Source organism: Drosophila grimshawi, unplaced genomic scaffold (assembly GCF_018153295.1).
Source record: "Drosophila grimshawi isolate 15287-2541.00 unplaced genomic scaffold, ASM1815329v1 contig_848, whole genome shotgun sequence".
Taxonomy (NCBI): Eukaryota; Metazoa; Arthropoda; class Insecta; order Diptera; family Drosophilidae; genus Drosophila; species Drosophila grimshawi.
Window position 1 is genome coordinate 6,674,233 of NW_025063692.1, and position 285,044 is coordinate 6,959,276.

General features: G+C 38.2%; 36 protein-coding genes and 1 pseudogene across 40 annotated transcripts; 17 read left to right on the forward strand and 20 right to left on the reverse strand.

The window, feature by feature from the left end:
* Nucleotides 1-1,231: 1,231 nt before the first annotated feature.
* On the forward strand, nt 1,232-2,368 carry LOC116805644 (annotated as a pseudogene).
* A 16,870-nt stretch (nt 2,369-19,238) lies between these two features.
* LOC6566060 lies at nt 19,239-33,115 on the forward strand. Its single transcript, XM_032739044.2, has 6 exons — nt 19,239-19,481; nt 26,871-26,927; nt 27,360-27,936; nt 28,004-28,154; nt 32,664-32,780; nt 32,867-33,115. Exons 2-6 carry the CDS (start codon nt 26,871-26,873, stop codon nt 32,982-32,984), a joined length of 1,020 nt encoding a protein of 339 aa, XP_032594935.2. The 5' UTR covers nt 19,239-19,481; the 3' UTR covers nt 32,985-33,115.
* An 84-nt stretch (nt 33,116-33,199) lies between these two features.
* Nucleotides 33,200-34,449, reverse strand: LOC6566063. Its single transcript, XM_001992121.3, has one exon. It carries the CDS (start codon nt 34,299-34,301, stop codon nt 33,690-33,692), a length of 612 nt encoding a protein of 203 aa, XP_001992157.1. The 5' UTR covers nt 34,302-34,449; the 3' UTR covers nt 33,200-33,689.
* A 127-nt stretch (nt 34,450-34,576) lies between these two features.
* LOC6566064 (cyclin-dependent kinase 7) lies at nt 34,577-36,060 on the reverse strand. Its single transcript, XM_001992122.2, has 2 exons — nt 35,912-36,060; nt 34,577-35,834 (listed from the first exon to the last, which is right to left on the reverse strand). Exons 1-2 carry the CDS (start codon nt 35,975-35,977, stop codon nt 34,839-34,841), a joined length of 1,062 nt encoding a protein of 353 aa, XP_001992158.1. The 5' UTR covers nt 35,978-36,060; the 3' UTR covers nt 34,577-34,838.
* A 189-nt stretch (nt 36,061-36,249) lies between these two features.
* Nucleotides 36,250-37,508, forward strand: LOC6566065 (U1 small nuclear ribonucleoprotein A). The gene is made up of 2 exons (XM_001992123.2): nt 36,250-36,699; nt 36,785-37,508. Exons 1-2 carry the CDS (start codon nt 36,347-36,349, stop codon nt 37,080-37,082), a joined length of 651 nt encoding a protein of 216 aa, XP_001992159.1. The 5' UTR covers nt 36,250-36,346; the 3' UTR covers nt 37,083-37,508.
* On the reverse strand, nt 37,506-38,329 carry LOC6566136 (thioredoxin-2). The gene is made up of 2 exons (XM_001992124.2): nt 38,299-38,329; nt 37,506-38,231 (listed from the first exon to the last, which is right to left on the reverse strand). Exon 2 carries the CDS (start codon nt 38,204-38,206, stop codon nt 37,706-37,708), a length of 501 nt encoding a protein of 166 aa, XP_001992160.1. The 5' UTR covers nt 38,207-38,231; nt 38,299-38,329; the 3' UTR covers nt 37,506-37,705.
* A 687-nt stretch (nt 38,330-39,016) lies between these two features.
* LOC6566137 (thioredoxin-1) lies at nt 39,017-39,638 on the forward strand. The gene has a single exon (XM_001992125.3). It carries the CDS (start codon nt 39,097-39,099, stop codon nt 39,415-39,417), a length of 321 nt encoding a protein of 106 aa, XP_001992161.1. The 5' UTR covers nt 39,017-39,096; the 3' UTR covers nt 39,418-39,638.
* Nucleotides 39,639-39,883: 245 nt separating this feature from the next.
* On the forward strand, nt 39,884-41,606 carry LOC6566138. The gene has a single exon (XM_001992126.3). It carries the CDS (start codon nt 40,000-40,002, stop codon nt 41,293-41,295), a length of 1,296 nt encoding a protein of 431 aa, XP_001992162.1. The 5' UTR covers nt 39,884-39,999; the 3' UTR covers nt 41,296-41,606.
* On the reverse strand, nt 41,605-42,690 carry LOC6566139. 2 transcript variants are annotated; one of them, XM_032738562.2, is made up of 4 exons: nt 42,479-42,690; nt 42,139-42,395; nt 41,974-42,079; nt 41,605-41,890 (listed from the first exon to the last, which is right to left on the reverse strand). In XM_032738562.2, exons 3-4 carry the CDS (start codon nt 42,060-42,062, stop codon nt 41,710-41,712), a joined length of 270 nt encoding a protein of 89 aa, XP_032594453.1. In that variant the 5' UTR covers nt 42,063-42,079; nt 42,139-42,395; nt 42,479-42,690; the 3' UTR covers nt 41,605-41,709. The 2 variants fall into 2 exon arrangements, with proteins under 2 accessions (XP_032594453.1, XP_001992163.2); XM_001992127.3 differs by having other exon boundaries at nt 41,974-42,083; nt 42,479-42,683.
* A 215-nt stretch (nt 42,691-42,905) lies between these two features.
* LOC6566140 (something about silencing protein 10) lies at nt 42,906-44,356 on the forward strand. The gene has a single exon (XM_001992128.3). The coding sequence runs from the start codon at nt 42,938-42,940 to the stop codon at nt 44,270-44,272; it is 1,335 nt and encodes a 444-aa protein (XP_001992164.3). The 5' UTR covers nt 42,906-42,937; the 3' UTR covers nt 44,273-44,356.
* A 301-nt stretch (nt 44,357-44,657) lies between these two features.
* On the reverse strand, nt 44,658-47,997 carry LOC6571327 (RNA-binding protein 4F). The gene is made up of 9 exons (XM_043215919.1): nt 47,810-47,997; nt 47,473-47,741; nt 47,198-47,373; nt 46,401-47,131; nt 46,175-46,340; nt 45,675-46,112; nt 45,493-45,613; nt 45,321-45,423; nt 44,658-45,255 (listed from the first exon to the last, which is right to left on the reverse strand). Exons 1-9 carry the CDS (start codon nt 47,825-47,827, stop codon nt 44,878-44,880), a joined length of 2,400 nt encoding a protein of 799 aa, XP_043071854.1. The 5' UTR covers nt 47,828-47,997; the 3' UTR covers nt 44,658-44,877.
* Nucleotides 47,998-49,489: 1,492 nt separating this feature from the next.
* Nucleotides 49,490-50,952, forward strand: LOC6571326 (something about silencing protein 10). Its single transcript, XM_001997493.3, has one exon. The coding sequence runs from the start codon at nt 49,534-49,536 to the stop codon at nt 50,866-50,868; it is 1,335 nt and encodes a 444-aa protein (XP_001997529.2). The 5' UTR covers nt 49,490-49,533; the 3' UTR covers nt 50,869-50,952.
* Nucleotides 50,953-52,569: 1,617 nt separating this feature from the next.
* Nucleotides 52,570-54,568, reverse strand: LOC6571159 (RNA-binding protein 4F). Its single transcript, XM_032742375.2, has 6 exons — nt 54,401-54,568; nt 54,064-54,332; nt 53,789-53,964; nt 52,992-53,722; nt 52,766-52,931; nt 52,570-52,703 (listed from the first exon to the last, which is right to left on the reverse strand). The coding sequence occupies exons 1-6, from the start codon at nt 54,416-54,418 to the stop codon at nt 52,570-52,572; spliced, it is 1,494 nt and encodes a 497-aa protein (XP_032598266.2). The 5' UTR covers nt 54,419-54,568.
* Nucleotides 54,569-55,996: 1,428 nt separating this feature from the next.
* On the forward strand, nt 55,997-58,903 carry LOC6566144 (DNA replication licensing factor Mcm3). Its single transcript, XM_001992132.2, has 3 exons — nt 55,997-57,443; nt 57,520-57,753; nt 57,804-58,903. The coding sequence occupies exons 1-3, from the start codon at nt 56,085-56,087 to the stop codon at nt 58,713-58,715; spliced, it is 2,505 nt and encodes an 834-aa protein (XP_001992168.1). The 5' UTR covers nt 55,997-56,084; the 3' UTR covers nt 58,716-58,903.
* Nucleotides 58,904-59,778: 875 nt separating this feature from the next.
* LOC6566145 (protein DENND6B) lies at nt 59,779-61,875 on the reverse strand. Its single transcript, XM_001992133.2, has 2 exons — nt 60,671-61,875; nt 59,779-60,595 (listed from the first exon to the last, which is right to left on the reverse strand). The coding sequence occupies exons 1-2, from the start codon at nt 61,781-61,783 to the stop codon at nt 59,819-59,821; spliced, it is 1,890 nt and encodes a 629-aa protein (XP_001992169.1). The 5' UTR covers nt 61,784-61,875; the 3' UTR covers nt 59,779-59,818.
* Nucleotides 61,876-62,155: 280 nt separating this feature from the next.
* LOC6566074 (serine/threonine-protein kinase ATM) lies at nt 62,156-82,886 on the reverse strand. Of its 3 annotated transcripts, none has more exons than XM_032739059.1 (4): nt 82,803-82,886; nt 63,256-63,568; nt 63,013-63,159; nt 62,156-62,948 (listed from the first exon to the last, which is right to left on the reverse strand). In XM_032739059.1, exons 2-4 carry the CDS (start codon nt 63,366-63,368, stop codon nt 62,936-62,938), a joined length of 273 nt encoding a protein of 90 aa, XP_032594950.1. In that variant the 5' UTR covers nt 63,369-63,568; nt 82,803-82,886; the 3' UTR covers nt 62,156-62,935. The 3 variants fall into 3 exon arrangements, with proteins under 3 accessions (XP_032594950.1, XP_032594949.1, XP_032594951.1); XM_032739058.1 differs by lacking the exon at nt 82,803-82,886 and adding an exon at nt 63,649-63,862; XM_032739060.1 differs by lacking the exon at nt 82,803-82,886 and having other exon boundaries at nt 63,013-63,156; nt 63,256-63,868.
* On the forward strand, nt 64,220-66,294 carry LOC6566075 (DNA repair protein XRCC1). Its single transcript, XM_001992135.3, has 5 exons — nt 64,220-64,304; nt 64,370-65,371; nt 65,437-65,525; nt 65,611-65,948; nt 66,010-66,294. The coding sequence occupies exons 1-5, from the start codon at nt 64,254-64,256 to the stop codon at nt 66,180-66,182; spliced, it is 1,653 nt and encodes a 550-aa protein (XP_001992171.1). The 5' UTR covers nt 64,220-64,253; the 3' UTR covers nt 66,183-66,294.
* LOC6566076 (calcineurin subunit B type 1) lies at nt 66,736-69,139 on the forward strand. Its single transcript, XM_001992136.3, has 3 exons — nt 66,736-66,949; nt 67,205-67,248; nt 67,306-69,139. Exon 3 carries the CDS (start codon nt 67,362-67,364, stop codon nt 67,872-67,874), a length of 513 nt encoding a protein of 170 aa, XP_001992172.1. The 5' UTR covers nt 66,736-66,949; nt 67,205-67,248; nt 67,306-67,361; the 3' UTR covers nt 67,875-69,139.
* Nucleotides 75,178-147,483, forward strand: LOC6566078 (small conductance calcium-activated potassium channel protein). 2 transcript variants are annotated; one of them, XM_032739054.2, is made up of 15 exons: nt 75,178-75,555; nt 87,820-89,037; nt 94,249-94,350; nt 121,505-121,650; nt 123,320-123,539; nt 124,114-124,209; nt 130,828-131,144; nt 131,351-131,455; nt 137,810-137,945; nt 142,204-142,314; nt 142,821-142,948; nt 145,168-145,237; nt 145,316-145,417; nt 145,638-145,816; nt 146,612-147,483. In XM_032739054.2, the coding sequence occupies exons 2-15, from the start codon at nt 87,820-87,822 to the stop codon at nt 146,775-146,777; spliced, it is 3,096 nt and encodes a 1,031-aa protein (XP_032594945.1). In that variant the 5' UTR covers nt 75,178-75,555; the 3' UTR covers nt 146,778-147,483. The 2 variants fall into 2 exon arrangements, with proteins under 2 accessions (XP_032594945.1, XP_032594946.1); XM_032739055.2 differs by lacking the exons at nt 94,249-94,350; nt 137,810-137,945 and adding an exon at nt 140,196-140,331 and having other exon boundaries at nt 121,505-121,641; nt 124,114-124,215; nt 146,615-147,483.
* A 5,521-nt stretch (nt 147,484-153,004) lies between these two features.
* On the reverse strand, nt 153,005-159,811 carry LOC6566079 (sodium-dependent nutrient amino acid transporter 1). Its single transcript, XM_001992139.3, has 9 exons — nt 159,638-159,811; nt 155,470-155,656; nt 155,051-155,399; nt 154,586-154,960; nt 154,162-154,525; nt 154,001-154,100; nt 153,671-153,847; nt 153,508-153,602; nt 153,005-153,444 (listed from the first exon to the last, which is right to left on the reverse strand). Exons 1-9 carry the CDS (start codon nt 159,758-159,760, stop codon nt 153,268-153,270), a joined length of 1,947 nt encoding a protein of 648 aa, XP_001992175.2. The 5' UTR covers nt 159,761-159,811; the 3' UTR covers nt 153,005-153,267.
* A 5,477-nt stretch (nt 159,812-165,288) lies between these two features.
* Nucleotides 165,289-173,408, reverse strand: LOC6566080 (A-kinase anchor protein 1, mitochondrial). Its single transcript, XM_001992140.2, has 5 exons — nt 173,129-173,408; nt 167,314-168,624; nt 166,099-166,489; nt 165,876-166,009; nt 165,289-165,423 (listed from the first exon to the last, which is right to left on the reverse strand). The coding sequence occupies exons 2-5, from the start codon at nt 168,601-168,603 to the stop codon at nt 165,355-165,357; spliced, it is 1,884 nt and encodes a 627-aa protein (XP_001992176.1). The 5' UTR covers nt 168,604-168,624; nt 173,129-173,408; the 3' UTR covers nt 165,289-165,354.
* A 585-nt stretch (nt 173,409-173,993) lies between these two features.
* On the forward strand, nt 173,994-174,915 carry LOC6566190 (60S ribosomal protein L36). Its single transcript, XM_001992141.2, has 3 exons — nt 173,994-174,050; nt 174,246-174,373; nt 174,468-174,915. The coding sequence occupies exons 2-3, from the start codon at nt 174,251-174,253 to the stop codon at nt 174,690-174,692; spliced, it is 348 nt and encodes a 115-aa protein (XP_001992177.1). The 5' UTR covers nt 173,994-174,050; nt 174,246-174,250; the 3' UTR covers nt 174,693-174,915.
* Nucleotides 174,916-175,471: 556 nt separating this feature from the next.
* On the reverse strand, nt 175,472-178,044 carry LOC6566191 (histone H4 transcription factor). The gene is made up of 3 exons (XM_032738613.2): nt 177,289-178,044; nt 176,558-176,874; nt 175,472-176,441 (listed from the first exon to the last, which is right to left on the reverse strand). The coding sequence occupies exons 1-3, from the start codon at nt 177,950-177,952 to the stop codon at nt 176,025-176,027; spliced, it is 1,398 nt and encodes a 465-aa protein (XP_032594504.1). The 5' UTR covers nt 177,953-178,044; the 3' UTR covers nt 175,472-176,024.
* A 659-nt stretch (nt 178,045-178,703) lies between these two features.
* On the reverse strand, nt 178,704-181,375 carry LOC6566192 (HMG domain-containing protein 4). Its single transcript, XM_001992143.2, has 3 exons — nt 181,257-181,375; nt 179,773-180,345; nt 178,704-179,711 (listed from the first exon to the last, which is right to left on the reverse strand). Exons 1-3 carry the CDS (start codon nt 181,291-181,293, stop codon nt 178,912-178,914), a joined length of 1,410 nt encoding a protein of 469 aa, XP_001992179.1. The 5' UTR covers nt 181,294-181,375; the 3' UTR covers nt 178,704-178,911.
* Nucleotides 181,376-181,642: 267 nt separating this feature from the next.
* Nucleotides 181,643-183,457, reverse strand: LOC6566193 (bystin). The gene is made up of 5 exons (XM_001992144.2): nt 183,226-183,457; nt 183,033-183,150; nt 182,174-182,972; nt 182,002-182,121; nt 181,643-181,936 (listed from the first exon to the last, which is right to left on the reverse strand). Exons 1-5 carry the CDS (start codon nt 183,361-183,363, stop codon nt 181,786-181,788), a joined length of 1,326 nt encoding a protein of 441 aa, XP_001992180.1. The 5' UTR covers nt 183,364-183,457; the 3' UTR covers nt 181,643-181,785.
* A 289-nt stretch (nt 183,458-183,746) lies between these two features.
* LOC6566194 (40S ribosomal protein S6) lies at nt 183,747-184,980 on the forward strand. The gene is made up of 3 exons (XM_001992145.3): nt 183,747-183,838; nt 184,057-184,261; nt 184,326-184,980. Exons 1-3 carry the CDS (start codon nt 183,833-183,835, stop codon nt 184,859-184,861), a joined length of 747 nt encoding a protein of 248 aa, XP_001992181.1. The 5' UTR covers nt 183,747-183,832; the 3' UTR covers nt 184,862-184,980.
* Nucleotides 184,981-186,289: 1,309 nt separating this feature from the next.
* LOC6566195 (general vesicular transport factor p115) lies at nt 186,290-189,092 on the reverse strand. The gene has a single exon (XM_001992146.3). It carries the CDS (start codon nt 189,028-189,030, stop codon nt 186,571-186,573), a length of 2,460 nt encoding a protein of 819 aa, XP_001992182.1. The 5' UTR covers nt 189,031-189,092; the 3' UTR covers nt 186,290-186,570.
* A 628-nt stretch (nt 189,093-189,720) lies between these two features.
* Nucleotides 189,721-195,949, forward strand: LOC6566196 (adhesion G protein-coupled receptor A3). Its single transcript, XM_032738933.1, has 4 exons — nt 189,721-189,982; nt 190,067-190,285; nt 190,355-190,568; nt 190,694-195,949. The coding sequence occupies exons 1-4, from the start codon at nt 189,768-189,770 to the stop codon at nt 195,779-195,781; spliced, it is 5,736 nt and encodes a 1,911-aa protein (XP_032594824.1). The 5' UTR covers nt 189,721-189,767; the 3' UTR covers nt 195,782-195,949.
* Nucleotides 195,950-196,689: 740 nt separating this feature from the next.
* Nucleotides 196,690-198,790, reverse strand: LOC6566197 (N(G),N(G)-dimethylarginine dimethylaminohydrolase 1). The gene is made up of 5 exons (XM_001992148.2): nt 198,535-198,790; nt 197,899-198,221; nt 197,713-197,810; nt 197,414-197,638; nt 196,690-197,342 (listed from the first exon to the last, which is right to left on the reverse strand). Exons 1-5 carry the CDS (start codon nt 198,567-198,569, stop codon nt 197,217-197,219), a joined length of 807 nt encoding a protein of 268 aa, XP_001992184.1. The 5' UTR covers nt 198,570-198,790; the 3' UTR covers nt 196,690-197,216.
* Nucleotides 198,791-199,493: 703 nt separating this feature from the next.
* On the reverse strand, nt 199,494-203,535 carry LOC6566182 (17-beta-hydroxysteroid dehydrogenase 13). Its single transcript, XM_001992149.2, has 4 exons — nt 203,404-203,535; nt 200,523-201,033; nt 200,270-200,452; nt 199,494-199,999 (listed from the first exon to the last, which is right to left on the reverse strand). Exons 1-4 carry the CDS (start codon nt 203,421-203,423, stop codon nt 199,736-199,738), a joined length of 978 nt encoding a protein of 325 aa, XP_001992185.1. The 5' UTR covers nt 203,424-203,535; the 3' UTR covers nt 199,494-199,735.
* Nucleotides 203,536-206,608: 3,073 nt separating this feature from the next.
* On the reverse strand, nt 206,609-208,837 carry LOC6566183 (EF-hand calcium-binding domain-containing protein 1). Its single transcript, XM_043216002.1, has 4 exons — nt 208,395-208,837; nt 207,632-207,755; nt 207,186-207,545; nt 206,609-206,728 (listed from the first exon to the last, which is right to left on the reverse strand). The coding sequence occupies exons 1-4, from the start codon at nt 208,835-208,837 to the stop codon at nt 206,609-206,611; spliced, it is 1,047 nt and encodes a 348-aa protein (XP_043071937.1).
* A 3,830-nt stretch (nt 208,838-212,667) lies between these two features.
* On the reverse strand, nt 212,668-219,618 carry LOC6566184 (ubiquitin-conjugating enzyme E2 H). Its single transcript, XM_032738746.2, has 2 exons — nt 219,336-219,618; nt 212,668-214,709 (listed from the first exon to the last, which is right to left on the reverse strand). Exon 2 carries the CDS (start codon nt 214,408-214,410, stop codon nt 213,859-213,861), a length of 552 nt encoding a protein of 183 aa, XP_032594637.1. The 5' UTR covers nt 214,411-214,709; nt 219,336-219,618; the 3' UTR covers nt 212,668-213,858.
* Nucleotides 219,619-220,076: 458 nt separating this feature from the next.
* On the forward strand, nt 220,077-225,720 carry LOC6566185 (exportin-6-A). The gene is made up of 11 exons (XM_001992152.3): nt 220,077-220,272; nt 220,407-220,936; nt 221,067-221,222; nt 221,447-221,829; nt 221,891-222,090; nt 222,711-223,141; nt 223,776-224,325; nt 224,515-224,684; nt 224,757-224,966; nt 225,037-225,505; nt 225,572-225,720. The coding sequence occupies exons 1-11, from the start codon at nt 220,270-220,272 to the stop codon at nt 225,647-225,649; spliced, it is 3,180 nt and encodes a 1,059-aa protein (XP_001992188.1). The 5' UTR covers nt 220,077-220,269; the 3' UTR covers nt 225,650-225,720.
* A 1,461-nt stretch (nt 225,721-227,181) lies between these two features.
* On the reverse strand, nt 227,182-229,455 carry LOC6566186 (cytochrome P450 4g1). Its single transcript, XM_001992153.2, has one exon. The coding sequence runs from the start codon at nt 229,336-229,338 to the stop codon at nt 227,650-227,652; it is 1,689 nt and encodes a 562-aa protein (XP_001992189.1). The 5' UTR covers nt 229,339-229,455; the 3' UTR covers nt 227,182-227,649.
* Nucleotides 229,456-239,058: 9,603 nt separating this feature from the next.
* On the reverse strand, nt 239,059-241,856 carry LOC6566187 (achaete-scute complex protein T8). Its single transcript, XM_043216003.1, has 3 exons — nt 241,715-241,856; nt 239,677-240,884; nt 239,059-239,460 (listed from the first exon to the last, which is right to left on the reverse strand). Exons 1-3 carry the CDS (start codon nt 241,854-241,856, stop codon nt 239,059-239,061), a joined length of 1,752 nt encoding a protein of 583 aa, XP_043071938.1.
* A 34,388-nt stretch (nt 241,857-276,244) lies between these two features.
* On the forward strand, nt 276,245-277,471 carry LOC6566188 (lysosomal aspartic protease). Its single transcript, XM_001992155.2, has one exon. It carries the CDS (start codon nt 276,281-276,283, stop codon nt 277,403-277,405), a length of 1,125 nt encoding a protein of 374 aa, XP_001992191.1. The 5' UTR covers nt 276,245-276,280; the 3' UTR covers nt 277,406-277,471.
* A 1,110-nt stretch (nt 277,472-278,581) lies between these two features.
* On the forward strand, nt 278,582-280,173 carry LOC6566189 (pepsin-2B). The gene has a single exon (XM_032739061.1). It carries the CDS (start codon nt 278,622-278,624, stop codon nt 280,038-280,040), a length of 1,419 nt encoding a protein of 472 aa, XP_032594952.1. The 5' UTR covers nt 278,582-278,621; the 3' UTR covers nt 280,041-280,173.
* The last annotated feature ends 4,871 nt before the right edge of the window (nt 280,174-285,044 follow it).

Sequence of the window (285,044 nt, forward strand, 5' to 3'; positions counted from 1 at the left end):
AACAGCAGCAGCAGCAGCAGCAACAACAGCAACAGCAGCAGCAGCCTGAGAAGAAGAAGCTGCACACGCACAGTGGTGCGCAAGGATATTGTCAGTGACTTAAAATCTGGCTCCACTGTGGAGTGGATTTAAATTTATGCACTTATCAGTAAGTTGGAGAACTTTATGCTAAGCAGACCAACATTTATATACTGCTGCTTAGCTCTAAGCCCAAAGTAAGTCTTCAAAATCGAACTGTTTATATAGATAAAGGATATGGCTACATATATGGTCAAACTTGATTATTGAACTGTAGCTCTTATGTACATATGTAACAGGAATCAACGGACAGTATTATGGCATATAATTATTATTTTTACTTTTGAATATATTTTCAATATGAATTAAGACTTATTTAACCCTTTCAGAAGCGCATTCAATTAGCATGTAATAATAATATCATAATCAATAGAAATTAAAATTGAAATAAGTAAAAAGAAATTTAAAAAAAAAAAAATTTAGGTAATATTGTCCTTAAAATAACTGCAAGTAATTCAAATAAATAACAAAGTAAACAAAAATCATAGCAATTGCAGTTGTGTCATGGGACGAAACCCTATTTTTATAGGGAAATTGAGACTTGAATCTTGGCACATATACTGGTCTGTGCCCGCGTCAGACAAGTGCGCAAATTGGAGTGCTACATCCAAGGAAGGGGGCTAGGAAATCGATCAAATCGATAAAGCTACATGTCTCCCACAATTTGAAAGCTGCAGACACAAAATTTGGTTAATGGTTGTTGGTGATGTCCTTCCGATCCGATAATATTTCAATTCAGCATAATCAGTTGAGAGAAACGGGCAAAAATAAGTATGTATTTTCAAAAAGATTTAATCGACAAAAAAGAATGTCATCTATGAATGTGAACCAAGAAGAGATTCCCACTCGAGACTCGACAGTGTCCTCATCGACGATGCTGGAGAATACGCAGAAGCCATTGTCGAGGGATTACAGTGTGGACAGCCTCAAGTCCGTTGGCCAACATGCAGACACCTTATTGAAGCGAATGCAACACTTTGTGGACAACCAGCAGGTGTGCGGCACATCGCACAGCCGCTGACTGTCCCCAATGTGTTGACTTCGCTTCAATACGGTGTCTGCACATCGGCCAATGGAATTGAGGCGGTTCACACTGGAATCCCACTGGAATCTCATTGCTGGCGATGAATGGGTTTGCTTGGTGCTCTCAGAAATGTTAACCGGATCGCTGCGCGAGAGCAGGGAGCATGAGGTGACCCTTGGCGAGATGCATGGCGATGCGTTGCAGCTGCTCGTCCAGTACCGGAAGTATCAAGCTGAGAGAGGACAGTATCGAAACGCTGCTGGTCACCGCCAGGCTGGCTGCAGCTGACATCACAATTTTCTCGCCCACCAGCTGCACTCATCCAATTGTTTGGGAATTGCATTATTGGCGAAGCAGCAGAGCTGCACCGAGCTGTTGCAAGTGGCGGAGGCGTACACCTGCCAGCACTTTATGGATGTGTGCCAAAAGCAGGAATTCTTTCAGCTAAACGCCAATCAGCTGGGCAAAGCTGCTGTCCAGCGATGAGCTCGATGTGCCAACCAAGCAGGATGTCTTCCGCACGATGATGTCGTGGGTGAGCCACAGCAACTGCTGTTGGAGGCGTTCAAATGGCATTCCCTCATTGCTGCCTCCGAACGAACAAAGCGGCGCAAACACACTTTCGGCCGATTGCTAGCTGTGGGTGGCTTGGATTCTGACCGCAAGTTCGTCACCACTATTGAGAGCTAGTGTCTGCATTTGAGCAAGTGGTCGCCTTTGCAGCAGTTGACCGCTGGCCGTTTCCAGCTTAGCGCCGCTGCCATGGAGAACAAACTGATTTTGGTAGTTGGACTCGATGGAGGGGAAGAATTGTGGTCCGTGGTGTGCCTTGAGCTAAACACAATGGCCTGCATGCCACTCAATCCAATGTCGACATTCCGCCGTAGCCTAGGCGTTGCTGGAGATGCTGGAGGGGCACCTCTATGCGATCGGCGGACGCACTGGCTGCAGCATCCTGAAAACGGTTGAGCGCGCGCGCACCTGGAGCTATATGTCGCCGATGTCGACTGTCATCACTCAGTCGAAAGCGATGATCCGCACACAAACAAATGAATCCAATGAATCGATGTAGCGGCGCCGTTGGTGTCACTGTTGCAAATGGATTCGTCGATGCCTTGGCTGGTTTGGAGTACCGGGCATACCCTAACCGTGGCACGTTATGATCCAGCTACCAATACGTGGACACTGATTTGCTCGCTGGCAGTGGGACGCAGTGCAATCGGTTGTGCTCGGCTTGGAGATCGTCTAAGTGTCCTTTCCACCTGAAGGCGCCTGTGTCGCTGCTGTCCAAGGATTGGAAACAGAATTTGAAGTTGAACCGCACATTTTTTTACAGCAAAAAAAAAAATAATAATAATAAAAAAATAATGTTTTAACTTTGAGAAATTTGTGAAAAATGTAAATTCAAAATTGTTCGAAATGTTTTATATTGAGAAATTAGATTTGTACTTTTCAGCGCCGCTGCTGAAATATAACTAAAACAAATGTTCATTTCTCTGTTCAAGGAAGCAAGGAATTCGAAAATTTTGAACATTTTTGCATGGCACACTTTGTGCTCAAAATGTTTTGTGAAACGGGCGTATTTTAAAATTCGGATCAAGTAGGCTTTTTGAGGTATGTCACACAATATTTAATGTGCCCGCCTTGTGCCATCTTGAATTTAAGCGGTATTCTAAAGTGTTACTAAAGTGATTGTGGCAGGGGGCCGACGAAAGAGTTCAAACTCGAATTTATTTCCATATTTTGCAATTATCGCTTCTGCTCAGGCTCTTAAAGTTGAGGGAAGGGCAGGAAGGACACTTACTTACTTACTTGCTACCAACTACGATGGGGCACACATCCCTTTTGTTGCATGCCACCAATAAGTTTATCAATTTAAATTTGATTCGCTTGTGTGAAAATCGACACGCGCTTCAGTTTTTGGCCATTGCATAGCAAATTTGCACAGTAGGCAGATTTTTGGGGTCCACCAACTGTGGAGTCACCACGTGGTGCCACCGCCATCGCCATGCCGCATAAATCAATTAGCATTAAGGCAAACGGATCTGGCCCAAACAACAACACATATATACAAACTATATACATACACATACATACACATAGATATATGTACAGAAAAAAAGCAAGTAGAATGACTCTAGTCGCGAGAACTCGACTAGAAGATACTTCGAACCCGAGTGCATATGAGTAATATTATGACAAGGCATATATATAAGAATATACATATATATATATATGTATATATATATATATATAACCGATTATAGAGATTTGTTCTTCAAAATGCATTGTTATCGGTAAGCGATTTGATCGATAATCGGGCAAACGAAACGAGTTATCGATTAAATGAAATAAATGTGTCGCTCAGACAGAGATGACTAAATCGAATCTGCTGTTGCTGTGGATCAAGAATATACATATATATATATATATAGTTTATGGGAACAGAGATGCTATGCTTGAGCCTATAACATGCATTTGCTGAACTGGATTATACCCCATTTACCCAGCAGGGTATATACAAAGCAGGCTAAAAGGGCAAGCACTCCACTTATTGTTATCCGTGGCACATGAATAAGGACGAACAGAAAAGAAGAAAAAAAAATGGAAAGAAAGGAATAAGAGGAAAAGGAGGCGAAAAAATACGAAAGCGAATGCGAATGCGAATGCAAATAAACAAGCCCAAAAGGCACTTAATTGTATCAATTTAAGCAGTTAAAAGCAACACCAGCAAGCGGCCCAAGCAGCGCTCCCAAATTAACGGCAATGTGTTGCCGGCAGCAGCAGCAAGTGAATAAAATAAATCATAGACTACCAAATACCCTGTGACAAATATATAATTATAATGTGTATATATCATAGAAACCCAAGAAACAAATGATTGTTATGTGATGATTGAATAAGTGATACCCTTTAGACAATTTCAATTTGACATTCAGCACAGTTGCTTATCTAACTGATACCCTGTAGGAAATTTCAAAGAGAACAATATTTCGTTAATTAAGAGTCCATGAATTTTGATACCCTATAATCATTTCATAAGCCAAAGCAAGCCTAATTTCTTATCCAGTCGTAAAATAGACATATCACACCCTGTAAAAAATGTCCTTAAAGTCAAAAATGCAATTTATACAAATAAGAAAGTCAAACAAAAATTTCTGCTTGGTATACCCAAGATCGTTGTATACAGGGTATAGAGGGTCGCCCACATGGCTCCAGTCTATTTACATTTTGCGCTCCTTTTGTTTCATATTTATCGTTGTTGTTTTTCTTTTCTGCTTTTTCTTTATTTTTTTTTTGTTGTTTTGCTGTGGAAAATAACGCATGTGAAAGGAAGGACATTAAGTGGTGAGCAAAGATCCTTATGCGGTCCTTGCACGGAAAGTCACTTGCCATCGGAAAATCATTGAACCTGCCCAGGCGAACTAATGGCTCGAAATGGTAATCGCTCCTTGCTCCTTGCTCCTGCTCCTTATTCCTTCGAATTCCCCTTTGCTGCTATCAATATTATCAGCTATCAGCCATCAGCCATCAGCCTCGTCTGAAGTCGCTGCTTGTTGCGTGCCTTGGCAAGGGCAGCTCAATTTCAAGGATATTGATTGCAAAATACTCACTTATCCATTGCACAGACAAACAATTCAACTGACAAACGCTACTCGAACTGAAACTCAACAAATTGTTCAACTTATTTTTGCATATACGCGACTAATTGAGCGTGCCATATTTTTTTCTATTTCTTCTGGCACTGAGACTTAACAGGTGTATGCAATAATTATCTATATTTAAGCAAACTTTAAGATTTGGAATATTCAGCATGTATTTTTATACCCAGAACCCGTTCAACATTTGATAGCCAAAGATTTGGGTTTAAGGTATCTGCTCAGTATTCTAACTAGTTTCTTTAGATATTCTTTTAATTTTAGCTTGTGGCCCTGTTAGCCGGATGCCACTGTGTCCAACATTTCGAACATTCACATTCTTCACATTTCGCGATTCCATTGTGAATGAAAAGAGCTAATCGGCTAATTATTATATGCCTTGCAAAATCGAAGACAGACAATAACCAAATATCTGCAAGCAGCCCAATAAATAAGAAACAAAAACGAATTTTATTTCGAACTTTACGATTTGATTGAACGCTCTGTGCAAAGTCAGCCAATCAGCCAATCAGCAAATCAGCAAATTGCATAGCAGGCTGTAAAACTAAAACTGTTCGATTTGCCCGTAACACAAAATAGATAACGCAGAGCTGGTAAATTTATCAGCTTTCTATATATAGCAAATTCTTGAACTCAATTTGATTGTCGACTTTTTTGGGGCGATGCCATTGACTCAAATTTGTGGCTGGCTTAATCGAATTTCGACTCTTCGTATAGATGGGCAATGATGGCATGCTGGCCGTGATTGCATTACATTCAAATTAGAGACACACGCATAAATTGCGGAGCCCAAGGAGACAGCCAGATTTGCATAAGGCAACAGCATGTGGATGCAACAGCAACAGCACAGCAGCAGCAGCAGCAACTGCAGTTGACAGGCAACTGTTGCTGATTGGCCCATTGGTGCATGCAATTTCACCTCACTTGCCACAGCCCCATCGATGCATGTGCATCCAAATTGGCTGTCCGCAATAGCTAGGCAATAAAGAAGTGGCAACTCAAATCAGTGCAGCAGCAGCAGCAGCAGCAGCAGCCGCAACTGCAACAACAACTGGGCAAAAACACCTCAAAGTAAACAAATTTTTGGCGAAAACGAACGCAACGACGACAACCAAAAAAAGCAAAAACAAACAAAAATCAGACAACATCCTTTCCATGCTAATGATAATGACAATGATGATGATGATGCTGGTAATGATGACAACAACAAAAACAACAGCAACGACAATGTTGCCAACCAAACAAGCAAGCGAGAAAAGAAGACAGAGAGAAAGAGACAGAGACAGAGACAGAGACAGAGACAGGGCTATAGGCAGCTACACCGAGCGAAATTTGAAATGAACTCGAATCAAGTACTTGCAATTCCTGGTAAGCATTCTTGGTACTCCAGCAATTTACTCAAAATGAGCACCTCAAATCCTAAACAAAAAATGCTCGCCTTGATTTACTAAAATTTAATATTGAACAATATTTAAGAGCTACTCGAAGTGGCTGGTTTTAATTCAACTTACGCCATTTGTTAATACCCTGAAGAAGAAAGCAGCCTCGAATCCATAAGTTGCGGTCAAAATAATAGTAGTGATAGTAATATGACTCATTTTATGGTTCTTAAAACTTATGTTATCAATTCTCAAAACTTATGTTATCAATTCTCAAAACTTATGTTATCAATTCTCAAAACTTATGTTATCAATGTCAGCAAGCCCACAGTCAAACCAATTTTAGCAAGCTTCAAAGCTGGTTGCAGGGCATCTTCTAGTCGAGCTGTGTCCACTTGAGTATTCTACCATGTTTTGTAAAAAAAACTTCTAACTTGATTTGGATACAGTTGACTGTAAGACTATATATATGAGTGCCAAAATTGAGCATAACAAATCGATAACAATCGATAAAACATAGATATACAACTATATTTCCAAATATTAAACAGCCAGCAAGCATGCAAGTTAAATTGCTAGTTGCCTCTTTAATAGAGTGGGCAATATGTTTCCAATCATTTTAGTATATGCTCTCTTTCTCTCTGTCTCTCTCTCTCTCTCTCTCTCTCTCTGTCTCTCTTTCCCTATCTCTCCCTGTCTCTCTCTGTCTCTCTCCCTCTCTCGACAACTATCCAGCAGATACAACACCTCGACCCGCCACCGTTCCGGTTGCTGCTACCACGAACTTAGACGCAAAGTAGCGACATTTATGCGAAACAGTTAACAACAGCTAACAGCTAAGAGCCAACAACAGCTAACAGCTAAGAGCGGGCCACAAGGCGACGACCCGTCGTCGAAGCAGGCGGATGGCGGATGAATTAATAGTGGCTGAAGTGGCTAAAAACGGATGAAATGGATGAAATGCCCGCACTGAAGTGGATCAGCAGCAGAACAGCCAAACACTTCTCGTTTAAAACAAACCAAAAAAGAGCGAGCGATTCTAAGGCACGTCAAGGATTAAGTACCCTGCAGACACAACTCCAGCAGCTGACATTTAAATTTCACTATAAATTTAAAAAACAAAAAAACAAAAAACAGAAAACAGCAAATCGGATTTATATCGAAATATTTCGTTCATACAGAAGAGAACTTTAATGATCTGAAGTTAATTGCCAAGAATATTTGAGCCTGCTAAGTTTCAGTTGACATTTTAGATAATATTCAAATATTATTATTGATGCTGAAAAGAAGAAAGCTAAAAATTAAATTTGTATTTATTCTTATAGAATTATTAAAAGTAAGGCTAGAAAATTGTACCAAAACAAATATAATATATATATATAGTATACATCAATATATCATATACAAATATCAGTCAGACAAGAACTCATTGAAAACTGAAAAGTGTTTCGAAATTTGCATATTTCAGATTCTAATTGTCTTTAAAACGGTTTCAATTTCACAAACTTAAATATATTAGGAAAATAATATATTTTATTAAATACATATATATATATATATAATGGAGTGTCTTATCAAATACCTTATTGGATCTAAAAATATTGATTCCAACTGTGATTATTAGGTTCGGCTTGTGCTGAGGCTATATTCTACATATAATTAATTTCTTAACTATAGGTATAGGGTATCTTGCTGTTGCGCTTACTCAATCCAACAATTTTTATTTATTCCAATTATTTTTTTTACTTTTTTACACTTGCTCAACACACAAAAAAAAAAAACATAATACAAAAAAAATCAACAAAAAAAAGGAAAGTTGAGCGCCAGCCAAGAAATTGTCACAGTCCATTCTCAACACCTCCTACGCGTTGGCGGGGGGAGGGGTGAGGAGATGTTAGACGTAGATGGCAGGATTACCGCCGTCCGCTGCTCATCCATTTCATACTTTTAAAAGGGTATACCAAACTTGCCGTCAAGCTTGTGACGCTTGAGGGAGACAACGCCGATTGTACTAATTTTTATTTATTTACTAGAAAAGACTAGAAAAATTCTTTAAAATATGAAAATTAATTAGTTAATTAATTATTTAAAATGAATGAAAAAATACAAATAAAATATTGAATATAATATTTCTGGGATTCAAATGTAAAATGTAAAAACCCAATCAGACCAATTTATAGTGTGTTTATTTATTCAATATAATTAGTGATGCTCTAAGAGTCCTTACAGAGAGTTATTAGTTTTGAATACATTTGTCTATTTGATCTGCAGGCAGTGCATCTGTCAAAGTCAGTCGGATCAGATGACTATATCATATATGTAGCTGTAGTAGGTAAAATAAGTTTTATTAAATGTATAATTATGACTTGGAGCACTCCCTTCTGAGTAGAGCATTTAATCAGCATCGCTTGGCTTATCTATAAATTAGTGCAGGTCCGGCTACAAATCAGCGTCGTCATCATCCTCATCCTCATCCTCATCCTCTGCTCAACTTCATTTCCATCCTCATCCTGTTTGGGTAAAATGCAAAATCTATGCCAATTTATGTAAATCAAAGTTTAAATAAATGTGTGCGCGCCAAGAAAAAGAAACAGAAAAACCACACCAGACCAGACCATGCCAGACCAGACCAGCCAGACCAGAATCCCGAAAAACCAGACTAGACCAGAACAAAACCCAAAAAAAACCCAAACCCCAACCCAGCCAGAACCCCTACCAGATACTATTCCAGACGAGTGAAGAAACTTATTTGAACAGAGACTAAGCCAGGTCCTCCACTTACCAAAGTAAAGGGAGAGTTGGTGGTGAGGGGGAGGGGCTTCTTTGGCTGCTATGGGTGAGGGGGACTGCTAGGGGTGGGGTGGACTTGTAAGGCATTCTCTGCTTGCGTGCCAGCCGCATAATTCAATTGGCGTCGTCTACAGCCAAAAAGAAAGAAAATGAGCAACAAAAAAAAGCAAATCAATGTTTTCCAATCGAGAATGATCGACTACGAGATGCCCTATGATTAAATCTAGAAGCAAACGAAAAAAATACATTTCATTAAAAATCACGTTGACAAACTTTAGCAATGGAAATCCAGAACAATAACTGCAATTCAACATTCCTTCAAGAATCAGTTAGAGGAACCGATATAATTAGTTCAGGCGAAATCGGAAATAAAAATATATAAAACCAATTCAAAATCTTTGCCGGAACATTTAAGCTTTAAATTCGATTTGTTAGCCTCTCAACTTCAGATCTCTCTGGCACATATATGCCTTGAAATCGAATCAATAATCGAAGCTTCGATTTGTAGCATGTTATCGATTATCGATACAGAAAACACTTGATCTGTACAAGGTAAGCTATAGTCCACATTTGAAAGTTCACCTTCAAAATTTCATGTCTTCGGGTCTTCTGATTCCGACATTTGCTTGAAAGGGACAGCAAATCGATATATATCGATTTAGTGGACGGGTTAAGCAAAAAACTGAAACTGAACGTGTCAAAAACAATCAGTATAGAAAATCTGCTTAGAGTATGAGAAAGTCCGTACGAATTTACAGTTACTAATCAAGATCAACTCAAGTGAAGCGAGCTTTAACAAAAATCGATATTTATCGAAATGGATTAAAGCAATACTATTACGATGCATATTACATATATTTATATATATATTTAGGGGGCAGGGGTGGGACTGGTGTGGGAGGAGTGGGGGAGACAGAAGGACATCTAGTTGCTTTCTAGCTGGTGGTGGACTGTCAGCCACGTTACCGTTAACATTACGGTTAGCGTTACAGTTACCGTTACCTTTACCGGCTATCGAATTTCCTTTTGCATGGCAATCAATGCAGCTGGCACTGGTCTCCATCCTGCCACACCTCTCCTACACCCCCCTCCCCCCCCCCCCCCCTGCTGCTGCTGCTGGTGTCATCCTGTCATCCCTATCACCACTTCATGCGGCGGCATCCAGTTCCGAAAGGCAACAAAACAAAATCAAGCAGATATTGAAAAACAAATAAAGAAATACGGGAAAAAAAAAGACACAGAATTGTTATGGCAGCAGAGCATTTTTGATATCATCATTTGACGCACACTTAACCGATTCAGAAACCGATTCAATTAATGGCAAAGTGGCTTGAAATTGAAACGGGAATGCTGGCAAATTTTGTCGGTTTTACCTTTATCTTTGTATATTACTTGAATTCCTGATCTTGGATCTAATTACAAGACTCATCGGCATCAAATCGAATATGTACAAAAGGAATTTCTGCTTTTTGCACTTCGGGATCTTAACTGGAATGCTAATAATAGCCAAGCTACACTGTTAGAAATTTATTTTCAAAAGTAATTTCCAAATATTAGTAAAAAATGTTGATATGCAAATCCACAACAAGAAATTTGAGATCTTCGATTGAATAACCAACAGAGCCAAAGGAATGGTAATTTATTAAAATGTTGAGTGTGTGTTTTTTTAAGTGTATCCATCTTCTTCTTCTTCTTGCGTGGTAAAAATCTTATTATTTTGAAAAAAAACACCACTTTTTTCTACTACAAATTAAATGTGTAAATTTGTTGGTTCAACGAACTTTTTACACAAATCTATGTAAGCAAAAACTCAAACCTGAATCGCAGTTGGGCATGGCTCGTTACCCAATGACATAACTTAATCAATGATTTGAAAACACTTTTCACAAATTTAACAAATTTAAGCCAATTAAATGTGCATATGTGGCGCCATCTGTTGTCAGCGTTGGCGACATTTTTCAACTATTATGGCAGCTTTCAAGCTGCGGTTTGTGCACTAACTAAAAGCTCGCTGCGGAAAGTGTAGAGTTTTTGAGGCTGGAGACATTTGAAAGGGAACAATAAAAATATGTAAAGACGAACTTCAAATTGATAAACAATTAATGTTTTTTGATAATGCATTAAGTGCTTGATAAATATGATCAACTTTCATACTTTGCTCACAAGCTGGTCTAAAATAACGATATTCTTATTTCTATTCCTTTCACGCACAGTTCATAAGAGCTGCTTCCACTACTACCTCCCCCACATACACCCCTTCCCACACCCCCCCCCCCCCCTGCGCTACGTACAACCCTATCAACAAGCTGCGTTTTAATTTCACTCGTTTAATTGTTGCTGTTGCTCATCAGTGATATTTTTTTATATATTTTTTATTGTTAATGCTTCGACTCTTCATAAACAATTTTTGCGTGTCGAAAGATGCACAAGTAAAAAATTCATTAAATTCGCCAATGAGACTCATCATTAATGGATTTGAATAATTCGCGGGTTCATTCACATGCACAAAACCAAAAAGAACAAAATAAATAAACAAAAATCCTTTTGCCTAATTGGACATTTTGCATTTTGGGGTAGCTTAACTATTGCAGCTGCTTTGATACATACATACATGCATACATACATACATACGTGCATACATACATACATACATACATACATACATACATACATGCATAAATACACACAAACACACATAAAACATTAAAAGATCCGCCTAAATTTAAAAAGGACTCCATACTTTCGGCTCCAACGGTTACTCAGTATACCCTGTAATGCAGAAAACAAATTTCTAAAATATCTAATTGTTCCTTTCTTTAAAACATCGATTTGCATTATTTAATTTGGACTTTTCCAAAGATTAGCAAAAATGTGTCCAATTTACAGGGTGTAGTTTTCCATAAATTGCCATAGAATTGCTCAAATACCTTTTTTGTGTCTGCTCAAATAAATTCATTTAAATGAAACGATTTCAGGAGCGAGATTTAAGGGACTTCCCAATGAGCTAGAAAGGAATATATTTCTAAGATCTCAGTGCATCAAAAAAACACAATAGAAAAAAAAAAACAATTTGATAATTGCAATCAGCATTATGACTATTCACAATATAGACGAATAAGCCTGCAAATGGTCAGTCAATTCAATTTCAATTCAATATATATATATATATATATGTAAATAAATATATATATGTTAATATATCACATAGATTAGCCCATCCAAAACGAATCCTGTTCAATTGAATTCCACTCAATCAAACGCGCCGACAGGGAACAGAGCCAACCTACTCATAAATATATATTATATATATATATATTGTATATTGTATATAGATGCAGTATGGATCCAAATATCATTTATCATGCTATAGATCAAATCGAGAGAGTTGAATGCGCTGCCAAACAGCAGCTAATCAAAACAATGTACAACAACAATTTCAATTTCAATACCAATGACAAAAACAAAATGTTTTCTGTTTTATTTATTATTATTTTTTTTTTTCTTTTTGAAAGAAAACACAAAAAAAAAAAAATAAGACAGACTGGAAAAAATCGATATACGAAATTATGACAATGATATGCAATAGAATTTGCGCGGAGGGGTTGAGGGGAGAGCTGGGGAGTGGAGGAGGGGTCAAAGACTCAACAAGTAGCTCAAAGCGTATCAAATATAAACATGCACGACTCCGAAATACCTCGCATATCATTTGTAAGGCTTTCAGAAAGCGAAAATATATATGAAAAATATATATTTAATTCTGATATAGTAACATATTTGTATAATATTATATAAAAAACAAAGTTAAAAGCCAAATATATAAAGTCAAAAGAATTGATGAATCATACTTTATTTCCAGTTTGGCTTCAGCTATGAATTTGTCACGATTTTTTTATACTTATATATAGACTATTTCAATTATTTTATTTTAATTTTAGCTAATATACTTCAGTTCATATGTACAGGGTATACGAAAGGCGATTAATCGATTAGTTGACGATTGACATGCGAGCAATTATCGAGAACAACAATGATCTAGATTTACTGGACAGGGGGGATGATGGGGGTATATACTGAAGTCCCCATCGACAGCAGCTAATAAAAACAACAAAAAAAACAAACAAAAAAAAACCAAACAAATACGAAAATTGAATTCAATCAACAATAAAAATAATCAGCGAATTTTTGCGTCAAACGATAATTATGCAGACGAAATTGGTAATTTGTAAATATTTGAATTTTTGCATTTTTGATTACAACTTTTTAACGATCATTTTGGAAATGGTCGAGTCTATTAAATGTGGTCTGAATCATTGCCAGGCTTATGACAGTTTTATGCCCATTTTGTTGTTTTTATGATGGAAAGTCAAGTTGGTTCTTTGTCTCTCTTCGGCTTTCTGCTGCGGATCATCATTTGCCATTTTATCACCGCACATAAATGAGTAAACGATTTGCACATTAAACCTAAACTCATTCGTATTTGATTTGCTCAATTTGATGACCTGTTAACGAAGACTACACGGAGCATATTGGCTGGCTTTTAATACATTTCAATTACATTATTTCATTGCAGATAAGGTGATAATATCTGGCTATCAAAACGGAACCGGAAACCGAACTCGACATTTTTTAACAATTAGTTAGAAAAATCAATATTATTCTGTATTATTTTATTCGATATTATATTTATTGTTCAGCAAGTATATTAATAATACGAAAAGGTTGTGTCTTCGTCAAAACCAGGCATTTTTGTTTGCCATGCATTTTTCTATAATTTACAAAATATATGTATAATTTTCATAGAATGCCACGCCCACTCTCTGCCGTTTTCAAGCCAAATAAAACGTTAGTTTTCTGTTATTAGCAGAGCATAATGCAGTCGGTTACACACTTGTTTATTTACCACATTTATCAACTCCAAAATGAATCAAAAATAACGAATAAGAAACAATAAAAGTTGGAGAAATAATAATTTTGGGACGCCCTGCGGGCTTTTTTATGGACTTGGCGTAGGCGAGGTGTCTGAGCCTACAAGTTTCCATGAGCCCAAAACAAATGGGGGTATTTTACAAATATATATATATATATATATATATATATCTATATATATATAGCAAAAATAGGTGCAACAGCTGCGCTTTCGCAGAGGTTCTTGCATGGATTGTGGCACTTGGGTCAATGGAAGTAGGACTCAGTTATTGTCCAAAGGACATCGACGGAACAAGTAGGGAACAGTTGGGTACAAGGTGCAACACAGCAGCGATCTTTGAAGTCTCACAAATCTTCAACAGATTGTTTATTGTGTTCCATTTGTTAATACTTATTGCAAAGTCATAATTTAGTAAGTAAATTAAAAGGTGTCGTTGACTGGAAGTCGTCGTTATTTTCGTTAATATTTTATTGCCTTTCTTATCTTATCTTATCTAATTTATTATGCCGAAAGTATATTGCTAAAACTGACGTTTATTTTCATCATATTATATTATATATACATATTTTTTATAGATATAAAATACAATATAAAAGTCTTGTTGTTTACCCATAAAGAATTTGGAATGCTTTGTTCTGCGCACTGATTGAATTTTAATTGCCACATGCTGCTCAAATTGCTGTGCAACAGGCAATAAAAATCGAATCAAATTAAATTAAATTAAATAAATTGAGTTTTACACAAAACAATGACATTCATTTCAAATTGATAAACAATAATTCCCATAATTAATGCATGCCAAATGCAATTGGCAAAAGTTTGCAACGTTTTTTTCAAATGCACCTCACATTTTCCACTACAGTTATTTCATTTATAATTTCTGAATGATTTTAATAAATAATAATAAATAGAAAAAACAGACTAATCATTGTCAGTGTAGTCTTTTTTTTCCTATTTTCTTTTTTGTTTTGTTTAAGCCTGCAGTCTCTGGTCTATTGCCATTGCTCCAGATTGGCAATTAGCCAGTGCAGGAAATTACTCGCAGTGCACTCAGTCTGCTTCTTTCTGAGTGTATGTGTGTGTGTGTGTGTGTGTGTGTGTGTGTGTGTGTGTGTGTGTGTGTTTGTCTGAGACAGTGTGTCCCATTTGAGCAACATTGACTGGGACAGGACGAAACTGTTTTGCATAACTAAATAGCTTGCAAACTGTATCATCATTTCAGCTGTAACAGACACACACACACACACACACACACACGAATACACTCAGAAAAAAATTATGTATCGCATTTAGCACTCAAAGCAATTACGAACTTGAACAAATTCCGCCAAAGGTCAAAAAACCAATAACAAAAAAAAACAACAAAAAAAAACGCAACTTTTTTTGTTTCAAATTTTATTGCAAATTTTAAATATCTTTTTTCACACACACGTGTCGCTATTATATTTTATTTATGTTTTAAGTGTTGTGCATAATATTAAAGATTGTTTGCAACTTGAAATTGATGCGAATTGCCAGCAAACTCGACACACAAATCGCAAATTGAGTTTTGCACTTGTCAATTAATTGGTGGCACTTCAAAAAAAAGAAAATATTATACTTTAAAAATATGCTTAAAAACCGGAACCGGAACTGGAACTGGTAGCGATTTTTTGAAAATTTCCTGAGCCAACAACTTGTTGACGGAAAGTCAGTTATTTGGTTCTTATTTCAAGCAGTCAAAAAACTTCAAATGCATGCAAAATTTGACACTTATTTTTATTGATTTTCTGGTTGCTTTTAATGAGTATTCAGTTTTTGGATTTAAGCATGTTTTGTTGCATTTAAGCTGAACGCTCTGTGTGTGTGTGTGTGACTGTGTGTGTGTGTTTTGTGCTGTGCTTTTGGCTCTTAGGTTTTGTTGCCCAAGTTTAGATGACATTTAATTTCACATTTTTTCTGTTTTACTTTAGACAAGCTGTTAGTTGGCTGCCGTTGTTGTTGTTGTTCTTGTTGTTGCCACATACAGAGCAAACACATACATACACACACATACACACACACACACACAGTTGAAGAGCGAGAGTTATGCATATGTATGCGTATTATTTAGTTGGAGATGCTTTTGCGCTTTTTTGCGGTCGCTTTGCTGTGTTAATGACACTTGCAAAATTCACACACACACACACACCACACACACACACACACACACCCATCGCTCACATTAGACAAGCTGCTGCCACGCCCACAACAAAAAAAAAAGAAAAACAAAACTGGAACAACAAAAAATAGGCGCATATTTAAAATTAAATTACTTGCGGAAAAAGCGTGTAAATTGCCAGTGAATTATGCCTTGTCGCCAGCAACCCACCCCCCCCTCCCCTCCCCACCCCTGTCCACACATACATACCCCCTACCTCCCCCTGGTACAGCACACAGCGCCTTTTATCTAATGCTAAGCTCAAGTTGATGTTGTATTTTTTTGTATACTCTGGGTTAAAGCACAAAACGGGTCTTTTGGCCATCAATTTAAATGGGGAAATTTGAAAAAAATTAATGCAGAATTTTAATAAAACAAAAAGAACCGAATCGTATATCGGTTCCGGTTCCGGTTCCGGTACGTAAGGTGTAAGCCTTAAGAAATATAGCATTTTGGTTCCAGAACCGGACAAAGTAAAGTTTGTGGTTCCGGTTCCGGTTTCGATTCTGGTTCCAGTTTCGTTTGTTTAATGAAGATTTGGTTCCTATGACAGTTAAATGTTTTAATATTTAAATTGTTTTAGAAAAACATCATATTTTTTCTCTTTTCTAGAAATATTCTTAAAACATACCCCAAACATTTCATGCACTTCGAAATATTTTCTATTCTTGGGAAATAAATTTCTAAAAAGTAGATGTGCATATTCTAACTGAAATAAATATATTTGAAAAAAATAAAAAATTCAGTTTCTGAAAAATATTTTCAGCTCCTGGCGATAGAATAGAGAATATAGAATAGAGTATGGCGCAGTCGAACGATTTTGACTGCAAAGTTTTTACTACTTTTTTATACTATTTATTTTTTCATTTTTATTTATTAATTTTATTTTATTTTTTTTTTTTTGACACTTTGTGAGTCAACGGGGCGAATGCGTGCTTGACACTTAAGTGCTCCAATACAGCAGCCGCAAAACGGGTGTGTGAGTGTGTGGGTGGGTGGGTGGTTGGGTGTGTGGTTGTGTGTGAAGTCAAGTGTGTGGCATTAGCCGGCGTTAATTGCGAGCTTCGATTCGATACGTTTTGCATAAATTCGCCAGCAAATCGCTAACAAATCGCCCAATTTGCACTTTCGCTTTTTACGTGCATTTCGCACATTTGGCGAGGCAAGCCAGGGCCGCAATAGTCCGGCAAGGAGCAAGCCGTACTCGCAGACGTTGCCAAAGCTACTAACTGGTTAGTCATCAATTAAAAACTTACAGAAACGCTCTCTTTTGACTCGCTGTTACACTCACTCTCCCTCCCTCTCTCTCTCTCGCTCTTTCTCTCTCTCTCTCTCCCTCTGTCTGTTGCTCTCTGACACTGTTAATGGCATACTGTTAAGTCTGCTCGTAGTTTGCATGTCCTGCGCACTTGGCAGCATTTGGCAGCAGCTGCCTGACCAGTGCTGCCCATGCATTTGTGTAGCACAAACTGTTCGACTGTGTTATACAAGTGGCGGGCACTTTGAAATGCTGTTTTGCGAAAGTTCAATGAACCTTTTTTTTTTGTTCTGTGGTTCAAGTTCTGGTTCCCTGTGCGTATGTGTGTATGTATGTGTGTGTGTTACCAATTACCTTCATAGTCTCTGGCTCATTTGGGCTTATCTAAAGCTTCAAGTCACGATTTCAATTTGCAAAGCGAAATGCTCGAAAATCGATCTATTGATTTCATATTCAGCACTCAAAGTGGACGACATAAATCAAAATCGGTTCACGCGACAAATCTGACATAAATCACAGCATGCAAACAGTGGCGTAGTGCCGCAAAGGGTGGGCAACTACTAAAATAGAAAAATATTAATATTATAGTTAATATATTTTAGAATATTTTGTATTTTCATTTAATAATGTAATACTAATTTCACTTTTTTTATATTTTTTTAATTAATCTCTGTTTTTTGTCAAATTTTTTCTTAGTTCATTTTTAGTCTTCAAGCCATTTGGTCACACCTAAACATATTTAGGTAAATTTCAAATATTTTCATTTAACTGCCATTGAGCCAATTGTCGCCCCCGATAGACGGCGTCACTGCTTTGTTGCTCCTCTATCTCGCTCTCTCTCCTTCTTTCTCTGCCGCTTGGCGGAAATACTTGGCTGTCGCCCTTTTGGCATGCGCAGCATGTTAGCGGGTAAATAAATATTGGTCTACACTTTTCCACTTATCAGTTGATTAATCTGTTGACAGTCTCCACAATTAACCTGAGACAGGAATTCAATTTCACACACTGACTCAACACGCACACACACAAACACACACATACACTCACACAGACGCACGCACGCAAGAGAAATGTCGAAAACCCGCTTGCAATGCGCCAAGTGCAAAAATGCGAAGAGTGCGCAAAGCGCACAACGCAACTGCTGCAAAGAGTGCACGTGCGCGCGAGAGACAGAGGGAGATAGAGAGAATAACATTACATCGTAGATTCCTTTGCATGCCAAGCTAGAGATGCGCTAGTTAACAGTTACCAACTACTTGTAACGATTCAATGGTGATCGCTGCATAAACAGCGATTTTCAAGCAAGAAAATGAATGCTTCACAGTAGATAATGTAGAAATCACTCGCCTCTCTCGTAAATTTAACGTCTGAAAAAATCATATACATATAAAAATAAAATTTTTCCACTTTTAGACTTCAGAAGCAGTTCTTATAGATATTTCTCCTGCTTCTGTTACGCTGAATCACAAATTAATCAAACCCACACAATATTTTCAGTGTATTTAAGCTTTTACAAAGTTACTGTTACTGTTATCACTGTTACATTGTAGCGCCCGAAAATTCACAGTTAAGCGCGCATCTCCAATGCCAAAAACTGTTGACAGCGACGCCAGCGGCAAAGCCAACGCTGACGCACTGCGCATGCGTAGCGAGTGAAGCCGAAGAGCAGCAGCAACAGCAGCGTCAGCAGAGCAGCTCGAAGGCAGGGCAGCGACAGCGGCAGCGGCGTCAGCTGAAAACGACAACGCATCGATTATAAAAATAAGACGGGACTCGGAAGCATATTTACTTTGTTGTTGTTGTGTTTGTTGTCGCCCGTGAAGCTGTTGAAATTCGAGCGCAAATCGACAAACGAACTCAGAACGCTGCCGCTGCGCAAAGGCAAAGCACGCGACAACCAACCAACCAATCAACACACACACCATCAATTCCCAATTCCAATTCCAGTTCCAATTCCCATTCCAGTTGGCGTGTCTAGTCCAACGCAAAAAAAAATATCCTAACTCCAAAGTGCGTGGGAATTTCAGTTCCAGTGCAGTGTGTGTGCGATTTTCCAGTGTCGCCTACGAATTCTTTAATTTATCAGTTGAAATTTTTTTTATAATTGAAATTTTTTTTAAAGTGTTAATTAATTGACAAGTGCAAAACTCAGTTTGTAATTTGTGTTCGAATTTGCTGCCAATTCAGGTAAATGTTTTTAAGTTGCAAACAATATTCATATTATGCATAACATTTAAAACACAAAAAAATAAATATATATATTTGTGGATGTGTGTGTGTGTGTGTGTGAAAAGACCTTGAAACGATTTATATTCAAAAATTTTAGTACTTTACAAAAAAAAATATACATGCAAAATGTGTAATGTGCAGAAAATATTTTATTGTTATTTTTATTTTGCTTACGCTTTTTTTCGCTCTTATTAATGATAATTGCAAGTTATTTTGACATTTATTTGTTTAACGTGTGTGTGTAAAAAAAATACCTCTTGAAGTGGAAAACATGATAATAAATAAACACGGTCAATGCTCTTTGAAAATTAATATGAAATATTCTAATTGGAAATTTGCTAAAAACGTTTAAAAGCGAATTTCTTATGGATACCCTGTGAATAAAGTAAATCACAGAGTAAAATAAATATATTGCAATCTTATTTAATTAAGAAAACACAAAAAATCAAAGTATTTGAGTGAAATTCTAGAATTTGAACAGAAAACCACCTAATAATAAATGCAAATTTAATTAGTTAAATTAAATTTATTAATTAAATAAATAGGAAATTACAATTTCCATTTCGTGGCAACTCTTGAATATTACTGGTTTTTAACGCCAAAAAAAGATTCCATTTTCGCTTAGCTTTATTTCAAATAACTTTTCTAGCCAACTCATCAGCACTGAGTTTCATATTCCAACAGCTTGGTTTGCTGTGAGTTGGAACTTGCAGTCAGTTTCTGAAGTCCTTGATCAGCTGTTAGTGACTAATAGCATATATATATATATATATATATATATATATACATATATATGTATGCGTATGTATATATTCCAGTGTATGCTATTCAACTCTGAGCAATATTGAATATGCCTTCCAGTGTGGGCTGTCAAAAGCGTTCAAAGTCAACGCATTTCGGCATCCACGCGACTGGAATACTAAATAACCCCACTGGAATGCACAGTAATCTGCGACACATACACACACACACACACACATACACATATATAAGCATACACACACACATCTATATGTGCACTGACAATGTGCAGTAGTGAATAGAATACCGCTACACACGAAAGATAAGCGTCTTCTTCTTCTTCGTTTGGATTAGCGCGTAGAAAATGGAGAGCGAGAGAGAGAGAGAGAGAGAGAGCGAGAGGGAGAGAGATCGCAAAAAAGAAGAAGAAAGAAATGTCAAATTGTCTGGAGTTTTATGTGTGGCCCCAAAAACCCACAAATAACGAAGAAGAAACAGAAAAACACAACTCACGAAGCAATTTGTGCATTTCAATGAGCTCTTAATTGTAATTAAACAAATCCGTATTGTTTTTTTTCTATTTATTTGTTAACTTGGCTCTGAGTCAAGCCGAATAATGAAGCCAAATAATGGTCGATTGCCCGATAAATGCAGTGGTGACTCCAACGAATAATCATAAAATATACGTGATCCACCCGTTGTGGGTTGCGGGCTGCAGGTTGGGGGTTGGGGGCGGTGGGGTGAGGTTTGCGGTTTTTGGTTCGAACATTTTTGGAAAGAAAGCAAAAGTAAAATTATATATTCGTTAAATTTGAAATGTTTTTCTCTTTGGCTATTTTGGGAAATGGTTATTGCGCAAGAAAATGTTTTCATTGAATTTTACTTTCTATCTATGCAGTCACGAAATATGCCAATACAAAACTGATATAAAACTGATTAGAAAATATTATATATATATTAGGATCTTTTCTTATATATATATATACAAAAATATTTTATTTTCTTTGCAAGCAAATGTGAATTAGCTCAAAAGTTATTATTAAATGTTAAATAATTTGTGCTTGCGATTAAAAGCTTCAAAATATTGAGAAGAGAATGGCCAACAGCTGATAACAAGTTATTACCAGATTGGAACCAGATGAAATTGGAGCTGGTCTTTCACTCCGCTGGCCTGGTTGACTAGTTGGCTCTTGGCCACATTCGCTTGACCTTGAATTGTGCGTTGGCTTACACGTAATCCGACCATTCGAAAATCTGGCAATGTCAGTTTTGGGTTAATAACATTTTGTGCATCTCATTTTGAAAGTCGACATTAAAAGCGGCGTTTTTTTTTTTTTATTAAATGTACATTTGTGTGAACATTTTAAATTTTAAATATCAAAAGTTGGCCAGGATGCCAGCCAATTGATGGCCAACAGCAGCTAAAACAACTGAAACAACTTGTTATTACCCGATTGTTCCCACGACTGTCACACGCCTGTTTTTGTTGCCGTTTAAAGACAAAGAAATCGCCTCAGCTAACTTAAGTCATATATTAAAAGCTTTCTATGATATGCATTTAATTCTAATTGGCAATTGTTTAAAGCTCTTATTTATTCGCGGTAAACAAAAAGCAAACCAAAAACAAAAGAAAACAAAACCAAATTGACACATTGACACATTTTTTGCGCCTTGAAAGCAGACAACATGTTTATATGGCTTACACCCACACACACACACACACAAACACACAGTGAGCGGGGAGTGTGTGGTGCGGAGGCAGAGGGGAGAGGGGGTGTTAGCTTTACAGATCGCAGCCATCAATCCAATTCGATCGATCGTTTGACAATCGATGTCAGCGCACCGTTCGATTTCATTATAAAATTTACGCATGTTTGATGGATAATACTAAGCCATGCCATCTAGCCATGTACCCAGTGCGTTCTACGTGATCCGCATAACAGATAACTATATATATATATATATAAACGTATCACTCTGTATGTATTATATATATCAACAGTCAGCACGATCGATATCAAAACTTTTTGGGAACTGTTCGACTTTGCTTTTAATGCGAAAAACAAAAAAAAAACATCAAATGATAAAAAACATATTTCAGCAAACAAAAGAAGAATTTGGGATAGATTGCAAAAGATGTTAGAGCACACGGCCAATAAATAATATCAAAAGCAGTTCAATTTTGTTATAAAAAAAATATGCGATTAATATTTAAGCTCTTTTTTCAACTGGAATTACTTTGATATTGCAGTGCTATAAATCGAAATTGATCGATTGGCGGTCATTCGGCAAAGTCGTTGGGGCCTCTTTGTGCCAGATTTGTGGAAAAGAATAAATGCTGTCCGCATTGATAGACATTTACATTTGGCTTGAATTATTTATTGTCGTTTTATTAATGAGAATATCAGGTCCATTAGTCGCATTATTGACCATCTCTCGCGGCCCGTTAAATATATAGGGCTCAATGGACCAATCTACGCAAATCTATGCAAATCAAGCCGAAAAAAGAATTTCGTGTTTATTTTGTGCCGTTTTTATTTAGCATTTTGTTGATTTGTTTTCGTGTTTCGTTATTTGCTGAACTGTGCCAATTCTCGATTGGAGCGCGGGCGTCTTTCTCTTTTCTATTATACAAATACAACACTATATATATATATATATATATATATATATTTATTTATTTATATATTTATATTTAATAGATCTAGACCTATCCAGAACCAATCCCGCAAAACAAAACGATACGAAACCGAACCCAATTAGTGAGCAGTTTAATTCGCAGCCGTAATTAATTCGCTCGTGCCGTAAAAGAAATTGATAAACAATGCGACCAAGGCAAAGAGACAAATCAAAAAATAAAAAAATAAAAATAAATAATAAAGAAAGAAAGAAAGAACACTGAAGATTCCATACTCTTGCAGACCAAAGTTTAGAGTTTCAATAACTAAACCTTTAAAGCCATATTATGTGTATAATTTGTTGATCATATACATTTATATATTATATATATATATATGTCATAGTTTGTGTTGAGTTTGATCCAGATAACTTGACAAACAAGATACACAAGAACAAGTTACAAGAACTGATCTTCCTACAATTTGATCCTATGGCAGCAATTTAATGTAGTCTTCGAATTTGAAGGATATTTTGTGCAAATTGTTCAAGATCAAGAACATATAGATAAATGTCTACTTGATGACAAAATTGAAGTACCCTTTGCAAGGGTATAAAAAGCGATACCCATATCTGATTTCAATACATTATTCAATTTGTAAACGCGATTGTCGCTCGACCTCGAAAAATATGTTTCCCGAAAATTGTTCAACAATTTGTCATTTTGTAGCCAACCAAATACAACAAAAATCGTGACTTGCGCGAAAAAAAAAATGATTTTAATTTTTATTATGCGTATTGTCAACATTATATTATTTATAGACTCAACTTTATAGATTCCCTCTTTTATTTCCTCTTCTGCTTACCAAATATGTCTCTCTCTGTGTGTGTGTGTGTTTTTTTGTATGTGTGTGTTTCTTTCTGAGCTGCTTTTGCTGGCGCCACTTTCAGCCTCAGAACCTGGAATCCGAAGAACATTTCTTTTATTTAATATTTGGCAAAATGAATTTCTTGTCATAATTAATGAATTCTGGTATACAATATCAATAGATTAGCCACAAATACTAAATGATGTAAATATATATTAACCGCTGCATAAAATACTTGTACTCTTTGCTGCCAACTGTGCCAATTTGTTTCCAACTCGATTGCGTAACCAAAATTAAAAAAAAAAAAAGGTGAACCAAAAAAAATATAAATATTTTGGGGCCAAACATGTAAATCGGGACCCGTCAATTGCACAACACCCAATAACAACAGCAACAACAACTGCCAACTGCCAACTGCCAACCAGAAAAAGAAGAAGAAGACGGAGAAGAAGAAGAAGAAGCAGAAAAGGGCAAATAAATATTTCGCATGCCAAACAGAAACAACGCCAACGACAACAATTAAGCAACAACAGCGAAAACAACAACAACAATAACAACAACAATTGTCGCTTCGGGAGCTTCTTTTGGCCATTTGCTTAATTTACAACTTAATTTCAGCAGTGATTTTCAATTTTTCACCAGTCAAGCCTGAAAGAGCCAAAATTCAAGTATTTCATGCAGTTTAATTTGAGGTTCCATTATTGTAAACGCTGCTGTAAAGGAAGCCAAGCATGCACTCGACGCTTGTCTACCCTGTAAAAAGGCTTCAATCTCAGTGACTGTGACACCTACTTTATAATATCGATAGCTTCCATTCCGATTGCCCAATATCGATAAAAATCGTTTAAAGATATCAATAAAAATTACAATTTAATATTGATCATCTGGAAGACTTGCATCACTTGCACAATGAGCTGAAAGCCTTAAGGCGAGAATATGTAGCTATAGCCAATAAAATATGTGGTATCCTAGGTAAACATATCATGGACTACAAAGATATATAACCCCTCAATCCGACAATGTTTCTTGCATTCGTTCAAGGATTGATGGAAGAGCTATAAAAACATTTCACATTAACAATATTAAACAATATTAATTTAATAATAACATTCATAATAATGTATAATAAAATAATACAACTTTCATAAAAGTAAATTTTGAAACACGGGGAAACATTCATATTTTTTATATCTATGGCTTTGATTCAGGGTAACTGCCAGACGAGCTCTCTCGACTCGAGCCTTCTTACTTGTTTCTCGTTTGTGCTTCTTTTTTTTTTGCATTTGGGGGCACTTATTGGCTTGCTTGGCTGCCTTTTGGTTTTTTAATTTGGCTGCCGGCTGTTGAATTTGCCGGAGCCTAGTTGCCTTATTGTACGGCTGCAGCGTTGCATGCAACACGCTCAGAGAGAGAGAGAGAGAGAGAGAGAGAGAGAGAGGGAAGGCAGCTTATTGATTTCTGTTGCCCGCCCCATCGCCGTCAGCAATTAAAATTCAAGTGTTCAAGCCTAATTACATTGCCCAAAACTTGATGCAACCTCAAACAGCTCAGCGGCAAACAAAGAGCCAAGTTGGGTCTGTCAAATCAAGCCCTCAATTTGCCGATTGATTTGCTCCAGCTGCACTGAGCTGGCTCAAGTGGAGCAGCACTTTTGATTACCAAACAAGAAGCTCTTTAATTGTATGATATATGAAATAAATGAAATATGTACAACTTGTTTATCGACAGATTCAACTTGATAGGCTTGTCTTGATGTTAATCAGATAATGGGCTAGAACTCAAGTTGAAATATCTCTCAAAGATCTGAATTGTGTGCAGCATTAAGTATGTTAAACTTTGTTAAGCATTCTACCAATTTAAAGAGTCTATAGAAAGTTTCAGCTGGCCTAAAAAAAAAATATATTCAGCTATAAGCTCTTCGTGAAGGGGGGATGAATTTTATAAAAAGGCAATCCGAGATGGCTGTTCCCTCAGAATTGAAGTCTACAGTTTATAGTTATATATATACAGCATCAACATCTAAACTATATCTCACTTATCTCTGCTGCTACAGTCTATCTATCTTTACTATCCGAATCGTAGCACTGATTTATAAATATAGTCGTATTGCTGGCATTTTAATAATTTCAATTGAGCTTCGAGCTAAGTGCAAATATCGATTAACTGCATTTAACTACACAACCCAATTTGAATCAAGCTAATTAATACAGATATTGATTTGTATTTTTTATTAATTTTTTTTCGCATTTGACTTCAGTGAACTGAATTTGTTTTTGTTTTTTTTGTTTTTTTTTGTTTGGGAATTTATGCTAATTAATGCGTGGCTCATTATGAAATCAAAATTTTGGTGCGATGATTATTCGAGTAGCTGTTAGGTGTTGTTGCTTCCGTTGCGGGATCAATGGCCAATGACTAAAAAAAAAAAAAAAAAAAAAAAAAGAGCAGAAAAATACGTAAAAAAAAAACGATAGAAAAAAAGAAAGATGTTTGATGTGCCTGATTCTCGCATCTTAATCAATATGCATATTGTGCATATTTTACACTTGGGCTCCACTTGGGCATCTTGCTGCGCAAGCGAAAATATTTTTAGAGCCTCGGGCCACGCCCCACACTCTCTGGCAAAGTCGGGGAGGCCGGACCAGTAGAAAATGAGAACTCGTTTTCAGATCAATATCCAGTGCTATTATAAAAATGTTTACAAAAACCTTTTGCAAAAAAAAAAATAATAATAATAAACTAAATAAATATAAAAAATTTATAAGCACATCGCAGGGCGTTGACAGTTTTTTTTTTTTTCGTTTGTTTTTTTTCTTTCTGAGACGCCAAAACATGTTCAAAACTAAAGTAAGCAAAAAGTCAGGTGGATGTCCTTGCAGGTGGAAGCAATGCAGTCCCCAATCAAGTCAGCTAAGTGTAATGGCCTGCTGGGCATCGATTCGATTTAAGTCAATATTTTATAGCATAATATAGGCTTACTTAGATGTACGTAAGTATTTCTGCTGCTGCCCATTGTAAACCCGTTTTTTTTTTTTTTTGTGTTTCTTTGTGATCGCAAATGCGTTCAAATTGATGTGGCCAGTGGTCTGTTAACCGTTTGTGTCTCCGTTTTACCATTTTGCAGATGCGCCGCCAGCTGACAGCTGCCAGTGGCAAGATGTACACGATTCTGCTCGGATTGGTGAGTGCATTAACCACATCGACTTACAACAGGGTCGAACCGACTGCGGCATGCTTTGATCCCAGTATAATACTAGCAGATAGTTGGTGGCAAGGCATCTTCCGCCTTAGACGGGCCCCGTTGCTACCAGCTGTATTCCAAACTCAAATCGATTGGAAAAGGTTGTTTTTAGTTTTCTTTTTTAGAGGTAGGGGATTTTAGAAACTGGAATGTGGATTAACAGTAATAAATGCAAATTTGATGAGCATACCTTTAAAATTGTAGGAAATATGACTTTTTTATCGGTTTGCACTGATCGATGTTATCGATTTCAGAGCATAGCGTAGATAAATGCCAAGTTTTGGAGAGGTGTCAGACATATGCCCGTCTAGCAAGCAATATTAGAGTATAATAAAGAAGTAGCAACAATAAAACAACGACTCTATTTGACAGACGACGCTGTTGCCCATGGCATTGGGTCATGGCAGACTGATGGATCCACCGGCAAGGAATGCAATGTGGCGCTTCGGCTATCCCAATCCGGTCAACTACAATGACAACGAGCTCTTCTGCGGCGGCTATGCGGTCCAATGGGAGCAGAACAGCGGTCGCTGCGGCGTCTGTGGGGATGCCTATCATGTGAAGGCGCCGCGACCACATGAGGCGGGCGGGGAGTATGCGAAGGGAATTATATCGCGTTATTATACAGCTGGCCAGGAGATCGATGTCGAAGTGGAACTAACGGCCAATCATTATGGCCGCTTCGAGATGTATTTGTGTCCGAATAACAATCCCCGGCAGGAGGCAACACAGGATTGCTTCGATCGTCATCCGCTTTACATATCGGGCAGTCGGGAGCATCGATACCTTATACCGCGCGACACCAAAAAGAAGGACATCTTTCGGTATCGCGTCCGTTTACCGCCATATATCACCTGCACCCAATGTGTACTCCAGTGGACCTACTACACGGCCAACATGTGGGGCACCTGCTCCAATGGCACCGAAGCCGTCGGCTGTGGCAAGGCTGGTAAGCACTACCCTCATTCCTTGAATCAAATTGAAAAATCATCCAATCGGTTCAATTTTTGCGGCAGAAACATTCCGTAATTGTGCGGACATTGCCATCCTCTCGAACACGGGAGGCGGAGTGCCGCCCATTTTCGTCAATAATAAATCTCCGTATTTGCTCTACTATCGCGACTATCGGGCACCCGAGGATAATAATGTCTTCCCACTGATTGTGCGGTGAGTGTTTTAATGTAACTGATTCAAATCCGTTTCATAAACGATTCATTTCTAATTGCTAACCGGTTGCACAGCACACTCAAAAGTGATTTCAAAACGTTGTAGCTGCTAACCATCTTGCATCGATTTACACACACATCAATAATTATTTTACTAAATATTTTAAGTTCTCTTTTATCGTTTTTATCAATAGGCTTTTTTCTTACATTTATTTTGATCTCATTTTTGCTCGGCTGCTGCTCATTTAACCAATGCAATTTCAAACTATTTCTGTACTCTTTCAAAATAACCGGTTCAAAACTCTTTTCAATTTTGCAGCACAAACTATGTATACTAAAAATGTAACCGATTCGACACTACCTTGTTACTTCTTCTATTATTTTCTACACATTTCTATACGTATTGTTTTAGAAGCAACTTTTCAACTTCAATTGTAGAGATTCATTTCTGTCACTTTGCTAACCACTTTTTGAGTTTTCCTCAACTGTGATAAAAAAAAAACAAAAGAAACCAAATGCATTTTAAACTTTTGCTTCGCATTTTCTATTATTTAGCAATGCCACGCGGCATGCGCGCAAACGCAAGCCGCCAACCGCTTAACCGCTTACCCGCTAAGACAAAACAAAAACACGTTCAAAAACCACCCGCTTACCCGTTATATAAAGTTTTTCTAGCTAAAGCAGCGCAACGCAAAATCTAAGCGAAACGGGTAAAGGTCAACTGTAAACTATAAAAGATAAGATGCAAAATCGGGTTATGGTAGCACACAACACACACACACACACACAACACACACACACACACATACACACACACACACACACACACGCACACACACACACACACACACACGCACACACACACACACGCACACTCACATTAGCTGTATATATAAAAAAAATGCTTCAAATAAACATGAAAACAAAAAGTTAAACTTAAATCCATCGTTTTATATGGTTTTCTTTCGCTGAATATCAAACGGTTAACCGTTTTTAAACAGCAGCAATCCACGGGATGCCACAGGTGTTTTCAAATAGGAAAATAGCGAATAAGTAGAACTATATTCATATATTTAAATAATGGCCACAATTATCAGTCCACTCATCCAAATACAACAACAACAACAAAAAATATGAATTATTTAAAAATCAAAATGAATATTTATGCATATTGAAAACGAACAAAAAAATATGCATTTATTTCAAATACAAAAATTATTAGAAGGATTGAGAAACACCCAGAAAAAAGCCCCAAGCAGACAAGAGTTAGTACGGATTAGTTGAGAAATCAAACGAACATAAAATCGTTTTAATAATTCAATTAATTAATGAAACAAAATGTTCAGAGTAAGTATAAAAAAAATCCATGTTTTTAGTTCTTTCAAGCGAACTACAACTCCAAATAAATAACTGAACCCGAAAATAATATTGTAATATTTTCAATTAAAAAAAAGAACTCCAAAAAACGCACTTGTTGCGTCAAAGGAGAAACGTAAATGGAGCCTAACATTAAAGCGGTTTTTTCGAATCGAATTGATTGGTTTTCAAAGCGAACACATGAAATTTTATTAACACTCGACATTTGACCTCGACAAGCAGTCAAATCAAAATGCAAAAAAACAAGAATGAATCAAATCAAAGATTCGATTCGGGATGGCAACAGTCAGCAGCGTATATCCGGATAGGTGAAGGCCATGATCAGCACCAGGAAGAGGGCGACCTGAACAATGCCAACCAGTATGGTCTTGAGCAGTTTCCTGTGCGGCTTCGGCTCCATCGGATTGGATGTCTTCAGTGGCGCCACAAGACGGCGTTGATGACGTGGCCTATACTTGGGATGCGACAGCAACTGTAGATGCATCGATGGGGCACGTTTCCTCAGCGAGCTGTGCGTGTGGCTCAATTTGAGTGGCAACTGGTCCCGCTGCTGCTTCTCCAGCTGCTTCTCCAGCTGCTGTTGCATCTCCAACAGCTCCCGCTGCTGCTGCTGTTGCTGCTGCCGCTGCTGCTGCTTCTGCTCCTTCTCAATGTTGCCTGACACTAGCATACGTTCCACATCGGCGCTGGACCAGTTGATGGCCAGCCGCATGCCATGCACGGCACGCAACGAACCCAAGCTGACCAGCTGCTGTGGCAGACCACCGCCCGTTTCACGCAGCTCCAATGCCGGCTCCCCATAGCTGAGCATGCTATTGAAGAACATGGCATCCTGTTCGAGCAGATTGAATGGTCGAGCCGGCGTCAATGGACGCAGCTGCTTCAGCAGCAGATTCGGATTCTCGCGCAGCAAACGGAACGTGGTCCGCTCCAGGCCGCCATCCTCGGCCAGCGGCAAATAGAACGACTGCCACTCATCCGCCGTCTTCAGCTGCGTGAGAGTTCGCATCTCGATGCGATACTCGCTGACACAGCCAAATTGCCGTGCATAATAATCGATGGCAGCGATCTGCTGGATGCCCGCACGCATCTCGATGCGACGCCAGCCCATGTGGACAATGGGCAGGGCATCGTATCCAAAGTGCGACAGATTCGAGCGTGGTGTATAAAAATTGCAGCTGGCATCGCCACACAGATTTGCATCGGAACAATTCGCCCAATTGGAGTCCAATTCGATTTGATTGGACTTCAAGCTGCCGCCGAGTGTTGCCTCCAGTTGCTCGCCCAGCTGCTGCAGCAATCGTATCTCTCGCTGCAGTGTGGGAATATTCTGGACAACCAGCTCGATCTTTTTATGCTGCTGCTGCTGCTGCTGCTGTTCCTGCTCATCTTGCTGCACGTCCAGCTTATGCTCCTGTCTCTGTTCCTGCTCCAAATATGGCTCTGGTGTCTGCTTTCGACTGCTTTGCGACTCCAGCGCAATGCAGCTCGACACATCGCTTCCCTCATCGACCGACAGCTGCTGCAGCTCCTGCAGCTCATCCGGCTGCTCGACGCTGGGTTGGAGCATCTCATTCACCGGCTTGCATAAATAGACGAAACTCTGGTTCTGCTCGTCGGGCAAACGGAATGCGTCGGCCAGCTTCGCCTTGAGTGAATCATGGCTGCCACTGCCACTGCCACTGCTGCTGCTGCTGCTGCTGGCACTGCTGCTGCTGTTGCTGCTGCTGTTGTTCAAGCTGCTTGTGCTCCCTACGTTAATCCCTGTGACTGTCTTCATTTCTGTTTGCAACATTTGCTGCCGTTTTGCCAGCTTATCCATTTCATTTGAATTGGCAGCGATTTTGGTTTTCTTCGGGAAACATGTTTTGCTCGGCGTTGCAAGTTTTTTACTCATATTTTTGTTATTATTATTATTATTATTATTATTGCTGTTGTTGTTGTTCTTGTTGTTGTTGCTGTTGTTGTACTTGTTGTTCTTGTTGGGCAACTTGGCGACGCGTGGCAGAAAGTTGTTGCAACGCGTGGCAGGCGCACTTTCACAGGCATTCAAATGAGTTGCAACTGTTGCCACACTTGCTTCAGGCAAACGAGGCACATAATTCATAAGACTCTTCCCACGTACTGCATTTGCATCTGACAAAAGAGCATTATTATTTCAAACCACATCTTCGATCTTAACTTGATTTCATTTCTCATATTTATTACAGTCATCATTTTAATGAATTAATTTTATAGGAATTAGCTTGCATTTAAATTGTTTATTGCTTATTATTATTTGTATTTAAATTGATTTCATTCGGATGGACTTTTAGACTTATGTGCAATTTCTAAACTACCTCTTAAGTATATAATGTTCAACTTACCCATCGAACTGCATTTCATCATTTCCGTTCGCGTATACATCATTTTTGGCAACGCTTTGCCACCCAGTTGAGTGGGTGCCTTTATCGGCATCTGTAAAATCTGCTGGAGTCCATCCGATTCACGCTCCCGCCTCAGATGATTGAATCGTTCACGACTCATATTTTCGCGAATTTTGATTGTTTTCTCTTTGCGTATAATTGCATGTGTGTGTTTCTTATATATATATATATATATATATATATATATATATATATATATCGGGTTTATTTTCACTTGGTAAGATTCGATAAAATGTTTTCTTTTTTTATTAAAAGAAAAAAATATATATATATTGAATTGTTTACGATGTGTGACAGAAAAATCATTTGAGAAGAGAATTTTGTAAATTATGCTCTGGTGGAAAACACAAAGGCTTCCTCTCAAAATTGGCCGATTTACTCAGAAATTCGAAAAAGGCTAAGTGAATTTCAAAAATCTAGAAACAATTTGGAAACACGATTTTTGATTGGAATTCCGATGCAAACAGCTTTGCTTTGCAGGATTCTTAAAAATATATATATATAATAAATATAAATATATCTAAAATTTATCAAATTATAGTATTTAAATATTATATTAATTAAGTAATATTAGTTATGCTAACGCTAGCTTTTAGTTTAGGCTCAGGGTGCGGCTAAGCTTTTCGCCTATTAATAATAATAAATTACAATTAACAGCTTGGTTTTTATTTGTTTTGTTTTCTTTTTGTTTTTTGCAAATATAACAGCGATCAAAAGTGTATTGGAGCGCCCGCATTCCGTGCGCTGCCCGGCATCGATAACTGGTGTGAGATTAACTGTTTGCGCTATCCGCCCAATTGTCCAGAGACCGCCTGCCACTGTCCGTAAGTAGTGCCGTAGTTGAACATAACCTCAATTTTGCTAGTGCGTTCTCTCTTCCTCTTTAACCTCACACATTGATTGCTTGCAGGCAAGAGTGCGTTGCGATTGGTGAGCTGGAGGGACGCGAGGGCGCCGATACTTATTGCATGGACGAGTGCCTCAATTATCGATCGGATTGTCCACGCGATCGATGCCGTTGCTATTGAGAGAGAGCGAGCGAGTAAGAGAGCGAACGAGAGAGAGCGAGCGAGAGAAGGTATATTAACTAGCTGTGCTGCCCAATTGCCACAAAAGAGAACAAGAAAACGAAAGGAGACAAAAACAAAATGCGAGTATTTTTTTTGTAGCTGCATTTGAATTCGAAATATAAATAAATGCGATATTAATGTGAATGTGATTTAAAAATGTTGTTGTCCATTTTTCAATCGGTAAAAAAGATAAATTGGTTTTGTGCAGACAGGAGACAACAAAAAATTAAGAATACTTCAATCTTTCCATTGGATTTTGTAAGATTTGAATACCCATTGAATAAAGCCATCAAATGATCAAGGAAGAAGAAACTAACAATTGCATAAAACATAAAAAATCACGAAGGATTTAAGAAAAGTTCATCAGCAACAGATCATCGTATGGAGTGGGGCTTGGCTAAAGCGATCCCTTTAAATCATCAGCCAGCAAAGTTTCAATAAATTTAAAGATGGGCCAAGTACCTTGCATCTGCGTATACGAATTTTGGTAAGAAACTAACAGCTGGTTGCAGGGTATATCGTTGTTGGTTCCACTCAACTATGGCATTCGTATTTGATTTATGTGATGGATTTGGATCGATTTTATTTTGTAGGAATGCGCGCAATTTGTATGCAATATTGTTGTTGACAGTTGGTTTCTTTGTTTGCTGTGCCGAATTTCAGTCATTTTGGCTGCACGGCATCCTCATAGAGAAATGGCCGCGTAAATGCCACCAATAGATCGCGCTGCTCCCGCAGCCGACGCAGCTCCGACAATGGAGTCGCCGTATCGATGCGCCTCACACGGAATAGCGCCGAAACGGTGCACGCGATTTGAGCCCAACGTTCGCTGGCACGCGATCTGACCACATCCTCCTCACACAGATGATGATCATGATGATGATGCTGGCGTCTCTCTGAGAATGGGGCAGCAGTTGTAGTTGCGTTAGCTCTTCTTGTTCTTGTTGTTGTTGTTGTTGTTGTTGTGGTTGGTTTGCTTGTCGTTGGCTCCATTTGAAATGGCTCTCTGCGTATGAGAATCTCGGCATGCTCCTCGTGCATATCCTCCTCGTTGTCATCGTGTGGCAGGGCCGCACAGGCGCCGCATTTGACATCGCTCACCTGCGCAAAACTGGATGCAATGCGTCGCAATGATGCTGATGCCATTGTTGCTGTGTGACGCAATCGTTCCAGATTCAGATTGGACAGCTTGTTGCCATAAGTGGTGCGCAGCTCGGCGCGTTGACGACGCGCCACCTCATCTGATCCGATGGCCAGCCGTCTGCCCAGCGGCATAACGATGCTCCAGCGCTCCTCGAGCTGCTGCTGCTTCAACTACTGCTGCAGCTGCTGTTCCTGCTCCTGCTCCGCAGCCAGCGCCAATCAGTGATGCTGTAACCCAAAAAAAATAAATAAATAAATAAAGAAACTATTGACGAATTTGTTTGCTACGAATTTTGTCGAGTGTTCAACAGCACAACAAATCCAGCGCCAGCCTGGTTACAATTTTAAACATATTTGAAGCTCTTCTTACAAACCAACAAAACAAAAAAAAATACATCTAAATATCAGTTATTAATCAAGCATTTTATAATATATCACAAATCTATTCAGCTGCCATATTAGAATCTTGTGGATTTTTTATTGTATTTGTTTTCCAATCAAATTTGGATTCGAGCAGACGATAAGGATTTGTTTATGGAACATTTTTTATTTTATACTCTTATAATTAACAACCTGCCAATCAATCGCTCGAGCGTTGGAAACTAGATAGATAAACACTGAATGAATAGATAGAATGTATTAATGAACATATAGGATGGCGGGATGCCATCAAAACATCAGCTTCTTTTGGGGCATTACATTGCCGCGCACCGTTGTCTCGACGACCTTGCGCTTGAGGGCGGGCTTCTCATCGCCGGCGGCAGCTGGATTGGTGCCCTCCTTGGCCGCCAGTATGGCCGATGGCATTGGCAGCTTGGGTCCAACTGTGGGCGCGGGCTTATTGTGAAAATAGGGCATGCTAAGTGCCTCGCGACAGGAGCAACGCTTTAGCGGATTCATGGCAAAGAGGCGACGCATCAATGTGATCATATCATTGCCGGCAGCAGTGAATATATTTTCCAGTGGTGTGCCAACAAAGTTACGAAATTGTAAATAATCATGGAGTTTACTGACATGCGGCCATTCGTTCGGTGTCGGTGTGCCGAGGACGCTAAAGATGCGCGTCAACTGATCCAGATCGGAGTCACCGGGCAGAAATGGTACACGCAACATGAGCTCGGCTAGAATGCAGCCAACGGCCCACATATCGACACCGGTGCCATAATGACGGGCGCCAAAGAGGAGCTCCGGTGAGCGATACCAACGGGTGACCACGTGATGCGTATAGATGCGATTGGGCGAACCAAACGATTTGGCCAAACCAAAATCACCAATCTTCAAGATGCCATCGCTGTTCACCAGCAAGTTGTTCGGCTTTAGATCGCGATGGAGTATCCAATTGACATGGAGATATTCGAGGCCGCGCAACGTCATTATCGCGTATGCCTTAATGTTTGCCTGTGTGAGTATTATCTTATTATCCTTGATGATCACCTCCAGATCGGTGTCCATGAAATCGAACACAAGCGAAACATTCGACAATCGCCCAAAGACATCGAGCAACCCGATAATGTTCTCATGCTGCAGCTCCTGCAAGATTTTTATCTCACGCATTGCGGTGCGATTGATGCCATCACGTGCCTCATCCCGGCTGCCCGTCTTCATCTTCTTTACTGCTACAATTTGACTCGTTACAGTGTCGCGCGCCTTATAAACGATGGCAAACTGTTTCGTGCGGGAACATAAATTAGTAGAAATCTCTTAACAATAATAATATACTTGCGGGGGGTAGGCGCACTTACCTGACCTTCGCCGAGAAAGGACAGCTTGGCATAGCGATCCTTTTTGTCATCTCCCACTGGCAACATTAAAACAAGAATATCAAATTGCTGACAGTCGCAACGAGTTACAAATTGATGGAATGCAACCGGCAAAAACAACCAATCAAAACATATCTATCGATAACATATCGAGAATTATGAATTCCATTTTGTCACGTCAAACAATTCTATTCCATATTTCACTAAAAATATATCAAGCAATAGCAGACAGCTTTTGTCTGCCTTGATATCGCTTCACTAAATATCGATATACGATTTCAGCAAAAACATGGCGACGCAGCAACTCTGTGTTCATTGCACATCTCTTCTCGGCGAAGACAGAAAGAGCATTTTTTTTTGCTTTGCAGTTTTTCTATTCGATTATATTTGCCTACACACACACAAAAGAAAACCAAAATGGATGTACGACCAAATCAAACCATTTACATAAATAATCTAAACGAGAAGATTAAGAAGGAGGAGCTGAAGAAATCGCTGTACGCGATCTTTTCACAATTCGGCCAGATACTCGACATTGTGGCGCTGAAAACATTAAAGATGCGAGGACAGGCATTTGTCATATTTAAGGAAATTGGCAGCGCCTCTAATGCATTGCGCACAATGCAGGGTTTTCCGTTCTACGACAAACCGATGCGCATTGCCTACTCCAAGTCCGATTCAGATATTGTGGCCAAATTAAAGGGCACGTACAAGGAGCGGCCGAAGAAGGTGAAGCCGCCAAAGCCGGCGCCCGGCGTCGAAGAGAAAAAGTAAGTAGTTTGTGATGTAGTGAATTGTGACGACACATAAAATGCATGCTTCAATTTTCATTTCATTTTCAACAAAAAAAAACAGGGACAAGAAGAAGAAGCCATCGAATGCAGAGAATGCAAATCCGAATACACAAACGGAGCAGCCACCAAATCAAATTCTATTCCTCACCAATCTGCCGGAGGAGACAAACGAAATGATGCTCTCGATGCTGTTCAATCAGTTCCCTGGCTTCAAGGAGGTGCGTCTCGTACCCAATCGTCACGATATCGCCTTCGTTGAGTTCACCACGGAACTGCAGAGCAATGCCGCCAAAGAAGCGCTCCAAGGCTTCAAAATAACGCCAACGCACGCGATGAAAATTACTTTTGCTAAAAAGTAATCGCTCCTCCCAAGACGCTCCAATGTTTTTCCTTATATTTATTTTTGGCCATATACTTACTATATGCCCGTATTATATATTGTATATATAATCGTAAATTGAGGAAAAATTCATTTCGTGTGAATGGTTCAGAGATTTTACATTTGGACACACCTAAATGTAACAGTTTTTTTTTAACTCCTAATTTTAAAAATAATTAGAATAAACAATACAATAAAATCCTGTAAGTCAGAGTTGCTTATTCGTCCATTTAAATAATTCAAAAAGATACATTTTAAACCATTTCGAACGGTTATCTGAGACGTCGAAGATTCCATTCCCGATCCGCTCCTGTGCAATATATGAATTTGGGATCGCAGACGTCTGCCTTAATGCAAACTTCGCAACAAAAACAATAAAATATATATGTATTTATATATCCTCAGCAAGAATATGCAAAATTTGAAAAGCTGTTATATTTAATGATGATATTTGTGTATTCAGAAATTCTACGAATCTGCAAAAATTTGTGTGGTTTTTTCCTCTTACGGGATACGCGATTATGGGATTATGGCACCCATCACTGATATTTGGTTCTTAATTTTGTGATTTGCATGGTTTCTTTTTTTTTTTGGTATTTCAATTTAGAGGTTTGCAATTTCCCGATTCTCGTTGCTGTTGCAGTTGGTATTGTTAGTAGCAGCAGGTTCAGCGCATTCGGTTACCATGTGAGCAGCTTCGTCGACGCTCTCCAGGGGGGAGTTGGGCAGCTGCTTCAGCTGCGGCTTGAGATCCATTTCCGAAAAGTGCATTTCCTGAATATCGTTCGCATATTTGTCCATGGTTTTGGAGAGTCTGTCGGCATTGCTACCAACAAAGCTCTCCAATATAAATCCGCATCTGACGAATACAAATGTCGGCATGCTCCTTATGTTATACGCCATGGTAATCTCCATATGCTCATCGATATTCACCGACAGGACAATGGCACGTTCGGCATATTGACACGCCAGTTCGTCCACTTTGGGTGCAATTCGCTTACAGGGGCCGCACCAGTCGGCATTAAAATCGATGAGGATCAGCTTGTCGCCGGCATCTGAGATTTGCTTCTTGAAATCCTCGCTGCTCTGCACCACATGCACCATGGCTGTTAATACCGTTTTTGTATAGCTGCAAAATTTGTGCAATTTTGAATAAATAGACCAAAAAAAAATAAAAATATAAAACATATACTTACAACAATTCTGTATGTTGCCTACAACTCGATCGAAATACAAATGGGAAGAAATCCAAACTGACATTTAACTAACAGCACACAAAGATCGAAGATAATATCGATATCAGAGAAGACTTCTTCGACTCCTAAAACTTTTTTAAAAAATATCGTAACGCTAAACACACCAAGCGGAACAAAATGAAAAGGAAAGTTTTGACTTCTGTTGAAGTAAAAGAAACACATTCACTGTGTAAAAATAGTGGAAATGGACTGCTTTAGTGATAAACTAATAAATATATCAAGATTGTTACTATTATTAAATTAATATAATTAATATCAAATCATAATAATAATGCTTAATAAAGTTTTTTCAATTTCAAATTTCGCAAAAAAAAAAAAATGAACGATGAAGAATCTAAATTTTGAGAACGAGATATGCCTTTATCGCTTTGTATTATTCTTGCTCGATATGCACAATACAATTATTGATAATGAGACAGAATTTAAAATGTTTTCTATATTTTCCACAATCAGACGTTATGTCTCTAGAGAAAAAAAGACGTTTTATCTGATGCCATGTTTTGCTCAAACCGCGTATGTTGGCAACCCTACTAAACAGGAATATTACCGTTTACTTGATGAGCTTGCGAGTGCCGTTATGTGCAGAAATAAAAGAGCGGGAAAAACGTGCATGGGCCCCGATGCTATAAATAGCAGTGAATCTCAATTCAGTGCTCATCATTCACCGTACTTTCGTGCTGGTCTCATTCAAATTTAAAGCAGCTGAATTTGTGACATTTTTGTACTTTGTCCATAAAAATGACTAACATTCGCTCGATGAACGATTTCCACAAGCGCCTCTGTGATGCTGACGATAAAATAGTCGTATTGGACTTCTATGCGACCTGGTGCGGCCCCTGCAAGGATATTGAAAAGCTTGTCAAATCGCTAGCTCGTCAATACGCCAGCAAAGCCATCGTACTCAAGATTAATGTGGACAAATATGACGAGCTCGTCGAAAAGTACAAGGTGCGCAATATGCCAACATTTGTGTTCCTCAAGGGCAACCGGAGCATGGGCAAAGTCATCGGCGCCGATGATCACAAGCTGACCCACATGATGGCCAAACACTGCAAATGAGCAGCTCCCAAAGACGCAGGCGTCGTTAAGGAAAAACAAAAAAAAAAAAAGATTATTTTAATATTTGTATTTTATGTTTTGTGTAACTTTAATTTAATTCCGTGTTCAATGTAAACTCAAAAATGCCATGATTTCTTATATATTTATGCAAACTAACTAAATCGACAATAATAATGAGAACAATAAATAATAATAGAATACTGTAGCATTTGTAAAATGAACTGAATTTGCCATTTATTTATGCTTTGGATATAAATCAACTTCTTTCTTTAAGTGTAAACGATAAGCAAACCAACCAACCAAATTTCTTTTGAAGTGTAAGATTAAGTTTATTTTTTTCTCACTCCTTTTGTAGGTTAGAAACGAATATGGAAAGAATTAAAATAAACAAAATTACAGACAGCAGGCATGGAAATAAATCACTTTCTTTCAATTCGTCGTGTTCACAAATATTCGAAATCATTTTCATCACATAAGAACAGCTTTATTTAATTTTTGGGAAACGTACTAAATTTTCAAGTGGAGCAGAACAAGAAAAATAAAAATCGACAGTTTTTTTTTTCGATCACATCGATTTTGAGGATGTCCGCGTATCAAATTAAACATACGCCGTATTTCCGGCGCATGTTCAACAACAGTCGCCGCAACGGGCAGCTGCAGCGATTACGGGAGGAATACGAGCGCATCCAGGAGTTCAACGATCGCACCATCGAGCTGAAGATGCGGCAGGTGCGACTGAGGCGACTCTTTCGCTACATCGAAGACATCAATCAGGAGACGACAGCGACGCCGATGACGACGGTGCCGGGTGCAGCCGGGACACAGGCGCACTCGCTGCGACGTCGGCAGACGCTGTTACCGCTGACGCCGGAGGAGCAGCATGCGCTGATTCGCAGACAACGTCTGACGGCGCTCGAGCGTGGCCGCGAACTTGGCCAGGAGATCTCGCGCCGCAATGCCCAGCTAGCGGAGACCGGTGGCGGCTTCTATCTGCGCAGCGAACTCCGACCAATAGCCAAGCTGCGCGCAGCGGACGAAGCGAGAACTCTGGCACTGGAGCGACGTCAGCGCGCCGCCCGTCGCATCAGCTATGGCAATGAGCAATCGCGCTCGAATATCGAGCGCATTGTGCGGCGTCGCCAGCGGCAGCGAGCCATCGTCAATGCAACACCATCCGCATCGCTGATGCGCAACAGCAACGGACAACAGCAGCAGCAGCAGCAGTTGGCTGAGCTACATCCGGATCTGGTGAAGCGTGCTATGTTGCAGCACCGTCTCGAATACGGTAACTCCCGCTCCAGCAACAATTTAAATAGGCCGATTGGCAAATTGGCCACTGCTGGCTGCCTTTTGAACTGCATCTCTACAACGGATGCGAAGATGGCCCAGGAGGAGGAGCAGCAGCTGCAGCTGCTTTCATTATCCGCTGCCCCCTACAATAACAACAACAACAGTGGCAACGTTGTCAATGTGGATGCAGAGTCGGATATGCAGACAGCGTCGGAGCAGCCCGATGACAATGTGCCCACCACCAGCAAGGAGGCATCGATGTCGGATCTGAGCGCTCGACATCGCTGGCATTGCATCTCGCTGCCGCTGCCCTGGGTTAAGAGCTTGCAGAAGCACCCGGTAGCTGAGCAGCGGGCGACCAACATAAGCATCACCATTGGTAACGATGAAACGGCGAACATTAGTTCGCCACAACTAACAGAAACTGCAACTGGAACTGGAACAGGAACGGGAACAACAGACGGCACCTATCAAAGTATTCGTGAACCATCGTTATTGCAGGAGGACTTGTTGCATATAATGGAGCTGGACAATGGTTTCCAGGTGCCCAAAATGTATGTTATGCATCATAAGCCATTTGACCAATAGCAATAGCGCCATTATCGAGTCAAGGAGCAAGTGCATCTGGTGCATTGAGCAATCTGGTCATCTAATATCTAACATTGGAACAACAATCATACACATATTAAGTTACATTCTAAATTGAGCTGAAATCCAGCTCAATACAACATCAAAATGCTTATCCATATATGTACATGGTGCATGCAACCTAATATGATATATCCTATATCTACATATATATATATACATATGTATAAGGTCACAATATGATCTATTTGCTTACAGTCATATTAAGTATATAAACATAAAATAATGTAAAATAAATTCAAAATTAAATGTCAAAGGAAAAGTTGAACGAAATTATAAAGGGAATATCTATATATCTAATAGATCCGTTCCTCGATTATTTTTCCTGCTCAAGCTTATCGTCTGCCTTCATTTTTAGCTTGCGCCACTTGAGTTCCTCGGACTCGAACTTGAGCAGCCAGTTGGCGACCGCCTTCTCAATGTCACCAAGAAACGGATTTGTTGATACAGCTGAGGCGCATAGACGATATCATCGAACATGTCCTCAAACTCTGGCGATGCAATTGGAAACACCTGCGACTCCAGTATTTCAAAGCTGTAAGCAAACCGAACAAGTGTATCACATAATTCGATTGTCGATTCAATTTACCGGATATCCGATTAAATAGGGACACTTACGTGGGCAGACGTTCGCGGATGTAGCGCAAGCGTTGACCGCAATTCGCCTCGCACAACTGGCGACTATACTTTTGGCTGCGTCCTGCCATTTTTGCATCGACTGAAGCTGACTTCAAGTGGGAAACAACGGATCTGGATATTGTTGATCAACTCTTTCATACTTACAAGGGCATATTCTGGCACTGCTTGAGAAAGTTCTATGGATTTTGTAAAATGCTGTATCTGATATTCGGCAAAAAGTTCCTCCATCTCTTCTAACTGGTTTTCATCATCCATTTCAGGGATAGTTGTGTGCACATGAAAGGAATTTGTCTTCTTCACTGTTCTTGGAGCCGATTTGTTCTCGGTCAACAACATCAGCAACCTCCGTGGGATTGAATTCCGTTTCCTTTGTCGACAAACGCTGGATTGAATCGTATCATCTAAATATATAAATATGTAGATTTTAAACAAAATATTCACGTATTTTTATATAATGCATTCTAAATATCAAGTGGAATCTTACATGCTGTGTTAGCTTTATCATACGATTTGATTTGAACGCCAAATTCTTTGGTGCTTTCTCCAAGTGCCAATAATACGTAATAAGTAACTTACAAAAAGACACGCTCAACTTTATAATTCGTATTAAATGCCGAAAAGTAACTGTAACTGGCGAATAGTGTGGCAGCACTCCGGCAAGGAGCTGCCATCTATGTTATTTTTTCTGTCACCACCAACAATTTATTAAATTTCACGTTTTATAAAGATAATAAAATTACATTAAGACATTTCTGCAATGCTAAAAAGGTTTTAAAATTAATTTAGGCGCCTATACTGATCAAACGGTGGATGGTCTATATCGATAGATATCAATGTGAATATTGTTGATAACATTATATCGGAAATACTTGGTTGTTTGTATCGATTCTAACTATGTATATCGATACTTTAAGATGGTAACGCGGACATTTGTTTACGGCACATGTTGAAATTCTTACCACATAATTTATTTTGCGAACGAGAAATATTATTGAAAATGGATAGCGAGGCAGATGACTATGAGCCCACCGATTCCGAGCAGGAGTACGATGAGGAGGAGCGTGGGCTATTGGACGACTTGCGTAAGGAGAGCAAGAAACGAGCCGAAAAGTTGCAAAACAAGAAACAGGAGATTCTAGCATTCAGCGAGAGTGATGATGATGAGGACAATGATGATGTGGCCGAGTTGATGCGAGACAGTGATATTGAGGGTGCCGAAGATGACGAACACGATCTTCCCGACACGATGGACTGGGGCAGCAACAAGCGAAGCTACTACAGCACAGATTTTGTCGATCCCGACTACAGCAGCTACAATGCTCAGGAAGAGGACATGGCCAAGACCGAGGAGGAGGAGGCCAAAAAGATACAGCTGCGTCTGGCCAAGCAGCTCAATGAGGCTGACTTTCAGCTGGATGACATGCTAGATCAGCTGTCAGCCGATGAGCAAGCATTGAAACATAAGAAGGCCACCAAAGCTATCAAGGTGACCACAGATCTGACGGGTCTAACAAAACGCGAACGCCTACAGCTGCTGCAACGCGACTCGCCTGAGCTGATGGGACTCACTCAGGGCTTTCGGCAGCATTTGAACGAGGTACAGTCGCTGACGGCACCGGTGCTGAACTATGTGCGGAATCATCAGGTGCCGATGGTGCCTGCCCTGAAGTTCGCCAGTCTCTATCAAAATGTGCTGCTCACCCACTGCTCGAATGTGTCGTTCTATCTGCTGCTTAAAGCCAAACGTCAGAGCATCAAATATCATCCGGTTGTTAAGCGACTGGTGCAGCTCAAGCAGCTGCGTAATCAATTGGAGCCGCGCTACGAGTTGTATATACGACCGCAACTGGAAGCGCTGCTGGAACGTATTCAAGATGGGGATGCATTCACCGTACTGGATATGACGCAGCGCAAGGCCAAACTGCAGATCCTTAATCAATATAATGATGAAGAGCTGAATCAATCTAATGCTGGCGAGCAGCAGAAGCAGCAACAGCTGCCGAAGGAAGCTTCTGCAGATGAGGACGAGCAGGATGAGCAGGAAGAGGAGAATGCACGACGAAGCATCACCTATCAAATGGCCAAGAATAAGGGACTAACGCCGCATCGCAAGAAGGAGCTGCGCAATCCGCGCGTCAAGCATCGTGGCAAATACCGCAAAGCCCTCATCCGGCGGAAAGGTGCCGTGCGCAGCGTACGCAAGGAAGTCAAACGCTATGGCGGCGAAATATCTGGCATCAAATCCACTGTCACCAAAAGTGTCAAATTCAAAACATAATCCATATAGCACATACATATATGTATATTCCTTGCAATTACTAAACAGCCTTACACTTTACATAGAATCCTATTTGCCTTCATATATCCTGCTGTTTCTTCTTGTAGAATGTTCAATACGAACGAGGTTTTGGCAAAAAATCTTGGATGAACGTTATTTCAATAGATTCGTTGAAACAAACTTAAAATGTTGTGACTGAATTAAATGTGCAGCCATTTCGGGATGTCTATGTTCTTCCGAGATCCTTGGAGATCTAAGCGATCTAAAATAATATATTAGCAAAGTGTTTTGGTATTGTAAAATTTTATTCAATTAGGTCACAATGATTTCTTTCCGAACAACATACATATATATATATATATACATATATATATATATGGGGATGAGGAGAGCGCGATAGAAATATATGGATATTATATAAAATATATATATTCGTATCCATTAAATTCGCGAGTGTCTTCAATTCGTTTGCATGTGTGGATGTGTGTGTGTTTGTGTAAAGGAACTTATATATATAACTTAGAAGTGAAATTTGTATGGACTAGCATACCCATAGAGCGATAAGTGTGGTTCTAAAAATTGATCGATAATTTCTTATACATATTCTATATGTTAAAGAGTCTACGAAAGTCATCGTTTGACTTTGGAGCAACCGCCGGCTGTTCTGTCTCTTTGGCAGCCTCTGTATCCTTATTAGCAACGCTCTCCTTGCCATTGGCCGCATCGCCGCCGCATTTTGTACCATTGGCATCCCCACCATCTGTGCTGTTGGTGCCAGTATCATCATCAAGCTCCAGTTTCTTGCGACGCTTTGCGTCCTGCATTAACAGCTGGGTGGGTATTAGTGTTGTTTGGGAGCCCCGCTTTTCTGGTCTTGTCGTTGAAGCAGCTCCTAATGATTTTGATGATCCAGATGCTGCTGCTGCTGACGTGGATGTGCTAGGAAAATTTTTGGGCGGCGGATTCGAAATGGAAACTTCAATCTGCAAGAGAATTGAGAACCGTTTAGACATGCATGATGCAGGGATTATCAAAATATTCGTATTACGTTTAGACCGCCAATATTGACTCCATCGCCAGAGATGACTGCCTCTTGAGCCGCCTCCGGATTGTCATACTCAATGTACGCAATCAACTTTGCCTTGCGATTCCTTTGTATCCAAAGAGGAGAATTCATCTTAATTAATTGCCTTCGATTGACTACTTGTGTGTCTACTTACGGTTTGCGTACTAAACGCACATCCTGAATAGAACCAAATGCTGCAAATACCGCGGTCAAATCCATTGTGGTGCAGCGGGGATACAAGTTCTTGATAAAAATCTTATTGGGTTCCAAGCTTGCTGCAATGCAAATGATTTTTTATTAGATAGATTTAAGCTGATATGGATAACATCAACTCACATGAATACTTAAAGTTGGACTCTTTTGACTCATTTGAAGTTGCTGTTGTTGCTGCTGGTGTTGGTGGCGGTGGTTTCTTTTGTTTCTTCTCCTTCTTGGTTGTCGGCACAATCTCCCTATTGGCTGCCTGTTGTGTGGGCTTTTTGCCTGGCTTTTGGTAAGGCGTTTGCGCTCGATGCTGCCACGGCGCACTGAATTTAGAATCCATGCAGGTGTACGGCACACCATACAACTGACACTTCGCAATGGTCTCGAAGGTGCCAAAGCAACGCTCCTTGCACCGATAGAGCTCCAACACGGCATCTAGATTTGATGGCCTTGATAGCGACAATAGAGCCTGTTGCAGTATGGCGCTTGTATTATGGCCGCCATTGAATTCACTTTCCATTTGGGCGTAGGCCAGCCATAAGTGGCTCTTAACATCGCTGCCCGGATAATCTACAAAGAATGGGACAAGTGTTATTATATAATATGAAACACATTATACACTTTATACGCACTCAGTATTTCGGACCAGATGGCGGCGCCATTGCTTGGACTTTTTAACTTTGCATACTCGACCGCTGCCCAGAGCTGGAGCACTTCGTAGCTAGTGTCTGCTTGGTCGCCATATTGTATGGAGAGACGATTCCAAACCACACGGAATGCGACGCGCAATTGATCCACCTATCGAACGATTTGATATATTTTGAAATATTATACAAATTTGTAATTTGCAATAAGCACCTGTTCTTTATCGTCAACGTTGGTCTGTCGCACTCGATAGGCCAAATAGTCGAGATGCAGCTCAACGGTCATTTTTATAAACTGGTTGATGCGCTCAAACAGTCGGTTCAGATTCTTATCAATACGATCCAAGCTGAAATCATAATGTTCCATCAGTTGCAAATACTTGTGATTGATCTCGATGGTTGGCTTTGTACGCAGAGCGCGTTCGATAAGCTGGAGGGGCTTGCTGCTCAAATAGCCATCGTTTATCGCCGAGTGGATCTCCTCTTTGTCGTTAAACTCCAACGGCTTCGACATATATGCTATGTAATCCAACCAGAGGTTAGAATTAGTGGGATATTTGGCCAGACCCCGCTCGTAAAAGTATTTGCCCAAAGTTAATTTGATTTTCGTCGAGATGCGCAAAGTGTTTGCCTTACAGATGTAACTGTCCAGCATCAAGGCTGTGCTACTACAATATAATCTGTTCTTGAAGTCAACAATAAGCTGCTCAATCGAATCCAACTGTTCCTCGTTGCAATTCCAGGTGACACACTGGGCGCACATCGTTTTCTCAACCAACTCAATTTCCTCCTGATCCGATAGCAAGCCCAGCGCTTCACGCAAATCCTTGATGAAATCAACACGCTCTAGCCCATAATCAGCCAGTACCTTGGCCCACATCAAATGCTGCTCCACCAGTTGCTCCTCAAGCAAACTCTTCACAACAAACTCAGCAAGTGGTTCATCTGTGTTTCGTGTGAGAAAGATTCAAAACTAAATTATTGAAATATAAAATTTTGTATAGAACTCACCATAGCGACTGGATAGGGCTCTGGCGCATTTACTATGAAAGACTGCGCACTCCGCTGGTGTTTGGGTGACCACCTTTAGGGCCTTAAGATATTTGAGCCAGATATGTGGCGGTATAACGAAATGCTGATCGAACTCTGTGATGGCCATCTCAATCTTCTCAAAGACATTCAATTCGCTGTAATTGGTAAAGAGTGAGAGAGTGGCAAGAATTAGCATCGAGACCATATACACATATCATTGAAAATCGTAAGAATTCAAAAGGGATTCCGCTTACAATGCTGTCACGCACAGTTCCATGAACTGTTTGTAATTTTTTCCCGGCATGGCCAGTTGCACAGCAAAATCATCCTCCAGCGTGTCTTCTTCTTGCGACTGCAAATCACTGTCGCTGTCGCTCAGCGAGTTAACAATGTTAACATTGCTCTCTGAACTCGATTCTGCACGGACACTGCCGCTGTCATCGCTGTCAGAATCCGAGCTGATTTCGATTGGCTGCTCGATTAGGATGTTGTCTGGTTGGGCCTCGCCAGCTGGAGCGTTCTTCTGTAAGAATTTCATGTTTTGCAATTGTTTTGCTTAGAAAACCTAATATTGTAATACTGTGAACTTACATCAGCTTCACTGGCCATTTCACAAAAATGTCTATTATTGAAATTTGAGAATTGGAAATGAACTTTTTTTCGGGTTTCTTCCGTATTTATTAATGGTTGCCAGCCGTTCGATTTGGGATTTATTTGACCAGTCTACTGAGTTATAAAAAAAAAACACTAAGGGCTGAAATAATTGTTGTGTGTTGACACGAACTTGCTTAATTGCAAATTTTATTTTTGTCAACAGCTCCTGTTTAAGTTTTCTGGTGAGTGAATGCTGATGACAACTAGAGATGTCCTAAATGTGTTGATAAGCGTTCGAAGTCACACAGCCAATAGCCAAGTATCGATGATTTTGTTCACAGTTTTCAAATAATATGATAATTCGATTGAAACGCCAGCAAAAATGAATCAATTATAATTGTTCGAGAATTGGTATCGTCTCCTATTGAATTGAATTTAATTTTTTCTCCCCTATTTCGTTAGTTTTTCTCAACGTTGAGATGCAACAGAGTATTAGCAATTCGAGCAATCTGCGAGCCGATACAATGGGCAAACTATCGTATTATCGTTCAGTTCTTTTTCATGTTATCGAGAAGAAAAACATTTTAATGCTATGCAGCCCTGGGTTTGTGTCTGTGATTCCCGCCAAAAGTAGAACTGCATACGGCGTGCGACGGCACACGGCGCGGAACAGTACATTAAGGATATACAACGAGAGTATGTGGATTTTCTGGACGATGACGAGGATCAGGGCATCTATGCGGGCCACGTGAAGGACATGCTTGCCGAGAAGAGCAAGCGCCTGGTTGTCAATATCAACGATCTGAAGCGCAAGATCAGCAGCGCACCCTCGGTCTGCTGAGCAACGCCTCCGATGAGCAGCTGGCATTTGGGCGTGCCCTCAAGGAATATGTGTCGACTGTCGATCCCAGCTACGCGAAAGGGCACGAGGATTTCTTTGTGAGGTTCGAGGGATGCTTTGGCAATCGTCATGTGACGCCACGTTCCCTGACATCCATCTATTTGGGCATTCTAACTGGTTTTCATCATCCATTTGAGGGATAGTTGTGTGCACACGAAAGGAATTTTTCTTCTTCACTGTTCTTGGAGCCGATTTGTTCTCGGTCAACAACATCAGCAACCTCCGTGGGATTGAATTCCGTTTCCTTTGTCGACAAACGCTGGATTGAATCGTATCATCTAAATATATAAATATGTAGATTTTAAACAAAATATTCACGTATTTTTATATAATGCATTCTAAATATCAAGTGGAATCTTACATGCTGTGTTAGCTTTATCATACGATTTGATTTGAACGCCAAATTCTTTGGTGCTTTCTCCAAGTGCCAATAATACGTAATAAGTAACTTACAAAAAGACACGCTCAACTTTATAATTCGTATTAAATGCCGAAAAGTAACTGTAACTGGCGAATAGTGTGGCAGCACTCCGGCAAGGAGCTGCCATCTATGTTATTTTTTCTGTCACCACCAACAATTTATTAAATTTCACGTTTTATAAAGATAATAAAATTACATTAAGACATTTCTGCAATGCTAAAAAGGTTTTAAAATTAATTTAGGCGCCTATACTGATCAAACGGTGGATGGTCTATATCGATAGATATCAATGTGAATATTGTTGATAACATTATATCGGAAATACTTGGTTGTTTGTATCGATTCTAACTATGTATATCGATACTTTAAGATGGTAACGCGGACATTTGTTTACGGCACATGTTGAAATTCTTACCACATAATTTATTTTGCGAACGAGAAATATTATTGAAAATGGATAGCGAGGCAGATGACTATGAGCCCACCGATTCCGAGCAGGAGTACGATGAGGAGGAGCGTGGGCTATTGGACGACTTGCGTAAGGAGAGCAAGAAACGAGCCGAAAAGTTGCAAAACAAGAAACAGGAGATTCTAGCATTCAGCGAGAGTGATGATGATGAGGACAATGATGATGTGGCCGAGTTGATGCGAGACAGTGATATTGAGGGTGCCGAAGATGACGAACACGATCTTCCCGACACGATGGACTGGGGCAGCAACAAGCGAAGCTACTACAGCACAGATTTTGTCGATCCCGACTACAGCAGCTACAATGCTCAGGAAGAGGACATGGCCAAGACCGAGGAGGAGGAGGCCAAAAAGATACAGCTGCGTCTGGCCAAGCAGCTCAATGAGGCTGACTTTCAGCTGGATGACATGCTAGATCAGCTGCCAGCCGATGAGCAAGCATTGAAACATAAGAAGGCCACCAAAGCTATCAAGGTGACCACAGATCTGACGGGTCTAACAAAACGCGAACGCCTACAGCTGCTGCAACGCGACTCGCCTGAGCTGATGGGACTCACTCAGGGCTTTCGGCAGCATTTGAACGAGGTACAGTCGCTGACGGCACCGGTGCTGAACTATGTGCGGAATCATCAGGTGCCGATGGTGCCTGCCCTGAAGTTCGCCAGTCTCTATCAAAATGTGCTGCTCACCCACTGCTCGAATGTGTCGTTCTATCTGCTGCTTAAAGCCAAACGTCAGAGCATCAAATATCATCCGGTTGTTAAGCGACTGGTGCAGCTCAAGCAGCTGCGTAATCAATTGGAGCCGCGCTACGAGTTGTATATACGACCGCAACTGGAAGCGCTGCTGGAACGTATTCAAGATGGGGATGCATTCACCGTACTGGATATGACGCAGCGCAAGGCCAAACTGCAGATCCTTAATCAATATAATGATGAAGAGCTGAATCAATCTAATGCTGGCGAGCAGCAGAAGCAGCAACAGCTGCCGAAGGAAGCTTCTGCAGATGAGGACGAGCAGGATGAGCAGGAAGAGGAGAATGCACGACGAAGCATCACCTATCAAATGGCCAAGAATAAGGGACTAACGCCGCATCGCAAGAAGGAGCTGCGCAATCCGCGCGTCAAGCATCGTGGCAAATACCGCAAAGCCCTCATCCGGCGGAAAGGTGCCGTGCGCAGCGTACGCAAGGAAGTCAAACGCTATGGCGGCGAAATATCTGGCATCAAATCCACTGTCACCAAAAGTGTCAAATTCAAAACATAATCCATATAGCACATACATATATGTATATTCCTTGCAATTACTAAACAGCCTTACACTTTACATAGAATCCTATTTGCCTTCATATATCCTGCTGTTTCTTCTTGTAGAATGTTCAATACGAACGAGGTTTTGGCAAAAAATCTTGGATGAACGTTATTTCAATAGATTCGTTGAAACAAACTTAAAATGTTGTGACTGAATTAAATGTGCAGCCATTTCGGGATGTCTATGTTCTTCCGAGATCCTTGGAGATCTAAGCGATCTAAAATAATATATTAGCAAAGTGTTTTGGTATTGTAAAATTTTATTCAATTAGGTCACAATGATTTCTTTCCGAACAACATACATATATATATATATATACATATATATATGGGGGTGAGGAGAGCGCGATAGAAATATATGGATATTATATAAAATATATATATTCGTATCCATTAAATTCGCGAGTGTCTTCAATTCGTTTGCATGTGTGGATGTGTGTGTGTTTGTGTAAAGGAACTTATATATATAACTTAGAAGTGAAATTTGTATGGACTAGCATACCCATAGAGCGATCAGTGTGGTTCTAAAAATTGATCGATAATTTCTTATACATATTCTATATGTTAAAGAGTCTACGAAAGTCATCGTTTGACTTTGGAGCAACCGCCGGCTGTTCTGTCTCTTTGCCAGCCTCTGTATCCTTATTAGCAACGCTCTCCTTGCCATTGGCCGCATCGCCGCCGCATTTTGTACCATTAGCATCCCCACCATCTGTGCTGTTGGTGCCAGTATCATCATCAAGCTCCAGTTTCTTGCGACGCTTTGCGTCCTGCATTAACAGCTGGGTGGGTATTAGTGTTGTTTGGGAGCCCCGCTTTTCTGGTCTTGTCGTTGAAGCAGCTCCTAATGATTTTGATGATCCAGATGCTGCTGCTGCTGACGTGGATGTGCTAGGAAAATTTTTGGGCGGCGGATTCGAAATGGAAACTTCAATCTGCAAGAGAATTGAGAACCGTTTAGACATGCATGATGCAGGGATTATCAAAATATTCGTATTACGTTTAGACCGCCAATATTGACTCCATCGCCAGAGATGACTGCTTCTTGAGCCGCCTCCGGATTGTCATACTCAATGTACGCAATCAACTTTGCCTTGCGATTCCTTTGTATCCAAAGAGGAGAATTCATCTTAATTAATTGCCTTCGATTGACTACTTGTGTGTCTACTTACGGTTTGCGTACTAAACGCACATCCTGAATAGAACCAAATGCTGCAAATACCGCGGTCAAATCCATTGTGGTGCAGCGGGGATACAAGTTCTTGATAAAAATCTTATTGGGTTCCAAGCTTGCTGCAATGCAAATGATTTTTTATTAGATAGATTTAAGCTGATATGGATAACATCAACTCACATGAATACTTAAAGTTGGACTCTTTTGACTCATTTGAAGTTGCTGTTGTTGCTGCTGGTGTTGGTGGCGGTGGTTTCTTTTGTTTCTTCTCCTTCTTGGTTGTCGGCACAATCTCCCTATTGGCTGCCTGTTGTGTGGGCTTTTTGCCTGGCTTTTGGTAAGGCGTTTGCGCTCGATGCTGCCACGGCGCACTGAATTTAGAATCCATGCAGGTGTACGGCACACCATACAACTGGCACTTCGCAATGGTCTCGAAGGTGCCAAAGCAACGCTCCTTGCACCGATAGAGCTCCAACACGGCATCTAGATTTGATGGCCTTGATAGCGACAATAGAGCCTTTGCAGTATGGCGCTTGTATTATGGCCGCCATTGAATTCACTTTCCATTTGGGCGTAGGCCAGCCATAAGTGGCTCTTAACATCGCTGCCCGGATAATCTACAAAGAATGGGACAAGTGTTAGTATATAATATGAAACACATTATACACTTTATACGCACTCAGTATTTCGGACCAGATGGCGGCGCCATTGCTTGGACTTTTTAACTTTGCATACTCGACCGCTGCCCAGAGCTGGAGCACTTCGTAGCTAGTGTCTGCTTGGTCGCCATATTGTATGGAGAGACGATTCCAAACCACACGGAATGCGACGCGCAATTGATCCACCTATCGAACGATTTGATATATTTTGAAATATTATACAAATTTGTAATTTGCAATAAGCACCTGTTCTTTATCGTCAACGTTGGTCTGTCGCACTCGATAGGCCAAATAGTCGAGATGCAGCTCAACGGTCATTTTTATAAACTGGTTGATGCGCTCAAACAGTCGGTTCAGATTCTTATCAATACGATCCAAGCTGAAATCATAATGTTCCATCAGTTGCAAATACTTGTGATTGATCTCGATGGTTGGCTTTGTACGCAGAGCGCGTTCGATAAGCTGGAGGGGCTTGCTGCTCAAATAGCCATCGTTTATCGCCGAGTGGATCTCCTCTTTGTCGTTAAACTCCAACGGCTTCGACATATATGCTATGTAATCCAACCAGAGGTTAGAATTAGTGGGATATTTGGCCAGACCCCGCTCGTAAAAGTATTTGCCCAAAGTTAATTTGATTTTCGTCGAGATGCGCAAAGTGTTTGCCTTACAGATGTAACTGTCCAGCATCAAGGCTGTGCTACTACAATATAATTTGTTCTTGAAATCAACAATAAGCTGCTCAATCGAATCCAACTGTTCCTCGTTGCAATTCCAGGTGACACACTGGGCGCACATCGTTTTCTCAACCAACTCAATTTCCTCCTGATCTGATAGCAAGCTCAGCGCTTCACGCAAATCCTTGATGAAATCAACACGCTCTAGCCCATAATCAGCCAGTACCTTGGCCCACATCAAATGCTGCTCCACCAGTTGCTCCTCAAGCAAACTCTTCACAACAAACTCAGCAAGTGGTTCATCTGTGTTTCGTGTGAGAAAGATTCAAAACTAAATTATTGAAATATAAAATTTTGTATAGAACTCACCATAGCGACTGGATAGGGCTCTGGCGCATTTACTATGAAAGACTGCGCACTCCGCTGGTGTTTGGGTGACCACCTTTAGGGCCTTAAGATATTTGAGCCAGATATGCGGCGGTATAACGAAATGCTGATCGAACTCTGTGATGGCCATCTCAATCTTCTCAAAGACATTCAATTCGCTGTAATTGGTAAAGAGTGAGAGAGTGGCCAGAATTAGCATCGAGACCATATACACATATCATTGAAAATCGTAAGAATTCAAAAGGGATTCCGCTTACAATGCTGTCACGCACAGTTCCATGAACTGTTTGTAATTTTTTCCCGGCATGGCCAGTTGCACAGCAAAATCATCCTCCAGCGTGTCTTCTTCTTGCGACTGCAAATCACTGTCGCTGTCGCTCAGCGAGTTAACAATGTTAACATTGCTCTCTGAACTCGATTCTGCACGGACACTGCCGCTGTCATCGCTGTCAGAATCCGAGCTGATTTCGATTGGCTGCTCGATTAGGATGTTGTCTGGTTGGGCCTCGCCAGCTGGAGCGTTCTTCTGTAAGAATTTCATGTTTTGCAATTGTTTTGCTTAGAAAACCTAATATTGTAATACTGTGAACTTACATCAGCTTCACTGGCCATTTCACAAAAATGTCTATTATTGAAATTTGAGAATTGGAAATGAACTTTTTTTCGGGTTTCTTCCGTATTTATTAATGGTTGCCAGCCGTTCGATTTGGGAGTTATTTGACCAGTCTACTGAGTTATAAAAAAAAAACACTACAGGCTGAAATAATTGTTGTGTGTTGACACGAACTTGCTTAATTGCAAATTTTATTTTTGTCAACATCTCCTGTTTAAGTTTTCTGGTGAGTGAATGCTGATGACAACTAGAGATGTCCTAATTGTGTTGATAAGCGTTCGCAGTCACACAGCCAATAGCCAAGTATCGATGATTTTGTTCACAGTTTTCAAATAATATGATAATTTGATTGAAACGCCAGCAAAAATGAATCAATTATAATTGTTCGAGAATTGGTATCGTCTCCTATTGAATTGAATTTAATTTTTTCTCCCCTATTTCGTTAGTTTTTCTCTACGTTGAGATGCAACAGAGTGATTCGTATTAGCAATTTGTTATGCCTTGCCTGTCGAAAGCACCAATATATCACTCAGCCGGCTAGCTATCGGCTCAGGGGTAGTTCGACCGCGATATATTGGACGGCAAGTTAACAAAAAAAATTTGTATTCTTTTATAAATAAAAAAAAAACAAATATTTCCATCAAACCAGTCCGCTCGCTGCTGTGGATATTGTACAGCCTGCGTGTCCCTCCCTTCCTTGTGATTCCTCCTCTAAATTTCCTGGAGAAATTCCCTTTCGCAATTATTCCTTTTTCGTTTGTTTTTTATGCCCGCATCTCACCCAATCACATTGATTTACCACATCAATTTCCTTTTTTTTAGACTATTTAATTTACAATTCATATGATACATGTAACATCGTGATGCCTAACCTTTTGTTGGCCAACACTAAATTCTCTTATATATATTTAATACAATTTTATCTATCTACCTAATTTAAAGCTTACAAAACATTTATTTTTTTTTTCTTTTCTATTATTTGGCTTCAAAAGTGCGCATCACTGATTGACAAAATGAGCATCACTATTGCCTTGGTTAGGGCCGATCAGCTGTCTTTGGCTCACTCTGCCGCAATTAGGCGGGAACAAACTCACTGATGTGTTGATACAATCCGAGTCGTCACACGGTCTCCGGGCTTTGATATCTTGGTTCCTGAGTCCAGTTGGCCGATTTCCTCCTTGATGGTGGCGATGAATAGTTCCGCCTGTTGCTGCCGCCGGTTTGTATGTTTTTATTTTATTTATTATTTTGACTTTTGTTTTATATTTATTTATTTTACATTATTTTACTTTATAATTTTTTTACAACCAATTTATTTGAATTTCTTTTTAAATCCTCGCAGCGCATGCGCACGCGGTCCTTCTTTCTTCTCCTTTTTTCTCTTTTTATTCTCCCTATTTTTCTGAAGATGGTCCCCCATCGATATCCTTCGCCTATCGATCTTTCTGCCGACCATAACAAATTCGAGCAATCTGTGAGCCGATACAATGGGCAAACTATCGTATTATCGTTCAGTTCTTTTTCATGTTATCGAGAAGGAAAACATTTTAATGCTATGCAGCCCTGCGTTTGCGTCTGTGATTCCCGCCAAAAGTAGAAGTGCATACGGCGTGCGACGGCTGCAAATCGCCTGCTTGTTGTTTCATTGTTAAGTTATTGTTGAAAATGGCACACGACGCGGAACAGTACATTAAGGATATACAGCGAGAGTATGTGGATTTTCTGGACGATGACGAGGATCAGGGCATCTATGCGGGCCACGTGAAGGACATGATTGCCGAGAAGAGCAAGCGCCTGGTTGTCAATATCAACGATCTGAAGCGCAAGAATCAGCAGCGCGCCCTCGGTCTGCTGAGCAACGCCTCCGATGAGCAGCTGGCATTTGGGCGTGCCCTCAAGGAATATGTGTCGACTGTCGATCCCAGCTATGCGAAAGGGCACGAGGATTTCTTTGTGGGGTTCGAGGGATGCTTTGGCAATCGTCATGTGACGCCACGTTCCCTGACATCCATCTATTTGGGCAATCTGGTGTGCGTGGAGGGCATTGTCACAAAGGTATCGCTCATCCATCCAAAGGTTGTGCGCAGCGTCCACTATTGTCCAGCGACGCGCAAAGTGCTCGAACGCAAATACACAGATCTGACCTCATTCGAGGCAGTGCCATCGAGCGCCGTTTATCCCACCAAGGACGATGATGGTAATCTGCTGGAAACCGAATTCGGTCTGTCTGTCTATAAGGATCATCAGACACTGACCATACAGGAAATGCCAGAGAAGGCGCCAGCTGGACAATTGCCACGCTCTGTGGATATTGTTTGCGATGATGATCTTGTCGATCGCTGTAAGCCAGGCGATCGGGTCCAAATTGTTGGCAATTATCGCTGTCTACCCGGCAAGCATGGCGGCTACACCTCTGGCACCTTTCGCACTGTACTCCTGGCGAACAATATCTCGCTGCTCAGCAAGGATAGCAATTTGGATATCTCAAGAGAGGATATTATGCTGTGCAAGAAACTGGCCAAGAACAATGATATATTTGAGCTGCTCAGCAAGAGTCTGGCACCGTCCATCCATGGCCATACGTTTGTTAAGCAGGCCATACTCTGCCTGCTGCTTGGCGGTGTCGAGAAAGTCCTGCCCAATGGCACTCGCCTCCGTGGCGATATCAATGTGCTGCTCATCGGTGATCCGTCCGTTGCCAAGTCGCAGCTGCTCCGCTATGTGCTCAATACGGCACCGCGTGCCATACCAACAACGGGTCGCGGCTCCAGTGGCGTTGGTCTAACAGCTGCCGTCACCACGGATCAGGAGACGGGCGAACGTCGACTGGAGGCCGGAGCGATGGTCCTTGCCGATCGTGGCGTTGTCTGCATCGATGAGTTTGACAAGATGAGCGACATTGATCGTACGGCCATTCACGAGGTGATGGAACAGGGACGCGTCACCATTTCCAAGGCTGGCATACATGCCTCCCTCAATGCACGTTGCTCGGTGCTGGCGGCCGCTAATCCTGTCTATGGACGTGTAAGTACCTCAATCAACCTACATTCTCGTCAAGCACAAAGTTAATGTTTAGAATAATAATATGCTGCACTTTTAGTACGATCAATATAAGACGCCAATGGAGAATATTGGTTTGCAGGATTCGTTGCTCTCCCGTTTCGATTTACTGTTTGTCATGCTGGACGTCATTGATAGCGATGTGGATCAATTGATATCCGATCATGTGGTGCGCATGCATCGCTATCGTAATCCTAAGGAGGCCGATGGCGAACCCCTGACCATGGGCAGCTCCTATGCCGATTCGCTGGCCTTTGTCTCCAACACGGAGGAAGTAAGTTAACAATCCCTTTACCATTTTAATATTAAAATGTTGCTTTGCAGAAAAAGGATACAGAGGTATATGAGAAATATGATGCACTGCTGCATGGTAAATCGCGCAAGCGCCACGAGAAGATACTCTCCGTGGACTTTATGCGCAAATACATACACATTGCCAAGTGCATGAAGCCGAAGTTGACGGAACAGGCCTGCGAGGCTATCGCCAATGAATATTCCCGTTTGCGCTCCCAGGAAGCTGTCCAATCGGATGTCGCACGCACACAACCAATAACGGCGCGCACGTTGGAAACACTGATCCGTTTGGCAACGGCGCATGCTCGCGCCCGCATGTCCAAAACGGTGACCATGGACGATGCCCATGCGGCAATCGAGCTGGTGCAGTTTGCCTACTTCAAGAAGGTGCTGGAGAAGGAGCGTGCCAACAAGCGGCGTCGCAATGGTGCCTCCTCCGACGAGGAAGAGCAAGAGCAGCAGCAGCCGCCGACGTCGTCGTCGTCATCCACAGATGCCACACAGACACGTTCACCGACGCGTCGCCCCAAACGCACACGCGTCGAACCAGACACGGATGCCATGTACGACAGTGATGAGGAGGATATTGAGACGCCACAGCCAGATGCTGGCGATCTGACACGTCGCGAGACGCGACGCTCGCTGCCGTCAACCACTGTCAACGGCACGGCCAGTCAAATCGGTACGGAGACCACCTCCAGCAGTGGCGCCACTCCAACGCCCGCCACAATTACGGATGCACGTCTGGGTGTATTTAAGAATGGATTGCAACGTTTGTACCGCGAGGCACGCGAACAGAGCTTGCCGCTGCATCGCATCACGGCTGCCATCAATGAGAATAATGCGGACCAGTTTTCGCCGGGTGAAATCGATGCCGCAATGCATCGCATGACCGAAGACAATCAGATAATGGTCGCCGACGATATTGTCTTTCTCATCTAATCGTCTCCCCATACACATATTTATATCCGAAGCATACACACATTTCCAGCGCATACCTGCATATATCAATATACACACATCCAATTTGATTGTGTCTCCCTCATTTCCGTACAAATTTTTATGTTTTTTTTTTTTTTTGGTTTATCTGAATGTTTATAATAAAAACTTGGAGCTCTCATGCAATTCAATGTTATCTCTTTTTTTTTGAAGTGGTTTCTCTTGTCAGCCATTGACAGCGTTGGATAAGATTTGATTATTGGCGAGGCAACAGTTTCAGATTCCAAAACTTTAATTTTATAGAATTTCACTTTTATTTTATTAGGTTATTTTTTTCTTGATTAATTTAACATTTGGAGTATTTTATGACCAGTTATTTTGTAAGTTTCACATTAAAAAAAAGAAGAGAATTGCTTAGCTGCAAAAATGATGTAACTTAAAAACTAAAAGTGAATTGCGATTGTAACTGGACACTGGAATTAGCAGATTACAAAAAAAAGGAAGTTAAAATTGGAAGAGTTTTGAATAAAATCAATTTCAGCCTTATTGCAAAATGGGTGAAAAAAATGCAACCCGCAGATTAATATCAACTGTTGTTTATTTTTACATTAGTAGGAATAGTTTTGGCAATGCCTTGAGCTTGGCCAGAAAAAAGAGGATATTTGGCTGGCAGTGCAGACAAAATCTAGCCAAGTTAACACTTAGTACATATACAAATTGAAGTAATTGGTTAAAAAGATTTGTGGGATATGGTTTAATTTGTACACAAAATTGATGAGCTTACATGCTAAATATGTATATATAGGGATATATAAGGAAACGAACAAACTACACACACACACACACACACACACATACAGACACATACACATACAGACACACATACACATACAGACACACATACACATACAGACACACAGATTTAAATATAATGTATATATTATATCTATCGTCTAGCCTTGATTTGAGATGAATTTTCTATTGTTTTAACTGCCTGGCAATTGAACAACTAAATACATATAGAGTATATATATTTATATATATATATATAGAAATAAAAATTGGGATTTTTATTTAGCTAACGCGCACTCTGCACACACAAACGATCAAAGATTCACAACATTCTTCAAATCGGAGGGCAGCAGTCCCTTCATGCATTCAATTTGGGCTCGTATCTGCCGCTGGGTCATATTCGCATTGGCCTCCACCTGTGTTTTATCACTGTAGAGATTCAGTTTTTGTTTCAATTTGAGTATCATATCAATTATTTCCACCTCCTGCTTGTCGTGCGCCCAGTGCTCCAGATTGGCTTCAGAAAGCGCCTGCAGCTGTAGATCCTGCAATGTTAGCTGCAGCTCCCGATGCCGCGACTCATACCAACCACGGAAATTCGATGAGCGAAAGAAACGCCTATAGAGTCCCTTCCAATCGCCCTTGAGAGTGGACGTGAGCTGTGGGCCAGCCGTTTCGAGTGTGGCCAGAAAATCATCCAGCTTAAATGAGCTGGCATTGGGCGCCGACTTGAATGGACTAATGTCCTTCTGCAATGGCATCAGCGATGCCATATAACGCTCCAGCGGTATCATAAAACTCTGCGTCAGCTCCAATAGATGTCGACGGATTAGAGCCGTCTGCACATGATCCGGTCGTTTCGTCTTCATGCCAAGCAGCACCTTCTTAATCAGCGCCTTATCCTTCTTCAAAAATGGCCTATACTTGCTGTGCAATCCAGCGATGGAATTGTCCCCAGCTGCACTCAGGCTGCCATTCAAAATGTTGTGGTTGTTGCCAGTCGGCTGCGGAGGCGGCAATTTTGAATTGTTCGCGTTTCGCGTATTCTTGTGCAACTGCATCAGCTCCTGTTGCTGCTGCTGCATATTCTTCTGCAAGTGCACAAAAGATCCAGTTAAATAACTAAGGGACAAAGAGAGATTAGGTATATGTATTGCTTATATTACCTGATTGTCCACCAAGCGCAGCATGTGCGGCCAATCTTTGAGCAATTTGACAAAGAACGGATTTGTGACACCCAGAATCACAGCTGGTATGGAACGATTGACGCACTCTTGTGTAAACTCCCTGAATTCGCTGTCGTGTATTGTGAAATATGGACGCGCCTCGGCACAGTATTCGAGTGGTGCTATCAACGCAACCAGTGCCTGAACCATGTGTGAGCAATCTGCCGGTGAGGTACCCACAACGACAATCGGTTCCGCCGTAATTATCAGCTCCCACAGCGTATACAGATGCTCCATTACAAAGCTGAGACTATGAAATAGCTCCAATTCGTTGACGGAAGCGAGCACCTTAACCGATTTGGGCATCTCTGGCGGCGACGACGACGACGACGACTGTTGCAGTTGTTGTTGCATCTCTAGCTGCTGCTGATTGGTGGAATTCAATTTGCGAGTGCTGCTACTGGCCTTGGGTATGCAGATCTGATAGTCACACTCCAGTAGTGGCAACTTAAGCATCGTTCCAGTCAACAACAACGGCCACTGGGTGTTGATCTGTTGACAGGCTCTGTGGAGCAGCCCGTTGCCCTCTTCGAAATATTTGGGCGCAAGCTGGGCGAGTACATCATAGTACAGATTGAAGAAGGGCAAACGTGTGATGATAATTAGACTCTTCTGGAAGTAGCCGCGCGGCAAATTGGGATCACGTTTCTGGCGAAAATAAACGAAGCCCCAATAGTGGCTGCTGTCGTAGCGCATTGCTGGCGCACAATCTCCGTTGTAGTGTAGCATCGTTGTCGGTGTTTTGTGTTTTGCGGTGTTTAGCGCACGGAGACGCATATGGAACTTGGTGTCGCCCATGCAACCGGAATTGGAGTCGGGAAAGGCCATGTAGCAAATGTTGCTCACCTCCTGTTCTGTGGGCATAAATGACGGCGGATAAACGTATTCCAGCGCCTGGCCTAGATTCAGATCGAAGGTGACAACACAGATGCAATGCATCCATTGTGATAAGCGTATCCAATCCTCCTCTGTGGATACGCTTTTTGTTGTTGTTCTGCTCCTCTCGCCAGCAGCATCCCTGTCTGCATCGGCAGCTGTTGCCTCGATGTTCATGATTTGTAAATCTTTGGCCAATATTGGTTAGATTGTTAAACTCTGCATGTAAATTGCTTAATTCTACTTTCACTTCAATGTTAATGTTATTTATTTGTGCTTGGCGAGCGAGAGTTGCCATGCATTTGTTGTCGCTCAGTCTGGCAACGCTCTCTCTCGCCCTCTCTTTCTCTCATAAGCACGCTCAACGATAACTTATCGACTTTCACATCACTAATCGATTTGACCGCCGATAGCTTAAGCTGTCTCAAATAGTGCAAATAGTTTGAATGACCTTTAAAATCGTACTTTAATATTATGATGTAAAAAATGGATCATCAAAAATGGCAAGACATTAAATAAACCGATCGAGAGAATATTTTAAGTATACCATTGGTTTTTATTTTAAGCTTCAATTTTGTTCATTTAAGAAAAGCAGTTTATGTTTATTTGCAGCACTGGTATTCAATTTAACATAATTCAACTGTGTCAGTCAAACGACGATTCTGTGGGATGATATCGACGAGTGTTTTATAGTCAAGCTCGAACTGCTCGAATTTATCCCAACCGCTTAAATTGTAATCCAGGTGGAATTCGAGATGCATTCGCAGAGCCGGCACACGTTCCACACAAAACTTAAAATCGGTATTCGTATTTACGTGATGCAATATGGCCTTGGCTATCTGAAAGTTGTACGTCTTCACATTTATGCCTTAAACCCTTAAAAAATCTGCGGTTTGTTACAGTATGCACATATCACAACGGGCCAAATATGGCCTAAGTGTGTCAGCCTACCGGGCTGACCGCTGATACAACAACAACCTACAGTATGCACAACCAGGTCATATATCTCCTTGTAGACAAACTGTAAGCACTAGCCGCTTATATCCCGGAGTATAGCCTGGACGCATTGATAAGCATTGTTGATGGCTTTTACTGTGGTCGACTCCTCCCGTTTCTGATGCTCTTCAGTGTCAAATAGTGATGCTTATTGAACTCCAGTTCCATGCTGTTCACTGGCTGCAATAGCATTCCATTCGAATTTATAATGGCAATGCACGTCCAGATTATCCGATTCCAGCAGAATGCCCGAAAAGTTATCTTTCAAACTGAAAAAATCAAAGCGCGAACGCAACGGATCCAGAAAGCGGGGAATGGTATTTAGACAGTCAATCAATGTATATGCCTACAACGTATGAAATAACCAATAATAGAACAATATTACAATATCTTAAGGTATTTATGCTTACCATTTTTGCGGACATTTGAAAGCTTTAATCTGCCAGGATATTTGCAATGGGGGCTGCATTTGCGGATCCACATATGTAGTGCCAAGTAAATACCCCTGGCAATGATAGCTCACCTTGACAACATTGCACAGATTGATGGGAACGCTACTACGAGGCATCAAATAAAAAGAGATAGAGACATTGAGTGTGTGTGACAGAGAGAGTAGAGACAAGTGTTGATTCGTCTCTGTTCCTCCCACATACCAATTAACAATACGAATGCATTCGCATATGTAGGGGAATTGCTTGACGACACGCTTGTCCTGGTAGACGCCCTTCACCTCGCTTGCGGCGCACTCGAAGAAGTGTTCGAGCATTGAGCACAGGCTGTCCAAATATTGCTCCTTATTGCTCAACAAAATTATGTTAAGCAGTAGGCACAGCCATGGCTCATAGTCCAACTCTTCACTGGATTTGAGTGCGGTCAGTCAATCTATTACCGGAATGCTGTCGGATGTGATGAGGAAACCCAAATTATTTGGGTTAGTTTTAAAGATGCGCAAATGTGGATGATCCGCTGCACAGCAAAGGGAGAATGAAATCATAGATATATATGCATATATACGATCCGTCATGTATTGAGGGATAAAAACCGACTTTGCTGTCATCCTTGTTGTCGACCACATGGCCAGCCACTTGGTAAAGCGCTTTCTGTGTTCGTATTGAATTTTTTGTGAATTTAATCAATTGCATTATTTTGCTGCTGACAAAAAGACACCTTTAAGACGAAATATTCGTCCTATTGTGAATTCATTTATATGTCCAGTTTTGCTGTGCTGCGTCAAGCTCACTGTGGCCACAGTTTTTTTAATGAAAACATTAAAAATCACAGTGTGACCGCAAATGGCAAATAATAAAATATTCCACAAATTACCGATTTAAATACTAAAATGTAATGAGCTCCATGAACTAAAGTAGATTTAACAGTTCGCAGGTTCAGAATCATTTTATAGTAAAGTGTTAAAGTAAAAGCTATACATTAAATAGTTTATGAAAATTTCAAAATAACGAATAATATTTTGATTGTTATATCTGCTATCTTTTCATTTGTGGAACCTATTATCTAAAATTCGAGCTTGCGAAAATCGATTACAATCGAACATTAACATAAGCTATCGCACATCGCTATTAGAAATATCGGCTGAGTGCAGAATACCATCACAAATAAGCATTTGAGGCAAACAAAGTAGAAATTTGCCAAAATGCCGATTGGAGTTTTTAAATCTGTGCGCGAAGTAAGCAGCGAGGATACGGTAAGAAAAATAAGCTACGCCAAAAAAAAACAAAGAAAATCTTTAGAGTTTTGGTGTCGTTGCAGGTGCATGTAGCCGCCAATTTACTGCAGCAGAATGCCGCCAAAAAATGGAAGACGCAGGGAAATGGTGAGAAATGCGCTTATGTTATCCTTGAATTCGAGGAAGCGCAGCAAATAACTGGAATCGATATTGGCAACGAGCATGCGGCATTTATTGAGGTGCTCGTGAGTAAAACTGGCTGCCAGCTAGCTGACTTCAAGGAGCTTCTGCTCTCCAGTTCATTTATGACACCGATCGAGAGCAAAAATTCGAGCAATTTGAATCGTGTACGTTGCTTCAGTGGCGAAGCTTTGAACCCCGCAACGCTGGCAGAGAAATGGAAGCTGGTCAAGATTGTGTGCACGCAGCCATTTAACAAACATGTCCAATACGGTCTATCATTTATCAAGCCACATGTTAGCGGTGCAGCTAAGCCGAAATCCTTGCTGCCCGACAGGTTAAAAAACAATCTGCTTACTGCTGGTGGTGGTGGTGGCTTGGCCTTTAAGTTGCGCGAAGAATCCCCAGATTCAGAGCCAGATGGCAAGGCATCCTTGTCGCTGTTTCAGCGCTGGAAGGCGACACGAAATGACGACAATGACGCCAAAGCCGCTGTTAGCACAGCAGCTGCGATACGAGATGCTGGCTCGCCGGCTGCACTGCGGCGACGAAGTGATGCACGATCAACATTATCGTCCATTATTAAAGTAGCCGATGCCCCAGCCTCTGCCTCTGTATCTGAAGCCACATCAAGCAAGACGGAAACGAAGTCTCGCTCTGCCAAACAGCTGCAGGAAAAGGATCACAAGTTGGATAAACAAAAGCCGAAGACAGCAATGTCCACTGCTACCAAGGAATCTCCTAGAGCGACTGTTGTGTCCGCACCGAAGCGCATGTCCTCATCGTCAGAGGACACTCCAAGCAAGCCAGCTAAAAAGCAAAAAACCTTAATTGAGAAACCGACACAATACGTGCCATTTGATCAGCTGCTGCGTGGCGTTGTTTTGGTCATCAGTGGCATACAAGTTAGATTATTATTAAATATATATTTATTGTATATATTGAAGCTAATATATATTTCTATATACAGAATCCAGATCGTGCGGACTTGCGGTCAAAGGCCTTAGCGTTAGGCGCTACGTACAAAGCAGATTGGGAATCGGGCTGCACGCATCTGATGTAAACTAATATATCATCATTGTGTGATTGATTTACTGATCTTAGACTTTAAACTGATCAAGAATTCTTTATTTATTCCTGTCAGCTGTGCGTTTCGGAATACACCCAAATACAATCAGGTGAGGGGCAAGGGAAAAATTGTGACTCGCAACTGGATCGAGAAGTGTTATGCGCTTAAAAAGTATTTGCCCTGGCGTCGCTATGCACTGGACACCAACGAAGTGGGTCAGCCCGAAAGCGATGAGGAGGTGTTCGATGAATCTCTGAAACCTATCGTAATGGACAAAGCTGATGCTGCTTCTGATGTTGACAAGGATGTGAAGATGGTTGTAGCGGCAGTTGACACAAACATTGAGGACATGCTGCTGCATGGACATTCTTCTGGCCCCGACACAGAAGATGAGCTCGAACGTGTTGCTCAACGTAAGTTGTGAATATTGGAATCGCTTGTTAAATTCTGCTAACCTTCACCTTCAATTGACAGAGAATAAATTGAAGAAAATGTGTAACACTAAGCAAAGCAGCAGCAAAGAAAACATCCTTAACGACTCAAACAAGAACAAGATCGTCGAAAACGATTCGAAATCTTCGGACATTTATGAAGTTAGCACTGATGAAGAGGATTATCTGAAGGAATTACAAAATGAATTGCAGTAAAGTTAAAAGTGTCAACTGATTTTGAATTCTATATACCACGTTACTAACTTTAAATTATTACATGTGATAGATAAGATAGATGTATATAGTCAAGAAAGAATATTTTAATTTTTTACTGTCTTTTTTTTTAGTACTTGAAAATGCGCGCTCAAAGAATGCTAAATGTTATGTTATTTACATGCGTTGGTCACTCTCAACTGTTAAACATCAAAGACTTAAAAGTCCAAAACAAAAAAGAGGATTGTAATGTTACTATTCAATAGTTTTGGTATTTTTATATATATCGATTAGTAATTGCTTACAATAGCGTGAGCATGTCCTTGTCGATATCGATATTTAATAATAAATTATATATGTTATCAATTCTGTCAAAGAATTTTAAAGCAAAAAGTACAAACGAGTATTTGAGTGGAAAGTTGAATAATGTCAGTGTATTATTTTTAATGCACTTTAAATTGCAGAAATTGTTTTTTTGCATTGCATGCACAAAATGCACTAAAAAATACCGATAATAAATATGGCTTAGCAATTCACAAACAGATTTTGATTAACATATGCTCTCCGCTCTAAACACAATTATCGTCTTCCTTGCCTGCGGGACTCCGATTATGCTCCCAAAGACAACATAAAGGACACACACACAAGCCACCACACATAGGATTGGCAGGAATTTGTTTTAATTTTTAATTTGTGCATTTGGTTACAGTTGTCACCTTAGACTTGGAACCGAAACTACACTGCGTATACGTGTTGCTTGTTTATATACGGTATTTGCTCAATATATTAATATATATATATATATATATATATATATATATATATATATATATATATATTATGTATACATATATTTATGTATAGATATATTTAATACATATGCACACAATTAAGTTAAACACCGATTGATTTCAAGTCAAACAAAACTACAAAAAATATGTATATTTGCGCTGCGTGTTGAAAAATCGATACACGATACACATAAAAATAAAGTGTTGATTGTTTTTATTGTTTGTTTGTTGCAGGATGTGTGCCTAAGGATAACAACTGGAAAACAACTGTAGGCTGTGTGAGTAAAAGCTAAATGCGAATTTTCACAAAAAAATTATGTTGTTTTCATTTTCAGTTAAAAATATTAAATAGAAAAGTACGAAAAAGGAGCAAAATTAACAACAGTTGAAAATGGGTAACGAAACATCGCTGCCAATGGACATGTGCTCCAATTTCGATGCGGATGAGATCCGAAGGCTGGGCAAACGTTTTCGCAAACTCGATCTGGACAATTCGGGGGCATTGAGCATAGATGAGTTTATGTCGCTGCCGGAATTGCAGCAGAATCCATTGGTGCAGCGAGTCATCGATATATTCGATGCCGATGGCAATGGCGAAGTCGATTTCAAGGAATTCATCCAGGGCGTCTCACAGTTTAGCGTGCGGGGCGATAAGCTGTCAAAATTACGTTTCGCCTTTCGCATTTATGATATGGATAATGATGGCTACATCTCCAATGGCGAACTGTTTCAGGTGCTCAAAATGATGGTTGGCAACAATCTGAAGGATACGCAATTGCAACAGATTGTCGATAAGACCATATGTTTTGCCGACAAGGATGAGGATGGCAAAATCTCATTCGATGAGTTCTGCTCTGTGGTCGGCAATACGGATATTCATAAGAAAATGGTTGTTGATGTTTAAATTAAAAGCGGCCAATAGATACACAAACACTATCGACTAACGGTATACCTACTAATGAATTTCAACATTTTTTTTTCATTACAAATTGATGTACCTATTTATGTATATGTAAATTGCATATGTGCTATACGAAAGTACACTCAGAATGAATCCATCAGTTGTTGTACGAAAATCAAGTGCAAACCATTGTTAATAGCCAATCTAAGATTGAAATTCCAAGAGCAGAGTACGTTATTCAAAAATTTCAAGAATTTTTCTTTGTAATTCTGAATTTCTTAAATCTTAATCTGTTTCGAGATTAGTTAACTACAATTGCTTATAAATTAGGAACTTGGCTATATTGAGATCGATATATTGATCAAATTTGAACCAAGTTCAAGTTCTTAAATCCATATTGACATCCACATCAAATAACACAAAATTAGCATAATTCAAGAATTTCAGTTCTTCAGCAAAGATCTACTAATATGCCGTCTTTGTTTTTTTTTTATGTGTTTGGTATGTGTGTTTTTGTCGATTTTAGAATCAGTAATGATTTATACTAATTTAAGAATGATAGGAACTCAAACCCGGCCGCACTTGAATTGAGAACAGCGTGTTTTGTGAGTGTACGTGTATGTGTGTGTAATTATTTAAGTGCGTGCTAACTGGCACAACAACAACTAACACAATACGAATAACTAAAAAAAAAAAACAAAAAAATCAAAAGACATACTTAAAAATAACAAAAAATGAAAAAGAAGGCAAGGAAAATATGAACTATGAACTCGAATTTTATACCAATTTCCAAATTGACCTATTCCCAAGAACGAGTACGTTGAGCGTGTGAAATGAACATGTGGGAAACTGGTATGGGACTTAAGCACTTTTATCCCAACGCCTCCCCCTCTCAATATACATTTTCGCTCTCAATCTCACTCCCCCTCCCCCCAAAGTCTAATCTCTGTGTGTCTTATAACATCCCAAAAAGAAATGAAGCATCATTAAAGCTAGCTGCTAATCCAAAACTATGTATGTGTTTTGTGCCTGGCTCATTTCCGGATTTTAAACTGATTTTTACTATGCAGGGCAGTGCAAGGAGTTTTGATTATCGATAGCATATATTTTAAATTTTTTTCTTCTTGGTTTTCTTTTTATTAATTTTAGATATATTCTATTCAAGTTTATATTTGTAAACTAATTAAATGTTGTGTATTAAGTATGAATGTACAAAACAATTCCTTGAATATTGTTCAACTAAAATAAAACTGTAAACTGAAAATGAATATGAAATTCTCTCAATCTCACTCCATCTTGTATCTGTTTTTTGTTTTATGTTGTTTTTTTTTTGTGGCAAGTGGAATCGTTGTCGCGTGTGGAATGGTTCAATTATGGTCTAAGTACAACCACCTCACCACCTGCACCCATCCACATTGGGATTTTAGTGGCAACCTACATATACATCATTATTGTAATATATGTATATAGATAAACATAAAAAGTAACTATTCGGGAACAGTGGCCGAACCTGAAGCCGAAACCGATATCAAACTCGTTTTCGTTTTCGTGGCCAATCGAATTTTGGGTTCACCCCCTTTGGTCAACGATTAACTACTCACTTTGTAGGTCACCGATTTTATTTCTCACTCTCTGCGTGTGTGCCTGTGTGTGAGTGTGTGTGTGTGTTTTAGGGATGTGTTCTTACAAAGATTTTCAACACACGACAAAAGTAGGTTTTTTTTTTTTTTAGATAGACACGTATACCACATAAAAATTGATACAAAGCTGTAGATTCAACTCCATTTATCTTATCTACTTGATCAGATTTGCTGTTGTTTTTGCAAATATTGAGATCATTATGCATATGATTTATTCGTGAGTTTCGTGCTTGTGTTATTATTCTATTTTTTTGTTGTTGTAATATCCAGCAAATTTGTGGAGCACAATTAAAGCTCTTATGTGCGTGTGTGTGTATATTAGAGAATGCAGTCAGGCCGGGGAAATGGGCGTTTAACTGTCTATATATATATATGTACACATATATATATTTGTTTAGGCTGAAGCCCTGACACCACCCACCCGATACACATACATAATTATATATGTATATATATATACTATATAGTTATGGAATGCTTGGTATCAATAAATTATTATCTGGTGTCTGTCGCAGCGCTGCTGTTGAATTTAACTCGTAAATCATATGCGACTATAACATTTTTGTTGTGCTCCTGTGAAAATGACACAGTCCAGAAATAATGCTGGCCAACGTTTTCGGTTGTGTAGTCGACAAGGGCTGACCTTTTTCGTATATTAATTGGGATTGATTAATGTCCTCCAATTTTGGAATATTCGTAACCCGGTGCGCCTTGTCGCTGCCACTGCCACTGGCTACTGCTCCCCTGCCCTTGCTGCTATTGCCTTCTGGCCCCCAGCTTGAGCTGATTGACCTTCGCAGCTCCTCTTGACTTTCTATCTTGTTTGGTCATTAATCCTTGTGACTTGACTTGTGCTTAACTATTTATACTCCTAGTTTCGTCCACATCAAGTTTAGATCAATTGCTTTGAGCGAGTACATAATATATTTATTACTTAAGTCATATGTTTATCAAGTTGCCATTTGTTTGAGCTTCTACTGCTTCAATTACTTAACAACTTGATAAGGCTTCAAATTGTGCTCCCCCAGTGATTGTTGCTTATAAAATCGAATTTGTTGGTTTCATAACAATTCCATTCGAAATGCTCATAACAATTCCATTCGAAATGCTCAAAAAACAGTTCTGATTCTATGCTGATTATGTTTACATATCCAGCATGTTGTGTTGACTTATTGTCTGTTTTCTGCCCCCAATTGTTTTCGCTTGTAATTTGTAAAAACAAATGCCATCGAGCAATCGATTAACACTTGGGAACTTTAATTAACTTTTAGTCGCAGTAATGTGTATCAATCAAAATATGTTCTTAGCAAATCCCAATCAGATTCTTTGCACTTGATCGAGCCAATTAAAATAGCTATGTTAACTGATTCCAATAACGTGTGTCTGTGTGTGGGTGTTAAGATTATGCTCATTGCTAAGTATTTTGATTGATGAGCTGCTCGCTTGCGCCCAAATCGCATCTCATTTGCATATTCAATTTGTCCCAAATCATTTTTACAGCATACTTTTTGGCGTATTTAAGTAATTTATAATGTTTTGCATCTGGTTTTTGGTTATGCTTATATTTGACTAGAAAAGTGTAATGTTTCGTCTTGAATCTCAAATAATGAATATAAATTTTATAGCACAATTTGTATGGCATACAAAAATGTATGCTATGTATTTTTTCTGCTTCTTTTTAATTATTTATAAGGGAATTATAATCAAATCGATATAGTCATGCAAGTGTGGCCCTCTGTTTCTATGCAAACTGATAGTGGTCTATGAACTTTCTTCATACAACTTCAAATATACCTAGCGTTTCCACAGAAGTCAGCTGAAATGTCGGAGTCGACCGGATCGAATTTCTATATATATGTACATGTGCTTATGTGTTTGTGTGTGGCTGGCTTAAGCTTAAGTCGAAGCACATGCCGCAAGCTTGAGGCGCAAAACCGAAACCGAAAGCCGAAAGGACACAGACTACAACCCGAGCATAAGTTCACATAAATAGCAAAGTTTTCATTTTTCATTTGTAGTTTTTTGTTATTCCTCTGTTGTTTGCTGTGTTCTTGTTCTTGCAATAAACATCGGTGTCATAATGATAAAAGACAGCTACAATCAAGAAAAACAATGCGAAATCAATGCGAACACACAAGCCAAACATACACACACACACACACACACACACACACACACCATGCATATTGTGCGATAAAAGTTGACTCGTGCCAGCTTGGAGGAGAAACCAAAAAAACAAAGACAACAAAAACAAAACAAAAAAAAAACGCCTGTGAATGTGAAATGCGAAATACCAAAAACAACAATTAACAATCAACAACCAACGCCGCTAGCGCCAGGAGCCACATCACCTCCTGACCCCCGTCAACAAGCAATATCAGCAGCAACAACAGCAGCAGTAGCAGCAGCAGCAGCAGCAGCAGCAGCAGCAGCAGCAGCAGCAGCAATAATAAAAAAAATACAGGAGCCATAAATTTATTATTACATACCAACGGCGGCAGTAGCAGCAGCAAGCAGCAGCAGCAAGCAGCAGCAGCAGCAAGCAGCAAGCAGCAAGCACCAGCAACTACCTCAATATTGCAGGCAGCACGATAGCAACCGAATGTGTACTCCAACCTGGAAATGAGCGCGTGCCTAACACATAAAACTCACGACGCTATTCGATACGATAGAGTGGGGGCTTCGATCTTTCAATCGATCTTTGTCGGATCCAAATACAGTTAATTATTTTTAATGTGGCATTTATATTAAAAACATTGAAAAAAATATTAACTTGACAACAGCTTAAAATGGATGTCATAAATAGAAACGTTTTCAAAGCTGATTTTGAATATAATTTGGAAATATCTTTATCACAATCGGTTAAGAAATAAATAAATAAATAAATTCAATATTAAGAAAAACAAAACGTTCTCACTAATGTTATTATAATAATTATAATAATATTAATTATGCCAGAATCATTGTTGGGTTGGGAGTTTCTATGTCCTCCCAATTTAAAACATGTTTCCCTAGGATATTGTATATTTTGTATTCTGGCTAAAGTGATACAATAAGTCATTATTATTAGTCATAGTGGCTCAAAAGAACAGTCAACATTGTGGTGCTCTAATTGAACAGTGAATATATTAAATATAATAAAAATGGCATTTCTGTTAAATTTAAGTGGTCATGATTTTTTAAGCTATGTTGCCTATCAATTATTTAGCACGTTGTGGGCACGGCACGCACGCTTTCAGCGCTATGCAGCACACACACACACACACACACACACAGAGGCACATATACACTTGTATATTCATATATACACTCCCACTGAGGTGGGCAGCAGCAGCAGCAGCAGCAGCAACAACGAAACCGGTGACGCAACGGAATTGTGGGTACCATGCATGTGCCGAAGCATGCAGGGATAGCACATTGGTTGGTCGGGGATGGGGATGGGCATGGCGATGAGGATGGGGCTGGTGGGTGGTGGCTAGTGGGTAGTGGGTGGTGGTGTGCTGCCAAACGACAAGCGACGAAGCGTTGCTATGACTGACAGCGAGGCTCCGGAGTCGACTGCTGCGTGCTGCGTGCTGCGTGCTGCTGCTGCTGCTGCTGCTGTTACTAGCGCTGCTGCACAGAGAGAAACATAGTCTACTTATAGCGACTTCAAAATATATTTTTCAAAATATATACTTCAAAACCGGCTTAAATTGATCAGTATACACGCAGGACTTATTCCAAGTTGAAAAATATACTAATAACAATTGTTGGAAACAACCAAAAAATATTCAGCAAAAGAAAATTTCTCAAAGAAATTAATATTGAATCCATGATTTGAAATTAGTCTAAACTATCCGTATTTATTTTTTTGGTAATTAAACAAAGGTACTAATTTTTAGATTATTTGTGAACTCATTTTGAGTAATTCTTCTACTTATGTGTGAATGATATTAGATTCAAAATCTCGTGCGAAAGGCACGCATAGATAAAATCACATAACATAAAGTGAACTCAATGTTGAATATTTTAGAAATAGATAGCACCAATAAATAAACCACTCGAAGAACAATAAACGTCGTACCTAAATCATCTACTACCAGTAAAATATTTGGGAGGCACACTTATTTTAATATTGTTTGTGCTTCATGTAAGATATTTTTCGTGTGCTCATTTTGAGTAATTCTTTTTTTGTACTTGTTCTTTTCTTTTTTTTTTTTGGTAATTGAATACAGGTACTTATTTGAAGATTATTTGTGTTTTATGTTAATTTTTGGTGTGCTCATTTTGAGTAATTCGTTCTTTTATTCCAGCTCATTAGTATTAACTCTAGTAATTCAACACTGGTACTTATTTTGAGTTTTTTTTTTTTTTGCTTGGTCATTTTAATTGAAGGCAGTATGTTTTTCTTGCAGTGTGCTGCTAATGCTGCTGACTACTGCTTGCTGTCTGCTGCTGCTTTGGCTTGCACTCAACGATGTCGACGCTTCGCTGGATTTTTTGGGGTATGGTTTCTATGTATATATACATATATATATATATATATATATATATATATATATGTATGTGTGTGTGTGTGTGTGTGTGTGCGTGCGTGTGTTGGTTGGCTTACAAGTGAGAATTGGGCATGGCAAATGGAGCCCGATCCGGACCCGGACTCAGACCCGGCCACAGGCACGACCAAAACGAATCAGAATACGAAGCGACAGGCAGTCGGTCGGGCGGGTGAATGCGCGCTGCCAACGTCGACAGCGACAGCGACGGCGACAGCGATGACGATGCCGACTGTTGTCGTTGTGTGTTACTTGTGTATAGACGCGGTGCCGAGCAACAAATTGAGTCAGTATCGCACAAACAACACTAACGGAAACATCAACGTGCAAAGCAAGACGGACGACGGACGCTTTCTGTCTCTCGACTTGTCCCACTGTGCGTCTGTCTGTTTGTCTGTCTGCCCGCCTGCCTGCCAGCCTGCCTGCCTGTCTGGCTGTCTGTTCAGTGTGTAGTAGTGTGTGCGTGTGTCCCAGGCGTCTTCTTGTTGCTGTCAACGCAACAGCAACAGCAACAGAAACAGCAGCAGTAACATTAAACAACAGCAACAACAACAGCAACAACAACAACAACAATAATAACAACAACAGCGGCAGCACAAACACCATCAATAAGCAACCACAGCGGCAACAACAAGAATACAAAAGAAGCCAAGGAGAAGAAGCAGAACAAGCCAAAACACACACACACACACACACACACGCAAATTGCAAGTGTGTGTGTATAAATAAAAAGAAAGCAGCAAAAAAAAAATATTTAAGAAAAAGAAGCGAAAATCCCAAAAGAAAAGAGTTGAAAGCAAGCGGCAAACTTTGCTGTTTTTTTTTGTTGTTTTTTTGGTTTGGAATTTTTACGTCGTCGCCTGTCGCCGATCGCCCATGTATATATATATATATTTATATATATATATGTATATATATGTATATATATAGATGCATATGCCCCATCCAATATATTGTATATATCCGAATGCAATACATTTTTTTTCTTGTAGTTGTCGTTTTAATAGTTAAGCTTGAGCCGAAATAAAATTAAAAGGTTGAAAAGCTAAATTCAGTGCTTCGAGCAAAAGCCCCAAATGCGGCCAATGGAAATGTGCATACAACAACAACAACAACAGCAGCAGCAGCAGCAACAGCAGCAGCGTTTGTTGCAGTAGCAACATCAACATCAACAGCAGCAACGTTAAGTTGACGTTGCCATAGCTTTATAGTCAGCAAATATCTGTCAAAATCTGCTTACGCATGCACACGCTTCAATGGCAATATGTACGAGCAGCAGCAACACCAACAGCGCCAACAGCAACAGCAACACCAACAACGCCAACGACAACTGCAGCATTAGCAGTAGCAGCATCATTACGATCTTAACAAGCAAACTGCATCAGCAGCGGCTACAACAACATTTGAAACAACAAGAACAAGAAGAAGAACAACGACAACAGCAACATCAGCAGCAGCAGCAGCAGCAACAACAACGAATTTTTCAACAACGCGCCGCAAACTATCAAAGTGGGTACCCTTAACTACAATAAGGAGCACACACACACACACTCACACACACTCACACACCCACACACACATTCACACACACACACACACACAGACACACACACAAATACACTTGTGAACACAGTAACTATTCGGAAATTAGAATGCATCTTTTCTACTCATTTTTTGCAAGTTGTATTTTTCGAGGCAGTATATAGAATATCTGTTTTAAAAGTTTCAAGCAAGATCAGTTCGGATCTGCTCTAATAGAAAAAGGAAGGTATTCTTACAGAGAATAAGCAAATATTTGCCGCAACTAACCTATTCAATGGTAATTGCTGGAAAACTGAAAAGGATGCCTAGACAATTATACATCTTTTTACCTCTAGTTTCTATGGCAGCTAAATGATATAGTAATTCGATCTGGCTAATACCGACGTATCTCTAGGTTAATACTGATAATTTAGCTTATGGAATCGGTTATATCTCCTGGAATGCAATACATGGGGTCAATAATTTACTAAAGCAATAAGAATAATACAAAACTTAAATGATAATTGAGGAACAGTAGTAAATTCTAGAAACAACTGACAACCACTGTATATATGTATGTATGTAGTATCGAGGATGTCTTTTAATTTTAGCTCGTGTAACCAACAACTGCAACCAAGTGCAAGCAAACAAACACCAACAAGACCAACAACAACAACAACAATATCCAAAATCTGATGCAGTCGCCAGTTAAGCGCGTTTTCTAAATGAGTTATGTACTCATGTACTCAGGGAACACGCACACACACAGACACACACATATATACATTATATATACATTATATATATGCATATATATATATATATATATAGATATGTACATGAGCTCGGTGTATTTCGTTGTTCGTTCGTTGTTCGCAGTTGTGTGCATTGGGGCATTGGCATTTTCACACACAGCACTATGCAAGGATGAGTTTGGGGAAATGCAAAGCGTTTGCCACAAAAACCACAAACACAATATACAATTCCAAGCAATTCTTAGCCAAAAGCCAACCAACTAGAAAAAAAAAAAATAAACTAAGTCGACATGACCACATCCCCATCCACAGACACCCCTCGCTTGCTTTGCTGAAGTGCCTGGCAATCTGGACAAAAAGCTTTTCGTGTCAGCAACAGATCCTGGCCGTGTGTTTTGCTGGCTTAAGCTAGCTTATTACCAAAAACGATAACACACACACACACAGAAATTATACTATGGACTATGGTCTCGTACCATTGTTATTACACAGCAAACGATGGAGAACGTGCGTCGAGTACTCACTGTACAATGATTTTAATCAATACACGAAACTTCATTTGCATAGTTTTTAAGTGATTTTCAACTTGATGTTGAGTTAAATGTTTGTTTAATCGACCATCGTTTTGTATTTACATCCAGTACAAATGCCGCCTTAGAATTTATATTCTTATTTTCATATCAATCAAGAAATAAATCCAGATTTATTCTGGAACGAATTAAAGAACTTTTCTCTGTGTGTCCCTCATTGAAATGCGTATTCTTAAACTGTTTGCGTATTGACTCTTTAAAATGGTATATGGATCTGTTATGATGCCAGAATATTTAAATTGTTCTATTAAGAAGGAGTAATTTGGGTTTGCCGTCGTTGCATGCAACACTTTTAGAAATTAATCCGTGTGGCGAATAGCTTATTTTCACATGCAGAATTGAAAACACTTTGGTAAATACGTAAATAAATATCTCGATTCATACATCAACACATGAAAACCAATTTGATTTCCTTCTATTTATTGAGTTAATGGAACAATGTCTATCTAAACAAAATTTAGTGTTTGAGTTTGTGTTGTTTGAATTGTGCTTTTCAGCAATTTATTTTTTTTTTAGTATCAATTATATTCCCATGTTCTTGATGAGCATTTTGTGTTTATACAATCAATCAAGATTCTGAATATTATTTCGTGTTTTTCGACATTCAAATCGAATTTATTCAACATGAGAAAGTTATGACTGATCAGAATTAAATATTGAACGCAAGCTGAACATATTTGCCAATTTGGTATAAATATCCATTTCAACAGAATAATTTGATTGAGTTACTGAAAATTCGAATGTACAACATAGACAAGTCGAACAGAATTACGATTCAAATAATGCCCTGAACAACATAGTCTACGTCAAATGCGAACATATTTTTGTATTTGAATTGTACCTCTGTAAAATAGATTTCACGCAAAAAATATATAAAAAAAAATATTATAAAATTGCAAATTCGGCCAAATGTTTGGCGAGCATTCGCTTTCATTTTCATTTTCAACACATGCGAAAAGTACTCGAAAATAATTCCATTTTTATGCTCTCCTGCTCTCTCTGCTGTTCGGTGCCCAGTTGGAGATATATATTTAAATATATAAATATATGTATTTATATGTGTATATAAGTTAGCTCTCTTTCTCTCTCTCTCTCTCTCTCTCGCTCTCAACAGAATGCACTTGCATGCGTTGTATCTGAACTATGTCTGCGGTTCAGGAATTTGCCATAAATAGCACCCGGCAAGCTGTTTTTTAATGTGCAGCCAAAAAGTCTCTCCCATTCTTCCACTCTCCCAGTTTCCCGGTTCTTTTGGCCATTGCTCCGTTTCGGTTTTTCTGTCCGTGCCTTTCGAAATATCTCCCAGACATACGTACAATATATATTGCATGTGAGCATCTTTATTGACAGTGGAGTTCATTTATATTCTCTGAATGGCCATTTTAAGTAGAAAAGTATTTGTTATTTTTGGATTTTTATAGTTTATAAAATCGGCAACATCAGAAAGAAGACTTAATAAGCAGTCAAACCATTTTTAATCGAACTTTTCTGAGTTCATTTTTATAAAATTTGAGTGTTAAGTTTCTTAGTTTATTCCAGTTTTCTTATCAATTTTTGTTGTTGTTTTATTTGGTGCTTCTCTTTTAGAAAAGTTCTCCCTTGTATATATAAGTATATCCAATATATATATAAAAAAAATGATGATGATTATTGAATTGATTTGTAGTTATCTACTTTGAAGCCATCTTTGAGTTTTCAATGAGCTCCTTGGTTAATGACCAGCAAAGCGTAATCAATCATTCAATCCAATTAACCCCAACATCTCCTGTGTATCTGTCTTCGCTCTCTCCCTCGCTCTCCCTCTCTCTCTCTCCCTGCCCTGTCCATCTCTGTCTTTGTGAATGTGTTCCACCATATGGCCAGACTCCTTGACCAGTCCTCACAGTTGTAATCATCGAGCAGACAAACCTAGCATTCCATAGTATGGATTTCAAAACTCATTACGATACACTGCGACAGCAGCGGGGTATACTGACAGTGTTGTTGGCAAAGGGGCTTCCCCTTGTAATTAAATTCCATTCCAGGAAATTTTGTGCGACTGGCTGAAGACCGTTAATATGAAAGTTTTCTAATCCGTTCTGCTCTGAGTTAATTAAATTACAACAAAGTCGAACAAAGTTTTGCTCGTCGATGAAGTTATAATAGCCGTTTCTGTTAGTCATTTAATATTGCTTAAATCTGCACCAACATCCAGTGCACTGCTGTTTATAAACAACAAACTATTTTTTAATATTCAATATTATATTATTTTTAAATTTTTGGGGCTTGTCAGCTTGTCAGAAAAGATCTATACAATATCAATAGTATCTACAGCTATATACTATCTATAATCTGGAATCAGTGTTATACCAGCAGGTGCGGACTGAATAATATCGGCTTCGATTATTGATTCATAAAAAAATTTTGACATTTGGTTGCGATTCCAAATTTCAATCGATTAATTTTGATAAAATGTTCCGTTTGTGGTTTGTTTCGATTAAAACTGTCTCTGATAACAGGTGCAAAGATACGAGAGGAATAAAACCGATTTCGTTTACTGAGTCTTAAAAAAATTATGAATTTGGGTTAAAATTCTGGTTCCTGTGGCAAATTTCAATCGCTATGATATTGTGCACATTAAAATTATTTCTGATCAGTGATATATATATATATATATAGAGTCGGATAAAAATGATCAAATATAATGTTTTAATTCAAAGGTCAAGAAAATGTCCACACATTTTATAGTACTAATATACATGAGTATAATCTAAATAAATTCAGCTGCTTTCAATGTTAATTCATAGATATTTATTTAATTAAAATCCGTTTTATCCAAACATAACTTTATGGCCCGTTTATGTTAATGTTAATTGCAATCGTTAACGTTAATGTTAAGTTTTATGTAAATGGTAATGGAAATGCGCAACGTTTGACTATCGATTAGACAAATACTATTTATTAATAATGTTAAATTATTTGGGCCTTACGTTTATACTCAGTGCGTTAATTGATTTGTCCATTTGAATATTGCACGCGCACAGAAAAAGAAACGCAAAAACAAAAGCAAAACGAATAAAATTCCGTTAACTTTTCATAAGGCAATTTTGCTAAGTTACCGAATTGTGCGTGTGTGTTTAGGTGTGTGTGTCTGTGTGTGCGTCTATGTGGGGTGGGAGCTACCATTTGACGTATCGTATACGAATATGTATATATATAATTATATATATATATATATGTATATATGAAACATCTGCTGATTTTTAGCCATTGATTGATTTTCTGTGTCGCTGCATCTACTTAAAAATATATGTCTTTCCATAGATATACAAACATTTATTTACCTACATTTTTGCTGCGCGTGTGTGTATATAGGTGTGTGTGCCAGTCTGTCTGAATGTCTCAAAGTCTGTCTCTGTGTGTGTGTGTGTGCGTGTATAAATATAAAATATTTATACAGTTCGTGTAGTCAATTTACATCCGCGTCCATCAGCGTCGTCTTATCAATGTCAAGCCAATGAACCCAAATCTATATTGCCAGACTTCTTCAGGCATTTTATTCAATATATGCCCCTTATGGGCGTGTGTGCGTGTGAGCGTGTGTGTGTGTGTATGTGCTCATGTGTGCTACCCTTTTTAAGTCAGTCAGCTGTGTGTAAGAGAGGTAAGGGTATGCTAGATTCGGGTTGCTTCTGCTTGTCTTTGTGCCAAGAATTTTACATATGTGTAAGTTATTCGAGGCACGACTTACAAATACTCAGTACGCTGAACTGTCTTCAATCTACAAGAGTTAGAAATTCTGTTGAATTATATGCCACCTATATAAAAATTTGGCATAGAAAACGTTTGAGACAGGTTGGCAAATTGTGAACATTTATGAAACAGAATTTTTCGAGATATCAGTTTTCCGTGGTGAAATATTATTGCTTTCTTGGGGACTAATTTTGTATGGTATTTTTTTTTGTTTTTTGGGAACTCTATAAGGATATCCTAGCAAATTGTATTTAGCATTTTAAGTTAGCAAAAGTATGCAGATAAGCTAGCAAATGCATAATGATTTTGTTTTGAACATTTTCCCAAACAGATACATAGATACACATACATATCTCTAAACAAAATAATTTGAAATGCTCGCAAATGTATTTGTAATGATAAAATAGGGCATCAATAAGTAGAATAGCTGCTTTATTTATTTATTTTTTTATTTTTTTTTGTATATGTTAAGTATTTACTCATTCAATTAGAAAGCAAATGGGAAAATCGTTTATGACTCAGTGCAGACAGTCGCACATTAAGTTAAGTATATACCCATTTCAGCATTCCCGTTCCCACACCCCATTTCACATCTTCCATTCCACAATAAAATATCTTTATTGTGCATGTGTTATTGTTCGCTAGATATTCTCTATAAAGAAGATGCGATGGAGCGGGATGGGCAATCCTTGGCACTTGACAAATATATACATATATATATATATATACCAAAATTAAATGGGTATTGAGGTACTTAAATATATATACTTATATATATATATCTGCGCACAAATTCTATATACTCATCTGCGTACTTAGTTGAAGATATATCTCGACAGTTGTCACGATTAGACAATGTCAAAATGTCTGTCTAAGCATTCCTTTACCACTATGTGCCATGTCATTTCAATTTTCTGTTCGAATTTCCTTTGGAATGGGAACTCAAGTAAATTACTTTGGCACAACCTTTTGTGTGTTGTCTGTACCTCTGTCTGTCTGTCTGTCTATGTGTGTTTGTATAGTACTATATTATAAAAGTATTATATGTAGATGAATGCGCTGCTCTTTTGGGTTTGAAGGGCAGTTCTAAGTAGCATTTCCCGTTGATGCTTTCATTAACTTGGCATCAATTGCCCCGGCAGCCCCGTTCCCGCCCTCCCCAAAAATAACCAACAACCAATCATCCGATCCGTTGAAATGTTCATTGTGTGCTTAGTTGTTGGATGATGGAGGAAGCAAGGGCAAGGACGGAGACTTGGACAACGACCCACATCGAAAATGTCAGTTTTGGCATTATTTTTGTGGATGGGGGGAGCTGAGGAGAATGTTGGCGGGGTAAAGCACATTTGCAATATCAGACATTGTTGCTTGGAAGGTGGTAGCTGTGTTGGAGAAACTTGGGTAACATTTTCATTTCGTAGCTCAGCTCAACTTTGAGCAAAAGGTCAATCAAACAGATGCAAAATAATGCTACCTTCATCATCAACTCACATTCGACATTCACTCACAACAAACAACAAAGTTTCGTTCTCTGACCACTTGCAAAATAGCTTTCTGACATATTGAAGTTGATATCTCTGTTTCAGTTCAGTACATTTGGATTAAACCTGTAAGCCTTGGTGCTCAACACGCAAGATGTTAACCTTTAGATTACACAATATACTATATATATATATATTGAATTTGTAGGCAAAAGTGCCGAAAGCTAATCTTGTTAGAGAAAATTATACGTGAAACTTTCCTTGTTCAACTGTTCAACGCGCAGCAAATGTAGATAACATTGTTAACTATTCGAATTAATTGAGATGTTTGGGAAATTGATACTTTCATTTTGTTAGAAACAAAAAAAAACTATTAGCGAAACTTTCGTAAAGTTTCAGCAATTCGTAAAGTTAACTTACTTTACTGCTAAAGCGAATTAAAGCGAGTAATTTTTGAACAAGCATTCTTCTAAAATTTAAATACAAGCAGCATAAAATTGTTACCAATCAATTGCATCAAAATGCAAAAAATCATACTTAATTTCATTCATTCATTTCATATTCCTTTTACTCAAGAATTAAGTATAAATTACATTTCTGTTCAAAAACAATAAATAAATAAAAAAACGTAGTTATTCATAATTCTGACAACGCTTCTCGCTTTGATTCTCACTTACTTGCTGTGCATTTTTTCGTTTCCACGTTCCAAGACCCAAGTTGGTCTAGGACTACATTTGGTAGAGATTTCGCTCCTGGGTTTCTCCCTTTGATGCTTTCTTCATGCCTTTGCCAACGCTTCTCGTTTGGCGTCTGACGTCAGCGCCAGAGTCAAAATAGGGCTCTTACCGTCGGCGTTAGGTAACTGGCATATAAAAGGCATTTGGCCGTAACTTATCCATTCGTTATAGCCCGTCTTTTCAAATGTGCTAACAGTCGCTTGACGAATGCAACGAGGTCGGACCAAAATGTATGCGAATTTACTTTTGTTAACTCGGGGATAAAACTGTGGCCTGGCTTTAGCCAACTTAACGATTTGCTTTGCACAATAATGAATTTATATATATATACATATATATATATATATATATATATATATATATACATGTATATAGGGGTCAGTTCTTGGCCAGGCAACAAGCCAATGCACAGAGCTTTTGGCCAGGACACAGGACACAGGACACAGGACACAGGACGCAGGCTGAAGCACTCGGTCCCTGATTTTGAGTTGTGCAATAAATTTTTATCTCAACATGCGAACCTCGTCGGATTGAGGACGAACGGTAAGGACTTGGGGCACGGGGCCTATGGCGTAGAGATTTGGGACTGAGAACGTGTCGGGTACGATGGTTCTAGAATGGCCACGCCATTGCCGGCACATAAGCAGCAATGGCAGGCGTACACAGTGAGAAACATATCGTATCAAATAGTTTGGACAAAATTCCTGATACTTTTTCACTCCAAATATAGTTTTACAGCAAGAAAATTGACTAAAAACAAAAATCGAGTGCGAGTTTGAATTCAAAGTTGTTCGTTTGTCTGAGTCAATTCGCTTTAATATAGTTGACTTGAGTTAATGACCAATATGATTTTCATGCAAGTCAAAGAACTGTTTACTTGTTTAAAGAATTTGACAAATGTTTAGGCATGTCTTGGCTATAAACTGAGTGTAGAATACTGTGTTTAAATCAGTCACCATTTTATTTCAAGCTTTTTCACTGTGCAGCTGTGCAGGGTTAGGAGGGTGGATCGTGGAAGCGTGGCGGGGCAGGGGGGGGGGATGGGCAGCTATAGGGGCAGTAGGAGGCGTTGTCCGGAATTGTGGCCAGGCCATTAAACAACGCTGTCAGGTTTGAATGGCCAAACCTGAAGCGGCCATTACACAATAGAATTTTTGTTTTTCCTGCTTGTTTCTGTTCGTTTTTTCGTTTTTTTTTTTCATTTTATTTTTTTGTTTTTTGATCTTTTTTTGTTGTTGTTGTTGTTGTTGTTGGTACTTTTGTTGTACTGTAGCCAGTTTCCTCTGTTTCGGAAAAGAGCCCGTGCGTTGTCCTGTGGCGGCCGTTGTTGTCGCCGTTGTTGTTTTATTGTTATTGGCCGTGTGCTATGGGCAATGTTTTAACGCCGAGCTGAGCTGAATGACATCTGGGTCACCTGGCCAACTGGCACATAGCTTATTCCACACAGTGAGAGCGCCACCAAGCTAGTGAGTGCCACAACTATACCACTGTATATGGAACAGAGCCTTGCTATGTCGCAAGATATTCACATATCACCCATCGAGCAGGAGGTTGACCCCAGTGTTTCACATGCCCAGCACAATTGACCATTGTTCGAATTTGTCACGCTTTTAAAACAATTAATAAAGTTTCCCACTTTTAAAATTATATCACGGCTACGAATCTGAAAGGAGGTTATGATGTCCTGCTCCTTAATCGAAACCCATTCCACTATCTTTATATTAACGGCGCATTATTTTTTTCTAGTTTAATCAAACTTACAAATAAATGCAAGTAAATACCCTTTAAGTGAATTCTTCTTAATAAATAATGGATGTTCAAAATAAGTATACATATGTGAACAATAGAGAAATTAAGTGCGATGACAAATTTGTTGACCAAAAGTCATATCAAAAGTGACCAAAATTCTTGAGATAAAAGCTTCCAAGTTTCTAGAAATCTCTATCTTTCAAGATCTTACACTTAAATAAGTTTAATAAAACTGAAACAATTTTCCAGTTCAAGGCCATTTCCCGTTTTTTTAGCAAACATTTTTTGAACATTTTTCAGGGCATCTTTGACCTTTGCCTTTTTACCCTAAGCAGCTTTATAATATATTAATCCGATTCAACAGACATGTAGATTACTACATATAAAACAAGTTTTGTTATGCAAACATTTCAGAAATTTTGATTTCTTAAAAACTAACTTTAAAAATTAAAATGCTATATTTTTTCTTGCTCATTACTTTACTATTTTGATGGATCTTTACAAGAATTGTAAGTACTTAACAAGAGTGCGGATCATATTATCATGTAGCTATTTATCTTCAAACATTATGATCAGGGCATTCAACTGGAACCGTTTACTGAAATTCATTTGCTTAACATTTTTTACGAATCAGCAACCGAATCTGATATTCTCAAACTTTCACAAACTAATACAAAAACCGAATATCGAAAATATGTTTGAAAGAAAATCATAATCTAGCTGAACCTTTGCACTTTACGTACCAAGACCGGAAACGGAAACAAAATTCGTTCAGCTTGACACCCTAACTATAATAGGATTGTTACCAATTATATAATCCTTAAAGTGCCGGAACAGCAAGCTGATTCTTTGTGAATAAAAAGTGTATGCTAAATTGCTGTATTGTCTGAGAAAATTGCTGTTTTTATTAAATGTTGTGGCTAATGTGATTAATTGCACAATTGTTCAACTTTAGTCGACTCATCAAGGATTACGTATGTGTGTGTGTGTGTGTGTGTGTACAACTTTCCTCGCAACGCGTGACAGTGCCATCAAAATGAGAAGCGACGCCATTCATCAGCAACGGTTGCTTTGAATGATTGTTTTCAAATTGCGATTAGGGTTAGATTGAATTCATGTAGAACGACACGTGAACTGCAACAATATGCAAATGCATTAGCACGTTGCCGTTGGCAGGTTGCTGGTCCGATAACTGCGGTCATATGTAGTATTAGTAGCAGTAGTAAGTAGCCCGGCATGACTTTGCATATTGTACAATACAAATAGCATTTTCAACCCAATTGCTGGCAATGGATTGTCTGGCAACTGGGGACTGGACTTAGACATGGCTTTGGGGACTGGGACATGGGATGTGGTATGTGGTACGTGCAACGTGGTGGTCTGGGTATCGACTATTTTAAGTGGCACGCTCGACATGCTAACGGATACCGGATAGGTGGATAGTTGAATAGGATTGCTAGATTGTTGTTAGAGGTTATGTTTGGGTTTGGGTTTGGGTTTGGTTTGGTTGGTTCTATTTTTCCCGACATTTCACATTTCGTGTCGCTAATGTCCCCAGACTCATGTCCTTTGTCATTGTTATTGTAATTGTGTTACTGTTACTGTTCTCGTTACCGCTACAGTGACCGTTACCGTTACGGTTAGCGTTAACGTTAACGTTACTGCCAGTCCCGGCACAATGCCACAAGGCAGCAATAATAACAGCCATGCCTAATGAAAAAGCTCTACTTAGTTGAAAGTGACCGAATAAATTCATACCCTGTACGTAAGAAGAAAGAACAAAGAAAGTCTCTTCTATATATGCTTAAGGCTATCGATAATATTGATATGTTATCAAAGTGCTCTTCAGCACTTTAACTTTCCAGTATACAATATATGCCCATTGGGCGCAAGCTTCTCGCATAATTTTCAATGTTCGATGCATATGTATGGATTGAGTTATTGATTTTCATTGTGTGAGATTCGAAAGTGGTGCCACATAAGTTTTTTCGTGTCATCCGCACCTGCGAAATACCCAAAAAACAAAGCGACGCCCACCTGTCAATCGCCTCAATATCAGCCACATTACATCACATCACACCACAACAGAACAGAACAGAACAGAACAGAACAGAACAACCCACAATTCACACACATATTGGCCAACCAACCAACCAATCAAGCCAACCCGTCATACCTATTGGGCCCAGTGTTGCCACAACATTTTGTAAATCAAAAAAAGCCAAGCCGAACAGAAAATTGTTAATGCTGAAACAGCATTTAAAGTTTCCAGAAAGATATGCCAAATATGATTATAAATCAGATTGGTAGTTATAGATCGGATTAAAAAAAAACAAAAATTTGTTAAAAATTAATTTTACAAAAAATCACTACAGAACTATTTGCTATTATTTCAAGAGAAATTTTTATTTAAAAATAAATATTTCTTATTTCATGTAATTAGTATATATATATAAGCTAAACTTCTGGCTATTATTAGATAGCCAAAATGGCAACACTGTAGACCTCATGTAGGAAAAATTGACATATATATATATATATCTTTATATATATATATATTTGTTTTACAAACACAGACACACACACACACAGCTTAAGATCATGTGCGTGAGTTCATGTTTGCATTTCAATGTTTGCTATCCCGTAGGTGTGCGGTCATCAAGTTTTCCAGCACAGCAGGTTTACCGTTACAAACATACTAACAAAAAAAAAAAAAACCGAGGAAAAAAAACACACACACACACACACACTTGCACATATGTACAGCCACATATTTACACTTATATATATATATATGTATATATGTAAATATTAAGGTATGCTCCCCGCTAGAATCTGTGTTTTTTCTTTTGCTTTTGCCGTTATCTTCAGTGCACTCCACTTCTGCTTCTTCTTCTTATTCTCCTTTCATATGTTGTAGTTTATGAAAGCTTTTTGGTAGTGGAGAGCTTTTCAGCACACAATCAGCTTAGCTATTTTAGCTTATTTTCTGGGGTCTTTCCTTCCCTTCGGCTTCGTCTCTCTTGAATTGAACTCGTATAATCCTTGTGATTAAGGACCTAACACGCACATACCTAATGACAGTCAGCTTACATTTTCGGTAAAGCTTACGATTTGATCCTTTACTTGGATTCGAATTAATTGAAAGTTAATTTGATTAAGATTGTTGTTGTTATTTTTGTATTTTTTGTTGGTTTTTTTGTTGCAGATGTCAATTCAAAAGTTAAACGACAACGCCAACTCGGGCTATGTTAGCTCCGAGGAGACGGACTCCCTGCTAGTATCGAATCCAACAAAGGGCGGACGCACCGCCCTGCTTCGCCAGGTGAAGAATAGCAGCAGCTCCGTCAACGGACCCACATCGAACAATATGGCTTCCACGTCCGGTGGCAAACCGACACTGATGCGTCAGGATCGAACTTCCACATATCTAACCAGTCCGCAACAGTCACAGCATGCACGCATGGGATCCGAGGAGAGTATGCGTGGCATTGTTGTGGCTCATATAGGTGGTGGTGGTGGTGGTGGCAATGGCAACGGACACGACGAGGATATTGAGCAAGGACTGCGTGCCGCGATAGTGCCTGATATTGAAGTACATGAAGAGGACCAAGAACTAACACAAAACACATCAACAACAACATCAATATCAGCTGGCAATGCAACGACCAAACAGCATCAGCAACAACAACAAGAACAACAACAGCAACAGCAACAGAAACCGACCATATCAATTATGAATTTAAGCTTAAAGCCACATGAACAAGGAACGGGAATGGCAATGGGAAAGGGTATGGGAACTGGAACGGGAACGGGAACGGGCACGGGCACGGGAACAGCGACCGGTTCGAGTCATCCAAATTTGGGCACATCATCATATCAGAATTTATCATCGAGTATACCGCCAAGTGCACCAAGTCGATGTCGAGCCTGCCGCAATTGCAGTCGCCGGGCATCGACGACACCCATCTCGACGGGCGGTCAAATCGATCGTTCCGCATCGCGGGACAGTGTGAAAAGTGCCTTCCAACAGGGTAATTTGACCAGCTCGATGGCCATATGCATATCAAATTCAGCCCTCCAACAGCAGCAACAGCAGCAGCAGCAGTTGCAATTGCATCACCAGCAACAGTTGCAGTCGCATCAGCAGCATCAACAGTTGCAACTGTATCACTATCAGCAACCGCAGGTGCCGCCAGTATTAATCACTTCATCGCCGACAAATGGGTCACGTATAATACGCCAGAGCTCACAGCCGGAGTCGAGCACAACGGCCATCTGCTGTGGATCGCACAGCTCGTGCGGACACTCGCACACCGTTCCGAATGTCTCTTTGAAGCAGCTACGCGAAAGCACAACAGATGGCATTGCGGGCATTGCGGCCGATTCCCTACGGATCAATGGCGGCATGCGTCCATTCAAGCAGGTAAACGACAATCTATATATTCATATACATATTTATTCATAACAATAATTATAAACAATAACAAGTAAACAAAAACGGACTACAAAGTACAGTTCATTCTTTGGCACTCCGAACTTTTAATACCCTTGCAGAACGGTTATTTCGATCGACAGCATTTTGTAACTTTGGAAGTGGTCCGAAGTTGATAAGTTCTTTATCAAATGTTAAGAGTAGGCCAACAAAAATAGTATATAAGTCAGGTATTGAGTAAACATTTTAGAAAAAAAATTAAAAAATTAAATTCGATTTTTCTTTTCTTAACATATTCAGAAATTATAGGCACCATAAGCACTAGATAACATTCAATGACCTATTTAATATCTAAAACAATTAGCCTACAAAAAAAGAAGTATGTGAGCGTAAATCAATAATGAAATCACTTATTACTGATTCTTTTGTGGCCATGATCGAAGATATCATCAAAGACATTAACTTTCATATACATAAATAGAGACAGGCAACTATATTAAGCAATATATTTAATGTGGTTCGAGATATCTGTCATTCAATGCGCTGCACAACACACGATAATATTATAATAACCTCTGCAAGGGTTTACTAAATGGCCAAAATGAAAATTGTGTCAAGGTCAATTTAACTGCGTGTGTATGTGTGTGTGTAAATAACCATAGCTAAATGTGTCTGTGCTAGAAGTTAACCTCAAAGTGTGTATATAACCCAATAATCGTGTTACTCCAATTAACTGTCCCTTTCTGTCTCGTACCTTCTCTATTTTAGCATTGTGTACATACAACCATACTGTACACACTGTAAATAGAAATACTTAAATACCTTGAATCTATTACAATACTGAATACCGTGTAGCGTAGCTTGCACTCGATGTTATATGTTCCCAGCAATCGAATTCCCCGTCCAATAATGAAACCGACTTGATTACAGTTGCTTTCAACAGAGCAATTACTTTTAATTGATTTCGGTTGAAATTAAATATGCTGTGATATTGATTGCCAACAATGGCGCTACTTTACAAAACAAGTTGGCAGCTCACAAAATAAAGCCAAGCACTTGAGGAATTAACAGCATTTTCTTCTCCCCATTAAATCAATCTGTCTGCCTATGGGAAGTGTCCCATTTGTTTCGCTGCCTATTAGCCAGCAAATTGATGGTCCTATCTGAAATAGGCCAAAACATCTTAAATAGCAATTTCCACTTAAGACTTGACAGCATTCCTTCTCCTCGGAGATCAATCTGTTGTCTCGCTAGTTATTACTTAAAAACAAAACGAAACAATTGCTAATCGACACTTTGGCCCAATTGAGAGCTTATCTTTTGACCAAGGCCTCTCACATCCCAATTCCCATTCCAATTCCCATTCCAATTCCCATTCCCATTCGCATTCCCATCCAACCTGTCAGTTGTAGTTAAGCCAACGAGATGATTTAAATTATTGTTTATTACTCTTGTTTGCTGGTGTTATAAATTTAATGACTCGCATAAATAAATGATCAAAACCCATGGGTTTTTAATCATCATTTGACCCATATATTTGTACATTTAATATTGGAAACGCGATTCTGGCTCGATTCTCATGCTAAAATTAATCCCTTAAGTGCTTGTTGAAGCTTTTCGCATACATAATTTTGTCAAAAGTGATCCGATCGAAAGCCAGGTCTTCTTAATCATAGCTTGACCTTTATATTAATGCTGCATTTAAAGTTGGATAAACTGAATACATCAAAAAGTGCTTTTAGTTTCCTCGACCATATGTTTGTTAAAAAATATGAGGGCTTCTTACTCATGGTTTCATTTCTAGATTAATACTACATTTAAAGCTGACAACGCTGTTCCGACTCGATTTCCATATTAGAATTGGAAAAAGGGCATGCTCAAAATTTTCCACACCCATAATTTTGTTTTCAAAAGTAAGACGATTTTTAAAACCGTAAAACTCTAAATATAATATATTTGTATTCCACTATGCGATACATTTTATCTACTTAGTTATTATATAGCCATCAATATATATTTTTATAGGTATGTATTTGTATTTAATGAGTTTTAGTTTGCAATAATATTATACTATTTGTAGTTTTAAATGTCTGAACACCTGCCAAATTGTAGAATTAGTTTGTAAGTGCCACTAAGTTCTCCAAATAGCATTTTCAATTTTCCGTCAAGTTGACTTCCATGCATTAAGTACTTAGGTATTATAATAGACACTCAAGCATTTTCATCGTTTTGCTGCCGCTTTCATTTTTCATTTTTCATTTTTCATTTTGTTTTTTTTTCCACTTTCAGTCGCTTTTTGAATTGTTGTTATTATTTTCGTTTTTCTTGTTATTTTCTGTTTGTGTATCTAATTTTTCACATTTTCACGCGCTTAAATCCAATTAGGAAAAATCAATATTGCTCATACGCGACGTTGCCTCAATAATATTAATTATAATATTTTCCATATTTTGCCGATCATAATTAAAACATTTTGTTTACGCCAGCAATAAATTTTTGGGCGTGTTTCGAAGTGATGCGTAAGTGGGTGGTTGGGTGGTTGTGCGTTCGGTACAGTTGCTGAGAGGTTGGCATATTTATTTTGACAGGCGAATGGCAGAGAAGACAGTAAATCAAATTTGAGCGGCCAATTCATGCGAAAATCACTCGTTATCCAAATTGAAAAAGCGTGCTCGCGCCCGAGAAAAACCCGCAATTGATTATTCATATAGCATTTGAATTAGAAATTCGCTCAAATGGCCAATTCGTATTCATATCTCTTTCTTAATATATACATACATTTATTTTTGTATATTTATTCAAGAAATTGAAAACACGCAGCGAAGTCATCAAAATTTGCTTGAATGCTGTCAGTGGCAGTGCTATTTAAATGTTTAAGCGCTTCCTAAATATAGAATTATAATTAGTATTGTAATTAATATCAATAAATTTTGACAGTGTCTGAACTTTCTATTTCCCATTTCTCTGTTTTGTTTCTGTTTCTGTATCAGTTTGTTGTCTGTTTTTTGTTTTTTTTTGTTTTCGTGTATTTCTTGTTGAGCGCCTTTCTCCACGGCTGGCTGTGACCTTAACATGATTGATGAACTTTTTCACTCCTTGACATTTGATGTCGCGTTTTTGTCCCACATACAATTTTTGGTTTATGTATTTTTTGCCCTCACCCAGCTTTTTGGCTGTAGATAATCGACAATTTGTCCAGGAGCTGTTAAAGAAGAAATTAGCTTGTCTGACAAAAAAAAAAGAGAAAAAAGCTTTCCCACATTGAAAACAAAAAGTTTCAAACTGACTGTGGTCGCCGGCGAATGATAAGGAAGAATTGTTGCCATAGCCACCATACTCCTAAAGTATGTGAGGCATACCTCAATCAAAAAATGTAATTTACTTTTGAGCGACAATTACATACATTTGGCTTGAGAGCTTAAAGCTTTCAGCTCTCAATTTGATATGTGGCGGAAGAAAGAGACAAAGCTTCTGGAAGCATGCACACATAAATTGTGTATGCAATTTAAAGTACTGGCAAACCATAAATAAATACTCAACTACCCAGTTGTTTAGCTATGCAGGAACATGCGTGTTGCTGCACACTATTTGCAATAGTTTGTTTGTTGAGCAGAAAGCTTTGGAATTTTACGCGGGCAGCCGTTAGTTGAAAGCTTTTTGTGCGCGAAAGCTTTCGTGGCGGCGATTTCGAAGTTTCACAATAGTTTCAAAAGGTTTCCTCAAAGCTCCGCCTCTCATTAATTATGCAACGCGTCAAGAAAACTTTTCATTCGACTCCACACACACCCACTCACACACACACTGGCACGCGTACAGAGTATTTCTGTGTGGTTGTGTCAGCAAAAAAAAAAAAAATAAATAAAAACAAAATGTAAGCATCGTCGATGTATTTTACTTATATATTTTTTTGTCTAGTAATTCAGATTATTAAATTGCATCATTTTATAGTCATTGTTTCCCCCATTTTGCACTTTGTGCCAAGACACATTACATGCATTTTACATTGCCTACTTTTGCGCTTGCAATAAATCGTGAGAATATATTAAAAAAAAAAAAACTGCTGATTGGCCAAACATTGCATTCGAGTGTTAATTAAATAATTTTCCCGTCTGCTAAATGTAAATGAAGCAATCTGATTTCTGCAATAAACTGACAAGTGAATAATACTGTCGATAATTTTGGGGGTGATTATATTTGAAGTCTATCAGCTAATTACAGATGGCAAAATTATCGCAAAAAAATTTTCGTGTAAATAATCTACAAAATGGGAATAACTAATTTAAATAATTGTCATAATGATGGATTGCGGATTAAGAAGACTTTCTGTCAGGCAAGTGTAATAATAACAACAGTATAATTGATTATTGATTATTGTTATAATTGCTGAGCTTATTTGGAATTTCTAGAACAACAAAAAAGTTGTTTAAGCGAGAACTGAATTTTTTTACGAACTTTACCGACTTAGAAACCATTTTGAAATAAAGGCAGAACAGAAATTTTATTGTTTTTTATTTTCTTTTGGATCCATTGACAGAAGTGCTATTTAATACCTCTATATACATATGATATGATACATAGTTAGATATGTATAAGCGATAATTAGTAAACCAAACTAAAGAAAAGCTCTTAGTGTGCGCGCAAAAGTATGCAATGAAAGGCTTAAGTATATTAAAATACAATTAATTGTTAACCAAACTTCAAACTATTTACCAGGGTGTCAAACTGAATCATATTTCCGATCTGTTCCGGTTCCGGTATGTAAAGCGTAAAGTTTTCGATAAGGGTTATGAATTGAATGCACTTTCTTTTTATATATATGTATATTTAAATGTTTCTTAAAAATATGTTGAATTACGTTTCGGGTTCTGAATTTCAATCGGTGAAGTTTCGGTTTCGATTTCGATTTGACACCCTGCTATTTACTGATTCCACACAATTAAAATTCCATATTATTAACTAAGTCCTTAAATTGTACTCTATATAGTTATATAACCATATACCTAGCTATGTGTACATGTATATCCATGTATGTATTACTATTGTTATTGATTCTAGTTATGCTTAGCGTATGTATATCCTTTACTAGCCGCCTCAATGCCTACTTATGTAAATGCTTAACCTTTATAGTTATGTAAATGCGATAACTCTATTTGAACAAGTTAACCAGGTACTAATCGCAATTCACATCATGATTCTCCTCAGGGCGTTCTTCTAATGCCACGCACATTGTCCGAAAGCCGAAAGTTACGACTTAGAAGGGCCTTCACAGAGGCCACTAACGAAACGCTTCAAAGCTCCAAAATGGTATTTAATCTAAATCTTACAAAAAAAAAAAACCCCTCTCAACCCTCCCAAAACACAAAAAATAAATAAATACATTTTATGGCTATAATTTTCCCCTTTCAGCTTTGATTAGCAAAGTTAAAACTTTATATGTATTGTGTACATACAAAAAAAAAAAAAAAAAATACAAAACAAAAAATAGCAAAATCAAATTTTAAAGTTTTATAGTTGAATTTTGATTCGAATACATTTACGTGGCACCGTTTTCTTCCCAAATGCGAAATACAAAATTTGCCACATTTGAATGCGCCCGTTAACCATTATTTTGAGTAAATACTCATACTTGCATTCGCATTCGTATTCATAGTCATACTCGTATTGTGCTTGCACACACAAATCAATCGTTCAATCAGTCAATCAATCTTCGTTTAGTGCATCCGCCAGTTCATCAAGTTGTAGCTCTTCCAAAATTTAGATGGCAATTTCAAATACTTCAATGCTCCATCGAATGTCGCTTGTAGCTGATTGCCACTCATTCAATCAACATTCGCACGCTCATTCCACTGCACATTCAAATTCACATTTACACATCACATTCACATTAACATAGTGGCTCGTTAGCTGCGTTATTGCATCGTGAATAATAGTGAATATTAGATGCTAAAGAGTATTATAGTTATAAGTGATTGCAAAGGTAAGCGTATATAAAATATTTTATATTGCCACTTTAAGTGTATGTTGCCTGCCGTTACCGTTATGAATAAATACAATGCACTCGTTAATCGTAGGAAGCACCATATAAAACCCAAGCAATATACTGTTATATCACGTACTGGTATATCAGTTTTTTGATTATCTGAAATATATAAAAATGATTAAATATTTTCAATATTCTATACTACCAGGATGTCACATCGAATTGATTTTGGTAAGAGTTAAGAATTGACTTCAACTTCTCTTTGGTATTCAATTCCGTTCTGGTAGCATATGAAGTAATCATATCGGTACCTGTAACTGGTTGTTAAAAAAAGAAAAATTGAATTTTAAAACTGATTCTAAATTTCACTTTGACACTTGGAACACTAATTTTATGATACCCAGTGAAATCAAAATTTTGAAACTGCAATATTTTAACATTTAAAATATAGAATGCTACCCAGATGGGTTATAATTTTTATAGTTTTGAAACAAAAGACATTGGGATTATATGTGTTATTTGACTTCAACTTTATATTTGCAATGAACATGATAATTTCATTGTATAAATATTCGGTATATATTATATTATATATTTTAATGACCAATCTGAAAAAAGAGTCTTAAAAACATTTAAAATTGGAAAGTTTGATAATATCTATTTACATTTATATATATTACGATTACTTTATTATAATAATAACATAGATCAAACTTAATAAATTATAAGCCTGTTTCTTCAAATCTTATATTGATAAATAAATTTTTTAATGTTTTCTTAAGATTGTTGAAAATTCAAACCAGCATATTTTGGCTATTCACTCATATTTGATCAGAATAGAATGTTATTAAATGAATTGAGTATTCTAAAGTAGGCGGAACACTTTGATGTCTTTAATGAGACTATTAAGAATCTTTTCAACTTCCGCACATACTTAAATTTGAATACGCGCCTCAAAATATTGAAATTATTGGTTTCAAAATATTTGGCTATAAATAATTGACAAATTTTAGGTGTATTCCTTGAACTTTGTATATTACTTATAAACTAATATATGTTTTTTGTTCTTGTGCAAATTAAATTGCATTTTCATAATATTGTAAATTTTCTGGAATTTATAGCTTTAAAATTAAGCTAAAAGCGTTTTGTGTAAAATGCAATAAATTTGGCTTATAGCCAATAATTGTTGAATAAGAATTTGTGTATGAATGTACAATGGTACTCATAATTTGTATTGGGAATAATGCCATGTAGAACAAGGTTTCTTTTTCCTTTCGTTGTTGCTGTCGTGTCTCATTTTTTTGACAATGGGAGCAGGCGGTGAATTGAGTAAAATACCATGAGTCATGCTCATTGAGCACAGGGCATCTTCAAGTTCATACAAACCTGTCAGCAGACAAATTGCCATTAAGTTTTGGCCCGGGTCCACTGCCAGCTATCAATACAGAGACAGAGAAAAAGACACAGAGAAAGAGAGAGAGAGAGAGAGAGAGTGAGAGAGAGAGAGAGAGTCCGGCAAGAAAATAATGAGCAGGAAGCGTTGAGTTGCGAGCATCGTTTCAATGACGTAGGCAATCAATTCTGTGTTCCATTGTATTCAGCGTCCATCGCATTTATACACTGAGAAAAAATGAAGCTTATTGAGTCTATTATGTGCATTTTGAGTTTGCGTCAATCATTTTGAAACAATAGTGTAAATTGTAAGAGTTCCTCTTGAAATACTATATAAGCTTATAAAATTGGGTTCTGTAACTGATTCTTAAAAATATGTTGAATTTGGATTCCGTGTCGAAGCTTTACTCGGTAAAGTTGCAACAACCTGGTTGCAAGGGTTTGTTCCTGGGTTCAAATCCCTTATTCGTATATCATTTCTGTCAACAGTCAATCAAGTTGAGTAAACTTGAATGGGGTTCTTTCCAAACAACTAAACTTAACTCGATCTGCTTTCCCATTCTTTTCCAATTCTTTTTTCCTGATTCATTCAGTTGCCTTTTGGCATTCTTGAAACATCTCCGTATATTTCATAAATCAAGAACTTGATTACTTAGAGTAATATATTTTGTATTTATTTTATTTTGTATTTTTTTTTTTGTATTTTTATCTTCTTCCGGTTGAACTTGACATTACATTTCTATGAGTGTACGCACTCTGGGGACATGGAGAGGGAGAGAGGATGGTGGGGAGGACAGCATGTTAGCCAGAGCGGATATTTCTCTCAGCGATCGCTTCGGCTGCTGTTTCCATTCAATGCTCAGCAATCAGCAATCGGCAATCGGTAATCGGGAATGGCCTAATCCGCAATCGCGATCGGCGGCGCGTGCTGCTCGACTAACACAATTAGCGATTGGAGGGGAAAGAAAAGTGCAAGAAAATGGAAAAGGGAAAAGAAAAACTGAGAATTGAATTATAAATATAAAGATTTTCGACTGGGCAAGATCATTGTGTGCGCGACCAGCGGCACCAGGTCTCAACCAAAGAACACACATGGCCAACAAATCCATGCTGGCCAACGCGAATTGAAAAGTCGGCAAGCTTTCGAGCCACAACAAAAAAAAAAAAAAAACACAAATTGAAAAACGGCCCCGCTTTTCCGTTGACCATCTGCAATTGTTTTTACCGTGCACGCGTGTTTGTGTGTGTTTTTTCTTCATTTTTTTTTTTTTTTGTTTACATTTTGGACAATTACGCAGGAAAAATCGATTTGAATAGATTTCGGATTTCGGAAAATCAACAACAAAAATCAACATTAAAACGTTGAGAATTGCGGCTGCAAACGGTTGGCAAGAAAAGGCCAAGGAGAACACAAAATATGCAGTCTTGTGTGCAACAAAAATGTGAACAAAAAAGTGCGCTGATCAATTCAATCAATTGAATCAATCACAAAAAAAAAAAACAGAAAAGAAAAAGGAAATAAGTTTGTTTTCTGTCGTAATTGTTTTGTTTTATTTTGAGTGTGTGCAATTGTTGTTTGTGGCATGTCGCCTGCCTCCTGCATGGAGAATCAATGCAAGGGCAGCCTCTACCCAAAGTGCCCGTGTCCTGGCACGGCTGCAACTGCTGCGAGTGCTGCGAGTGCGGCGAGTGCGGCGAGTGCAGTACCAGGCGCGTACCCAGCCGTGAACAACACTGCAACAATGCCAACAACGTCATCAGCGGCACAGCTGCCACCAGCTATGACGCGCACCAGCAGCGTTGGCGGCGGTAGCGCTGGCGCTGGTGGCGCCACAAATGCGTCACGTCGCACCTCCCTCTGGGTGGAGACACTGCGTCAGACCCGCAAACTTTCCTGTACCAACGACCGGCCCATATCGGTAAGTGGCACACAATGACAACAACAGCAACAACAACAACAACAGCAGACAACAACATATTTTGGGGCCAATCATTGCCATTGACAAATGGGCTTCAACTAACCGCACTAACCGACAACTAGCCATAACTATAACTATGACGTACTTACAACACACACACACACACACACACATATATATATGGATGGATAGATATATATGTGTTCATATATGTACATAAGCATATGACAGATCCAAGTTCTCAATTCTATGTCCACGTTCACGTTTCGCATCCACATCAACATCCACATTCACGTTGCGTGCCCCGCATCGAGTCAACTGTAAAAATAAACAAACCGCGCCAGTTTCGCTTAGCTAGAGACTAGAGACTAGCGACTGCGGCAATACCAAGCAAGTTATTTTCATCCAGAGCATCTGCAGACAACAACAATAACAAAAGCGCACAACATCGAAGAAATCAAAACAACAATAAAAATAAGTAAAAACATCTATTTTAGGCACGCCGAAATTTTCTATACCCTTGCAGACATCTGCTCGTAAATTCACTTATTAATTTCCAAAACTGACCGATTGTGGCCGTGTACGCTACATCTAATTTAGTGGCTATATAGTGGTCCGATCTAATCGATGCCGTTACGTGTATATTTATATAGAAAACGTCTTTGTTTATCTAGATACATATATGTGCATTTATATTTGTATTTGTATTTGTATTTGGATTTGCATTTGTATTTGTTGATTTTGGTGTTTGCTCGAAAACATTTCTTGATTACATTGATGCTGCAAAAAGGAAGTAGAAATGAATGATCGTAATTGGCTATAATTACAGGGGAATCACGATCTTTTCTCATATAGTAAGTAAATAAGTAAATATAAAAGCTGCAAGTGGCAATACATATTAAAACCCTTTCCGTTGTGGTTAGTTATAATACCAGTTTCGTTTACTGATTCTTTAAAAATTTTCAATTTCGTTTCCGATTCCAATTCAATCAGTTTCAATCGGTTAAATTCGGTTATCGGTTACGGTTTGACAACTATAGCTATAAATATAAAAAAGGAAATAAGCAAAATCATAAGAAAATAAACAAAAGTACATTGAATCAATAATAGACTTAACAGCTGGCAATTAAGTTAATTAACTTATTTTATTTTAAATTAAAAATTTGAAATTTACTCAAATTAACTTAGCAAATACGAGCAAAGTGCTCAAGAAAGTGAAGAAGCCACATTTTTAAAAGATGTTAAACAAATGTGGGAAATTCGAACAGCCACAAACACCCTCACACATACACAAACACACACACACACACACAGAAAGAGGCAGAGAGGTGTGTGCAAATCAGAAGGCGACCCGGTCGAGATGATTGTATCTTTGTATCGTATTTGTATTTGTATTTGTATTTGTATTTGTATTTGTATCGAAAAACAAATGCCCATAAATACTCGATTTCCCTATAATATAACGTAACGTATTGCCTCTCTATTATTGCCTATCCGCCTGGCCCGTCACTGACCCCTTCCCGTTGGCATTCTGTGTCTTTGATATATTGTTTAGAGTGCTGCTGGCATATGACCTAATCGATTTGCCGCGAAGCCATCTCTATTAGCAATTGGGGTAAATATATATATATACATATATGCTATTTGCCACATGTGGCGATTCTCATTAAAACATTCGAAACAAGTACACAATAAACAAAGTGTATACAATGTGTGAGAAATGAGAAAAACACAACTGAGCCGGAGATAGGGCTGTCCAGAAAGGGATATGGTCAGTAAGTCCTGACAAATCCCTTTTGGTTAACTCAACTTGACTAATGAAATCCAACTCTAAGTTCATTTCTTTTCTTTTTTTTTTTCTTTCTATTTTCTTCTACTACATTTTGAGGTCAGGGTCAGTTAATGTTGGGCATGGGGCAGTAAGGGTAGGGGGTGGCGGTGGGCGTATATGCCGTCTAGAGCTCGTCAATTACTTCAACATTTCCTGGGGGCAAAGGCAAACAAGTTATCGTCACCGTCTCATGAAAATCGATTTCGCTAGCCAAATAAAACGATAGCAACCAAAACTTCAAAAAAAAAAAAAGAAATAAAAAATAAAAACAAAATCTAATAAGAGAAAATGAAATAAAATTGTGTGTTAAACGGAGCGCGAATTCCCCGCTTGGCACTTTATTGTTTTTTTAACAAACTGCATTACTCTTGGCATTTTCTATCTGTGTGTGTGTGTGTGTGTGTGTGTGGGTGGTAGTATGCTTTTAGGTGTACCATCACTTATACCCAATCCGATTGTCAAAATGCCTAGCAGCAACTTTTTCAAAATAATGTGCATTTCATATTTTCTTCTTTTTTTGTTTTTGTTTTTGTTTAATAATCCTTTTATTTTGGCCGTCAGTTTAACTAGCTTTTAGTTAGTTGTCAGAGAGAAACGTTTGCAATATAAATTTGTTCATTTTCGATGTCGTTGAGTGTGCAGTAATGGGAATAATTAAAATATGATACTTGACGGAAATGGACGTCAAGCAAGATAAATGTATGATAAAGTTGCATATCTAACAGACAGAAGGAGGCATATCCGAAGTCAAAAACATATATAATCTTCATCAGCATTCGATGGTCGATGTCCTTTCGTCCGTTTGTCTGTCTTCTGTTAGGCATTCCAGATTTGAAATTGAAGTTCTCGTAGATCAACAAAGGTATTTCAAGTATTTTTCGCATTATGCGAATATCGATTCAAATCGATTTGCGTACACTTTTTGAGATATATGTTTTAAATCTCCAGTTTTTAAATATAAGTTCTCGTAGATTAACTTGATGTCATTTTATCGATAAGTTGCTCCTCTTTTGAATATCTGAGACACGTGCAACTGAGGTAAGGACTTGGGAGCATTCGTACTTGTTACAAGGAACTGCTTGAAATTTGTATCCTATTCTTGTAGTTGTACTATTTTATAGCTGAATGCATTTTCCAATTGTACATGTCTATCTGACTGCTGTGCAATTCGCCTTTGACACATTGAACCGTTCTGGCAATTATCGCATTTAAAAGTATTCAGTGTTTGGACTCGCCTTAAACGACTAACGCAAGTCTTCCAAAGTTAAAAATATCTATGTGAATTTCAACAGAAGTTCAGCTATTAAGCTTTAATCTAAATACATTTAGCATGCAGTTATTTTAAAGTGTATTTTAAGAATACTTACTTATTGTATACATATAAAAAATATATATAAAAAAAATCAACTCAAGTGAGAGCTCCTTTGTAGTTTGTTTACAAAGCAGAAGATGCACAGAAATAAGTCAAATCTTGAAAAGCTGATAGTTTTATACATGTTACACATGTAGCCATGTATCAGGGGAAAAATGCATATGTATATATATACATGTTGATGGCGTCAACAAAGCAATTGAAAGTCATAAATAATATGGTATCTGTGCCGTTTAAGGATTTCTTTTTTTTTTTTTTCGTTGGATCTATTTTATTTTTTGTTCATTATTTATTTATACGCTGACTCAATGAACTTTCAAGTTTGGAAAGTGCAGCGATTGTGTGACATGATATATTGGCCGAGATGTGAGATATCTGATATCTGAATTGCAATTTAGGTAACATTAATTAATGGACATGATTGAAAAGCCTGCCACTGCGTTTCACCTATCTCTGCGCCCGACTTTCGGTTCTATTTTTTTTTCCATCTTTTTGCGGTTTGGTTGGGCGTGTGTCGAATTATGAATGCAAATAGGAATTGCGGTCGACGTGTGTGCAAAATAAATAAGCAACAACACCTTCAAATAGGCATTGGATGCCATATTTGTTGATGATGAATATTATATGGACGGTGCACGACAAGCGACCACCAGAGGACATCGATGAAAGACTTGCCTGTGTGTGTGTGTGTGTGTGTGTGTGTGTGTGTGTTATATTTACACTTCTTTCTCGCAATAGCGTTGTGTTCCATTGTAAAATATTTAAGTCGTTTGTGTTAAGGCAACGCAACGCAACGCGACGCCTTTCCAATTGCAATTCATATATAAATATATATGTGGCCATATGTCGATAGTAATTGTCATAGGGCTCCATGCATAATAAAGTTAAGTCCTTGGCGGACCGTACTTAAGCAGTCGTAGAGCAGGAGCAATAGCACCAGCAGGTGCCGGATCAGGAGCAGGAGCAGGAGCAGAAGCAGAAGCAGGAGCTGTAGGTGGAGAGTACTCCGAGTATTGACTAACGCGAGCAGGTGGCTTGAATTGCCAATAACTTATAGCCTTATAGCCAGCCAGGGTCCGGTTTGTGTGCGGCTCCGTATCCGTGACCGTGTACAGGGTTCGTGGTAACGCTCGCCCCGCTTCCACCCCCAAACCCGGCAAAATACGCTTGGAAAAATAGTCAACGGAACTTGTGAAAATTTAATGATAATGGTCCTCGACAATGACTCAGTTGACGGGACCTCTCTATCGAATGCACATTTAAGTAGTTGTATGCCACATATATAACTATATATATCGTTCGATTTGTACATATATATATCCATTATCTATCCGGGTGTCTATCAATAAATGATGACAATATTGTAGAGAAACGATTTGGAATCGAACAACTGCTTCGTCCAGTTGATTGCATTTGTTGGGCTGTTTAGATCATGTTCCACCCATGATTTATTTTATTGGTATTAATGCAATTTAGATATCTATATCGAATCTTTTCAAAGAATTCTAATTAAATCGATCATCACATGGATTTATAAAATTTTATTTATCTTATTTGTTTTTAATTGTTTTGCTTTGTACTTGCTTATAGACAAATTCACATCAATTTGGCATTTTTCTTTTCATATTTGAATTGATTTCAAATTGAATTAAGGCTGTTAAAATTAAGAGCCGAGTTTCAAATTTAATAATCACTTTTCATTGAATTTTTTTCCAGTTAAATTTGTCTACAATTTATTTAAAAAAAAATAATTTAAGCCACGTTATCTTGAATGTGTTTAAGTTGTAGATGTCTGGCTCATTTCATATTACCCTCTCCACTCCACTTCCACGGCTAACTAACTGACTTATATCGAAATATGAAACTGTCAGTTGTCAACTAGTGCTACTCAAGGAATCGGGGCTTACAAATGGCTGACAAATGCATCAAGTTTTCATTTCAATGATTTATTCAAAATCTGGCATGACAACATTGTGACTATCTGTTCCTTTCCTGTTGACATATGTATGTATTGAATTTGGATTTGGGTCGGCATCATGTGTATGGTGTGTGTGTGTGTGTGTGTGTGTCCATGTCCTTATGTCGCGTTGTGTGTCCCTTTTGACAATTTGTGCCCAGCAGCTCAACGACTTTGTTTAATGATAGGTAGCAAATTAAAGGATATACCCAACACAGGAGTTGAGACTATTAAGGGCAGCTTAAGTACGGGTGAATGAGGAGCAGTTGTTAGTGGCGTGTTAGCAGGCGTCCTTTGTCCTTTCAGTTAATGTTTTTTTTTTTTTTTTTGCCCCTTTATATACCCTATGGCCATAAGAAATATTTGAAATGGTTAGCATCACGATGAGCATATATTTGTAACAGGCAGCAAATATGTATCTTTGATCCCAAAAGAGAAAAATCTTTTCTTATTTTCATTCTGTTTTATCAGTCAAACTCAGCCAGATATTATCGATAAATATCGAACATGGACTAAGATATTTCGTGCCTATTTGCAGTGTTTCAAATTTCCAAGTCAGTCAGTTCCCATAGTGCGTTAAAATAACGTAAAATCAACTTAAATCAAGAATTGGGGCTTAACATTATTTCCACCTATTTTCCTAAGTAAAAAAAATACGTTTGACAAGTTTTGCGTTCATATTGAAACAAATTGTACTTGAAATGTGATGCACAAGTTGCTAGCAATTTGATTGCGTTTATATTTGAGGCAGTGTCTGCTAGTCCAGCACTTGTAGCCTGACTAGTACCTGTCTCCAAGCACATCCATCAGCAGTTGTTGTTGCCAGGCAAATCCATTTGCAAGTTCATCATCATCAGCAGCAGCGCCAAGGATGCATTCCAAACGAGTTGCACACGCAGACACCTACAATCACACACACACACACGTGTACACTCATAGGCACTGGCAGTCACACGCAGACATGCACACATGTGTGAGTAACTAAAAAATATTGCTGAACAACGTGACTACGAAAAAAACAACAACAACAACAATGACAGCGACAACAAGAGCGACAACAACAACGACAATTGCCGATGACAAAGCAAAACGCGCAGCAGCTCAACTTTTTTGGATTGAGTATGCGTATGTGTGTGCGTGTGTGTGTGTGTGAGTGTGTGTGTGAGTGTGGATGGGTGGGTGTATGCATATGTGTGTGGGTGTGGTGAGCAGTTGGCCCGGCAGCCAGCAAGGAGCCAAATGTCGGAGCCGGGCACCTTACGCAAATCGTCGGCTGCTTGCCAATGCGCAGGACGAACCGAAGGACACGGGTAACAGGACAGCCAGGCACTTGTATCACAAAAAAAAAGAACAAACAAACCAAACAAAAAAAACAAGATAAAATTTGCTCTAAAAAGATGTGATTTCCTGCTTACTTTTGGTTGTTGTTCGAAATTGATGCACAAAATGGCAATCGAATGGCGACTGAAAATTAAATTATATTCACTTAAACCATATATCTAAATACATATGCAAGCTTGACTCTTATCTATATATATATGTATATGTATATAGTATATGCTGGATTTAGTTGCGGCAACGGATTAACTTGTAAAGTTCAATTTTGATTTTCGTATCGCGTGCCAGACGCGAATTATGTTTAGATCAAGCTCAAAAGCTCAAAGTTCACTTTGAAGCAGCAGCAGAAGCAGCAGAAGAAGCGACAGCAGCAAAAAATGACAACAACAACTACAACAACAACAATAAGGACAGGCACGCCAAAGTGCTATCAGGCGGCATTCTGGCTGCGCTCCTCGCTGAGTGTTGTTGTTGTTCTGACTACTCACTGCTTTTGTTGTTGCGAGTGTAAATGTACCCAGCTGCCAGTTGCCAGTTGCCAGTTTCCATTTATTCACACACACACACACACACACACACCCACACACGCACTCAGAAACGGACGATGAACAAAAAATAGAAAAAGAACAACTCAAAAAGCACAATGTGCAACAGAGATGGCTACAGCGCATAGCAAAAGAGCGCAAGAGCGAGCGAGTGCACGAACACGAGAGAGACACGCGCAGAGAGCGAGCCCTGAGAGAGAGAGAGAGAGACACACACAGAGAACGAAGGAGAGAGAGAGAGATAGAGATTGAAAGAGAGTGAGCGTGAGCACACACAACACAAAAATGACAATCCCAATTCATAATTGTCAAAAATTAAAAAATAACAATAAATAAAAATAGAAGTTAAAAAATAACAAAGCAAACCGACCAAAATACAGCATGGAAAAGAAAAAACAAAGGAAAAAAATGGCTAAATACCTCAATTCTTAGCCAAAAAAAGAAATGGGCAAGTTTCAGCTGACGGCGTCCACAAATCAAGTGAAAAATTGCAACAGAAGCCACAGCCAGCTGATGATGGGGGCAGAGCGAATGCCGAACCAGCTGTGCCTGAGCCTGTCTAACGGTACATCGAGAGTCGAGCGTCGAGAGTCGTTCGACCTCGCCCCTAAACATTAACTTCGCCAAAAAAAAAAAAAATAAACTGAAAAATAGAAAGAAAAAAACAACAACAGCGCGCTCACTTTCGTTTTAGCAGGACGTTCATCAAATGCGTCCCGGGTTATTGTGTCCCACTGTCGTCCCACTGTTCCACTGTCAGAGTCACAGCCAGAGTCAGAGCCAGAGCCAGAGTCGGTGTCAGAGTCGGTGTCGGTGTCTCGTTTTCGCGTTGCGCTCGTATTGTGGTCGAGTTAATTCGAACTTGGTCCTCGTCGTCGTCGTCGTCGTTGTCGTTGTCGTTGTCGTTGTCGTTGTCGTTGTCGTCGTCGTCGCAGTCGCAGTCGACGTTGTCGTCGTCACTGGGCGTCCTCCACAAAAAAAAAAAAAATAAATAAATGTTATATCCTCGTCGGTGGCAGTTGCCAGTTAAGATTCAGTCTGTATTGTGTTTACACCCATGACTGACGTAGCAAGCGCAGAGCTCCACTCAAATATAACACTTACTTAATATGTACTTACAATATAAAACAATAAAAATCCCAGAGAAGACTTCACGAACGCCATTCTCAACAGCATTGAGCAATTAACATTTCATTTAACTATCAATTAATAATAATAATCAAAATACCAAAAAAAATTATTTAAAAACTTTTAAAAATCCAAAAAAAAAAACAAAAAAAGACTTCCAACATTTTCTTGACAAATTTTTTTTCGAGTGCGCGTGTGATTGTGTGTTTGTGCTTTGAGTGTATGCTGTGTGTGTTTGTTGTGTGTGCGCCTGATTGTTGTGTGATGAGTGTGTGATGGGTGTGTGTGTGTGTGTGTTGTGTTGTGTGTAAAAAAAAGCAACAAATTAAAATTCGATTCGTAATACGTTTAAATTCAAATAGCAAATACCAAAAGTCGTAAGCAGAACAATAAAAATACAGAAAAACAAACAACAACAAAAACAGCAAAAAAAACAAAGAAAAAAAAAAGAAAACACTATGAAAGCCGAAACGATACGGCGGATGTACCAGAGCGATACCGCCTCAATGTCGTAAACAACAGCAAGAAACGTAAAAGGGCTCCTCCCCACATCCCCTCGTAAATACAAGCGACGCAACATCGAGGCATACACAAAAAAAGTACGATAACAATCCCAAGTCCGTATTCTCCATATACTAATACTATATATATATATATACTATATATATATATGTATATATATATATATATATATTTATATACGTTACTCTAACGCTACTAACTCCACCAAGTCACATTTGTCATTCAATTACAACGCACACAGAATGTGCTTTATTTTTATTTGATTTTATTGCTTATCAACACTGTTTACTTTCCTTTTATTTTTATCCTATTCGGACATTTGGGGTTTGTTTGAATTGAAAGGATGGTACTGTAGAAAATGTAAAGTCTTTTATTGCAACTCCATATCACATGACAACTTTGAAAGTGTTAGTAGAAAGCCTTTATAAATCGAGTATATTAAGAAATTCAAGCGATTATAGAAACTGCGCAAGAAACCAGAAAATTTGCCAAAGAGAACTAAAAGAACTGAGCAAGTGCAGTTTGCATCCAATCAAGAGAACAATGGCAAAATATAATAAAAACTAATTAAATAAAATTACATTTGAAGCAAATTACAAAGTTTAAAAGTGGAATGAAAATGAAAAAAAAAAAACATTTCAAAATATATATAAAATAGCACAGGTAAACGATTCAAATATATAAATACGGGCTTAAAAGTATTTAAGAACATGATGATAAACATATTTAAATTTAAAAAAATCTTAGATAAAGTGGAGACCTTTCAAGAATTTATATTAAATGTGATAAAGACTAAACTTCTAAAGTAAAATCCAGAAACTGAATATTAAAAGTAGCTAAATTGGAAATCTGAAACGAATGAAAGTCACTTTAAACAGAGTTGAGAAATACAAAGACTAACTAAACAATCGTACAAGTAACTAAAGGGAGCATAAGTAATTAGAGATGATATGATAGTTGAAAAGGTGCTTAAGAAAATATTGAACCAACTAAAAGTAAAAGGCATGAAAAGAACAAAAAGACTAAGACTAAATATGCAGAGTAAAACTGTTTCAACTGATAACTGATAAACAACTGAAAGGCATTTTTACACGACAATTTGTTGCAATTTGATCAAGTCGGAGTTGTTTTTCAACTGAAAGCGCAGATTCTCAGTACCAGTTTTTCAATTTCAACTTGTTTTTTCAATCTTGTTTTCGTAAGTCTTCTTTCTTTTTTTTTTTTTTGTATTTTGGGCTAACCGGCTGTCAGGCGTTTGGGGAAAAATGCTTCATCAAGCCGGTTACAGTGGCAGTTGCCAGTTTCCGGCTTGTTGATTGACATTTCCGCTATGTTGCGTGGGGTTTGCTGCCGCCGGGTGTTGGAGTAGGGGGGGAGGGGGAAAACAACTCTTGGAAGCGACTTGCTTTGCTTGTCACATGTTCGTTGTTTTTTTTTTTTGGTCGCAGCCGGCTGATTGTTGCTGTTGTTATTGTTGTTGCTGTTGCTGTTGCTGCTGTTTCTGTTGCAAACACATAACTTTGCTACAGCTTCTCACAACAGCTTATGCAATTGTAGCTAGCTTTGATAAACACAGCGCACAGACGGCACAAACAGCGACAGACTAATACACTGACTTGCAAGCCTTCACCTCCACCCACTTTGTGGTGTGTGTGCTCGTCCTGTGCGAAGCGTTATGTAAGTTCTTAACTTGTACGTATGTATGTATGCATGATAGATAACAACAGCTGAACAAGTGAACAACTGTGTCCAACTCTGTATATGTGTGTGTGCTTGGGGTGGGGTGGGGTGGGTGGTGCGGAAGCAACGCGAAAACTTTACCACACAAATTCAATAACAAAATACAAAAAATAAATAAAAGAAACAAAAAACAATACAAAAAGAGAGGAAAATGGCAGTGAGTGAAAATTGTGGCAGCGTACAGTGCGTATACGTATGCGTTACGTTGAAAATTCACGTTGCGTATACGTCACGTTGCCTGGCTTTCATATACATGTTATATGTGCTGCTGCAGTGCATAATCAAATTAGTTATGAAATGTTTCATTTTTGATAACAAGACCCACGCAACGTAGCATTATATTGAATATAATTCAATAATTTATGCAGTAAATTCAGCCGTTTTTGGTTATATTCCTTATTGCTTTAATTTTTATTTTTTTTTTTGGGTACATTCCGATCGCGCTTGATAGAGACTGTGCATGCATAGTTTATGGTTATTTCTATTATTTGGTTACCTTTCTAATATATACATATATATTTAGCAAATATTTCGTTTCTTGGAGCAGTATATTTCAATTGAAGCATGCAAATACTTAATACCTAAGACATTTTATACTCGTTTTATGAGATTGCAGCCGCAATAGTTCAAGTTGTATATTCTGTAAGTCGAATAGAGATTAGAGACAATATTATATATATCATCACGTCTTCATAACTTGAATATTCATGCTTTAGAGAGTTTAGACAGTGTTCAGTCTCATTTCAAATTGAATAGAAGATATTTTGAGAAATCGAATCGGCCATCAAACACAAGAATCCTGAATTTCACAGAGAAATTGGGCAACTGGTTTTCTATATTAAATTGTTTTCAAATATTTTTGGTCTTTTCAACTTAAATTGAGTAATAAATAAAGCAGTCATGCTTTCAAACAAATTATTACCACTTTATCATCATCACATTCAGTCAGTTTGGAGCTAAACGAATAAATTGAAAAAGTCTGATTTAAATTCGAGAAATAAAACTATCGTAAAGTATTTCATAGCTTAAGTCTATTGATTTCGCACAATTTCATGCACGAAAAAGTTGTCGTGTTTTTTCCTTTGTTTTGAATTGATAAATATTTCATTATTTTGTTGGTAGAAATTAAGCTATTTTCGTTGAGAAATATGTACAACAAATTTGAACAACATTTTAAATAAGAATATATATATATAGTATATATTTTCCCACAGCATAAATCACCTTATATATATTTTTATCATAACCGAACTAAATTCTTTTAGGCATAATTAAATCGTAATATTGCTTGAATAAACAATAAAGCCAAGTCATTAATTATTTCTCGTGCTGAAATGTTCATATAATTATACCATAAATGTCAGCAACAATTTCAATAATATCACGTCAGCTCTAACACTTCTTCTCTTTCTCTTTGTGAAAACCTCTCTGTTCTACTTTGGCCTAAGTATATTTTTCAGAGTTTGATATAAAAAGAAAAAACTTGTACATATAGTACAAGAAACACTTAGCTACAGTTTTTTTTCTTTCTTTTCGTCGCCCAGTTGACATTAAGAACAATGCCTTATTATAAGCAATTATAATGATGTTGTTGCATTGTTTGACATTGGCATGCTATCAATGTTAACTGTAATCAATCATGCCTGACACCAAAACTTGGCAATCCGATGTTAACACCAAAGAAAACTCTGACCTCAACCGGAAAATTTCAAAACTAAGTATTGGTAAATGTGAAAATACGATTTTCTCCCGTATTTGAAATGTGAAATGGGTTTGAAATGCTTAAAGTTGATCGATTAGATTTTGAAGCAAGTCAAATAGTCTCGAATAGATGACTCTCTTGGGCATTTTAGCAATGCCAGCTCCCGAGTCAGGAATCAATTGCCGTCAAACGTCAATTGGAAACGCGCAGTGTTCAACTGCACAGGTGAATTGCAGAAAGCCACAAAAAGGCAATTGCTGTTGCTGTCATTTTGTTTTATGCACCAGTCTAAAGATTGAGAGAGAAATATTGTCGGACTCAATTACACACACAAAAACACAAGTTGTGCTCGTTTTCTTCTTAAGCGGCGAACATTTTTAGGATGTTTCTCGTTTCTCGTTTCTGTTTTTTTTTTTCGTTTCTTTTTTGGCAAAAAACATCACGTTTCCCCAGTTTTTACGTTGATGACTACGTGACGTCCTTTCGAGAGAGCGATGGGAGAGAGAGATGGGAGAGAGAGAGAGAGAGAGAATGAGAGCGAGATAGAGACAGGAGCGCAAACTACTCATCTGCTTTTGTGATGCATTCTTAAACGTTTTATTGTTCAAGATATGTGCTGTAAAAATTGCGATAAGTGGGATTTTGGATTTCGCTTTCGCGAAGAGTCAAATTCCCAGCTGTAGCGTAATCGAGCTTAACGCTTAGTTTGTCGAGTGCTTTTGCTCGGAAAATGGTTGAGTGTATTGTGAATGGCACTTGATGCCAAACCAGTTGTAGTAGTACACTTGCTGCAACAGTTAAATATAGTTTTCTGAGAAGTCCACTCTTGATGGCAACACGATATTTGTTATTGAAAACTCCAATCAGCTTGCTGCGTAATCCCGCTTAATGAGTGTAATGCGTATACTGAATGAGTATATTCAATGTCAAGTATATTCACTCGAAGTAAACTTTGTATGCTCAACCGGGCTCAGGACTATCGAACTAAAACCAAACAAATCGCAAAAACACTGCCAGCTAGCTATCAAGCGCGGATAAATAAAATCTGTAGTTCTTTTTTGTTCTGTTTTCTTTAGAGATTTGCGCCTTATAAATGCGCCAACAAATTCACAGTTTTTACTTGTACCAAAAAAAAAGAAGAAAAGAAACCAACTAAATTCAAAGAGATATAGAGCCATGTTTTTTCTTTTTTAAGACCACAACATTGCTCTCTTGCGCTCGATTTAAATGCGCATAAGTTTGAGCATTTTGGTCAAACCACTACTTTGTATCGCACATCTTTTACCCAATCCAAAGCATAGATGGCGCCACTAGATTGTGCCCCTATTTGGGCTGTTTTGGGCCAAAAGCGTCTAATCTGCATACGCTTCGCTTACAACCGACTAAGCAAAATACATGGCGCACGTGTCCAACTATTCAACCAAGCACACACGCGCACACCCTTATACACACACACACACACACACACATACACTCAGAGAGAGAGAGAGAGAGGTGAAGCATTCGACAACAGAGTCACGAGCTGTCTAAACGCTTTTTGATATTCTTTGGCCAAACAAGTTTTTACACACAGCGAGTGTGTTTTTGTTGCCATCGGTGTTGTAGTGCCTTTTATGTAAATAGAAATTCCCCCAAAAACAAAAAGAAAACGAAGTTGTTTTGTTGTTGGGCTTGTTGGCCTTTGCTCGTTGGCCGTCGGTCGTTGGTCGTTGGTCGTTGGCTATATTACCGCACCCACTAACTTTTACGCACGTGGCCCTGACCGCATGTCCAATTGGGGGTCAGAAATTCGTGGGCTTCGTTGAGCTTACCGTCCGATCGAAGGAACGTTTTAATTTTGAGGCCCTCCATTCAAATGATTGTAATTGTAATTGAAACGAAATTGGCCACTCTGAACACGATGCGAGCAATTGTGCAATTTATGAGGTGTATTGCCCCTCTTTAAAGAAAAATAAAAATAAAAATAAAAATAAAAACCTTACCCTCAATCATCATCAACGGCAATTGGTTATTGGTAATACTCATACGACCTGTATGCGGTGCTCAATTTATTCCCTGCTTTTGCGGATAATTGAACAAAGTTAATCAAACCGCTTGTGGCAATTACCATACGCTTGTTAGCGAGGGCAGGGGTGGCATGGACGTGGACGTTGCACGTTTCTGCGTTGATAAGGAAAACAAAAAAAAAAAACGAACGAACAAAAAACAAGAAAAATAAAAAGTAATTGTGAAAACACTTCAAGGCAAGGCCAATTGAGCCTCTGGGCCCATTGTTTATTAATTATTTGCTTAACTTAGTTGACCTATGACCAATACAGCCATCACCCATCCCCGATCCCTTTCAACAACCAGACAACCCCGACCATCCTCCACTTGCATATATATGTCATTAATGTTATTTGCTTAATGGTCATGCCCTCGTGTGTGTGTATGTGTGTGTGTGTGTGTGTGTGTTTGTATGTTTTTAGGCTACAAATATTTGAGTTGCAAGTTTGCATGGAAATTATAATGAATTTATTCGTTGTACTCGTGCTCAACAACCAGCTGCAACAGTCAAAACCCAAAAAATAACTACACTTAAGTCAACTTGAATAATCATCGAGAGGGAATAATTCATTTGACCTTCTTTGTTTAACAGTCGTACGCATATTAGACTAGCTTCAAAACTGAGGGACTAGAAAATGTGTTCACTTTCAATATTTGTATATATGTTGTTTATTTACTCTAGAATCGAAAGTATTCGGTTTTAATCAGGGTGTCCAACCAACTGAAATTCAGAACTGGGACTACAAAATTCGAAACTTGCTTTTTTCAAGAACCAGCAACCTCAACCGATATTGTTGGTCTTTTCGAGACTAATAACATATATATTTCTTTGCATTTTGCAAAAGGAAACCGAATACCGAAAAAATATTCAGATTCAAACTATTTACACAACTTAAATCGAAATTTGTTTGCCTTTTCTGACTTTGGCTTTAATCAACGATGACAGCCAATCATTGTTGTTAGCATGTTGATAATGATGATGATGATGATGATGATGAGACCTAAATATGTCATTCATTGTAGCGTGCAAAGTCAATGACTGCATACCTGGACCACACAGACCCACCCTCATTTTGACATCGAAATGCTGCATTGGAATTGGAATTGCAAGTAGGTTCAGTGGTTATAGTGGCTTCCGTGGTTGCACCACTTCTGCTGTTGATGGTGGTGCTGTAGCTTTCTTGGTTAGGGCTTGTTTGATTGGCAGCCCGAGCAGAGACTCATTGCAGCCAGCCCTGGCAAGTGGCACATGTCTTGGCTGGGGATTCTCGTTGGCAATGCCAGGGATTGGGGTTGTTTTATTTTTTTTGACGGGGACGCCTCCACACTGCATAGCCCCTACAAGCCGACAATGGGGTTAGTTTCATGTATATGTATTTGCATATGTATGTATTGATTTTCGATCATTACCAACGTGCAATGTGTCATAAAGCAGCAGCAGCAGCAGCAACAGCAGCAGCAGCAGCAACAGCAGCAGCAGCAGCAACAGCAGCAAAACCAAGAATTCACAATAACAACAACACAGTCTCCTCACCCATTTGAATTATGTGGATTCACTTTATGGGGGCTAAGATATTTCTTGTCATTGTCAAGTTATCATTATTTATTGAATGCGCCGCCTTGGCACGCTTCCAGCATAAGAAAAAAAATGAAACCAATTCATGTTCATCAAGGAAACGGCAGATAGGAATAATAATCATAATAATAATAACAACAACACTATAATACAAAGGCTAAAAAATAACAAGATAGGAAAACCAAAATATGAAAAAAAGCGATGATTCACGGTTTGTGCAACTTGTTTTCCACATCCCTTAATCCAGGCTTCGATTCGCTTTTTTTTGTAATACCATAAAATATGTGATTTTAGCAGAATCGTCTCACGGTTCCTCTACATGAAGGGTAAAGATGCCGGCAAAGGTTACGAATTGATTCCAATTCCGGACCCGGTTTGGTACTATTTGGATTAAAAATATTCGTTCTTGTAACTGGGTCTTAAAATAAGTTTAATTTCGACTCTCAATATCAATCATTAAAGTTGCGTTTGGGGTTTCGTTTTGAACTCTCTCAGCGAGTTTCGCAACTCATGGATCAGGGTTGGGTTCGTCTATGATTGCGGACTAATCTTATCAAAACTCTTGCCCACTCTTTAATGTGTGGCAATATAATAAATTTTAGTAAGCTGATCTACGATTCTTATATTTGGTAGTTGCTGTCAATCGTCAATTGACAATTAACAAAATGTGTGCTCAAATTGTTATATAATAAATAACTTAATATTAATAACACTGCATATCATATACAGTTACAGCAAATAGGTTGATATCTTCAGCCATTTTCTGCCATTTAAGGCCAGGTTTATTTATTTACAAAGAATGACTCCTAAAAAAAGTATGATAATAGACAAAGCACAAAGTATAAATGAAAAAAATCGTGATTTCTTTCTTTTTTGTTGAGGTAAATGCTAGATTTTTGTTGCATAGTGTAAAGGTGCTAGCCGATAAAAGCGAAAAATGACTTAGTCTTGAGAACCCTGCCCCAATATATTTATTGTGTTGTATAACAAGAACAACCACAAATACATGCGTCCGTCCCTACACTGACCGAATTGTCCACTCAGGGTGCACTAATTTACTAATTCAAAGTTTTCAACTCGGCTCCACACACACACACACATATATATATATGTATATATAGAGCCCATTGGCAAACTGAAAAAAATCTTTATACGCCTAATTAAGCATCAACAAAGCGAACACTTCATTATGAATTTCCTCCACTCGAGCCCGAAAATAAAAGTGAAAGCTAAACCTCAACTAAACGTAAATTACGCCAAATTTATTAGGCAACACAAGCGAAAGTGAAAGTGGCAACAAAATCATGTGCACCACGCTGTGAGCCGGGGGCAGGCACCACAAAATAAAAAAAAAAAATAAACAACAAAAAAAAAAAAGAAGAAAGAAAGAAAGGCGCTCGAGCAGGAACCCGCACCCAAATCTAATCGCTGTCGTTAAAGCAATAGGCAGCAACTTCAACGCTAGCTCCAACTACAGCTTTGGCAACAACCACAACAAAAACAACAACACAAGCAACAACAAAATCGACAACAACAAGAACCAGTGGACTCAAGTTCAGTCAGAGCTCCCGAAAAGCGTCTGTTTGGCTCGTTTTGCGTGTCAGACGCGTTTTGTATAGGAAACTCGATAATTTCCACCAATTTCCTTCGAGTACAACGCACACACGCACGTGTGTGTGAATTTGTGTGTGTGCGTGTGTTCGTGTGTGTTTGTGGTTAGAGCTTATAATGTGTGATATGCGTGTCATGGGCGGTCTGTGCCGTCTGTCCGTCAGTCGCTCGACCCGTGCTCGTAAAAGGACTCACAATGAGTGTATGTTAATTTTTGGGTAGCTGAGAATGTAGGTGAGAAACGGAAAAGGGGCGTGGTCCCAATGCCAATGCGGCAACCCATAAGCCAAATGAGACATTTTCATTCACACACACATAAACATGCACATAAGTATAGTTTATATATACATATGTATATATAAATACATACAGCTGCGGTCAAAATATAGCATATGTTTTGGAAAATGTTCAAATATATTTACAAACATCATGCAAATGTTATTCGAACACAAGCAATAAATACTGAACACAAGTTGGCATTAAAAGGGCAAAATGCCATACAATTATTAAAAAAAAAAATAAATATAATAAATTATAGACTTTAAATTGATCATAAAAATAAATCAAAACAATATAAGTGGAAACCTTCTCTGCAAATAAATCATCTTTCCAAAAACTAAATATGTTTGTGAAAAAATGCAAATATTTTAAATCATTCCTAGAATGCAAGTCGGCATTTTTCTTCATATTAAAGATTTTGAAGAGGTTTCCATTTTCAGAAATGAATTGATGGCATGATTGAATGAATATTATTATTTTGACCGCAACTGTAGATGCATGTTGGTGTATTTTCGGCCATGTTAGTTGGAAATGGAAAATCGTTTCTATTTTTGAGCAGGTGCCAAATGCTGATTTGCCTGCCTGCCAGCCAGCCAGGCTGCTTGTCTTTTGGCCGTCTGGCTGGGCCACTGTCTGCTGAGGACTCAATTGCAGTGCTGCATGCAAAAGTTTGGCTATGCAAAATGACAGCAACGATTAATCTTTAATCTTTATGAAAGCCAAAGTTTTCTCAATGCATTTGACCATTTTTCATTTAGTTGTAGCATCAGCTGACATTGCTAATGTGTTAATATTATTGCATTCAAAGGCTTATCGACTATTTTATTTAAGTACGTAACAAAAATGTTACAAGGAATGATAAATTAAAAGCTATCCCATTGGGGCAAACTAAGCAAATGGATAACAAAAACACATTTCTATGTTGAATTTGTGTTTTTTGCTGTAACATTTAACATTACTTAAATGCACTCAGGGGGCATTTTCTCGTTTATACTCACTTACTTACTAAACTGCAACTGCAACAAAATAATTAAGGATGTTTTGTGGTTGCCCCAAAAAATATGCTTCACATTTTTCAAATTCAAATTATGACACTGACTTGCTTCGCTTGCGCCCCATTAAGTGTGCTACAGTTTCCAATTGATATTAATTCAAGGAAATATGAAGGCCGCCAGGAAAATAATGATGTCGCAGAATTTATATTGGCGCACAACGGAATTGACAAACTAAGCAATGTCGCTGGAGGAAATGTATTATTCAAAATATATATTTGTGATTAACTGTATATATTTATATATAGTTTTCCGGTTGGAAAATATAGTCAACATTTTTGTTGATTGTTTTGCAGCGTTTGCGTTTCGTTACGCTTTTCAACTTAATTAAGAAATCCAATTAACATCATTGGCATTGGCTGTCCCAGAATATGCGCAATTTGTTTTGTTTTATGTTGGCAACACACACACACACACACACACACGAACAGAAGCACATAGATGGCAACACGAATGTCTGTTGGTATTGGTTAGCTTTTGGCTTTTCTGCATATGTTGAGACTGTGGCAGGATCTGTGTCGCCGTTGCCGCCATTGATAACACGCCTCCCACTTTGTCATTGCGTGTGGCCCAATATGTATGTGTGTGTGCGTGTGTGTGTGTGTGTGTGTGTGTGTGAATGTGTGTGTGTGTGGAACACGCAACGCTCAAAACAATAACAAACGATGACAAGCAACAAACTTAACAACAGCAGCAGAAACCGCCGCTGCTTTTCTTGTTTTCCCATTCAATTTCTGTGTTTGTTAGTGGGCGTGCCAACAACAGATAATCAACAAAGCGATACACACACACACAACACACACATACAACGCCACCTGATCAGCTTTATGCTATGCCGCGAAAAGAACCCATTACGAATTCTATTCGTAATCTATACGAATCCATACCACAACTCATCTTACTTTGCCCATAAGCATACGCAATTTGATGACCTTTTCTACGATAACATAGCATTTTAAATATAAACATATAAACATATTTTATTTATCACTACTCAAATATAGTATAACCGATAAGAAAACAAACACTTAACGACGCGTCTGTCCAAACTAGAATAACCAGAATAATAATATTCAGATGAGAGACTGAAAAGAGAGAGAAGCGCACAGCTTTTGTTGCTGACACTGATACTTTCGCGAAGACAATTTCGTGCTTGACTAAGAAGCTTCAAAATACAGTTCTGCACACAAGAATGAACTCCATTGTGTGTATACAGAATGCAAGGATCGATAAAGAGTAATGGGGTCATTCACTAGCTGGCTGCTGGGAACGCTATAGGTTGAGATTGCGAGAGCGCCAAATAATTGAGCAGTGGCAGCGGTCTGTCATTCATTTTGTCTGTTGAAATTCAAAGGTGAGAACTGCTGGTGTACAATGGATTGTCAAAATTAATTGAAAAAAAAAAAATAAACAACAATTTTGGCGATGAATTGCACACTGAGTAAATTCGCAAGGACGCGAAGGGAAGCGAAAGGTATACAAAAAAATCTGAATGTTATTGTTACCCGACAACTTTTTGGTTTCTTTATCGCGGCAAGCAAGTCTTTAATTTTCATAGCAGTTGATTGTTATCGATTGAGCATTTATTTCGTTTCAAATTTTGTGTCAACAATGAGCCACAAAAGCTATAAGAACAACAACAAGAACAACAGGCTAAGCCTGTCACAGCATTGAGCTTCGAGCTTTACTCTGCCATTTCTACTCAACTCAACTCAACTCAACTGAGCTTAACTCATCCGCATGGCCAAAGTCAAAGTTAAACTTTGCACAGCTTTGCTTTCAGCTCGCTCTCGCTCTCTTTCTCTCTCGTTCTCTCTCTTTTGCTCTCTCTCGCTGTTATTAGCATAAACAGCAGCAGCAGCAACAACAATGAGAACAACAACCACAGCAGCCTACACATTAAAGCAAATCTACTTACCATTAAACCAATTCTATTTAGAAGTGCGAGGGGGCGCAGGGGCAGGGGTAGGTGGGGAGTAGATAGTAAAGGCGCTGGCTTTTGTGAGCATTTTCATTAGGGGCGCACAAAATGCGAAAGGCAAACTGATTAAGGCCTCAATTGAAAGGCGCATATGTAGTAAGTGCACAAGAGCGAGATGCAAGAGCATAAGTACACACGCACATAAGCAGCAGGTATGCATGTGTGCGTGTGTCTGTGTGAGTGTGAGTGTGTGTGTAGGCAGTCAAAGATAGACAAGTAAGCAAAGAAGCAAAAGGCGGCAAGCTAAAGAGCATGGCAAAGCTCAAGCATCAACAAACAGGCACGTAACGGGTCTTTTGGGAGGTGCGTGGTGGGGGGTTATGCTGAATTTTATAAGCAAATATTTGGATTTAACGGGGTAATGCGAGTACATATGTGTGCCTGTCTGTCTGTGTGTGTGCCTATGCTTAATTTAAAGTAAATTTGTAGTAGAAGGCAGCACTGTCTATGTTTATTTGTCTGTGTGTGAAAGTTTAGCACTTTTTAGTGCTCGTGCTTATGACATGCAAAAAAGAAAAAAAAATATAAAGAAAAGCTAAAACGAGAAAACCGCACCCAAGTTGAGATTACTTATCTTTAGTTTTCATTTAAATATGAAGTGTGTGTATGTGTTTGTGTGTGGTGTACTTTCATTTATTTGCTCGCTTTTGGTTTTCTTTCAACTTGTACTTTCTTTATTTGCCTTTTTACTTTCTTTTTCGTTTTTCGTTTTTTTTGTTTTTGTTTTTTTTTTAGTGTTTTAGCATTTTTCCCTTTGCACACAGACATTTTTCCATACTTCTCCACTTCCCGTCGTATTGTGTCCTCACCCGCTGAAACCAGCTCCTTTGTGCGTCTAGGTATTTTGGTATTTCCTGATTCCACAAAGGACAAGAAGCAAATTCACACGCACACATATATATATATATATATATGTACACACATACATATATAAACTATACACATATATAGAGAAAGGCTGTATATATCTGCGCTTTCAATTCCGGTTTCATTTTGAGTTACTTGGCCAGCCAAATAATTGGATGAGATGACTTGAAAACCAGATAACAGAAAGTTATATATATATATATGAATATATATATACATATATCTATGAGTGTGATGACGATGATGACGTCATTTTTGTGCCCATACATGCGTCAAAGCAAGCTAACCATGCTTTCAGCCATGTGACTACTGGGCGTTTTGGGCGTGGCTCTAATATGAAGCTGGATGCCCAAGTTATGAGATTGTGGCTGATAAAAAGGATTAGGGTCCTGATGATGCTGCCATTGCTGTCACTCCTGCTGCTGATGCTGCTGCTCCTCTGGCTTCAATTGAGCCAATTATGATGACCAAATTAAATGCCATAGTCTCTCTGTATGTGTGTGTGTGTGTGTGTGAGTGATTTTGTGTAATTGTGTACAGCTGTAGAGAGTAATATATATGTCAGATAATTCATTTCAGATCTTTTATGCTGAACAATTTCAAAAATTACCATCTGATATGGATCTACTATTTTTTTATAAGAAACACACACAACAACTGTGTTTCAAATGAAGATCATACGACTTTATAATCAATCAATGAGAATCCGGGGTTCGAGTCCCCGGCTAATGTCTGGATGTTGTTATAATGGCTTAGCCAAACGACCGATATTGTTAGATTGATAGGTGGGTTTTATATAACCATGTATACATATATCCCATACGATATATATATATATATATAATATTGATAATAACAATAACAATCATCATCATTAAAAGGCTTCAAAGTAACCATGGAGGAGATGCAGGTAGGTTCATAATGTTCTTTGAGCAGAACATTAAGAGCTGATTACATTTGCATAAGAAGCCAATAGAGAATAGATATAAAACTATGCAAATCAAAATATCAAATAAGAAAGCAACTCAACTAATAGTTTAATAGCGAACAAGTCAATTTCTTGCCTCACATTAAGACTAAAGATATACATTATTTAAGATATATACAAAAAAATCAATGATTTTCTTTCTCCAAAATTAAAGAAATTACAATTATTTTAATCATACGACAATCAACGCTAAAGTAACCCAAGAAAACACTAAAACATTCTAGAATTTGCACAAAAGCTAACTTATAAGTTTGGTCACCGAACTCACGTGTAATGCTTGCCTAATTCGTGATTTAATTAGCTAAATACTCATATGATTATAATGGTAATGTATGTTAACTGATAATTTCACACGAATTTTTGGACGTAGCACACACGCACAAAACAAACTAACAACAACAACAAAAAAATAAACTCCTAATATACACACCCACCTAGAAAAACACCTTGCAACCAGCTGACCACTTAGTGAGATTTGTTTATTTAATAATGCCACATAGATAAGTTATATACTGCTCTCTCTCTCTCTCTATATATATATATACATATATATATAAAATATATATATGTATATATGTGTAATATATGTATATAATATATATATATATATATATGAATATATGTTTTTTTAGCTCCGCAAGCCAGCGTCGACACTTTCAATTCCTGGCTCGATGAAAACACCTTCTATTGCGAACCGGGAACAGATCGCATCTGGATGCAACGAAGAAGCGTCCGAGGCACTAGTGGGTATCCACTCAGACTACCCTAGGTATGAAATGTATGTATACCAATCGCCAATCCGTCACTTTCCCCACATAAAAGCGCATTCCGCTGAACCTAATTCAATCAATAAACACGCATACTATATATACACAGTGAGAAAAAATCAGCCACACTTTCGATCAACGAAAATTGCTCAAGTCGTTTTTAATATCTTGACAAAGTATTTCATTTTCTGTAAAGACTCAATATAACTGAATATTGTCAAAAAAAAAGTTGTTTCAAACCAGTGAATCAAGGCGAATAAAGTTTGGTATCCGTTTCTAAGTTTCCATCGCTTAATTTAAAGTTGAATTATTCGATTCACCTTTAAATCGGTGAATATCGAATTTCGATTAACGAACTATTCAAAATTTCTGTATTTTCTGTACTCACTCGAAGTCATTCGATACTAATATCTATTTGAATATCTTCTGTGCTTGCTTTAAGATTTCTTTCTGCTCGGCTTGAGTAAATCTTTGTTAGTGTCTTAATAAATGTGTATACTTAATATGAGTGATAACTGCCCTTTTTCTGACTGTGTATGTAATCAATAAACAAGCCAACATTCTATTACCAATTCATGTGCCCACTAGAAGCAACAACAAGAACAACCACATCAACGACCACAAATCCACACACAAACTCACACAATTTAGATAATGCCTTAGAAGTCGAACTAGACACAACAAAAAAATTTGACTAATTGCCATGGGCCATAATTAGCTGTCAGCACCAGAAAGGCAGATTATAAATGTCATTACATAAGTATATCCTTCATGAAAGAGAGTGTGTTTGGTCACCGAACTAATCTCAACAAAGCTCAAAGTTAATATGCATAAAGTTTTGCAACTTAAGTACGGCCATCTGAGCGTATACGCAATAAATTCCTATTGAGTTTTTGATGACCATTCAATTTGGTGCCGCAATAAATACTTATATATATATATATATATATATATATATTAAAAAGTCAATATAGCTAGAGAGATGTCGTTGTGTGTGCGTGTCCATGTCAATGCAGAAGTAAATCTATTTAAGTGCCAACAAAGTACAACATTTTTGTTGCAATAACGTTCGATTTGGCACAGTTCAGCATTCTTAATACCCTGCACAACAGAAAGTTGGGGTATCTTGCGTTTTCTAAATGGTTATATCAAAAGTGAATCTGTGGCAGCTGAATACAATACAAAAGAAATTACAGGATATATGATAGTTGAGCATTCAGATTTATTGTATTCCAATAGGTTGAAGGAAGGACAGTTTTCGTTTCTTGTTTTCAATTCTCAGCAAAATTAGCCCACACACACACAAACACATACACAAACACATGTGAGTGTGTATCTGTATCTTGTGAATACACAAATTGATGTGACACAAATTTTCATGAGACAGCAGCTGACAACAACAACAACAACAATAACAAAAACATAAACCTGCCATCCATTAGTTGAAGATTTATTAAGCAATGTGCCGTCAGAGCCAATTCGCCAAATATAGTTAATGGCAAATCTGTCATAGTCTTAGCCATCAAGAGTAGTTAGTTAGTTAGTTAGTAAGTTAGTTAGTTAGTTAGTTCTATATGGTGGTTGGGGCGGGGGGTGGTGAGTGGGGCACAATTGAGTGTTGGCTTGCGGCTAGTTTGGTCAATTAGCATTGAGAACACAACTGCCTCCCTTGTTTTGCAGGTATATGGAGGAACGGGCGCTTACTGGTGGCAATACGTCCAGGAAGCCATCGACAAACTCAGCCAAACACAAACCCAATGTGGGCTATCGCCTGGGCAAGAGAAAAGCTTTATTCGAGAAGCGCAAACGCATCAGCGACTATGCCCTCGTCATGGGCATGTTCGGCATCATCGTGATGGTGATTGAAAACGAGCTGAGCAGTGCCGGAGTCTACACAAAGGTAAGCGCTTACTCTCAATCCTCTCCCATCGAAGTACATATAATAATATATAATATAATATAATAACTCGTTCTCGTTTAATTATGACTGACACTTCTTGCTAATGACGAGTCAAATGTTTATAACGATAGGATATTTAGCTGGTTACTCGTTACTTGTTACTCGTTTCGAACAACTAATGAAGAGTGATGATTTCTTGCAAATATTTTCCCACTATCAATGAGCACTAATAATTCGTCCATAATAATGATGAACTGCGAATCGTTACTCTTGAACGTCTTATTGATGACTGCTACTTACTAATCACCACTGATGATTTTCCTCTTGCTGTCTACAAATGATATGAAATTTAATACTGAATGAAGTAAGAAGAGCCTTTATGCTGTACCGTTAAGGGGTATCGTGATTAAGTTCCAGTTCCAGTTCCGGTTTTGGGTTTGACACCCTTCTTTGTGAGAAATGATTGCAACGGCTGATCGACTATGAAATTAATAATTACGAGTCACATTTAACGATAAGTGTTATTATAGCTTCTACTCGGTAACAATTTCGTATTGTTTTGATATCGTTACAGGCATCGTTTTACTCGACAGCGTTAAAAACCTTAATATCTGTTTCGACTGTGATTCTTTTAGGACTTATAGTAGCTTACCATGCTTTGGAAGTGCAGGTGAGAGTGAGTGAAAATTGTATCTTTCTCTTGCAGATGTTATTGATGGTCGTCATCGTTATTGTTTAACGTTGCCATCGTTATTTTCCCCCCTCCCCGCTCACTAATATGACCTAACCCCTGCCCGCCCGTATCCGTAACCGTAACCAGTAATTAACTAACCGCATCATCGTTTAGTATCCTAATAAAAAAAAAACTATATAAAAAAATGCCCTCCTCCAATCACTGTCCTGCATCTAAAACTACTCTATAGCCAGCTCCAGCCGTAGAGGACAACACCTCATTGCAGTTTTGTTTGTTGTACTATTCTTTGTGTGTTCTTTTTGTCTGTTCTTAAAAAAAAAATAATATAAAATAAAATAAACACAAGATTGCCCGTAGCTTCAAAATGAGAGAATGCCAAAATGAACAGAGTATTGCACTTTGTTCTGCGCCTATCGTTATCGTTACCGTTACCCGTTACTGTTATCGTTATCGTTATGCATGCATTCAGCTAGCGAATACAGAACGCAACTGTACACACAAAGTGTAAGACTTTGTTCATGTTGATGTCGTTATATATATATATATATATCAAAATATAAATATACATTTTAATTGTGTTTCCTGCCTAGCGAAATTCCGATAAAACTAACAACCAAAAATGCAGTTAATAAAATTCCATTTCCGTCATTCCGTGTGTCCCATATAGTCTGATTATAGTTTGAAAAGCTATCTGACTATCGACTATCGTGGAGAGATCTCCACTTACAATGATTATGATGTTCAGATCTCGTTGATTCCTTGTACTTCCAAACAAACATCAGCCACATCAACTCAAATCATTGAAAGTTTCGACATTTTGTAAATATGTAATCATCCAAAAACTATACATAAAACAGCTCATCACGTTATGTTACTTCTCAAAACAACTTTCGACTCTATTCACCCACTCTATTGATATACATATATATACATATATATATATATAATGTTATGTAGGAGCTAAATCAGGGAGTTCAATTGAAATTAGTATAAACATTTTTCAGTCTGAAAAACCATGTTAGTGAAAACTATTTCGGAATACTTACTTTTAATTGGGTTATCATCCAAACATATATACTACATACGTAATTCTTTCATGAGCTTTCAAATAACAGTTGCATGTACAGCACTATAATTTATTTGATTTACAACTTCCCACTCCTTAAATCAAACCTCTCCGACTAACTCACTCACGAAACCAGCCTGAAACCCGAACCGAACCACAGTGTTCTCCCCCCATCCCCTCCTTCTCAACTTGCCTATTTTTTTAGTTTACAAATTAGCAAATACCAACAACCACATGTATTAAAATGTTCGCATGAGTAATAGTAATATATAATTTGAAAACAAAGATAATAAAAAAACAAAAACAAAAACAAAAACAAAAACAATGCAAAGTAGAGCATGGGAGACGTACTACTAATTTGTTATACCCTATTTATATTTATATTGCTATCTTCATATGCGTTTTCAATTTCGATTTCGTATGAAACATAACATAATAAACAATTATACATAACATCACGGTACATTGCACAAAACTACTCGATTTATAATCTATCCCAATAATGTTAATTACTATTCTAATTATTATTCAAAAAGTTAAGTAAGGCAAGCTAAAATATATGAAATATTCTCAATTAGATGCGTGTCGCTCATAAAAAACGAAAATATGAATGAATATAAAAGTAAAAGTAAGACTAAATGAAAAGAATCTGTGATGTTCCATTTGCGGCATAGAAATGAGAAAGTCCTGTGAGTCCTGTGTTCAGTGTCAATTACATTTATACATATGCATATAATAGAAATAGACAATTGAAATGATATAGAAGAAAAGAATCACCGCTCAATCTACAAAATATACCAATTAACTCACTTGCATACCCATTTTTCGTCCATGAATCAGAATTCAGAACACATTTCTTGAATGTTCCCATCATCCAAATGCAAGACCAATATCAATCAATCAATCAATCAATCAGTCAGTCAGTCAAATCAAAACAAATCAACTCAAATCAAAATCAAACGAACTCAGTCAGTTAATCAGAATCAGTTTTATGTTTATACATACAGATATATATATATATATATATATATATATATTGTACTCATATATATGGTGTATATATTTATATATATATATATATATATATATATATGGTATATTTAGTATGTATATGGATATATATATATATATACATATATCAGTTCAACATACCGTCGTCGCTCATATTCGTAATCTTCATACTTTGTTCTCCACTACTATATAAATCCGATTAAATGTTAATCCCCCCATTTATAATGTTGATGTTTAAAGTAAATTTTTAATATGTAATTACCTTCCAATTATGCTTTGCAGAATTCAGTAAGTAATATTTATACTATACATCATGAATATTTGTGAGTAATTCCTAAACACATAGTGTTATGTACCCCATACATACTATATATGGTTAAACAATATAAAAAATAAAAAAAAAAAAAACAAAAAACAACATCATTCCAACATAGAGTAGCTTGACAACAACAACAACAACAATTACAGCCACAACAGGCACATTACAACAACAACATTAAAAACAACAATACAACACACAGAATTATCATAATATGGATCTACACAGAATACGGCATACATACATACCATTTACTTAATACTATAAAAGTTCCAAACAATATACATATATATGAAACAGGGTGTCAAAGCGAAACCCGAACCGAGTTCAGAACCGGAATCGGAACCAAAAATCAAACATTCCTAATGCATCAGTAACTGGCATTAGCTTTAACCAAATTAACATGGCCGTACAGTAAAACTTTGGTTTTGTACTGGGATGTAACTGTAACGTGTGGTATAAATACCCATCCAAAAATAACCAAAAATAATTTGGAAATTCGTTCGACACCCTGATACAATATATACAAACGTAACTAACAACACACAATATTTAATATACATTTACATAACTCTGAGACAATTCAATCTTAATCTTGGCTTTACTATTTTGGTTACGAAAACCATCCATCCAATCAAAATTCTACGATTGCATTTATGATCCTAAATATGTATGTATATAAGGTATGTGCATTTGTGTTTGTGTAATTGCTAAAGATATGTTTTTTATATGGTTAATCAAGCTTGACAACAAGAACAATTACAACCACAACAATATATATAATATGAATATTATTATATTGCCTCTTTTGGGAATTGATTTACATTTATGGCATTTATAAAATTTGTATTCTTCAAAGTATATATATTGAGCAAACTGACCAAATACAATTATATACAATTTGAAATGATGCCGAAGGTCAATCAATATTTTCAGTTAAGTTTTTGATTGAGTTATAGAACAAATTCGGCTATGCAAACGAAACTAATATAATATATTGTCTCTAAACGCTATTTCCACTCAATTTGTTTCGAATAAAAGGAATACAAATATTCTATATATTGAAACACACTGGCACTCGTTGCTCTCAAAGTCGACGAAATTGCCAAAATTCTAGCTGAATGCAGCTGACTAAAATCAGATTGTGGCTTGGCTTACACAAGATGTAATTAAACTGATTCGTCAATTCAAACTAATGCAAAGCCTTAGGACAGTTACATATGTATCTATGTATGTATATTTGTTGTATGTAAATTGGAAGGTACACACACACACACACACAAAACACAGATACTCACAGATACATATATATATGAGCATTCTCATTGATAAGTCGATTCGAAATGAACATCAATCATTTAATTCACCAAGATTTGAACGGTGCTTCAATTTTGCAAGAGCAAACAAAACACTAAACTATTCACAGGACTTTGGGCAGCAAAAATGTTGTGTGTACTGCACTATTCGAAACTCTTATATTCTTGATAATCGGTCTATATATCCATAATGCAGCAATACTCAGTTTCAATATTTATTTATTCGATTAATCGGCTTAACTTGCGAATGACTCATATCAATATATATAATATATACTACTAACAATACTCGTAGCTATCCGTTAACAACAATCGTATCCAACTCAGTCCTGTACAACAACACACGGCATATTTCAGCTGCTACTTATACTACTACTACTATTGCTACTATTAATTATACAACTACTACTACTGCTGCTGCCACTAATAATTCAGTTACTGCTACTACTAATAACACTAGTACTACTAATGCTACTACGACCACTATTACTATTAATACTACTACGACTACTACTTACCACTACTACTACTATTAATACAACTACGACTACTACTACTTACCACTACTACTACTATTAATACTACTACGACTACTACTTACTTCTACTACTATTTCTACGACTACTACTTACTACTACTACTACTTACTTCTACTACTATTTCTACGACTACTACTTACTACTACTACTACTTACTTCTACTACTATTTCTACGACTACTACTTACTACTACTACTACTTACTACTACTTCTACTTACTGCTACTACTACTACTTACTACTCAACTGCCATATAATACTACTACTATACTACCATATACTCAATAGCAGCAAAGTGTTTTGCCCCCCTTTTCCCCCTCACGCACCATTCGCCACATTCACAAAATGTGATTTGTATACAATGTGAGTAGTGTAGTAAAATACTTAGTATGCGTATCCTAGATACATATGTGCTTTTAAGTGTTAGTGTTGTTCACAACTGTATTCCTAAGTAAATGCTAAACATGCCAACTATGAAGATTATTAATGCTAACCAGCTGAAGGACACAGTAGCCGTGCTGTAACCCCCTTTTAACCTGGACTTTTCAGTTTATAACTGCAGTTTTGCTGTATTTTATAATAATAATAGTAATAATAATAATTAATGCTGATCTTAAAATTGTGTGAAATTTCTATTTGATTTGAGACGATTGATTCGTAGTATTTTACCATAAGTATATATTTCCCTACATATCTGTACATTTCTTTAATGAAATGCCCCAAAAACTATGGGAAAACCCTACATAAATATATTAAGATATTTATGTAGAATCGCTTCAGAGATTGGTTGAAACTTTGTAGATTTAATTAAATTTTAGACAGAGCCCTTAATATGAACTTAGTAATTTTAAATGTGGAAATTTGTGAAAACATCAATATTAAATTATTTGCAATAAATCAATTTTTCTTCTAATTGATTAAATAAAAAATTCTCAAAATTGTGAATTGTAAAAATTTAAAAACAAATGTCAGACGCAATTCAAAATCAAATATAACTCAATGCAGTTCCTTAAGGTAGTTATGGAGATGTGAAGTATGCAAAGTATATAGTGATGATACATATATAAATCCTATATAAATGTTGAGTGAACTGCCGTAATTGAAACTGAAAAAAGAGATTTTAAGAGCTCGAGTTCAGCTGCACTCAGTTAATAGTTAATAGGAAAAGAAAAGAAAAAGCAAAGAATCAAGTGACTATCCCCAAAGGCGAATTCTGAGTCAAGTGAATGATTTGGCTTAATTCCAAAATTGATTTGAGCCAATAAAATACAAAAAGGTAAACAACAAAATGGCAAATTACGAAAAAAAAAATGATTGAATAAAGAGAATATGTGCTAACAACACGAGCACACGCACGCCGCCAACCTAATCAGTAAGTACTTTGCACACACACAAGCACACACACACACACACACCGACACAGACACACAGACACAGACACACACTCACACGTATACAAAATTAGTTACATATAGTGTGGCTTGTGTTAGCTATCTATCACCATCACCGACCGATAAGCCGATAACCGATGACCAAAACACAAGAAAAAAAAAAGAAAACAAACAATCGGTGCAGTCAACAGCAGCAGTCGGCAGCAAGAACGAAGTCGCAATGGAATAAGCGGATAATCAGGAGAAGAGAATACAGCAGCAACAGCAGAAGCAGAAGCAGAAGCAGGTTATGAAATCGCTATCGTTATCGATAACCAATGTTAGACTACTACAACATAAAACCAGTGAAGGTCTCGCTTACACCGCCCCATCTCTCGCTATGCTATGCTTAAAAAACAACAACAACATCAACAACAACAGCGACACCTGCTGCACACTCACACATGCACGTCCACACACACACACACACACACACACACACACACACACACACACACTCACACACACACACATACACACACACACTCTGGCACATACATATTCACATTTAGCTATAGACATATACGCATATGTACACCTCATTGACGTTGTACTTGTCAAATAATTCATGCTCGTATTTGGGTGTATTTTCATTTTGTTTAGTCGCAAATAACAAATCAATAAAATGCCAATTATATTTAATAATTGTTTTTTTCTCTCTATTTCTCTTTTTCTCCTGTGTTCCCGCCATGTCTACCCATTAAAACGCAATACCGAAAACCTATCAACTAATTATCAACAAAAACAACACAACAAAAAAAAAATAAATAAATAAAAAATACAACCAAAAACCACCACTTAAAATAAATAAACAAAAAAACACCCCACAATGAAAATAACCACAATAATAAATTGATATAAATGGCAAACCAAACAAAAAAATGATTTAAAACAAAAAACGCCCGAAACCATAGTTATTCATGATAGATAACTGCGCCGACGATTGGAGGATCGCAATGACATGGCAACGAATTAGTCAAATAGGGTTAGAACTTTTTATATGCGCTATACATCCAATTCCTGGCGAATACTATTTCCAGTGGACGACAAAATTGGCCAATAAAAATAAAACAATTGGCACCGAAATGGTGCCATACGACGTAGCTTTATCACTACCTATGTTCCTTCGATTATATTTAATCTGCCGTGTTATGCTGCTTCATTCAAAGCTATTCACAGACGCATCATCACGGAGCATCGGCGCTCTCAATAGGATTAATTTTAACACAAGGTAAATTATATCCACCTAAGCACATAATACAGATAAGCATGTTATCAAGCTCAAGCGATAAAAACAATGTGACAAATTGGCTAAATATGACATAGTATTTGATTTGAGTAACTTCTCGCATTTCTTCTTGCTTCTCGCTTTTTCGATTTGGCAATTCTTAATGTTATTCGATATTAATGTTGTCTTCTGCCCATCGAATTTTCTAGGTTTGTTTTAAAAACACTGATGACAATATGCCCGGGAACGGTTCTATTGGTCTTTATGGTCTCGCTATGGATCATCGCATCTTGGACATTGCGGCAATGCGAAAGGTAATGCAATTATCTTATAATATACGAAAACAAAAAAAATACTTATGATATAAAAGTAATTTATGTAGAAATTTATAAAGTTGTTTCTACAATTATTTCTTGTTTTTCTGTTTGTTTTTGAGCTTGAGTTTATTTAATAATATTTCACGTTATTCTACATTTTTCACCTTTCTTGAGAAAATGTTTTTTGTTTGATTTTCATTAAATTTATGGATTTTATTTTTAAGTTATTGTTTGGATTTGATTATTTTTATTTTTTCTTGGAAATCCGATTTAAATGTTTGCCACTAATACTTATATATATATATATATATATATATATCTATGCCTATATATATATATATATGCCTACTTATTAATAACATATTTATGTACATAAATGTATGTGCTAAATTCAATTAAAGTGTACGCTCAACTTTTAAACACACACTTTCGTAGCAAAAAAAAAAAAAAAAAAAAAACGCAACATAAACAAAAAAAAAAACATAAACAAAACAGTCAAGAAATCAGTTTTTAAAGAGTTTTTTAACCCGTCTGCGATGATGAGAAAATATCTCAAATATACATATTTTTATCTGAGTGCAAATGAGATTCAATAAGTTTTTATTCAACTTGCATTCGAAGGGGTTAAGCACAGCACACACTCTCACTCACACACACGCACACACACACACACACACACACACACACACACGCAGAGACACACACATATATATACACACACACACAACATAGCCAGCAGACGCACCACTCACCCAACCAATAACCTATTCAACCATTTTGCTTAACCAATACGTGTTTTGTATCTTTTGCGTTAACTCTTTTATAAACCAATGTGTGCATGGCTATGTTTCTGTTTGTGTATGTGAGTGTATGTGTGTGTGTGTGTGAGTGTGCCCCAACACAATCGAAAGCAATTCACAACCAGTCACACCCACGGACAAACACACACACACACACACAAGAGGTTGTAATTCCAACTGAGTGTCTGTGTCACGTGCAGAAAAGAGGATATTTTGTGCATGTGTCTCAATTTTATTTGTACATTTTTTACTACTTTATTCTAGCTGAAACAAAATGTCGCTTGGTTTCTCTGTCTTTCTCTCTATCTCTCTCTCTCTCTCTCTCTCTCTCTGTCAACCTCGTTTCCTTCTGCTACTACCACTTTTTTGAATGATTTTTCGTTTTCGATTTTTCTGCTGATTGCATTTTCGTATTCCATTTAGTAATCCATAAGCGACATGAGTTTTGCACAAGTTGCGTGGCAAGGGGGATTAACTGTATCTGTGTAGTCGGTCTGTATGTGGATGAAACTGAAAGATAATGGATAACTTAGGTATAACATATTATTACAAAGTCGACTCATAAAATGTTGTAGTCCATTTAGCTAAGTAGTAGTTATCAAATATTTTAATATCTTTATGTTGTTCTACTTTTTTTAATATGTTGGCTGCAATAAGTAGTAGTATTTCTTCTAGTCTATGTATATAGTATTAATACGTATTTATGCTGATAGCTTTACGTCTCTCACACACATTTCTCTCTCTATCTCTCTGTCTCTGTCTCTCTCTCACACTCTCACTCTCTTTATATCTCTAACATTCTCTATCTGACTGTCTCTGGCTCTTCTTACATTTAAGTTCAAACTATTTAAGTCCTGCTGACGCTCTCTGCTGCCTACTTTTAACCAAAAAGTTATCGTTAAGCACTGTCTAACCCCACCGCCCCCGCCCCCAACCCCATTTCTTCGATAGACCTTGTTTTCTAGACCCCCCCCCCACCACTCTTGAACTATTTGTATTGATCATCAACTTGTAACTTTCTCTAATTGCTAACCAGCTCCACCTTTTGCTTGATTATTCTCTAAGCAAGATTACAAATTACAATTAATTGTTTATAAGTGTACTTTTACTTTAACTTTAACTTATTTTCCTTTACTTCATTCTCTGTGTTTTTTTTTTTTTTTTGTATGTGTGTGTGCGAGTGTGTGTGCGTGTGTGTGTGTGTGTGTGTGTGTGTGTGTGTGTGTGTGTGTTGTGTTTAAGTGCGCATTTTGTTTGTATTTAGTGCAGCTGTAAGCATTAATTTTTGGAGAGAGTATTATTCCTTACTCGTTAACATTGTATTGATTAAGATTCCAAAATGGATTGAACTACCGCCTGCATTGCTCTAGAAATATCGTATATCGTATGCGTAATGAGTACTTACTATATATTTACATATATTAAAAACAACAAAAAAAAAAAAAACAAAAGAAAACAAAAGAAAATGTAATGAAATTTCATTCATTTTAACTGAATACCGGAAAAGTAAATATAAAAAAGACTAAAGAAGAGAAACTAAGTACATTTTTTGGTAATATCGAGTTTCGGAATGTGACTCAAATATGACGACATATAAATATACATTTATGCATTACAAATAGAGTTTTTTTTTTTTTTTTTGGCGAGACACGTGCTACAGTTGTTGTGTTGTTGTTGCTCTTGTTGTTATTGTTGTTGTTGTTGTTGCTGTTGCTGTTGCTGTTGTCGCTTGAGTATGAATATGTATTTGTACATAAATATAATTCATAAATCGGCCAGCAACACCACCCACGGCCAACAGCCACATTTCGAGAATCGCTAACCGTTATTTTGTGCTGCGTGGCTTTATTTTCGTCTTCTTCTCTTCTTCGCCTCTCTTCTTCTTCTTCTTCTTCTTCTGTACATTCTTCATTTTCATCTTTCCTATTCCTCATTCTTCTTCTTTGTCCTTGCTTTCTTTTCGTGTGTCGTTTGCATTTTCGCTTATCTGTTTTGCGTTGTGTTTTTTTTTGTCATTTTTTTTTATTATATTTTTTTTTATTCTTATCTTATTTTTATCCGTTGTTCGGTTCTGTTATTTGGCTAAGCCCTCATGACGCGCCAAATGCTACACTTGTCACATCCACTACACTTGCCCCACCCACCCAGCCACCACCCCTTGCTTCCTTTGTGCGCCCATCAGGCTTTATAATGAAATTCCTTCGTTAATGCGTGTCCTTCTGTGACATCCTCTCAATACTTTCACAACTGTGTATCGCTTACAGTTTTTGTTTTTTTTTTGTTGTTGTTGTTGTTTTTGTTTCCTTTTCTTGTCTGTTGTCTTCTTTTTATTTTTTTTTGCTATTTGTGAAACGTAAGCGATGATTATCATCTATCTATCCATCGTATGCGTTGCTACAACACATAAACAGGACATGTGGGCATATCCTTTGGGTTACACAGAAGAAAGGCAACGAAAACAAAAAGAAACAAAAACTATGCGATTTTATAAAGGGAAAACAACAACAACGCATTTTGTATAAAATGTCTGCTATTGGTGTAATTCAGTACAAGTTTCCAAATATATACATATATATATATATATATAAATATACATATATATTCATATACATATATATATATATAGCTATATTGATTGAATGATGTCCATTTATTAATCTAATATTATGGAACTAATAAGATATTTGGTGTTTATATACTATAATAAAAAACAACAACCTAAATTAATCGATTGCATTTCCCTTCTTTTATCATTAGATTAATGATTGACCATTTATTATCATAATGTCTAAATGTTGTCATTTGTTTTTTTTTTTTTTGTAACTTTACTGTAGAAGATTTTGCCAAATTTTTCAAATACTCAATTCCTACTATCCAAAATAATTTCGTATTCAATCTGCATATAAACCGATCTCAAAATTTTGATACCTATAGAATTCGAAACAGTTTCAGTTTGTTAGGGTTATCACTTAACATGGTAAATGGAATAAATATCTTTATTAGAAGCTTAAAAAAAAAAACAGATATTTTTCTGAACAGCTAACCGAACTACCGACAAGTTTCTGGTTTTCTCATATTTATCAAAATTAAGAGATATATGAAGTTCTTATGCATACATAAAACTAGCGTTGTAACTTTCTCTCAAAAATGTAATTTCTCAGAGATTTTGGAAACTATAATCTATTGAAAATTGATGTAATTATAATTCGACATAAATATTTTGTTTAAATTAATGTTTTATGTTTACTGAAAACAACACATTCAATACCAAGTAATGTGAGTGTGTGTTACTCAAATACCAAAAAGCATTTAATCTGTGTATGTATGTATGTATGTGTACATGTATTTATATATGTATATACATATATATATGTATATGTATTTATCGAAATTTAATTCCATATGTGTTTCGAATGTGTCTGTGTGATATTTAAGTAAACATATTTGATATTTTTTGAAAACAAAGCGTAGCATTTGCTCTGGGAACTAAATCGCATGCTTTTTGTTAAACCGAACTACTTTGCTACATGCAAAGACACAACGTCAACGATAACGATAACGATACCAATTAAAACCCCTTGTACACATGAACTTAACGAGACCAAGATTGTATGAAGAAGAAGAAGCAGAAGCAGAGGCAGATGATGAGAAAGAGGCATAAGGAGAAGGAGATGAAGAGCAGGACTAACAAACTAAATGAACAGCAGCTTGAGGCAAAGTGGCGTTCAGTTCTTTTTCTTTTGTTTGTTTGAGGGCCATCAAAGAGATATTTTTGACATTTACTTGCCACACGCCATACAGACACACACACACACACACACACAGACACAGACACACAAGCTCACACAGAGAGAAAGACATGAAACGTGTGCTGCTGTGTTTTGCTGTTTTGCGTTTACCAACACTACGCAAGGAGATACTAGCCGAGAGCACAACATATATACATATATATAGTTAGTTATCATTTTATTTGCTCATCAGCTTGTCAGCTTCATTAGCTTGCCTCACACATGAACGTATTACCCAACCCCCAACCGCTTCCCCCATCCCCCTTCCAGCCCTTTGCACACTCACCCCTTCATTCCCTACATAAGGGGTACGTACAACCCTCGTCTTGTTGGGCAATGCCACTCAAGCGGTGCTTGAGCTGCCACAATAGCCGCCAGCATTTAACAATTATGTTTAGCTCAGGTGCAATACGTTCAGTGTTGCGCCATTTTGCTTTTCACTTTGAGGTTAGGTTAACTTTGTGTGTGTGCGTGTGTGTGTGTGTGTGTGTGTGTGTGTGTGTGTGTGTGTGTGTGTATTTAACGGGTCATCTTTCATCTAATTGATGCTCTTTCGAGACTCACATGCATGTATGTTCTTATCCAGTCAGTCAGTCACTCAGTTAGTTAGTCATCCAGTTTGTCAGTCAGTTTGTTGATTTTTTGTTGTTGTATCCCTTTTTCTTTAGGGGGAGGGGTGGGGAGGGGGTGGCAGGGGGGATTAGGGACACGTACACAACAGTTCATAGTGCATATTTTCAGCTTGTGCAGAGCTTAAGCCTTATAACCTATAACTTACTTACTTAACCCTTCTTAATAATAATAATAATAATAACTCGTGTCATTGTATATTTTATATAATTATATATATATATACGTATATATTCGTACCCGGTTATCCTGTTCTATTCAGGACTTGGTTCCTTTCTACTATATTTATTAGTTGTATTTATCTCGTTTCGTTTTATTTTGTTCTTTCTTTTTGTGTATTCTTTTTTTTTGTGATTTGGTATTTGTTTTACATTCGTAATTTGATTTGATAATTATGTAATATATCTATAGTTTTAATTCTTTTTTGGATTTATGTAATACTGACTTTCTTATGTGTATTTTTGATACAAATACAAAAGTCCAAAATCAAAAAAAAAGCAATATATTTGACAAAATAATCGAAAGAAATGATTAAAAAAAATTGTACCATTTGTTATTTGTTTTTACTTTTCGAAAATGACAACAACCAAAAATGTTCACATAATTTCACATCTGTTTATTTGTTTACTCCACTTCTCACCCTTCTTCTGTATCCACAAATTGCAAAATGAAATTGAATCTAAAAACAAAAATACCAAAAAAAAAAATTCTTTATCAACTTGAATACGCATCCGAATACCGAATACTGAAAATACCGATACCGATATTAAAAAATATATGAATTTCTGAATACTGATATCATCATATATATGATATACTCGCAATGGCAAAACAAAAAAATTTAAAACAAAATAAATATTTAAATAATACAAAACAAAAAACATCAACAACTACAAACAAAAAAAACCAACAAAAAACGCATATTATCGATATATATGTGTTTATATATGTGAATATATATATAAATATATAATATATATATATATTATTGCACGAATGTTTTTACGATACCAACTGAACTAAACCCCGAATCCGCAACCGATACGTAATCGATAACAAAAATTTGAAAACGATTTCAAAAAATCGAAATGTGGAAAAATGTAAACATGAAACATGAAACTTGAAACTCGAAGGTTCCACGATGAGGAGCACGCGAATTTGCTAAACACCATGTGGCTAACGGCAATCACATTTCTGTGTGTCGGTTATGGCGACATTGTGCCAAACACTTACTGTGGACGCGGTATAACGCTCACCTGCGGCATGGTGGTAAGTATACAACTAGAAAAACCAAAAACCAATTTAACTATGATATCTACCCAAAAAAAAAAAAACAAAAAAACTTAAAAAATAAAAATACAAAAAAGAAATATATATATATAAAAATTAAATATATAACGAAATGAACATATCATAACCAATAAACAGAACAGTAACAGGAACAAATAACAGTAACAGGAACAAATAACAGTAACAGTAACAGTAGCAGAACAGACAAATGTTGCCAAAGCAAAAGTTAACATATGTAATGATTAAGCCGTAACAGAAACAAAGTACTACAACAACAACAACAACAACAACATCTACAACTACGTTACGTATACGTTACGTTACACATGCATACGATATTTCATACCAAAAGTAAAGCCAAAAACACAGACCAAATATATTCATGTCAAATGGAAACAACTTTCCCAAAAATGCTGCGATGTGTTCAGTAATGCATAGATGGTTAACATAAATAGTCCCACACACTCACACACGTATGTATGTGTGTGTGTGTGTGTGCGTGTGTATGCGTGTATTGGCCAAATGCCAAAAGCAGGATTCGGCGCGCGATTTGTAGCCGGTTCTTAGCTGATTAGCTTTCATTTTTATATTTTTTTTTTTGTGTTTTTGCAGGGCATTGCGCGCGTTTAGTTCATTCCATATATCTATCTATCTATATATGTACGTATATATGTATATGATAAAAACACACACAAACACACACATTTCTGCCCAGGATACTGCTGTAAATCATTACATATTAAAAGCAGCCAGCCAAAAACTCAAAAAAAAAAAACAACAAAAAACAAAATAAGAAAGAAAGAAATAAAAATAAATATATAAACTCCAAGAACACCACCACAAAAACCACCAACAACAGCAAACAAGTCATGCATAAATCGTATTTTGTGTCTCGCTGTATTACAAAAACATATTCATACATTACTTCTATATAATCGTACTTATGTACATATATATAAACACAGACACACACGCATACATACATCTATGTTTAAACACAACCACACTCACACATACGCATAAGCATTTTAATGTATATATATGTATATGTATTTATCACTATTTTGTTATAGCTACGTCTCTGATTAAATGTACGTGTGTGTGTGTGTGTGTGTGTGCGCGTGTGTGAATGTGTGTGAATCTGTGTGCGTGTGTGTGTGTTGAAGCAACCGCTAACTGAGCCAGACTTTTGTTTTGTAACAATTGTGAGTTTCCGTTACCATAAATAGGCAACAAATCCTTGTTGACAGCTCATTTATATGTATATATCTATATGTATATAAATATATTTATATATATATATATATATATATATACTTACGTATGTATGCGTTTTTATCTGTATGATTGTGCGTAAGGCTGTATGTGCTTTGTGTGTATGCGTGGACAATACAAAGTCCAACCTAAATAGTCACCTTCAAATTTATTGTGCACTAGCAAATAATTCTTCTTAAAAAAGATTAAAAATATATATACATATATTTAATAAACCAACATCTTAGCTTAACGACTGATTTCCCTCGTTTTACGTCGCTGTCCATTAAATTAAAAAAAAAAAAAAAAAAAAAAAAAAAAAAAACTTTTTTTCTTGCATAATGTTATCTAACCTAAGTTATTTGAACTGTATGTGTGTCTTCACGGTTCTTAAAAATACCAAAACTCTTTCAAGTTGCATTTTTCTACCATTTCTCTTTAATGCCTGTCATAAGTTAAAGTTTAACTAACCCTCAGTTTCTATATATGATTTAACTGTTCTTAATTTTTCTTCTTTTTTTTTATATTATTAATGCTTGGTTGATTTTGTTTCTAGACTTGAGCCTAACCATTTTTATGTTCTTTTGTTTGTTCTTTTTTGATATCTTGACAAATAATTTTGATTAATAATTTTGAAGAATATATATACATATATATTTTTTATACTTATTATATGTTTGTTTTTGTGTATATTAAGCCAAAACAATACGATATTTTTCTCTATCTCTCTTTCCCTTTCATTTAATACTGAATAATACGCTCCGCGTGCTCGTGTACTCGTAATAAATACGTGTATTATTTGCCCCTGAACAATGAATATGAATATGCGATTACCAAATATCAAAAAACAAAATACCGAAAATACTGAAAATATTCTGAAAAATATACCGAAAAATAAAACGATAAACTATATATATATTTATATATATATAAATATATTGCGAACTCTCTACATATGGATACATAATGCAACAGATTTCATGACGAAGAGCATGCGAATCTTTTAAATGCAATGTGGCTGATAGCGATAACATTTTTGAGTGTTGGTTTCGGTGATATTGTTCCGAATACGTACTGTGGACGTGGTATCGCTGTCAGTACAGGAATAATGGTGAGTTTTTAACTACAAAACAAACAAAAACCCAAAAAAAAAAAAAACATTTTAGAAAATTTATAAACAAAAAAAAAATACTTAGATACAAAATGTACAATTGCACACACATCAAAATCGAATCGAATACAATAAAATGATCGTCTCAAACTACAATTACTTTAACCGAACGTATTTTCATTTTAACTCAACTCGAGCTTGATATTCATATGTAAATAATTGCATTTATCGCATACAAAAAAATATATAAAAATAAATAAAAATAAAACAAAAAAAGTACCCAACAATTAATTAAAATGCCCAACTCACTCAAAACTCGCAATGTAATCCTCCCCCTCCTTCTAGTTTAGTACACTACTTATATAAGTACTTATGCCATGTACTATGTCATATATTACTGCATACAAACAACAAAATACAATGTATATCAATATCATAAATCGAATGTGCTCTTGCGAACTGATCTCTAGTCCATTCGGTGTTTCAATCAATCCGTCAACATTTTGCTCATCTGTCATGCCGCGATCCCTGAAAGTAGGCAACACAAAATAATATGCATGCCGATTGTTGAACATTTATCGATATGTTATCCAATCAAGGCAGATTTATAGACCCTTAGACACATAGACACATACACACACGCCTTTTCTGCTAATACTCTAGCTCAGCCTCTATCCCAATCAATTAAATTTCTTGCCTCGCTTTCGCTCTATCTATTCTCTGTCTCTGTCTGACTCCTCTTCTCTCTCTGTCTCTCTCGCCCTCTATCACTCTCTCTCTCTCTATATATATATATATATCTTTCCCTCTTTATTACTCTATAGTTCTAACTATCTTTAAATCGTTCTATCAATTTATTGCGTGTCTTCCGACTACCGTTCTTACATGCATATTGATCATGTCGTAGTCATTGAATTTGAAAATTGCCATACAAAAACAATAACCGAATTATTAAAAACTAACCTCTGAATTGTGCCTTATCATTTTCCAACTTGTTCTCTCTAGCCTTATCGTATGTGTGAAACTTTATATTTGCAAATATATGTATATATATATATATATATCTAAATATATATATATATATATATATATTTATATACAACAAAATACATATCTAATACAAATTCCCACTCTAACTGTTGTAATACATTAGATAAACTCGTACAAACTTGAGATCGTATTCTGATTCTGATTAACATAATTCTAGTTACCCAATAAATTCTTCTTGCTACGTTATCATAATTAAAATAATAATAACAATTATTTGCATACTTACATCGCCCATAACATACATATATATATATATATTTCCAACTAACGTGCGACATCATTTTGGAGTAACCCACAAAAATTGCACTCACTCAGTCATTACTTCAATCAACTGCTCATCAATTCACTCATTCATTCATTTAGACGTTTCTTCTCTATTTCTTTTATGTGAAATAAAAATATATATATAAAAAATTTTTTTTAAAAAAACGAACAACAAATCTTAGGCGAAAGGCGACAAGACAATAAAAAATTACTCAAGAAAAGATAAAAAAAAAAAAAAATTAAAAAAAGGTTATGAATAACAACAAATATTGAAAGCAACAAGTTCTGGACTTTTAACTGTCATTTGAATGTAACAATTAACTGGCATTATAACAAATCCCAAAACAAAAACAGTATCCAGCTGAATGATTGAACAATCATGATTGATTAATTGCCGATCTGCCCAAGCGACACAGACTCATACGAATATCAAATTACAACAAAGTACTGTGATTTCTCGTCATTTGATCTGTGTTAGCTGCAGAATGTGCATTCAATCCAGATTACAGATTTCATACCCAATCATTACTAATGATTGTCATGTATTATCGTTTACAGGGTGCTGGCTGTACGGCGCTACTTGTTGCTGTCGTATCTCGCAAACTGGAGCTGACCCGTGCCGAGAAGCATGTGCACAACTTTATGATGGACACGCAATTAACAAAAAGGGTATAGATCGTATCCATAGCAGCACATTGCAATGAACAAAACTAAAAAAAAAAAAAATAAATAAATAAACAACACTCACACATACACCCTGCAAACTCTATAGAGTACAGTTACACACTTACACGCGCACAAACACTCAATCTGAAAATAACATATTATTGCTGGGACAAATCATCGAGTTAAGGCCAATCGAACAACTTTCTCAGACTCTAACCGAACATGGACAGATTTGAGCATTACCGAGACTCTATCTATCTATCTATCTATCTGTTAAAATAAATGCTTTTTTTTTGATTCTTCTTCTATTTACATTTCAATCGGTTGACCTTTCGCGCGTTTCGATAAAATGTTAATAGTACTGTATACTGCATATAATTGTAAAGTTCGAATTTTGGTCGATTGTTGATATGTACAAATACAACTCGTAGAACACCGTTACTGCCCACACAAAAACAAATGCCACAACTCTAATAACTTTGTATTCATTTCTTCTCATAAAAATTTAGCTGAAAAATGCTGCGGCGAATGTTCTTCGTGAAACTTGGCTCATTTACAAACATACAAGACTAGTAAAACGGGTTAATCCCGGCCGTGTAAGAACCCACCAAAGAAAGTTCCTTCTAGCTATATATGCGTGAGTATTTTTAGAGATCTATCAACAAACATCAACTAACTGTCAGAACCACAAATAAAATAAAAACCAAAAAAAAAAATCCAAATAAAACGTAACGAAATCCCCAACAATAAATCTTTAATAAACAAAAAAAAAAAAAAAAAACAACATTAACAAAAAAATTGTTAACTGAAAACGAAATCGAAATTTGATAACAGAATCAAGCAATATATGACAACAATAATATGCATCGTATATATATATATTTATATAGTTATACGCTCAACAGTTAATAGATCTGTTGTACAATACAACCATATAGCCTGAACGAAACCCAAGCTGCAAACCAAAAGCTCAGATCGTCTGAAGCAAATCGCAAAATCGCATTCATGAAATCACATTCAATAATAACAACTTTTCATTCTTGTTCTTGTCTCTGTACTGTCCATAAATGTGTGCGTTTCTTTCATCAAAATAGTGCCCAACAATTGCTTTTAACAATGTATGTGTATATGTGCGTGTGTGTGTGAGCGTGTGTGCGTGTGTGTGCGTGTGTGTGCGTGTGTGTGTGCGTGTGTGTGGGTGAATGTGTGACACAATTTGACAGCTTTTTGTGGCGAACCATGGAAGCCTTCTTCACATCCCAAAGAATAGTCAATAAAACACATACGAGAAACCTGCAAGACAGTTGGCGAAAAAGTCTGTTCTAAATTCAAGTACAACCGGAATTGAATACCTATAATTGCGTTATTGAATATTTACATTCTTTGATACGTAAGCTTTCTCAAAAAGGTCGCACAGCGTTGACTAAAAAACATTCTAAATTTGTAATTGAATAAAAAAAATATTCTGTAATTGGAATTTTCAAGCATTGGACAACTTTTGAACGTGTATCATGCAAATGATTTCTTACATTTCCACTGCATTTTTTGAGGCGCAGATGTATTCCGTATTCCGTATCCTTATTTGCATTACAAATGCTCATCAGTCATATGAAATGTGCTTTTCTATACGTTCTCTCACAAATTTGTTTCGTACTTCGTAAATGGGAACTTTTCAATAAATTCGAATGAGTTTAGCACACACTGAACACAGATTGAGGTCCATGTGAAATGTGAATGTGAAACGCCCGCTTAATAATACTATTTGTACGTAGCATTACAGAACTAACGATAAACATAAATACATAATAATAAATTAGTGCAATAACCAACTAAAAAGTGAAATGAAAAGAAAAAAGAAAAAGCAAAAATGAAATCTACATAATTTAAATGATTGAACTCGTTTTACTAGCCTGTAAATAGGTTGTAAAGCCCTGTTTTTACGTTATGATAATACCGAAAACTAGCCACAAATACCTAGCATGCAGCGTTAATATTTTAGAATTTCATATCTGAAAATATCAGCAGCTTTTTACCACACCACTCAAAATACTAGATGCTAGTTACTAGATACTGTATAATTGAAACAAAAAAAACACAAACCAACAAATTAGTAACTCTCATGCATATCATCTAATCACGGAACAACCAATCCATATGCCAAAGCTTTGTAGCTGTCACAATCATAGCTGTTTACAGCTTATCGAAAGCCTCACGAGCTCTTGTGCATAGTTTATAGTAAAACCCATTTGAATTAGAGAGTAGTTCCATTATTATCTATGTACATACGTAACGCACACAAAATGAAAACAAAATGATGTAAAAATTTCCCTGTCGATATTTTCGGTGTGATTTTCTGCAATCTTAACGCTAAAAAAAAAAAGAAAAAAGAACAATACAACAAAATGAAAAAAAAAAGAAAAAATATATATAAATAATTATTCGATAAACACATTATATAACCGCACAACAAAAATGTTAAACACTCAACACATTTCCAGAGGCAATTTTGTCAAATTTTTGCACATTAATCTTTTTTAATTTGATTCCAATTTACCCATAATGGGTTTTGTGGTCTGATATTTATAGCAATTATACATATATAGATATATTCGGCACAAACATTTTATGCTGCTGAGATTTCCATTTCACATTTATGCTTGGTTTACTCAAGCAGATAATGTAATCCTCAGTTCGTAATATGTGGTTAACTATATATATCTCCATAATAAAAGAAATGAAAATAAAAAATTGCTTTCTGTAAAAAAAAAAAACAAAAAAAAAAAACAAATCAAGTGCTACACGATTTCCACAACTTTGCTTATAAACTTGATGATTCTTCCACCTCCTGCCCACTAGGTTGCGAAAAGTTAAAATGGATCAGCGCAAACTAATGGATAACGCAAACACAATAACCGATATGGCCAAGGTAACTAGCAAACCATCATTTCTACAGATTGTACACACACAATCTTAAAATCAACTTAAAATCTAACATTATTCACAGACACAAAATACGGTTTATGAAATCATTTCGGACATGTCGAGCCGTCAAGATGCCATCGAGGAGCGTCTTACGAATCTAGAGGACAAAATGCAAAGCCTACAAGTGAGTAATTAATACCATTATTTCCATTACAACATATTTATCCAAAGAGTTTTGGAATTTTTTTGAATATATCCATCCCAAAGTATGGCTGAACTAGTAGTTTTCAAATGTTGACAACATTTAATATCCAATGAAAATTTGATTGAAATGTGTTGTAGAGGAAATTGAGATATATGAAATAGAATTGTAAACACTATTTATATAATATATAATACTACAGGAGCACATGGAGAGCCTTCCCGATCTATTATCGCGCTGTCTGACCCAGCATCAGGAGCGCATCGAGCAACGACGTAACTTTCTACATCCGGATACAGCAGCAGCTGCCATACAGCCCATACAGCCACCCACTCCCCAATCCATGTTCAATGCGGCTCCAATGCTGTTCCCCCATTCGAGGTAAGCGATTGAAAGCATAGCTAATAAGCAATTGCATCACAAACATCATCAACAGCGACATCACATCAATGTCACATTTACCACATACATATCATATATCACATATCCCATTTCTTGCTAACACATTTGAATTCCACTGAATGATGACATCTCAGATATGTATGTATGTCTTAAAAGTTTACTAAAACAATATGAAATTATATATATATATATATATATATCGATTGGTATTTGCAATTGAGAATGTTGTTCAGTGGTGTTCAACTATCAAATCATTTGTGTGTATGCTGTGTGAGCCATTGGGCTAAGTATGTTGTAAGAACTTCAGTAGGACTTAGGACCCAACACGTAAAATCCGAAAAGCCCGTTATTACAATTTGTGGACATCTTCTTCTATGCAAGATTCATGTGAATATTTTTTGATGATGAATGATGTCTGTGAGTGCTATCAATTTGCATTTTGTATTTTTGAAAAAAAAAAAATATATATAAATATATATATAGAGATATATGTATACTTATATATGTATATATAAAAGATTTGCGAGATTTTTTTTTGTTGATTTCATTGGCTTAAAATGCATACCATGGCTTTTATCTCATATCATTAAGTATTCCAAATGATTTTTTTGGCATTTTGATCGAGCTCACACACATTAACACATTGACAAACCATAATAATAATAATAATTACAATAATAATTTGAAAATTAATTGAATTAATTAATAAATGCAATCTGTTTCGATGGTCGCAAAATGATCTAATTGAGAATTAACATACTGCTTTTTGCATAGAAGTGTACCCTCATCCAATAACGCCGCTGCTACTTACCATTGGCCAACAAGCCCTATTTTGCCACCTATATCTAGTAGAACACCACATTTAGTGCCTGATACTCACATGCCATCAAATGGATCTGCAGTTAATAGCTACGCATCTTCCAACAAATACGGCAGCTGAATATCAGAAAGAGAGCGCTCCAACTCCGTGATTAACATCGAGATGCATACAATAAGGCCAACTACGTCAACTACAATAACAACAGCTACTACAATATCCGCATTCGCATCCACATTCGCATCCACATCCGCAAGCACATTTACGTCAATACCAATACCCATGTCGAGGTCCTTGTCGCCAACTCTGATGGAGACAGCACTGAGGCATCGTTTGCATTCACCATCGTCGTCTCTGGAACCGGAACAGCTCTTTGAACTGACAGATTTTCATCAGCCGTACTCGTATCTACAGTCACATCCGCATCCGCATTCGCATCCGCATTCGCATCAGCATCCGCATTATCGCATCGTTGAGAATATACCAGCTATATTGGAGGATGCCGAGTCCGCAATGATTATGAACAGGAACAGTTCAAGAATTCAAGCGATAACAGCGGATATTTCAATGACGGAATCGATAACAACAAACATCGATAGCGATGCCACCGCGACAACGACAACGACGACGACGACGACGACGGCGACGAATGCCCCAAAAAAGATTACAGAGAATAAGTTTACTAGGAAAAGAGAACGTGTATGCAATAATAGTAGTAATAGTAATAATAATACAAGTAATAGTAATATTAGTAATTCTACAAGTCTAATTTCGAAATCGGCCTTTTGTAAATAAGCCTCTTCGAAATGAGAAAAACAAAAGTCAGACGTTAGCATATATACATGTGTATATATTTATATATATGTGTACATATATATGTATATACATATATATATATATATATGTATATACATATATAAATATATATATATAGATATATGCACATAGTTGTCTCTGTATATATATACAAGAAGGTATATTTTTTTTTCTAAGCATAGGATATTAATGGTAATTTTCAAAAAACTATCTAGTGTAATTGAAATTAAACTACAAAGCATAGCAAATAACATTTGTGTGTGTGTGTGACTCGATGAATGATTAAATCAATAGATCCTCTCCCATTCAACTATCCTAGGATAGAGCAACAACAATACAGTTACACATAGCAATTAGGTTGAGTGCTTGTTTCATAGAGAGCAAAATTCCCAACAACAAAATAAATACAAATACCAAGTCTACAAACCTTCAAGTACAAGTTCAAGTTTAGCAATTGAGAAATAGGCATATCCGATCTTTGGAAGTACATAATACACACTATATCTTTTTTTTGTATAGTATAAACAGGTAAATCCATGTCCTTTGTCCGTGTATTTTTGTGAGCCTGGAGACGGCAAATTTTTGGGTATGTGGGCTCTCATACTAAGTAGTAAACGAATATTAGGCATATCAACAGAAAAAGCTGCTGCCTCCATAGCTCCGAAAATAATTCCTATCCTCAACCTTATAGACATATAATATTTCATATGGAATAGTACAGATAGTTTAGTAACTCTATAAAACTTTCACCTGGTTTGCAGACTTGGTATTCACATAGTCCCCAAAAGTCCCAAGAGTTTGCTTATGTGTGTGTGTGTGTGTGTGTGTGTGTGTGTGTGTGTGTGTGTGTGTGTGTGTGTGTGTGTATGTGTGTGTGTATGCTTATAGGTAAACAGCAAAAATATGTTTATACGAGTATTCAAATTGTTGCATGTATGTTACAAACCCAAAGGAATCATGTTGTTGTCTATAAACAAAAACTAATACTGTACCACATATACATACATACTAAATACTAGTCCTGGCTTTAACGTATAACATTTTATAAAATGAAAATATACCAAAAAAAAAAGAAGAGATTTAAAATGTAAACGCAAAAGAACTAAAAACCAAGAATAATAAACTCAATTAAGAACCTGACTAGCTTTTGAGAGAGGTACGAGATAAATAAAACTAAAGAAAAACAAACAAAAAAAACCCCTAAAAGAACAATTTTAATTGAATTTTGTAATATATTTAAATACCCAAATAAAAAACAAAACTAATTCACTTAAATATACAAAGATTAGTTGTAATATAAACAAAAAGAAACCAAAAAAAAAAAGAAATTAATAATAATTGTAGTTAATAGCAGAGTGGCCGAGCTACGTAAGTTTTCTAAAGATTCTAAAAGGAAATGCATAGACATACTATATATAAAGTATTAACTGAGAGCATCGAAGTTAATTTTTTTTTAATAGGTAAACGAGATATAAATAAAATGAGAAACAAAAATGTATAAAACGCATAGCTGCAAAAAGTTTTTAGGCATGTCGTAAATCAAAACAAAACAAAACAAAAAAAAAAAAAAAACAGAGAAAAACCAACAAAAAAATCCAAGTTCAACAAAGTTATACAACTGAATTCCCCAATCGAACATGCCAAGTTGCCGCCGCACAAGCAGGGAACCCGAAATGATTAACAGAATGTGACAACCAAAGCAAAGCACATTGCAACCAAGCTACTCAAAATGCATCAATTCGATCTCCATATGTTTGACACAAGTCGCAAGCGCGTCAATTATAACCCTCACACACTTTTGGTAGTGAAAACATTCCAATTAGTAACCACTCCGATTATAGCTGTGTTCCCTATTCGTTGCAATCCCCTCACAACGTTCCAAGTAACGTTCATGCTGTCTTTAATCCAATCATCTCTTAGTTCATCGATCTGGCCGCACTAAAAAATATCGTACGCTTCTGAACATTTAAAAAACGCTCATGAAATTCGCATAGCATATAAAGTTTTAATGCCAGTTAACGCGAATAATTCCCCAGAGCCGCAACCCATTTTTTCGATCTGTGTCAAAGTATCTAAACTTCAGCGACATTACAAGCCCAAGTTCCCCTGTCTGTAGATTGATATATGTACTACTACTTAAATAATTAGCTGACATTTAATGCGAATTCTAAACCAAAATTAAATATATTCTCAATTGCAGTGAGTCCACAGATAGCATCATCAATGATTCGGAAATATAGAAAATACAAAATAATACCTAGAAATACCAAACTAAGAAAGAAAAGCCTAAAAAATACCTTAAAAATGTATACCTATTTATATAATATTGAATATTTAAATTGAAATGAACGTTCAAGACTGCTGTCAAAATAGCTTTATCACAATAAAAAAAAACACACACACACATACATACATACATACATCAAACGAACACGGTGGACAAAGAACACAAAATCGATGTAAAAAAAAAAAAAAAAACATCAAAAAAAAAACAAAGAAAATTGAAATGAGGAACTCTATATATGAAATTCGCCCAGCTTTAATGTTATGTACTAAAATGCATATTTGGGTTTCAACACTCCAACAAAACTACAACAAGAACAACAACAAGAACAAAACAGAACAGAACTTATACATATATGATACCAAGAAAAATTTTTGCCGTTTGAACTGGTTTCCTTAACACAATACCTAAAACTAGAAAGAAGAAAAACCAAAAACCAAAAAAAAAAGACAAAAACAAAAACAAAAAGAAAACTTTGATATGAGGGACCGAAATTAAAAGACAGGTCTTAATTATACACAACCAAAAATAAAATCCTTTAACTGATGCCTAAATCAAAATCGAAACCATTTAACAATATTTACATGGCTGCTACTACAATTAGTTGATGACATCAAGTGTCGTAAGCTGAATAGAATCCCACAATTTTGTTAGGCCCACAGTAGTGTGTACAGTGGTTCAAAGGCATCGGAAAATGTGTACATTAAAATCAAAGTAAAATATTCAAAATCTTCAATAGAAACACTTTTAGAGATATATATTTAGACTTACTTAAATATTTATAGTGCCGGCTTTTTCTTTGTACTGAGGCAGTCTTTTTAACAAAATCAATTTTGGTTTTTATTTATATACATATATATATATATTATTTTCTGGGGACCACTGTGCACAGTGCATTTCATTGAATATGTATGTATTGAGGATGTGTTCCATATGTGTATTCTACTTGTATTGTATGTGTGTGTGTGTGTGTAAGTGTTCTTCTGAACAGCGAAACGTAATACTACACATAAGGTACTACGAAAATCACAAAGTGTTGCACAGCTTCAGTTTGCACACATTTCTAGCTAACTGAGTTCATCAAAATAACGCAAAGAAAGTGAAAACCCAAATTACAGCAACCGATTAGATACTGAACAAGAACAACCAGAAACTAGCAAGAAAAAACAAACAACAGATTTTGGTATATGTATTTACACTGTACAGTTAATGGTTAAACAGCGACAGCTTACAAAAGATGTTTAAAACTAAAATAGAAATCCGGCCTTGACGGAATAGTTAACGGCATAGTATAGTAAACACCATTAAATGAGAAAACAAAACAAAGAAAACTATAACATGGGTTACACATACTATATACAATATATACATGTAAAGGCGGTCTAACAACAACAACATAAACAACAACAACATACTATATACTATACATATACTATACTATATACCAACCAAAAAAAAATGATAAGAAATACACTACAAGATCATATTTGACTTTACATGTATTATAGTAATGTATTCAGTAGTTGAACGGAAGCCGAAGCAAAGACCAATTTATTAAGCATAAACAATTATGTTAAACTAAACAATAAAAACAAAAAACAAAAAAAAAAACGGATAAATAATAAATTGAAGAAATGCGAAACAATTTTTATTATACCATAACGAAAAGCAAGCAGATTAAGTAAATAAAGATGAAACAAAAATTAACTAATCCAAACTTTAAACAAAAAAATAAGTTAAAAGCTAAAAATAAAAAATAATGAATAAGAAAGCAAAAACCCAAAAGTTTCTAAAAGAAATGAAAGCAAAATATATATAAAAAAAAATTATGTAATTTACATACAATTCAGTGGCTAAAAAAAAATAGTTTATTTTGAATTAACGGTATAGTATATTTAAATTAATATTGTTATATATCTTATCGAGGAACCGTGTTTTGCAAAAGCTTTAATATTTAGGGTGCCTACATTTGCTAAATTAGTATTTTACGGTTTAAAAAAAAATTAAATAAAAACAAACACAACAATACAAAATACACACACTTTCACAACGGATACACATACACACACACACAGACAAACAGACTACAATTACAAATTAACAAGAATTTTAAAATGTAGTCCTTAAATGCATAAAATGATGTAATGTCGAATGATAAACACGATTGAAAAGGAATCCATTTGCGTTTATTTCAAAAATGTACACAAAGTAAAACAACAAATAAATTAAAAACAAAAAAATAACAACAATTACTTAAAAAAAAAACAAAGATATATATATTGTATTTGGGATATGAATTTTAAGAATGTTTATTAGATTTACGATTTGTTATTTTGTATACATATATGTATGTAGTATAAACTGATCTGATTTTTTTTTTTTGCTCATTAAGCATTTACCTCGTAAGAATTCCCCCTATTTATAGCAAATTTACCATTACATAAATCAATTGATGTACTGTTATAATGTACACACCGAAAGCAAACAAATGGACAAAAACTAATTTAAAAAAAAAAATGATAAGGAAATGAAAATTACAAGCAAACAAAAATCCAACAAAATTGAAAGAAACATTAAGTAAAATGTAAATTATTAATTAATGAAGAAAATTGAAAAATTTTAAAATAATAAAGGGCTTTGTATGAAAATATCTGTATCTGTTTTATTTAGTGAAAAATTTTATAAAAAATAGTCGAGGCGCGTGATATACATATGAGAACTTACAGTCTCTGAGATCCGAGTGTTCATACAGACGGACAGACGAGGACATCGCTGTATCGACTCGCCTATTGATCTTGATCAATAATATATACACTTTATGGGGTCGGAGATGCTTCCTTCTATCTGTTACATATGCAAATTTGCAGAAAAACATTTTCAACTTGTTCAGAATATATAAAAAAATAATGCTCCAAGTTAGGTTGCTGCATTGGCTAAGTTCATAAAGCAGAGCAAAAGTTGAAGCATACCTTCAGGAGCACAGAAGCGAAGGATCATGGGTTCTTCGGAGATGCCAAACTTGTAAACATCTCACACACGCAAGGCGAACAGAATTGTGTAATATACAAAAAATCCTTGTTTCCTCTAAAACTACAACAACGGCTTGTGTTCAGTTGGTCAGTTGGTTCCCGGTCAGAGCAAAATATAGAGCAATTTCCTGTTATCAAAAAACCTTTTAAAGCTGTTGAAAGAAAAATTCGAAGGAAATGGTGCATTAGAATTGAAGGACAAGAACCATTAAGAATTGAAATTGGTCTTTAATTCGACGTCGCGACTTCAGAACTGAACTTTTTAATATGTCATTATGACCGAACGTTAAAATTTCAATACAAGAAAATAACAATAATAATAATAATAATTTTTGTTAATCTATAGCAGAGCCTTTGGCATCATAGAAGCTGGAGCTGATGTACAACTAGGGCATATAATACCATATATGTATATATATATATATATATATATATAGATACACATATATGTACATAATACGATATGATTAATTTCCGTTTCATCCTATGTGCTACGGCCACACATATTATAGAGCTTCTGCCGGAAGAAGCCCATCTTATCCGATTTCGCTTGAACAGCCCTTTTCGCCGCCAAGTCGCTCTTGAACAGAAGCCAATTGCGTCGAGTTTCCGGATCGGCTGGTCCCCACTTCTGGCTGGGCTTCAGCGAATCCACGAAACTCTATGAAAATGCACAGATTATATATGTATGGCAATCTTCTAAATATATGTATTGTTAACTTACCTTGGCAATGCTGCCAGTCCTATGGTTGTGAACATACCACCAGCCCCAAAGTGGAAATTGTGAAGCGCCTATAGCAAAGAGCAGCCAGCCAGCAACTAAAAAATATAAATATGATAATAAATATAAAAGTACATTAAAAGTGATTCTACAAGTTGACGCTTACCATCTCCCGCAACGGGAAAGTATATATCGCTGTACTTGATGGGCGTAATCGTTACCATGGAATAAATGAATATTACAATCATCATAATTGGTGTGAAGATGAGCCAACACGCACGCCAGTAGAGAGATACTCTCTTATTCGACATAAATTCGATGTCATCGCAAAAGTTTGATACACCTTGAAAATATAGACAATTTAAATGAATTGATGTAGCTTATACTTTGCATATATAATAATATTGTGCCAAAGCGGAGGAAAGAAAGAAAGTGATTCTGTCAGTAGAAACCATTTCATTCTTTTCTTCACAAGGGGACTTTAGCTGTAGCTTACCATATATCCAAGCAATGCCAACCAGCTCAAAGATGGCCAAAATAAAGACAACATAGGTGCCACCATAGAAGTCCACCAGCGTTAAGATCCATTGACCACCCTATAGCCAAAATAATATCTGAAGACCACTTCAAAACAACAACAAAAAATGCAAAACTTACGGGTGTTACGTAGACCAGACCCATAAGAAAACCACATATGGATGTTACCAGTGCGACCTTCCAATACTTCCACTTGAACTGATCACAGATAATGGTCACAATCGTGCTCTGCAGCGCCACAATCGATCCAATGCCCAAAACGAACAGCATAAAGAAGAAGAGCGCGGAAAAAAGCTGTGGCACGGCATTAAACTTCGAGATGGCGTCCGGATAGGAAATGAATGCCAAACCAGTACCACTTCGCACCACATCCCTTATATTCTCCACCTTTAGATTGTGCGCCAAATTGCCAAGTATTGCAAATATCGTAATGCCACCCAACAGACTAGTTAGTGTATCCAAAGTGGTCACGATCATCGCATCCCTATAAAATCAAATTAATATTAATAACATCATAATTTGCACACTTCTTTTCTGCACACACCTGTAAATGGGATGATCGAAGCGATTATAGGAGGAAAACATAATGATCGGTCCACTGCCGACGGCCAGCGAGAAGAAGCATTGGACAACAGCCTCCTTCCAGACGGTGGGATTAAGCAGTTCACCCCATTGGGGCTCCAGAAAGAAAATGATGCCATCGACAGCGCCCTCCAAAGTGACAGCGCGACCCAGCAAAGTGAAGAGCACCACATAGGGAAATAGTGCCAGGAAATAGGCTGCCTTGCCGGAGCTTTTAACACCACGCATTATCACCAGGAAAATGACAATCCAGGAAACGAATAGAGCAATCGTTAGCTTCCAATCTGGGTTGCCTACGCCATCCGATATATCCGTTTTCTCGTTGATAACAACATCACTGCAAATAAATTCAATATTAATATATTTTATTTATTTTTTTAGTTTTCAGAATGATTTCCATTTTATTGCGATTTTCTGTGTTACTCACAGAAAATAAAGTTCCGAGCTACTTTGCAGCTTCGCTGGGGTATCAGTAGCTCGAGTTAATGCCGAACTACCGTTAGTCATCATAGTTTCTATATATTCGGCTGGTCGGGAGTTAACACAATTTATCCAAGTGTCCCGGCAAGTGGACCACGGCAAATCCGCTTGGAACGAGACAGCCAAATAGTAGAGGGTCAAGGCTAACAGCGATGAGTAATAGCTTATAATGCAGATGGTGCCAAAGGCTTGACCATAGCCGACACCTAAAAATGAGGGGCATATCGACCAGATCTTGACGGTGCCTTGGCTCGTAAACTGTCCCATTATCATTTCCAGATAATACATGGGCTTTCCTAAAGTTGTAAATGTGGCATTAGCTTATACACCTAAGTGCATGTATATCAATATATATTTATACAATACCGATCATAAAGAGCACTATAATATATGGTATCAGAAAAGCACCGCCTCCATTCTCATATGCCGTAAATGGGAAACGCCAGATATTGCCCAAGCCGACAGATACCGATATACACGACATTAAAAATTCCAAGCCATTGGACCAATTGGTTCGCTCGATTTTCTTTTTTTGTGCCTCCTTCTCATTGTTCTATAAAAAAAAGATGTTAATATTTTATATATATTGAATAGTTTTAGCAATAATTACCGAACAATCGAAACAGTTTTCAGAGTTTAAATTGAAAATATATTCATTTTAGATACTAGAAAAATTGCCTATATACACACATATGTATATTATAATTATATTTAACATATGAGCAATAAAATCTTTAGTACAAACAAGTTCACTTTTGGAGTGAGGTAAGATAAAGGAAGTCATAGAAGAACCATTGCACAAATTCAACCGAAGGACGTCGAAGGAACCATTTCAATGTCCAAGGACCGCCCCTAGTCGCTTAACACAGATATAAAAACTTTATAATAACTGTATATATATATATATATTCCTGTACAAAAAGTATTTGTAAGCTGACGAATATGTTCCCATTTCTTTTGGACTATTTCTGCCGTCATGTCAGCAAAGATACTAATCGAAATGTCAATCGTCACCAAAATACTTGTATGATAACAACGTGTACATAGACATTTTTTGTTTTATTTGTCGTTTTAAGTGTGCACATAATTCCCGAGCAACAGTTAATATTTGAGCACAACAAACACTCGGAATACCAGTGCGCAATGTTTAAATAAAACAAACCTGTTTCAAGTTCCAAGTTGGCAATGCTGCGAATACGATCTAGATAACCATCCACTACATATGTATGTTTATTATGCCGACGACAGTGACAAGATGTTTGAAAATGTCCCAAAAATTAAAACATTTCATATACAAACACAGACAGAAATACCACATATGCTGGCATACTCAAGTTTGGTTAACCTTGCACCCAAATGGAGCTTACTTCTATCATCTATCTATCTTGGCCAACAATTAAGATCAAAATAATTGGGTAAATAAATCTTGATCAGCATCAACAGCCGAACCGTGTGGATTTCAATAGCTAAGACCGGGTCACAGGGTAACTACTAGTCGAGCTCCCTTTCGACCAATATACAAAAGCCAGAGATTGTTCCGTTAGCAACTATATATGACTTGTCTCTTCTACAGATATGTGCTTAACCGTTAATCGCATTGCTCATCTGATCAAATTTCAAATTATGTCACATTGTTGAAAATGCATACAAAGATATATGTACATATTTATGCATATACACTCAATGAATATATACATATAAAACACCGTATCAAAATATTAACTTAGGCTAGCAACATCTCGGCAGATATAAACTTGTCGACTTGGATAACATTCAGAGTGCGTTCTATCGGCGATGGGGCAAACATTGCGCCACATATTATTGGGCATATAGAACAATTATTTTATTGTGCTGTACTACCAATGACGTTAAGTAAAGCAAAGCCGCGCAGGAAATAAATCGCAGTTAAATTATTAAGAAATTTGATTTATGAATTCGGATAAGATTACAATTGCTTTGACAGCGCGTGACAATTAGTCAACTTGGGCCACGATCACAATCCACATCCAAAGGAACCAACGAACCCCCAATCAAACAAAGAAAATAAGGAAACAAAGAAAACAAGTAATTGGCATTAACTTGGCTGAAATACGACGCAGCTGTGACAAATGCTGGGTAATTATACTAACCACTCAATTTGAATATTGCACGCGACTTTTTCGCATTCACAATGAGTTCTCACTTATGTCTGATTAAACCCTGGGCCTGGTTACAGCACAACATTGGCAACAATCAAATCGGTTGGGAAAAATACTTAATAAAAATAAACAAGATTCCGCTGAATGATCGCTCTTATGACAGTGCAGAAACGAAAAGCCCCAATCAAAATGCAGTGACTCATTAATAATATATGCGATATGGATTTATACACTTGCATTGTGGTTTTATACATTGCATCAACCAGTCGAAAACCAGTTAATTAATCAGACAACAAATCAGCAGCCTTCTAAATTATGAACTAATAATAATTAAAAGGAGGGTGTCTCACAGGATCCGGAACCGGAACCGGAACCGGAACGGCAACCTTACCTTACCGATTGAAATTACGGGAACCAATATTATTAACCAATATTTAAATAAGAAATAAAATATTTATATAATTTCATAAGCTTTACATCCCAGAACCGGTATCGAAATTCGATTCGATTTGGCGCCCTGTCTCAGAAACTTTGATCTTTGATCTTACTGATCACAGATATCATAATAGGCAAGCACATACTCATACTTTATTCTAGTAGTTATTATAGATATATCGTGTATTGCTATTTATTTATAATGTTAAATTATTTTCTATGATTGCAAATGCTGATTTTCTTCCGGAGAATATGCATATTTAAAAAATATCTGACATTTAATAATCATATAAGTGGTCTTAATGACAATGTTCTATTATTGTTTGTACAGCTTTTAAGTATTTTCCAGACAGTCTGTTAAGATACAAATACAGATACAGATACCCCTGTCTCCTTATCATGTAAGGTGAAGGGCCAGCGACAAAACGAAATTAAAAATAAAAAAAAAAAACAGAAAGTAAATAAAGACAAAAATGTGCGAATATTTTTTATTGAAGTTGAATGTACAGATAAATGTTAATCGAGTGGTTTGCTTAATCAAAATGTGTAAGACTTGTCCTAAAAAAAGATTGCACTTTATTGTATTTTACTCAATGGCATAACCATAATCGCATATCAATTTGTCAATACACTTGATTTATTTAGGGTACTAAAACCAGACAAGATCTCCAATGATCCACATAGATAACAGCACTTTGATATGTATCGTAATAATTGAAATTTAAGTGAGAATCCATAAAGATCTTAACGATCCACATAGATAAGCGTACTGAATGAGTAGATAAAAAAAAGCTTCAAGTGTTTTCAATACAGATACAATCGAAATGTATATCTCATACACAAAGAGCTAAGTAAACTTATTTTACGATCTGTTGGTTTAAATACATTTTAAACTTTCATATCTCGCAATGGGAAATACACTATATGATCTCATCGCATATGCATATAGATGTTAAAATAGATATACTGCCAATGTGATATTACAGAGGAACTGTAATTGTAATTTACAATTCATGTTTGACAAAAGTATTCGTGTAACAGCTTGGGGAAACACCTTGTCATAGTTACTATCTCGTGCAATGAATTATCAAGTAAGAACAAATCTTTATTCCCCTTTTCTCTGTCACAGGCTGTTAAACATTATCTTACTAGTTTCATTTATTTACTTCATTTTTGTTATTTTTGTTTTTTTATTATTATTGTTAGTAGGGCTAAGAAATGCTTGTGATCTTTTCCTCAATGATAAGTTGCCTTTTGGCACATTATATGTTAGCCAATAAAATCGTTCACTTGCTGAAAGACATTTGCGCTGTAAACTTGCTTTTATCGTTCACTTAGTATACGTGTGCATGACTGTATATAATTATCAAATATCGTTTTTAACAATCTCTGAGTAGATGTCTTTTGCACTCATTTCATTTGTACTCTACCCGTAATATTCAATCACTTAAATGGCGCGGGACAGTTCCATTAACTAGAAATTGACTTCATGGGCGTACTTAACGAAGGGAACCAAAGATCTAAATTAAAAATTATGCGTCATTTTAAGCCAAGACATTTACGAAAGCTTTACAAAGCTTCTTTTGAGTTTCAAGTGTAGATTATTGAATCGCTTAACTTGGTTTTCCTTTGTTTAGTTCCATTAAATGCAGTTTTTTATTGTTTTATATGCATGTGAATCTAATATATACTTAACTTTATCCCTTGAGTTTCAAATAAAACAAATTTTATAGATTTTTTTTCGTAGCATTAAAATGCAATAAACAAAATTTGATTTGTTAATTAAAGCTGTAATTGGCAAGGGATGTCCCCCAGCGGACGATACCGCCTACGCCCAGAAAATCAGCTTAAAGCAGTGCTAATTAAAATGCAGCGATTGAAAGGAGAAGTGGACGGGGGCACGGAAAGCATTTGTGTTCGTTCATAAGGTATGCGGAACTGCAACTGGAACTGGTACTCACATCTGTCTTGTTGTTGTTGTTGCTGTTGCTGTTGCTGCTGTCGTTAGTGTTGTTGTTGTTGCTGGTATTGCCTTGTGGATTACCATTATTGGCCCCGTTCTGTGGCATTGTCTTTAATTCCATGTTGCAAGGTGTTTATATTTTTTTTTTATATTTTTATTGTATTTTTTCATGCACTACCGCACATTAAATAAAACAGCAAAAAAAAAAAAAAAAATTTATAATTTACAAAAAATTAGCAACTAGTTGGAATGGAAATGGAAATTATAAACGCGGCGTAAATAATAACTGTTCAAATGATCGTTGTTTGTTTAATGAGTTTCATTAATGTTGAATCGAATAAACAATGGCCGGAGTCGCGAGTTGAGTTGTGATGCCGTGAATGCCACGGCTAGAACTGAACCAGCGGCAAGCTTTGAGCGCTTTAAGAACCATCCACAAAACGACTAACTAAAAACGGCAAACAGAGTCAAACAAGCGTATTGCAACTGAAATCAACAGGTACAACGGCACCGTACGGCAACAGGTGCGAGTACATCTAACGGGTACACAGCAAAAAATTAAGTCCGTACTCAGAAAGTTGCTTATTGCTCTTCTCTTTGAAGTTCAGCAATTTCGGATGTTCAAAACCTGGAATGCTCTCTCTCTCCCTCTCCCTCTCTCTCTCTCTCTCTCTCTCTCTCTCTCACTCTCACTCTCTCTCTCTCTCTCTCTCTCTTTATTTGAATTATTATACATCACGTGGAGAAAAATACATTTTACATGTTATTTATAGTAAGAAGAACTATAAATCTCGTTCGTATATGAAATACGCTTATAAGGCTTATAAATGTAGTCTGCATAAAGTGTGAATTAAAAATGAATTAATTAACATGCAATATATAACTCTTGAAAAACGTCATTGCATTGAGAGTAAATTTAACTCTGATTTAAATATTTTAGCTAGTTCAAGAAAAAAAATATATTCCTATGCTTTGAGTATTTTACACAACTTTCACTAAAAATGTCAACTTGAAATACAAATACTTCAAATTGCCCATTACTACAGACAGCCATTGTTTTTTAGTTTTTATTTTTTCTCATTTGTTCTGAGTCCATGTGCTTAAGTAAGTTAGGTAAGGTTAGTGTATAAATACAGTTGGCGTTTAAAAAGCGTTAAATCATCCAACATCATCGTCATCGTCATCATCATCATCATCATCAAAGGCAGCAACAATTTGGGCATGCGAGATATGAAAACAGAACTTCGTGTGCTAATCGTGCTTTAATATGAAAGTGTTAAGGAGCGACACAGACAGAGGAAGCGGTGAAGAGCAAGATATACATCATATGGCGGGGCTCTTCAAATAGCTATGATTAGGATTACTGAAAGCACTCGAAAGTAAGCATCATGGCAAAAGCGGGAATTGACGCATTGACGCATTTCCGCATTATTACTAATGTGCGGGTATCATTAACTATTATATACCCTATACCCAATATAAAAATTAACTAATATAGTTATTGATGCACTTCCTCAAGATAAATTACCTGATTTCCTCATCAAATACAAATGCGCGGGTATCCTTAACTAGAATATACCCTATAACCAAGAATAAAAATGCACATTATTGCCGAAAAAACAGTAAATGAATTGGCATTAAAGCATTTCTTGAATGACTTTACATTTTGTTTAACAATATCAATTTTTCGAATAATAATAATCAATAAGACATGGGAAATACATATGCCAAAAATGCAAGAATTTGTTGCTTTTTTTATTATGAGGGAGCTGAAATGATTATCTTAAAATTAATCATTTGGATTTTTTGACTAGTTCGATTTTCAACCCTTTCTTATGGGCGCCATTTGATAGAGTAATCAGATAATAATCGTATTCAATAAAATTGGAAATATTGGGAATCAAGTCCAACTACAAGTACAAATACGCATTTGGAATATTGCTTAGCAATTGAAGTCCGCATGCCGATAATAAAAAATAAATACCGCGACCCAGACGTAGACAAAAACGCAAAAACGTAAGAAGTCGATAACGAGTTTTATAAGACATATAAAGTTGACACTGTCCACGGTATACTAAGGTTATTAGAAGCATAAATATGTGGAATAGGTACGAATCATTTATAACTTCACATTAACCAGAACCATTAAGGAATACATGTGAAAAACAAAAGACCCAATTAGATATCGAAATACAAACTATTTGCACAATTGGCAACAAAGTGAATCAGTTAAATATGGTGTTCTCGAGGGCACACAACAGATAAAAAAACAGCAAGATAAAGTTTGTAGATTTTCAGTAGTTTTTATTTTTAATATAGTTTGCATTTTTATTTTATATTTAGTTAATAGCTAAGTTTTGTAAATTATTTTCACTTCAATGTGTCTATAAATTAATTCTTATTTTGTATTTATCGTCTCAGCATTACTAAATTAAAGAACAAAAAAAAAGTAGAATAATAACACAATAACTAGACGTTAAATTTAGTTTTAATATGTGCTCTCAATCATGTCAGTTTGTGTGTGTGCTGGTGTTAGTGTATGTGTTAGTGAAAGTGTTAGTGTATGTGTAAGTGTGTGTGTATTTTTTTATTTTATTTGATGTGTGTGTGTGTGTGTGAATATGTCAGTTAATCAGTTATCAACAATTGTACAAGTGAACATTTTTACATCGAGAAATTAAGACACTAAAAAGTTGACAACTTTTGCGTATATTTATAATAATAATGATAATCATAATCATAATCATAATCATAATCATAATCATTATGATAAGTAATATGTAATTTATATGCTACATAGAAGTATGTATTTATATAAGCTAGATAATAAGTATAAACTTTATTCAAAATCAGACAATAAAAAAAACAATAATCAAATAGCGCCGCACTTTTTACACTTCTACAAAATTTGCACTACAATTTTTTCCTTCTTTTTTTTGCTTCTTTTTTAATAGTTTTTTTTCGGTTTTTTTTGTTGTATTTTTATTTTTTTTTTGTATTTTGCGTGAGCCACTTGCGAATGGAGTGAGAAAAAACGGGGGAAACTCTCAAAGCTCCACTCGCTGCACAGCGAGAAAAAACGAATGGGATATGAGGTAGGGGGGAAGGAGAAAATAAACTCAAAAATTAAAAATGAAAAAACAAAATTGTAGGTAAGCAATTATAATAAAAACAAAATGACACGTCAAGTCTCATAAGTTGAAATATATATCTATATAATTATATACATATAATTACACATGTATTGTATGTAAGTATGTAAAAATATCATCACTTGTACGTTTTTTCTTTACTAAAAACTTAATTAGCCTTTTGGCAAACGAATTTGTTTAGCAATTCAAAATATAAAAAAAATAGTTAAATAAATAAATGTTTCCTTTTGTTTTTGCTTCTTTTTTTCTGAGGGGAGTGGGTGTATGTATGTGTGTGTGTGTGTGTGTGTGAAGTTATCTAAAGGTGTATTTTTGTTTGTTGTTTTGGTTATTTGTTGTGATATACGATATACATATAGATACACATATGCAACGCTTATTCTATACAAAACACGTCTAAAATTGTTGCTTTTCTGCGATAGAGACACACATCGTACATAATAATGTTAATGTTACTAAACTCATAGCACATCATTCTTCTGATCTATACATAAACATACTTTGCGGATTTATGTTCTTGCATCCGTTTGTCAACTGTTATTTTTATTTGTATTTTTTTTTTCTTTTTTTTTTTGTTCTTTTTTTGTGATAGAGAAAAATATGTTGATTGATTTGAAATACATTTACAAAAGGCATGATATATATTAAACTTAATATTCTGATTTTTTTTTTATCAATAAACTCTTTGGCCCACTGCAAAGAGCAGAGTTTAAGATAAACAATTACCATTTCTATTACCTATATATATATATATATATATATATATACTCTATATATATATGTATGCATAATGCTAGTTTGTAAACAATTATTGTGTTGCTTGTGTCAAATTGCTTTAGTTGTTGTTGCTACTTCGTTTTTCTTCTTTCTTTTTTCTTTTTTTTTTGTATTTACATGACTGCCTGAAATTCTAGATATAGCGCAACTTTCTCACAGGGGGGGATGTTTTGGGGAACAGGGGCAAAGCTCTTAACAATGGCACACACGCATATATTGGTCTGGTCTGGTCTGGACTCAATGGGAGGCAGGGAGGTTGGGAGTGAGGCAAAGTAGTAACTGTTTACATAACTGCATATGTATGTTTGTATGTTGGTTTATTTTTCTGTCGATTTGCCTGTTGTGTTAGTTTGTTGTGGTTGTTGTGGCTTATGAGGGGCGGCATTTTTCGTCTTTTATTTAACGTGTTAGTTTATGTTTTTTTTTCTCTCTTTTTTTATTTAAAATAGTACACATTCTTGAAGTATGATTGTACTATTCGTGCGTTGAGTAATATGATCAGCAATTGGACTGAAAAGTATACATCAACTTTGAAGTAGTAAAAGACACAATATGCCATTCATTTATCATTAAGTTCATCAATATAACTTTAATGATTTTTCACATTCATTTTAATTTATAATTGCGTTTGCAAAAACTAAAGATTGTTTCATATAATTATGTACACACAATTGACATAGTTCAAGTTAAAACTTTCCAAAAGAAAAATTAATTTCCTGTTTTTTTTTTTTGTTATGATATTTAAGAGTGACTTTTATAATATGTTTACATAATATTTAAATAAGGTAAATTGATGAATTTTTGCCTTGACTCCTTTTATATTTCTATTTAAAAAAAAAGTATTTACACTAAGTATTACTACTTATTATCTGAGTATGGTAATATCTTAAGCGTTTCGTTGGTTGTTTTGTGTGTGTGTGTGTGTGTGTGTATGTGAATGTGTGTTTGTGTGTGTGTGTGTGGGTATGTGTGTGTGTGGGTATGTGTGTGTAAAGGTATGTGCGTGTGTGTACACGTGCTTTGGGTGTGTGTCCCAAATGCAACTGCCGATAATTTGTTTGCATCGTTGTGCCTTAGTGCAAAATCCTAAACATACACAGCTTATTGACGCAGCAGTTGAATCCCCCTAAACACATATTTAACTAGTTTAGTTTTGTTAGTAGTTGTTGCCTATTTATGCGGGAGAGATCAGCAAATGGATCAGATCAAGAGCTCAACAAACAAATCGAAGAGAGGCGCATGCAACCGATAAAATTGCTTGTATTTTATATTTAGTATGATTTTGCTACATATATATGCATGTATGTGTTGTGAGTGTGTGTTACCTGTTTAGATGTGCGTGTGTGTATGTGTATATGTGTGTGTGTGCGCGTGCGTGTGTGTGTGTTTTAACAATGTGTTACATGTTTAGATGTGAGTGTGTGTGTTTGTATGAGTGTTTTAACAATGTGTTGCATGTTACATGTGTGTGTGTTTTGTTTTTCTTTTGTATTTATATAGACATTATATATATATAGATATATATATATATATTTATATAAATACGGGCTCTAGGCTCAGTCGCGTACTACAACATTCTTTTTGTTTTGTTTTGCTTGTTTTTTTGTGTTTCTTCATTTGGGGGAGAGGGGTTAGGTCATTTCGGCATTTTCAGTTGCTGCTGTTGTGGCTTTTGTTGATATTTCAGGTTTGGTTGTTGTTGTTGTTCTTGTTGATGTTGTAGTTCCTATATTTTGTTTTGACTTCCTTTTTGTCGTTATTATTGTTTTAATGTTCATGTAGGCTGTTAATCAGGCATCTCGACCCATTTTGCGAGATTTCTAGCGACAAGTTCCTTATTGATAAAAATTATATTCTGCAATAACAAAATAATATCGATTAGTTTGTCTTGCTATATTTAATAAAAATAGATTAAGCATTTCATTTACTTAACTAACTGATCAAGCTTTAATTATTAACTTCAACAGCAACTGAGCTGACGTAAATACAAAACTTAGTCTCCTTTGAATGTTAGATTAACTGATTTAAGAATTAAATGAATTGCTTTTAAAATATTGATAACGATACAAAATTTATAGTTATGACTATGAGCAATAGTAAACCAATGCAATTGTTAAAATATTATGGAAACAAATATAAACATTTAAACCATGACAATTATTTGCGAATTCAAATAATTCATTTAGACATCAAATTAAATTTTATGAAAGCCGAGCGAGATGCAAGATGTATCTATCTATCTATCTCTCTCTATCTCAGACAAGCTCTCGCCATCTCTGTCTCCGTCTCTGTTCGTTTTATACTCACATTTGGACCTAGAGAAGCAAATAAATAGATTTCTGGTATGTTATGGCTATTGTAGCCGGCGACTTGTGCTTGCAAGACAATGCCTTTGGTTAATTTGTTGAGGATATCAGCCGCATCGGCCGAATATGTATCATCTAAACCAAATGCAAAAGATAGAAAGAAAAAATAAATTAGTAAATATGCAATGTTTTGGTCACAGATGGAGAATTGAATAACCACTTACCGATTGGCTCGATGTTGGACAGTATGCATTCGGTTGCCTGAAATGGCAATGCCATAAAATCTGTCCGAATTTGACGCAATGCACTAAAGCTGACATTCATGTAGCCACCAAAGTCTAAGAATTTGATAAGACAACGCTCCACATCGTCGGCATCGGTGTCAACAATCTGCACACGATACCAAATCCCATTGATGGGCATCACACAAACGGCGCTAATCTCAATGTTTGGCAATAGTGGTGCATCCATGGTTGAATAACTATCGTACATGGCCTTCTGTAGAGCATGCAGTGATGGATGCGATGGATGCAACGGATGCTGGATGAACACATGGTCTCCAGAGAGCACAGCGCTGACCACAACATCATTGTTGATGCCTTCGATCAGATTTAGCTACAATTATACAATGTATACGCATATGAAAATAAATATATATTTACTATTTTTTTTGGTTTTGTACAATTGCGGTTAAAATAATAGTCTTGCTGCTTCTCGAAGCATTTAATAGAAATATTACTCATTTTATGACGATAAAATCGACACCTCTTCAAAATCTTCAATATGAGGGAAAAACTTCAATTCGGCAGAAACAAAAAATGTTGGATTTCTCATCTGGGAATGTTTTCAAATACAATTATTTTCCAAATACTAAGCGTAGTAAAATATAGCCACCTTTCATATCTAGTTTTTAGTTCACGATTATTCCACTACTATTATAATGATAAATTTCAATAATAATTTAATACAGAATATATATTAAATATATATACGAATTATTAAATTTAATGACTTTCAGTTTTTTGCTAATAAATTTGATTGCTATGCCAACTTTTAATGCTTACTTATCTTCAGTATTGACTGCTTGTGTTTAAAGAAAATCATCATAATTTGTTAACTATATTATAAGTATTTTGTTTAACATTTATCAAAACATATGGTTTTGGTACTATTATTTTGACCGCAACTGTCTATATATAGATTGTTATCGAGATAAATCGATAACTGCAATAAGTCTTTGGTAAGTCGTGCTTCAAATTGAAATACCTTTGCAAACATTTACCAAAATTATGAAATAGTATTTCATTTTGAATTATACATAGATTCATGATTTAAGAGATCATTTAGCAAATTAAGTTTTAGTAGTTTTAGTAAATCCATATATTGTATCTGTATCTGTCACACAGTTAAAGATACAATTTCGTCGAGCTTAAACTCACTTGTAGATTATAGAGGCTTTCAGTCGAAAGAGGAACTACGGTTTGCGGAAGCGCATAATGGATTCGTTGCATTGTGAAATTGGGATAGCGTCTAGCTGGCAAACGTTGGCGTATCATTGCCAAAGCGGCATCGATCTCATTCTCTGTGCCCTCAATGGTGCAGATGCGCAATTTACCGGATGAATAACGTGTCTTGCTTAGCACCACATTTGCCAAAGTTTTCGCCTTAATCTGATTGATGAATGTCCGTTTGCGTCCATACAACTGGCCAATTAGGCCATTGGGAAAGTAGAAACGATATGAGGTCTTCACGCGCGTTGTCGCCTCCGAACGTGGCAGGCTAGAACCCTTGCCCGAATCACCCGATTGTACACTGCAAATGCTCAGCGATGGACTTGCTGCATCCACATTACGCTTCTGATTGCCATTGGCTGCTGCTGTATTTTCTGTGTTTGCATTCACATCCTTGGCTACAACAATTGTTTGCTCCACGACAGGGTTATCCTGTTCCACCTCAGCCAGCGCAGTCTGTTGTGGCACACCTGCAATTGGAGTTAGTGCTGGAGTTGGAGCTGTTGCTGGAGCAGTTTTTGTTTCCTTCATCTCCTTTTTGGGCTCACAATTGTTGTTTGGCTCGCCAAACTCCTGTTTGGTGTATTTGCTCTCGAGAAACGAATTCTCTGGCGATATTTTGGGTGTGCATGTGGCCTTAATCACAACTGGCTCCTCGCCCTTTTGATTGATTTTACGATTGTAGAATAAAACGCGATTATTGCTAATCGAATCGGGTAAGTCCCTGGGCGACGATAAATTCTCAAAATCTTCATCGATGGAGCACAGCTTCTTGTGTTCGGCATCCTGAATTTTTGATTTCAACATTTCTGAGTCAATTTGCTGCTGTTGCTGCTGCTGCTGATGTTGGTGTTTGCCCGGCGATGCACGACCATTTTGTATGGTAATCGGTGCCGATTTGCCATATAACATTGTATTTGGGCTATCATTTTCATTGCCATGATTCAGCGAACCATTACCGTTAACACTTATGTTCATTGACTTTGTTGTGGCTCCTCCTCCTACTGCATTATTTGGCAATTTCCCATTTTGTGATTGAAGCCCATTCATTTTAATTGATGGGTCGACGACGTCATCCTTAACTTGCTTCCCATTGGCTTTAGCATCATCATCGTTTTTATCTATACGATTTTTATTTCTACGCCGAAACCAAAAGACGCCGAGTATAAATGCTACACCGGGCAGTGACAGAAAGAGTAGTGGACGACCGGATACCATTTTCGCTGAATATTGGAGAATCTGCAAAAATGGACGCGAGAATCAAAATAAAATTAATATCACTTCTACAGAAAATGCGTAAATGTGCTGAATCTTAACAATACAAATGAACAAAGCAGATGCTTTACTTTCAAGATTGTGACACAATGCTTACTGCTTATTAATAGAATCAAATCAATCATTGAGATCAAATCACATTTCCAAATAAATAACGTTTATGAAAGCATAATTAAAAGAGCATAGTTAAATAATTGAAATTTTTAAACAAATTAAAATTATAAGTTATGCGACATTAATAAATATAATAGTATAATAGACAAAATCGAGAGCTATCCTTGCATTAGACAATATCATCGTATAGTAAACTTTTTATGTTTTGAATATATATTTCTAGCCACATTTTCAAAATATCTTTTGGGGACTAATGCAACAGCATACATAAAAATATCTTGGTATATGGAGTTGTGTAGGATTCCGTTTACGATCCCTCGCACAAGGTATGCGAGCCTGTAAAGCGGGTAAAGAAGCTTTCAGCAACGCATACTTTCTGCATTACAAAATAAGTAAAATGTGACAAGTAATATGGATAAAAGTATAGATTACGTATCGAATTCGTAATGTGCTTTTCTCGCTACTGGGAATGCAGTACAGAGAGAGACACAGAGAGACAGAGAGAGAGAGAGAGAGAGAGACAGAGACAGAGAGTGGGGATGCAATTAACAAGAGTCGCCCGCAGCATATTCAAGTGGAAAGGAAAAAACCATCAACGATTTCTAGATTTACATAAACATGGGATTTGGATGAGTTTTAAAACAAAACGAAGCTGATATTGAGAAATATGCGTATAAATACGCATGCTGTTTTTAATACATTCACTTGCTACTACTAGATAGATAAATATGTTGCAGAAAGTCACAGTTTGTTTGGGTCGCGGCCATCACGAGACCCATTTGGCATCTACATTCGTGTGTGTGTGTGTATTTAGCTGTTTATATATATATTTGTATATGTATGCCTGCGTATTTATAGCAACAATACATAATTATAGAAAATCATTTGAATAACAGCAACGCCGTCGAGCAAACAAATAAGGTGCACAAGGCAGAATGCCACGCGGAAGCAAGCGAGCGAGTTAACAAGTGAGACAGAGAGACACAGATAGAGAGAAAGAGAGAGAGAGAGAGGGGGAGCAGCAAGCATATTCAGATCAAGCGAGCGGATCAGTGTTGACATTTTGGCTATTTAATAGCCAACATTAAAACAAAAAACTGCCTTCTTAAGAAAATTGTAGTTGTTTTTTAATTGTTTGCATTTGAGTTCATCTTGTACAAATACATTCATTATTCATTATTTTGTTTTGTTTCAATACATTTATTTCGAGCACATTTCTAGATTTGTTAATTTTTTTTAGCATTTCTTTTCTGCCTTTCACATACTGGCAGCACTGAAACGAGCAAATTGAGAGTGAGAGAGAAAGGGGAAGAGTGCCATGCATCTCTCTTGCGCCTGCGCCTAGTGTCAAGTGTGAATAGAAATGCCGCAAAAGCAACAACAAGAGGAACAGCAAACGCGAGCAGCTTTGTGTGGCAAGAGGAAGACCAAGAACAAGAATAAGAAAACAACAACAACAACAAGAACAGCAACAAGCATTACGCTGACGGCAATTGTTATGAAATCATTACAAAACAAACCGTTGCTAAAATTAATGAAAACTAATAAAGGCGACTGCCAAAAGTTACAGCAATAGCAAGAGCAAGAACAACAACAACAGGAAGGAGAAGAAATTAATGAATTCACCTTAAAGCTCGACGATGTAATTTAATTGTTTCACATACGCACACACCCACACCACTTATTCGTTAGTTTTCGTAAAGGATTTTTGTCTATTTCAATAGGATTGACTTATATTCAATAAATTCGTTTTATATTTTATTTTATTTTGGCAGTTTAATTCGTTAAAAAAAAACAGTCATTTTTAATTCGTTTAGATTGAAGCGGCAAAAGATTTCGACGCCGGCTGAGCGTTTTGAGCAATTCGAGCTTTTGTTTATTATTATTTTATTTTCTTTTTGTTAATGCGTATCTATCTCCGCTATGTGATGATATCGCCTCGATATGCAAAGGGAAACTACCCAAAAAGCGCTTCTTTTTTTTGCCATATGTGCTGTGCATGTGTGAGTGTGTGTGAGTGCGTATATGTGTGTGTGAGCTTCGCACCCCCTTCCCCCACCACAAAAGAGTAGAAGGATCGTGCGATTGCTTCGTTTTTCTATTTATTATTTCTAGCGGCTCTTTCCGACACACACACACACATTTGCAATTTGTCAACCATTGCCAACCCGATCCGATCCAATCCAATACACCCACCCAGCGCAAACGCAGTGTCAACAGCCTCAAGAAAGTAACAGGTAACTGTTAACAGTACTGCCAGACTTGAAAACACCCTGTTCTACATTTTTGCAAATCGATAACTATCGAAGCGAGTCATCAAACATAGAACACTCTTTGGCCTATAAGAAAATAGACACAAAATGTTTAACATAAATAATTTATATTATTATACAAACTTGAGAATAAACTTTGCAATTATTTCTCGGAAGTCTACAGGGTAGAAAGTTGATCAAAAGCACAGATAGAGAAGAGCATAAAAGAGAGCGCCCTTCGAGGTATTTCAATGAGCCAATAAAAATGTCAATTTCTCTGTTTTCGTTTTTGTTTTCGTTTTTATGTTTTCTTCAAACCTGTTGAACTGTTAAGTGATTGTTGATTCGTGTGTGTGTCTATTTGTCTATGTATGCACTTTTGGCTGTTTCGTCACCAACAATCTGGCTGGCGGCGTTTTGTTATTATTGATAAGCTCTAATCAGAAAAATAAGGTTGCAAAGGCTGCCACTTTGGTCCAACGTAAATACTCAGCTCAGATCTCAGCTGTGAAGCATTCTTCCCACAGAAAACTGGAATATTACAGTTACTATTACTTATTCCACGAATTGCAAGCAAGGCAACATTGCCACATACACAGAATTGTAAAGGGAAAAAATACAATTTTAACAGCTTTAAACAACTGTTAAGTTTAAAGAATGTAAATATACATATGCAACAATGTACATATCGTGTGTGCTTGCGTATCTGTTTGTGGGTGCAAAATAAACAATGTTTGACATTTGCCGCTTGACTTTGAACTTGCCTGGTGAGGCCCACACACGATTCTTCTGCTGTAAGTAACAAATGCTACAGTAAAATTTCCATAACATATATATACGATTGTGTACACATTTATGTATGCGCATAACATTTTTTTTGTGGTCGTTAAACTAGCTGAAGCTTAAATTCAAGGCCTGCGATTTAAATTTAACTCGTTATCAAAGGGCGCACAGAGAAGTGCGTAGGAGAGAGAGAGAGCGAAGTTTATTTTTCTATTAACACACGTACGGAAGCAGTTGGAAGAGAAACAACAAAAACAAGAACAACAAACGTAAAATGTTTGTTGCTTTACTTTGTCCAACACTGCCCCCCGCACCCACACCCAACACCATCACTCACTATAACCTCCCTCTCTACCTCGCGCTCTCTCTCTCTCCTTAGCTTTGTCAACACACACATTCGCTACAATCTAGCAACGTGGTTGCCGATCATCTGCTTGACAAAAATGTATTGTATAATCGAGCAAATAAATGTGATATTTTGATTTCAGACCGTTGTTTTTTTTTTTTTTGCAACGCTGGCAACAAATTTGTTGCGTGAGGTTTTTTTTAAACTTGTTCTGCTTATTAAAAGCAAAGTAGTTTAGTAAACTTTTAATTGAAGCGCAGCTGTTGCGAAAACCGTATAATAACAACAAAATAAAAATACGCTCAATATTACTTAAATTTGTTGTGTATGAAAATTCCAAAGCAATACCAAAGCAAAAATGACTCAGCTACAAGAAGAATTTTCCACACACAAATTTATTATATGCATGTATATATAGATGTATTTTAATGTATTTAGCTATAGCTATGTAAATAAAAAGGCATAGATATATATATTTATGTATATATATATATAAGCGAGCATGCGGCAAGCCGACAATATAATTTTCATTGTGTAATCGCATCAAATATTAAGGACCCATAAGTCTCCAGAACATTGATCTTAAATTTACACACACATATATATATATGTATATACATATACATGGTCAAATTGACAGGCGGCACAAATTGAAAGCCGCATGTTTTTAGCAAATTCAACAACAACAAGGTGTTGCCACCTATTGATTATGTTGCGCATTTTTTGCACTAGCACACACACAATCACAATTAAGAGAGCAAACAAAAAAAAAAAACAAAAAGAGCACATAATATAGCAAATGATTTTCGCATTGTCTTTGGGTGTCTTTTTGAGAGTTATTACGCATCACTTTACAAACAAATTTCTTTTGCAACATGACACCATTTTTCCCATTTGGTCTGTGTGTTTGTGTCTCTGTTTTGGCAACTGTTTTGTAGTAGGTTATGTTCCGCGTGCTCAAATGTGCGCTTACCTTTTGAAACCAGTGGGGTAATTAATATGTTTTCAATTGCTTTTCTTTTAGCTGTTTGAAGTTGAAATGTTTTTTGCTTTTTCACTTGGCTTTTTTTTTTTTTTTTGACTTGATTGACACGAAACTGGAGCGTACAAAGCAGCAGAAATTAAACACGTGTCTACGTCTACCTTTTACATATCATAACATGGCCGGCGAATACAGTGTTGCCATCACTGCGCACGAACGCCGATTAGCGAAGTAAACACACTCTGCCAACTCTGCTTTATCGAATGAAACGCATTATTTTGAAAAGAAATCACTTTGGGAAAATATTCGTGGTTGAATTGCTTTTAAATTGTTTGCACAAATTGCCAAAATGCGTGTGAATACGCTTAATCGGGCTGAATGACAACACATTCATGAACAGAGCTGCAATGAGTTGCAATCGATGTAATCGATAAGCAGAGAGCTGACTATCGATATCGATATTTACAAAGCAGACACCAGAAAATCATTGATTTCAAATATATCAGGAGTATATCAAATGCTATTCATTTTGTAGAGCTGAGGTTATTTAATTCTATTTCTTAGATGACGTATCGATAAATCAAATACATCTCTTTTTTCTAAGTATATATATCGATATGTCAAAAGCAGTCAAAACATGAAACTAGGTGTGCGAGTGCTGCCACCTATCAAACTTATCGTTAACTTTAAAATAAATGACCAAAGAATTGTCCACATAGAGAATAGATTTTAATGTCAAAATCCAAAGAAACATATACCCATGTAGTATCACACCAAGGTAACTTACAGAATCGAATCGTTTGCAAAAGGCATTCTTTGTGTGGTCTGGCAACGCTACGCTATGTCAGAGCGCATTCGGTTTCCTGTTTGCTTGCTTTGACAGCGCTCTTTCTACCATTTGACAGCAACTGAGGTAGGTCGACGACAAAAATACTTGTGTTCAAATTCCAAAAATATTACATACATCAACGAATTGTATGTGCAACTGATGTGTGCAACATAAAGTTGAAACATTACCAAACAATTAAACACAATTATTGCACGTTATCACTGAACCAAAATTAACTAAAAATTGTGTTTACTTTTTTATTTCGTTTTTCGCTTCCAGTGACAATGGCTGTCCGCTACGAGTTGTGCATTGGCCTTAACCGAGGCCACAAGACCACCAAAGTCAAGAATGTTAAGTATACCGGCGACAAGAAGGCCAAGGGTATGCGTGGCTCCCGTTTGAAGAACGTAAGTGTTGAGAATAATAGGCAAAAAAAATAAACTTGCATTTTTGTTTACATTTGATTGATTGATTAACTTTTGCCTTTCTTTTCACGCATAGATTCAAACGCGTCACACCAAGTTCACGCGCGATCTGGTTCGCGAGGTCGTTGGCCATGCGCCGTATGAGAAGCGAACCATGGAGCTGCTGAAGGTGTCGAAGGATAAGCGCGCCCTCAAGTTCCTCAAGCGCCGCCTTGGCACACACATCCGTGCCAAGAGGAAGCGCGAGGAACTGTCCAATATTCTCACTCAGCTGAGGAAGGCTCAGACTCATGCCAAGTAAAGTGGAGCAACACCAACAACAGCAACGACAACTACAACAGCAGCAGTAAACTGTGCGTGTTTTTTTTTTTACGCGGTGTTTTTTTTTATTGTTTAAATCAAATACATTCGCAAAAAAAGTGTAAAAACTGCAACTACAAAAATAATTCTTATTAGTTGCACGCAACTAACCTTTAACAAATGAAAAATTATCTTCAGCAATAGACCTGTTGATATCCACTCTATCTAAAAGTCTTCTTTTTTGAACGGATAGCAAATTAAGCAGCACTCAATTGATATAGGAGCTGTATTTATACCATATATTATATGGAGATGTTGGATCTCGACCCTGAAAGTATATTTATATGTATATTCCGTATGAGTATCAGAAGTCAAAATCGATATATATATAGACCTGCACCCGCCTGTCTGCTATGCAATCAAATCAGTTTTCAAGATTGATCTTGATCAAAAATTTACCAAAAACTTAGATTTTTATATTTTCTAGTCTGTAAATCACGCACATTGTTCGATTTATGTTGACAGACTTTTGCGTGAAGTATTCAAATGTCAGAAAAATTCCTCCATTTAAGTAAATATATATTATTGATCGGTCGAGTCGTTGTAGCCGGTGTCCATCCCTCAGTCCTACAGCTATTTCTGCATTAACAATATCGGACTTCGATTTTCGATATTCGTTTAAGTGTGCTTAAAAATTAGTATGAAGTATCGTTTTAATTTTTTTTCCCCCTCCAATTAATCTTATTTGTAAGGGAAATTTAAAAAAACACCATTTAAATACTGCGTTATTTAATTTGAGGCAACGAAATGATTGACTGGTTTTAGTTATTGTTCTGGGCTTAGTTTAGATTTATTGAACAAGATGGATGCATTTACGAATGCTTAAGAATTTGTCTTAATACTTAAATGAAATGGGTTTATTTCTGCAAGTAATGCTCTTAAAATTGATACAACTCCGAGTTTGATGTGCTTGTCGTGTGGTACAGTGCACCATCCAACTACAGTGCACACTCGTTAAATGCACACACACATATAATAGTAGGTGTGTCTGTGTGTGTGTGTGTGCGTATGGCACTTGTAAATAACTGCAGCTGGAGCTGGGAACCGGGGAACGGAGGAGTTCTTAAGTGGTGCACATGGAAGAATGCAGAATGCTTACAAAACTATTGAGTACTTTACTTGATGGTGCAGAGCAGGAAATAGATTAAGGGGTCAGGATTAGGGATAAAGCATTTGGAATTACGAATAAGGATGTTAGGCAGCACCATTTAGTGAACACAGCCGTTTTGTGTCGCTTCGATTGAGGAGGATAGTTTCAGCCGGATAGATCTCATCAGGGATCGTCGTCGGTATCATCATTTAGGCTGGGCAGCGAGATGGTCACCTCACCGATGAAATGTGCCTCATTCGCATCATTGGAGACGATGATGCGTTCGTATTCGCTACCAGTGAGTGGATTAACTATCTCATAGCAGCTGCCTGTCAACGTTTTTGCATCCGTATCCGCATCATTCTTGATATGCGGCGCAAGGATCTGTTGGGTCACCTCCAAACTCTCGATGCGCGTCATCTCCAAGCGATAAAATCCATTCTCATCCACACGATATGTGAAACGCTTATGGCCGGATGGCAAACGGAAGCCGTGTTTCTTGATCAAATGCACCGACAGGGAGTTGCCGCTCTTGAAGAAGCGTTCGCAACAGTGGCACGCATAGAAGATCGGATTGTTGCCGTGTACCTCCAGAAAGTGCTGAAAAAAATAAAATTGCAGTCTTAATTGGTTTTTCTGCTTTCCAATCAATAAATCACATCATTTAAACAATAACATTTCTTTTATATATGGATTTGGCGATTGCAGCTGCTTACCCTACGCATTTGGGTGTAGGTGCGCACCGAGTACTGGCAGCCGGGATGCTCGCACTGATGTACCATCTTCGAGTGGACAATTTGAACGTGCTTGGCCAGATCGGATTCGCGGACGCAGCGCGTATCGCATTCGCTGCACTTGAACGGCTTGTCCTTGAGATGGCGATAACGGATGTGCGTCGTCAAGGAGCTAGCCGAGCTGCAGGTCATGTCGCACATGGTGCACTTGTAGCAATTCACATGCCGCACCACATGGCCCCGCAACAGTTTCTCCGTTGCAAAGAATTTAAAGCACTGTTCGCATTGGAATTTTTGAGCTACAGCGAGAAATAGAAAGGAAAATAATTATATAAAAAAAAAATTATATCATATAAAGAAAATCCCCTAAGGACTTAAAAAAATTGGAGCAATCATTTTTCAACTTAACTATAAAAATGACTGCCAACTCTAATTGTGCGAAATGATTCAACAACAATTTTGAAGTCTTTGTAGAGCTCCCCTCCCAGACAATTTTAAAACATTGTTCAAATCGAAATTGTTGCCATAGATTGATAGAAAATAAGAACTTAAAATGATTCCACTCATTTTTCAATCTTGGGTCGATGTTTTTCAAAAGGATCACACATTGTAAAAATGATTGTGAAACAATTGTGATAAAAAAAGATTCACAACAATTTTAAATTCTTTAAAGTACTCTGCTCCCCTGGTCCTGGTGTCCCCACCCAACTTACTATTGTTGTCCGGCTGCCGGCGCAGGTGATCAAAGAGCGTCGTCTTGGTGCGAAAGAGTTCGCCGCAATGGAAGCAGGCGACATGCTTTTTGTTCGAATGCGTGCTGATGTGTTCGATGAGGCGATATTTATTCTCTAGCTGCTTGTGGCACAGATTCCAGTTGCAGTGCGTCTTGGGTCGTTCGTCGTCGGGTGACTTTTGTATCTCGTACTCGAACGAGGCGTGCTGCACAATGTGATCCTGGAACTCGACGATGGAGATGAATGAGCGAAAACAATCGCTCCAGCCGCATTGAAAATTCTGCTTTAGTTCGGGCAGCTTGTCACCCTTGCGGGCGGGCGCATAGCAGGCTGGTATCTCCGGATGCTGTTCGCATTCGTACTTGCCCCTGAGCAGTAGATTCATATAATAGCCATGATAATAGCAATGCCTCTCGAACTCGATGCGGCAATTGGTATTAAAATTGCAATCATTCCACATGCATTCACATTTACCCTCCTGCTCCTCCTGCTGCTGCTGCTGGTGGTGCTCCTCCAGGTGGATGGCAATGTGGCTATTTAGCTGCCATTCGCCATCACAAATCGTTTGGCAATCTTGCCAAGCGCAGCGCAATTGCAAACCAGCAACTTTTTTCCGTTTGCTCGTTGACTGTTGTCGCATCATGGTGCGTTTGGTGTCCGTAATTAGTGTGGTTTTTTCCACAGTTCTTGGTTCTGTGAATTTGTTTGCGTATATTGGTTAATAAATTGCAATTCCTGCAAAAAAGAAAAGAATAAACACAATCGCTATCGTTATGCTTTTATCGTGTGCATTTTCAAAGTGTACGCGAATCGATATTTATTTGAGTCAGTGTTAAACTATCGCGTGCCTTCCACAATGAACGCGTATCGATATTTCAGCTAGTCTTAAAATTGCTTGCTATTTATCAACAATTTGTTATGCCTTGCCTGTCGAAAGCACCAATATATCGCTCAGCCGGCTAGCTATCGGCTCAGGGGTAGTTCGACAGCGATATATTTGAGAATCAGTGCGCGCCGCTCACTCACGAAATAATGCGGCAAAAACGGCGTCCAGCCTATATTTCGTTTACATTCGAATGTCAACGCCAATATTTTGGACGACACTGCTATCGATATTGCAAATAGTTTATATATCACTTGTTTCGATATTTCACGAGCAATTACATGTTTATCGACGTGCTGTTAACATTTTTATGCAAGCGCAATTTTCCCTCCAATTTTCATGATTTCAACTTGCTTATGCTTTAATAATACTTAAAGTTGCCTATTTTTTTTTAAATTAAAATAATGTTTATTTCAGTTGGCACAGCGTGTGCCCATTAAATAAGTTTCACTATAGTCTGATAATATTGAAATATTTTGAAACGCCTATTTTAATTTAGTTTTTACATAAGTTATTTTAAATGATTTTATTTACGCCACTCACTGCTGTTTACCAACATAAGTTTCGCCAACAATTTTTAATTTCCATTTTCCTTTTCGTTGTCTTCAAAACTAATTTAGACTCATGCTTTATTTTAAACTATATATATTATGATTTCTATATTAACTCCAGCTAGATTCAAAAACCGATACTAGCAGCAACAATGTGCACAGTTGGGCTTATAGACCCGGCATTACGTAGGCAATGTTGTCCAGTGTCGTCGCCAGGTTGGTGCTCAATTGTTTCTTATTCTCCAGGCCAGGTATTTGCGTAGTCATGCAGAGCAGCGGTCCCATCGAGCAGAGCAGGCTGTCCAGCAAGACAGATAGGCTACCGGAGAGAGCGACATGACCGTTATGTTCCTTTAGACGCTCGCCAATCACCGTCAGACTCTCGCCGAGCAATTTCAAATGGGCAGCGGCATCGATTGCCTCAATGCCCGACGACTGCTGCTGCGCCTCCTTGCCCACATCCAATTCCTGCTGCTGCTGCAATAAACTGTTGGTGCCTCTGCTATTTGTGTGTTGGTTGGATGTGGATGTGGTTGCTGTTGCTGCTGCTGCCGCTGACTGGCTGCCTGCCTTCGTGCGTGTGTAGCTGGTGCGCTTCTGTCGGCTCTGTGCCCAGGTCGATGGCGACATTGTCATCGTTATCGCTGATGATGATGTCGCCTCAACTGGTAACTGACGTCGATCGGCTGCCAATTTCTTGGTGCGACTCGTCGTCGGACGATTCACAAACGTTGTCTCTGTGGCATCTAAAGCAGCAGCATTCCCATTGCTTGTCATGGATTGCATCGTTGTCGTCGTCGTCGTCATCGTCGTTGTCGCCGCTGTGTAGCCCATCTCGGCTGGTGTGTTTCTTTCTCGGGTGCGCGCCTTTGTCGCCTGCGATTTGGCCTTGCGTCGCCAGGCGTTCTTATCCTTGTTGGACACATTCGCCCACAATTCGCTGAGGCGGCGCGCTGCATTTGCGAAATCTGTGACAATTATATCGATGTATAAGGATTTGGTTTAAGACTTGGCACCAGTTTTGCTCACCCAGATCGGGAAAGTCACGTTTGCGCACGTCACGCGCCCAGAGGCTGTAGGCGGTGAAGCGTGCCCGTCCCTTGTCCTTGCGCTGCGGCTTGTTGCCATCTTTGAGAATCTTGCGCTTGCTGGTCTTCTCGCGCATATAGAGACTCTGGCGGACACGGGAATCGTTTGTGTAGCATGATGATGCCTCCGCTTCGACGCCCTCTACGAGATCCTGCACCAGTGTGTCAACCTCATCGTCCGAGTTCATTAGAGCACCACGCAAATCAGCGCTGCCACCAATAGCCGGCGCCTGATCCACCTGCTCCATATCGGTGATATTGTGATTGTCCACGTCCTCAATATCATCATCATCATCAACGATAACATCATCCACATCCAGTTCGTAGGCCATCGCCAATTCCTGTTCGCGTTCGCGCAACGCATTCGGTGGTCGTCCACGGCCGGGATACCTTGCTGCTGGTCTGCCTGGCCTTTTGGTTCGCTTTTCTATTTCATCCGGGGACTCGAAATCCAAAAGTTTCGATGACTTTTTGCGTACGCGTCCGCTGCGCGAAATACCCGCAACCTGAAAGTCTACAAAAATTGCCTTAGCTCCAGCTTTTTATACTCTGATCCCGAAGGTATCTAGGATGCTAGGAAATCGATAATAGCCGATATTCACAAATCGATAAAGCCACATAAAGATCGGCATATGCCACGCCTACCTCCGTCGCTCTTCCGCAGTTTTTGACTAAGAGTCGTCAAATTTCGTAGGTTTGTTACTGGTTGCCGCCTTTAAGAACCGATAAGAATTTTTCATGGCCACGCCCACACCTGCGCCCATAATCGCAAATGCCGTTATTTCAGAAAGTGTAAGTCGATAAGCCTGCGTATTTCCCACAATTTTAAAGATAGAGTGGTGAAACTTGGAAGGCAACTTTCTGGTAACTTCCTCCATGGACCGGCATATACATTTTCAGGCCACGTCTACACTACGTTGAATGGCCGGGCCTACTCCGCCTCCCTGAACCGATACACCTAACAGGTGTAAATCGATAAGACCATATATATCACACAATTTGAAAGCTAGAGTCGCAACATCTGAAAGATTTATTGCCAGTAACACCCTTCAATAATCCGGGAAAAAAAAATCTGAAACACAAACACAATGAAAGCCTACATCTTCCGCAATTTAAGAGCTATAGTTACCAAAGTTGAAAGGTAGATTACTAAGATTGTACTCCACGCCAACTCCAGCCCCCCAAAATTTCCAAATTCTCATATCTCCGTAATTTATGTGCTACAGGTACCAAACTTCAAAGGAACGTTACTAGTTTATATCTACCGCAATTTGAAAAGACAAACTTGGACAGTGCTTCTTGGCTACACCCACCTTGTTCTTTGCTGGAATAACTTATGGTTTCAAAGTATTTCGCAGTCGGTTACGTCCGACTGCAACGTTCTGTCTTGTTTTTGTGTTTATTTCAATATGTTTTCGCACTTACCCTTGGTGGCCGGAGAACATATTGTTGGTGTTTCCATTGTTTTGGTTCAATCCGTATCAATTGTTGTTAATTGTTGTAAACGACGCGATGAGAAATCGTTCAACAGCTGTTTTGCAGTGCTGGTCAATACATCGATTTTCTTGCGACAATGAACCGATATATCGATGTTTATGCAGCACTTAATTCTGTTGCAAGTCGGTAACCCTGTGAGGAATAATCGAATACACAATGCCTAAATTAAAATGAACATGTACATTAAGTTAATGATATTTGAAGTATTTGTGACATTTCACACATGGGCTGTCATACTTGCAAGCAACAATTTATCGATTGCATGTCGATACACTGGAATAATTTAAGCGATAACTTCAATAAAATATGTTTCTTTTGAATTTGTTCAGTTCCCAAAAAAAATATATATTTAGAAGTGAAAATGCTTTTCACAAATTAAATAATTGAAAAAGTTGCAACTAAAATTAAGCCTATTGCGGCACATTAATGTGAAGCAATTGTTGTTGATGTTTAATGATTAGCCTTCGTAGCCAACATCAGCATCTGTGTACATTTTGATGGGCTGCTCAGCGGTTGCATTAGTTGATTCCATCATTTCGACATCCCGGCAATTGGCTGCCTGCAACTCTCTTCTGATATCCGCCGTAATCTTTGGATGCGTTTTCTTTCTGCAATATGGTAAATAATTAATCAATTGAGTTTCAAAATGTAATTTGAATTAATTAATTGTTACTTTAACAATTGCAGCAAGGCATCCTTTTGCTCCGAGGAGATGTCGTTCTTGTAACGCTGGGCAAACGTCAGCAGACTCTGATGCCACAGCACTGGCAAATCCCGTCGCTCGTTCTCGAATCTGTAAGCGTAGAGATTAGTAAGAGATTGCAACTGGTTGTGGCTTGAGTTACCTGAGAAAATGAAAGACAGCCGCATCGATGACACGATAGGGCAACGCATAACGCTTATCGAGGAAATAGCGTATGAATATCGAATTGGCACCTGAATAGTTCATCTCACAGATCTTCAGGAGACAGGCGGACGAGTGCAGCACGGGTATCGAACTGCGTGCCACAACACTGCCAAAGATGATCGCCTCACGCAACGTACAATCACCCGACTCTAGCAGCGGCAACACGATGCCCTTCATAAATGCAGCCGGCTTGAAGAGTGCTCGCTTGAGGGCATTGTACAGATGCATATTGAGTTTCTTGTATTCGCAGAGATCGTCGCGAATGCGCGGCAACAGCACCAAATTGTAGAAACGCTGGGCCATCGCCTGCGACAGGACGGAGCAAAAGATTCGGGTGCCCTGAAACATGGCGGCGGCACTCCAATTGTGCGGCTCCGTTATGAATAATATTTGCTCCCAGTTCCTCAGCTTGGGTATGATCTTGAAGGCTTTGGGTATTTTGCCGCTGCGATAACGTTTGAGCACATCGCGTACACCCTCGTACATTTCCTTAACCTTGGGATCGATCTCCTCGATCTTCAGCGAACCCTCATCGGAGATTTTCGTATGGATATCGGCGCCCTTTTCCTGTATCTTTTGCATAATCATCTCGGCCAAATGCTGGCTGCGTTTGCCCTCCTTTGTTGTTGCCGGCTGTTGAAAGCGTTCGAAGGCAGCGACATCATCATCATCCATATCCAGGTCGGTCATAAAATCAGTTTCATTCACTTCGCCCTCTTCCTGCTCGCTGGCATCTTCTGTAAATGTAGCCAGTCAATTTGTAAATTGACAAAAATTATTGTTCAATTGAAACATACTCAAATTAAAGTTGACATTTTTTCTGGGCGTCAAACTTGGAAAATTTTCTTCGTCCAGCTCCAGTTGCTGTTGTCTGGCTGCCGCCAATATTTTCTGACTGCTCTTCGCATCGATATTCTGTTCATAAATATATGTAATTATTAAATAATATTAAATACGCAGCGCAAATTTATGCTAAGTTGCTTGACTTACTGGTGACTCCTCGGCGCGCAGCTTGACCTTATCCTTGTCCTTGTTCTTCTTCGGCTTGGTTACTTTGCCCTCGATGATTTGATTCTCTAAACTGACATTTTTAATAATCGCCACGTTCGATTTCTTTGGTTTGCCCATTTTTTGTGTTAGGCAAAAGAAAAGGTTTTATATTAATAACAACACGTGTTGTAATCGTTATTTATCGTTATTGGGTACACCCTGTTATTCGATTAAAACGCATGGTCACCCATCTTTTTGACAGCTGTTGTCGGCATGCTTGCCTTGGAGTATATCGATATTGAGGGATTTTGATAGAGATGTGCAATACATTGAGTTTTGATAACAAACTACTAGAATAAAGTAATCTTATAAGTTAAAAACTAACACTAGTCTCTACAGTTCAGTGAAAATAGGGGTTATATGTGCGCTGGACTCTGTATTAAGGGCTTGGTTATTGTTAATGTACAATCGATTAACGTTTGCAGCATATCGATTAGTCTCGATGTATCGATGGTTACTGCATCCCTATTTCCTTTCCCTTACCTAGCTGGGATTTGACAAGACCGATTCTTTTTTTTTCTGTGTTGATTGCAGCAAGACCAACATAATGAAGGTGTGCTAAGATTTTGTGAAAAATATTCGAGCGAATGCCGTAAACATTCATAAATATTGTTTAAAACGCCTAGCGTAAACACTAAACTAGTGCAAAAATCGAATGATGCATGCAAAACTCAAATGATTGCGCTGCAAATCAAAGATAATTTCGATCACGAATGTGAACTAAACAATAATTTTGTTTGTTTTTTGTTTGTTGTTTTGTGATAATTGCAGCTGAACGTTTCCTATCCCGCAACGGGATGCCAAAAGCTATTCGAAGTCGTCGATGAGCACAAGCTGCGCGTCTTCTACGAGAAGCGTATGGGCCAAATTGTGGAAGCCGACATCCTCGGCGACGAGTGGAAGGGCTACCAGCTGCGCATCTCTGGCGGCAATGACAAGCAGGGCTTCCCCATGAAACAGGGAGTCCTCTCGCACGGTGAGTTCACACAACAAGAAAACAATTTTGGAATGCATATAAACATCTCGATAATTGGGTTTAGGTCGTGTGCGTCTGTTGTTGAAGAAGGGTCACTCCTGCTATCGTCCACGTCGTACGGGTGAGCGTAAGCGCAAATCTGTGCGTGGCTGCATTGTGGATGCTAACATGTCGGTGCTGGCTCTGGTTGTCGTCAAGAAGGGTGAACAGGATATTGGCGGTCTGACCGACACGACAATTCCACGTCGTTTGGGTCCCAAGCGTGCGAGCAAAATCCGTAAGCTTTACAATTTGACCAAGGAGGATGATGTGCGTAGCTTCGTGGTGCGTCGCCCATTGCCCGCCAAGGATAACAAGAAAGCCACATCGAAGGCACCCAAAATCCAGCGTCTCATCACACCAGTGGTGCTGCAACGCAAGCACAGACGCATTGCCCTGAAGAAGAAGCGTCAGTTGGCCTGCAAGGAAGCGGCCGCCGACTATGCCAAGCTCCTCGTGCAGCGCAAGAAGGAATCCAAGGCTAAGCGCGATGAGGCCAAGCGTCGTCGTTCTGCTTCTATTCGCGAGTCGAAGAGCTCCGTGTCGAGTGACAAGAAGTAAAACTGCAATGCAAATTGTGTGCAGCCACAAGCAACACCAATCTTGTAACATCTACCCACATCGTATAAGAAACACAATTGTAGCCGTTTGATAATAAATATGTCAATGGTCTAAAGATATTCCCCACGCTCAACTCGAATACATTCATATTTTTTTTTGTTTGTGTGTGAACTTAAACCGTGAGAATGTCCATCCATAATGGGAGCTGTGCATCAGTGGGAGTTCCTCTTGTAACTTCTTATAATGGCCCCATCAACTTTATAGTGTGTAATAAAAATAATTGAATGGAACTCTTTTGCCATCCTGATAATCAGCAGCAGCCAAGTCGATGTCGCCATGTGATCCATAAAGAATCTGTTCCGTTTCAAAGCGAATGCATCTCAAATTGGAATAATCTGTCGATTTTTTAAATCCATTGTGGAAATTTAGATCTGAGCAGCTGGTCTCTGGCTTGCTGGTCTTCAGCATGCCTAAGATAATAATTCTCTACTGTTACAACCCGATCTAGTTTCCAGCATTATTTGAATTGTTGCTTTAGATTACATCTATGATATAGCCTTGATTAGCCGCAAAGGAGATCATTTGAATATAATCTTGGGTCTATTATAATGCATTATATCTGGATTTTTAATATTATGTGAGATAATCCTATCGGAGATCCCAAAACGTGCTTAACATCATACCCATAAACGAGAAGAATATCAGCAACGGCTCTCTTCTAATTCGTGTGGATCTCCCAATCTTACTGCAAGAATTACAGTACAGTGGTAGCTCTAGAATTGGAACTTAAATATTGCATTTGAATCTAACTTTAATCTAAAGTTCTTGTTTTATTTCTTAGACAATTTATTGATTATAATTAGAATTTAAACAAGAAAGTAAAGCTTAACATTGTCGTTATCTAAATTTCCATTTAAATTAAAAGAAAAAATGGCGATGAATTGTTCCTATGAAAGCTATATGATATAGTAGTCCGATGTTAATAATTGCGAGGGGAATACAAATAAGCGTAACTGGAAAGTTTAGTTGGAAACACGACCACTTGGCAAACGCAAAAGCCACTTTCGACCGATTATTCCTATGGCAGTTATATATTATATGGTAACGCGATCTTAACGTTTTATGGTAACGCGATCTTAACGTTTTTTTTTTTTTTGTTTAAATAATATAAACACAATAATTCGCATATTGGCTAAGTGTACTTTCGATATCTTGGCAAAGAAAATAGTTGTTCATACAAGAACTCAACTGTCGAGCGGTTGTTACAATGGCAGTTATATATATATATCGATATAGACGTATGTACTAACTGTAGTACAAAGACGGACAATATATATACCTTCTATCCTCTACACGAATGGATAAGAGAACTGGATACGTTTCCGACATGGAACTTATAGAAATTGAAATACTCCACGATCTGCTATAGCTATACACATTTATTTAGGGCTTAAGAGCAATTGAATTACATATTTATATATAGTATATAATAGTATATCTATGTAAATATATATGTAAAAAACAATAAGAATGTTTAATCGCGGGCAGTTGGCGCTTAGACGAGCTTTCCACAGCATACACACACACACACACACACACGGAGAAAGAGAGAGAGAGAGAGAGGGAGAGGGAGGATGTGTGTGCGTGGTTATCGAATGGAAATCGATCTGTGATTTAGATCTGTGATCCCACATAATTCTTTATGGAAGTTATCTCTGGGCTGATGTTGCTTCGCTGTTGGCTGGCAGCGCTTGCGTCTCGTACTCTGCCAGTTTGGCCTCCTGATCCGCCAGCAGCTCGAGCAGATCCTCCTGATCCTTTTGTGTGGTCAACTGCAATTGGCTGGCTGCATCGGCGCGTTGCTTCTCGGCGGCCAGCTGCTGCCGCAGTGTCTCCAGCTCCTTGGTGAGGCGTATGTTCTCCGCGAAATACATGTTGGCCTGATACCGTGCCGCATTCAGTTCCTCCTGTGGCTGCGCCGCCTGCTGCTGTTCTTGGCCAGCAGTTTGTGCCGCTGTTGCTGCTGCTGTCAGCTGTGCTTTGAGCAGAGTATTCTGATCGGCCAGCTGCGATTTAAGCGACTGTTCCTGACTGATCTGCTGCTTCAATTCGTCATTCTGATCCTCCAGCTCTTTGTTGGACAGCTGTAGAGATTGTATTTGCCCATCCATGCCACGTATGATGCCCTTGTACTGAGCAACAAGCGCCGATGCCTCCGAGCTGAGCGTCAGTTCGGTCAACTCAATGCCATCAACATCAAAGCCCGACACCAGTTTGGCAATCAGTGCCTCCAATCCCTTGTAGAGTTTACAGTACTCATAGTCGAGCAGCAGCTCACTGGCGCCCTTGGCACGGATCTGGGGCTGCTTGCAGGCCCGACTGTACGCCTCGTGACGTGACACTTCGCCCAGTTTGTTGCAGAATGTCTCCTGGCCAATGCGCTTGATAATCAGCTGGCTGATGTCCTCGCGTCGCTGATTGGCCAGCGAATTGTCATTGAACTGTATGCAGAGACCCATGAGGAAGGCGCACATTCCCTGGACAAGATATTCGCGCTCATCATGCTCATTGGCGCACAGCTGGGCCGTCAGATAGGCCATGGTGCCTTGCGTATCCAGCAGTGCTTTCACAGCACTGGGACAATGGGCCAACCAGACACTGAGTAGCATTAGGAGACCCACTTTGCTCTGGATGCGATAGCGTTCCTGTTGCATCAGATTCGTACACTGTTCGAGCAGTGTAATGGGTCGCTGTCCACCTGGTGTGGCAAGCAGTACACGCAACAGCTCTTCCTTCTGGGCAACATTCTCGACAAGCGTATGCATAATGGCCACCGCTGAGAACCAATTGGCCAGTGTGTCCGTTGAGAAGAGCCCGGTGCAGAGCAGCTGGCCAGTGGATAAGGAGCTTACATCCGTTGTACTCGACGGCAGCAGAGTTTGGACGACAGCGCGCTGACCATCGGAGTTGCGATACAGGAAACACTCAAAGCAATAGAGCACGGCACAACGCAGCGCCAACAATTGTTTCTCATTGATCATGGACATGAGAAGGACGACAATGGCGGGACGTGGTGGCTGACTAGGCGCCAGGACGCGGCTCAGTTCATCTTGATTATCGTGATCGCCACGCACCACCTCAGCAACTGCATTGATCGTTTCAGTCAGTATGTCGGCTGGAACACCGCTGCTCATCAGTATGTCGCAGAGCGCTTGGAGCAATTGGGATTTCTGCATGACACGCTGGCAGGCGTTGACTACCTGCTGCTGGTTGCTGGGCGTTACGAGGGCGCGAACCACCTGCAGCATACAATGGAAATTCGACACCTTCTGCGGTGTCCAGCCGCTGTCCTCCAGTTCGCTGTTGAGTATAAACATGGGCGCCAATCGCTGTATGTAGGAGCCCTCCTTGAAGAACTGCTGATTGCTCGAATTATTTTTGAGCAGATTCAGTAACAGAATGAGACAATCCTCGACCACAATGCCACCATCCGAACAGCCCTCCTCCCGCACAATATCGAACAGGCGATCGAATGCATTCTCAAATGCCACAATTTTCTGTATGTTGGAATTGCCTTTTGTCAGCTCAATCAAGAGGAGCAGCACATCGTTGCGAATCACCTCACGACTGTCAGTCAGCAGATCCATTAGCTTGGACACGCCCATGGGGCTGACAAGCACCAGATCTTGCAATTCTCGCGTCTTGTTCGCAATCAGAGACGTTATCAATTGAATTGCTGCACGTCTCACACGAAAATCATACTCATCGAGATAGCCCATGACGAGGGTGACATGTTCGGGACTCTTTATGAACATTTCGGTGAACTGTTCGCCCACATTGACAGATACCGCTGGATTGTCGGCCTCCTCATCGAATTCCTCGCTGGTGACAATATTACATAGTGTGTCTAAGGCATAGCTAATTATCTCAGCATCCTGGCCATCATTCTGCAGCACCTGCACCAGCGGCGGCATACCCTGTGCACCAACCTCAATACGATATTTGCGCGAGAGCGCCTTCAATGCCCGGCAAGCATCGCGACGATCTTCGAGCAGTGTCGACGAATAAACTCGATCTACCAGTTTCTCAACGGTTTCGGCTGCGCTGGGCTGTTGGCCCGGCTCGGTGCTGCCCAGCACCGTTTTGATGCCGCTCTTCAGGAACTCCATCCACTTGCTTCTTCTGCTTGGCTCGACGACGTGTTCAATATGCTATATTTAAGCTCGCATATGTATCTGACACGTCAATTTTTTAATAAAAACAATATACCGCCCAGTGTGTACACACAAACCGATAGAAAATCAATGTATATATATGTATATCGATATTCGAAACAATTAAAGAAATTCAATTAATACTTAAAGCTGCTGATTTGTTTTGCTGATGTTCAATTTAGTTGTGCTTCTAATATTTTTTTTAAATGTTATCAATGTAAAGGGAAATAATTCGAAGATTGCAAAATCGATAACGAAAATTGCATTTGGCATTTTTCTGTGCATTATGCAGCATTGTTTATTTTATAGGCAGTGTATACTTATTTACTGCGCTGGCACAGTGCAAGCTGCCGATTAATTCAAATATCAATTAAACTTGTATTAAAATGCACTAATTTATTTGTTTCGTTATAAATACTATTTGATAATTGTTGGTAATTTGCATTTTTTTTTATTTATATGTTTTTTATATATTTATACTTCTCATGTTGTGACTATCGATAGCAAAAATCTAGTTTTGGTAATTTTTAGTAGCAAAAAGGCAGCATTATAGAAAATTCTGCGCATAGAGCAATACTGGTTAAATTTTTTGTTGTATCTTTTGACTGTTTTTGTTTATTATGCATTTGTTTGCATCTGAGTTGTTAATAAAAATGGATGCCACAAATGCCGCTGCCTAAGTGAGCAACAAAATGAATGCCGCACAATTGGTGTGTCTTTGCCTGTGGCCGTTGCTCGCCCTCCACACGCCGACGACCTTTGTTGTGCAGGCAATGTGCCCCAAAAAATGCAGTTGCAAGAACATCTCGGAGAACATTCAAAGCTTGCGTGTTCGCTGCGACGAGCAGAATATTGATAATTGGAAGGAGCTGAATTTTGGCGACGATGTCCACAACATAGTCAGCATGTAAGTTTGCGAATGCACAAGCTTGATGTTTATGTCGATATTCCTTCATTTTTATATACATTATTTTTTATGGGGGACTCTCAGCAATGCAAGCAAAAATTTGATAGGACAAATAACAGAAGAGGATTTCAAGAGCTTTACGGAACTGAAGCGTTTGGATTTGTCATCGAATCTGCTCAGCGAATTGGACAAGAGCACCTTTGGCAATAGTCTGCTAAATGTGGAACGTTTGCGTATCGCCAATAATTCTATTAGCCACATTTATGAGGGCACCTTTGAGCTTATGCCCAAACTCAAACAGCTGTAAGTAACTCCTTAGCCCTATTGAAGTGTGGTAAATTCTAAACGTTTTATTTTCTTACATTTATACAGCGATTTGTCCAACAATCCGTTGGCCTGCGACTGTGGATTGATCTGGCTGATTGCTTGGTCGAATGCACGTGATATTCGCTTGCAGCCGGCACCAAAGTGCGATTCACCCATTAATTTTCGTGGCATGCCGCTGAAGAAACTCAAAGTGGGCATTGACTTTCGATGTGAGTCGCTGCTGCAGCCGCTCCTGGAGCTGGTGCCCAAGCAGAATCAGGTAAAACCTATTTACAAGCATGCAACAAGAGCTCTGGCATATCAAGTATATATATATATACCAAAATCTACATCTCACAATATCAGTTATTCAAGTATATAATTAAAATATATAATTATCCACAGATTGCTTTTGAGGGCGATGAACTGCAGCTGAAATGTTATGCGCCACGCGTGGCTATTGGAGCGCCTCGCGAATCTGAGGATTTGCCGACACGCGCCTATGTCTTCTGGGGTTGGTCGGACAAGATACGACAGCAGAACTCCACCGATGATATTATCTATCGCGATCCGACCAAAGTGTTCAACGATGTACATCTGGAGACGCGACACTCAACGGATTCCGGCATACTCAATTCCATCTTACGCATCGGGAGTCTCACACAGAATCATACGGGTATGTGGGACTGTACGTTGCGCAGCCAGCAAGCGAATCTCTCGCAATCGATCGTTTTGCATGTGGTGGCAAAGGGAACGCTGTACTGTGATGCCATCGTTACGCATACGAACAAGGGCAGCTATCATTGGCCACGGACAATGCGCGGCGAAACGGTGCTCCAGGCATGCGTTGAGGAGCCGAGCGATGTGACCCAACAGCGACGTGCCAGCCACGAATGCGCCAACGATGGCCACTGGCAACATTTGAATACGGAGAGCTGTGTCTATGTCAGCGAAACGACGCGCATTTTCGAACAGTTCGCCAAGGTGAATCTGACGCTAACCAAAGGACAGAATGCCTTGGAGATTGCGCGACGTTTGCACAATTTTACGCATATACAGACGCAGCTGCACAAGATACGCGATCCAATGGATCTGGAGTATATAGCGCGTACGCTGCTCAAGTATCTGGAGCAATTGGAGGCGCATCAGCAGGAGATTAGCTATCTGCTAATGGACATTGTATCGCAACTGCTGACGCTGCCCGGCAAACTGTTTGAGGCGGCCCAGCTGCAACAGTCGACGGGTCACAAACTGTTGCACATTGTCGAAGCGTCTGCGTTGCGACTCGCCAGCAGCACCGGCAGCATCAGTGGCAGTGAGAGCGATTTGAATGGATTTATTGATTGGCGTCGTCAAATGTCGCAACGCAATATTTTCGTGGAGTTCTTCAACATTAGTCTGGAGCAATTTCTGAGCATGTCGTGCGTGTGGCTTGAGGGTAGCCAGCGTGGTTTGCAATGCAATAGCGGCAACGATACCATACCCATGTATGAGCACGGTGACATCGATGCCGCCATCCAAGTGCCCTATCAGGTGCTCAACGAGCAGCTTTCGAACAATGCGACAAGCAGCAGCAGCACCAGCGGCAGCGGTAGTGGTGTGCCGCGAAATGTAAGACTGATGATAACGCTGCATCGCAATGCCAAATTGCTGCCCAATCTGCAGTCGGCGCATAATGAGACGCTCTCCTCGGTTATCATTGGTGCACGCCTGTACAGCATCGAGGGTGAAGCGCTGCCCAACGGCAGTTCACGCCCGGAAAATGCTGATAACGATGATGATGACGATGATGATGTCAATCTAGAGCACGAGGATGTGTATCAGCAGCGTATAACGATTATGCTGCGCGCACATCCGTATCATGATGAGCGCAGTGCACCGCTGCCAGCATGGTGGGATGCCGAGCATCAGATGTGGAATACGCGCGTCTGCCATCAACACTATCAGCATCGCACCCTCCTCATGTTTAGCTGCAGTCGGAGCGGCTATTTTGGATTGCTGCAACGGGCTGCCTATCTCAATGACTATCGCAGCGAGTTGGCTGGTGCTCGCTTCCGTCACGCCCCCCTGCCCGTGTATGTGGGCTGTGGTGTGTTGTTTGCGTGCGCCTGGTTCAACATCGTCACCTTTGTCGTTTTTGGCTGTGCCATACGCATCAATCGGGTGCAGCGTCATGCACTGGTCAACACATGGCTGGCGCTCTCCACACTCTGTCTGGTGTTTGTCCTTGGCATCTATCAGACATCAAATTTGCTGCACTGCCGTCTATTTGGCCTCCTGCTGCACTATCTCAGCTTGTGTGTGCTGCTCTGGCTGTGCGTCAGCTTGAGCAGCATGTATAAACGCTTGACGAAATCGACAACGGCCACATCGCTGCCGGCTACAGTTGGTCAGCCGCTGCAAATGCGTGAACCGGCGGAGCCGCATCAACGCAAACCCATCCTTGGCATCTATTTGGTTGGCTGGGGCATTGCGCTGCTCATCTGTGGCATTAGCAGTGCCGTCAATATGAGTGAATATGCCGCCTACAGCTATTGTTTTTTGCACAATGCGACGACAATGAATGCTCTGCTTGTGCCCGCTGGCATATTGCTGATCTTTAGTGGGATCTTGGCGCTGTGCATCTACTATCAGTTGAGCCAGCAGGCGGTGAATGTGCTGCAGCAGCAACAGCATCTGGGACAGCGTCAATATTCCGATAATAATACTCAGGCCACGGAGCACATCGATCTCGACTGGCTGGATGCGAATGGCGTCAAACAGGAGGCGGCAAGCAGCTCTGGGCTGCAGCTTCAGCTGCAATTGCAACTGCATGAACAATATAGCACTTTAAGCAATCCATTGAGCAGCATTGTCGATGACTTTGAGCGCTCCAACATGTCCCATTTGCGGGGGCATTTCATCTTTCTGGTGCTGTACGTGGCAACCTGGCTGTCGGCCGCGTTCTACGTGCAACACGAGGAGCAACTGTTTGTGCTGTGCTTTGTGGCCAGTTGCGTTGCACTAGGCCTGTTCCTCATCCTCTTCTACAATTTGACGCGCAACGATGCACGGCAGGCGTGGACACAGCATCGCTTGCCACGGCCCACACGCCTCGTCGCCTACAATAATACACAGAATGGCGGCCGGGCAACGGGCGCAGCAGGCGTTGGCGGTGCAGCAGCGGGTGGAGCAGCTATGGCAAATGTGAAATCAGGTGGTGCTGCCATGATTAGCAATTCAATTGTCGCCTACAAACCAGCACCTGGCAGTCTTTACGAGCCAAACAATTCGGCGGGATCACGCTCGAACAGCCAGTGCTCCAACAAGCAGCGTAGCAACAGTGCACGCAGCATGCGCAGCCAGACGCGCAGCAATGGACAGATGGACTGCACCACACAGCAACTGTTGAGTGGCAGCAATGCACCCAATGGCATTACGATCATCAATAATACACATGCCGGTGGCGTTGGGCAATCATCGAGTGTGGGCGCAACAGCAGCAGCAGCAGTCGGGACACCAACGCAATCTCAATCTCACAGCCAGCAGCAGCAGCAGCAGTCGAGTTTGCTGCATGTGGTACCCAGTCACGAGAGCATACCCAGCGCTGAGATCTTCTACAATCCGAATCAGATTAATGTCGCCCGCAAATTCTTCAAGAAGCAGAAGCGTCTCGCCAAACGCAACAATTTTGAGCTGCAACGTCAGGCGTTACCACTGCAGCAGCTGCACAGCCAGCACAGTCTGAGCGATGCCAGCTCCGAGCAGCTATATGCCCGGCATCACAATGCGATGACACTGTTGGCCGGCGGCAGCAAGGTGAACAATACGAATCTGCATTATAAATCCGCCACGGGTGCCCAGCAATCGCCCATTCTACACAAGGATCATCATCAGCATCTGCAGTCGTCGGTCGTGAAGCGTTTTGTGCCCGCCACCAAAATATTGCAGGCGAACATCTATACGAATATACCGGAGACGTTGACGCCGCAGCACGAGGTGATTAAGTTGCGACAGAGCACGAGGACGCCATCGCTGCTGGACGAGACGCTGCACGAGCACGACGATGAGCTGTTGACCGCCCAGGAGGATGACGATGCCAGCTCATTGGATGAGCATGCGCCCCTGTATGCCAATACGATGCCAGCGACGCCACAAAGTGAACTCCATCCGCACATCTTTCGCGGCGAGCGTGGTGCACCGATTAGCTCGACGCCGGTCAAACAGCCCAGTTTGGAGGCAATGAATAGCTTGGGATTGCCGGACCCGTGCATTGAGGATGTAGCTGGTGCTGGTGCTGGAGCTGCTGCTGCCGAGGAGCCGCTGTTGCAGAAGCACGAAATTTATGTATCGAATTCGTTGCAGGTGACGAACAGCATACGGCTGGAGGATAACTTTCCCAGCGTACTCATACGCTACAGCCAGCAACAGCAATCGAAATCCTTGAACAATATTAGCGATATGCTCGCGGCCAGCACAGGAGGTGGCACGGGCACCGGAGGAGCGGGCGGCAAGCAAGGTGATGGCAATGGCAGTGGCACTGCTGCCGCTGACCTCGAAGCCAATGGGCTGGGCTCGCTGGCCGGTAGCAGCGCCAACTCAATGCTAACACAGATGTACTCCTGCTCCAGCAACAATCTGGCCCAGCTCCAGGGAACGCACAGTGCACGCAGTCGAAATGCTGTTGTTGTCGTTGACGGCGATCATTTCAATCTGCTGCCGAACAGCACACGCCTCCTATCGGGCAGTCCAACGAATGAGAGCGATCTGAACTATCAGAACTCAGAGATTAGCATTCGCAGCCATGGACTCTATGCGCCACAAGCGGATAACGATCTGAATTTAACTCTAACCGACGACTTTCGCTGTTATCAGTCATCGAATGCAAGCGATGCGGATGTCGATGTGCTCAATGAGTTCGATGATGAGTTTGTGGCATACAGCGGTGGTGGTGGTGGTGGTGTTGCGACCAATGGCGACGCACATTACCAGCAACTGCATCATGTGGTGCTGGCTGGCAATGGCGGCAGCAGCAGCAGCGGTGGAGAGGCAATTGCCGAAGGCATCCATCTCGATGAACTCGATGGCGATGGCGATGGCGTTGGGAATGGCGATGGGGATGGGGATGCGGTGAATGTGGATGAGGATGATGATGATGAGGAGGCAATGAACAACTCCATCGATGAGCTGTACGAGGCCATCAAGCGTCGCAGTCCACTAAAGAGCTGCAAGCAGCAGCAGCAACAGTTGCCGGAATCGCATTGCTCGCCAGGCGGCTCGGACAGATTACGCAGAACACAGGAGCCGCAACTGACCAAAATCAATCAGAGTGCAAATCTTAATCAAATTACCAATACCTATACCAATCCCAATGCCAATCTTAATGCAAATTCGAGCAACAATCATGAGAATCTAAATGAAACTGTGGAAGATGATAGCAGTCAGAGTAGCGTCATTTCCTACATTGATCCTAGAGCGAACAACGAGCAGAGTGCTCGCAACAATCCTAGTTAGCTATAGATCCTAATTATATATAGTTATAGTTACAGTTTCATCTAACACACACACACACACAAAAACACATCCATGAAAACGATTTACCCTCCGTGCTTGGCTGAGTGCTTGCAATTGCCAATGCCAAAGTATTCCTGTCCTCAATAGACTCTAAGGCATTTTTTTTATAAGTACTATATATATATATATATGTATGTGTATATGTATTGTATTTGTACTTTTATATGCTTAATTACCTATATACACAATATATATATAGATATATATATATATATTTATACATGTTTAGCATAAGTCGTTTCGCATTTATTCACCAACTATTCACTTGACTCTAATATTAAATATAAGCGACTATTTATTATGACTAAGTTTAATACTATAGTATTCATATATATATATATATATTTATAGTCTGTAATCACTGAGCACCAGCTTAGTGCTGTAATGCAAAGGTCAGCAAACCAATCCTTACAAACTATATGATATATATCATATGGTATATGAAATGAGATTATTATCACATTTTGATAAACAACACAAAACCAACAGATGTGTATTTAGTGTAGCATGTAATAACAACGAGCAAAATAACTCAACTAAGCAACTGAACTCATTTAAATATTAATCAGTTTTTAAGTGTTTTAAATGTAGTAACCATTCTTCTGTGTATTATGTATTTTGTATATTTACCAATTTTAAGTGCAAACAAATGAAACGTTTAGAAATCGACAAAAAAACACAACACGAATTTTTATTCATGTCATGTGAAAAAGCAAATAAAATGGGGGAAAATAGAATTATTAATATGCCGCTTTAAACAATAGTTCGATCCAAGTCTTCGTTTGTTCTAATTTTCCAGATATAACAACTAAATACTAAATAATTGCTTTTTTTTTGGTTTTTGTAAAGAAATTACAAATGTTTTGTTGCTTTTTATTTTGGATACAATGAACACATTTAACAGCTACTTGTAAAGTAGATACATTCGTAGGTCATTCGTTAGCTGGACTTTCGCACAATTGAGAGTCCGACAATACAATATTTATACATATATATAAATACCTATTTAATTTTAATGAACAATCAAGTGGTTAACATGTTTTCAGTAGTTGGAAGTTGGACACAATTTAAGATTAGACGAATGTGCGCGAAGAGGTGTGTGTATGTGTGTGTGTGTGTGAGTGGGTTATGTGTCTGTATAAATATTTTAACATATCACTTAAAATTTAACAAATAACGTTTAAAAAATTTCAATACGCATGCTTAATACAAATATTAATTATTTGATATTGCTGTGGATTAACAATTATTTCGAGCGCCTGTGCGTGTTTAGATACAAAATAACATTAAATATTCGATATAGATGTATATCCATATGTATATGTATTCATATTCATGCAACCATTTAGATTCCGTTTCCGATTTCGATTCCGATTCAGATGCTTCGTATGGACTTCCAGCGTCGCAGCAGGAGACACGCGGATGTCAATCCACTGGAATATTGGCTAAATTCACTAATGTTTATGTTACGCGATGGAATGTCAATTTTCTCCTTTAAAGTCTGTATCGAATGAATAAGGAATATGTTTGTTATATATATATATTTATAATAAAAGGTGTATGAGTAATAACCTTATATGCTTCTGGAATTTCAGCGGGTGATCTGTAGACAAGTGTGCCATTGATATATAACATATTGGCGGCACTCTCCTCGGGCAATGTTAATTTCTGATACGTAAAGCTTGCCTCACGCTCCATGCGCTTAACAATCTCCTGGCACGTGGCACTCGTGCTCACGCAGAGGACATCCGGTCCAGCCATGGTTACATAGTACTTCAGTCGCTTCGCACCATTCACCTGTAAATACCAAGGACAAAAGTTGAATCCATTACACTTGTGATGAAACGGGAGTGATGCCAAAACAAACGCACTCGAATGGGTGTAACAGGATATTCAGGATATGCCATGGCGACAGCACGAGCCCCCTCCTCATTTGTAAATGCCGAGATTCCAATGAAAAACTCACGACCTGCAGGCATAGAATTAATATATATATAAAATTTCGATTAAGAAATTCTATAACGAATTTGGCATTTGATTTCCGATTTGCGATTTACCCGTGAAGAGGACATCACCGCCATCCAATTGGGCATGGGGATCATCGATTTCGATGACTGGAATGTCTAGTTCCTTTTTCAATATGATGGCCATGCTTTCGGCCTCCTGGCGTCGCTTTGCGTTCCCCGAGCGACCAATGAGTGCAACGCCATTGCAAACAACGGCGCTGCTCTCAACGAACACACCCTCGGGCAGATCATCGTCCGGCGGCAGCTCAATGACATCCAATCCAATTTCGCGCAATAGTGCGCAATATTGTTCGTGCTGTTGTTTCGCCAATTGCACATCAAAGCCGCCTGTCTCCAGTAATGCATTTGAGATTCTACAAAATTTGAATTGAGACGAATTAGTAGCAATCAAGTGATGAATAAACGAATTATGAATGAATTAATTCACGCCTTCTCCATTTCACGGGTGGGAGATTCACACACACACACACACACAACACAAAAAAAAATATATATATACACCATCACTCACCCCAACAAATAAACCAAGCTAACAACCACATCCCTGGGTGCCCCACCCAAAGCAACCACTTAGATACGATGCTAGGCAACTAAGATGACCTAATTTCACTTTGCTGTTGTGCCCATCCCCAGGTGTGATGCGCAGCTTGGCTTGGCGCCACTTACCTGGCAACAATTGCGTGCGAATATTTGGGAGACATTTTTTTGCGTTGGGTGGCTGGGTTGCTTGGTGCACCGGTTCGCGGTCTACTGCTTCTGGTTGCCACCAGAAGATATATAACGGAATTCCAATGCTTCGTTTGTGTACTCGCCGCCGAGGCATGCCATTCACTCGTTTCCGCGCACACGCTGGCAGTCACAGCGGACACACAGTTTTACTCTGCGGCACGTTCTTTTGAAATCATTAACATTGTCCGCTTGTTGTTCTGTTAAATGTTAAGCGTATCTGTTAAGCGATATCATTTGGGTGGAGAATAATCATAGCACGTTAGACAAAAGTTTTCATCTATTTTAAAGTTCGTTTGAATTAATTGCAGACTTCTTGCTGTGGAAATAAAAGAACAATCAAAACAGATGTTTGTTGATATTTGCCACAAGTACGGATAATTCGTTAACAGAAGGAATGTTATCGCATTTAGCTTAACACTAGCACAAAATGCACGTCATTTAACAGCAGCGAACTGCAAGCGATCACGGCGGCAATGCACATTTTGAACGATAGGTGGCGACAGTTGTGATTCAAAATAGATTTCAGTGTGAAATTAACCCAAAGCACAAAACAATCTAAATTGATTTTTGAACTGCACGTAAAGCCCACAACAGCATAATAGCACTACAAACGTTACTGACTAGTAAATCATTTATGGCCTGAGTCTCTTTATATCACTTTACTCACCTGATAATGACTGATCTTAACTTTTCAGGGATCAGAACCTCAATTTGCAATTAGCCAAAACTTTTTTGTATACCAAATACTACAAGTATTTGCACTGAAAATAAAGTGTTAACGACCTTGACCTGCAACTTGACAATTGACATCAAAAAATGACTATACCTTGCAATCTATGGTTAATGGTGTACAGAATGGCTATGTTTTTTTGTTGTTTTTGAAAATGAAAACTGTCTTTATTTGGTTACACTATCGCATAATTATCTGTTTATTAAGTAACAATCTTTAAGCTTGATAAATTCACTTCATGTACAAATAATTACATTAATATAAAAAAATATATATTCTAAGAATCCAGACAGTAGAAAAAAAAATTAAAAATTAAAAAGAAAAATAAGGAAAATATGAACTGATAAAGCTGTTGAGACTTAAAATTAGTCATTGGATGTTCCAGTTGTGTTTGAATTTGTGATAACTTTACTTCTTGTCGGTATCGACGTAAGTGTCGAGAAAATCATTAACCAATCGCATCGCCTTCTTGGGTATAATGCGACCAGCTTTTTCCACGTACAGAAAGTGACGTGGTACGGACGCCTCCTCCAGACCCTGACGCTGTGCCAATATAATGGAGGCAGCCGCATCTTTTGATGCCACCAGCTTAAGCAGACTTGGGAAACGGAAACGTGGATTCTTGCACAGACCCGTATCGATCATATATGGATAAATAGTGGTCAGCTTGATCTGCAAGTAGCATTAAATAACACAAATATTAAATAATATAATAATAAACAAAAATAAAATAAAAAACATTTCCCTCAAGGGCTGGTCTTGCAGTTCATCATAGAAACACATTTGAATACCATCCTGCATTGAACTAAACTAGTTTAGTTTATATATATTTTTGAATTTTAAATGCTGTATTAATCTAAAATTTAGACAAACAAATTCATTGCGGCCATAAATGGTGGCAACAAATGGAAATGCAGTATTCATATTTATGGCCGTACTTACATTGGTCTGAGGATTCTTCAGGCGGAGCTCCTCGGCCAGGGAAGACATGTAGCCGCGAACGGCGAACTTGGTGCCGCAGTACGGGACGAGATTGGGCAGGCCAAAGAGTCCTGCGCAGGAGGAGAGAGCAACAATGCTGCCCTCGTTGCGCTCAATCATCTCGGGCAGGAAGGCCTGGAGCATCTGTGGGTGGAGCGTTATGCATTTAGCAGCGAGAACGATACAGTTAATTAATTCAGAGCCAAACACCTACCCACAAATTACCAAGCACATTGATGTCGTACATGAGACGCGTCTCCTGTTCAGTGTGCTCGAGTAGCGTGTGGCACGGCATAATACCGGCATTGTTAACCAGAATGTTGATGAAGCCATGATCTTTGCGCACTTTGGCTGCCAGTTCCATAACATCTTCACGCTTGACAACGTTGCAAACATAGCCAAAGGCAGTGCCGCCAGCCTGTTTGATCTCCTTGACGGTCTGTGTGTTTGTCTGCTCGTTGACATCCCAACAGATGACCTTGGCGCCAAGTGATGCATATTGGAGGGCCATCTCCTTGCCCATGCCATGTCCGGCACCAGTGATCAGCACAAACTGACCACTTACATTTGCCTCCGCCCGTGCAACGAACAGCTTGACAAACTCCTCGACAATTGACACCCAGAACTTGATCACCAGCACCACAATATCAACGATGAGCACCACATAGTTGTAGATATCATTGTTCTGGCCACCGCTTCCGGCTGAGCCATCGCGACTGTTGTTGCTGCAATTACAATCCAAATATTACATACGATTTTCTATTTATTTTCTATTTTTTTTGTTGTTATTTTTTTTTTGGGCGAGGCTAAAAACAAAAGGGGGAAGTGCGTGACAGTAACTAATTGGACGCTGCTCTAATCCATTATTAAGTACGTATACACTTGCGCAACGAGACTTTCGACTCCATTGGGTGTATCTGTGTATATAATTGATTGGCACGAACAGTCTATCTGAGCTATACATAGCATTTATTTATCAGGATCCGTAAAGCGTTTTTTATTAATCTTGCTTGTTATTAAAGCTATGTAATCTGATCCCGCATAATCAAAAATAATAAGCACTTAAGTTTTTTTTTTTTACATATAGATAACAACGATATACTATAAAATTATACAGTGTGCAAGGGTATTTAATCTTCGGCAGTCCGAAGTAAAGAAATCTCGTTGTATCTCGTATGGTTTCTATATATGTATGTCTACTGTAACGTGTCCATAGGTCTTTAGGTCTAATATGGTCCAACTCGTGAGTGCGACTGTGGAGTCCCACTTATGAGCATCCACAGCAACTTTAAAACTCATTCGTATGCTTTTATTATTTTTATCTCTGACCAGTCGACCTTTTTGGCTTAATATTGTTTTGAGCATTCTGAATGGGGTTCAGCTATGGTCAGCAGTTTTTTATATTTTATATTTTGTATTTTGGTTTGTTGTCAGCTGCTGCTGCTGGCCCATATTACTCGTATATATAATTATCTTTATGCAGCTGTGTGCGCGATTTTGCGATAATGACCAAAAGTAGACGAAAACCTCGTTACACATGATGGGCATAGAGCAAATAATCTACATATGTATGACATGTGCTTTAATCAATGCCAAAAAGAAAAAAGAAAAATATATATATATATATATAGCCCTGAACCTGAACCTGACCCTGGCAACCACAAGTGTTACCGCTAACCCGAAACCTAACCCTGGTCATGACTTCGGTACTTTCTCTGTACCTTATGAAGAACACGCCACAATTTTCGCCCCCGCCAAATGGTATCAACATTAATAAATTTGCTGATATGATAAAATATTACAAACTTACCGCGAATTGCAACTCTCTCGCTCTCGTATCTCTATCGCATTCTCTTCACAAAATGAATACCTGATCAGCCAGTCTATCCCATGTCAATCACTGACTGCCTGTTCTATGCGAACTGAGCAGTAAGTGCAACTATTTTACTCAAACTTGGTACAGCTGCTAGCTTGTGGCCGAAGGTGTCGCATAAACTACTTTAAGGCCACTATTTAACAAGGTAAAAGCCAGGCTTAAAGTTCGCTTTTGTCCGATATGTATTTGCATAAGTTGAAAGTTACACCCACAGGTTAAACGCAATTACGTTTGCAACTTCTAGGGTTGTTTTGCCACTTTTAGCTTACTAAGCCGACTTATGGCAATTACTCATGCCGTCATTAACAGTTTATTAATATCCCTCCGGCTTTCGGCTCACTTTATTTTAAAGATAACAAAGTAAAGTTTGATTGTTAGGGTCAGAGTTCTATTAACAGTTCTTATCGTGGCCCCACTTCTAAATACAAAAAAAAAAAAAACAAAAAAAACATACACTCGCTCACAAAACGTGTCATCCGAGGAAATATATACATGTTTGCATTTGTACAGTAAAAAAACATAATAATAGTGGCCTAGGCAAGTATGCCCAGCTAAGAGATATCCTACTAATAATGATTGGATGAATGCAAGTGCAAACTATGCAGATAACAAAAATTAATTTAAGTTACACATTCTATTATAAAGTGACTCAACCTAGAAATGTATTTAGTTTTTTTTATTTCTTTTTTTTTTTAAATTGAGTCAATTCTACTTTAATCAAAATTCTAGCTCATTTTTTTCTAGGTGCTTAAGGACTATACAGTTTGAAAAAGAATATCATGAAATTCAAGAATATTAAATAATATTTATTAATATTCTCGTGTTTCATAATATATATATTCTTTTGAACCTCTAGGCATCTTAAATACATAAATGCATATTTTGTATTAACTATGAACCGCAGCTTCTTATAAACACTTTCACAATTTTTAGTATACCCTATTAAACAATTTATTGGGTAACGTGTATGAAATATAATTTCATGTGTAAACAACTGTCTAAAGTCGATAAGATTATTATTTTCAGCTGCATTTGGTGTTGCTAGCTGCCGTTTGGTTGCTGCTGCTTCTTCTTCCTTTATTTTTAGATTTTTAATTTGGATTTTAGTGTTTTTGTTTTTAATTTTATAGTCGCATATTTTTACTCAATGTTTTTGGTCACGTACTCGATTTGGTGTTAAGTGTTTTTCTTTTTGTTCATTCTAATCTTTCTTACTAACCTTACGGTTGTTCTTGACATATTTATTCCAAGGATCTGTTAGTGCCCTAGGTTTTGCCTTAATCTTCTGGCAGCTTGTGTCAGCGAACTTTGGGAACTTAAACCGTTAGCGCCTGTTAACGAATTCAAACTGAATTCCCACAAAAGTAAATAGTACGCAATGCCGGCAGGTCGTATGAGTGATAATTTCTTTATTTGAAAAATTCACACAATCACTCAGAAAACACTCACTCTCACACACACACACACACAGCTACACACCTACAAGAGAGTGCTGGTTCTATCAACATTTTGTATGTGTGAACAAATGTTTAGCCCCACTTGAATGTTGATCTATATAGAACTCGAGAGTCTGGCGACTCTCAACGTTGAGTGAAAAAAAAGCCGGGCAGATCAACGTATGAGTCTGAGTGTGGAAGTGAGTTCGAATGAGTGAGTGTTTGTGCATTTGTGTGAGTGTGAGTGTGTGTGCTAGTGTGTATTAATCAGCCGCCGATGATTACATGCTTTTTTTTTGTAATATTTATAAACAATGGAGGCCTACTTTTTGGACTTGAGGCATATTTATACTCTATTAGAGTAATCATTCATAAAAAGAGTTTGTCAAGGAGACTTGTTCAGCTGCAGATAAATATATAGTTCAAGATGCAGATACATACATATATATACACTAGAATCACTCAAACCTAAATGTTTATTTTGTTTACACTGTAAAAGTTTTGGTTGAAACGATGCTTTCGATGGAAAATGTAAGGCCATCTATTTGTGTATAGTTTATAATTAATTAAACGTATGCAATCCATCGATAGATTCCTATGTGCAATAAGGCGTCATGCAGTCGCCTCTGTGTAAGTCAATACCAACTACACACGTGCCAATTATAAGAATAATAATCGACACAATCCAATATCAGAAGCATAGCTAGCTTCAATTATATTAGTTGCAATTTGAATTTCAAATCAATCTGCTTAACCAACTAGTCCAATTAAAATCATATGTTAAGCACAGAAAGAAATAATTCAATTCAAACAAGAAATACGCCAAAGATTCATTGGTAAAAAAAATTCATTTTTAATACGACAACAAATATTTCGAGCAATTGTTTCTAGACTCAGAAAAAAAAAACATATACAGGAAAACAATTGCCTGGAAATTAGATATATTTTTTCTAAACCTAAAAAAATCTATCCTGAGTAATGCAAACAGTAGTTTTTACAAAGATACAACTAAACATTTGTACTTTCTGAATAATTATGACTAAATATGGCGATTTACAAAAATTTAGGAAGATTTGTTTTATTTGTGTATGACAGCCATATAATATATAGTGATCCTATCTGGTCACCTCCATCTGTATATACCAAGTTTTATCAATAAAGCTTTAAAACTGAGAGAGGTAGGACAGAAAAGCAGACGGACAAGGCTATATCGACATGGTTTGTGATGCTGATGAATATAAATACTTTATGGGATCGGAGACGTCTACTTCAGTGCGTTGCACACTTGAACACAAAACCAGAATACCGTCAAACAATTTAATTGGTTCTAAATAATGATGTTTTTGCAAAAACTGATGCAACAAAATTCTTAATCTTAAATGCCAAACAGGTGGACAGTAAAAAGTAAGTGTTGATTATAATTTATTCATTGATTAAATTGTAATGATTATAAACAATGCACTCAAGGTAATTCTAATCAGAAATGAAAGTAAAAGTCAAACTGAAAGTTGTAAATATAAGCAAAGTGTGTGTGTGTGCCATATTACGTATACGTAGTGCTTGAGTAGAGTACGAGTATTTTAGATTATTATATTTTATTGTTTATGTTGCGCTGTATCTTGTTCTCGCCTGAGTTGCATCTTTGCGCCTCTATTTATTCAATTTGCAATTGCAATTCAAGTGCAACTGAAAACGGGCTACGGGCAACTCACAACCGGTTGTCAACTAACTAAGCTGGGGTGCCAGTCTATTCGTTTATTTGTTTTTGAATATATTCAGCTAATCGAATAATTGTAGCTCAAGTTGTCTCAGCAACGGCGGCTCAGTTGACGAATTAATGAACTGCAAACGAGACGAGCTTTGATAGCTTTGCATTGTTTCGCCTCACCGCTTGCATGAATGCAACAAACATATGAATATAGACTACACTGTGCAACACAATTGTGCAACTTAGACATGCATTAATCGTTAGTCTTATTGATGTTAACGAAACCCCATATAATTAGAATATAATCAAATAATATATGAAATGTTGTGTGCGTCAAATTCTCCTTCTCTGCAATGTGAAAATTTTTCTTACATTTTGGGAACAATTTATGTTTGTAGGGTTTTGGCAAAAGCTTGCTAGTTCTTAGACGATTTTCATTTTAGTGCGATTTTGGTTTGCTCCGATTAAATGATCAAATGATCATTTGTTATCGAACTTTTCGCTCTGTGTATCCATACCAGGCAAACAGTTTGGCTCACTTTACTATCGAATTAAAGAAGAACCTTGCTCTTAACTACATATAAAGTAACATAGATGCAAAGCTCGTAGCTAGCGATACTGTAGATCGTTCTACATTTCCGTGAAATACGATGATGGAGTGCAAAGTGTTGCTTGAGTGATTTGTCTCCGAGTCCAAGTCGGATTTCGATCTACTTTGGGGGTCACGAGCAAGTAAAACTGGTCAACAAATATATCCTCGCACATATATCGTATAACTTACTTGATCAACGTCGTTGGCAATGATCGTTTGCCTGGTTCTAACGGTCAGCTTCTAAATGCATCCACTGAAATGATTGTAATTGTACTAATTTCATGATTACCACTGCATCTAAATTGTGAACAGTTAATTACTGCTGTACTTATTGAGGTAACTCGCGCTGTTTGCATCGGTTTGTGATTGACTAATCTAGCTATAATCATAATTGTCGCAATCTGTATTTGTACGTCGCAGTTGCTTCAGTAATGTTTCATATTCAGCATGACATGACGCTTATAAGTAGATTCTTTGGACAGCGAAATGCCCTTTGGAACAGTTATTAGTCAAGATCGAGAATAGTACCATTAAATCAGAGAATCAGAAATGCAAAAAATAACAATAATAATAATTTAATTTGCCTTTATTATTACTGTTCCATTAACAATATATATATATATATATATATATATATATATATATATATATATATATATATATATATATATATATATTCGGTCTGTTTCTAGACCTGCAGAGTTGAGAAAAATGAGACAACGGCGCTGTCAGTTGGAAGACACTGTCCAAAGGCCTCGATCAGCAGCGGCTCAGCGGCGACTGTGCCCATGAAGTCATCCATTGAAACCTGTAGCGAGCAAATTATTTATTTATTAAACGCCGACTAATATTAATCGACACAGAAAAGTGAAAAAAAAAATAAAAAATAAATTAAAATCAAATTAAGTTCTAATTGATAGAAATATGGACTCCTGAACTGATTACACAATAAAGTCAAGTGTATTATTATTGCACGGCGATTAATTGGGGAGGGAACAGCAATAGCGACGAAGAGTAAAAAGTAAGGATTACAAACTGCTTTAGTGAGTTATATATTGATACATAGTCCCGAATTGGACCTACAAAAGAAGGGAAGATTATCTTGATCGTATAATTAGATCAAGAACTTGAAAGACTTTGCTGCAAGTGAATTGAATATGACCATCAAATATATATTTACAGCCAAGAAGTAAACCTAAATCGTTAACTTCATGCAATCAAACAACCAGAAGTTGAATATATATATATATATATACAGATATAACCTTGCCATCCTTATCCAGATCGAACTTTTTTAGTACGATTTCGACGAGATCTTTGACCCCCTCGTCCGGATCCTCATCCTGTGGCTGCTTGATGAGACAATTGCGGAGCAGTGTAAACATCTCATCCTTGGTTATAAAGCCATCCGTATTGAGATCATAGACTCGAAAACAAAATGCAGCCCGCTCCGCCGGTGTACCACGCAGAAACGTTGACAATCCGATGAGCCAGCCCTCTAATCGCAGCGGCAGACCCTCATGTGCCTTGTCCCAGCTGCAGAAGATGCGCTCCATCAGTATCTCCTCGGTGACAATGTCGAAGGTGCTGTGCAACAGCTCACGGAACACAATGCGATCAATACCCTGCATGCAAGGAAATAGAGACAGAGAGAGAGAGAGAGGGTGCTGAAGAGGAGCTTCTCTGGGAAGCTATCTGAAGCTGAACCCACCTCGACGGCGGCATGTGGCTTAGCAATGGCTGCGCTGGAGGAACTCGATGCGAGCGTCTTGGCCGCATACTGACAATTGGACACCAGCTTGCGATAGATCCGACACAGGGCATCCAATTCATCCCTGTTTAGGCGGGATTATGCACAAAGTATTTAGATGGGGCTTATAATTTGGTTAGAAAATAATTAAAGATCTTTTGTGCTTCGGTAAACAGGTGTTGTTCTGTTAAGTTATCCCAAATTTATAAACTGTGTAAAATGTGAAATCTTAAAATAGAAGTGTTTATTAATAATATAAGTTACGCAAAAAAGTAATAAAACATTTCTCCAATGTAACCCTGCAAATCAGTCGTATTTTTTTCAAAAATGTTAGAAAAATCTGCCCTGAAATTTGGATATACAAAGCCTCGTTTTTAGAAAGGTGCAAACATAAATTTTGCAAATTTACTTTCTCAATTATAGGGTGACTCACAAAAAGTATGTCGATTCACTACAAATTTAGGGCAATTTATTTAAGAGTTTATGCTGAAGTCTTGTGACTATTGTGCTTGTCCCTAATGATATTCAAAGCGCATCTTGATAATAGTTGGTGAGAAAGCTCAGCTTTTAAGGGACTGCCAGTTAGTATTTAAATCTTGTCAAAAATCTATATTGATTGATTTTACAACTTAAGTAAGAAAATATAATTGATTTGTAAAAATCTCACTTACTGATGGGATTTAGGATACCTGACTGGTTATGGTTTTTGTGTTGTTTTACTCACTTGGTGAAGCGCGTCTTCTTGCGCAGATTGTCCAATAGCTTGGGATTGATTTTGCCACTCAGCTCGTCCATTTTCCTCTGGCGCTGCTGCCGTTTGTTCTGCAAAGCAGCCGCTGCTGCCTTCGACTGGTTGCTCGAGTTTCGTTTGCCGCTGGCGAGGAATACTGAAACCGTTTTCAGTATCGTTGTGTTCGCATGTAGCGTGGATCTGGCAGCAGCAGCAGCACCGCCTCCAGAACTAGTTGTAGCAGCAGCAGCAGCAGCAGTAACAACAACAACACCTCCCCCACCGCCGGTGGTTGTTGCCTGCGCGCCATTTGTTACCCCAGCCCCAGCTGTTCCGCTTCCGCTTCCGCCAGCTCCATTCTTGGGTGTAGGTGTTGGGGTGCGACCCCTTGCGGCGCCCGCCTTGCCTGCCAAACGACATTGACATAGCACATGCATATTATTATGGATCACAGTGTTTTTTGCAGGGTGTTCATATACAACAACAAGAACAACAACAACAACAGAAACATCAACAACAACAGCAACAGCAACAATGTGTTAGCTGGCGTTTGTTTGGGTGTTCATTTTGTTCTTCATGTGTCAAAGTCAAATCAATCCTCGAAAGTCGACGCCATCGACACGCAGAGCTTACGCTCCACATATTCAATCCCAACCCTCCCTTTCCGCCCCCGCCCCCGCCCCAGCTCTAGCCAGCCGGCTCTCCCCGAGCATAGCCATTCAATAACATTTCCCCCAATTACATTTCTCTCGGGAGTTGGGCAGTGACTAAGAAAAGGACAATATGCAAATAAATTGCCACCAAATAGATAATAAACTTCGCATATCGCTCATAAATTGACTATAATACAATACACTGCAAGAAATCGATGTGAAAGTTTAAACATAAATACCATAAACATAGATTAAATTTGAATTGAAAGAGTTTCGACTGCACATCATAAATTAAAACTAAATAAATATCAAATTATTAACATAATCCAAATAAATAAATAAAATAAATATATATAATTTTTGTATTCTTCCGGATAATCAGTTTAAAAATAAAAAAAAAATAATAAAAAAAAATAATAATGCAATGACAGTGCTACACTATTATATATGTATATATTCTTGCTAACATCACGAATATGTCATGTTAGTTGAAATGCATTTAATTGAACAAATATTTATTGAATGGATTGATTGAATAATTGGCTTAAAACTGAATAATCAATTCAAAGATCGTATGAATATTCAGTTTTCAATTTCAAGTTTAAATAGCTTAAAGTCCAAGTATAAATCAAAATAATACCGCTAAATGCTGCTTTCAAAATATTATCTAATAATCTGGCATTCCAATTCCAATTTCTCTAGATAATTCAATATACTCGATTTGCTCAGTGTAGCCATTTAAACATCTCCACTCCCTGCACACAGTCTAAAACTTAACCCATTACCAAAGCACATTGTTTTGCTTTGTTTGCTCATGTAATTCAGCAATTGTTCGAACTGATGTCTTGATGTCTGGCTATAAACCCAACGAATAGCCTCAAAACACCACGCCCATCCACATGCAACCGCCCCACACACACACACACACATACCATATTAACCCCAACTTTAGTTCAAGTTGTGTTTTGTTTGTTTTTATTGTTGTTATTGCTGTCTGATGTTGGGCAGCTTAATTTTATTAGTACTTTTGTACTTCTTTTGCAAAATTTTGGATGTGATGTGTGAGTGTGTATGGGTGTGTGTGTGTGTGTGTGTGTGTGTGAGGGCCGCGAAAGTATGCAACAATCGCTCTATATGGAATAACCATATAATTTGTTTATACTCGCATACCCGTTGCCCCAAACAACAACAAAAGCAAAGTTGGGGAACAGATATATCTGCTACACACACACATGTATCAGTCTGTTCACACACACACACACACACACACATGTATCAGTCTGTTCACACACACACACACACATGTTAACGAATTTTTTTTTTATGTATTATCTCATGGGGCAACCCTTTGGATTGGTTAGTTTGTGGCAACTTGATAGACAGACATTTTTATTCGCACTGTCCTTCGTATCCTTTTGCACAACAATTGCTGCTGCCTACGGGGTCAGAGGTCAGAGGTGAGTTGCGCTCGTTGAAAAATTACACAGATTCTGTACAACTGATAGCTTTCGAAGGCTGCAGACTGCAAAGCACAAGCCAATAATAATAATCATAATAATAAGGAACTTTCTTGAATACACCCGCACACACACACACACACAGAAAGAGAGTTTTTAGTGACAACTTGAAAGTTTTTCAAAGTTTTTTGCACTGACACACTTTTTTGAAATACGTTTATTTATGCATATATTATATATATATATATGTATATATAATTGTGTTTTTAAATGATATATTCTCCTACAGTTTGATACCCATTATTGTTAGTCCTGTTGCTGTTGCTGCTGCTTGTTGGCTGTTGAAAACATGAGGCGTTTAACGTTGAATTCCTCGAGTTTCTTGGCTTCTTGGTGCGCAACACAAAAAAAAAGTTCAAAACTTCTTCAGGCAATCAACAAACTCAAGTTTCCAAGGCGAACCGATGAAAAATGTGTGTTGACAATGCAAAACAAAAAAGAAAAGACATTTGTCGGTTAAGCGCCAATGGGCATAAGGTAGGTCCTCTAAGGGTTAAAGTGTGGAGAGGGATCGGCCAACTTAAGCACATTTATTGACAAAACATGGCACACATACACATACATATAGACATATATCAGTGTATACACGAAGTGTTAAGCTGCGTCTCAACCCATATCCGATTGGGGCCATATATAGGTATATGGGTTAGACTGAGAATGCTGAACTTTGTAACTTGCTGCAATTGTAATTAGTTGGCAACAGCTGGAATTTAATTGTTGTATGCTTCAGTCTTCATAAGAGAAAAACAGAGTTAAGACTAACAACGAAAATTATTAGCCCAAATTATTGAAGTATTATAATCGGATTTGATTTGGTCAGTTCAAGACAAAAAGATATAAGCCCAAATTATAGACTTTTTACTTGAAGCATAACAATCAATCGATATTCCCTAGAAGTACATATATTCATATGATTTGATTTCGTTACCAAAGAAATTGATTCCTTTATAGATCCTTTCAATATAAACGAACATTGTTTTGAATCTTTTACTTCTTGTTTTTCGATATATTATAAACAAATGTGAACAATTATCTCTCAGTGATCTCAGCAGTTCATTTGGATCGTGGCCCAAAGGAATTTTCTGGCATGTACTTTGCACAAAAAGTCTGTTTTCAGATTCCAAAAAAAAGGTGCGGGAAAAAACATTTTTTTTTTTATCGGATCTCCAAATGGAATTTGGTATTTTATCGATTTTTGATACGAATTTCGAAAAAAAAAATCGTGTTGTTCATATTACTCTTCAATTTATTTTTACATAATCATTTCATAAACACTTTGTTAAACTTAAGCATAAAATATTTTTAATGTTAGCACAATACATAATTATTATTATAGTATGTTAAAAATAACGTTTTACGATTTTGTTTTTAATTTTATTTTTTCTTGTTGTTTGATTTGCTTAAAAACCGACGCAGGGTTGCCAACTTCATTGTTCGATCTCCTTCTCCTCTAACCGCCCATCCCCCCAAACTTATCAAAGATATATATATATATATATATATATATATATATATATATATATATATATATATGTGTGTAAATTTTAATCTGTTCGTCATTGAGAGTTGTGTATTCTATATATATATACATGTATATATATATATATTATATATATATAAACTGAATTATTTAGCTCCTGTAGAATTAGTATTGATCGGCTGGTCTTCAAGTTCATTAAGTTATGGGCATTTTTTTTTTGGAGGGGGGATTTCTTTCGGAAACTGTGGGTTAGGGGAGAAATAATGAGGAAGTTGAAGAAGACTCTTAACACTCATCATATATAGTAGGTATATATATATATACATTATCGTAAATTGTATTTTTGTTTTTATTGAACACGCTAAGTTAACTAGAATACACAACTCTACACGTTTAATAAGTTTAATTAGTTTCTCTATTAAATATTAGTACTTATTCTTGTTTTTCTCATTGTTTCTTTTGTTTTGTTGCACTTAAATAACTGTATTTTCCGTTCTGTTCCACATCGCAGCGACTTAACTTATTAAAAAAAAACATAATAATAAAAATGAAGACATTTTAAGGTATATATTGTTATTAAAAGAGACAAGAAGACAAAGAAAAAATCATTTAAAATATTTGAATTAAATGTCTGCATAAGAGATGATTATATTTCTTGCTTGTTGTTGTTGTTTTCTTTTTTCGTTTGTTGAATAAATATGTATTTGATAGTCACAGGAGTTAAGATGACATTTAATTAAAAATAAAACACAAACAATATGGACATTTTTTGTTAGATTATTGCATAAACAACTTACTTAATTTTACAAATGTTTAGTATTAGCCAAAGAAAAAAAATAATAGTCATAATATATATATGTATTTATATATCAGCTGCATCAAAATTGGAATTTGAATTTTGATTTTCATAATTTTAAATTTACTTAATTGATTGTAAGCGGTGACATTTTGATTCACTGATTGATTGGATAGCCAAAACGCAAAGGCTACGTAGTCAAGTGGTTATATCGGGTATGTATGTGTGTAGGGAGTGGGAATTATAGGGATATAGATGGGTGTACAAGGTATAGAGATATTACATAAAGCTTGTTCTGGGTTTTCTTTTTTTGGGAAGTGCGCCTACAACTACTAAACAGCTGACAAAAACGGTTGTTGTGGCATATTATTTATAATATATGTATGTATGTATAGCTCTATAAGGTATACACAACTAACGATCGTTATGTCAGCGCGGTTTTTTCTCTGTATATATTCTAGTTTTCTTCTTTTTTTTTGTTTTTGTTTCTGTTTGTTTGTTTTTTTTTCATTAGAACCAGTTGAAATTACAGTTTCGCTCAAATATTATTATCATTATCATTATTTTTGTATGCTTTTGGGTTTTTTGCTCGGTTTTCTTGATTTGTTAGTCAGCTACTAATTGCTACATTACTAAGAATTGTTTCAAATTGTTTGTTTGCTTACAAATAATAACTGCACATATGTATATATACATATATATATGTACATATATATATATATATATATACGTATAGATATATATATATATCTGTACAGTTATTATTACTTATCGAATCACGTTCTTTATATATATATATATTTATATATATATGTGTGTGTGTTTAAATATACATATATATAAATATATATATATATATGTATATTAATTTTTAACTGATTGAATTGCGTCGATCAACATCAAATCGAATCGAATCGCTAATTTTAATGAAGCATTTTTAAGTTGCTGCTGTTGTTGGTGTTGTTGTTTTGTTTTGCATATAGATAGTATAGATAATATAATTAAATTGATATTATAACTCCATATCCCTGGCCTCATCCTCACTATAATCGGACATGCTCGACTCACTGTCGCTGCTCTCGCGCTGTTGCTGCGCCGCTCGCAGAGCATCCTCGGTCGCATAGCGTTGCACATAGTCGGCGACCTTGCGATGATATTCCTCCGGCTCGTGCAGGTACAATGCGGCCGCATCCCGATTCAATGGATCAACGGGATTCGGATATGTGAGCAGCTGTGGCAGAAACGATTCAAATATATTTGATAAATCGTATAGTGCTGTCCATGCCTGATTGATAACATCGAGACAAACTGTGCCCGACGATTCATCAATATTGGGATGATAGATTTTGTTCACGAAGCCGATGCTCGGTGATTTGAATGGATAGTTGTCGGGTAGATAGACGCGCACCTTCCAAACGCCGCCGTCGTACGGTGTACCGGTTGGACCAAAGAATTTCACATGGAATTCGTTGAGGCCGCCAAGGATTGTCACCTCGTGTTTCGATTCGATTAGCTTGATGACGTCATTGTCCATGCGTCGCTTACCAGCACTGGGCGATGACATTTTTGTTTTGGATTTGATTCTTCTGTGGGTCCCTCGCTGCGTTTGTTGTTTATTTTTATTTATTTTAATTTTTTATTAATATACTTTTTTAAAGTGATTTTTCAATAATTAATCAGGAAAAGGATAAGGCTAAGTTGGTGATGGTTATTATTTTTGTTATATTTTTTTTGTATGTAGCTAGTATTATTATTATTGCTGTTGTTCCTTAAGTTGTTTTTACTGCTGCTCCATAATTATTTGTATGGCCATTAAAAAAATCGAAGGAGCAAAATTAAAGAGCTGCAGCTGCTGCTTTCTGCCTGCAAAATAAAAATGAAATTTCAATTATGTTGTTATACATATGTATATATGTGTGTGTGTGTGTATGTGAATTTGTTATCCTTATCAGTGGTTATCAGAATCTCGCCAATTCATCGCATGAATGCATAAATTATCTAGGTCAAATGCCATCTCGCTCGCACTCATTAACGAAACTATGTCAGCTGTGCTGCAGCAGCGCAGCAGCAGAAGCAGCATCAGAAGCTACAACAACAACGTATGACGTCGTCGCTGTCAATGCTGATTGCTGTCTCTCTCTCTCTCTCATTCACCCTTATTCACTCACATGCAGCGCAGTAACAGCATCAGAAGCTACAACAAAGTATGACGTCGTCGCTGTCGATAGCTGCTTGATGTCTCTCTATTCACTGACATGCCCTATTTACACGTCAATACTGTTGCCATTAGTAACAGTAGTCAAAGAGGCCATCAAATCAAGGACACGCTTGCAGTTTCAAATTTGCAGAAATGTTGTTGTTGCTGTTAAGTTGTTGCATACTTTCCAGGGCCAATGTAAAATGTGCATTGGAATGAAATGGAAGGTGTTGGAAGTGGTATTTCCATTCTATTTGCTAGTCTAGTGTTGGTAACAATTGAAATTCTTTCGCTTTGATTGTTTTGTCAACTATCTGTCTGTCTATTTATACCATAAGCACACACACACACACACACACTGCACTTTTTTTTTTCATCATGATGACGACTTCGTTGAGCTGCGGTTGTTGTTATTTCCAAACATGCTCAGCTGTTTAATGTTATTGGCTGACTGGCCATTAAGAGCGACCGAGCGAGCGGGAGAGAAAGAGAGCGAGAGAGAGAGAGAGAGAGAGAGAGAGAGAGTAAAATGTTAGCAGCAACCCCCGTTGTGACAATGTATTTGGTAAGCAACAAATTTACAGAGGGCCCCACGAATGTTAAACAACACAATACAAAGCGTAAATAATACAAATATCACGCATAAAATCAAGAACTAATTTCCATTTAATAATAATACAAAATTTCAATTTATTATTAAGAAAAGCATACTCTAAAAATTATTTAAAATGTGCGAATATTTAGTAGTTGTTGTTTTTAGAATGTGCACTGTATATGCGATATTCGCACATAAAAACAAAGTGCATATTTTGTTTGCTTTTTTTTATATAGTATATTTATATCTTAAGCTCGTTGAGTCAACATGGCGTATGAGTAATAATATATTCAATCGACTTCTCAACAAAGGAACTATTGGTTATACAAGATAAGTATATATATTTATACATATGCTGATAAACCATATAAGTCTTTAAATTTTAGTATTTTTATATAATAAATTACAATATTGTTTCATGGCTTCCAAAACATAAATATGACAAGTGGACAAGTGGATAGCTAACTGTCTGTTCAGCTTACTGGTCAAAGCAGCTCTCTTTTTGGATGAGCTAATTCAATTCACTCTCGTTGTCCCGCTCTCTCCATCTGTTTTGTTATAATACTATTCTACAATGAATTGATGCGCTTTGGCTGGTTTCACTGTAAGCAGCAGACACACACAGACACATACATACACGCTCATAGATAGAGAGAGGGAGCGAACGGGAATAGCTGTTTGTTGTGTGTGTGTGTGTGTGTTGTTATTTGCGTTTGCTGTTTGGTGTTTTGTTTGTTGTTGTTGCTGCCTCTCAGCTGTGTGCTACTGGTATGGTGTGTGTAAGAGCGCCTTTTAGTGTTGTAAAACCCACGCTCTCTGGCTCTGGAAGATCAACAAAAACAACGCAACGTTGACAACACTCAGCTGCAATTTCGTTCAAGACAACAGCAGGCAAATACACACACATACACAACATATACATATACATCGTTGTTTTGTATATGCTTTTGTTGTCTTATGATGATGACACACACTCATATAATACACATGAATATCTGTTATATATATTTATACATTTTTAATAATTAGAAGAAAAAAACGCAGAGCGCAGACAAATTAATTGAAAATGAAATTTAAATTGTATTGTGCTGCATGCTGATTTCTCTGTGTATCTCTATCTATATTCTATTATGACTGTCTGTGCTAACCCACACACCCCCCGCCCCCTTCCTAACCACCTACCCAAGACCAGCACGCGCAGCTGACTGCAATTCATTTGTATTGCATTAACAGTTAATTACGAAACTTTTTTTAAAAACAATTTCAACAATAACACGCGCACAGACAGAGACAGACAGACAAAGAGAGAGAGAGAGAGCGATAACACTTTTGTTGTTATATTTTTTTGCGTTTGTTTTAATATTGGTGTCTGCTTTTTTCTTTTTTCTTTGTTTCTTTACTTTTGTTTGCTGCTGCTTTTGCTGTTGTTGTTTGCGTTCACGTTTGTTGTTATTGTGGCATGCTTTAGTTTTTGGTTTTGCTCTTTATTTCTCTTGTTGTCTACTTCAACTAGTTACTGAAAATTAACTGGCAACAGAGTTTGGAAGCCCCCAGCGAGCAGCGCATGAACATCTGAAAAGGCAGCACAAGAAGCAGAAGCAGCAGCAGCAGAAGCAGAAGTAGCGACGCCAACAACAACTGCGAGGGAGAGAATGCGAACAGAAAAGCAAAGCAAAGCACACACAGAGAATGAGAGCGAACAGACCGCGAGAGTGGGAGAGAGTGAGCTATCGACAGAGAGGCCGCAGCGCGCCAACCTGCTAAGAGAGAGGCCCCCCCAAAGCACATGTACAAAGAAATCATAATAACAAAGCGAGAGCCAAAGCCAAAGCCAAAACAACAACAACAACAGGCCCAAAAACTATACAAATAATATTGGGCAAAGAGCAGAAGCAAAAACAGCAACAACAACAAAAATAGTAGCAGAAAGCATAAAGCAACAACAACAAGCAAAGAAAAGCTATAATCAAGGACAGCAGCTGTAAAGCACACACGACGCTAAATGCACACACACACACTCATATATATACAAAAACAAAGCAAAGTCAAAAGTAAAACCGAGCAAATCCGAACCTTTTAATGCCCTTCATTTTGACGAACGATTTATAACGAGTTCAATTCGATATGACGCACCAGTTTAGTTAGCTGGTTAGTTAGTCTGAGCACCACTCACATACACCCCCACCCACTCCTGCCTTGAGCACAGTTCAAAATTGAAATCGGGTAAATAACTTACCGCATGGCAATTGATTTAGGTGTGAACCTAACGGGGTCAAATGCGAAATGTATGAGTGGAAATTTAAATACATACATGTTTGTGCATGGGTAAGAATTTGTGTATGTATGTGACATGTATGGATAAGTGTATGTATGCGTGTGTCTGTGTTAATGGCACAGTGGAGTAATTTGAGCAAAATTTGGTTTTCGTGTATATAGACAGACAAAAACAATATATTTATGAATTTTTTCGTTTTTTTTTTGTTATAAATTTTAATTAATCATGAAATTTTCTGATTTGTATATACTATTTATTTGTAGATCCATAGTTCTGCACAATTAAAAAAACGTAATAATTCTAGAAAATCATAACTTGGCGCACGAACGCAAGCATTTCGAGATTTCTCATAGGTTTCTTTGTGTGATTTACCATCTTATCCCCCCCTCCCCCCACGCTAACCAATGTAACCAAACAAAACGGTCATTGACTGCGCATTAAAATTAAATGCATAATGAGGCATGCGAAAAAAGAGGGCTGAAATATGGGCTAAGGCCAACAACAGTTCAGATCTGTTAAGAACAAAAAATGCGTATGTGTTTGTGTGCGTATGTAAAGGCGAACACACATGCATAGAAAAGTGCTTGTAACATTTCCGTTGTTGCTTTGCTGATAAGATTTAAAACGCAAAAGCAAAATGCAAAGGCAAAGGCGAAAAGGAAAATCGTAAACACAACGCAATAAGCGTGCAAAAGCAAAGTGCGTAGTAGAAGAGAAGACAAAAACAAGAAATACACACGCACGCATATATATATACATATATAACTGAGTATAAATGTATATAAATAAATGACCAATTTGACACATTGTGTATAACAGTTACTTATAACAATTATGGTTGTAATCCTAAGGAAAAGATTGAAGTGCGAAGCAAGAATAAAGAGACAATAGCAAGGATACAGACACATACAAACACGAGCTAACGGTACAATTCCTAATCTTTGCGTACAGAAGCTAAAAGGCGAAACCAAAAACCAAAAAATAAGAAACTAAGCTAAATACCAACAGCTATTTTAGCTTTGCACGAAATGCTGTGAGCGAAAGAGAGTGCGAGCGTGAGCAGAGAGCAACAGACAGAAGGCAAAACAAAAACTGCAAGGGCTGCCTATACACAAATACAAAAACACACACTAACACAAATACAAAAATACACACACACACAAACATACATGAATAGGCAATACGTAAGAGGAACGAATATTGGGCGTATAAAGCACAATGCCAAAAAATTTTCGAGACATTGGTAACAGTTAGAATCAGTGCAAGAAGGAATGCCAAGATCTCTTTTTGCAGCTGGTCGCACTTAACGGGTGACATTTGCAACCGTTGTTGTTGTTATTTCAGTGTCCCCCCTCACCCACTTAGCCACACACACATGCACAGATATTTTGCAAGACCTTTGCTATTAAATACCGTTGATACCTTTTTGTTATGTTTTCCGTTTTAATTTCGTTGCTGTTGTTGTTTATTGACGTTTGTTGTTGGTGTTGTGGCTGCAGCGCCTTTAATTTTTACGCTTCGATACTTCTCCACATTGTTGTGTACACCGACCGCCTTTGCATTTTATCGCATTTTTCTTTTTTGCAAATACAGCGACAAATGTTTAATTAATGCTTAATGGCTCTCGACACATATGAAAATGCAATGCGTTGCTATCGCTCCATCCGCTTTCTTCCGTTTTCTACCGTTTCTCGTTGAAATATCGTCTGCTTTCCAGCTGTTATGCTCTGTGCAGGCTGTTAGTGCTCATCGATATGAGTTCACATATTCGATATATCGCCTCAAATTAATCGTCACTACTTATCGATTGGAACGGGCCAGTACGCAGCTCATACTATATTTCTGGCTTAACATTTATATAAGAAAAGCTTTACTCCGATATGAGGAATAATATATTAACTACATTGTGCAATTGCAGAACCTTTTAATTTTTGTGTATTTTTCATCCTGTATTACTAGCTTAATATTTTAATAAGACAAGCTTTACTCTAATTTGATGAATAATTCATTTTCTTTTTATTTTGTAATTCCTGAACTTTTAATTTTTTGTTGTGTTTTGCCTGCTCTCTGTTCGTGAGCAGCAGACTGTTAACACCGACAGCAATGCCCGATGCTGTCAAGTGCGGTGTATAATTGGGGCGGTGTGGCAACACTCTGATTGCACTGGCAACACCGCCGAGATGTGCAAGTCGCATATACACAAAGAAAATTGATAAAAGGATTCAAATGAAAATCATGAGATTTGTTGCAAGCAACCATTGAGGAGGCACAACACCCACACTTATCACCGCACCAAGCACCGAGCACAAAATCACACACACAGACACACAAACACACCCAAAAAACGCCAACAAAAATGGTAAGTCTAAGGCCAAAAAAAAGCAAAAAAAAAAAAAAAATGAGTAAAGCCGATGAAAATGGGGCGCAGAGTTTTCCTCAGTGAGTAAGTATTAATCAATTTCATACACCTCAAAACCAAAAAAAAAAAACTAGCATGCCGCCGCATCGATGACGTCGGTGGAGTTGCTATTAAATGAATTCTATCAGCCAACGACGAGCAATGCACGCAAACGGGAAATCGAAACAAATCTGCTCGCCTTCAAATCCCAACCAGATGCGTGGCAACTTTGCCTGCGTGTCGCCACCGCCAGCAACAGTTTCACCGAGAATCAATTCCTATGGTTCTTCAGCACATCAACGCTGGAGCATACGATAACACGTCGCTGGACACAATTGAATGCCGCAGATCGTTTGCTGTTGCGTGAGACATTGTGGCACAGTTATGCTCAGTTGATGGTGTTGAACGGTGGCGCACGACGACATCGGGATACGTTGGCGCAACTGATTGCACTGCTAGGCAAACGAGAGTTTCCGGAACTCGATCCCAATTATATGCAACATTGCATGGAGCTGACAAGGACTCGCTTCAGCCTGGGCATCAATCTGTTGCGTGTCACCTCCGAGGAAGTCGTCAGCAATCGTGGCGATTTGACCACCGAATGGAAACAATACTTTCACTCGTGGTAGGCATTATATATATATACATATATATATATATATATATATATAGATATTTGAGTTTGATTACAATTTACGCATGTGAACCTTTCTCTCCTTGGTGCTCCTCTTGTTTTTGGCTGTTTGTTTCTGTAGCATTTCCATGTGTATACCCGATGTTATGGATCTGATCACCAAATATCTACTAATCGCCGTCTGTCATATCAATGGTAAAGATATCCACACCACAATACCAAACACATTCATGGATTATAGTCTAACCACAGCGCTGCCAAATGACAATCAATTAAGGTTTGTTTTTCAATCATTTTTATTGATCAATCCCATTCAAATTTTTTGTGTGTTTTTTGTTTACTTCACGCAATTTAATTGTGCATTTAAATGGCTGAATTTATATTTCTATTTGTAGTAAAAATCTAAATAGAAAGCTGTTTAGCATAATTTGTTGCATGGAGTAACTCAATTGTTTACCACAATTTAAGCACAATTTTTGTAATACATTGTTTGAATTACAGTTCCTCTGTGCTGGAGCTGCTCGGGTGTGTGCAGCATTTGGTGTCCTGGATACGCACCGAACTGATCTCGGAGTATTTTCTAATGAGCATACTCGATTTATCGCAATGGCGCCACAACAATGAGCCCATCTCGCTGGCGGCACTCTCTGTGCTAAATGAGCTGCTCTATTTGCAGAAACCGTTGCCATATGCGGCGACCTTGATGAACGGCGTCAGTGGTCTGCTGGAGCTGCACAATCGCAGCAAGCAACAGAGCGAAATGTATAGTGATAAATTTCGCGAACTATTGCGTTTATATAGCACCAAATATGCCGGCAAACTGCTCCAAGAGCCCGAAATGCTTGAGTCATTTCTCGAACAGCTCTATCGCTGCACCACCAAACGTGAGTGGGAATCAATTTGTCTCCCCCCCGCCCAATTTGAAAACATATTTTCTTATGGCAGTGCATGGCGCTCTGGATTTTACGGAAAAGTTGGACATTTGGACACCGATCATTAAGGTGATTGCACAGCAGCCATCACGGATGACAGCATATCATGGCGAGGTGATGGTAAAGCTTGTCGATGAGATAATGCGACGCACACAATTTGAGATTAACAAGCCAGAGCTGGAGCTACTTGACAATGAGCTCATGGAGGAAGATGTACGTCCTTGTTGCATATGATTTTTATCTACAAATTGAAATTGGTTTGCAAATTACGTCAGGTTAATCAAGTGCTTTATAACATGTGATAAGCTGTCAAATACAGTTGTGTAATAGTATTTAACAGGCAGAAGGAGGCAGCTCCGAGCCCATTAACTATATATATATATATATATTCTTGATCAACTTCAAAGAGAGCATCTCTTCAAATTTGGTATATAAGTTATTGTATCAAGTTTATCTATTTTTAGTAGCATTAAAGCAGACCAGCGAACGATATAGCCTTCCAATTGATATATGCCATATACCGAGATATATTACTGATAATTTGTTCAAATTATTCATTCAGAATTGGGTATTTCCCAGGCTTATATTGATTCTCATATTATCAGCAGGTTAAGATTGCTTAAGAAAATCAAATTTTGTTAGCTAAATTGTATTTTCATATTGAACAAACAAACATCAGAATGCCTACATTTAAAAGATGAATTCTTCAGGGTTTTAGTCTCCTATTAGAGCAAACTTGGTTAACTATGTGAAACTCGAAAGCAAATTGCAAATTATTTCCAATTTTAGCATATAGCTTATAGTTTGACTAATTTCGTTGAAACACTTTGCAGACACCCACAACGGAGTGGCAACTGTTTCTGGACCAGTGCTTTGAGTGTCTGGCGCTGCTGGCGAGCACTCGCGGTGCACACATCGTGTTCGCCCAGGTCTTTGCCCACTGGTCGCGTCCTCAGACGTATCTGTTATCGCTTGAGCTGGCACTGGACCATGGCAGCGGACGTTGCTATGAAGCAGCACGCAAACTTAAAATGGCCAATATCGGTGAAATATTGAGAGATTTTGCAACAGTTTGTCAGGCTGTGGTGCGTCTGGCGCCGCTAATGGATACGGCACAGGCATCCGCGGATGTTGTCGATGAGATGGAGAGTCAACTGCAGGTGCTGTCGGATCGTTTGCTCCAAACGCTCCAGCTGCTGGCCAGCAATCGCGTGGGCGGACACGATGCGGACAAGGCGAGCTTTCAGACTGATTTGGATAACCTGTGAGTGTGCTTCAAATATATTGGACACTTTGGCAGTTTGTAATTGCAACTGTTGCCGTTTGCTAGTTGTTGGCCAAACGTTGTAATCAAATTTGTACAAATTTTATTCATTCAACTCGACATCGACAAATGAAAGTGCAAAATGCAATTGAAATAGATTTACACGAATGAGTTTCTTATAAGCATTTAGTTTATTATAGCATTGTTATCTGATTCTTCTCAATTATTATCGAATTATAGACCGGAAAGCAAAATATATTTATTTTTTAAAATTATAGTTATACGAAAACTGCCCACCGCCGGACATTTTATTGATCAACTGTATAACTTTCTCATAAAGATCGTATAGGAAACGTATGCTCATTTTTATGGAATTATCGTATTTATTGAGTTTAAATAGAAGTCATAAATTTGCCCAAAAATAATATAAGTCCAGGATAAAGATATAGCCTACCAATTGATGTACTCGTATACTTAAAATATTATTGATTAACTGTGCAAATTATTCATTAAGAATGATCATTTTTAATGAAGTATCGTATGAGACATTGACAATTATATTATATTATTGTATAAACTGCTAATACACATTGATAAACATGCGCATCTGTTTTCTATCTTTGTATATTTGCAGTTACGCTCAAGTTTTGCTAGCCATACGCAGCATATTCCCGCTGTCAAAATCGCTGAACAGCGAACAGCTGCTGCATCGTTTATTTGCCATATTGGGCAGCATATTTGCTGGCAACAATTCACCATCGGCTGCATCGCCGATTGTACAACAGGCGGCGAGCGAGGTGCTGCTCTTCATAGCGACTGTGATACGACCCAAGTGTCTGCTCGACATACCCGAAATACAGAGCCTAATGCAGGCCGGGCCGCGGCTGGGCGCCTCTTTGCCCCGTCACGTGTCCACCAATGTGCACATTAGTCTGGTCAGCTACATGGTGCTGCCGTGGAAGAATGTGCCGGAGCCGCAGCAAGACTATCAGCGTCGCCAGTGGATGTTGCGCGAGTATATCGATGCAATCGCTCGAAATTTCCAGGAACTGGATATTAACGCGGCCGGCGAAAGTAAAGTGGCTGCGACAACGCTCAGTCTGCTTAACATATTAACATCCCTCATCGAGTACTTTAAGGCGACTGGGGCCAATGCCAAGGATATGCTCGCCAGCACCTTTAAGGTGAGCCCAAAAGCAGACGTCACAGACTGTCTGCCAAATCTGATAACTATATCCATATAGCGTTTACCACTTGATCACATTCGGCTATCAATATATTTATCTCACATTATATTTTATTTAATTCGCAAATAACTGCTAGTTTAGCCAATATAAAAATTTCTCTTTTTTTCTTTTGTGTTTGTTTTGCAGCCCATTTTGAACAAGGCACTGGTGATCTTCAATACCTATGGCTTGGGCAGCATTGCGATGGCCATCACCGTGGCGGAGTTTAGTCTAAGCATGCTGCGCACTCTGCCCATTCATCTGGGTGCACAATTCATTAAGGAGATGATAACGCTCTTCATCGATGTCAGCAGCAGGTGCGTCATCAAATCCATTCCTCTCTGTCTCTCTTTCTCTTTGTCTAATTGATATCAATAATTTTGTTTTAGGGAGCAACTGACTTTGAGTGGCTTGGCTGTCATGGAGAAGGTGCTGCAAATGTTTCAACTGATTGTGGAGCAGCCAGGCAGTGCCTCGTTGGGTTTGTTGCCCAATATACTGGGTTTTAGTACGCAACAGATATTGCCACTGTTGCAGCAACAGAATGCGGCAACGGACAGCACTGAAATAACCAATCTGCTCTATGCGCTCTTCGATAGGTGAGTTAGCTTAGTATTATTATTATTATTATTGTTATCCCAATAATTGTGTTTATTTTTCTATTCACAGCGTGCTCACCTGCAAGTGGCAATTTTTCTACAAGAATCAACTGAGCAATGGCCATAACAATGCCAACAATATCAATGGCCAGCAGCAGCAGCAACAGTCGCCGCACAATTTCAATTGCAGTGATAATTTGCATCCGGAACAGTTTATGGCCATTATGAATGCGTATGGCCAAATGTTGGTCAGCGGCACAGACCCCACTAATGTCCGCAGCGTTCTTCTCTCCATGCAGAATGTGAACGAACGCAGTCGCCTCTATCAGCGTGCCCTGTTCAAGGAGCATCTGCTCGCCTCCTTTCAACGTGCTCTCCTCAATCTGTTGCTCAGCGGCGAGGGTGCGCTGCACTTTGATTTAATTGCCCAGGCGCTGTATGCGATGGGTCAGGTGGATCGACGGCAGTTGCACGAGAGCTTTGTAAATGCAGCGTTGCCCGTGACGCAAACATCGCTTGAGGATATATGCCAGACAACTGTAAGATCGATCAATTACAACTACATCTCTATCATTATATTATATCATTATATTTGTTTGCTGCAGGACATTCCAACGTTTACGCAGAAACTGACACAGCTTATGCAGGATGCACATTGTGCGCACCTCAATGAGACAACGTAGGCGACAGCGACTCTAAACGAAAAACAACACAAAGGAACATCAATCCCAACAACCAACAAAGCTCTCCTCTCTCTCTCTCTCTCACACACTCTTTGTCTCTGTCTCATTTTTTATTCTGTCTTGCTCTGTCCGTTTTAATTCTGTGTCATATATTGTTCAATTGGATGTGTGCCTGTTCTGTCTAAAAACTGCCATTCAATCAATGTTTAACTTGTTTCTGACCAGGCATGCTCCCTCCCCATTGGTCTCCTCCTCCCACACCCTGTGCTCAGTTGGTGTGTTCCTTCAAATAATTCGATATATATAAATACATATATATATATATATATGTACTATATATGTGCAATTTCTGTGGTTTTATGACCTCGTCGTGAGTCTATCTAAACTAAAAAAAAAAGAAATGAAATTCACAACAATTTATAAAAGACATTGTTAGCTTGTAATGCGATTCCGTTATTTAAAAGAAAAGAAAAAACCGAAAAAAAGAAAAAAACTAATTTTATATAATATCCGTATATAATATTTTTTAAATCTTTAATTATTATTATAACTATCATCATTATTATTATTATTTAAACGACATAATCACATGCTTCTGTGTCCAACGGCAACAAATTCGATAAAAGTCATATAATATATATATAGCCCAATATACATACAGCTCTATCAGTGCTTACAGATGTATATTTTGGAAAAGTTAAACAAAAAAGTTTATATTTTTATGCAGAACATACAAAGATGGGGTAGCTATAAACTGATTAAAATAGACAAATGAAGAGTCTTCAAATTGATTGCGACTGTGACGGGTGACATTTTCATAGCTTTCCTTGGTATAAAATATTACTTCTCAACATTTGATGTGAGGTGCGTATAGAAATCATATTGTTCAAGATCTCAAAGCTCAGATTTGTCACGTATTCCCTCACTTTGACTCTGTTGTTGGTCCTGAATTATACTTTCGAGACTTGGCTGTAAGAAAATTAGTTAATATTTAAAAAAGAGAAAATGCTTGAACTTAATTTGGAAATCAAATGTATTATTGATTAGGGTGTAGGAATAATTAATCGTATTGGGTTATTATTTTGAACTTTTGTGAATCACATTGAACTGATTTAAAGAAATGTTTTTAAGCTTCAACCAAATGAGTAATTCTCAAATAATCAATTGTTCATCCTTCCATCATTTAATGTTTATTTATTGGATTCCAAAGCTAAACAGACAGTTATAAAAATTAAAAAAAAAAAACCAACCAAATATATTTTTATTTTCAGGATTTATCCCATTATAACCAACTGAGCTTTAGTGCTAGACTGTCTATATAAGCAGAAATCTTTTTTTGCAATAATAAATGCTTTGCGTCTATCTAATTATTTAATTATTTTTGATGCGATCACAAACGTTACGCTTAAGGATCGTCTTCCTTATAATTTCCTAACGGTGTTTTTTTTTTTTTCATGATCAACGAAGTCTTTCACATCAATGATTAAATTCCCAGTCAATTCCCAACCAATTTCGAAATAATACTCAAATTCTTTAAATTTTTGCAGCTCTTTTAACTGCCTGTGCGTTTTGATGTACATACCTATATATTATTTATATATATTTTTCATTATTTTTGGGTTTCATATAAACCATGTGACTTAATAAATATTAAAAAAAAAACAAATAGAATCACAATACATGCTAAGAAAAAAAATGTGAATATGTTTATATAGTTGATATTTTGTAGGAGATAGGAACACCAACCGCTTATACCAAAAAGGAACGAACAAAAATTTAACTTCCTCTAAGATTTTGTGCTAATAAGATTTTTTTTGTATTTTTTTTTTGGGTTTTTTTGTTTTTTGTTTATGTGTTTGTTTTAAGATGCGGTTAACTCACACAAAGTTTGACTCTCTGGCTGACTGTTTGAGTGGGGTGCTGTAGTTTCATTCTTAAATCGGACAGGATATGCGTCTACTATATATATATATGTATATATATATATATAATAGACATATCTATGCGACTGTTTGATATTTGCGCGGCTCCAGGGAAATATTGAAGCCATTCTCTAGCTTCAGAATGATATCGGCCTGTAGCTTAAAGTCCGCCTCGGTATCGGTCGAGTGCACAATGTAATTGCGCACAATCGTCGAGAGGAGCACCTTCAGCTTCAACATGGCATATTTGCGACCCACACAGCTACGCGGTCCGGCACTGAACGGAATGAAGCTGTAATAATGCCTATTGGCGGCACGCTCGGGCAGGAAGTTATCGGGATCGAACTTGGTTGGATTTGGGTAGATGTCGGCGCGACGATGCACACAGTATTGCAGGACGACAACGGTGGTGCCCTTGGGCACCGTATATGGTCCACTTGTTAGCTTCACATCATGATCGAGACGGCGGGCAATCAACGGTACTGGCGGATACATGCGCAGTGTCTCGAGGATGACACGTTCCAGATATTTCATTTCCATGGTGTCGGCAAAGGTGCAATCGCGTTGCATTTTATCACCAAAGATGGCCTTCTGTTCGGCAAACACACGCTCCTGTATGTCCTTGTGGATGCCCAGCATGCACAGGGCAAAACTGGAGCCAGCCGATGTGGTATCGTGTCCCTCAAACATAATTGTGTTCACCTCATCCATAATGTCCTTCTCGTTCCATTCGATCTCTGGATTCTTGGCCATCTCCACCATGGCATCGAGGAGAGCCAAACGACGCTTGGCACCCACATCATTCTCATCGATATCATCCAGATCGTCACGCAGACCCTCCTTCTTAGCGGCTGCTGCTGGTGGCGTGGCGCGAGACAATTTGGGATTGGGTGTCTCCTCCACTTCATCGATAATCGGACGCGATTCGGTTATGAAATTATCCTTGCGATCCTTCACCACCTTGCGTGTCATGCCCAAAATGATATTCATCATGCGGTCACCCTTCTCGCGCAGCTTGGTAAACTTATAGATGGAGTCCAGGCGATACAACAGCTTCACCTGTCGCTTATGGATAATGTCGCACATGTCGACCACAGCCTGGGCATACTCGAAGCTCGTGTTGCCCTCCGGCAGCTTCTTCACACCCATGGCGGTCGAGAGGAGAATATCGACCGTGGTCTGCGACATATAATCGTGTACATCGAATGGCTTGCCCGACTCCTTGCCCATGCGTGCGGAGACGGCCTTGGAGTGATCAACGAATGTGGGCACAAAACTCTTGAGGATGCTCTGGTGGAATGTGGGTGCAATCATCTTGCGATGATGACGCCAATGATGTCCATTACTAATCAGCAGACCATCACCGAACCATGGCTTAAAGTAACGATATTCCTCCGCTTTGGTCAAATGCTGATGACCGCTGAGTATCAGCTCAATATCACTGGGATTGGTGAGGAAGACGACAAGAACGTTGCCCAGCCATGCCTTCATAGTCTCGCCATATTTGTTCAGATAGCCCAGGCCAACGGATAGAATTTCTGCATTGCTCAAACCAACAACCAAATGAGCCATGCCAACCAGTGGCAATGTTGGCGGCGATGGTATATTCTCCACCATGCGATATTCTCTGCTATTCCGATGCCAGTACTCATACAGTGCCATTATCAAAATGGTCCCCAATACGCCAGTTAGCAATGGACTCAAGATGTAGCCACCGCCACCACTCGCCGCCTGTTGCAGCGTCTCCTGCACCGTTTCCACAGACATCCTTTGGTGTGTGTGTGTGTGTGTATCCTTGTCGTTGCTTTTGCTTGACTGATTAACTGACTGAGTTGGTCGACTGGAACGAGTGTCTCGCTGTGCTGCAAGTGCTCAACTGTGCATGGTTTACCCAGCGCTTTGGTCAATTATACTCTGTGAAAGCCGTACGTGGATTATGCAAGTTGACCCTAGTCGGTGTTCAGGTGTCAAGCGTATGCTGACAGTGCTGAAAGTCGATTCGATTTGCAAACCAAATCAATTGAAGAGCCCCCCGGCGCCCCTCCCCTTCCCTCTTTTAATCCAAACCGTACTGCTCCATTTCCCCTCTCTGGCTGGCCTTACGGCTGCCCTTTGGTGGGGCGATAACACGTGTTGTCAATTCTTGTGGCTTGCTGTTGCCGTTGTTGTGGCAGACAACGAAAACTAAGCTTGTTTAAAAGATTTTTTAAAAATAATTTCAAATAATTTTGAAAATTCTAAAAATCCAAAATCAGAACTTGGAATTTATCGTGAGTAGTTCGTGTCGCGTGCGTGCTTCAACTTCCGGCGCGTGTCTCTCATCTCTGAATTCCTTCATTTCCGCAGGATGCTCTGCTGATCCTCTCTCTCCCTCCCTCCCTGTGTATGCAAAGTAGGGACTATACCTGTGTATACCTGTGTGCCAAAAATACAACAACAACAATTATACTACCTGCAACGGAAGTGGGTGATTTTTGCTTCCCTTTCAGCGTCTTTATTTATTATTTTTACTTTTATTGTTGTAGTATTTTGCTTTCGCTTTTCATTAAAATTCAATTTCATATATATATATTTATATATATATATATATATATTTGCTTTTTTGCATTCTCTTTTGTTTTCAACACCTGAACGTGAATGCAAAAACCGAAATGAAATGTGGAACAATGAAAAGGAAGCTGTCGCTTTTAAAGGACTTGCTCCTGCCTGTCTACATCCCCTCACTCCTCTCAACTATCTATGTCTCTCTCGATCTCTCTGTGTGTCTGTTTTTGCTTGGCTTATTGTATGAATTTTAAGTGCACTTCCATTCTATTTATTTACATTTTGGATTGCTTGGCATTGGATTAATTTCGTTTTTATTATATTTTGTATTATTTAGATTGTTCTGTTTGCCGCAAAGCGTGTTGAAAGCGTGTTTCCACAGCTGACAGTAGTTCATAGAGGGATAATCAACCCAAAAACATATCATATACGAAATCTTGACTGCTCGAGCCGACAAAAATTTCAATTTTCCTTTGATTTGAAACGCTGTCTAATTGGCCATCATCAATCAGATATCAAATTTAGATTTGGAATTGGAATTGGGAATGTGGTTTTTGGTTTTAAAGTCTAGTCTATATGGATATAAGTAGATACGTACATGTGTATATAAAATTAAATTAAGTAAATGAATGCGTTTGCATACGCCTGATCGCATTTCATTAATGCGTCATTGTCAACTTATGCTAATTGATGTACACCTAATGAATATATACAGCTGCGGTCAAAATAATAGATGCGCTGGCTTACAAAATGCATAACTTAATTTGTTTCATCAACTTGCGCGTTGATTTCGTTGTCTTTCACAATTTTTACCTCAGACTACCTTGAATAAAAAACCATTTTCGTGCTCACTAATTAAAGTTTTACAAATTCATAATCACCAATCGATCTAGCCAGGATACCATATGAGCTACATTTGCAATATTCGGAATATAAGTTATAGTATACGACCTGTGTTTTGATCAACTTAATGTATTTAAATAGATTTGGTTAGACATGTACAATTTGTTGACATAAATCATACTTATAATATCTTAAGATGAATTTCAATTCGATGACTCAAATGCTTAAAAATAATATTTCGATGTATAGATTAGGTAACCGATCCTCTATTTAAGTGTCAAAATGTATACTTCTTTATATATCAGAAATACTATTTCAGATGGTATATCAAACGTTCCTTAATCGAGATAATATATCTGCAATACAAATTATTTTAGAAGATATGATTAAGATTTAGAGCAAAATCTTCGACTAAGTCAAGTTCATATTGTTTCCACTTGTAGCCCAAACAAAAAGCATATCTTTAAAATTGAAATATTTAGGCTTAAATATTTTTACGAACCTTACCTGAAACCTGTTTTATTTGATCTTTGCCGATTTTCGATTATATCAGGCGACAAATGTAAGAGGAGCTGCTTTCTGGCACCTATCTATGACCATTCGAAGCGAGGAGTTTATTTTGGCAGGTCAGTCGACATGCTCAATCAAGGATGTCAACGATGGCGAATCGAAAAAGGGTTTTTGAGGTTAGGTTTCCCGTTCGGTGTGCAATAAAAACCAAAACGAATGTACAAACTTCCGGCTCTCACTAAATGGGCGCATAGCAGTTTCCCGCCGAAACAGGTAATGGCTATAAAAAAAAACGGTGAAGAAAAAATAAATACTTGGTAACCAAAGACGGGACTCATTTCGGTTGCTATTTGCCTAGCGCAAAAAAGGACAATGACCAAACAGAAAACGTTTGGCGGTATGACGCCGTGTGTGTGTGTGTGTGTGTGTGTGTGTGTAAGGACCTGCTGATCCTTTTATTTTATCCGATGCACCCCCTTCATTAATCTTGTTAGCAGCGCTCGCTGGCTTGAAAGGAAGAGCGGAAGAAACCGAAAGGATTTCCGTTTCGTAATACGATGCTCGTTAGCGAAAAACTGGAAAATTGGATAAGAAAACGTGCTTAAGGCTTAAAAGTGAAAGCCGACACATTTACACACACACACACATACACACACACACATGTAGACATTCTTTCGACATAAGCACAAGCAAAATATTAATATTCCACATTGAAAAGTATCGCCAGCAGCCGCTTCGATGCCAGCTTTAATTTTTGCTGCATTCCGCTTAAATGTTGTCGTTATTCAAACAATGGCATTTGCATTTGTCAAGCAATCGCAGCAATCGTCGATTGGGCAAGTTAAACATCGTCGATAACCTCGCCAATTAATCGCATTACAAAAAAATAAAAAAAATTATAATAATAAAATTAAAAACGTGCTGGCCCCAAGCTAAATGAGGTGTCAACTTAACTTAGTGAAAGGTAACATAATGCTAACAAATATGTATATATATATATGAGCCCGCGAACACACACATACAGCTGCGGTCAAAATAATAGTAGTGCTAAATTATGTTTATGTTTATACCTCAAATATAGTTGGTAAATTATTAACCATAAAATTTATTAAGAAGAAAAATTCACGTTTTTAATTGTATTATTTTTACATATATTTTGTATTTATTTTTATTCAATTATTGTTTAAGTCTAACATTATAATAAAAGTGCTTTCCCTGTGCCCAAATACTATTTCTAAAAACTTGATATTTACGACGTTTTGTACTTGGAAAATAATAGTATTTTAAAAGATGTTTTTGAAGAGGTCTCGATTTTATCACCATAAAAGCAGTTATATTTTTATGAAATGCAGCACTACTATTATTTTGACCCCAACTGTATGAATATATGTATATGGCCAGGGTCCGTTGGGATCAAGGACAAAGCAACTTTTGAGCCGCATCAATATTTTGACATTGCATTCCGGCTGTTGGGGATTGTGCAGCATTAGCTGCGAAGGGGAAGTTGCTGGTCGGTTTTTAGGAATGTGTTTTCATAATTTAAAATTAAATAGACAATAAAACAGGCAACAGACAAACATTGCATTATCGATTTCATAACCATAAATCATTATTGTTTTATGCAAATATCGATCAATCAACGTTGATAGCAAATAACGATTGAGTTTTCTAATTCGCAACTCTAATTTGTATTCGAACTTCTTCAATATATAATTTAAGTAGTACAGATATCAAACATAATCAGATTTAATGTAGTGTTTTGTGGAAGTTATTATTGATAATGTTACTAACATAAATATAGGTATTTGTGTAGAATGTAGAATTTAAGTTGTTTATTTTGTTGTATTATTTGTTATATTGAAATTATTATTATACATATCTGTATAGATATTGAAGAGCATTGTGGCCAAGTTGTACTTTGCTCTAATAGCCTTTTTATCTAGTGGCCATTGATTGATCTGTTTCCGGGACTGTCATTGTCATAATTGTCGCTTTAAAGCCATTCATTCGTCTCTAAAGACCCCACACATTTTGCACTGAATATTGTGTGTTAGCAAATCTTGAAATATATATTTTGTTGGAAAATACTTGTTTGGCACATAATCAAATTCAAGTTGGCAACTATGGCGAGTTTAAGGACGAAGTGTATGCCACAATGGAACCTCTTCGGGGAATACCACGTACAAAGTGTACAATGTGATGAATAAGGACGAGAATGAGGATAACTCAATCAATGCTGCATGGAGAGTTGGTTGCACATTCAACAACTGGCAACAAACCGGCAACAACCGGCAACAACTGGCAGCAACTGGAAACAACTGTCAAATATACTATTGCAAAGACAATTGAGAGACTTGATGACTCAATGTGCACCACCCTGGGCGCATTAGTCAAAACATGAACCAGCAAAAGGACCAACAGCAGCAGCGCACACGTGGCGAACCCAATTCCAGTGACAAGGACCAACAACCAGACGACAGACAGACACAAAACATGTGCAGCCAGGTTTTTTCTTTTTTGGGGCAGCAACTAAAAATAAAATGAAAACAGAAACAGAAACAGATTCAGTCACAGCTAGCATTTGAGTTGAAGCGCGTTACTAGATATAAATATACCCTGTACAAAGGTCTGCATTATGTTACTTATTTATTTTATTTACTTAATGTCAACTGCAGCCAATCGATACAAAAAAAAATATAAATTGTAAGACAATTGATTAAGTGATATTAAAAATACAATGTAAAATTAAAAATGAATTTAAAAAAAGAAGAAATATTTATAAGATTTATTGAAAACTATTTTTACAGCTACTATATAGGTATATACAGACAGTCTGGGGAGATGCCTTCTTGGGTCCCAATGTTATTACCTATATATACATATATATATATATATTTCTGACACAGGCGCATCTGACAACGATTGTCGTAGATATCGTAGACACATTCAGACACATATGCAAATGAGAACAATATGTTCTTATGAATGAACTCTTGACAACTGTTTTTTTTTCCGATTGAATGCTCTGAATATTCTGAATGTTTTGGGGGAGCTTAGGTCAACCGCAGGTCGTTGCTAAGCGGTTTTCGCAAAGTGTTAAACCTGGCCAGTTGTTGTCCTGTTTTATCTGCGTAGTTCTATGCAACCTGCCACTGACCTGGTCTTAAGCGCTTAAGCGTCTTAGGCACAAAGTGCACACTTAAGTGCCTCATTGTCTCAGTGAAGTGCAGCCACTCGACATGGTTGCTAAACTGTCCGATTTGAAGTTGGACCGGCTTTAAAGCCTTAATGTTTAAGCCATTCGAATTGGTTTAATTGACACCGCAAACGTAGCCAAATTTTAAAAACAAAGATCAGTTCAACTCTTGGCCTAAGCCAAGAATTAGTTAAGAGTTTGATGAATGTAAGCGGTACACAAAAGCCAGTAGATAGCTGCAAAGATGCTGCTTACTCCAAATAAGTTTACAGCATGAAATTAGATCTGCATTTACTCAATCTTAAATAAGAAACAAAAAATTACAATGTACATTTTGTTGTGATTTCTTGTAGAGGTTGCCAAGTCTATAAATATCAGCTCATGAAAGATTTGGTTTATTTGACTTGTGTATTATGCATGTTTTTAATTATGTTATATAATTTATGGAATTTCACTATTATTTGACACTTTAAACCTTTTTTATAGATGCCTATGATATAGATGCTGAGTTTAACAAAAAATTACTTCAATGGCCACAAAAAGTTTGGTAAATCTACATATATATTTGTATATATCATACTCCGTTGGGCATTATTATACAAAATTACTTTTACTACTAAAAATACAGGGAATTTTTCTATGATTTCGAGTTTAGTTTGCAAATATTTACACTTTAGCTCATATGTATTCCGCATATCAAATTTCAATTGGGATTCGAAACTGTCATTATATAATTTTTACAAATTCCATAATGATATCACAAGTTGTTATTGACTAAGTCCACTGTCAATAGTTAGTCTGATAACTCTGGAAGTTAAGCAGACTTGAGCATTATTTACTTTTAACTTAACTTTTCATTTACACACAAATATTTATTGTTTTGGTATTTGAGTAACTTTCAACATTTGTTGTCGAGTGTGCAATTTATTTATGTATTTATTTAGCTGGGACTTTGGAGGAATGTAATGTCTGAAAAATGTATGTATTTGAGTGAATATTTAGCCTTGCTGGGCATCCTTTGTTGAATAACCTTCAGCATAAAATAAGTATTGTTCGGGGTCTCGATCAAATGTCGCACATTCATAAAAGCAAATTTGTAAGCGCGTGTTAAGGATCAGCAGGGAAGCACCTGGCTTGTAACGTTATATGCCCAGAAAGAAGAGCATGGCGACAAACTGAAAACCGGACTGGAAATAGCATGTAGGAGCAAGGAGCTGGAGTAGGAGCTGGAGTAGGAGGAGCTGGAGTAGGAGTAGGAGGAGGCCACTGAGCTGCCGCACACGCCAAGTGAGCGCTTGGATAATGAGTTATTACATTGAAATGATTTATGAATATTCAATGGGTCACATGAGCGCGTGGTTGGGGGGCGTGTCCCCTTTAGGGGCGCACAACATAACTGTGCACACAGCTTACAGCAATGAGAACAACAAGAACGGAACGTAACCAAATACAGCAACAGAAGGCCGATTATGGCCATGAGTTGAGGGAGCAAAAGCCGAAGCAGAAGCAGAAACAGGAGCAAGAGCTGTGGGAAGGAGTCACAGGATGAATATTCATCGCAGTGCCTTAAGCCTTTGCTTGCACATACAATAATAATGGGCTGAGCCCATAACGGAGAGCTCAAATTGATTTTTGACAAGCAACGGGAAATTTTTTGGCAGCAAATTGAAAATTTTGAAATTCGAGTGCGGCGAAATCGAAGGTGTAATAAGAGTGAACGAGTGAGTTAGTTGGAGCGAGATCGAGAGGGAGAGCGAGAGGGAGAGCGAGAGGGATGAGGGATGCGGGAGCAAAATAACCTCTACTTTGTTAAGGGGCGTGTCGCATTACCAGGCCCAAATATTAATAAGCATAACGGTGCCACAGTTAGGGATCTGGGATTTTTCTAACGGCGCTGCAAAATGATGAACAGTTAGCTCGAGGCACCCACAAGGGTACAGGCGAATCCCGAGCCTAGACAAACACACCTGGACCCTGGACTCGACACGACTCGGCTGCCTGCCAGTCAGTCAGTCAGCCTGGGGGTTGTAGGCGCTTCGGCTCAGCGACAGACAGACGGACGGACAGACGGGCGGACGGATAGATTCGGGGATGCTCGTATTACCCAAGAAAAGTGTCCGAAGCGAAGGTGAGCGGGCGCAACTGCAGATGCAACTGCCACCGCATTGTTGTGCCACACAGTCTACCCCTCTCTCTCCCTCTCTCTCACACACACTCCTTCCTTCTTATTTTGTTTTTCTTCCTTTTTGTTTTTTTTTTTCTTTTTGGGCAAATGATTTTCTTTTCTTCTTGGGCTATTAATGCTTATCTATGTGTCTGTAAATAATTTTGCATCATTTCGGCCTGGTGCCTTGGGCGCCAGGCTAAAAGGCAGCTGCAGAACACAGAGCATTACAGAAGGGACAATGAACGGAGACTCTAATGGGAGCTTCAACCAATGGCTCTTAATGATGCATATTTATTATATACTTAAAGATGGTTATGGATTCTTCTAGACTGTGGCATGTGAAAAGATTCGTCTTTTTGCAAATATTTTTAGAAAAATGTGTTTCAAAAAACATGTCGAACGATGTTTAAAAGCAAACTAATCAGTTTTGTTTGAAAGTTTTCACTATTTATACATTTTTCACATTAACAAGTTGTGCAAATTTCAAATATTTTATTTAGAGTAAATACAGAAATCTTCCAAATACCAATTCAGGTGATAAGTAAAAATATACTGCAACCTTAACGTATTTTCGTATTCTTCGTATTTCTATAAATTATTAAAAATAGTATAATAATATTTTTAGATTCACTGCACAAAACTCTTCTTACTCTTACCCCTCTTAAATCGATTAATTTTTTCTTTACCATCCACAGAAACCTAAGCTAGCAATAAAATGTTAACAATTTTCAATTATATGTAGTACCCTAATCGTATTCAACTTTAATAAAAATTGCCCTGGGATTAACCCATACTCACGATCATTAGAAACTGAACCCAAATTACTGATCCTCTGCGGTTTGTTGCTCACTCATCGCCCTCTTTGAACTCATCAATATGCAGACTGTTATGATTGTTGCGAGAGTCGTAAAAGTTTTTGAAATGGAAAACGGAACACAGAACCTGGAAAAAGCACTTGCAACAATTCCCATTCCCACGTTGTGTGTGTGTGTGTGTGTGTGTCATTTATCAGGACACAGCCGACTTGAAACTCATTTGAATAAAAAGCAAGCGGGTTGCTCAAGCGAAGTGCCGTTGCCTCATTCCTCATGCCTCATTCCTCATGCCTCATACCATATACCATGTGTCTTGTGCTTTACCAGCTCATAGAACATGGAACCCAACAAATTTACCCAGCAACCAACGAACCCAACAACTACCCAACTAGTGATGCTTGGTCAATGCGTTCGTTCGCTTATGCAAATGTTACCATATACATCGTCTGTCCGTCCGTCTGTCAGTCTGTCTGTCAGTCTGTCTGTCAGTCTGTTTTGTCTCTAACCCAGAGGTCCTGTGTATTCTGTGTGCCCATGTCCTTGCATGCTTCGCCGCTTATGAAAATGAACATGATATGCTGATTTAATATCTGTTTTTTTTTTGTGTTCCCAATTTTTTTTTTTATTTTTACCCATTGCGACGGGACGGTCTGACTAAGACCCTTATAGCCCATACAGCACATATGTTTGCTGCATGTGTGTGTGTGTGTGTGTGTGTGTGTGTTTAATGCTAATGACGCTGCATGTTTCAGTGCACAAAATGGGAAAAATATAAAAACCGTTGGAATATATTTAAAACGTGCTCTAAAATTATACACAACTCAAAATTATTCAGCTAGATGAAATATTTGAAATATTAAGCTATCCATTTGCAGACTTCGATCTTAACGTCACTTGTTAGAAACAAATAAGAGTTTTGAGTTCTACGAGTTTTGAATTTGGTTTTTGGTAAATGGCACTGAAATGAAATGCCTAATGTTCTGGGATCACTTCGCCGGTTGATTATTTCGAACGATCTTAAGACAGTTAAGAATGTTCAAATTTTCAAAATCATTAAATTGCCCTCCTTTCATGTTTAGTTAATTTTCAATTAATCCCAACCTTTTTTATCGTCCCAGCTTGTATACCAAATCGCTTGGAGCACATTTTTCCATTCGTATTCTTTTCATATATTTATATATATTTTTTATTTACATATATTTCACTTATAAGCTGCAATTCAACATCATAAACATTCAACTTAACCTAGGCAAAAAAAATTGTTTGGCTTAGGCTAACCTCAAAAAAAAAAAAAAAAATTAGTATTATCTTCGCTTTGTAATAAAGATTTTGGTTAGTTTTGGTTTATATCACTACGTCGATAGCTACTTTATGTATATATACAGTGGGGTGTTAGTTTTGGATGCCTCTTTCTAGATGCCAGCAACGGTGCCCGAATCGGATTTGGGCGTGTGTGCCTCCCACCAATCGATGGCATCGATCATGCTCTCATCCGATAGACAACCGCCAACAGTTGTCGACTGATCCTGCAGGACATCGGTGAACTCCTTTTTGAAACTGGGCAGACCAACAACAACATTGTCATAGAAGGATGCACCCGATTCGTGGTCATAGAACGCGGGCAGCACCGGTGAGCAAAGTAATGGTTGCTTTTGCTGCTGATAGTTGCTGTTGTTGGTGTTGATTGCTGGCGGGGAGCTGCTATTGTTGTTGTTGTTGTTGCTGTTGCTGGTGACATGCACAAAATCACCCTCACTGTATTCCTGTTTGATCAGTTGCTGACGCTGTTGTTGTTGTTGTTGTGCGGCACACGCCTGCAACAAGAGTTCATTAGCAACGGCAACGGCGACAGGTGAAACTGCTGCAACTGTAACAGCAACAGCAGCAGCAGCAGCAGCAGCAGCGTCATTTGGTGGTTGATGCAATGATGAACTGCCTAGTGTTGTTGTTGTTGCTGCTGGCGTTGAGCTGCGACTGGTTGTTGTTGTTGTTGGCACGGGCGATCGCGATAAAGTCGAGTTGAATTTTACACATTCACCGTTGCTTGTTGGGGCAGCTGCTGCAGCTGCAGCGGCAATTGTTGTTGTTGTTGGACTCAGGCAATTTGTGTCAATTAATGCATTAAAATGCTCCTCATCCTCCAAACTGCTGGAGTTGTCCTGCTGCTGCTGCTGTTGCTGCTGCTGCTGCTGCAGCATATCCGGCGTGAGCAGCTGATAGGTGCTCGTACCGGGTATCCTTATGTACTGCAAACCATTCAATGTCGTCACATTTGGCAACAGCAACAAATCCTCCGGTTCTGGCAATTGCTGCTGCTGTTGCTGTTGCTGCTGCTGTTGCTGCTGCTGCTGCTGCTGTTGCTGTTGTTGTTGCTGTAGTGGTAGCTGCTGCTGCAAGCAAATGCTCTCCTCCAACTCATAGTTGCTCAGCGAATCATCAAAGTGTTCGTCCAAACCATCGAATTCATCCTTGATAAACATGAAGCTATCATCGCCACTCGATGAACTATTCGAATTGCAATTGAGCGGCGGAAAATCAAAGCCCAACAAATGCTCCAAACTCCTAATATACTCGACGGCCATCCGCAGCGTTTCCACCTTGGATAGTTTCTTGCTGGCGCCGCGGCCAGCACCCTGTGCCTCGAACGCCTCGGATACCTCCTCGGGGATGCGATCGCGCAACAAAGCAAATCCATTGTTGACCTGCTTGACGCGATTCCTTTCACGTGCATTGCGACGTGCCACAGCCTGTGGCGGCGGCAATCCTTTGCGTCCCGGTGTGCCCGCTGGACGATTAAGCAGCTCCAAGCATTTGGTCACTGGCAGTTGCTGCTGCTTCTCCTGCAATTGCAACTGCAACTGTTGCTGTTGTTGTTGTTGTTGCGGCTGCTTTGGATTCTTTTTGGTGGTCAGCTTGCTGCGCTTGTTGCTGTTGCTGTTGTTCACTGCTCCAGCTTTGTTCTGCTCATTTTGCATCTTGGACTCGCCCAGTGGACGCTTTCGTGGCATGCTTGCCACATTTGTGGTTGTTGTTGTTGTAGTAGTTGTTGATGCTGCTGCTGCTGCTGCTGCTGCACTCTGGACAGCGCCCAGCATGCCAAAATCTTTGATCTTGCGTATAATTGTATTCTGATTGCTGATGTGCTGCTGGAGCGCATTGGCGCCACTTTCGCTGAGCACATTGTTCACGGTTATTTTGCTGAAGGCTTTGCTGGCGCCGCCCAATGTAGTAACAGCAGCTGATCGACTAACGGTATTCTCCTTGCTAGCTGAATTGCTGCTGCTGTTGTTGTTGTTGCTGTTATTGTTGTTGTTGCTGCTGTTTGTTCTCGTCGACGGCGGCGGCGGCGATGGGCTGAAACTGAGCGCAGCCATTTGTTGTGTGGGTGGCTGGGTGCGTCTTCCAATCCGACACGATCCGATCAATAATCTACACACAGCCCACTATATACACTTTCTCACAGTGTATTTGTTTCTGTCTTTGCCAACTGACTTTGAGCGTGGAGCTGAATTGGATAATTTTAGTTTTGGATAGTTGACAACTTGTGTAGCGTTTTTGCGAGTTTTGTGTGTTCGAGGTCCTTACGGCAGGACAGCTGCTAGCGTTCTGTGTCGCGTGCCCGACCAAAATGTCATGGGGCGTCCTCGCCGACTGAGTGTCGACTGCGACGTCGACGCCGTTCTCGACGCTGGCTGCGCTGCCAACGGAAATGACTTCGTTGACTGATGGCGCACACACAAAAAAAAAAAAAATAATAAAACCGAAAAAAAAATGAATTTATATATATTATAACGTATCCTGCGCTGCCAACGCTACTGCTGCAGCGCCTGCGTCTGCTGCTTATGTAAAACATAATGAAATGAAAACAACAAACGGCATTTATTTCACACACACACACTCACACACACACATGACTTTTCATCCCCTAGGTATTGGGTGTCCTTTCTAGCAGCTAACAGCCCTCGCTTCCTATTCCCTTTTGATCCACACACACACACACACACGCACGCACACCTCAGTCAGTTGGTCTGTCAGTCAGTTTCAGTTTCGGCTTTTGGGAAAACTAACATCTGATCGTAACGACTGCTACAGCAACTGCGACTACGACTGCGACTGCGACTGCGCCTGTTTCTGCCTCCTGCTCCTGCTTTCTCATGTCTCCTGCTCCTGTCTCCTGCTCCTGCTCCTGATCCTGCTCCTGCATATACATATCTAAGGGTGGTTTGTACAGCCCAAGTTTGTGCGCCTTTATATACATATAATCGAACATAACGCGCGTTGTGTTTTTATATACCGCCCCTTGCCATACATAAACACACAGCACTCATTATTATATTGAGCTTTGGCAGCCCTGCTCACGAGATCTTTCCCATACATACATACATACATAAATATGTGTGGATATACATATATGCAGAGACAGGAACAGCAGCGCTGTCGGAGCACCTTGGTTCCCACACAGGCGCATAGATCACCTTATGTTTATTCTTATATATACCCATTCAATATATAGATCAGCTCAGATAATAAATACATGCTAATGTATATATGTACATATCTATCCGTCTATATATATATATATATATATATATATATATATATAAAAAATTAAAATAATATTATTATTTTAATATTATTAAGCTCATTTCCGTAATCTTTCATTCAAAAAGAAAAAGATTATTCCCAAGTTTCACATTGTTTTTGAGTTTTCTTCTTTGGAAGTGGGTCATCCAAAAATCGCATATTTTTCAAGCTTTGTGCTTGTCTACTTCAGTTGCTTAAAAATTAAAGTTAATTGCATAAACTTTTATATTCACCTGCAAATATTGCTTTTAGTCTTGCAACAATCTGTTCAAGTATCTTGCTTTCATCAGTTTTCAAAAAGCGTTGTTTTTCAGATTTGGTCTTTCATGAGTTCTTCTCTTATTGGCTACCATCTCAATGCAATATTACTTCCTTTCATATAATCCTTATGAGTAATTTTAAAGTTTTCTAAAAGTCCTTGCTACAGGATCTGATAATGTTAATTGAATTGTAGTGTTCGCTTGCTTATTGTTAAAGCTTTTCATTTACTTGGCTCTGTTCTTTTCATTTATCGAATATATCGCTTATCGCTGCTGGTTGATGAACTTGAGTGGCTGTGGAAAATAAGTGTGTGTGTGTGTATGTGTGTGTGTGTGTATGTGTGTGTGTTCTTTCTCTCGAGCTCATTGAAGACGTCAAGTCGAGGTAACTTTTCCACTTAATCACTTAGGTGCACTGCCATTGTTTGAGATTTCAGCTCCGTGAGACTCTTATGCTTGTCACCTTCGAAATTGGCATTCTCGTGATGTTCTGCGGCAAAGATCCTGAGATTCTGAGGGTTCTATTCCTTTGCTTTCACTTTTATGGATTGTGAATTGTAGTTTGTACTTTCTACCCCCTAAAGGGGGCAGGGCTGTGCACGATCATAATTCTTAATCATTGCAGACATTTGTCTTTCTCGGCTTTTGCAAAATCATTTGCCAATTGTTGAACTAATTAAAAAAATGTGTATATATTGAGTTAAATTTCTTCAATTTGTATGGTCTATAAATTCTAATTAAAATTGACAGAGCTAAAATCTTGGCAAATGGCCAACTATTGAATATATTGGAAGGGGGCAATTAGGTTGCTCGATGGGTCTGTGGGAAAAAGTGTGCACACTCTGAAGATGATGCTGGAAACTAGTTTGGTAATATTTTTGGGATCGAAGGGCTAAGCCCGAGGGCCTTACTATATACTACATATGTATATGTATGTATATGCATTTATTTGTTGCATGCTACACTTAATTCTTATTTCGGGGCTTTGTGAAGTTTGTTTTCTTCTGCTGTTTTATGCCAGGTAGTTGAACATAGACCTGAAACACAACAGCCGTAGTGTGTGTGTGTGTGTGTGTGTGCGTATAAGTGTGTGTACTTGCTACACAATTTATAAACTTGAGTTCACTTGAAAAGTTCAAGGAAACGTCTTACGTGACGGAAGAGCAAAAGCATAAGGATGAGGAGGACTACCGGTTTGCCCTCGCCGCCTGGCTCTGGTGGTAGAGTAGGCCTGTGCTAGGTCCTTTTTACTTATTACATACCCTTACCGAGGTCTATTATAGTTTTTCCCACGTAATTGGTAACAATTTGCATGTGTAGCGCATAATTATGACTAAAAGTGAGCTGATATTTGTATTGCAATTTCCTATATAAAAGAAACTTTCATTTGAGTTTCGTAGTTTTTTTCTGCGTTTTTTCAAGTCAAAAACAGAAGAAGAATTCATTATTTCTCAGAATTATTGAAAATGTCGGAATGTTTAACATTTAAGGTCAACAAAAATGTGGCAACAAGATATTGGCTATAATTCGAATATTCTATAGATATTTGAACTGTCTTAACTTATGTGCAGTAAGGGTATTTAATTTTCAGCTACCCGTAATCAACTCTACTTTCTTGTTTTCATGAAAAAAGGAGTCAATTTTAGTGTGTGAGTGTGTGTGTTTGTGTGTGCTCCGGATCGCTTTTGTTATTGAGGACGACGACGACGACGACGATGCCGCTTTGACTTGGTTTCGTCCCACTTTGCCGTCGTCACCGCGCGACACGCCTTTAAATGCTACCAGCTATAAGAAGAAGATTCGTACATAAATACTCCTATATGTAAAAATATATATACATATGTATAGATGTATATATCGTTTGAAGGATATTTCCATATGTATTCCCTGATGTGCTCTATGCGAGTCAAGTAGCGACCACCTTAGGCACAGCAGAAAAATTATAATAATAAATAAATAAATGGGTATTTTTTTGGGACAGAACTGATGATGATCAGGAATAAAATCACGATCACGATCACGATCAAGCAACCCCTTTTCCTTTAGAACTTTTGATTATAAATTCAACTAGTTCTGTTTAGGGTTGCAATCTCATTAATGCGCTGTCAAGTTGGGCGATTATTACAGGCATTATAATAATAATTATTATATTTTCATTTTTTTATAATTCAGATTTTACTTGTGCCTTCCGACAAAAAGGGGCTTAACGGCAGACATATGTGCACCATAATAAATATTACAAATATGTTGTGGTCTCTCTCTCTCTCTCTCCAGTCTAACAACCCTTAAAAATGCAAGTATATTAACGTACCACGAAAGTAATATTCAAATAATCCAAATCAATAACTTTGTTAAACTAAACCTATATCCAAACTTGTACATATTTTCAATGTCATCTGGAATCCTATTTGAACTTGTATTTTTGAGCGCATTTTTTTGGGGCGCACATCCTGTCCAGAATTTTGACTTTCATCTTGACGGCGCCTTGAGAAAATTCAACAATTTGTGCAAACAGAATTATAATGGATCTGGCTTGGAATTGATTTGGGTTTGGGTCTTATTTGCATTCTTGGCATTGATTTCACTGGGAATGGGAACCGAATGAATGAACACGAACAGTGGATGAAGAGTGAAATTTGAAATTGGAGCGAAAGCAGATATTCTTTACGTGTATATAAATATACTACTGTATGCCATGCACCCGCTAGCCGTAAATCAATCAAGCAACGCATTTCCCAACACTTTTGAAACATTTCATTTTTATTATTTTTGTAGTTTTGTCTTTGCTCGTTCATAAAATTAGCTTTTACTTGTACTTGGTTGTAATATGATCGAGTTGTTGAAATATGCAGTAGTTTCCATTCTCATCCCCGTTCTTGAAGAATTTCCTCCAGCTACTACTTGTCGTCAACTCAAGTGCCACTCCATATAGAAGCCGTGCATTATCCTTGTCCCTGTGCCGTATGTCCTGTTGATTTACTTTCGGGCATCTGTGCGCAGTTGTGCGTACATAAATTTCAACTTTTCCATTCCAGATCCTTCTATTTTGTTGTTGCTTCTTTTGAGTTGGGCACCGTGTGAGGAATTATGAATTTATGAGTGCACACTTTGAGCATTTTTAAAGGAAATTTGCAACGGAAATCCCTTTATGCAGCTCACCAACTTCACCAAAAGTGTCTCAACTCAAAAAAAAAAGCCCTTGGGGGTTCCACAAGAAGATGTCAAGTGGGAAACGACTGAAATGTAAACGGAAATTGAGAGCTTAAGCTGCAGATGAAATGAGAGAGAGACATAGTTAGAGATTGAGGTTGAGAGAGAGAGGGAGAGGGAGTCAGAAAGACAGAAATAGATGGCAACTAACCAGCCATACCTATATCAAAGGTGACTCGTTTTTCAGAATCCAGAGCTTTTTAAGTAGGGCTTGATCTCTAGATCATTACTATATTTATAGTTGGAAATGCGATTCTGGCCCGAAAGGCATGGGTTGAAGTTTTCCAGAGCAATAACTTGGCCAATAGTGAACCGATGTTCAAAAACCAGTACTTCTTAACCTTTAGATAAACAATGCCAGCTACAGCCCCTATATCTATAATTTACCTAGACACAAAGTGGCTTACATTAAAATGTATGAAAAAAAACACAAATATTAAGAATGTGATTTAAAGTTGATCTTACTCCATCAGAAGTTGATCAAAATCAAAATCAGAATATTCTCTCGATATATAATTGTTGCTGTTCCCTTAACCAACAACTTTGAATAGTCTTCATTTGTGGATTTCGGGGTAAAAAAGTAAGCGGCATGCGCCGAAAGTGTGCGTTCGTGTGGAAAGCGATCTGCGTCTGGTTTTTGTTTTCGTTTTTTTTTTTTTTGCGAGAGGACAATGGAAATGTGGAATGTGAAAAGCGAAATTTAAATTGAAATTTTCCAATGCATTCAGATTTAGGTGGTGCATGGGACAAGGACAAGGCGCACGTGCGTGCCGGATATGTATGCAAAGGTATGAGGAATGAAATAGGCTACACACACACACACACACACACACGCACGCGTACACTGAATGCCAATGGGCATTGGGGGTTGACAAGGACAGTTTATTTATTTTTTTTTGAGAGTAGTACTTTATACAATAAATTATCGTTCAGCGTCGCCTCGCCTCGCCCTCGATTCAATCGGAGTAAAATCAACAAATGAATCTATGGCTTGGCTTTTTTTTTTGTTGGGTTATGGGCGCAAAAAGCATTGCATTTAGCTACAGGACACGGGAATGTGGACGGTGCTGCGACCGGTTTTGACGCCAACAACAACAACCATAGCGAGTGGGACCAGGGGTTTATTATTATTATTTTTGTTGTTGTTCTTGTTGTGTTATTTTTCTCTTTTATTTTTTGCTCGGGGTCTCTGCCGCTTTTGGTTGCCTGCCTAATACCCATTGTTGCCGTGTCCCGTGTCCTGTGTGCCGTGTCCCGTGCTCGTTGATGATCATCGACCATTGCCATTGGCAGCCGCGAAAAACATCTGCTCCTGCTGCAATCGCTCAAAGTGCTGCGTCCTGGTGGCAATCAAACTATCAGCAAATGGTACGTGCAACCCCTATTGGAGTTTTATGCTGTTGCTGTTATAGTTGTTGTAGTTGTAGTTGTTGTTGCTGCTGCTCTTGCTGTGGCATTTTGTCAACAACAAATGTCCACGAGGTTCTTTCGAGGGTGTCTGCGTATATGTGTGTGTGTGTGTGCGAGCGCGCGCCATCCTGATCGCCTCGCCTTGCCTCGCCTGCCTACGTTGCTGCACATTAAGTTCCAACAGGATTAGTGACGCTATGTCTATGCACGTGTACATGTGTGTGTGTGTGTGTGTGTGTGTGAGTGGCTGTATGAGTGTGTAGCTATATTTGCTTGCTGGTGGTGCTTGCTAGTCCTTGGTCCTGTTGTCGGGGCGGCAACAACTTTTTGGACTTTTGCAATGTGCGCTACAATTGAGAACTTTGTGCTTGTGTCTGCGGCATGTGGCATAGCAGGATCAATAAAGGATCTTTCACTTTAATCATTAACCTGTGATAAAAATCGTGATAAATTCAAATCAGAAAGAATTAAGAAAAATCTTGTAAAATATACACAAAAAAATGCTTTATCAAGTTAATAAATATGTTTTGTACTATTAAAAACATTTTCCTTGTTTTGTACATTAAAGAACAAAATTTGAACAGGATTTCTCTTAAAATTAGATTGGGTTTTGCATATTATTTTTTCAAGTATAATTAAGTTTGAAGCTCTACATTAGTTTTCAAGCAAATTATTCTTTATAATCTAACCCATGCTATTGCAATTTCTCTTTATTGAAGCAAACTGTAAACTTAGGCACAGGGCATACAATAATCATCATAGCTGACTCCAGTGTTGTCGGACTTTTTGCTTAACCTCCCCAAATATGTAGATTAAGGCATGTGTAATCGCAAATTTTTTTTTTTTTTGCGCATATGTATCGAGGGAGAGTCAGAAAGAGAGGGAGACTGAGTGTTAGAGAGAGAGAGGGAGGGAGAGGGAGAGGGAGAGTGTGCGCATGCGCAACAATAGCCAGAGTAGTGAAGGGACCGAAAGGGGGGAGAATAATGCGCGAAATTAATACGCGCACAATTGGAAATGAAATGAAATCTATTTGAATAACTGATTAAACCGGGGTAACAACAATGAACAAGAAAAATAAGAGCTTTTCGGTGCAAACTTGTTGCCATCGGAGTGGAGGGTTGAACGGGGGGTTAGGGGGTGAACCGGTGAGCCATTGGTGAATGGTGAGTGGTGCGCACGCGTAGCAAAGGGTCCTTCATAAAGGATTTAATCAGCGGCAACAGCATCAGCAACAGGAATTATGCAAATTTTGCATAAAAGACTGCGGCCGGTAATTAAAATGAAACTTCAGCTACGCCAAAAAGGGACAAAAACTAAACAATTTGAAATTAAATAACATACAAAAAACCGAAAGTTGCATGAAATTCAAAAAAAATACGCAAAGCAGCAATTGCGATTTCTGTTACACCCAACATTGAATACCCTTCATACAAGTGGCACACAATATACAATATAGTTGAATAAAACTAATTAAATTTATAAAAAATAAATGATTATTAAGTGTTAACTTTCAGCTCAAATTGGGTAACTTATAGATGATGTATGTAGATGATGTGTTATATTTTGCAAATATATTTTATAAAATTCCGTTATAACCATCTGAAAGGGTGTACATATTGACCAAACAGCAACGTACAAAATCAAAAACTTTAATTTGTAGAACGAAATGACCTTGCAGAGAAGTCGCACAAGAGACAGAGACAGGTACAGGTACCGGGATGGAGGGGGAAAGGGACTGCAAGCCATTTGCCGGACACATAATAATGAGCCGCGTGTGGCACAACGGGCTAAAAGGGACACACACTCACTCGCACACACCGAAATGAAATCAATGACTTTGCTTTGCCCGTTCGTTCGGCCGCGTGTCCCCTATCATCTAGCACCTTTCCGCTGTGCCCCTAACCCCAGCAACTGCTACTGCTTAGACCCTTACCCCTACCCCTACCCCTACCACTACCCATACCCATACCCCTACCACTACGCATACCCCTATCGCCACTGCCACTGTGCGCACGCGCGTTTTGAAGTCGCGCCGTTGCAGGTGTTGAATGAACTGGTTGCGTTACGCCTTATATATCATCTAGCCCCGTACAGGATGCCGATGTCCAAGCCAGCTTAATGAACTTTAGGATCTCGCCCTGTCCCTCGAAATACTCAATATATATACATGTCCAACTCCTCGCTCCACTTTTAGCATAATTTTACATGTTACTCGAGACGATTTGGAAGGGGGATTGAGGAAATTAAGGTAACGGGTAATGGGGACTTGAAATGGTTTCGCATTGTTGGATCTTAATTAGTGCCCGCATCTCAGATTCTTCGTCGAGATTACTCTGTTTCAATATAGTTTCCAAGTGCTTTATATACGTGTATTTTATATATGTTTAGTAAAGTCCCTCTCTAAATTATAGACTACAGATTATATACCAATTGTAATAACTATATTATGGATAGAATACATCGAGCATTATTTTAATAGTACCTGTTGTATCTGTAACTGTGTGAATATCAACTTATAATAAAGGTAATTAAATTACCTTCCCAAAAAGTATAAACTTCTCTGTGTTGTCAGCCACTAGACATAAATAAAAGCTTCACAAAAATGCTCGGTGTATGAAATAATAGTTGAATAATAGTTCTGTAGTTCTATTTACAATTGTTTTTTGCGGCATACAACATATAGAATCATCAATGATCAGCATTAGCTATTATTCATTGTTCATTTTGAATATTCAATGGATTTAAGGGAGCTGATTATATTATGAATAAAATAATAAGGAACCGAGGAGTGACGACCCTCGATTAAGTTTGCAACAGTAGCAAAATCTATAGCTTTCTCAAGTGCCACTAACTCAATTCTTAACTCTCCATCTATCTCTTTTTCGCTCTAAACACGGTTCTCTTTTAGTCTTTATATGTATGTGGATTTCTTTTGAAATTCAATGCTCTTTAGCATTGCTTTGATTCAATGATTTCTATGTCAAGCGTTGATTTCCTGCCAACTAATAATAATGATGATAATGCTAATGATGTTGATCATTACGATCGTATAATGATGCTTTGGTAATGATGATATTTGTTCACTCTTTTGTCCAAAATACATTTGGCGTAATTACCGCAACCCGTTCCATTGATTTTCCATGGAAGTCACGCTTCACTGCATCCTTGAGAATTGGCAAAAAGGTTTATTTTTTCTTTATTTTTGCTTTTCAGTATTCGGTATTCGATATTCTGGTATTTTTGAAATATTTACGGGCTGTTGCATTTAGCCGATGCGGTTAGACAGCGAGCTCCTGTTACTCGTCGTCGTCGTCGTCATCGTTGAGGACTTAAATGCACTTGAATGATCGCTTGAGCGATCCTCAAGCGATCCCCAGAGAGGTGAATGCGTCAAAAGTGAATTGCAGCTCAAGGATTAAAGCGCTACTGAAGTATGCCGCTTGCAGCACAGAATCGACAGGATCGACAGGATAGAAGACGGCGACAGACTACTACAACTACTTGCTGTCGCCAAAGAAGCAGCAGTTATTCTCATGCAGTTGTCCTTTGTCGTGTGTTTAGAGTTGTTTTAGAGTGTGCCGTACTGTTCTACACTCAGAAAAATATATACTTAGAAAGAGTTTCTAAATTGGCGAAAGCAAACAAATATTAAAAGTATAAATATCTCGTTGAATTCTCCATTTAAGAACGACAGAGACGTAGAAATTTGTACAAACTTTCTTTAGAGATCTTGAAAAACTGTTTTTGTGGAATGTTTTAAATATATATTGTAAATACAATATAAATGCATACTGGAAGATATTTCGTGTGATTATGCAACAATAAGTAACGTCAAAGATAGTCTAAAGGATAAATTGAATTGAAAATATTATTTGCACAAAAATTCTTTACACTTAAACTTATATTTTACACTTGACAACAGTTGCTTCATTTATACATGAAATATTTAATTATTATATTATTTTATTTATATTATTATTTATTTGAATTTATTAATGAAACTTGATTTACTATTTATAATCACATTTGTAATTTCTAAAATTTCTCACTGCCTTTGGGCATTAGATTCTGGTCAGTGTACAATCAGCTCCGTTCTCTAATCGGGTGCTGTGTATGCTGTGGCGCATGTAATTAGATGTGTATAACTTCGGCGGGTAGGGGTCAGGGTAGGTAGGGGTAGGAGGTAAGCTGGCCTGGCAATTAACCTATAATCGCTGTTGTAGCACTTTGGCATGCAGTCGACTCTTGTTGGAAAAGATAAGATAATATAAACTCTTGGTCCTTATGTCAGTCAGTCTAACAAAATTGCTCACGACAAATTATGGTCCTTTTGATAAGATTAGAACGGAGGACACAGCTGCTGATGCTGATGCTTCTTGGTGCCTGCTCCTGTTTTTTTATTTTTATTTTTTTATGATTAATCATAAGTTCTTGTCCTGCTGTCTCCTTACTTGTTTTCTTGGTAATTTTAGGGAATTTCATTGGCTGCATTGTGACGACGACAGACAGTAGCGGGTATGGCAAAATCTTCTTGTTTGATTAAATGATTTGTGCATTTCGTTTATTATTTTTGTTGTTGTTGTGTTTTCTCACAATCGACTGACCCAACCAGACAAGGCCCCATATCATTGCATAGTCAAAAAACCTGTGAATGGACATGGACTCACTCCCTAGATCAATGTAGACCTGGCCTCTATCTCCATTCTTCTGGCCTGTTGCAATGTTTACTCAAAACATGCCCTCGCCAAACAAAACTGGACAAACGCCCCTATTCATAACAATTTTCCGCATGCTATTCATAACATTTTTTGTGTCGTTTCTTAAATGATTTCTGTTTTTATTATTTTTCTACCGTATTTTCTTTTGAGTATTTTTGCACTTGTTTGTATTTTTGCTCAATTAAAAAAGTTTCCCCAGCTTACAATAGATTTTTGGCTGAGGTTTTTCATTGTTGGCTGTGCGTGATTTTTGCTTTTTCCCTCGTTCGCTTTGTGACCTTTGGCTTACCTTTTGGGATTGCTCAATGTGCCCACATGCCACATGCTGTGCGTTTGTCTGTTGAATCTGTTAGATTTTTACACAAAATTGTGAGCACAATTTGAACTGCATTGTGTTCAATTGACCGATTTTTGCTTGGTTCGCATTCTTTGGCATTCTTTAGCCATTTTCCACGGAAATTACGAATGGCAGTTAACAAACATCAACTGGATAGTCTATAGCATTTATATAGCACATAACGATCGATCGTCTTTTCACTTCATAGTTTGATTGACAAATTGGATTTCCGCTTTGTTCGTACTTCTGTATAGAATAATTCTTAAAACATTCCAAAATCGATCTTCCAATTGATAAGATTTGAGCAAGTAGGTTTTTCTTTTTGGGTATAGATTTGAGGAGACAGAAAGTTATTTGTATATTTACTTATGATATAATAAATTGTCTATTTTGTATACATTAACTTTAATTTAATTTAGCTCTAACTGCATTTTTCCCACAATTCTTTAAGCAAGTGTGGCCAATTATTCGGCCTATGTTTTTTTTATCGAAATTTAAATTGGTTTGAGTTGAACATTTGTTCGTCAGCTTTGCTTGCAAAAAAAAAAGAAAGAAAAAACAACTATAGAGAGAGAGAGAGAGAGAGAGAGAGAGAGAGAGAGAGGGGGAAAAACATAAAAACAAAGGAATACAGGAAATTCCCACACCCCGAACACACCTGTAGCTAAGTACCCTTTAAAGCTGATTAATTGAGTTGCTAAAGCGCCGCTCAGCTCAGTTTGCCAGTTTGCCAGTTGGCCAGTTGGCCAGTTGGCATTTGTCGGTTGCTGGCTTGTCATCATTGAGGCAAACAACTTATAAACACGCGCGCAAGGTGGTCCCAGAGGCATAGTGGCCAAATCTTTAACCAAGAAGTCAATTAGCCTAACAAGACAAGCCGAATGGCCAAAATGAGCTCGCGCGAGTCTTAGAGTCTCTAACCAGCTACCTGCAATCGAGAGTCTCTCAGGAGTCTCAGGAGTCAAGAGTGTTTGGATGCTATCAAATTAATTTCTCAAAGTCGAATGTTCCGGGCGCTGTGTGGTCTATGCCAATCAAGCACTTTACGCCCAGGGTTCATTAGTCGCCAGTCGCCAGTCGCCAGTCGCCAGTCACCAGTCGCCTTTAGATGCTCCTCGCCGGTTAACTTTACTCGGGAGTTCAGTTTAGTTTTTGAGACACTGTTTATCGCTGCTTTGCGACAGATAGCGCTGTGTATCAAACGGCAGAGGACTGCCTGAAGACTAAAGATGGGCCAGAGAGGCAGGTTGGAAGTTTGAAAGAATTGGCCACTCTTGGCACACTGTTTCCATGGAGTTTCAGGGGGTTGGGGGGAAGCGGTGGTTCCCATTATAAAAGTGATTTGTGAGCTCGGAATTTATGCTGAATTTTTCGTTCAACAGTGTCTAGAATGCCATCGCAGTAGGGCAGTGCTACACTCAGAAAAAAGGATTAAAGAAATTTGAAATGTATTTTGTTTTAGTTGTTTCTTTTAGCTATTCTATAGAAAAAAGAGATTGCTGCTTCTAAAGAACAGATATCGAATCAATGTAAAGTATAAAAATTATATATTATTTTTGAAGTCAATTTCTGCACTGTTTGTTATTTCATTTTTTCTGAGTGTGTTAGTAACGAGCTGACTAAATGACTTAATTAACCGATGCGAAGTTTGCAGCCTAAAATGTTTATGAGGCAGCAGACGTTGCAAAATATACAGATACAGGAGATACAGGTTGCTCGCTCTAAATACAAAAGTGTCTCTCACTCGGCGCATTAACAATTAAGTTTGGCTGCGATGCCGGCACAGAACTGGCACAAAAATAAAAAACAAGCAACATGCTGAGAGACCCGCGTGCCTAGGTTCGAGGCTCTTATCTAAATAGGCGCGTCCCAAAAAAAAAATAAAATAAAATAAAAGAAAATTACAAAAAACAACGAATGGTCAAGTGGATAGATACGCCGAGAGGCGCAAGTTTTTTTGAGTACCCTGTCTCGATGTCGATTCGTCGATTTTGGCTTGTCGTCTAATTTGTGCACTGTTAAATAAACAAACAACACAAATGATCGTCATCTCGCTGGCAGATCTTTGGCAACAAGTTGCACAGACACTTGACATGGCAACCCAACTGAGAAGTGCGCCGAGCGGCAAACATCTGAGGGCGGATTTCACTTTTCACATATTTCGGAACATGCCGCCGTTTCGATAAGAGAATGAGACTCCAGCAGAGATGTCTCAAGTGTCGCCAGCAAGCAACACGCGTCCAGCAGGCGAAAATGAGCCAAGTAAAACTTGAGCAAAGAAGAAACTTTGTTTAGTTTACACAAATACAGAAGGCTATCCAATCAGAGTTTTTATTCTTACAGCTAGCTGAAGGGAGGAAGACTTACAAACTTATCGAAAGTAGTTCACAGAAAAGGTTTAATTTGTCTGTCTCCATATACAACTTGGCTGCATGCAGAATGTTTGCCAGAGCCTGCCGAATCTTGCCACTCTGCCATATTGACACCATCGGGATAATAGTTCTTGTTGAAAAAATACATTTTTGCTTACCAAGTTATCCTGACCAAAGTCACCAGTTACTTCGAAATTTGTGCAAAAAATCATAATTATTCGATTTCCATAGGAACTATATCTTAAAGGATAAGTTCTTGTCATTTAGGAATGACATTTAAAAACTAAATTGATTCTCAAAAACAATACTTCTTTGATGATGTTTAGATTACTGCTGTGTTTAAATTTGGAAACGCGATTCTTGATTGATTTTTCAGAGGGATTTTTTAAATTGTTTTGTGTATATCGCATTGTTGGAGACATTTCCAAGCCCCATAAATAAATGTTGGCAAATGTGAAGTGTGACATTTCTTTATCTTGGGCAGATGTCAGTCATATTCTCCAACGCAAGAGGCTTAACACCGAACCCTTTACATGTCCTGGCAACGATTAATCCTTTCGCAGTTCCTAGAACTGAATTATATAAAAAACAGATACGAAATGAAAATCGCAACATTGCACAAACATCACGCACAGCAGCTCAACAGAGTCTATATACATTTTTCCCAGAGTAAACGTGAGAGACAATCTCGAATCTGTGTTTAAAGAGCGGAGGAGGAGGAGGAGGCGACGCACATTCCCAGAAGCTGGAACAACAGCGTTTTGTGCCAATTTTTGTGGTTTCTGCCAAATGTGCAGGCCAACCAACAATGGCGAGAGAAAAAACACACTGTGATATATCTTATTGACACAGCCTGCCAATAGACCTAGGACCAGCAAAATTAAAGAATGAAGGGACGACTATTATTGAAACTCTCCAAACTCTTAGGTACATTTTATATTTGCGCAATATTCTTGAGCTGTAGTTAAGAAAATGTTTGAGCGTAGCTCAAAAAAAAAAAGATAAAGAAAGGATTAGTCCTTGCAACAACAACACCAGGCAGCCTAGCCTACCCTGAGAAGAAGAAGTTGTAAATGTTAAGATAAGCCACCTTCACATCACTCATCAAAATGAAACTGAAAAGTAGATTTTTTCAAACCTGTCTTTAATGGCTATGATTTGACTTCTAATATGTACTTACATATATACAGGTATTAAGTTTATAAACCATATCAACACATCAACTTATCTTTCCTATCCTAAAACTTAGCCTCATTTCCAAAGATTCAAGTTGAAAATATTTCATGGTATGTTTTATTTTTATAAAAACTGTTTCCCACTATTTTCTCTCATTTATTGTGTTCTATAAAACGAGGCATAAATCAGTTGATTTACTATTTGCTTAAGTCAATAAACAAGAATTTCAGAAGCAATTTCAATTTTTTAAGCGCTCAATTCTATCAGCAAATATTTCAAGTGAAACTGAAAGGCCGACAATCAAAATGTACAAGAACAACAAGAGCTAGAACTCGAATCTGAACTTATTTTTGGCTGAACAGACACGCCCCCATGTTGCGTAGAAACAAATTTTTATAGATGGGTATATCAATGTCAACATATCCATTTCAATTTCAATTTTCATCGGAAATTGTCAACACACAATAAATGAAAACGAAAATAAAGCAAATCCCAAAAAACAAACTGATATGAAAGTGAAATCGTATCTGGGTCGTTGATTTTGGGTATCTAGCGAGCACATCTAATGTTTTGGGCTACTGATTGCATAATAAAACGCCCACAATACAAATACAAGACGACAACGAATAGTAAAGATTTTCAATCTTTATTCAATCTTCATGTGCTTATAAATCAAATTTGGAGCAGAGGATTGGGACATCAACGGGAGAACTTGAGATATATACATATATATATATATATAGAGAGAGAGAGGCGCGAGTGGTGCCACCTACGGTTCGATCTTGTCACATGTTTATAGCATGTTTGGGTTCCACCTGCAACACACACATACACACACAGAGGAGGAGGAGGCTCTACCTGAGTTACGCCAACCTCTAACTATCTGTATCTGTATCTGTAACTGACATCGCTTTGGGTTAATTAGAAGCAGCGACAAACTCTCTTTATATTTCTCTCTCTCTCTCCCTCTATGCAGGCAAAGGGCTACAGGGTCATAAATTTAATCCCTTTCCCCTCGCTTCCTTTGTCCACTTCTTCATCTGAGTTGCTTTTGTTATTGGTTTTTATGGTCATGTAATCCCATTTAATGAAAATATTTTGTAACATAAATTTTAAATATTTCGAATTCTGAATGAACTGACTAACAAATGACAAGCATCGAAAGGCAAATCACTATAAGGTATAAGGGCTAAAGGATACTCGAGTCCCTTGAGTGTCCACTCAACGTTGCTGCTGCTCCAGCGTCCCCACAGCAAACAGTTGCAGTTGTCTGTTTCTTTGTTGGCCCGCGGCTGAGGCAAACGGTAAATGTTGCACCTGCAACATTAAGCGTGTTGCGCGATCCTTGCGCGCATCCTGCGAGCAGCTGCCTCTGCTCTGTACAGGTGTACGTGCGCAGGATCTACAACGGAGAGAGATCGAGAGAGAGAGAGAGAGAGAGAGAGATCGAGAGAGTTGGAGCTAGTTTTCGTTGGAGGGGACTGCACTAACTGCATTATCCATATGACCCCCAAACGGTTCATTGTCATCATCGTTGTCTTTATTATTATGAAACTTCCTGCCCCAAATGATGAGCGGAAATCACAAAAATGAGTTCGTGCTCGTTTTCCGGTGCAACAAAAGAAAGGGGAAATCTTGTTGCCAAATTGAAATGCAATAAAATTTACACTTGCAACAGCAGATCATCATCATCATCAGCAGCAGCAGCAGCAACAACAATTACAGTGCAATCGGAACTCTTTACTAGGCCCTGCATTTATGTTAACAACATGGCAAAAACGGCAGAAGCGACCAGCTAGTCAACAGCAACAATAATAATAACAACAACAATAACAGACGATGCAACAAGTTGTTCATAGCGAACAGATACATATGCTTATGCTTGCACACCACACAAATGTGTCGAATTTAATGTTGCAAGAGTTGAGCAATGCATAGGCATAGCTTTGATTATTATTATAAATATTATGCTTGTTATTAGACATACTGGAACTATGTAAGCTTAGAGCTTAGAGCTTATAGAGGCTATTGATAATTTTGATTTGAATTCATTCAAGTATATTATAATTAAACCTTCTGATTTGCCTCGCATTCGCAAACGATTTATTAGCAACGAGCTAAGCAATCTATTCCTTGATAGTTTCTCTGTAAATTGCTTCTTAAAAATCATGCCACCAACTCTGAAATGTGTAGCACTTATTTTTTTGATTTAAATTAATTTTAAACTAGTTGCTGAACTTTTGAGTTGATATGTAAAACTTGGCCGGCTGTTGTTTTGAGTAAGGGGCGAGCGACAGACAGACAGACAATCCACATCCACATCCACATCGACATCAACATCGCCATTGAAATTGACATCGAAATGGAGGAGAGCGAGAGAAACGACGTTTTCCGTTAACATCAATCTTGAAGATCTGGCTGTAACTATAAGAGACCCCAGTTGGTGGATGGATGCAATGCTCAATACAAAAGAGCCAAAGAGCAAAGGGACAAAAAGTGGAGTCCATAGGTCTATAGTATAAACGTGTGTCTGTCTCTGTGTCTCTGTGTGTGTGTGTGTGTTGTGTGTGTATGTGTGTGTATGTGTGTGTATGTGTGTGTATGTGTGTGTATGTGTGTGTGTATGTGTGTGTGTATGATAAACTGCAAGTCTAACTAAATGACCTGAGGACTATTGTGATATTTTATTGTATTAAATCGCATCCGACACACGACGACGACGTCGAAGACTCTGAAGACGCTGAAGACCAAGAAGATGGTAAAGCAGGAGAAGAAGAAGTCGCTTGAATTTCGAGTTTCGAGGTTCGACGAACGATCGAAACAATCGAAGAAGATGAAATGAGAGCTGCACAGGAAGCGCCAACTTGCGCCAATCCTTAAGCGTGTTATTAGTGTTTCGGCATATTTATTTATTATCATTTTTGCTTAACTTCAAAAGCAAAAGATAGTAAGAGAGAGAGTGAGAGCGAGTGAGAGAGAGAGTGAGAGCGAGAGAGAGCGTGTGAAAGAGAACTCACTTGAGAACATGACTGACAAAAACGACGCACGAAAAGAGTAAAAAGACAAAAGACATATTAAAGAGCTGCAGTTCAATCAACATTTGATTACTTAACTTTTGCCCACTGCAGGATGTGCTGCCCACATTGATGACATAACTTTGGTCAGACCAACAAGAACAAAAAATGTATACAAAAAGTTTCGAGAATTTGTACGGAATACGCGTAATTTCTACATTTAAAGTGCAAGTGGCGAAACTTGGAATTGGACACTGGGGATTTCGCAAGAAAAAAAAAATAGTCGACAATGGTTGGCCAAGATCATTGACCGAAATGAAGATCAAACAAAAAACCGACTCTAAAACAAGAACAAGACTACTATAATATCAAGAAGAACAAGCAGAAGATGTTCAAGAAGAAGAAGAATAAGCAGAGTAAGAGATTCAGCCGAGGACAATTAGTTTAATTATGTTGAGAACACGGGGCCAATTTTCGGGCATGAGGTGATAACGATGCGACATGATGATGAAGAGCTTTCCGTACAGGCAGCTGGAAGCTAAACCACCCTGCCTACGACAGAGACATATATAGTGTTTGAGAGAAAGAGAGAGAAATAGAGAGAGAGAGAGAGCGATAGAGAGAGGGAGAGTGGAGGGGTTCCATTAACATCAACATTAACAATTGGGTAATTTTAGCTGTGCAACTTGTTAGCACCGGGTCCCGCATGCGGCGGTACTCACTGAGCTCCTGTCAGCCCGTTGACGTCGCAAGTCAAAACTTCAAGAAAAAAAAGAGAAAAAAAATACAGACACACACACACACACAAAGCCACAACAAAAAAAAGCTGTGAAGCTCAAGCAGCAACACAGAGCAACTAACTGACTGACTTGTCTACAGTCGACAGCCGTCTCCAGTGGCGAGTTGCGTTTGAGAGTCTCTCAAGCCTTTGGAGCCTCCATATCATTAGTTGTAATTGATCCTGTGTGATCTTTTGATTTTGCGTCAACGCTGCTGACGGTTTTGCATATTACCACAAACAAAAAAAAAAAATCCAAAAGAAATATGCAAAAAATAAAAAATTACTAAGAAAAAAGGGTAAAATAAAATGAAACACCAGCAGCAGCGGCTTGTGGCACGATCAGTTGCCACCGCTGTTGCAGTGCCCCTGTGTAGTAGTGTGCCCCCTAATACCCCCCCTTTACTTCCCTACAGCCCCTCATTAACATGATCATCAACGCTGTCGTATTTGCTTGGCTACTCCTGCAAATTAAAAAGCGAAAAGGCAAGAAACATTCATTTGACTTGATTGATGATCCAATACCCTTGCAAATATGGTATTAAAACTAATGAATAGCACTAGCAAGTAGAATTATATGTATAAAGCAGATGACACTATTATATTTATATGGAATTGAGATAGACCTAGACATACTTGTTTTCTATATTGGGTTTTGGGGTAAGCAGACATCGATAAACTCATTTCAAAGAACATAATAATTATTTTGTAATCTTAAAATCGAAACTAGAGTTGAAAATCTTAAATAATGAAATACAAACATAAATGAAAAATGTGCCTTTAATGTGATTAAAATTGAAATTGAGCAATACGAAGACAATGATCATGATTCAATTAAGAATCGGAATAAGATTATGAATATTAGTGTATATAGTTAATGAGCTATATTGTCTTGATTTTTGTCCTTTTGCATACGAGTCGTGTGGACTGTGGTCTGTAATGCGCATCAACTTGCAACTTAGGGTATAATGAGTGGCATGGCGTTCTCAGCTCGGGTTGCTTTGCATGTGGCCCACGTTGCGTCGTGTGCCGCGTCGCGTTTCCAACGACCAACGATCTGAGTCTGGGCAACTGGTCCAGGTACTCTGCGCCTGTCTCTTTGCGCCTCTGCTTGGTTCTGGTGTGGTATTTGCCCCCATGTGCTCTGCTCTGGAACTGGGGTTGGCTGAAACGTTTTCATGCTGGTGTAATTGACTGGGTCCTTGCCATCATTTAAATAGCTACTGCGACCGAATATTTAACTAACAAAGTACTGTCAATATTTTCCCCCTTGATTCCACTTTAGTTTTGCCCCCAATTATCCACCTCAGTATTTCTCAAAGTTCTTCACTCGATTTGCATTTGTTACATTGAAGTCGTTTTGCCGGCAGCTCTTTCTTCGTCTTTCATCTCTTTTTTTTTATGTTACCAATGTTTTAATTTATGCTCTGCAAATTTTTGGATGCCACCAGGAATCGAAATGCCAAAGCTATTACCAATGCTCCAATACTTCAATGCTTATTTATCTGTATTCCAAATGGTTGGCGCTCTGCATCGGTATTGTGGCCCCCTGCGGTGCATTGAGTGTCATTTAGTTATTGGGCCATAAATTACATCGATGGCTCAGCAAATTAGATGGGTAAATGTAATAAGTACATAATTCCGAGGAAAAGAGAGATGTTGTGTCAGAGAGAGACAGAGAGAGAGAGAGAGAGAGAGAGTGAAATGTGAGCGAGAGATTTTCAAATAACTTTATTTAATCCTATTCGTAAAAATACATATTGAGTCAAGGAACTATATGATTGAGCCTTAGATACCACGTATACGTAAGTAACCAAAATCTGGCATGCCAGTGTTATTATAATAACAATCAATACGGTCTTTTAAATAAGTTGCTTAATTAGACTAAATATTATTAAGATTGTAAAGATATATCGATTTTTAGATCATGTTGAGATTGTTACAGACTATATATGTATATGTATTTCAATATAAAACAAATACTAGAAAAGGAGCGAAAGTAGATTAGTAGCAGTGATGGGAAAATAATAAAATTAAAGAAAAAAAGTGTTCTCAAATATTATAAATATAATAATCAGATTAAAATAGTCAATTTATTTTCAGTTTTCTTATCACACTTGAATGTGTGATAAGATAGGGAAGCTAGATGGACTGTTAGCGGATAAAAATAAAAATTATTCGTTGACTTTAATCAACTTTAGAAATGAAGATTAATGATTTGAATACAAAATTGAACTGACGGAATAAATGGATATATTTGAAAAATATGCCTTCCCAAGTTAAACACATCCATGTAAATCCTGCTCCGTTTGAGTGTTGATCATCCATCATTCATTCGTTGAGCTACTGACTGCTGGCCTCTCGACGGTAACTGCAATTGTTGCACATGCAGCAAACTTTGTTGTCCAGCTTGTTCGGCCGCTGATCGAGTCCGTTCTGCTGATGTTTTTTCCATGGAAATCAGTTGATGGCAAATCTGATGAAGCGCCGTTAGCGAATGCAGCCTGAGGAGATGCCTGGGGTCGTTTTGTTGTTGTTGATGTTGGGGGGCGTCGCAGCAGAGTCACATAAAACAAACGGTACATTTTGCAAGTGGCAAGTGGCAGAGTGGCAGAGTGGCTGAGAGGCAGAGTGGCGCCCAGATGGTTCCGGTGCGCTATATACTATCGACAGAGCGCATCAGTAAATTTGTGAATTTTTACGCTGTTGCAACACGCGCTTCGCGAAATAATCGCTAAGGATCGACGTAAATCTCGCTGTTTCGTTTGGAGTGGCAAGTGGCAAGTGGCAATGTGATGAGTTTCCCAGTGTAACGTTGTCGGTGATGATGATGATGATAATGATGACGATGCCGATGCCGATGCCGAGGACGACCGAGAAGAAGAATGGTTTCTGCTGTTTGATGCTGATGGTGTTGATTGTGCGCCAGTCAAGTGTAAGCTGCACATTAGTCAAAAATGAAGAAATCAGCAATAAGAAAAGAAGCAAATAAATAAGTTGCGCAGAGAACTTAAGCGGCTTAAGCGCGCAGCAAGCAGTCGTCTCATGAATGAAACCCATGCCCCATACCCCATACTCCATGCCACACTGCCAATACAATAACATACGATGCAACGAAACTCGATTTGTGGCCAACTCTTCTCTCTCTCTCTCTCTTTCTTCTCTCTTCTCTCTTCTTGTCATCGTCTTCGCAATTCATTGTGATCATCTAAAATGGAACTGGAATTTAAGCCCAACATTTGTTGGGTCTGCCCACAGTCTTTCATTCATGTTGAGCATAGCGAAATGCATACACCATTTCAACAAATCTACATTGGTAAAAAATAAACCAAACTCAGAATATATATATACTTGATTTAAAGTGCAACTGTTTGCCATATATATATACTTATATGGAGTCCTTCTCAGTCTCAGCCTAAAGAAATATATTTTTCATATACTATATTTATAGTTGTTAGCTTGAGTTTAAAATTCTCTGTTTTGGTGGAACAATTTGAACATATTTTTAGACTACATTTTTATACGCTGTGTAGAGGATTCGTAGTTCGGCTTGCTGAATTTTATATCTGGCTCCAATTTTAATTATGAAGAGCAGCAACTGAAGACCTGTGCCTGATTCTCTGAGTCTCTGGAGTCAGGAGTCGGGAGTCGGGAGTTTTTTGCCAGTCTGGCTGTCCGGTTTGTCTGGAGGTAAGAGTTTGTGAGTGCGAGTGGATCTTAATCCACTTGTTCAAACGCTGTTGATATTCATATGCTTTGTCAGTTGATTCGCTAATATGACGTCTGATGCGGCTGCTGTTGCAGGTTGTCCGTTGCCGGTTGCTGGTTGCCCGTTGCCGGTTGCCGGTTTCAAAGTTGAGCAGCTTGGCTGGGCTGCGAAAATTTGCACTTTTCAGGCAAAATAAATAAAGCTTGAATAATGGCTAAGCTACCTCAGCAGCCAGTCGGCCAGTCAACAGGAGCAGCAGGTGGGTAGAAGGTGCGAGCAGAGGGAAGGGCAGGATTGGGGGCATCATCCACAGCGCTAAAGTCACTCATTAAACACAATTTTCGAATGGGCTGCAACATTTGCTGTCGGGCGCTTGGCAATTTGTGCTGTGCTGTGCTATGTTGGGGGAATTCTGGACATAATCTGAAACAGCCAGGAACAGGCAGGAGTGGACAAAGGCAAAAGGAGCAGCCACTAGCAGAAGGCGATGTATTTGATTTGAGAGCGATTTGATGTGGATTTTGATTTTCATGCGGATTTCATATGCTGCACGTGTTCCATGAGAGGAAGTGCGTCGACGATGAGGACAGGACGCTGGTGTTACTGGTGTTTCTCACTCATCAGCGATAATGATGGGCAATTATATGGAGAGCGCGCCTTTCACAAAAACCAAAACAATATTTCGAGCATCAAGATCCTCAGTCACACTCCACCATCCAAATTCTCAGCAGTGCATAGTCAAAAAAAAAAAAAAAATACTCCACTTAAAACAAGTCAAATTTTTGTTCACAATTTGTTGCAATCCAATCAAAGCTATCATTTTTATCTCTACATACGTTAAAAATTTAATCAATCTGTGGAAAGTGTGTAAGAGAAGGTAGTATTTTCGATTCCATAAAGTATATTTTTTTATATATTATTGATCAGCATAAGCAGAAGAGTCGATTTGGCAATGTTTGTCTGTCTTTCCTCTGTCTATCTGCATAAGAACGCCCATCTCAGAGAATATATAAGCTGGACAAAATTTGGAATAGAAATCTCGTAGAGTTTCTTTTATTTCATTGAAAACTTGCTCCTATTTCAACAAAATCGCTGGAGAAACACTGGAGAATCGTATGCTTAACTAATTCGAATGTATTTTGAATTCGGTTTTGAGGCCATGTTTTTTCTCTCAGTGGCGCTTTAGGGTGTGGGCATCGGGCAACTCGCGTGGCTTAGTCTTCTTGGAAAGGAACTGCTCGTGTTTATTTTTTTATTTTATTTTTTTAGCTTTCTTCCTTGTTGTTTTTTGTGGATCAAAGTTGTCAATGGGCAATTGATATATGGTTTGGTTGTTCGCTTGTCGTTGTGTCTAATGCCGAATTACTTCTTTATGCGATCGACCGACTTTTAATTATGCGGCAAGCGCAGAAGAATTTTAATTTGAGTTGAGCTCGAATGGGGCCCGATCTACTGACGTGTGTGTGTGGTGTGTGTGTGTGTGGTGTGAGTGTGTGGTGTGAGTGTGTGTGTGGTGTGTGCAATTCATTGTCAGCAAGCAATCGTGATGAATGCGATGCAGCCACGCACATGTGAAGGAGGTGGACGAAAGTGTTGCTGCTGCTACTGCTGGACGAGGCTACACAGCTCACAGGATTCTAAGGCGCATTATGCACACAATTTAATTTATGTGTAGCTTTGCAGCTTTTGTACAGGCGGCGCAAGCATTTGCCACAGAGCTCGTTCTTCTCAGTAGCAGCTCACCGCTGAAATGGGGTTAATTCGGCTATTGCTGGCATTTTGCTCGACAATTTGAGGTGTTTATTTGTGTGCTGGCGCCATCTATTGTTTGACTTGTTGCGCCTGCAGTGCTGATAGATGGCGACACTTAAGTATTGTGTATTTAAAAAAAAATGTGCACTGAAATCGACTTGTAAATAAATATAAATGAAATAAAATAAATAGATAAAATATTTAATTTAATAGATAATATATAATAAATAGAAAAATATTCCTTTTTGGTTTAAGCTAACCTTTTTGATGTATATGATATATATATGTATGATTTTGATTAATACTATTATCTTGATTAGTTTAAGAACCAAGTTGCAATTTTTAATTCATTGATTGCATATATTTGCAAGTTTTAATGCAAGCATTTTACAGGGCATTTCGTTGGTCTTCCGTGTGGAACGTTGAGTTCGATTCTAAAGCACTTCAACTCTGGTTCACACCACAATTTGTGCTCTGTGTTTGTTTGTTTGGTTTGGCTTTAGGTGCTCTCGATTGGGCAGCAGGCCGCGCAATTACGCGCTGCACTTTGATTCCTCTTGGTTGCGCTGCAGCCTTTCTTTTTAGGGCCAACACGTACACACACACACACTCAGACACACACACGCACACACACAATTCAAAATGTTCGTGTTTAAGCGCTATTAAGTGGCAAAAATCGCGCGCGCATCAAGTTTGCGCCCAGTGTGGATGAGCCTCATGACTCTGAGGATAGGCTTGTGCATGGTTGCTTCAGTCGATGAGACTGAGGCTGAGGCTGCGGCTGCGGCTGAGGCTAAGGCTCATGTTGAATGTGACCACGCGCATGCTCAGTGAACGAACGGATTGGGCCGCCTGCGTGTTGCTTATAATTAAAAAAAACATACCAAGAAGCAGGCCCAAGAGACCAAGTGACCAAGTAGCTGCTGCTGCTGCAGATGTGGAGCACGAGGAATAGGATCCATGGGGTGGTGGGGGGTCAGGGGCCAGCAGCTTGCGAGTGAGAACAAACAGCAATATCAGCAGAGTTCTGTGCCTTTCCATTGAAATAATTAGTTCAAAGTTAAATATTGGCTGCTGGATCTTCTTTCTCGATCTCTTCCCATCTCACTCTCTGTCTCTCTCTGTGTTTGGTCTTATCGCATTTAGGCGCAAAATTAAGCGATTTGCGTACCGGGTGCGAAAACATTGGTGCGGCTTTAATTGATGCGTGCACAGCACGACAATCCGCTGGGTGGACACAAAAAAAGGGGTGGAGTTGCTCAGTCGATGATTGGATAAAGTTGTAAGCCTATTGATCAGACAGACAGAGAGAGACAGACAGAGAAAGTGAGAGAGAGAGAGCGAGAGAGAGAGAGAGAGAGAGTTGCTATTTCGCCACTGCATCGGTTATCTAAATATGCTCTGTATCCAGATTTTAGATTAGCTTACTCAACGATGCTGTCTGCAAACTTGTATTGACTAAATGACGCTTTAGCATTATATCAATATCTGCGATATGAGATAACTGATAAAGCTGGCCGGGTTTCCATTTTAATGTAATTAGACAAGGCTACAACTGCTTTCAGCAACAACAACACGTTGAAAAGTGTCAAACAAAATTATTCACATTATTAATTAAAGTTTGAGTCTGACTTGGCTATGTCAAGTTAAGTGTCTAGGAATAATACTGTCGTTGCCTAGTTTAATAGTATACATACATGTAAAATTACTTTGAAAGACGTTGAAAGCGTTGATTAAAAGTTTAATTTGTCAAATAAACTAAAATATGGAAATAATGTCGATTACGCATTGAAAAGATAAATTTGAAATCGTCTAGACGAAGATCTTTAAAAATATAGACGAAAATCGATAAACGATCCTAATGAAATCCTCAATTCTAAGGATACACATATTTTTCTGATCAGCTATGTATAATCGATAATTGTCACATATCCTTTGAGGTCACATCCATCTGTATGAATATCGATTTGTCGCTTTCGCTTACTTGGTATCTAATATTCGAATATATATATGTATATAGAGTAGAATATATCAAAATAAGGAAGGTGAAAGACCACCTTGGACCAAAAACAGCAGGCTAACCAGCAATTGGTATTGTGGAGTGTGTGGTCCTGGACAACAGGATGCAAGGATGCGAGAATGGCCATTCTGGCTGTGTGCACGACAATGCACAATGTCCATCCATGAATTGCATAAAAAGTAATGAACCCAAGTCAACGAACAACTCAATTAACTAAGGATAGAGCTGTGAACTGAGTACTCACTGGGTACTCAAAGATGCATAAGTAGAAACTGAGCGGGAAGCGTTGTCTGCCAACAATTTCCGGCGACTGGCCGAAAATTGAATTGTCAGTAGACGGAATGAATAACTAAATGTGTGTGTGTGTGTGTGTGTGTCGATGCTGAAAGGAGGAAGGAACTCACACACATACAAGCACACACAGCTGGACAGAGCACATCGTGTGTGTTTTAGGGTAAGTGAACTGCCCACTCATTTTTAAATCACTATTCGCATTGTATCAAAAAACTTGATTGTGGATTATATCTCGCTCTCTTTAAAATAATAATCTCAGACGGATGTCCGGCGCTCCTTTTGAGTGTGGGGCTGGGGTTGGCGTTGGGGTCAGGGTCAAATTGGGTTACAGTGAAAATCAGCGCTGACAGTTTTAAAGTTGCTGTTTTATATTTATGGCCAAATATGTCTCGGCCCGATCATAGACCAATTGATGTCGTGACACGCGTTGCGTTCGCGCTGCATTTTCCGTGGAAAACCCAAAACTAAAAGAATTGAATTCTTTATGACGATTCGATCTATTCTATGGCAAAAATGGCATTGTTTTCTCGCACCTTTTGTGCGTCCAATGAAAAAGGTACAATGGCCAAAAATACGTTTGGCCAAATACGTTTTCAATTAGAAATTTACGATTCTGCGCCATTGTTCTATCAGCGAGTCCTTTTGTGTGTTTTCGTTATGTGTCCTGTATGCGCATCCTCAAACAAAGCGTGCGGCAGCAACTGCTGCAACTGCATATCAAATTCAATTAGGATTGCCCCAGGCCAAATGTCAAGCAAAGCTTTGACTTTTCCCCGTCACACTAATCTAGTTTTCTCGTTTTTCTTGGTTTCCTCTTGCCAGAAAGGGAGGGAGGCAGGGGTACCAACAATTTGCCAAGGAATGTTGAAAGGAGGCATTGTCGAGCCCATAAAATACATTAATTCTTCATTAGAAGACAAAACCGAAACCTTAATGCCAAATCAGATTCGCTATCTGCCTGTCAGCCTTTTCTAGCCGAACTCGGAGCTGAAATTTGCCATAGTTGTAGTTAGACGGTTTTCCTGACACTGCGTGGAAACAACAAGAAGGCATTTGATGCTTAGGTTATGCAAACTTGTTTACATTGTAACCAAATTGGATTGCTATATCGTAGCAAGTATATTAAAAAATAAACAAGTGATTTAATAACAGATTAATAATCAGATAACACTTTCTATGCTAATTGCTCAATAATTATGCATGCCAGTGTATTAAATCTTCGGCGTTTCACTGCTTGCTGCTTGTTTATTTATAGTCTGTCATCGTCTGCATAAGGTCTGATCTTGAGCAGTCTCATTCGCAGGAGTTGTGTGTTTGTGCTCGTTTCGCACATAAAAATTAATACGCATTTTTAATCGTTCCGTTCGACGCAACGTTGAACGACGAATACTGCAACTACAACTACTACTGGGTCTGGTCTTTCAATCTCAGCTGGGATCGTGTTTGGTTTTTTGTCAACGTCGTTGGAGTTGTGCCTTTGACAACTGCTGCGAGAGTTGTCAGCGATTATTTGCCCCGTCTCTGATTTATGTCAGCAGCTTCGGTGCAGCCAGCCAGGCACTCTACATTCTCATTCCAGCCTCCTTTCATGATGTTTCCACTTGCAGTGCATAAAATTTGTTCATTTAATTGTGAAATTACAATTTTTAGAATTTTTGCGCTGCCAGTTTCATTCCAATTCCAATTCCATTTTGTATTTTAGAATTTTTATCATGATTGAAATGTGCATTGCTTCGTCGGTTTTTGCGAATGCCACAAATTGTGGAAAGACACTTAAATGCGCGTGCATATTCAGTCAATATTCAGTCAGCCCATAATGCATAATCACAGTCAACAACTGAATTTATATGTATTTCTTAAATATAGAACATATACTCTGATAAATAAGTTGTAAAGGTAACTAACCAAACATTAAGCTAGTCGCTTATAATTACTCAGTTTATTTCATAAAATGTGTTTCTTAAAACCTATAACGGAAATTGCTTAAATACCCTGACTTTGCTCACTGAGTCATCAGTTCATAATTCTCATAGTTACCCGCCTCCCTCCCCCCACAAAAAAGGGATATAAAAGTTAATGACACATCCTTTTTTTTGGGCCACCCCACACGGAGTGCTCTCCGTGGTCTTTCCACCAGGTCTCAAGTCGTAACTCAGCATCATGTTCACTTCGGGAACTGTCACTTCAGCAGTTGATGTCACTTTCAATTATCTCGCGGCTAAAATCGGACACGGGCAGTGACCAACTTTCACGTGCGAGTAGCTGCTCATACCAACGAATATTTTACGAGCATAACTAATTTTCTCATTTTTATTTTTTTTTTGTGTTTGGTTAGATGCTTTAATGACTTTCACCTACCGCAGGATGGCGTTAACCCTTGCTGGGTCAATTAGTACGACAGGATAGGCGATAGGCAACGAGGTTCATGCGTTGGGAGATGCCACATACGGTAGCTAAAGGTTGTCCTTGGCCTTGTGTCCTTTTGGATTCTCTGTTGATCTCTATCGCTCTCATGCGAGAGGGTTGCTAATTAGAAAATGATAAGGACCCACAGCATCGGACTACAAACATATCCTTTTTTTTTCTGTTATTTTCTTTTAAACTCATAAACACATACTTTCTTGCTGGCTTTCTGCGTTTTGTAAGTCCTTAATTGCCTCGCTGCAACTCATTGATTAGCAGCCTAATGAAATGCTCCGACTTGGAGAAAGAGGAGATTCTCCTCCTCTTCGGTTCCATCTGGCGCAATGTGGGTCAAGTCAGGTGGTTTGGTTCAGCTTGGTGTTTATTATGTTTTTTTTTTTTACTTAGTTTGTTAATTCCAGTGCACTGGCTGACGATATCTGGATATATAGTTACTAATTGTTTGTTATTAGCACACGCTCCGTTCAGTAACTGTTTTTTTCTTTTTCGCTTTCTTTTTTTTCTTCCTTTTTTGCTGTGCTCTTCATAACCTAACCCGGAATGGTAAACGAGTATGTTGAGTAAGAGTATTTTGATCAAACAATTTAACCGAATACTGAAAGAATTTCGAATTGAATTTGAATTTTTGCGTGAAATTTGTACTTCGATTTTACAAACTGCTTGAAAGTAAAAAAAACGTCAAAAATCAATAAGAACAAAGATAATATTCTGAGACTTCAGTCAATATATTCTAGAGTGAATAATTTGCACATAAGTAGCACTTCCTCCGCTGTCTTAATTTTTCGATTTAGGTTAACTTATGAAAATTAAATTTTTTGTTTTCTCCGATTCACGTGATTTTTTTTTTTTAGATCAAAGTATTTGACAGTCGCTTACGCTCGACTACAATGCTATTATTTGCAACGTGCAACGGCATCTTGTTTTTTTTTTTTTTTTTTGCTTTTTTTGGGGATTATGCGCACGCATTGATTGTAATCTTTACAATCTTCTGCACGCCTGGCTCTGCTTTAGAATTGAAGTTGGAGCTGGGCTGGCAACTGAAGTTGGAGCTGGCAACTGAAGCATCATCTCATCGGAGCATCAGCGTTGATCGATAGCCATCACAACTCACTTGATGGGCCGCCGATGGTTGCAACTCGTTTTTAGCAGTGTTTTTTTTTCTTCACGTTTTTTTTCGATGTTTTTTTTTATTTTATTTTTTTTTTTTTTTGCATAAGTGCGCCTCATTTGCTTTACATGCCACACGAAACTTGAGTTGATGTTTTAAGAAGCGATCAGCGCCGGCGTCGCCTCATCTCATCAGAGTGAGTGCCTGTCCGTGGCAAGGGACCACCCAGGTAGCCAATCTTTACCACCAAGGTTGGCGACTGTGCTTGCACCAATTCAGAGTGTGTGTGTGTGTGTTTAATGTTTTTGGTGTGTGTGTGTGGTTGAGTGGCGTGCGCATCTTTTGCAGTGCATTTTGGGGCTGCAAATTAGAAAAATGTTGCCACAAATATCAATAAAAGCTAATGAATGATCATTTGGGGCGGCATAAATTGACTCCAACCTGAATATTAGTTTATAAAGTCCCCTCCTTGCAGCAATGTGAGATAATTGCACTGCATACCATATAATATTATGCTGCTGTTGCCTGTCTGAGTTAAAACCATTAACTACTTAATGAGCCATTTCCGTACCAAAAAACTGATCGATTTCCGACAAGTACTTAAGGACTTATTTGACTACCGTTTGGGCAGCAATTTTATACAGTTCATACTTTTGGACATCATCATTTAAAATACAATTATTGCATTTATTATTGATTTGAGAGATTTTGTCAATAATTCCCAAAACTCGTATTTGGCCATAATACATTCTCGTATTTAATATTAGAAATCAATTATGTCTACTAAAAATTACTTAACTCTGTGCAACCATCTGTTGCGAGCTTTGATTGTTCTTGTATCATTCGAGTGCGATGCCACCACACCTACACCGTCTGGGCACAACATTGGACCTGGGCCATAGGACCCTGAGGAGAAGAACCAAAACCATTGCGCAAAGCAAATAAAATTATCTCATTATCCAAGTTGAAGTTCGTGAGGAGTTGGCCTGAGGAGCTGGAGCTGGAGCTGGTGGTGGTTGCATGCGGCATGCGGCATGCGGCATGTGCGCGTACGCTAAATAGATTATGTCAAATGATCGAAATCACATCATAAATTCAAAACGCAGAGCAGCCCAAAAAAACAAAATCCAAACCGTAAGAAACCCAATCGTCCAAGCCACAAAGAGCTGAGCTAAAATGCCGCAAGGTGTGCGATGAACGCGTCTAAAATCAAATAAGCCAGGGCGGCGGCAGTGTAGGCGTGTGTAAAGAGGGATAGGGCAGGAGGGGGGGAGGAGGTTGTTTTGGGGGAGGGGGAATTATTCAGTCGGATCTTTGGATCGTTTGATTCGGAACGGTCTGGGCTTGCCTGCTCACTGGGCTGCCTCTTTAACACGTTTTAAATGGAATGGCGGCATTGATTATTGTTTTGCATGTGGAGAAAAGCCGCAGTCCTCCTCCCCTCCCAGCTCCTCTCTCAACGCCCCAACCCCTGTAACTGGAGATGAGCAGAAAGAAAGAAAACCGATACGATCCACGCCAGGTCGGTAGCCAACGGCGCTTTGTAGGTGGAGCCCAAGCTGATAACAACGCACCACCAAAAACGGTGCAGCTGACAGTTGAGAGTTGGGAATTCTGGAACTGGCAACTGCGATCCGGGAACAGGGTATCGAACAGAGTTCTGAGGTGCAGAAGTTTGCTTGTTTGCCAGCCAAACAATAAAATATATATATGTATGTATGTATTCCGATGGGTGCCCCAACAACAATAAATTCAATGCCTAACTACAAAAAAAAAGTGCTCGTAAAGGTGGTGTGGAAGGGGGAGAGGGGATGTAGGGGGAGAATGACTCCCTCACACTTTGCGTGCAAAAATCGATCAGCCCGAAATGAAATTGAAGTTAAAAAAAGAATAAAAAATACTGTGCAGCGCCTGTGGCGCTTTATTGCGATTTACTGTGGATACAGTGAACACTCTAAACTAAACGCCTTGATTCAAATATATAAATATTTATAACTGTGCCTTGCAGAATATAAAAAGCCAACCCTGCAAAATTGTTAAAACGGGCTTGCAAATGTTAAGTGATAGACAGAAGAAAGCATCTACGACCATAAAGTATACATTCTATTGATCAGCAGATTGCAATATAAGTTCTCGTACACCATACGTATACCAATTTCATCTTATTTTGTTCATGTATCGATAACTTACGCCGTTTCGAAGATACAGTCAAAAATCGTTTCCCAATAGCAGTAAAAGCTACAATTTTAAAGATGTAGTTTTCTAGTTTTCTCTCTATATATATAATCAAAATAATAATGATAAATTAATGCAAAATAAGAATTTTAGAAAAATTCCATAAATAATGTTTTCCATGTTTTCAGAATTTAAGTTTGCTTTCTAACGTTCACAAGAATTGAAAGAAATTTCCTGTCTTATTTTAATTTCATGTTATTCATGTAAGCAAAATTAAAACAAAAGGTAGATTCATAGCTCATATTTAACTATGTATTTTATTTATATCACTAATATTAATTGGAATATATAAAATGATGGAAATTAAAGACTTAAGATCAACAATCTAAAATCAAGAAATGAAATCTCACCAGTAGGAGGTTTTTCTCTGTGTAGAACATTCCAATTTCAATAAGATTTTATGTTCGAGTGAGCACTGTAGCTTGATCTACCCGACACCCCCGCAGCCAAATCTGTAAAAAAAATTCGCTGCCACTGACGCAAGAAAACTGCAAAAAAAGCAACAAAAAAACAGGGCCAATGACTTCTATTCTGGCGAGTGTGTGCTTGTGTGTGTGTGTCGGCATTTGCGTGTGAAACTGCTTTGAAATTGGATATTTAGAGCCTGTGCCTGCCCAGCCCGGCTGTCTATAGGGTTTCCCGCTCTGGATTTTTAGCACAGTTGATCTGTCTCATCATCGGCAGTTGAAATCAATTTGCAAATGCTTCACTGACTACCCAAAAAAAAAAAAACGATCCATGCGAAGCCCTTTTGTGACACATTCCATTCGCCGCTCGCTTGGGGTCAGAGTGTACAAAATGCATTTGATTTGGCATCAGAAGTCATCATCTTCGGGTGATAAATTTTCAATTTGTTTGACTTGAGCGAAAGAGCTGTGACTCACACACATCCAGCTCGAGACGACACCCACAACCTTCTCTCTCTCTCTCTCTCTCTCTCAAACTATCTACGTCTATCTCTCTCTCTCTGACTAAGTTTGACCTGCTGCTGGTAGCGCAACGAATTAACAGTTGACACAGTAAAAGGACGAAGTAGAGAAAACACCGACATTGATCTTGGTCCATTGTGTGAAGTGCAACATTAGGTCATGCCACATCAGCTAACCACTGTGCCACGTATACTTCTCTCTTTTTATTCTGTTCTGTTCTGTTCTGTTCCGTTGTCTGTATTGCATATATTATTAAAAACAATAACTCTTTGTAACACCATACCAGCACCTTAGCTAACATTCAGCCACTTGGTGGGTCCTGGTCCTCATCAAAATATATATTCCCCCATTCCCATCGGTTCTACATGGCTGACAAGTCAATTTGTAATGCTTAGTGCAAGTTAATTAACATTTGAAACCAAAACACAAAAATGCATAAATTTCCATTTAAATTCAGATTTCTCCCGACCCACATTATTGTATGAGTATATTTATGAAATGCATATATTATGAAAACTAGCAATAATTAATATCATCACTGAAATAATTCAATGTTATTGAATTCTTGAACTGTATTGCCATAATCAAAATCAGTTTTTCTTTAGAATCATTCGATATTTTTTGATTATTCTTACTTTTTCGGCAGATTGTTGATTGTTTGTTAAAATTTCTTTACTTGAGCCATGCACCTCAGTTTATATCTCTGTATTGATAATAGAAGCCTATATCTCAAGTACGCACTTTATATTAATAGAATTAAATAAGAATTGGTTTTTTGGCTTGCCATCAATATTGTGTCAAGGCCCGATAAACTCTACTCTACTGGGCTCAACAAAATAAACATAAACATGTAAGAAGAATGAGCTGATATGATAACTATGCTATCATGCCGAAGGGAAGCTTGACTCAATGCAATCATTTGCAGTTCTCAATAGTAAGCATATTTGGTTTCAAAGATTGAATTGATCTTGGTTTGTTTCATATTACTTAACAAATTTACTCCACAAATTGAATATATCTATATTTATATATATATGTGTACATACGTACTGGATATCTTATTGTCGGCCAATCTCAACTTGATAATTAACGAAATATATTTCTAAGAATTAATATGATTTATTATTTATCCAATAGTCACAGAAAATATATATGAAAAATATTTTTTGATAAGACGAAAAATATTATAAAGAATACACAAAAGAATTTTAAATAAAAAAAATATAAGGCAAGGGCAAGGGCGCATTTACAAGATACGATTGAATCAATAATTACTATTTCTGAGTAAAAATAAGTAGGCATATATATAAGCAGACGTTTAGATAATGAAATGATAAAAAATATAATCACATAAATTCAAATGGGTAAAGAGGAAGACCAAATTAATAACATTTACATATGTTGATGGCAATTCGAATATAACACGTTGCTAGAATAATTTGTTAATTGGTTTTTGCAAATCTTTGTGCAAACAATTTGTTGAATGTAAAAACTGAAATCTGCCAATTGCTTACACGTGTATAAACTTATATAGTTATACATATGGTTGTATAGTTGCATCCATTAATTAATCTAAAAAGACCCAATGTGATTAATTAGAAGTGAGTTACAGACTATATTCTTTATATTACGAATGTATATCAGGGTTTGTATTGATTATATTATTATGTACAAAAGCGATTAAGCGTCAAAATACATGTACAAATTATACAATTAAAAAGTACCAATGCATTTTAAATAATAGCTTGATCCCTTTTAAAATACTACATTTAAATTACAAATAAATTCAAATAACTACCATAGAATCATTCCAGCTAAGAATAGGTAGAAATATGTTGACATGTTGACAAGTTTTGCGATTTCTGGCTATAGCTATCAGTTATACTGATCAGATTAAAATGTCTATGAACTGTTTGAAGAGTTGACAAATTTAGAGCGTAATGCTGATTAATATAATATTTACGTATGTTCAAGTAATGGGTATAAGTGGCTTTAAGGAGGGATTCAATGCTTCGGAGTTTCCCCATTCAAGTGCTACAGACAGCGGCGGTAAAACCGTTCATAACTAATGCCCTCATCAATCGGAATCATAATCACATTAGATTGTTTTGCTTTTTCATGTACAGTCAAGTACAGCTGGAAGATAGTAAAGCAATTGGCGCTGTGGTCGGGTTTCTTAAGCTTGTATAGATATTAACAATCTTATCTAGCGACGATAGAAGGAATCACTAGTATAAATATCGGACCAAGCAGCACTCAAGTATTAGTCGAATTCTAGTCGACTATTGATCCATTGTAACAATGCTGAAAGCAATCACAGTACTCGCTGTCGTCTTGGCCCTGGCCAGCGCCGAGCTCCATCGCGTTCCCATCCTGAAGCACGAGAACTTCGTGAAGACCCGCGGAAACGTCAAGGCTGAGCTCTCGCATCTGCGCGCCAAATATGGTCTGCCCACTGGCATCCGCGCTGTCACCGACGAGGAGCTGTCCAACTCGATGAACATGGCTTACTACGGTGCCATCACCATTGGCACACCTCCTCAGAGCTTCGAGGTGCTGTTCGATTCGGGATCCTCCAATCTGTGGGTGCCTTCGAACACTTGCACCAGCACTGCCTGCGAAGTGCACAATCAGTATGACTCGAGTGCCTCATCCACCTATCAATCCAATGGCGAGAGCTTCTCCATTCAGTATGGCACCGGCAGTCTGTCCGGTTTCCTGTCCACCGATACCGTTGATATCAATGGACTGTCTGTTACTAGCCAAACCTTTGCCGAGGCCACCGATGAGCCGGGCACCAACTTCAACAATGCCAACTTTGATGGTATTTTGGGCATGGGTTATCAGACAATTTCTCAGGATGATGTTGTGCCAGTGTTCTACAACATGGTCTCGCAGGGTCTGGTTGATCAGTCCGTCTTCTCATTCTATCTTGCACGCGCTGGTACCTCCACCACCGATGGTGGTGAGCTGATCTTTGGCGGATCCGACTCATCACTGTACAGCGGCGACTTAACCTATGTGCCCGTCTCCCAGGAGGGCTACTGGCAGTTTACCATGGATAGTGCCACTGCTGACGGTAACTCGTTGTGCGATGATTGCCAGGCTATTGCCGATACTGGCACCTCTCTGATTGTGGCACCAGCCAATGCCTACGAGCTCCTCAATGAGATCCTTAACGTCGATGATGAGGGTCTGGTCGACTGCTCCACGATTAGCTCCCTGCCCGTGATCACCTTCAACATTGGTGGCACCAACTTCGATCTGAGCCCCTCGGCCTACATCATTCAGTCGGATGGAGAGTGTCAGTCGAGCTTCCAGTATATGGGCACCGATTTCTGGATCTTGGGCGATGTCTTCATTGGCCAATACTACACCGAGTTCGATTTGGGCAACAATCGCGTTGGTTTCGCTCCAGTCGCCTAAGCAGCACCTTAACATTTGTGTGAAAGCAAATAAAGTAATGATTTCATACAGCAAGATATTGATAAATGCTTTTGTTTAATTTTACATACTTTTTATACTCTCAGTTAAAGTTGCCAAGCTCGGAAGATAGATATTTGTTGTCTCCTTCAAAGAGTCAAACATTTCTGTCAGCTGCTATTACATTTGTATCAGAGTATTTCTTATTTGGGTATACCAACCCTTTTTTTATTTGTGTTCTTGAAAATGGTAGAATCAAAATAATTTTATTTTCATAATGGGCTAGTCATTATTTGCCAGTGTTTTTATTTAAGTTTTATTTTATTTGTTAAAGAGGCGCGTTATATTTTAAATACCAGATTCAGTTTTAAACTCATATCACAAAGTGAGGAGCAAGTAGGGTCCAAATATGTAATATAATGTATATATTGGCGTTAAATTAAATTGTCAGGTTTAATTGGTACCTTATGACATTCCCATGCTAACTGTTGTTATATATAATATATAAGTCTTGTTTTGACTCACCGTTGACAACGCCACTGATGACGAAACCTTAACCGACGCCCCTGCCCCATATCTATTTTTTGGGACTTTTTGCATTGGCGATGGCTTAAAATTCAATTAGTATTGTATATGTAAGGAAAATAAAATAATGAAGAATGCTTGACGACGAGATACCTTGAGTCCAAGTCTCATCATAACATCATTCAAATCAAAAATACTGTTACACTCATTGTATATATGTTTGTTTGCATATAGGTATATAAATATATGTGTGTATGTCACACGTCATACAGATGATCACTATTGGAGTAAGATATATCTTTAAATTGTCGCTTTTATCATCTGCAGCGTGGCGTAAATTGAAATAAAGCTGAGAAAGCTTACAGACGGGCACACAGACAGACGGACAGGTAGATATATACTCAGATAGAAGGACTAGAAGGACACAGCTAAATGCATTCGCATTTTGATGCTAATCAAGAATATATATACATAAAATATATATGGTTGCATACGATTTGTTCTGGCTGTTGCAGAACATCAAGATACCCCTTTGACCCATTCTTAATGAGTTCAGGGGGTATACGGCAAATCTTATCTATGTTCGATTTTAAGGGATTTGATTGAATTACCTGTCGCGATAAAAATACCGCCCACGTATAAATGTGCATGGAACAAGTGCTCCAAACTTTAGTGAATCAAAGACGATACGAACATGCTGAAGTCGGTTATTGTGCTCGGTGGTCTTCTGCTGGCACTGACCCTGAGCAGTGGGAGCAGTGGGAGCAGTGGGAGCAGTGTCAACAAGCTACATCGTGTGCCCATCTACAGGCAGAAGAACTTTGTGAAGACACGCGCCAATATCCAGGCCGAGGTGGCCCATGTGCGTAACAAATACAACAGCCAGCTGACAGTGGAATCAACAACGACTCAGGGTAGTGATTGCTCAACAACCTCAACCACAACCATACCAACAGCAACCACAATGCTGACGAGTACAACCCTGAAAGAAGAGCAGATCACAAACTTCATGAATATGCAATACTATGGTCTCATCACTATTGGCACACCACCTCAGGACTTTCAGGTGGTGTTCGATACGGGCTCAGCGAATTTGTGGGTGCCTTCGATTAAATGCCGTAGCCCTGTCTGTAGGGAGCACAATATGTTCAATGCGACCGCCTCTACCAGCTATGTGTCCAATGGGGAAGATTTGGTCCTAAATTATGGCAGTGGTGGCATTACTGGTTATCTCGGCTCTGATGTTGTGAATGTGAATGGCATGAATATAAAGAATCAGACATTCGGCTTGGCCACATCGCAGGACACAGGCGGATCGGTATCGAGCTATGATGGCATTTTAGGAATGGGCTATCTGAGCCTGTCTGTTGATAATGTGGTGCCGCCGTTTTACAATATGATAAGTCAGGGACTGGTCAGCAAACAGATCTTCTCGTTCTATTTGGCGAGCGACGGTTCCAACAGCTATGGCGGTGAATTGATTTTCGGTGGATCTGATCCTATGTGGTTTATTGGCAATATGGTCTATACGAATGTGACGAGAGAGGGTTACTGGCAATTCATGATGGATAATGCCACCTTAAATGGCAACATCTTGTGCACCAACTGTCCGGCGATAGTCGATACGGGCACCTCATTGATTATGGCACCAGCCGCATCCTATCAGATAATTATGGAAGTGGTTGGTGTCAACGTATTTGGCATTGTCGATTGCTCTACCATTTCGCAAATGCCTGTGCTTACATTTGCCATTAACGGAGTGATGTTTGGCATACCTCCATCCGCCTATGTTATAGTTGATGGACTGAATAATGAGTGCACGCTAGGCATTCAATCCATGAGTGAAAATTTCTGGATATTGGGCGATGTCTTCATTGGCCAATACTATACAGAATTTGACTTGGCCCAGAATCGTCTCGGATTTGCATCAATCAAGGGACTAAGCTATACTCAAGGTGGTGGAACCCAGGGAGGTGGAACTCAGGGTGGTGGGCCTCAGGGAGGTGGAAATCCACAAGGTGGAGGGGCTGGTAATCTACAAAGGATGCCTGCCCTTGAATTCGGCCTGTTGGTGATGGTTTTGTTCTGGAAAATGTTGAATTATTTGCAGTGAAGAATATTTATCTATTTATGTAAAATTGTATCTTGTTTTTTTTTTTTTATTTGCTAAAATTTGAAATATCATAATTCTCTGTACTGAATGTGATATAAAGTGATAAGATTGGAAATAAATTATGTGCTTTCAATTCGTGTATTGTGATTTAAGGAACATGGGTTTGGGAAGAGTCTGTAAATAACGAGTGAGACTGCTAAATGATTAATGTTAAGGCATATAAAATCCCGGCCAGAAAGATATTTCTTTAGAATTGTGGATTATGTTGCTATCAGTAATCAATTCTAATCGATATTGAGGGAAAGGAGAAATTAGCGATTTAATAAGATAAACTTGATATGAAAACTGATATTCCAAATAACTTCTGTATGCACGAATAAGCGGTCAGTGCTGAGTCGACACAACCTTATTATGCCCGATATCATTGTGAAAGTGCTTTCTTTGGACAGAAAATGTTGGTACATTCTTTTGACAGAATATTCTGTTAGGAAACCTCAAAAAAGGCTTAGGGAAATGCAAAGCTTTTCCAAATTGATTCAGTTTTAGCCAAAACAAATCTAAGTTTCTATTTATTGGTTGATGAGGGCTTTCAGATTCTCGAGACTGCACTGTCCAAACATGTTCTTGAATTGTCTTCTTAAAATACGTCAGCTGATTAAGTTGCAACTGGAAAACCAAAGAGCAAAATAACAAACTGGTATTTCTCTCATCTTCTGGAGTGCGTTTAATTGGCCTTCCGTTTCGCGTGATTTATTGTAAAAGTGAAGAAGAAGAAGACGAAACACATGTTGCATGCAAAAGAAATTGGACTCTCCGAATGCACGCATTATTTATGTGATGTTATTTTTTGTGCTGTGTCATGGATTAGGAATTATACGCAGCCCGGACTCCGAGTCACTGGTTCCTACACCCAATCAAATAAAAAAAAAAATCCAAAAAAAAGAAATACATAATATACACATACATAAGCTCATATTGGGAAACTTTGTTGGTGGGCCCAGAAGACGAAGCACCGAACCCACCGAGCGATCCTCTAATGAGCCTTGGGTTAATAAGTGCAATTGCCTTGGAAGCTGCACACTGAAAAGAATTTAAAATAAACCTATCAAAAGTGATCAGAGTGGCAAAAACGTGAAGCCAAAAAAATATATGTACATACACTCGGCGAAATTTGATTAAAGGCACTCGTGTTTATGGAATAAACAAAAGACAAATATAAATTAAATTATGTCGATCGGCATCAGCAATTGATGACACTGCACTGCCTTTAATCGAATTTCGCACCTTAACCTCACTTTAAACAAATAGAGAAAAATAATAAAATGTGTTATGTTAATGTTTAAGTTTGTTTTAATGTTTTCAGTTTGATCAAATATAAGGTTCGGGCTTTATATGAGATTGTTCACTTTGATCTGATGAGTTAAAAATTCATTCACAATTTCGTTTTTCTCTCTGTGTAGCAGCTGAACCGAGACGATTGCAGGCCCGTTCGTACCTCCTGGTGAAATTTATTGGCCAAGCGCAATTGCACATTTCGACGCTCATCAAATACCAATAAAATATCATTTGTGTTTTGTAATTGAGAGCCACGTTTGAGGGCAGACCACCAAGAGTAGAACTTGCTGACCTCTCCACCCGGACTTTTAGCTCAGTTAAGTTTTGAGAGGATTTGTGATCTTTGAACATGATCTCTCTTTGGCTGCAGCAATCTGTCTCATTAGAGTGGTCAAAGGAGCGCTTGATTTATGAACTTGTTAACTTATTGTTGTTGTCGATAAATATTTGCAAAAGCATGAAAAGAAGTTGGCGCTGTCTCATTGGCTTGACAAATCTCTAAACGAAATCAGTTAACAACTTAACTAATGATTATCAATGTGTGCTTAAATACACCAACAACGACAATGCCAAACAGCAAGCAACAAGCAACAAGCAACAACAATCACATGAGGCACAACATTGTCTCCGATAAGAGGACGCAACAACGTTTTTGCCACAGACACACAGACCTCAAAGGCCGCAACAGATCAGCGGCAATCAAAAGCAGATACACACAACAGTCTGAGTGTGTGTGTGTGTGTATCTGAGTGTGAGTGTTAGTGCGCACATGCAACAAATGAAAACATCTTTGATAACGGCTTTGTCGCTTGGTCCATCTGCAAATTGTGCGTTTTTGCATAGTAAGAGGAGTCCTTGGCGATTAAACACACACAACAGCTAAAATGTTCGTATTAATTGTGTTTAGTCTAATTTTGAATAGTATAATTATTTTATATGATAGAGCTTAACGTCATAAAAATATATATATATAAATGTAAATATATTAAATACAAAATATTGTATTACTTTAAATGGTCTTAGCATTATTTTGAATAGAATAATTATCTTATATGCTAAGTTGATCATCTTAAGAATATTTATGAAAGTAAATATATTAAATCCCAAATATAGTATCACGATTGATGTTCATAAATCGGTCAGTTCGCATATCAACTCAGCTAGTAATGCTGACCACGAATCTTTAAGACTTATGAGCTGCTTCAAGGCGCTCGAACATTGATAAAAGAGTATAACAAATATTTTCTCAATTTGGCTTAAACTAACATTTCTCAATTGGTGCATGACCAGATTATTCATGCTGCACTTGGCGTATCTTTGTTAGCGTTCTGATGACGATGAATGCCTTCTTCTCAATATATTCGCTTATTGGCAGCTAAATATGCCAATCCCTTTACTCTCTCCCTGTCTCCCTCTCACTCTCTACCTATTTACTACTCTCTCTCTCTCTCTGTCTCTGTCTGCCGCGTCGATTCCCTTCAAAAATGCAAATTAAATGTAAATAAGTTTGCAACTATTCGACAAAAGTCTTGGCATATACTTGTGTATGTTTGTACATCCATCCAATCCAATGCCGAAAAGCCCAAATGCCCGAAGATCGTATGTCTTCGTCTGCGTTGCCAGATGTTAACTCTTCGATAAGGATGCCAGGTTGTTGTTGCTGTTGTTGTTGTTCTCGCTGTGTTGTAAAATTTCGCAGTTCTCAGTGCGCAGATAAGAGTCGAAAGAGGAGACTCCAGTACAATTTTCATTTGGCCTACGAAGGCAACAAAAATAAACACGAAGTGGGAAATGAAGTAAGAGCATTCTAGTCGACCGAACCCGACACCGAAATACTCTAAATAACCAAGTCTCTAACTATCATATATTGTACCTTCTGATCACTTTTGTGTAAGGTAAAAACTTTTACGTTTTATCAACACTATACGATATATTTGTAGGTGTATTACTAATAAAAAGGAAATTGATTTTATAATTAAATGAAATCAATTTGGTCTGGCTTCTATTCATTATCTTCAACTTGAAGCTTATAGCAAGAACCTGCCACAACTTCATGATGTCCATTAATATATATATAGACACATATATATAATGTTTAACCATTTGGGTTAGGAAAAAAATGAAGCTAATGAGAAGCACGTCACATCTGATAAAGGGCAATCGATAAATGTGCGGCTGGCTGCTGGGACGGTTGCTGGGTTGTTGGGTTGCTGTGTAATAATTGCGAAATTGTTTATTATGAATGCAATTAGTGCGGCGTGCGAGTGTGAGATAAATCAAAAGGATAACTGCGATAAGCGAGCGACTCGAATTGGACACTTGGCAGCGCGAGAGCTTTCCCGAAGCAGCACCACAGCTCCGATAACCGATAACATGTTTTTTTTTTTTTTTTGTGGTTGTTTTCTTTTGCCTTTTGCTTGCTTCATTTTCGAGTTTATGAATGGTTTCTGTTGTGTTACTTCTTCTTCATCATCTTTTTCGTTTGCTGCTGCTGGAATTATTATTGATATTATTTACTTTAATCTGTAGCATCGCACTGCTGCAGCTTAATTGCAATGGGTAAAAGTGTGTGTCCCCTGACCCACCCCGTATGCCTCTTGTTCCTTGTCCTACGCGTGCGGCATGTGGCACACTTTTGCGCCGCGAAAAATGTGTAATTTGTAGCAATTTTGTCTTGAATGTTGTCTCGAATAAGAAACTGGGTCAATCTTTTATAGTTGACCGCCATAAATGCATATAACGCGATCTCTCGAACTCAAATTTAAACTCGAACTTAATATCGACTCTGGGGATCCAAAGGGCTTCCAGTTGTTATATTCAACAGTGGTGCCACAATAAAAATTTAGTTTAATGAAAGTGTTTTTTCCTTTCGTTTTTTATTTTTCTTATTTTTTTTTTATGTTGATGGCTTGATTGCCATACGCTTGGATTATGATATAGTTGGGAGATCACTGCTCAATTACGGTGACGATGACGATTACAACTACGATTATATTACGAGACATTATTTACTTCGAGTTTCGAGTTAACCTCGAAGCGCGTTGAAAGCAGCGATTCATGATTTTGTTTAAGTTTCTGTTCGCTTTTTGGCACTTTTATTTCGCCTTGGCATTTATGGCATAATTTGGTCATCATTTGGACAAGTCAACATGTTGATAATCATCATGATGAGATCAGGTTGATTATATATGTACATTATATGTGCATCTGTAGCAACAGTAGCGCACTCAGAAGCCTTGCCTCAGGGCATAAACAGATTATCAAAAAGAAATTTTATATTTTTAGGGGAAAGTTGAATAAATTGAACACAAATGAACCAAATCGAAATACTAATTATATCGATTAAAGATTGCAATGACAGTAAATGATGTATAATGTATTCTTAGACAAACTTGGATGCTCTTAATATTAACTATCATTTCTTTATACTGACTCATTAAGAAAATAAAAAGAAAACAAGTTATGAATTTCACAAATGTATTAAAGAAAATGTTTCTTGTTGTTCTATAAAATCGACTGATATCATAATATTTATTGTTGTGTAAGTTCCTCTCTATCTAAGGCACATACTTAGCTGTAGTTTAAAAGTATTATACGGTCCCCGACTCAGTTCGCTGCCTTATCATTTATGTATTTCACATCAAAAGCATTCCCGACCAATATGCAATT

Bases quoted from the DNA above. Each gene is read 5' to 3' on its own strand.
- LOC6571326 (XM_001997493.3), top strand. From the start codon at position 49,534: ATGTTGAAATTCTTACCACATAATTTATTTTGCGAACGAGAAATATTA.
- LOC6566064 (XM_001992122.2), bottom strand. From the start codon at position 35,977: ATGTTGCCAGTGGGAGATGACAAAAAGGATCGCTATGCCAAGCTGTCC. The intron at 35,835-35,911 runs GTAAGTGCGCCT...CGCACGAAACAG, and splicing joins CCTTTCTCGGCGAAGGTCAG to TTTGCCATCGTTTATAAGGC.
- LOC6566185 (XM_001992152.3), top strand. The intron at 221,223-221,446 runs GTTTGTTTTTCA...TTTGAATTACAG, and splicing joins CCAAATGACAATCAATTAAG to TTCCTCTGTGCTGGAGCTGC. The intron at 224,326-224,514 runs GTGAGCCCAAAA...TTTGTTTTGCAG, and splicing joins TGCTCGCCAGCACCTTTAAG to CCCATTTTGAACAAGGCACT.
- LOC6566190 (XM_001992141.2), top strand. From the start codon at position 174,251: ATGGCTGTCCGCTACGAGTTGTGCATTGGCCTTAACCGAGGCCACAAG. The intron at 174,374-174,467 runs GTAAGTGTTGAG...TTTCACGCATAG, and splicing joins GTGGCTCCCGTTTGAAGAAC to ATTCAAACGCGTCACACCAA.
- LOC6566144 (XM_001992132.2), top strand. From the start codon at position 56,085: ATGGCACACGACGCGGAACAGTACATTAAGGATATACAGCGAGAGTAT. The intron at 57,444-57,519 runs GTAAGTACCTCA...CTGCACTTTTAG, and splicing joins CTAATCCTGTCTATGGACGT to TACGATCAATATAAGACGCC. The intron at 57,754-57,803 runs GTAAGTTAACAA...GTTGCTTTGCAG, and splicing joins TTGTCTCCAACACGGAGGAA to AAAAAGGATACAGAGGTATA.
- LOC6566074 (XM_032739059.1), bottom strand. From the start codon at position 63,368: ATGCTCGAACACTTCTTCGAGTGCGCCGCAAGCGAGGTGAAGGGCGTC. The intron at 63,160-63,255 runs GTATGTGGGAGG...GATGCCTCGTAG, and splicing joins TGCATTCGTATTGTTAATTG to TAGCGTTCCCATCAATCTGT.
- LOC6566189 (XM_032739061.1), top strand. From the start codon at position 278,622: ATGCTGAAGTCGGTTATTGTGCTCGGTGGTCTTCTGCTGGCACTGACC.
- LOC6566063 (XM_001992121.3), bottom strand. From the start codon at position 34,301: ATGCCGCTGGGCAGACGGCTGGCCATCGGATCAGATGAGGTGGCGCGT.
- LOC6566075 (XM_001992135.3), top strand. From the start codon at position 64,254: ATGCCGATTGGAGTTTTTAAATCTGTGCGCGAAGTAAGCAGCGAGGAT. The intron at 64,305-64,369 runs GTAAGAAAAATA...GTGTCGTTGCAG, and splicing joins AAGTAAGCAGCGAGGATACG to GTGCATGTAGCCGCCAATTT. The intron at 65,372-65,436 runs GTTAGATTATTA...TTCTATATACAG, and splicing joins TGGTCATCAGTGGCATACAA to AATCCAGATCGTGCGGACTT.
- LOC6566188 (XM_001992155.2), top strand. From the start codon at position 276,281: ATGCTGAAAGCAATCACAGTACTCGCTGTCGTCTTGGCCCTGGCCAGC.
- LOC6571327 (XM_043215919.1), bottom strand. The intron at 47,374-47,472 runs GTAAGCGGAATC...TACCAATTACAG, and splicing joins GAACTGTGCGTGACAGCATT to CGAATTGAATGTCTTTGAGA. The intron at 47,132-47,197 runs GTGAGTTCTATA...CACGAAACACAG, and splicing joins AGCCCTATCCAGTCGCTATG to ATGAACCACTTGCTGAGTTT.
- LOC6566196 (XM_032738933.1), top strand. From the start codon at position 189,768: ATGAATGCCGCACAATTGGTGTGTCTTTGCCTGTGGCCGTTGCTCGCC. The intron at 190,286-190,354 runs GTAAGTAACTCC...ACATTTATACAG, and splicing joins ATGCCCAAACTCAAACAGCT to CGATTTGTCCAACAATCCGT. The intron at 190,569-190,693 runs GTAAAACCTATT...AATTATCCACAG, and splicing joins TGGTGCCCAAGCAGAATCAG to ATTGCTTTTGAGGGCGATGA.
- LOC6566191 (XM_032738613.2), bottom strand. From the start codon at position 177,952: ATGATGCGACAACAGTCAACGAGCAAACGGAAAAAAGTTGCTGGTTTG. The intron at 176,875-177,288 runs GTAAGTTGGGTG...TTCTCGCTGTAG, and splicing joins CCGGCAGCCGGACAACAATA to CTCAAAAATTCCAATGCGAA. The intron at 176,442-176,557 runs GTAAGCAGCTGC...TATTTTTTTCAG, and splicing joins CCTACACCCAAATGCGTAGG to CACTTTCTGGAGGTACACGG.
- LOC6566193 (XM_001992144.2), bottom strand. From the start codon at position 183,363: ATGGGCAAACCAAAGAAATCGAACGTGGCGATTATTAAAAATGTCAGT. The intron at 183,151-183,225 runs GTAAGTCAAGCA...ATTTATGAACAG, and splicing joins TGCGCGCCGAGGAGTCACCA to AATATCGATGCGAAGAGCAG. The intron at 181,937-182,001 runs GTAACAATTAAT...ACCATATTGCAG, and splicing joins GCCTTGCTGCAATTGTTAAA to AAAGAAAACGCATCCAAAGA.
- LOC6566184 (XM_032738746.2), bottom strand. From the start codon at position 214,410: ATGTCATCGCCCAGTGCTGGTAAGCGACGCATGGACAATGACGTCATC.
- LOC6566195 (XM_001992146.3), bottom strand. From the start codon at position 189,030: ATGGAGTTCCTGAAGAGCGGCATCAAAACGGTGCTGGGCAGCACCGAG.
- LOC6566182 (XM_001992149.2), bottom strand. From the start codon at position 203,423: ATGTCAAGAACAACCGTAAG. The intron at 201,034-203,403 runs GTTAGTAAGAAA...TTGTAATTGCAG, and splicing joins ATGTCAAGAACAACCGTAAG to CAACAACAGTCGCGATGGCT. The intron at 200,000-200,269 runs GTAAGTACGGCC...TGCTACTTGCAG, and splicing joins TGAAGAATCCTCAGACCAAT to ATCAAGCTGACCACTATTTA.
- LOC6566080 (XM_001992140.2), bottom strand. From the start codon at position 168,603: ATGGTATCCGGTCGTCCACTACTCTTTCTGTCACTGCCCGGTGTAGCA. The intron at 166,490-167,313 runs GTGAGTTTAAGC...GTATAATTGTAG, and splicing joins AAAGCCTCTATAATCTACAA to CTAAATCTGATCGAAGGCAT. The intron at 166,010-166,098 runs GTAAGTGGTTAT...CATTTGGTTTAG, and splicing joins GTCCAACATCGAGCCAATCG to ATGATACATATTCGGCCGAT.
- LOC6566076 (XM_001992136.3), top strand. From the start codon at position 67,362: ATGGGTAACGAAACATCGCTGCCAATGGACATGTGCTCCAATTTCGAT.
- LOC6566194 (XM_001992145.3), top strand. The intron at 184,262-184,325 runs GTGAGTTCACAC...AATTGGGTTTAG, and splicing joins ACAGGGAGTCCTCTCGCACG to GTCGTGTGCGTCTGTTGTTG.
- LOC6566186 (XM_001992153.2), bottom strand. From the start codon at position 229,338: ATGTCTGTGGAAACGGTGCAGGAGACGCTGCAACAGGCGGCGAGTGGT.
- LOC6566060 (XM_032739044.2), top strand. From the start codon at position 26,871: ATGCGCCGCCAGCTGACAGCTGCCAGTGGCAAGATGTACACGATTCTG. The intron at 26,928-27,359 runs GTGAGTGCATTA...TCTATTTGACAG, and splicing joins ACACGATTCTGCTCGGATTG to ACGACGCTGTTGCCCATGGC. The intron at 27,937-28,003 runs GTAAGCACTACC...TTTTTGCGGCAG, and splicing joins CGTCGGCTGTGGCAAGGCTG to AAACATTCCGTAATTGTGCG.
- LOC6566197 (XM_001992148.2), bottom strand. From the start codon at position 198,569: ATGTCTCCCAAATATTCGCACGCAATTGTTGCCAG. The intron at 197,639-197,712 runs GTGCGTTTGTTT...TGGTATTTACAG, and splicing joins ATCCTGTTACACCCATTCGA to GTGAATGGTGCGAAGCGACT. The intron at 197,343-197,413 runs GTTATTACTCAT...CATTCGATACAG, and splicing joins AAATTCCAGAAGCATATAAG to ACTTTAAAGGAGAAAATTGA.
- LOC6566192 (XM_001992143.2), bottom strand. From the start codon at position 181,293: ATGGAAACACCAACAATATGTTCTCCGGCCACCAAGG. The intron at 180,346-181,256 runs GTAAGTGCGAAA...CAATTTTTGTAG, and splicing joins ATGTTCTCCGGCCACCAAGG to ACTTTCAGGTTGCGGGTATT. The intron at 179,712-179,772 runs GTGAGCAAAACT...TAATTGTCACAG, and splicing joins ACGTGACTTTCCCGATCTGG to ATTTCGCAAATGCAGCGCGC.
- LOC6566145 (XM_001992133.2), bottom strand. From the start codon at position 61,783: ATGAACATCGAGGCAACAGCTGCCGATGCAGACAGGGATGCTGCTGGC. The intron at 60,596-60,670 runs GTAATATAAGCA...GTGCACTTGCAG, and splicing joins TGCGCTTGGTGGACAATCAG to AAGAATATGCAGCAGCAGCA.
- LOC6566078 (XM_032739054.2), top strand. From the start codon at position 87,820: ATGTCAATTCAAAAGTTAAACGACAACGCCAACTCGGGCTATGTTAGC. The intron at 121,651-123,319 runs GTATGTATACCA...CTTGTTTTGCAG, and splicing joins GACTACCCTAGGTATGAAAT to GTATATGGAGGAACGGGCGC. The intron at 124,210-130,827 runs GTGAGAGTGAGT...CCGAAACCATAG, and splicing joins ACCATGCTTTGGAAGTGCAG to TTATTCATGATAGATAACTG.
- LOC6566138 (XM_001992126.3), top strand. From the start codon at position 40,000: ATGTCCGCGTATCAAATTAAACATACGCCGTATTTCCGGCGCATGTTC.
- LOC6566187 (XM_043216003.1), bottom strand. From the start codon at position 241,856: ATGTATATGCAGGAGCAGGATCAGGAGCAGGAGCAGGAGACAGGAGCA. The intron at 240,885-241,714 runs GTTAGTTTTCCC...TTAGTCGATCAG, and splicing joins AGCAGTCGTTACGATCAGAT to CTGCTGTTACTACATTGGGC. The intron at 239,461-239,676 runs GTAAAATTCAAC...CTCTTGTTGCAG, and splicing joins CAACAAGCAACGGTGAATGT to GCGTGTGCCGCACAACAACA.
- LOC6571159 (XM_032742375.2), bottom strand. The intron at 53,965-54,063 runs GTAAGCGGAATC...TACCAATTACAG, and splicing joins GAACTGTGCGTGACAGCATT to CGAATTGAATGTCTTTGAGA. The intron at 52,932-52,991 runs GTGCTTATTGCA...ATCGTTCGATAG, and splicing joins ACGTTGACGATAAAGAACAG to GTGGATCAATTGCGCGTCGC.
- LOC6566139 (XM_001992127.3), bottom strand. From the start codon at position 42,330: ATGTTGTTGACCGAGAACAAATCGGCTCCAAGAACAGTGAAGAAGACA. The intron at 42,084-42,138 runs GTAAGTATGAAA...TCCCACTTGAAG, and splicing joins CAGTGCCAGAATATGCCCTT to TCAGCTTCAGTCGATGCAAA. The intron at 41,891-41,973 runs GTAAGTGTCCCT...GTTTGCTTACAG, and splicing joins ATCCGCGAACGTCTGCCCAC to CTTTGAAATACTGGAGTCGC.
- LOC6566065 (XM_001992123.2), top strand. From the start codon at position 36,347: ATGGATGTACGACCAAATCAAACCATTTACATAAATAATCTAAACGAG. The intron at 36,700-36,784 runs GTAAGTAGTTTG...AAAAAAAAACAG, and splicing joins CCCGGCGTCGAAGAGAAAAA to GGACAAGAAGAAGAAGCCAT.
- LOC6566137 (XM_001992125.3), top strand. From the start codon at position 39,097: ATGACTAACATTCGCTCGATGAACGATTTCCACAAGCGCCTCTGTGAT.
- LOC6566140 (XM_001992128.3), top strand. From the start codon at position 42,938: ATGTTGAAATTCTTACCACATAATTTATTTTGCGAACGAGAAATATTA.
- LOC6566183 (XM_043216002.1), bottom strand. From the start codon at position 208,837: ATGCATGTGCTATGTCAATGTCGTTTGGCAGGCAAGGCGGGCGCCGCA. The intron at 207,756-208,394 runs GTGAGTAAAACA...CCGCCTAAACAG, and splicing joins AAGAAGACGCGCTTCACCAA to GGATGAATTGGATGCCCTGT. The intron at 206,729-207,185 runs GTTATATCTGTA...TGCTCGCTACAG, and splicing joins ATCTGGATAAGGATGGCAAG to GTTTCAATGGATGACTTCAT.
- LOC6566079 (XM_001992139.3), bottom strand. From the start codon at position 159,760: ATGGAATTAAAGACAATGCCACAGAACGGGGCCAATAATGGTAATCCA. The intron at 154,101-154,161 runs GTAAGTTTTGCA...TTTTGGCTATAG, and splicing joins GTCTGGTCTACGTAACACCC to GGTGGTCAATGGATCTTAAC. The intron at 153,603-153,670 runs GTAAGCGTCAAC...TATATTTTTTAG, and splicing joins CTTTCCCGTTGCGGGAGATG to TTGCTGGCTGGCTGCTCTTT.
- LOC6566136 (XM_001992124.2), bottom strand. From the start codon at position 38,206: ATGGTGCATGTGGTGCAGAGCAGCGAGGATTTCAAGAAGCAAATCTCA.